At 41.2% G+C, this 288358-nt stretch overlaps 2 protein-coding genes across 2 annotated transcripts; both read left to right on the top strand.

Annotated features, from left to right (window-relative positions):
* The first annotated feature begins 41996 nt into the window (after nt 1-41996).
* On the top strand, nt 41997-188103 carry LYST (lysosomal trafficking regulator). The gene is made up of 51 exons (XM_065894463.1): nt 41997-42189; nt 56382-56472; nt 58405-60484; nt 61920-62937; nt 64698-64859; nt 66349-66505; nt 68619-68845; nt 69346-69412; nt 73206-73315; nt 75439-75871; nt 78924-79068; nt 80073-80246; nt 83807-83967; nt 84818-85008; nt 87486-87731; nt 91239-91412; nt 92694-92843; nt 96429-96566; nt 97368-97566; nt 99770-99901; nt 102352-102979; nt 103706-103883; nt 106090-106259; nt 107525-107755; nt 109405-109571; nt 110676-110828; nt 116514-116705; nt 118411-118586; nt 120318-120524; nt 125657-125833; nt 126397-126473; nt 126609-126797; nt 128650-128795; nt 128886-128982; nt 130142-130203; nt 131657-131712; nt 133746-133898; nt 138368-138612; nt 143341-143407; nt 144784-144940; nt 154646-154786; nt 157526-157743; nt 164655-164885; nt 166928-167117; nt 170251-170387; nt 174194-174292; nt 179837-179976; nt 180254-180351; nt 185658-185814; nt 186220-186291; nt 187229-188103. Exons 1-51 carry the CDS (start codon nt 41998-42000, stop codon nt 187365-187367), a joined length of 11397 nt encoding a protein of 3798 aa, XP_065750535.1. The 5' UTR covers nt 41997; the 3' UTR covers nt 187368-188103.
* A 54345-nt stretch (nt 188104-242448) lies between these two features.
* GNG4 (G protein subunit gamma 4) lies at nt 242449-270713 on the top strand. The gene is made up of 2 exons (XM_065894609.1): nt 242449-242547; nt 270585-270713. Exons 1-2 carry the CDS (start codon nt 242449-242451, stop codon nt 270711-270713), a joined length of 228 nt encoding a protein of 75 aa, XP_065750681.1.
* The last annotated feature ends 17645 nt before the right edge of the window (nt 270714-288358 follow it).

The following is a 288358-nucleotide window of genomic DNA, read 5'->3' on the forward strand; positions in this document are numbered from 1 at the left end:
GTGTCCAGTCACCTGGATAAGTTGCTATTCCTTGAATACAACCTTGTAATTTGCCTTCCAACTTCCCGTAGTTATTCCCTCAGCCTAGAGGAACTTTTCCTTCTCTCCTGCCTACCAACCCTCTTTTCATCTTTCAGGATGAAACCACCTCCTCTGAGAAGCCTTCCGTATATTCCTCCCTCCAGATTAGGGTTAATTGTTCTGTCTCATCTGTGTGTGTGTGTGTGTGTGTGTATTAAACTATGTAAAACAGAACATTTATCATTTTAACCATTTTAAGTGGACAGTTCTGTGGCGTTAAGTACATTCACACCATTGTGCAAACTTCATCACCATCCATCGCCAGAACTTTTTCATCATCCCCAAGTAATACTCTGTCCCCATTAAACACTCACTCCCCATTATTTCCTCCCCCTAGGCCCTGACAACCATCATTCTACTTTCTGTCTCTATGAATTTAATTATTCTAAGTGCCTCATATATGTGGAATCATATATTCTCCTTTATGACTGGCTTGTTTCACTTAGCATAATATCCTCAAGGTTCATCCATGTTGTAGCAAATAACAGAACTTCTTTCCTTTTTAAAGCTGAATTCTATTCCATTGTATGCATAGACCACGTTTTGTTTATCCATTCATCCATGTATGGATACTTGGGTTGCTTCTACCTTTTGATTGTTGTGAATGACGCTGCTATGAACATCAGAGTTACAAGTATCTGTTCAAGTCTCTGCTTTCAGTTCTTTAGGGTATATACCCAGGAGTGGAATTGCTGGATCATATGGTAATTCTAACTCCCCTTCTTTTCCCTCCCTTGAAAGTAATTGTGCCTGGTAAGTGTGCATCTTCAGTATCATAATATAAATACCCTTGAAGTAATGCTTAATAATTAAAGCACAGCAAAGACCCTGGAAAGAATATTTTAACTCTTCCCTGCAGTAAAAGTATGTTTTTCACACAGAGAAGTTAACAACCAGTTGAAACGTGACAATGCTGTTATCACTTGAACTCTAAAATTAGACTTTGGCCAAATGCTTTTAAGAAAATCCTTTCAAGAAATCCAGTTATTAAATTTTGTAGTTATTACTCTGTCATGACCTGCTTAGGAATTTGGAATCAGGAAAGCTGAGTTCCAGCCCCACCCTGCCGGTTACTAACAGTTAAGTTACCTAATTTCTCTAGGCTCTAATTTTACCATCAGTAAAATAACAAATGCCCCTGTACATTCATGAGAGAAGAGCTATCCAAATGAAAGCATTCTGGTAACCTCAAAAAAAAAAGATCATCTGAATTATCACACAGTGACTGGCATCCCGTGCAACACTGGGGCCTATTTAGCCAACCTGAATGAGAGTACATTGAACTCATGTCCTTCCTCAAAGGAAGCTAAATGGAATTCTTTAAAGGATAAAGTGCAGCCATACTTTTTTTTTGAGGTTTGAATAGAACTTTTAATTTTTATTTTATATTGGGGTATAGTTGATTTACAATTTGCATTAATTTCAGGTGTACAGCAAAGTGTTTCAGTTATCCATATCCATATATCCATTATTTTTCAGATTCTTTTTCCATATAGGTTATTACAGAATATTGAGTAAAGTTCCCTGTGCTATACAGTAGGTCCTTGTTGATTATCTATTTTATATATAGTAGTGTATATCTGTTAATCCCAAACTCCCAATTTATCCCTCCCCCCTCCCACATTTCCCCTTCGGTAACTATAAGTTTGTTTTCTAAGTTTGTGAGTCTGTTTCTGTTTTGTGAATAAGTTCATTTGTATCCTTTTTTTAGATTCCACATATAATGATATCATATGATATTTGTCTCTCTCTGTCTGACTTACTTCACTTAGTATGATAATCTCTAGGTCTATCCATGTTGCTGCAAATGGCATTATTTCATTCTTTTTCATGGCTGAGTAATATTCCATTGTATATATGTACCACATCTTCTTTATCCATTCCTCTGTTGATGGACATTTAGGTTGTTTCCATGTCTTGGCTATTGTAAATTGTGCTACAACGAACACTGGGGTGCATTATCTTTTCGAATTATGGTTTTCTCCGGGTATATGCCCAGGAGTGGGATTGAAAGTGCAGCCATACTTCATCATTCCCATTTGGATAAGAAAAATCTTTGAGTAAGAAGTGGAATTCCAGGGACATTTGAAGAGTGATAGGAAAACTGCTGGAGGGATTTTAATACTGGGCAGTTAAGGAGACAGCTTTCCATAAATAAGAAATAGGCACAGAGAAAGAAAGCCCTGAGCCAAGATTACTAAAAAGTACTCTCAGTAAAAATAGATGGTAATAGTCCTATACACTATGCGTGTATTTCATCCAGGCAGTCTTTATGTTTTTATGAAAACTTGTAGATAGAAGAAAAAACTCGAACCTGCTTCACGTGGTTATTTCTGGCCTATAGTACATATTACATGTGGTAAAGACTGCTGAGAGTCACTGTTAAGATGTTGGTGCCAAACCATGAAACTTTTCCTGAGTCATAGATCGGCACAGCTTTCTTACCTTAGAAGAAATGACCAGTGAACTTACTTTTAGATCTTACAGCCTACATTCTTCTCTTCTGTGTTTTCAGAATGTCTGTGTTATTGATTCTTTAGAAGGGAAGGCAGGATAAGGCAAGACTACTGATCTTTTTTTCACACAGACTGGTAAATTACCATTGAATGGGATATATTCTTCCTCTTGCATTTCTCCTTCTTCACTCCCTGAAATTGAAGAAGTAGCCAGTAAATAGAATACAGGTTTGGAACAATTACAGAATTCAAGTGATATAATCAATCACTTGTGTATACAAGACAGAAGGCACAGTGCTATATATGTAACAGCAGTGAAATCAAAGAAAAAATGAGACAGCAGTTATTCCTCTGAAGATTGAGATCCATTTTCAGGGCTATCAGTTGACAGGTGTATATTTCTCTATTTTATGGAGAAGAGAAAGAACCTTAGTATGGAATAAAGATGACATTTCTAATTAGAGGGGAAAAGATGAGTGTAATGCATGGTGATCAAACAAGAGACTATTTGGAGGAAAATCTTTCTCCCTGTTCTCTTTCCCTTTAAATGGTGTCTTTCACACTAATTCTCAGGCATCTGGTTAGGGAACCCAGAAACAGAGGTGGCACTTGGGATGATGGCATTTTCCACCAAATGCTCCTGCTTGTAAACCGGTCTTCCAGTGGCCAAGGATTTATCTTATTTTCAAAGACATCTATTATAGGTCTGAGTTGAATTTATCCTATTTCAGGAAACTCCCACATACCTGCAAGTGCATTCGCCCTGGGGATGAATGTTCTAAAACCAAGTCTCTTTATTAAGAATCAGCCACAGGGTCCAGTGGTCCCTGGTGGTCCAGTGGTTAAGACTCTGTGCTCCCAGTGCAGGGGGCCCGGGTTTGATTCCTGGTCAGGGAACTAGATCCCACATGCGGCAACTAAAAGAGCCCGCACCCTGCAACTAAAGATGCTGGCAACTAAGAAAGATCCCGTGTGCCGCTAAGAAGATCCCGCAGGCAGCAACGAAGAGCCCGCGTGCTGCCAGTGAGATCTGGCACAGGAGAGAGAGAGAGAGAGAGAGAGAGAGAGAGAGATGCCACGGTGGTGGGTAGGATACTTACTTGAGAGCTGCCTTCAACGTGTGAGGAGCTGGCTTCGCTAAATTGCCTGAGTTGGGTGTGGTGGTGGAGAGCGAGCATAGGGTCAAAAGCCAGGTTTCCAACAATCAGCAGAGGCACAGCTGCCAGCAAACACAGTGTTGTCTGCATCCTTTCAGGAAACTCTCGCTCTCTATTAGACCTAATTATCAGTCAGCAGCTGACCTCCAGAAATGGTGCTCTAGGTTGGGCAGGACAAAAGTCAGGAGAGGTTATCCTGAGGGGCGAGTGGTCCTGTGACAGTGCTTTATAGTACATTTCCTGGCCATTTATTCCTTTGATTTGGTGACCTCACATTCTTGGTTGATGCTTTTAAGGTCTGGAGAAGAAACTCGTGCAGTCTGAAATCATTCCTTTTCTTTCAGGTGGCTGGTATCTGATTCTTAGGGATGTTGGGTGGGGGAGGGAGAGTGGGATAGACTAGGGGAGTATACTCCAGAAATCACATCGAATTCAGGAGAATCTGAGTCAAATGGCAACTTGTACCCCGGCCACAAAGACCACCCAGAGAGCCAGAGCCACTTGCTACAAAGCAGCTCTCCCCTTGCCCAGGGAGGCACTGTATTTTGGCAAGACTGTCTTGTGGCCGGGAGTCTTTATGCAGCTCAAGGCTTGAGCTCACTTGCTCCTGAGTGTGACTGCTTGGTGTGACTGCCTTGGGGCTTTGCTGACTAAACTACTCCACCACAGTGACCCATGTGAAATGACATGATCTTTTAAAAAATATGGATGAAAATCCAGAAGACTATGTTATTAAATAGACCCAGATGTTTTTAAATACCTTGCTTATTTAAGGTCCTTTACAGTTCACAAAGGTGCTTAAAAATGTCTTACTTGTATTCCTCAGATTTTTAGAATATTTTTCCCCTGCGCCACGTGGCTTGCAGGATGTTAGTTCCCCAACCAGTGATCAAACCTGGGCCCTCAGCAGTGAAAGTGCCAAGTCCTGACCCCTGGACCGCCAGGGAAGTCCCCACCCTGTCTTCTTCATTTTATATTTCAGTGATTGATTTTCCAACATAACGTCTGCATTTTTCCCAATATTACTGTGTGTTTCAGATTACTTTTTTTTTGTTTTTTTTTGGCACGCGGGCCTCTCACTGTTGTGGCCTCTCCCATTGCGGAGCACAGGCTCTGGACATGCAGGCTCAGCGGCCATGGCTCACGGGCCCAGCCGCTCCGCGGCATGTGGGATCTTCCCAGACCGGGGCACGAACCCATGTCCCCTGCATCGGCAGGCGGACTCCCAACCACTGCGCCACCAGGGAAGCCCTCAGATTACTTCTTACAGGTTGGATATTGTTACACTTCCAAACAGAGTCTATATTTTATTTTCAATAAGATAACATGCCTCGGCTGCATCTCTACTACTAGGAGATACAACTGTCTCAGAACTTGACTCACGGAGTAGCTGCTTGAAAAAGGCAAAAGCTGACCACAAGCCAGCTGTTTACAAAGTGAATTCTGTGTTCCCGTGGAGTCCTTCATTTCCTGCATTGCTCTAATGTCAGCACAAGCTGGGCAGGGAGAAGGGTTTTTGCTTCAAGCCAAGGCTCCGGGCAAACAGCTAAGGAAATGAGTGCCCTCCCTCCGCTGTGGCTGGCGCACTGCAGGCCCCTCCCCATGGCATAGTAGAGCTGTTCTCTTTTCTCTGGTGTGACTGCTTGCTTGCATGGATCTTAAAGGCAGAGCTGCCTGGGACCAGGGATTCTACAGACATTTTAGTGAAAACAGGCCTTTCAGTTTTTCATCTCAGATCCCTTTGAAATATATTTGAAAGCTCAGGACTTAGAAATATCTCAGATGCTGGTGAGGATCAAATTTGGATACCAGACACCATACTGTACATACATTCATCCCTTCCCTTCTGCGGCCCAAGTTTTATTATTAGATGAGCTTGTGTACCAGAGAAACTTAGAACGAGAGCTTCCCCAGAATACTTTTCACTCGCTCACGTAGGCTATTCCTGGACAGCCCCACCGAGACCCCTACGACTCCCACCATATAGCTTAGGCTGAAATATATAGCTTAGGCTGAAGATGGGGTCACACTACATTAATATTCAGTTCTGATTCCAAATATATGACAGGCCTATGCCTCTCAAATTAGTTTACATTGTGAACTGGGGAAAGGATTATGTAATTTTTACAAGTCTGATTTCTCGTTGCATAAAATAGCGCTTTATTTTTTTAATTTATTTTACTGAAGTGTGGGTGATTTACACTGTTAATTTCTGCTGTACAGGAAAATGACTCAGTAATATATATATATATATTCTTTTTCATATTCCTTTCCATTACGGTTTCTTACAGAATATTGAATATAGTTCCCTGGTCTATACAGTAAGACCTATCCATTCTATATATCATAGTTTGCATCTGCTAACCCCAAACTCCCAATCCATCCCTCCCCTCCCCTCCTCCCCCCTTGGCAACCACAAGTCTATTCTCTATGTCTGTGATACTGTTTCTGTTTTATAGATAAGTTCATTTGTGTCATATTTCAGATTCCACATATCATATGGTATTCATCTTTCTCTGCCTGAGTTACTTCACTTAGTATGATCATCTCTAGGTCCATCCATGCTGCAGCAAATGGCATTATTTCATCCTTTTTTATGGCTGAGTAATATTCCATTGTATATATATACCACATCTTCTTTATCCATTCATAAAACAGCACTTTACTATCAGGATGCCACATCAGAATGCACATAGATATGAAATATTCTGATATTCCAGCCACAAAAGTCAGGATTTAAATAAAATCTCCCTAAGTGTAAAAGATATATAACCTCTAACAACTATTGACCATGAGACCACAGGTCATGGAGAATTCTTTCAGCTCCTGTATTCTTCCTCCTCATTTATTAAAAAAAAATATTGAGCAGCTACTGTCTCAGGCACTTGGGAATACAGAATGCTAAAATGCAGTCCTCACAACTTATTGAACTCAAAGTATATTTGAGAAGACAAACAAATTACGAAAATAACGATAGGTACTGGGTGTTAAGGAACATGGGGAAGACTACTGTATTCGATTGTGTTCTGGCTTGTCTGTCACACTCACTTGGGATATTCTTTCCCTATTAGCTGATAAAAGAGATAATGCATACTTTTTTTTTTTTTTGCATTACACGGGCCAATCACTGTTGTGGCCTCTCCCGTTGCGGAGCACAGGCTCCGGACGCGGAGGCTCAGCGGCCATGGCTCACGGGCCCAGCCGCTCCGCGGCATGTGGGATCTTCGCTGACCAGGGCACGAATCTGTGTCCCCTGCATCGGCAGGCGGACTCTCAACCACTGCGCCACCAGGGAAGCCCTCCATTATGGTTTATCTCAGGGTATTGAATATGGTTCCCTGTGCTGTACAGTAGCACCTTGTTGTTTATGCAGTCTATATGTAATAGTTTGCATCTGCTAACCCCAAACTCCCACTCCATTTCCTGTCCCGCGCAGCAGCCACAAGTCTGTTCTCTACATCTGCTCTCTCACCAGTTTTTACACATGCTCTTCCCCCTCCTAAAAGAGTGCTTCTTAAACTTTAATGTGCATAGAACTCACCTAAGTATCTCGTTGAAATGCCAGGTGTGACTCAGTGAGTCTGGGGCTCGGCCTGAGATTCTGCATTTCTCACATGCTGGTGCTGCTGGTCTGAGGAGGAGCATATGGGCTGAGAACTCCCTGCCGGCCCAGCCTGGTTTCTGGACACATGGATTTTATAGACTGCTGCCAAAAAGTAAAAATAAAGAGCAAAACAATAAACTCTTTCAGGGACCAATCAGCTCGCCAACTTTTTATTCCCATGTAATTGGTCAAGAAAGGCCATTAAACATATGCATGGCTCTGCTTGCCATATCATAAAGAAAGGTGATTTAAATTCCCAAAAAGTAGGAAGGGCATAGTTTCAGAATACTAGAGGACAATCTTTTGAATTGAATAAACTCAGCTTTGCGGAAAAACTCACCACATTGATCTCATTTAAAAAATTTTGTCCTAGATTGGGGGCACTAAAAGCAGTTATGAAAAATCGGCCTGCCTGAAGCCTACTGAGGCTTTTAAGTCTGAAGTCTAGAGTCAGCTTTTCCAAGATGTCTTTTCTGATCCCAGAGGTGGGGTTGGACGTCCCTCCACAGTGCCTCAGGGATCCCTGTGCGTGACACTGTCATAACCTTCATCACCATCCACTGTAATTGCTTGTTTACTTTTCTGGAGCTCCCAATAGTCCTAGAATGTCTTTTTTAAAAAATTAAAGTTAATTTACAATATTGTGTTAGTTTCAAGTGTACAGCAAAGTGATTCATATACATATATTTGTCTATTCTTTTTCAGATCCTTTTCCATTATAGGTTATTACAAGATATTGAGTATAGTTCCCCATGCTATACAGTAGGTTCTTGTTGTTTACCTGTTTTATTTACAGTAGTGTGTATCTGTTAATCCCAAACTCCTAATTTATCTCCCCCCTCACCCTCCTGCTACCCCTTTGGTAACCACAAGTTTGTTTTCTATGTCTGTGAGTCCATTTCTGTTTCGTAAGTAAGTATCATTTTTTTAGATTCCACGTATAATTGATATTATATATTTGTCTCTCTCTGATTTACTTCACTGAATATGGTAATCTCTAGGTCCGTCTATGTTGCTGCAGATGGCATTATTTCATTCTTTTTTACGGCTGTTATTCCATTGTATGTATATATACCACATCTTCTTTATCCATTTATCTGTCGATAGACATTTAGGTTGCTTCCATTTCTTGGCTATTGTAAATAGTGCTGCTATGAACATTGGGGTGCATGTATCTTTTCAAATTATAGTTTTCACTGGATATATGTCCAGGAGTGGGATTGCTGGATCATATGGTAACTCTATTTTTAGTTTTTTAAGGAACCTCCATACTGTTCTCCATAATAGAATGTCTTTTATCTACCTCTATATCCCAAAGCCTCAAACATTGCAAGTACACAGAAAAGAGACAGTAATTGAATGAAGGCCTGAAATAAGGCATCAGTGTTACAGTCTCACTAGTGGATTCCGTTTGTGGTGTTAGGTAGAATCAGAGACATTTTCTGAAGTGGTCCAAACTAGTGGCATGTATGAAATTATAGAGAAAATGTACATTAAGAATATTCTTATGTAGCACAGGTTTCTTTGAGTAGGCAGTGACACACACACACACACACACACACACACACACACACACACACACATATATATGTATAAAATCTTTACCTGTTCCTTACTTTGAACCTGACTGACCCTTTCCAACTCTTGCTTTGAACTGGTCAAGTAATATTCTGTTCTGTGAACTTGCTGATACCGTGAACTGTTTCTTTGTTTTTCTGGTCTTCTGAATGAGTTACCATGAGATTTAGAGTGTTCTTATGAATTTTTAATCTGCTCTGATCCCCTGGGCTCTTGGCTTTTAAACAGGAATGGATAGCAAACATGCATTTCTTATGATAACATTTCTTAATTTCCTTCCACTTCTTAGCCTGTCTGTTGTATAGGATAGACTTAGTGTTCTCTTCCAAAATAAACAGCTCACGCAGCTCATAGCTCAAAGTTAATCAGAAACTTGTTTACCACAGGAATATATTGGGAATTAAGACAGACAAATATCAACAATAAAAAGAAGAAATGGCAAGCGAGAATGTAGGACACTAAGACACACTCAGTATGAACTTTCCACAGCAAAGAAGGGAATATCTGGGTTGTTTTAACGCTTTTAGCTGGTTGAAAAGATCTTCCCACAAATTTTTTTTTGCTGTTTACCAGTCTTTTAATGCAATGTCATAAGAGTTTTAAAGTAAAGTATACGTATTTTGGGGGATTTAAAATGTTATCAGTGATTTAGTAGAGAAAAGTACATAAAAGAATCTTATTAAAACCTACTCTCGGGCTTCCCTGGTGGCGCAGTGGTTGAGAGTCCGCCTGCTGATGCAGGGGACAAGGGTTCGTGACCCGGTCCGGGAGGATCCCACATGCCTCGGGGCGGCTGGGCCCGTGAGCCATGGCCTCTGAGCCTGCGCTTCCGGAGCCTGTGCTCCACAATGGGAGAGGCCACAGCAGTGAGAGGCCCGTGTACAGTAAAAACAAAAAACAAAAAACAAACAAACGAAAAAAACCTACTCTGATAAGCTTTGCAAAAAAGAGTGGATGTTACTTGTAACCTAGTGGAGACATTAATTATGAATTGACTTCTTCAATAAAGTTTCAAGGTATCTATTAAAAAGCACGTTTTTTAAAGATCCATATACATCCTAATAAAGTAAAGCACTCCCAAACTAAATTTATACAACTATAATTTTTTTTTTTTTTTTTTTGTGGTACGCGGGCCTCTCACTGTTGTGGCCTCTCCCGTTGCGGAGCACAGGCTCCGGACGTGCAGGCCCAGCGGCCATGGCTCACGGGCCCAGCCGCTCCACGGCATGTGGGATCTTCCCAGACCAGGGCACGAACCCATGTCCCCTGCATCGGCAGGCGGACTCTCAACCAGTGCGCCACCAGGGAAGCCCTACAACTATAATTTTTTAATGTAGCAATTACTTGGTCTGTAGGCAAAGGTGGACCATCTGTATAATTTTGACCATGTTACTGTTCCTGAAATGACAGCCCTGCATCCCCTCTACCACTTCTTTACAAATCCATTTCTATGCCAGTGCAGTGCAGTAGGCATTAGAGTTGTCAAACTTCATCTCAAAGTATGAATAACTTATTCTTTGGATATTTACTTGAATTTGAACAAAATCTTCTTAATTAAACTATTCATTCAAAAAATATTTACTGAGTGCTTACTATGTGTCAGGTACTATTCTGGTACATGGGATACATCATAAACAGAGCAAGTGTTGCTGCCTTCATGGAGCTTATAGTCTAAATGCAGGAGACAATAAAAATAAACATAATAAATGGCTAAAATATGAATGTTTGAAGCTGATAGGTTCAATGAGAAAGACGATGTTTAGGATCACACAGTGTAGACTTCGGCACCAGACCCCAAGCTGACAGAAAACCCGTATGTTCTTTAATAAAATTATTTTGGTGGGTATGCTAGACTGCTAGGGTTGCCGTAACAAAATACTACAGCCTAGGTGGCTTAAACAACAGAAATTTATTTTCTCATTGTTCTTGTGGCTGGGAGTCCCAGATCAAGGTACCAGTGGGGCTGGTTTCTGGTGAGACCTTTCTTCCTGGTTTGCAGACAGCCACAGTCTCACTGTGTCCTCACATGGCCTTTCCTTTGTGCATGTGTGGAAAGCTCTGGTGACTCTTCCCCTTCTCATAAGGACACTAGTCCTATTGGATGAGCCCCCCCCCCCTTATGACCTCTTTTAACCTTAATTAAAAGGCTGATTACCTCCTTTAAGGCTCTGTCTCCAGAGTCATGTATGGGTTAGCGCTTCAACATATGAATGTGGTCAAGGGAGTGGGAATCAACTGCACTCGTAACAGATGGCATTTGTGACATGAGGGAGACTTAAGTATGGGGCCTAGGGCAGAGTCCCATCTTGTTCAGGTTTAAGGGCAGTGTTGAGGTAAACTTCATTGAGAAGATGAACTTTGAGCAAAGACAGGAAGGAGGTAAAGGGGTTCTCTATGTGGCTATCTGGAGAAAACGCATTGCAAGCAAAGGCAACAGCCAGTGCAAAGGCCTTAGGACAGGAATGTATCTGGAATGTTTGGTAAACAGTAAAGACGCCAGTGTGCCTGCCGGATGGCAGAGTAGGAAGAGATGAAGTTGTGAGGAGCTGGACGGTGCAGAGTTCTGCAACCCATTGTAAGGACTTTGGTTTTACCTGAGTGAAAGGGGGAGCCATTGCAGGGTTTTGAGCAGAGGTGTGACATGGTCTGATTTACATATGCATGTAGTCACGAAATAAGTATTTTAACATATTTTGGTGAATTCAGTGTGAAATGATGCACATATACATTAACCGCACCTTTTAAAACCTTGATTTTAGAATCTCCTTTTAGATTCTAATTTTAGAGTCAAATTATCTGGAGAATTGCCCACTTACAAAGTTTTCCAGTATGCAATAAATACATAAGTAGGGCTTCCTTCTAGATCTCTTATGACTTTTCTTTATTCTTTCTTCTATTGCATGCACTTGATTACACATTATATTGTGTGTTCGTTTGAAATATTTTAAACTAAGTTTTATCTAACATGTATACTTAATATCTACATTCTAAGATACTCTTGCACAGAGCCAATACTATGGTAGCTTGGTTAAAATACTTTGTAACTCAGATATGAAGAGAAAAGAATAGTCACAAAAGACATTACTCTGTGCCTTTTACAAAAAAATAGTACTTTGAGGGCCGGTTGTGTACCATTGTCGTATAAAGTTTGTTTCGTTCTCTTTGACTTTAACGAAATCATGACCATCTATTATTTTCCATTCAAGAGAAACAGAAACCGGCTTGTTACTTAACACTTCTATGGCTTTATTTTTTCCATTAAAGAAAAAAAAGAGGTGTTTTTGAGATTAGTGTGTGACAGTTGATGTATAAACAAGAGTAGGTTTGGTTATAGGTAAAACTGTGAAATATGTCAAGTTTGGCTTCCTCTGAGTTCAGGGAAATTCCCCAAAGCATCTTGGGCACTTAGCACACAGTAACCAGCACATAGTAGGTGCCCATTACATATTTGTTAAGTGAATAACATCTCTTTCACTAACTTGCTGGGGACTTCGTGTGTTGCCCATCCCCGGAGTATTCCAGTTTTACAAGATTGCTGTAGGAAGTGTGCGACCTCTGCACAAACGTATGAATTGCTAATAGTTGCACTTCAGATGTCAGTGGGGAGATATTTTAAAGTACAGGATCTTCCCCGAGAGCCCCTTCAAACCACATCACTGGGCACCTATTTACTTGGTTTGTCGTTGGGGCAGATGGAAGTTGCATTTGGTATACAGCCTTAGGATATAATATCCTGAATTATTTCTATTTCTTGATTCCTATGCAAAAATTACTGGAGTTGTTGATTCTAAAGCAGCTGCTGTCAATTAGTAAACCATTGCTTATACAGCTGACCCTTGAACAACAGGTATGAACAGCACGGGTCCACTTACAAACAAAATTTTTTCACTAAATCTGTTTTACAGTACTACACCATCTGAGGTTGGTTGAATCCATTAGGTAGAAGGCAAAGCCATATACAGGATTTTTAACTAGCAGGGGGTCAGTGCCCCTAACAACTTCCCTCTTGTTCAAAGGTCAGCTGTACTTTGTATTAGGTAGGACTTGAAACTCCGACCCTCAGACCTCAAAGCCCAAGCGCTTTCCCAATACCTTTGACATTCCACCGCAAGGCCAGCCTCAGTGACTGGGTGGTGACGAGGGTTGTCCGCTAATATGTCAAACTGCCGGCATCAGAAGTCTGTCAGCCGTGTGCTGGACCTGACAGTCAAAGATGCAGCTAAAACATCCTTATAGGTAACCTAGGGTTCCCGCCCTCTGGAGGCACTGCTGTTATAAGACATACAATGTTGACAGCCCACGCTGCCTACAACTGTGTTTTAAAAGGGCTAAGTTGAAACATACACCTTTGCGCTGAATTAATTCTAGGGTAGCTTCGTAAACCTCTTTCCGGTTTTGTAAGAAGCCTACAGTAACCTTTGTAAACTGTTTTTTTTCCAGCCCCAAAGGAAGGGCACGGTTCCTCGCGGGTAACCCTTTCTCCCTCTCGCGACCCCTTCCCGTATTTCTTCTACCCCCATCCTCCGGAGCCACACAAGGGGAACTGGATGACAGTCGGTGTTGAACAGAGAGAGAGGACGCTGCGCATGTGTTTGGTGCTTTTCAAATTGTGCAGGCTCACCCTAGGGGGCGACGCAGCCGCCTCGCGAGCCCCTTGGAGAGTGAGAACCAGGAGAGCCTCCCCCGCGCGGGGAGGAACCCCGCGGCCCCAGCCCAGTGGCTCGGCCCGCCCTCCTCCCTTCTTCATTGGCTCCCGTGCTCTACGTGTCACGCCTGCGACGCTGGCGCTGCCCTACCGGCGAGGGGCGGGGCTCGGGACGCATCCGGCGGGCAAGTGCGCAGGCGCAGGAGAGCGGGTCTGGGGCCGGACGGGGGGAGGGAGGGGGTGGTGTTCCCGGTTTCCTGGGTTACCTGAGGGGGCGGGGGTGGGGAGTTTGCGGCGGCGTTGGCAGGGACAGCGGCTACGACTCGGGGTTTTCCCGGTGAGGCGGAGCGTGCGGCGGCGACGGAGGCCAGGGAGCAGGTAAAGGCGGCCCCCGGGCCCGGCGATGCCGGCAGAGGGCTAGGGGTTCCGGACCCAATAGGTGGCCTGGACGGAAGGCGGTTGGCGCGGGGGGCGGGTAGCAGTCAGCCCGGGATGGGGGTCGCGGCGGCCGGGCTGAGGGCGAGGGGTACTCGGCCCGACGCGCCGGCCCGGGGTTTCTATCCGGCTCCGGGACGTCTCCCTGCCGTGCCCGGGCCGCCTCTGACAGCAGGTGAGCCGCGGGCAGGAGCACTCCCTGCCGTGCCCGGCCTCTCCGGACCTTTGCGGTGGGCGCGCGCCCACCAGCCACTAACTTTATTTCCTGGCGCTTGGAGGGCGGAGGTTAAGCGGGCTGGCGGCGATTTGCTGCGATCTCGATTGTATTTATTATCCTGTGCCGCGGCACAACCTGCGCCCCGGCCGGGCCCACACTGGCAGGTTGACGGCTGGAGTTGACAGTTTCCGCGCCACCACCCTGCGGGTCGCTCTTTACGATCTTGCCCGGCGGTTGCTCGCCCACCTGTCATCTCCCCCGTGCGCCTTGGTCCGCTGCTTTTCTCCTGCCTGTAACACCCCTTGCCCGGGCGAGAGACTCTCCAGAGGATCCTCTGAGACATCTGCCGTCTGTCCCGGGCATCATTGGAGCCTTGGCTGAGATGCCCGTTGGCCTCTGGTGGGATTAAACTGTACGGGAAATAACCCAGGGAGACCCCGGCACCACAGGGTGGAGGCCAACGGGTTGCTTAGTGGCGGAGTGGGTAAGCTCAGAGGCTTTAAGAAACGCTTCCTAGCTCTGAGTCTTACCAGGTTAAACAAAACAAAACTATTCCCTATATGCTCAGCAGACCATACACACCCAGTGACAGCACTTGGTAGTTGATGAGGTAGCTTCAAGCAGATAGAACATTTTAAGGGAGTTGAATCTCGTGTTGAATACATCGGTGTTGAATTCAGTGTTTCCTCGAATATTGAATTCAGCCTGCACTTTCCTTAGGGTTTGTTGAGCAGACTGATAGGACAAACTGAATTGGGCTTGTCTTCCTGGTGATCCTTGGCTATTCTCCTCTGTTACTTTAAACTTCCATACCCAGGAACCTTATGCTAATAAAGATGTTGACTCTGAGCTTTCATTTTATAAATGTAGTTAATTAATACGGGGGATCTGTTTTAAAGAGCTTTGCAAGTAGCCAGCAACTTTTCTTTTCTGATAGCTCTTTGTTGTCATCCATATTACTGCAAAGATTGGAGAATTTGGAAAAGGGGGGGAGCATAAGGAGATAATGAGTTACTATATTATTTAATTTACATGAAAACAATTTGTAAACTATAAAATTGTATATGAATATAGTAAATATTTTTTGAGCACCTACGGTGTACAAGACAGTTTCCTAAACATAAATATCCCCTCCTACACGGAGCTTACATTAGTGGGGAATCGCAGATGATAAACAAAATATGTGCTATGTCAGATGGTGTTAAGGACTATGGAGAAAAAGCAGGGAAGACGGAGAGACTTGCAGTTTTATTTTATTGAAGTATATTTTGATAGTTGATTTACAATGTTGTATTAATTTCTGCTATACAGCAAAGTGATTCAGTTATTTATATACACATATATATATATACACACACACATTCTTTTTTTTAAATATTCTTTTCCATTGTGGTTTATCATAGGATACTGAATATATTTCTCTGTGCCCTACAGTAGGACCTTGTTGTTTATCCATTCTATATAATAGCTTACATCTGCTAATCCCAAACTCCCACTCCATGCCCTCCGCCTTGGCAACCACAAATCTGTCCTCTGTGAGACTTGCAGTTTTTTTTTTTTTTTTTGCGGTACGCGGGCCTCTCACTGCTGTGGCCTCTCCCGCTGCGGAGCACAGGCTCCGGACGCACAGGCTCAGCGGCCATGGCTCACGGGCCCAGCCGCTCCACGGCATGTGGGATCCTCCCGGACCGGGGCACAAGCGGAAGCCCCCGTGACTTGCAGTTTTAACTAGAGGTAGCCAGGTAAAACTTCCTAGGGAAGATGACATTTGAGCCCAAGATCAAAGGGAAGTGAGAGGGTAATCCATGCACCTCTCTGAGGGAAGAGTGTTCAAGCAGAAAGAAAGGCACTTGCAAAAAGCTTAGAGGCAGGAGTGGACTGGGTACATTTGAGGACAGCAGAGAGGCTGATTTGGCTGTGGTGGAGTGAGCAAAGTAAGAGTCGCAGAAATGAAGGAGAGCGGTAAGTGGGAATGGGGAATCAGATTGTGTAAGGACTTGGGCTTCCACTCTGAGTGAGAAGGGGGCTCACACTTCTGAATAGAGAAGGGATATAATCAGACTTGCCTTTTAAAAGGGTCACTCTGGTGGCTGGATGGAGAATAGATTTTGTCTGGGGTAGGGTGAGGGGTTGGGCAGAAGCAGGGATATCAATTCCAGGATGCTTGCTGCAGTCCAGGCCAGAGAGGATGTACCTGGGACCAGAGAGGAATTGGTGGAGTGGTTGATTTCTAGACAAATTGAGGGTAGGGTCAACAGGAGACTTAAAGGACACCAAAATTTTTGTCCTGAGCAAGTAGAAAGATGGAGTAGACATATACCGAGATGGGGTTTATGAGAGGAGCAGTTTGGTGGGGAGAAGGTTAGGAGTTGGTAAGAAAATAATGAAATTAGACTCCAAGTGGAGATTAGTAGTAGACACTAGTGACTTTGTATTTAAGACACTTTTTATGTTATCCTGACTATAACAGGGGTTTAATATTTTCAACCATGAACTCCCAACTTTTTCTCACGCTCATTTTCTTTTTAGCCATTTGGACCAGCCTAATCATTTTTTTCACCAAATGTAGCTTTGCTTTTATTTGCTTGCACTTAGAGCATCTGTTTGTTAGTTTCATTTGCAGAGAAAGCCATATAATCCAGAATTTCAGAGTGTTGTATCTAACTTGAACACCTTCATCTGATTAATCTTTTTCTCAATTATATTTAGATGCCTGGCTTAAGTTCAAGAACTTTTTTTTAAGCCTCAGAAATCTTGTTATCAAATGTAGCTTCACTTGGCCATTTGCAAAATTATAATGGTAGTGACCTATATTTTTAATAGTTTACTAATAGTCAGTAATATACAGGGATTATCCTAATTCTTCTGTTTCATTAAAGATGGCTTGAAAGAAATGGGCCATCACATGTTAAATGGAGATCTTTTTCATCAAATTATGCAGTATTTGGAGCAATAGAATTTGACCTGTAAAACTTGTATGAAAAATATATCATGCTCTTAGAATTTAAGGCTGCCCCTTACATTTTAAGAAACCAGCTAATATGCTAATATTTTTAAATGGAGTTGTAACCTAAATGTGTCATGAAAGTATATAAAAATCTGTTAGATAAATAGCTATAAACCGATCTTAGAGTTGATAGGGATGCTATATTCTCTTTGATACTACTTTCTTCTGCTATTGCTTCTCAGCAGTGTTTGTCCTGTGCCTCTTAATTCTCCTGACTTTGTTTTACAGTAATTGAGATATTTGGAAATTTTGAATGCTCTCCAAATCTAACTTCTGGGAAGAGGAAAACAAAAACAAAGAAAAATCTTATCCAATAATATGAAAGAGTAATGCTTAAAGTGTAACCATTTTAATTAGCCAAGAAAGGAATCAAACAATTTTCCAAAGGTCTAGTCATTATTCCATTCAAATGCAATTCTTTGAAGTTGAAACTCAAGATAGACCAGGAAATAAGAGAACTTCTAGCCATTTGAGAAGAGTGGAAGAAATAGATGATGAATGATAAGGTGGAGTACTACACGTACTTCTACAGCTACTGCCACTTGTCTTTAAAAAGTAAGGAGAATCGAAGATTTTTGCCAGAAACCTGAAGAATTGCATATTTTAAATTAAAAAATGTGTGGGGAGGTGAAGCCCAGAAGCTATACATTAAACATCTTGACACTGACTGATTCCTAGAAAAATTGTAGACCAGATTGCCAAACAGATGCTTTGTGATTAGAAAAAAAAGAACTGATCACTAAGATGCAGAGTTGGTTTTTAAAGAACACGTCATATTACACTAACCTCATGCTCACTTTGCCAAAGATATAATAATATTAAATAATCTTTGTAAGCACCTCACATCTTACAGAGTGCATTCCCATTTATCATCTCATTTAACCCTCACGTCATCCCCCCCTGTGAAGTACTGTTAGGTGAGGAGAGCCTCAACAGTAAGAGTCCTGGGGAGACACAAAAGGGACAGATATGGGAGATTTTAGAAAGGACTTGCTTAGATATGGGGGAAAGTTGAGGGAGGAATCAAAGTGGGCTTTAAGGATTCTAGATTGTCTGAGGGAATGGTGATGCTGGTAATTGATCTTAATTCTAAAAATACAAATGGGGCTTCCCTGGTGGTGCAGTGGTTAAGAATCTGCCTGCCAATGCAGGGGACTCGGATTTGAGCCCTGGTCCGAGAAGGTCCCACGTGCCATGGAGAAACTAAGCCCGTGCACCACAACTACTGAGCCTGTGTGCCACAACTACTGAAGCCCGCATGCCTAGAGCCCATGCTCCGCAATAAGAGAAGCCACCACAGTGAGAAGCCCGTGCACCACAACGAAGAGTAGCCCCCGCTCGCCGCGACTGGCGAAAGTCCGTGCGCAGCAACAAAGACCCAATGCAGCCAAAAATAAATAAATTCATAAATAAATTCATAAAAATAAATAAAAAAAGAAGTGGAGGAGTAGATGGGGAGACGTGAAATTCATCAGTTCACATCAGTTTGGTGGAAGTAGCTGTTTTCTTTCTTGGAACTGATTCTGGAATGAGTCACATATAATTAAAAATTTTAACATATGTAGGTCTGGAGCTCAGGAGAGAAGTCTGAACCAAATTAAAAAAGTCTTCATTCAGTAAATACATTCTTTCAAATACTTTGGTAAAGAAGGGAGGACAGTGGATAGAAGCTTGAGTGGGGAGGTGTGATCAGGGAAGGTTTGTTTTTCTTTAAAAATGGAAGAGATAAGGATACTTTAGTGGACTGAAGGAAGGGGGCCATTGAAGAGGTGAGAAAATTGAAGTCACAAGAGAAGGAAGGTAATTAGACATAATCTCAGAGGAAGTGGAAGGATCGCAACAGGAGCACAGGTGAAAGGGTTAATATCCCGAAGAAAAGCCGTGACGCATATTCCTTTAAAAAAAGGAAAAGGAAATAGGGAGTAGATACGGATACAGATTTATAGATAAGTATCCAGGATAGCATCAGTTGTCTCTGTGAAGCAAGGTTATCTGCTGAGATTGAGAAGGAAGAGCGTGGATCGGTGTAATTTTGAGGGGAAAAGAAAACTTACCGTTGTGATTGGAAAACGGCCTTGGCCAGGGATCAGTGACCTAATTGCTGATACTGTTTAACACCCCTGCAGTCACAAATGTAGGAAGAAGCTGTGAGTGCTGAAGCAGTTTTCTCCAGCAGCTCCGCATAACACAGCAGAAGGCAAATAGGCTGAACCTGGAAGGGGATTGGAAGGGAAGGTATGATGGAGGACTTGGGCCGGGGTGCTGTGAAGTCAGGGGACTGCGGGTGGTAGTGAGGTGGTCAATTGAAGGGCTGAACCTTAGGTATCCTGCTTGATTAAGGAAGAAAGCGAAGCCAAGACAGGGCTGATGAATGTGGAGAATGAAGAGGATGAAGAATCCCAGTGAGTAAGCTGCAGGATTAATGGAAGTGAAGGAGAACTAGAGACAGAAAAATGTGATGTGAGAGTCCTAAATTTAAGATTCTGGAGTTGGAGCAATTGCAGGTGATGATAAGGGCCAAAGTATGACCGATGGTGGTGAGCAGCTAAGATCAATAGTGCTAATTACAACAATAGTAATATTAATAAAAGCTACTGTTTATTGAGTACTCTATACTAGTCACTGTACTGAATGCTTCCCGTAGGTTATCATACTTACTTTTCACAACCATCCTGTGAGGTACATATTAGGAGCTTCATTTTACAAATGAGGAAACTGGGGCTCAGTGAGGTTAAGTAATTTTCCCCAAGGCACACAGGAAGTACCTGAGTCTTTCTAGCCCCGTAGCCCTTATGCCCAGCTATTGAAACCATGCCGGCCTTCTGCAAAGTAGGGGTCACTGAAGGAAAGGAAGTCAGAATGCTCTAAATCCTAGTGTGTTGACATTAATTTTTCTTATGGATAGTGAAGCCCCCAGAATAACAGATCTTGTGTGCAGAGGAAGATAAGAGTTGTATGACAAAATTCTCAGTAAATGGAAATGCATGACTCAAAGGTCAGTTGTGTTAACTTTAAATATGGTTATAATATAACATTAAAGGTGGATGAAATGGGATAATAATAATGTGCAAACCACCTTGGGAAGCCAGGATAGTATTGACTTGTCCTCTGGCCTGGGATCTGGGTGTGTATAGGGGTTTATTAAGAGGAGGAGATGAAGTGACCTTCCTGTGTGAAGGTAGAGGATATAGGGAGGTTTCATAGCAACAGAACTAGGGATCCTAATGGTAAGGGAGTAAAGAATTCAGGGGTAGGGGGAGGACTCATCTAGCTGTGCATGAAAAATCAGAAAGGATGGTGGCAGGTAGGGTGATTATATAATGTATTGACCAAACAGGTGTTATTTCGAAAATGAAAAGAATGTCATTAATAATTACTCTGGGACAAGAAGCATAAACTAGGACTGTCCTGGGCAAATAGAGATGTTTAATCATATCAGTCACGGGTAACCAGAGGACCTGTCACCCTGGAAAGGGGTTGTGGATGTTGAGAAGGAATGAATTGAGCCTTAAATTTGAGAGATGTGAATGGAGCTTACTAGCCTAAGATTATTCTCTAGCCCCATAATACTGCTCCAAAATGCTCTGGGCATGCCTTGTTCTCTAAGGGTCTGAAGGAAGTTATGAATTCATCTCTAGATGAAAATTTGGAGGCCATTAGTATATAGATGGTACCTGAAACCTTAGAAGTGGATGATATTGTCACAGAACACAAAGGGAAGTGAGGCAGAGGGGAAAATGCAGAGGCTCACCTACATGAAGGAGCTGGCAAAGAAGCATCCAGCCAAGGAGACAGAAGGAGTTGTCGGAGGGGCAGGAGGAAAACTAAAAGAGATTTGGCATCTTCCAAGTCGAGAGAAGAGAGATTTAAGAAGTGAGTGATTGGGACTTCCCTGGTGGTCCAGTGGTTAAGACTTCGTGCTCCCAATGCAGGGGGCCTGGGTTTGATCCCTGGTCAGGGAACTAGATCCTGCACGCATGCCGCAACTAAGAAGACCGCGTGCCACAATTAAGACCCACCACAACCTAGATAAATAAACAAATATTAAAGAAGAAAAGAAGTGAATGATTAATAGTCTCATATGCTTCATGTTCCTCAGAGAGGTCAAATGAGATAAGGACTGGAACATATCTGTTGGGTTGGTCTTGACTTGAGTAGTTCCGGTACAGCAGTGTGGGCAAAAGCCAGACTGCAGTGCACAGAGGGGTGGAGGGGAAGGGAGAAGACTACTTCCAGTGCAGATTACCCTGAGTAATCTTGAAAGAGGAAGGTGTCAACATGATTTTTTTCTTTTTTAAATGTAGGCAGTGAAGAAGCCAAAGGAGATGAGGGGTTAAAAACTGAGAAGGAGATGGAAGTCCAAGCTGTGCCTCCTAATATTGTCTAGTCAGTAATTTTGTAGTAATCAAAAGAGTGAAAGTAAGAGGAAGAAACATTTTAGATCAAGAAAGACAAACTTCATAATGACTATAATCTGTCAGAAACTGGACTGGGTGGGGAGTGTTTATTGAAGGGATCAAAGTCCTAATTTGGGTGAAATATTGGAAAGTGACATCTAGGTTGTGGACTAACTCTAGGATTCTGTTTTTTCCACTACTTTTTTTTTTTAAGACTTTTATTTTTATTTTATATTTATTTATTTGGCTGTGCCGGGTCTTAGTTGTGGCATGAGGGATCTTTAGTTGCAGCACACAGGATCTTTAGTTGTAGCATGCAGGATCTTTAGTTGTGGCATGCAGGATCTTTAGTTGCGGCATGTGGGATCCAGTTCCCTAACCAGGGATCGAACCCGGACCCCCTGCATTGGCAGCATGGAGTCTTGACCACTGGACCACCAGGGAAGTCCCTTTTCCTCTACTTTTAAGCCTGTTTTTTTTGGAATGGTTTAACCATGTTCCACCACCAAGATTGTTGTTGGGCTGGGTTTGCTATTTTCTAGGGATTTGTCCTTATACTCCTTCTTTTTAAAAGTTAACTGTGTCTTTGTACGTTGGAAATATTTTCTGGTTAAATATACTTATGTTTTCTGTTGTGGTAGCATTTGTTTCTTGGCTGAATTCACTGCTCTTGGTAATTTCTGTTTAGCAAAAGTGAATTCCAATCTATATGCTTGTTTTATATTATGAACTTTTAAAGAGCAATAATAGTATATTAATTTTTTCCTTTCTCTTCCCTCTTTAAAATTGCTCTGATCAAAATGTGATTTGCTGCAGTGAAATTCTTATTAAGTTTTGTAGTTCACTTGTCTTGGTTCCTTAGATGGAAGAGTAATAGTCGTAATTGCATAGATATTATTTCAACAGTATAATTATTATACAAAGTTTAGATGAGTATAAAATTAAAACAATGGTGAGAATGATTTCCTCCTTTATTATAACTATGTGCTTTATTCGAAAGGCCAACAAAACATGTTTATCAGTTCATAAAGTGCATTCATTGTTATTGCTTCTGGGTATTCATTCATTGAAGTACAAAATTCAGTGTATCCTCACCAATGGTAAAAGGAGATTTTACTGCTGTGAATTGTAGGACAGCTGTATATTCATCAGCTCACTCTTACACTGCTTTTTGATATTTGCTTATCTGAACCTTTAATGCACTATGATTTTATTTTAGTCTATTAAAGATTAAAATCCTTTGCCATTTTCTGGATTTCCTCTTAATGATGCTTCCAAAGACAGTAATGCTGATAACTGTTCTTGCTTTTCCGTTAGCTTTATTTAAATATTTTGGAGAATATTTCTAAAGTCATACGTTCCACACTACTGAAATATATTTATTTTTTTCTACACCTTATTTTTTTAAAATAAAATCGCAGTGGTTTTGACAAAACCTGATTACGCACAGTTTAAGGAAACATTTAGAATGTGTAATTTTAATCCTAAATTAATCTTGATGTTTACTATTACTGTATGACTATTACTATATTGCTATTTTCTGACTGTTGTACTGTCACAAAAGTCCATAGCCTAAAAAATGTTTAGAGATCATCTACTTTTGTTTTTGTTTAAATATGTATAAGAAGAATGGGGATCAGAAAGGTTAAGCACTTTGCCTGAGATGCTAAAGAGTTTGAGGCAAAACAGAAAACCAAAAGTCTCTTGACTTTTAGTCTAGTATTCTTTCTCCTATACCACCAATTTCTTGAACATTTTAATGCATTTTGAGAAAGTAATCCCATAGCCAAAAGATGCCTTATACAACATGGAAAACAGAAGGGTTTGGTTTCTAGTGTGTAGTTTATTTATAACTTTAACCATTTTCTTTGCACGTGTCTACATATAGATCACAGTGATAGAAACTAGATTGTAATGATACCAATGTGGTCGAAAAAAATATTAAGTGCAGGTTGAATTTGAAATGCATTCACTCAGGAAGTGTTTAGTACATATTCCTGTTTTATTTCTGTTCTCCATCACTCCCAACCCCTGTGCCTTTCTTTCCTGCTGTCTATCTATCTTCATGAGTGGTTAGAGAACAATAGATGAAACAACTGGATCTCAGTTTGGTCTCACTGTTATTTTTCTTGATGTGAAATGTTTTGTAACAGTAAACACATTTGTCTATAATTGCCTCAACTAAATCTTTTTTTTAGAAGGGAAGCGAATTTTCATTGTGTCTGTGAGAATTACAGAGGAATGAGGAAACTAGTACTATGTATGTTTGCAAGGGGTCTTTAAAGCTTGTAAATATCTATGTTCAGTATTTCTAAAACTTATTTTGCAGACTCTTTTACCATATGCAAAGTATATATTAAAAACTGTTGATCATTATGATGTTGCTCTATAAATTATTTTTTATTTTTTCATTTCACATTTAGGATAAGGTTCCAAGATGTTTTTTAGTGTTTCTTTGGGAGGTATGGAAAACCATCATGTCTACTACTGATTTGAAAGAATTTTGAAACTGTAAACTCTGAATTATACTCTTTAACATAGGAAGAATAAACATCCAAGATTTTATTGCTGAAGTTTTTTGTTTTTAATATCAAAAAATTTTGGTCAGGTTTTTAGGTGTTTCTGTAGCACTTTCCTTAATACATCAAATTCTTGCTGTGGAATGGAGAAAGACTTTTGTAAACGTGCCTGTTTATTTCTCCATGCTTTAGCTGTGGGAATATTTCCTAAAGGGATTTGAATAACAAAATGCTTCCTATCAAAGTTAGTATTAAATGAATTTGTTTTTATTTATTGAGCTCTTCCCATTTGTGACAGTGCCAGGCACAAATGATTTTTTTTTTAAACAAATAAGACCTGATTTCCCTTCTTAAGGAAAGTATAATCTAGCTTTGAAAGAAACAATATAATTCTGTAATACAATATGGTGAGTCCTAGGATTAAGGCATGTAGAAAAGTAATTGGGAATTAATGGGAATTTCTGTAGCAGCAGCAACATGATTTAAAAAAAAAACAACAGCAACAACAGTGAAATGGTGTTGAGAAAGTGTGTACCCTTAGGAGGAGTTATGGGGTAGTGCAGTGTGTTTTGGGATGTGTTGAGAGATTAAAAAGGTTAGATGGGGGAGGGAATCCCATAGCATGATGATAAGGAGTCGGGATCTTATTCCCTAGGAATTGGAGTGTCATTTATGATTTTTAAGGAATGTGGCTGACATTTTTAGCAGTTGTAGAATTTGAAGTGAATGGAAAATAGACCAGACAGGGTGACCAAATAAGAGGTTGCTGGTATGGCAAGTGAGAGAGATGAGGACCGGAGAATGCTTAAGCGTAAGTTTAGAGGGGAAGGACCAGACTCAAGATCATGACCATAATAGCTACTAATTATTGATCTTCCGACACTCTGCCGGGCCCAGCGCTGTCTCATTTAGTTTTAATATTCACAACAACTTGAGGTGCCCTTAGGAACTCAGTTTTATAGATAAGAAACTGAGACTTAGAGGAAGTCAAGTACCCAGGGTCATAGAGATAGCAAGTAACAGATGCAGAGGTGAGCCAGCAAGCTGTCAAGAGGAAGAATTGACTAGGCCCCGGATGAAGTGCTATTCTGTTTTTGTTTTGGTTTTTTTCTTTTTTCCGAAGTGACTGGGTAGAGGCCATTAACTGAAATAGGAATGAGGAAGGAAGAGCTGGTTTGATGGAGGGTAGGAGTCACTGTTTTGGAGAATAGACGTTTGTATACAGAGTGCAGAGAGATGGCCTGGGTCTGAATCCTGCCTCTGACACTTGAAGCTCTGTGACCTTGAGCAGTTACCTAACCTCATGTGCTTCAGTTTCCAACACGTGACAAGTAGGGATAGATCAATATTTGTACTTACGAGACTGTTATGAGGATTAAACCAGCCACTCTAGGAGAGTGCTTACAGAAGTGCCTGCTGTGTAGTAGTTAATCTTGGTGGGTGTTAGGTGTATCATCATCATTATCATTCTGTGAAAATCTAGAGATCTATTATGAAGATGGATGAACTATTCAGTATAAAACTTCTAGCACAATTCCTTCCAGTAGGGATGTAAAGCCAGGGGAGATGCTTTACTGGGATGGGCCTTCAGAGTTCCTTTTCGTGCAGCCTTGCTATAACCACAATGTCTGAGAATTTCCATTCTTTTATGGTGCTCAGGATCAAACACAGGTTCATCTGAGTTATCTGGTTGCCCAATTTGTTTGGTTTAGAGAAAATGAACTGCTTGTTGAAGGGCTTACGTTTGATACGTTTCGGTGTGACTTCCTCAGAATTTCTTTTAAAATTCTGCCTTGCTACACTGTGCCTGGGTTTCCTTTATTTCCTGGCCAGTTTTGTCATACAGGGAGCCAGGATGACGTCTCCTCTCTGGGCCAATCACAGGTTTCAAAGCAGCTGTGAAGGAAAGCAAGAACGAAGACTTCACCTGTTTGGGGAAGGGGAGGGAAACAGGCAGTGGTGTTTGTTAGCTTCCTGAAATGTGAAAAAAATAGTATGTACACTTTTCTGGAGCCATTGCTTTCTTAGATTTTGACCCTTCCCCCGCCAGATCATTTTATTGAGTTTTACTTGAACAGCCTACACAATTCTACATAATTTGGAAATATTTCATTCAACACATTTTTGTACCTTGACTTAGCCTAAATGCATAATACAGAATAAAAGTAGGAACAGTATAAACATTTTCTTCCACATTTACTAGTTAAGGATTATCATGGTCCTATATATATATTTTTAAGCTTCTCGAAACATTTTTAAATTTTCTGCTTTTCCCACCAAGACCTAAGTTGGACAAACAGGTGTAAAATTCTGAACCATCAGGGCATGAAGCGTGACCTCATGTGATCCAAGTCCTTTCCGCTCTCCTTTCCACGTGTTTTCAAGTTGTGTCCCAGGCGGTGCATTGCTTTCTTCCATGACATATCAGCCATAGGCAGCAAGAGCGCTTGGAGGTGTAGGGACAGTGGGGAAGGCACGTGTGCCAGGAGCAGCGAGCTCCCACACCAGCCGAGAGCACTTCAGAAACAGCCTCAGCAGGTGGGTGCACAGAGAAGGAAGGTCACGGCTGTTCCAGCTTCTTTGCACTCGGCTGGCAGGCCTGGGCTGCTTTCTAAGGTGAGAAAGACCTAGGGGCTCCCAAGGAAAATGAGCAGTTAAGAATCATTAACAACCAGGCAGTGATTTCAAGTGAGATTAAAAGTTCTCCAATTATCATTTTCTGTTGGAGAATGGAGGAGCAAAATCAAGAAGAGGGTTGAATCACCTTTCATTCTTCCATTTTCGTCATTCATTTGATGGTTCTTGGCTTTGATACAGCAGAAATAAAAACAAAAAGGCTTCAAACCAACCTATCACCTGGGGCCAGGCTACTGCATACAAAACTCTCCCAAGGACTGAGATAAAAGAACTTTGTCCCCCAAGCCCTGAAGAAGTCCTGTTTTGGTTAGGGAAATTTGTTGAAAGCTACAGCCAGCTGAGAAGCCATTGGCAACAGAGACAGAAAGCAGTGCACATGTACTTATTTCATTCAGTTGTAAACTGACAAGGTAAAGAGAATAAAAATCCTGCTGTTTATGTAATAGAACCCTATTAAGTGGTTTTAGGAAGGGACTAGAACTTAGGTAGCAATCTACTTTCCAGAGATTCCTGGGCATTCATCATTCGTGCATTCATTTCTGGCAGAGTCCGGTTGGACACGACCTTTCTCCCCATCCCGCCCTAGACCCTTTGGAATTGACTTGCATCAAACGTTCTGCACTGCGAAGTCCCTTTAGAGTTTATGATGAAAAGCCAAACCTAAAGAGAAAAGAATCCTTACACCTTCTCTCCAAGCATCAGTGTGAAGAAAACTCAGTCAGCTTAGAATATACCAAATAACATACCAAAGAAAGGAGTATGACCCAGCAAACCAAAATGACCAGTCCCCTGCCCCCCTCCCATGGTGCACCCCATCACACTGTAGTTATTTTCTTATCCTCGGTGGCTTGCTTGATGGCCGCCTATAGTCCTATATTTTTAATATGGAACACCTAGGTCAGAGCCAACTTTTACCTCTCTTATGTTGCAATCCTGGTTAGAGCTGAAGGTGTTACTTCTTGTTAAAATGTAAATACTTCTTTCTAGGAGGAGCAGAATTTTCCTTTTTTTCAGGTCACTTCTTGATGTAAATGAGAAATGGGGAAACAAATGGAAAAAGATAACATGAACCTGTGGAAGACTAGGGTGGCAGGATACATTGCCTGGAGGACAGACAGGCAGGCAGGGTTACTGCCTACTTACAGTTGCACTTAGTGCCAGACCTAATCACTGAAATGCTCTGCCAGGTAGCATTCTAAAAGACATAGTTGGGCTGTGAGAAGTCTCTCAAAAATTTCATGCAGTATTAGGAAGAACATTGGACAGGATCTGAAGACCCAGGTGTGAAGCCCTGTGACTTTTGGGAAATCTCTTAACCTCCATCTGCCTTAGGGTTCTTATCTATAAAATTCTGAGGAGGTACTAAGATCATTTAACTCTCTGTGTGTTGATTCTCTAATAGATTTTCATTCTCAAGTAATTCATAAAATGTAAGCTCCATGGCAGTTTTCCTTTACTGGCAGTCAACTTGTTACTTACTTCAGTGTTAGTTGAAAAAACGTTAAGGATGGTAGTTACTTCTTATAAATGGTTGTGTTCCAAAGGTTCATGTCTAAGATAGTTATTCAGACTGTAAATGATTTGCCCTTAGAGACAACGTTGTCTGAGGGATTTATATCCATAAGGCTGTTTAATCTACAATATACCTGGAAGTGGCGTGGTAAGAGAACCCCGGGAAGAAGGTTTGGGGAGGTGCCGCGATTACCTCATCAAGCTTAACTGGCCTACTGTTTGCCTCACATGCTGCTACCCTACTTTCGGAGCCCTTGCCCCAGGCCGTCAGAGAGCCACCTCAGATGGCTTGGCGGTGCAGGAACACCTTCTCCCCTTGCCTGACAGGGTACTGGGCGGCGGTGGGGTGGGGTGGGGGTGCGGCCAGCTGTGTTGCTAGCAGTCCAAATTGGAACTGTCAATTCAGTTCCTCAGGGGGTCTGGGGGAGTTACTCAGACTCTGTAGGGTCTGGCGGAGTTCAAAGCCTTAATCACGTTTTTTTCATGATACCACATTAGTATCTAAGGAGCTGGAGACCACAGTCCAAACTCCATAAGGATGTGTGTGACATCCTGACTTCCAATCAGATATTCTTTAAAGCAGAATTCAGAAAATCAAGTTCAGTGTTTGTCAAGAAGGACCTGAGCTCTAAACAACTGCTATAGTCTAAAACAACTGTTATAATTCCTGTTGAAGTTATTGATTAAATGGAAGTTGAACATCCTCCTCAAGTATGGTGAATTAGCAGTAATTACGGGATTGTGCGAGAAAGATTTACCTTATTGCTAAAGTGGTTTTTAACAGATCTCTGATTCAGCTATTTAATTTAGAGCTTTGTTAAAGTGTCACATCCTTTCCTAACTCTCATTTTATTTTAGTTATTTTTTTGATGTGGACCATTTTGAAAGTCTTTATTGAATTGGTTACAATATTGCTTCTGTTTTATGTTTTGTTTCGTTTTTTTTTGGCCCCGAGGCATGTGGGATCTTAGCTCCCCAACCAGGGATCGAACCCGCACGCCCTGCATTAGAAGGCGAAGTCTTAACCACTGGACCGCCAGGGAAGTCCCCCCAACTCTCATTTTAAATTTCAAGAATTTTATAAAAAATAAGCCCACAAAATAGATTTTAATTTTTCATATTCAATGACTATCAAATTTTACTTCAATTTTCTCAAGACAATATTTATCTACTATAACATAGATTAAGATGCTTATATTAATAAAAATATGCATAATAAAATGGATAAGCAACAAGGATATATTGTACAGCACAGGAAAATATAGCCATTATTTTGTAATAACTTTAGATGGAGAATAATCTATAAAAATATTAAATCACTATGCTATACACCTGAAACTAATATAATGTTGTAAATCAACTATACTTCAATTGAAAAAAAAGAAAACAAGCTACTTGCAAGAAGAAAAAAAATTTTGGTATGTAAATAGTATCCTAATAAACTTTCTGTCTTAAGTCTGTAGTTGGGAATCATTCTGATGGTTATTAGTTAACATACGTAGTATGACCAAAAATTTACAGAGTAAAGCCTAGATTAACAGACATTTGCTTGCTTAAATGTTGTATAATTTAATTCAACCAATATGCCTTAACTAGCTTATTCCTTAAAGAGAATTCTGTTAATCTGAACAAGCTCAGTTCATAGTATCTTCTCCCCTCTCCCACACAAGTTTCCTGTATTTCAAACATACGGCTCTGTGTTGTGGTTACAAAAGTGTGTAGAGAGAGATTTTAAAATCTTGCTTCCTGGTGTACAGATTGCAAACTAGTGGACTTGAGTAAAGGTTCTGGGTAACATTTAGAGATAGCATTTGGTGTTAAGGAAACTTCTTTGCCCACTGTCTAATTTTTAATTGACCTGACAGAAGAAAAAGGCTGTGTCTTCTAAACTTGGGTTATTTTAGTTCTAGTTAATTAGCTCCAAAAATATCGTATAACTCCCAGGACAACTGTCATGGGATCTTGAACCTGTTGGCTTCAGTTTTTGTTTCCTATAGAATGTGGGGTTGGAGAATATGATGTCTAAAGTTTCTGCCATTGTGCAAATGTACGCTTCTAACTTATTCATGTTTATTCCTTTATTCGTGTCATTTATGAAATTGTATAAATAGTGTTATCATTTTTCTCCTCCTAAGTTTTTTTGATTTTTAGTAATGTGTTGCAAAGAATGTGTGAGATCTTTGGGAAAGTCATTAATTAGTCTCTAATCAATGTATATTGAACTGTGGAGAGATGGGATTTAGCATAGCTAAGAGTCCATATGAACCAACCCTTATTTTCATGAAGGCTGCTTCAAATCGTAACAGATTCTGATTCAACAGAATTCATTGAGTACTAATTATTCTGTGCATTATTTTGTTTAAGCCTCACAATAATCCTGTGATCTGTAGTACTCTCCTCTTCGGTACGTAGTACATTTCTGAAAAATATTCTTTCTAATGGTAATTTCTCTAATACTGTTGTAATTAACAGATTTAGGCAAGTACATAGTATTATTTTAAAAGACAATGTACCAGGATTTTTGGCATTTGATGAAAGATTAGGAATTGAGTGCTTCAGGTGGCACTGTTTGATAAGAAAAAAATACGCTTTTTAATCAGGCTATAAGAATAAACTTCATTGTTATAATAATCTTTTTTTCTTTTCTTCCTTTTACTTCTTGTTTTCTGTAGAAGTCACAAGGTAGGGAAAAGATAAAAAAATGCAGGTACCCTCTGCTTTTATTTTCAGTGTTTCCTTGGAAACTACAGCATCATAAAGCAGAACATTAACATTTCCATGCTAACTGGTCTGTGAGGAAAGGTTGTAGTGATCTTTTCTTCCTCCAGATGGCACTCTCTGTTGGAACATGCTCAGCTAGTGCCAAGCATTTAAAATAGAACTACATACAACATATTCCAAGAATGTTTACTGATATCATATAATCTCCGAAGATCCACATAGCAACTGTATGGGATGGACATCTTATGGAAAAGGAAGCCAAACTCCACACACCTCTGTGTGACTGGCTAGTAATTGCTTGATTCCAAATCTGCCGCCTTTGTTTTCACCACTGTCACAGTGTTGACAATCTGACTATTCAGAACAGATTCAGAAACTAAAAAAAATAGAATGAGTAATCAGACTTGTAAATATTTATTGAATAAGTAATAAATATTGGTTGAATCAATGAATGGATGAATTAGTGAAAAAGTGAACTGTAGCACAATGGACTCCACCCTTCTTATCACCATGGCCACTTGTTATTTAACAGTTCTTGAGAAGGAAACTTGGTGACCTTTGGAGTACTTCTTGCCATATTGTTGAGCTTGAGATTTTTTAAAAAATTTATTTATTTACAGCTTTGTTGGGTCTTCGTTGCACGTGGGCTTTTCTCTAGTTGCGGCGAGCGGGGGCTACGCTTCATTGCGGTGCGTGGGCTTCTCATTGCAGTGGCTTCTCTTGTTGTGGAGCACAGGCTCTAGGCGTGCAGGCTTCAGTAGTTGTGGCTCTCAGGCTCAGTAGTTGTGGCTTGCGGCCTCTAGAGCACAGGCTCAGTAGTTGTGGTGCACGGGCTTAGTTGCTCCGCGGCATGTGGGATCTTCCCAGACCAGGGATTGAACCCATGTCCCCTGCACTGGCTGGCGGATTCTTAACCACTGCGCCACCAGGGAAGTCCTGTTGAGCTTGAGATTTTATCTTCAATGGTAAATGTAATATCATTGGTTGCACTGATTAAAACACAGAAGTGACAAGGTCTTTTCAAATGCCGAAAGGTGAAGAATGTATGTAGTAATGGCTTGGTGTAGGGGCAGGTGTAGTCGTTCTATATGTCAAGAAAATAAATGTTTGAAAATCCACAAGACTGAGGGTGAAAGCTTAATTCTGTGATCTTTTGGATAATAGGTTGTAGAAATTAATCACAGAAGCAGATCAGAGCTAAAATATCAAAGTCAGCTATCCAAATGTCTGTGGGAAGTCTCACTCAATAAAGCAAAACTTATGTTGTTGAGTATTTCATTTCCAGAAGGTAAAGGAAATAATTGGTGAGCTGATACTCTGAGCCTAATTTTGACCCACTGTGAGGGCTTAGTTAGACAGTGAACATAATGGGAATCCTGAGAGAAAAGTCATGTCATTCATTCAAATGATTGCCTTCTCTGTGCCACGTACTATTCTAGATGCTGTAGATTTAGCAGTAAATGCAACAGAAAAATTCCCTGTCATCAAGGAGCTTTCAAGAGCTTATAGTGATCTATTGTCCAGAAAACTAGCTTCATGGTTACTTGGCTACAGTAACCTTTCACTTCACCTCAGACACTGACTTGCAGGGTCACACTCTGGATGTTGTCATCATCTGGAACTGCTTGCTTCAAAAATCTGTGAATTCCAGTATCTTCCGTAGCACATTCTCTGTTCTTCTCTCTCATAGGGATTGATTACCTGTATGTCAACATTTGCCTGGTGTCTTTCTCTTCCCTACCCAGCCTGTACACATTTTGACCATATGGATCGTTCTTTCACCTGTACCCCTGATTCCCTTCCACTTAATGCTTCTGCTGCCTCCACCCACCAAAACCCTCATTTCAAGACCAGTGATACAATCTGTATTCTCTCCTGTTAGATCCAAGCAGCTGAATGCTGCTGGAGAATCTCAAATAGCTGAGGAAATTGACACCATCAGAAATTCACGTTTACAAGCGCATCAATAAATCCTTTTATTTATCCTTGGTCACCATTCTCTCCATCCTTGTTTTCCTGCTGCTCATTTTGCTTTTTGATACCAAACTTATTGTAATTCTTCCAAGGACTTGGCTTGAGCCTCTCTTCCTGTCTGTAATGCCTTTCTTCTCTCCTTGTCTCCCTTTACCTGTTCTGCTTTTTCTTGAAGATTATCTCCTTCATGAAGCTTCCCTGACTCCTCAAATTGGGTTCAGTGCACCTTATCAGTATGCAGTACCCTGTGTGTTGGTTTGCCTTTGCCACCATAACGTGATCTTCCTGAGGGGCAGAGACTGGGACTGCTTTCACAGTGTGTATTCTTAATGCCTGGCACAAAGGGAGTGTTTAGTAAATGATAGCTAAATGAATACATAATAAACAGGAAGAAGAATATGAAGCAAAGCTGGAATATAGAGAATTGGAAATGCAGAGTTCCTAAAGTTCAAAGAAAAGATAGGTAAGGTGCCATGGATACTGTTTCTAGAAGGGAAAGTGGTTGTAAGATGACCATAGACTGGTCTTTATGGAACAATTGGAAACAATATGTGAAGAAAGGTAGAGGTAAAGTGGCCAATTGAACTCAGATTTTAAAATAACGTGCAGAAGAAGGATATGAAACAAATAACAAAAACAAAATTATTTATATATAAAAGAGGAACACAACCCTCTGAAAATAATGAGCTGAGGTTTTGAAAAAGGTTAAGGCTGACCTTTTTACATTTTATATATAGAAGATGAAAACAACAGGCAAATAATAGATTCTTCCTTGAAACAAACTGACCCTATAATCAGATACAGAGAGTAAATGAAACTTCTCAACTTCTGTTTTCTTTCTGTCTTCTCTGACACGAAGAACGGTCTACACACAGACTAATAAGTGTAGAAGTAATACGAATAATAGAAAATTTAAGCCCAAGAGTGAGGAGGAGATTGTATCAGAATCTCTGGTTGCTCTAAATGAATTCACATCCCAGGTTCAGGTTCTGAGAAAATTTGTTAATGTCATTGCTGAGTTATTATGGTAAATTTGAAAATTTTCAGAAGACTGTGGAGGAATAAAGTTCCAAAATTATAAAAAAGAGTGTAGATTCCATAGATTTTAGTGAGTTTGAAGTTACCTTCACAAAAGATTCTAGCGATCATTTTAAAAGATTTGCAAACGTTTACAGAAGGACTAGATGGGCAGTAAAGGTTAAGGGGATTCTCTAAAACTAATTCATACAGATCACCCAGTTTCTACTTTTGATGGGGATGTCCAGATACACATCAGGAAAGTGCTGTAGCTGTAACATACGTAGATTTCCACAAGGTGTTTGACATCATCTGTTCTATCATTCTGTTCTTGGGGACACAATGGAGAGTGGGACTATAGTATGGGTACAGTTACTGAACAGCGGAACTTGATCTTAGTTACTAACTGGCAGCCATGTGGGAAATCTTTTAGGGGCTGCAGTTTTGACCCTGTTCCACTCATCAGATTAAAACACCTCCCACTTCTGACTCTCAGCTGGTAAACTTGTGGTTTATTTCACTGAGAAGACAGAAGCCTCCAAATCTTTGTCCTCCCACTGCCAGATACACGAGTCTTCCTGCATCTGTACTCATGAACTCTGTCATGCTTCTTACTCCGTCGGATGAACTGTCACTGTTGCTTCCACTTGCACGTTGGATCCTCTTCATTTTGCCTCCTCATTGGCCCTGGTATTATCTCCTCTCATTCTAGTTTTTCATCTATTTTCCTTTCTCTGTTGGAGAAACATGCTGTACAAACATGCTATGATATCTCAGCTTCCAAACATGCTGTTATATCTTTTTTTCTTAAAAAAAAAAAGAAATAGCCAACAACAACTCCCCTATCTAATGTCCCTTTCAAGCTATCACCAATTTCCTTGCTACCCTTTTGGGCAGAGCTTCTCTAAGGAGTTTTCTAGACCCCTTGCCTCCATTTCTTCACCACTCTTTGCGACTCCACTGAGGCCACTCTTGGACACGGTTGTCTGTAACTTCAGTGTTGCTAAATCCAGCGGCCAGTTCCCAGTTTCCATCTTACTCAGCCTCTCAGCGATATTTGACACAGTTGATCAATCTTTCCTGTTTCAAGTTTTCCTCCCCTGGTTTCTGGGAAGGACCACTCCTGATTTTTTTTTCCCGCCTCACATGTTATTTCTTCCTGGTCTCCTATGCTGGAATCTCCCTGAGTCAGTGGTGTTAACCCCAGGGCTCAGTCCTAGAACCTCTTCTCTGCCCCACTTACACTCATTCTCTGGGTCCCCACTGTTCAATACCATAGCCACTAGGCACAGTCCCCATCATTGCAGGAAGTTCTGCCAGACAGCACTGCTCTGGGTTGTTTCATCCATCTGGTCTCATTAAACTGCATCTATATGCTGATAACTCCCAAGCTGACTCACCAGTCCCATCCTCCCAGTTTGGTATATCCAGCTGCCTGCTTGATATCTTTTACTTGCTTCCTGAGAGACCCATCAAACTTGACATAGCTAAAGGCGAACTTTATTTTCCCTCCCAACTAGTCTTACCTGTCCGTGAACTGCGCTATTCTGTCTCTTTTTTTTGGGGGGGGGGGTGGGCAAGGAAAGGAGGGTGGGCAGGAAGGAGGCTTCCATTCCTCACGAGAGTTCCAGAGGAACACTCCTGTTTCTTCTTTCTACATCTGACTGAGAAGTAGGAGCGAGAGGCTTTTCTCACTTTTGTGGTAATGTTTAACTTCTCTCTTTCTTCTCTTCACTCAGTATCCAGTGCATCAAACATACACTAATCTCAGAGCCCTGGAATACTCTTTCCCCGGATACTCACACGGGCTGTTTTCTTACTTCATTCAGGGTTTTGCTCGGATATCACATCTTCAGGCATTCCTCGCCAGCCCTATCTGAAGTAGCATTCCTGTCGCTCTGTACCCTTATTCTGTTTTACTTTGTTTTCATAGCACTTAGTACTACTACCTGACATTAGAATGGGTTTATTTTTTCTGTCTCTACCCCACTAGAATCCATGACGGTAGGGATTTTATTTTTGCTCTATAGTCAGTGTCAAAAATAGTAGCTGGCGTATAATGAATGCTCAATAAACATTTGTTTAATTAAATGGCATATTGATGAAATTTCTGATGACATAAAACTAGGGGTTATAGCTAATACATTGTCAGGTTTTGTTTTGTTTTGGGCCTTTATATTTTACACTGTACCTGTCACTGAATTAGAGAAAGTGAAACCTGCTATTTTTCTGGGAAGGTCATTTATATGATTAGAGGCATTTTGTTATTATGCTTTTCATTTATGGTAAATTTTAAGAATATAAAAATTCTAGTAATATTGTTGGGAGCAAGTCTTATTATGTCACTATAACAATAGTTGTATTAGAAGGTGAAAATTGTAATGATGATGAATTTAAAATTTGGCATGATAGTTATAAAGTGCAAAAAGTAATAAGACACAGTTCCTGGCCTTAAGGAACTCATGACCTAGGAGGTAAGACAGTCATATAGATAAGTAGCTACAGGGTGTCCATGTAGTTTGGAAACAGGGGCAAAGATATATAATGTCCTAGGCACATCTTCAATTTATTTTTTTAAAAACCCTGTATTTTCAGACTTTATGGACACCCAGCATAATAATATAGGGTGATAAAAGCTAGAATACAGCTGTGAATAAAGAGTGATGGCAGAGTGAAGGAGGGCACAGCTGACTGTGCTGGCGGATAGGATTATGATCTTGGATGGAGTGAGACTCCATGGATATCCAAGCTGGGCTGTGTAAAATATGGAGCTAAAGAAGCCATGTCAGTTTAAGAACATTAGAAAAATCCCTCAGCTTGGCCTAGAAATGTCCCTCGGTAAGAGAGAGAAACAGATGGATCCAGTTGTCTGTCAGCCTTCACTTCTAATGGCCAGGCTGAGTGAGCTGGAATTGTTTTAGGATCGTGAGATAAATCGCTCCACCTTGTAGTAGTCCAAGCTAGAGGGTGCCGGTAGTCAGCTCAATTCGTACAAGACCTCATGCTCATGATTTTTTTTTTTTTTTTTACATCTTTATTGGAGTGTAATTGCTTTACAATGGTGTGTTAGTTTCTGCTCCATGATTTGATTGATAATTTCCCCGCCCAAATTCTAGAGTTAAAACTACAGGGATGATGCAGTAGGAGCAGGTCTGGAAGGTGTTTTGAGACTCCATTCCAGGGCTGTTTCGTTTGGTCGAGCAGTTGATGCACTGGTGCTTGGCCAGTGGAGTGCGCGAGTAGGACTGAAATCTAGCCTGTGCTTTGATAGCTGTGTGCCATGGGCTGCCTCAGCCTAGGAGGAGGTGCTTTTTCCCTAATTCACACAAAGTCCTATGTAGTGTAACAGCAGCTCTGTCCTATTTCCTGCCTACTCTATTGTCAAGGGCCTAGAATAGTGTGGTACGAGAACTGTTTGTCAAGCTGAAAGGAATTCAAGACAGTTCTCTAGATTTGAGCATTTTAAAGCAATTAAAGGTCGTTTTGATTTTATAAACTTGTGGTTCAAAATAAACCTTTATGTTTGCCTTATAACTGTAATAAGGAAGTTTTTTCTCATGCCTCTGCCTGGTAAAAACTGTAGAGAAGGAGAAAACTACAGAGAAGCACCTTCTTGCTACCCCAGAAGTAGGAATTTATCCTTTGGTATTCTAGAAATAGCCTTCATTGTGTTATACACAAAAGATTAATTCATTTTTAAAAATTCAAGAAGGATAGGAAATTTGGTGGTGGTTTATTCATTGTTTGGCTGTAGTATTTTCTGATTTCTCATATATCCTCAACCTAGATTTCATTGTTAAGAGGACTGATGTTGCCTGATTCTCCTTCCTTTGTAGGGATTTACCTGGAGGTTATAAGTTGGGGGTTGGGAGAAGAGCCGTGGGGAGCTACAGTCAGGTTACGTTTTTCAGATCAAATGTGTTCCAAGACTCCATCTCTCAAGACACGATTCTTGAAGCTACAGGCATTTTTTAGTGTGTTCTTGAGATTCAAAAAAATCGTTGTCTGTTTCATACATCAGATATGGAGACGGGCCTCTTGTTTTTATGTCAGAACTTCAGTTGTTAAAAATATTTGTTTTACTATTGCTGTTAATATCTTTCTCCTTTTTTTTTTTTTTTGTAGGTGAAGCTTTGTTCTAAGATTATTTGTTTCGTCTAGTTCATGAACTCAAATCATAAAGACCCTAAATGTTACAGAAGTGTTGAAAGATTGGTAAGTATTTAATGTAACATATATTAGCAGTCAAAATCCTTGGTTCAGTCCAAGACTTTGAAACTATATAGATATGTGACATTAAATTTTTAAACCCCAAAGTGAAAACAGCTAAACTTTCTAGATATGTAAATTGTGGTTTATTCATACCATGGCATATTGCACAGTGGTTTAAAGGAATGAACTTAATGTCGAGGGGGAAAAGCAAAGTTATGAGAGGATGCATATAATGTACTATTTTTTATTAATTTTTGTTGGAGTGTTGTTGCTTCACAATGTTGTGTTAGTTTCTGCTGTACAGCAAAGTGAATCAGTTATACATACACATAGATCCACTCTTTTCGAGATTCCCTTCCTATCTAGTCACCACAGAGCACTGAGTAGACTTCCCTGTGCTTTACAGTAGGTTCTCCTTAGTTATCTATTTTATATATAGTAGAGTATATGTATCAATCTCAATCTCCCAATTCATTCCACCCACCTATAATATACTGTTTATATAAAGTGTTAAAAATAACTAAAACAGTACTGAATATTTTATGGCTATAACATTGTCAAAATTATAAAAATATGTATGGAAATGATAAACAGCAACTAGAGAGGTGGAAGAGGTGTGGGTGGAGTGTGGCTTTCCTGTACTATAAGGTTTGATTTCTTTACACACATACACACACACACAGACACACCCACACATGGGAACAGAACTGAACATAGCATAATGTTAATACTTGCTAGATCTGAGGTCTGAGCATTGGCTATAACCTCACGTTATACGTTCTTTGCACTTTTCTGGGTATTTTAAATATTCCAAAAAAATCTTTAAAAATTACCATGCAATCATCTTTTCAGTTGACATTCAGAACGGCTGAAAGGCAATAGGTAAATTCAGCATTCCTATTAGATGCATAGGAAGAAATAAGTATTTCTTAATGTGCAAAGCAAAAGTGTCCCCATCACCTCTACCAGTGTTGTTCTGCTAGTACTCATGCAATTGAAAGAGTAGAAAGTGTGTGAATATTGGATAGAAAAATTCAGAATTTTTGTTATTTGTAGATGACAGGGTTTTATATCTGGAAATTCTGAGAAAATCAATAAGAGAGTTCAGTGAGAAGTTTGGACATATGAGTAAAGTTTGGATATCTCAAAATAAATCTACTTCCTATAGGCCTCCTATATACCAGTTTTCTATCTGAGTAAGAATGTATCAATATAATGGAAAATAAAATCCCATTCAGAATAATGGCAAAAACCATAAAACACCTTGGAATAAACCTAACAGAAACGTGTGAAGCCTATTATATGAAGTAACAGCAATTTCTACTTCAAGGAAATAATAGGATAAATGCGCAAATATTGTAAGGATGTTTCTTGCAGCTTTGTTTATGATAATAAGAAACTAGAAATAACCTAAATGTCTAACAGTGACAGATTGGCTACATAGTGATAGTACATCTAATAATGAAATATATGAACTGTATGTAATATATACATGCAGTGGAATGTATTAAAAAGAGTAAGCATGCAGCTATTAAACAGAGTAAAAGAGAGCTCATGGGAAAAGATTTCTGAAATATCTAAATGAAACAAGCAGGTAATAGGTCATCTATGTGTAATACCCTCTATATGTAACTGTGTGTATATTTTATACACGTTTTTAAATCAGGAAAAATGTTTCTGCATATATTATAATACTTTTTACTGACATGGCATCTTGTGCTTTTGGGAAGTGGGATTGAAATTATTTCCTCATTAATTGTCTAAAAATTCACATTAATTTTCATTATCTTAATTTCTTGAAGATGGGCCCTAATTATTAGCACAGTTTTTTAGTTTTTCACATTTTTATTGTTCGCAAAGTTGCACTGTGCCTTGCAAATGATGGTGTCTTAGAAACACTGTCAGTGGGCTGCAGTTGTGGAAGAGTTGTTCTTGTGTGCCCATGAGGTGACCTGGGTCATAGCTGTTCACATTGTCAGCGCTTCAGTTGAGTAACATGAATTGTTGTACTATATCTGATGAGTTTTCAATGTTTCCTGGTTATTTTCTGAAATTTTCTACCGACCTCATCTGGTGAGGTTAAGAAAGCCACCAGCATCAAAACTTACAGAATGATGTCAGCCTCTTTGGAAGAAAATCCCCGGAACAGTAGGGTAGCACTCTTAAGAAATGTTGCATGGTGGATGGTCCTGGTGGTCCAGAAGGTGATATTGTATGGAAAATTCTAAGTGATAAGAAAGCATTGTATTATAGTTTAATTGGCAGTGTTTTTTCTTTTGTAGTAGTACACTAAATAATTATATATCTTAAAATCAATGACAGATTAAGTGAAATAAATTAATAAAGTTGGATAAATACAGACTGAATATAAATCAGGTTACTTGATTTATTGAACAATTTTACTTTACAAAAGCTTATAAAGAAGTAATATTATATATAATAGTGGCTATTGCTGCATTTTGGGATAATGAGCGATGTACCTTTTTTTATACTTTTATTTTCCTAATGTTCAATATTTAAAATAATGGTACTTGTTATATTATAGAGGGGATTGTTATTGTAACAATACCTAGAATTCTGATGGGAATCCAGGAATTAAACCATCAGGCTCTTGAATGAATAGGAACCAAAGTAGTATTAGGAATTTCTTCGGTCTCTCCCTTTCATGTTTATCTCTTTCTGCATCCTCTTGGTTAATTTTCACTCAGTTGGCCTCAGCTACCTCATAGTGACCACCACAGGGTCATCTCTCTCTGACTTTCCAGCACAACTATGCCCCTAATTCAAATTCCTATGAGAGAGAAAGAAAACTTGATTGGCCAAGGCCTCTTTACAGGCTGTACCATACGAGTCACATCTTGCAGCCATCGTATTTGTTGGCTGATCCTGAATCAGGTGTGTGTCAGCTGATTTGGGCCCAGAGACTGGCAGTGCCTCTTGGCAGTAGACATAGTCACATGGCCCACTGCCTTCTCAGCAGGGACGATGGAAGGTCTTCCCCCAAAGGGAGAAGGAAGACTGCAATACACATTTCATTTAATTTAAGCTGTCAGGTTACAAGGTTCTCAGGGTAACTGGGTGTCTCAAAATTACTTTTAATCCTAAAATTAAACTATTTTGAAATTCTTTGGGGATTTTGTTCTTCATGCTTTTTCCTCTTCTGAAGATTTATACATGTTTTTCTTTACATTTGTGTTTTGCCTCTCTTTTGTCTGTTTTACTATACTGTTTTCCTTAATCCTGAAATGTCACACTGCCCTTTATTTGATTCAGATGTGTAGCAAGAAATGAAGTGCCATAACTTCAGCTGCTAGAATTCTTGTATTTTTATTCACCTGGTGGTAAATCTTTTCCCCACCCACCCCTCATGTGTTTGAGGATGTGGGTCAGTGATTGTGGCTTCTATCAAGTGAAAAACAGTTTATATTTTTAAAAGATCCATTTATCTTTCAAAACATATGCAGCAAGAATATTTTATAAGTTATGCATTTACTTTTATTCTGCAGTGAGGCATTTAAGAGAGGAAGTCAGCATCTACCTTAACTGCCACCACTCCCTAGTGTCTTCTCTCCCCGCGCTTTCACGTACCCGTGCATGGTTCTACTCAGCCATTTCACGCCCAGGACTAATTTCTGCCATGTAGGAATATTTAAGGAGCCCCTGACTAGGTCGGAATTATGTCTGAAAAGATTATAAGGTTAGATACCAATGCCCAGTAATTTGAAGTTAGTCTTCAGTTAAAAACAAACAGCAACAAAAACACATAGTTTTAAACATAATTTTTAGTTTTTCTAATCTCTTTTCTATTACTTATTTTATAGCTCGGTCATGAGCACTGACAGTAACTCATTGGCACGTGAATTTCTGACCGATGTCAACCGGCTTTGCAATGCGGTGGTCCAGAGAGTGGGGGCCAAGGAGGAAGAAGAGGAGGAGACACACATGGCAACCCTTGGCCAATACCTCGTCCACGGCCGAGGATTTCTGTTACTTACCAAGCTAAATTCTATTATTGATCAGGTAACATTTTCATATCAAATCATTTTCTTCATCACTAAATTTTAGTTAATTATAGATACGTAATTTCTGGGTTACATAATTTCTGAGAGTCTCTTTGAGATAAAGTTCTATCACATCACTCAGACAAGGAAAAGTAGCCGCATTTGTGAACATATTATTTATTTGGATACTTTTCAAAATGCCTAAAATACCTTACAGTTATATATAGCCTTTCTTCTAAAATGGTTTCATATACACTATGCTTTTTATCCTAATTCCAGTGTGAGATAACTATGATTATTAGTAGAGATAAGATCACGATTCAGAAACATCATGCATTTGCACTTTCAGTAAGTATCAGGTATGTTTTTGAAAAGTTTAGTGTAAATGATATCTAGGGAACTTGCTAATTCTGGGGTGAAAAAAGTAGAGAATCCTTTGTGTAAGCTAATAATTACTAAGTCTTTCATCTTGTACACATCTAGTTTTTCATACACTACTGTGTTTGCTTAAACTATGTTAAGACCATATGGTATTTTGCTGTTTCCTTGTTATAGAATTAACAGAATTTTAAAGCTAGTTGGGACTATGGAGATGTTTTCATCTAACCTCCTTTGGTAGGTGAAAGACTGAGATCTGGAAACATTAAGTAGCTCATACAAGGTTAACTTGAAGCCCAGATGTGATTTATATCTACTTCATTTTAGTAGAAAACAAATACTTATTTTATGAAGGAAAAGTCCACCATCTACTAATTAATGCAGTTAGATAATAATATTTCAATTAACTTGAATTTAAAGGATAATAAGGGCTCTGTAGCACCAATATGATGGACAGCTTTAAACACTTTAAATGTTACTGGCTTTAGATGTAAACTTAACCATTGTAAAATAAAATTTCTTTGCCATGAAAGCATTTTGCTAATAAATACATATATTGGGTAAGCATAGATACTAAAATTAAACAGTATCTGTTTTCACTGTAAGCTAAGGAACCTAACAAATATAAGTCAGGACATATTTGTTCACTGTGGTGTCTACCTGTCATGGAATTTTCCAGAATATTTGCAGGTTTATGTATTTTTAAATTTTATTTATTTTTATTGAGATAGCATTGATTTGTAACATTATATAGGTTTATATAATTTTATTCTTTTTTCTGAATGTGGTTTATCAAATGTGACTAAATATAATTTAATTTTTATATATTTGTATGACTCTTTGTGTGTGTGTGTGTGTGTGTGTGTGTGTGTGTGTGTGTGTGTGTGTGTGTGGTATGTGGGCCTCTCACTGTTGTGGCCTCTCCCGTTGCGGAGTACAGGCTCCGGACGCGAAAGCTCAGCAGCCATGGCTCACGGGCCCAGCCGCTCCACGGCATGTGGGATCTTCCCGGACCGGGGCACGAACCTGTGTCCCCTGCATCAGCAGGCGGACTCTCAACCACTGCGCCACCAGGGAAGCCCTGTATGACTTTTCCATAAATTTTAAAATCAGAAAAAATTATTTGTTAGACCACATATAGTGATGTGAAATTCAAAATTTTGATGACTTACTGTGCATATCATGCTCTATTCATCTTCTTACCCCACATTAGGACAATTCAGTGCTTTCTCTCTTTTTTTCTTAACATACTATATAAGTAGCATCAGAAATATCAGTTACCCAGGAATAAATCTGATAAATTATGTACAAATTTCTCTATAAAATTCTATAAAAAATTGTTGAGAGAAACTAAAGAAGACCCAAATAAGGGCAGAACTACATAATTTTCATGTATTGGGAAAAATTAATATTGTAAATATATCTGTTTTCTCCAAATTGATCTATAGATTCCAATGCAGTCCCAATCAGAATCTCAATGGCTTTTTTTAAATGACAGCTTTATTGAGCTATAGTTCACATATCATAGAATTCACCTATTTCATATGCACAATTTGGTGGTTTTTAATGTAGTCACACATATGTGCAACTGTCACCACAGTCAATTTTAGGACATTTTCATCCTCTCAAATAGAAACCGGTGCCTTTTAGCCATCACTCCCCTATCCCTCCCATCCCCCTTGGCCCTAAGCAAACATTAATCTACTTTCTGTCTTTCTCTTTTAAGTTGTGAAATATCTTTTAATGTACTATTAAATGATTGAACGTGTTCAGGTCATAATTGCAACAACACTTTTTCCTACGGTAATATTTTTTAATGCCCTCTTTCCCCCAGTCACTCACTTTTTGGAATATCTGTAGCAATGGTAGTAGGGACAGTAGAAGTAGAAGTAGAGTGAAAATAAATAGCCATTTTAAAAATGAGACTTCTCGGGCTTCCCTGGTGGCGCAGTAGTTGAGAGTCCGCCTGCCGGTGCGGGGGACACGGGTTCCTGCCCCGGTCCGGAAAGATCCCACTTGCTGTGGGGTGGCTGGGCCCGTGAGCCATGGCCGCGGAGCCTGCGTGTCCGGAGCCTATGCTCTGCAACTGGAGAGGCCACAACAGTGAGAGGCCCGCGTACCGCAAAAAAAAAAAAAAAAAAAAAAGAGAGACTTCTCAAGATTTAATTGTTTAAACCAGAAAATGGAGAATGATCTTTTGGCTCTTTAAGGGGAATTTAATTGCATAAGATTTAATCATTTAAAATGGAATCAAAACACTAGATGCTGTACAGGAGGAACTTTAGCTTTTTTTTTTTAAACTGGAGTATAGTTGTTTTACAATGTTGTGTTAGTTTCTGCTGTACAGCAAAGTGAAGTAGAGTTCCCTGTGCTATAGAGCAGGTTCTCGTTAGTTATCTATTTTATACATACTAGTATATATATGTCAGTCCCAATCTCCCAGTTCATCCCACCCCCACTTCCCCCCTTGGTGTCCATACGTTTGTTCTCTTACGTCTGTGTCTCTATTTCTGCCTTGCAAACTGGTTCATCTGTACCATTTTTCTAGATTCCACATGGAACTTTAACTTTTGTATCTGTGCTTCTCATGAGTTGGAACACTTCTTGGATACTCTAGAGAAGAGGCAGTTTAAGCCCTTGTCCTTCTATGCAATACTTTTGCTTCATTAACAGATATTTAATATACAGAATTAAGCAGACTTTTTACTGATATATAATTTACATATAGTAAATGTACAGATGTTAAGTGTATTGTTGGATAAGTTTTGACAAATATATACACTTCTGTAACCACCACCCAGGTCAATGGTTAGAACATTTCCACCACCCTAGAAAGTTTTGTCATACTCCTTTTCAGTCAGCCACTCTCCTTCCCCCACTGCAAGATAACCACTGTTCTGACTTTTAACATCTAAGTGTAGTGTTGCTTGTTCTAGTACTTCACGTAAATGTAATCATGCAGTATGTACTCTTGTATCTCGGAGATTCATCCATGTTGATTGAATCAGTAGTTCACTACTTTTTGTTTCTGGTTAGTATTTTGTTGTATGGATATACCATAATTTCTTTAACTATTCACCTGTTGTTTAACCTTTTGGGTTGTTTACATTTGGCTATTTTGAATAAAACTGCTGTGAATATTCTTATAGATGTCTTTGTGTGAATATATTTTCATGTCTCCTGGGTAAATATCTAGGCATATGATTTCTGGGCAAAGGGTAGGTATTTAACTTTATAAGAAATTGCCAAACTGTTTTTCCAAGTGGTTGTACCACTTTTCATTCTCACCAGCAGTGTATGAGAATTCCAGTTGTTTTACATCCTCTCTAATATTTGACACTGCCAGTCTTTTTAGTATCAGCCATTCTAAGTGAATATGAAGTAGTATCTCACTGCAGTTTTAATTTGCATGTCTCTGACAACTAATGATGCTGAGCATTTTTTATGTGCTTATTGGCCATCTGTATATCTTCTTTTGTGAACGTCTGTTCAAGTTTTGTGCCCATTTTTAAAGTCAGGTTATTCGTTTGTTATCCAGTTGCTGTAATTCTTTAAGTATCCTGGATAAAAATCTCTGTTAAATTGCAAATACTTTCTTTGTGGCTTGCCTTTTCATTTCTTTCTGCATGCAACATCATAGTTCCCTGACTAGGAATGGAACCCACGCTCCCTGCAGTGGAAGCACGGTCTTAACCACTGGAGTGCCAGGGAAGTCCCACCTTTTCATTTCTTAACAATGTCTTTCAAAAAAGCAAAATTTTTTTCCTGTGTGAATAGTGCTTTTTGTATCTTGTCTAAGAAATCTTGGTCTTGCAAGTCCAAAGCTGCAAAGATATTCTCTGATGTTTTTCCCCCCTAGGGGCTTTTTTGTTATTATTTTTACTTTTAGGTCTGTGATCCATTTTGAATTAATATTTGTGTATGGTGTGAGGTAGGAGTTACGGTTCATTTCTGCCCCTTTCTCCTTTATAGTTACCCAGTTGTTCCAGCAACATTTCTTCTCAAAAGTCTGTTCTTTCCCCCACTGAAAAACCTTGCCACCTTGGTTAAAAATCAGTTGACCATATATTTATGGTTTATTTCTAGACTCTCTGTTCTACTCCTTACTTGTCATCTATTCTTTCACTAATACCATACTGTCTTGATTACTATAGCTTTTATAGTAAGTCTAGAAATTACATGGTGTAAGTTCTCCAATTTGTACTTCTTTTTCAAGAATGTTTGAAGAACATTCTAGATCCTTTGTATTTCCATATACATTTTAGAATCAACTTATTATTTCTACAGAGTGCCTGCTATGATTTCACTTGTGATGTTCTTGAATCCAGAAATCAATTAGGAGAGAATTGACATCTTACATCTTAACAATCCTGAGTTTCTTAATCCATGAGAAAAATGGTATGGTATAAATCTCTGTTTGAGTCTTCTCAAATTTCTCTGCAGTATTTTGCAGTTTTAGTGTAGCGGTCTTATATTTTTGGGGGTAAGTTTATTCTAAATAGTTTATTCTTTTTTATGACATTATAAATGGCATTTAAAATTTTTATTTTTCTGTTTATTGCTCATAGAAATACAGTTGATTTTTATACATTGACCTTGTGTCTTATGCTTTTGCTAAATTTATCCATCTTAAAGTTTTTCTGTGGTTTCCTTAGGATTTTCTGTGTAAACAATCATGTCATCTGTAAATAATGATAATTTCACTTCTTTTTTGTAAAGGATAATTTCACATCCTGCCTTGTGTCAACCGTAGGGAAAAAGGTTCAGTATCTCACCATTAAATCTGATGTCAAGTCTAGATTTTTCCTAGATGCCTTTTATGACAATGAGGAAGTTCTCTTTTATTTCCAGCTTGTTGAGAGTTTCTATCCTGAATGGATGTTGGATTTTGTCAAATGCCTTTTCTGTGTCTATTCAGACTATCATATTATCTTCCTATTAATGTAGGTGAATTACATTGATGGTTTCTAAATGTTGAAGCAACTTTGCATTCCTGGGATAAACCCCATTTGGTCATAATTTATTATATACAGACATGTTAATCTACTTATTCTTAGGGAAAAAATGCTCTGCCTAAGTAGCAAAAACGTAACCTTTTTAATGGTTAAAGTTAGAGTGGACCTATACTGAGACCTTTACAAGTTTTTTGAAAACTTGTAAACTTGAAAACTGCCCAGCCTAAAAAATAACAATTATCCTTGATTTTTTTTTAACATCTTTATTGGAGTATAGTTGCTTTACAATGGTGTGTTAGTTTCTGCTTTATAACAAAGTGAATCAGTTATGCATATACATATGTTCCCATATCTCTTCCCTCTTGCGTCTCCCTCCCTCCCACACTCCCTATCCCACCCCTCTAGGTGGTCACAAAGCACCGATCTGATCTCCCTGTGCTATGCGGCTGCTTCCCACTAGCTATCTATTTTACGTTTGGTAGTGTATATATGTCCATGCCACTCTCACTTTGTCCCAGCTTACCCTTCCCCCTCCCCATATCCTCAAGTCCATTCTCTTATGGACTTATCCTTGATTTTTTAATCTTGGTACCAATATCAATTAGATGGGTGGCTTTAGTGACTTAATTGCTCCAAATCTCAGTATCCTCATCAGTAACATAAATACATCTAGTTGGATGACTTAAAAGATCTCTTCCAACGTAAAAATGATTTGTTTCCATGTAATATTAGATAATAATGGTTTCTAATTTTTTCTGTACCCTAATTATGAACATATATATAGCTTAATTCTAATGTAATCGGTAGAAAATTACATGACTTATTACCAATACAATATACCAAAAAAGAGCTAATATACACAACCATGTGTTATAAATATACTTTTAAAATTTCCAGTATGTATAATTTCCATTCCTATTCACATTCTGTGGATGTTCTGTAAAGTTACTTATTTTGCTGAGTAAAGTATGAAGTTTTACTGAAAGAGGCTGTACATTTATGGACAAAATGTTATTTAAAAAATAGCTATTTTATGTGTAAGAGAGTACTTTATTCTTCTTACATTCCTTTAGCATTGTCACTTTAATATATAGCACTACATAAATGGCCTATCATAATAATACATAAAGTAAGTATAATTGGAAAATAATCAGACTTTTAAAACTGTGACTACACAGTTCATTCACTGGTTTATTCAGCAGACCATTATGTACCTGCTATGTGCTAGCATCTCTGCTAGATGCAGAAATACAAGAGCAGAGACTGTCTTTACCGGGAGCTCATAGCTTTTGAAGGGATGGACAGATACATATTTTTTTAACGGTGACAAAACAGTGTGAAAGTATTTGGGGAGTGTAAAGGAGAGAGTCCTCAGGAAATGCTTCTTAGAGAAATTGACATGTTTAAATAGGGATTGGCAGTGTAAAGGGGGAGGAGGCATTAGACCAAGGGAACTGCAAATGCAAACACACTGAGGGTTGGAGAAAGATCAGCTAGTAGGGTTAGAGCAAAGGCTGCATGTCGGGGGTTGGCTAGTCGGGAGACTGGAAGGCATAGACCATGTGATGGCAAGCCTTGTCTACCGTAGTAAGGAGTCTTAATTTTATTCTGAAAATATTGGGGAGGTTTTTAAGTAAGAGAATAGGCAATGAAAAGTATTCTTCAGATTGGACGAGTCAGTCATTGACAATATTATTAGCAAGAATTGCTTCTGTTGGAGAATAATGCAAACATTAAATTTAGTAAAGGTAATAATAAATAAACTTTAACTTACTACATCTAGTTCCACAGATTCTGTTTACACACATGCCAGGATTTATCTATGTGTGGTTGGTCTGGCAGGGGTGAGGGGGAGTGTAGGGGATGCTGGCATTCCTACTTCTTGGAGGAGTGGGAGTATGATTGCAGTGGAAATGTTAGCCACTGGACAGCAGTAGATAATCCACTGCATTATCTCCCTTTGCACCCAGGCTACTAGATAGGAGCAATGAGTACATCAGTTGATTGCTGTGTAACAAACCACATTCCAAAAACTTAGTGGCATAAAACAATGACTTATTTGCTCATGATTCTGGGGCAGTTCAGACAGGCTCAGCTGGGATCACAGGCTCTGCTCCTGTGGTGTCGGCGGGGCTTACATCCGAATGTGCGGTTGGTTGGCAGAAGACTGAGGGCTGTCGGATGGGACCGTTGGCCAGGCCGCCTCGTCAGTTCTCACCCACGCGGCCTCTCGTCTTTCAGGAGGCTAGTCTCAGCTTCTTTCCATAGGTGGAAGCATTCTAAGAGGGTGAGGGGGAAGCTGCAGGAAGTCACATAATCTCACTTCTGCCACATTCCGTTGGTCAAAGCAAGTCACAAGGCCGGTGCAGGTTTAAGAGATGGGAACATAGAGTCCAGCACTTGATGGGAGGAAATGACTTGTGGCCACGTTTTATCTACGTAGTCTCCCCTCTGACCATGATTATTAGCGTCCCTCCCACACCCCCTCCCTACCAGAACTCTCAAAGTAACGCTCCACAGTGGCATAGGCCCGAAGTCCCTGAGCTCACAATGTGCGTCACTCCGGGTGCCCTCGGGGCTTCCAAGTGCAGTACTTTGGTTGCAGCTCTTCTTGATTGAGAGGCTTGTGAATAAAAAGACAAGTAATCTGCCCCCTGCACACCCTGCACACAATGATGAGATAGGAACAAGTTAAACACACTACATACTTGTATTCAACTAGCAGGTGACAGGAGGCACATAGCAGCCATTAATCCACTGAAATGCTGCCAGGCATGCGTTATCACACACCTTGCTCTGGAAGCAGGAAGTATGTTTCTTTTCCTTCGGAGGGGTTCCCTAGTCTCCGGTTCTCCAGGGCTCTTGGCTCCACCCTCTGAGATGTCCTCTCTTTTCCAGAATACATAGCCCATAATTTCAGCTTTCTCATTCTGCCTCCTGCCTGTAAAAAAGTGGGCACCCAGAAGTCTCATCATTTTAATCTGTCTCTGCCCCTTTTAGTCCAAGCTGTTAGTAATTTTTAATAATACAACTTCTTTAAAAATATTGTGAGTTTCTTCTGAACCTTAGTGGAGTTCAGTCCATGCCCCCAAAGCCACGTCTATAATTGTTTTTGATACAGACCTCTCTCTACCTTGGGCATGTAAGGCTTGTGTGGAACAACACACTCAAGATTCTTAGTAGTACTTTTGTCTAGCTAACAGGGTCTACTAGGTACCACCTTAAGTTTTCCTGGAGTCTTAACTAAGAGTATTGCAGCCATTTAATAACCTTTTTTTTTTTTTTTTTTTTTTTTTTTTGCGGTACGTGGGCCTCTCACTGCTGTGGCCTCTCCCATTGCGGAGCACAGGCTCCGGACGCGCAGGCTCAGTGGCCATGGCTCATGGGCCCAGCCACTCCGCGGCATGTGGGATCCTCCCGGACCGGGGCACGAACTCGTGTCCCCTGCATCGGCAGGCGGACTCTCAACCACTGCGCCACCAGGGAAGCCCTAATAACCATTTTTGATGGGAGAGAAGGAGGAGAGGGAACGGAGGCTGGTTGGGCGAACTATGGCCTACAGGCCAAATCCTGCTGTCAGTGATCTGTTTGTGAGCAGCACACAAGCTAAGAAGAGTTTTGGTGTTTTTAAAGAGTTGTTAAAAGAAAAAGAATATGCAACACAGACCATATATGACTCACAAAGCCTAAAATATTTACATTCTGGCCCTTTACAAAGTGAGTTTGCAACTCCTGGTCTAATGCAAGAAAAACTATTAGCATGATGTTTGACATCAGTGGGAGAAACAGTACATACAATTATCCTGAGACATCAGAATAACATTTGACAGAATTCATCTCTTCTTGACAAAAACTCTAAAAATAAATTAATAGAGGGTTTCATATACAAAGAGTAGAAAAACCAAAAAAAATTTATTTTATTGAAGTATAGTTGATTTACAATGTTGTGTTAACTTCTGCTGTACAGCAAAGTGATTCAGTTATACATATATCATTCCTTTTCATATTCTTTTCCATTATGATTTATCATATGATATTGAATATAGTTCCCTGGGCTATACAGTAGGACCTTGTTGTTCATCCATTCTATGTATAATAGTTTGCATCTGCTAACCCCAAACTCCCAGTCTATCCCTTCCCCACCCCCTCTCCCCCTTGGCAACCACAAGTCTGTTCTCTATGTCTGTGACTCTGTTTCTGTTTCATAGATAAGTTCATTTATGTCCTATTTTAGATTCCATATGTAAGTGATATCCTGTGGTATTTGTCTTTCCCTTTCTGACTTACTTTACTTAGTATGATCATCTCTAGGTCCATCCATCTTGCTGCAAATGACATTATTTCATTCTTTTTGGCTGAGTAGTATTCCATTGTATATATATGTACGACATCTTCTTTATCCATTCATCTGTCCATAAGCATTTAGGTTGTTTCCATGTCTTGGATGTTGTGAATAGTGCTGCTATGAACATAGGGGTGCATGTATCTTTTTGAATTATAGTTTTATCTGGATATATGCCCAGGAATAGGATTGCTGGATCATATGGCAAATCTATTTTTAGTTTCTTGACAAGCCTCCATACTGTTTTCCATAGTGGATGCACCAATTTACATTCCCACCAGCAGTGCAAGACGGTTACCTTTTCTCCACACCCTCTCCAGCATTTGTTGTTTGTGGATTTTCTGATGATGGCCATTCTGACTGGTGTGAGGTGATACCTCATTGTAGTTTTGATTTGCATTTCTCTAATGATTAGTGATGTTGAGCATCTTTCATGTGCCTGTGGGACATCTGTATGTCTTCTTTGGAGAAATGTCTGTTTAGGTCTTCTGCCCATTTTTCGATTGGGTTGTTTTTTTGTTGTTGAGTTGTATGAGCTGTTTGTATAGAAAAACCAAAATTATTTTTAATAAGAAGCTTTGTAATAGAACCAATATAAGAATAACTTTATTACTAGTCTGTTTGACATCATGTTTTAAAAACATTCGATAGTAAAGTGGAGTATGAAAGTAATGACAGCTTAATGTGAGAAAGATGGAGAGATAAAAATTGTTTAAATGATGTGTACAGAAAAATCCAAAAGGTCTTCCGAAAACTGTTCAGCAAAGTTATGGAATATAAGTCAAATATATTGTTTCCTTTAACTAAAGCTGTATAGCTAGGAAGTTTTAAAAAGATTCTGTTTACAGTACTATTGAAGAAATGTTCACATATGTGTGTACAGATATACGTATTTTAGAAATAATTATAAAATTCTGATAGAAGAAATAAAGGACTGAAATCAATAGCACTTGGGACTTCCCTCGTGGTCCAGTCTTCCAGAGGAAGACTCCGTGCTTCCTCTGCAGGGGGTGCAGGTTCAGTCCCCGGTTGGGGAACTGAGATCCTGCATGCTGTGCAGTACGGCCAAAATGAATGAATGAATGAATGAATGAATGAATGACACATGTTTCTGCTATGTCTGGAACATTAAGTTTAATTAGCATGCCCAAATTTAAAGTCATACCATTAATACCAATTAAAATAACTTCATTCCATGTTCCTTAGCATGTCATCCTGAGGTCCTTGATCTGGTGCCCACCTGCCTGTGTAGCTTCCTGAACACCTTCCCCCCCAATAAACTTGCCCTTTCTCTCCCATCCTGCCACCACTACTTCTGGATGGTTAGGGTGGGCACTTAATATAAAATCCAGTCAAAACAATAGAATTGTGAAAGGGATGGTGCCTGGCACCTGGTAGGTACTTACAATATGCTTCTTACTACCTGCGTGAGAGTGATTTCACTTTATTATTGGTATGGGGAATTAAAAAATGTATGACACAGTCATTTTCCCTGCACAGGGGGAAACATAAAAGTGTAAGTATTAAATGAGGAGTAGTATGATTTCTGTAGATTGGACAGTCTAGGAATAGCCAAGGAATGGATCTGTTTGTGTCATGTACTGCCTAATTTGGCATATTGAGCCCTGAGCTAAGTGGGAAGGAGCGAGAGAAGTTCCAGGCCGCGTGTTGCAGAGGCCAGGGGCAGGAATGCCAGCTCACACAGCAGTGGTGATTTGCCAGTGTACTGTGGGGAAACAAGGGCTGAATTATAAGGACAGCGTGTCTATAGCACTTCTTCCACACACCCTTGAGGTGTCACCAAGCTCTGTTAGAAAGTTATTAGTTCATCTGCTAAAGATAAAGACTCAGCTTAGGAGGACTCTGCAGGAATGACCTGCCTGAAATTGGTTTACATTTTTTTTTAAAGACTGTGTATCTTTTGCTGGCATCTTAAAAAATGTTGAGATACATACAGAGTACAGGCTACGCGTGTGAATGTTATATAGACATCCTTAGTCTTATTAATTCTGAAGTAAAGCACATAAAAATGGGGGACCTTTGATATAATTTTTACCTCACATCCAGAATTCAAAGTCATTCGTGCAGGTAATGTTTATGGATATCTGACTACGTACAAGGCATCGAGTAGCAGAAAAGGGAGGTGATTGCTAAGGACTAGAGCCTGAGCCCTGCAGTTCATGCTCTGAGAGAGGCCTGGCAAGTATGTTTGGAAAAGTTTCCCTTCATATTTAGAGATAAATCCAAACTCCTTCACATGACCCCCAAGGCCACATTGGATCTGGCACTGTCCACCTCGCTGACTTTCCAGGCTTATCTCCTAGCGCCCTCCCCCATGCTATGCTTCAGCCACACTGGACTGCCTGCTATTCTATGGAAAAGTCAAATCCATTCCCAACCCTTTATATACTTCCTATGAGCCCTTTGCTTCCCTGTCTTTGCATGGATTCTTCCTTCTCATCAGTTAAGTAGCTGCTCAGTTAAGTAGTGGCCCATCCTGACTAGCCAGCTTAAATGTTCCCCTTCCCATCACTCTGTCATCCCTCTCCTGTTTAATTTTCTCCATTGCACAGCATTCTGTCTGGAATTTTCTTATCTGTGCCCATTATTTTCTGTCTCCCTTGCTAGAGTGTCAGCTTTGTAAGGATGTGAGTATCATCTTCCACTACATCCAAAGCGTCTGACACATAGTAGGGGCTCAATAAGTATTTGTTGAATGAATGAAAGAGGAAAACGGGCATTCAGACATTAACCGTTCAGCAAGTTGGTTGCTGTACTAAATTAGAGGCATGTAACCCAACTTGACCTAGCGGGGATTAGAGAAGTCTCCCCATAGAGGAATTAAGACCTGAGGAATGAGCTGGCATTTGGCAGATGGGAGGATGGTGAGAGAATTGCAAGAGCAGTGTATGTGAGGAAGACGTTTGCAAAGACCAGTGGTGTTCAGGAAACCCTTAATAGCTGGACATGTGAGGAAGGGTCAGATGTGGTGATGGGAGCTACAACTGGACAAGTCAGTAGGAATCGTGTCATGAAAGGTCTTCCAAGCCTGAGAAGGAGTTTAAATTTTACTTTTGCAGAATTTTGAGGCTTTTCATAACCAGGACACTAGAAAGTGATAGTCTGAATCTATGTCTCTGCTTTCTCATTCCCTTCGACTCTTCAGCCTATCGTAATATGACCTGCACCCTCATCACTCCATTAAAACTGTGCTTGTTAAGGTCACCAGTGACTCTCTACTTGCTAAATACTTTCCTGCCATCATCTTACACAATTAAAGAACAGCAGCTCTTGACCTGGTTGACCTTTCTTTCCTGAACTGCTCTCTTCCCTTGTTATTTCTTGTTCTGCTTCTCTTTGGGGGAAACTACTTCTCAGTCTCCTTTGCAGGCTGCTCTTCAGGTCCACCATCCACAGTTCTTTCAATGTTGTTCTCCAGAGCTCCATTCTGGGTAGAATTCTCTTGTCCTCCTGATACTCTCCCTAGGAAATCTCACCCATGTCCTCAACCTCTGCCCTGATGACTCCCACAGGTAGTCAACTGCAAGTCATTTCAGTTCTCCCTTACAGTTTCTCAAGTATGTCTCCTCCTTTTCAATTTTACTATCCGAGGGCTTCAGATCATTATTATCTCTCATCTGTACTGTTTCCCTGCCTCTGACACTGATCAATCCCTTCCCCTCCCTGCCAATTCCATCCTCTACATAGTGGCAAATCTGATTGTATCACCCTGAACCCCTCCCCACTGATTGATGTGAGGAATTTAAACTTGTTTTGTCATTAATTCCTTGACCACCCATGTCCCAACGTTTCCAGGTCTAGCACCTCCACACCTCTAACTGATAATGATTGCTCCTTTTTCTTAACTCCTAAACTGAATGCCTGTACCACACCTGGGTATGTACACATACTACATGCCTTCTGTTCTTTAACTGTTTTGCGTATATGTATTCTGTGGACCAAATGAGGGGACCTTCTGCAGGGCTTGGACCATATCCTCCAGAAAGGGTAAGACAGTAAATGCTGTGGACCTAGTGTGCAGTCAATACCTATTTATTGGATGACCGTCACTAATACGTCTTTCTCTCTTTAGATATATTATTTTATTAACAATGTCAGTTTCTCTTTTTAAAATTGTGTTCTCTGAGTTTTAAATTTAACTGCATGAAGACTTTCTTTTCTAGTAACTTATGTTATTGGTTTGCTAATTAATAGGGCTTAACTTTTCATTTGCACCTAGCAAATTTTTTTTTTCATAGGTAAGGCATTCTTACAATGTGCATGGTGGTAATAACAGCTAGTTTTGGAAAAATCGGCAAGAATGTGCTAAATACCGTCAAATACTCTTACATTCTTCTGTCATTGGCAGGGTTTATAAGTTGCAAAGTATTGCAGCTTTAATTGGATTTAAAATAGGTTAACTTGATTCTTCCTTCTCAAGAAAAAGGATTTTTTGGTTCAATTTAAGACAGAATATTAGGAATTAATGTGTTTCATGACCTTAGAACATGAAGGATTCTTTTATTTCTAATACAGGCATTGACATGTAGAGAAGAACTCCTTACCCTTCTTCTGTCACTCCTTCCACTGGTATGGAAGATACCTGTTCACCTAGAAAAGGCAACAGGTATGTTTCTTTTCTTTATCATATCACCTGTGTTATCACAATTCCACTGGGGAAAAAAGTTCCATCGAAAAGTTACTTCTGCTGTAACGGTTGATACGGCTCAAAATCAGAACGGTATATATTAGTATGATACTTAATATGAAAAATTCTTTAGGCAAATAATTTTTATTTCTTCTAATAATACAGAAACCATGGTCCTTCTTAGGGGATTCCTTGAATGTAATGATGATTAGAAAATAGATGAAGAAGGGCTTCCCTGGTGGCGCAGTGGTTGAGAGTCCGCCTGCCGATGCAGGGGACGCGGTTTCGTGCCCCGGTCCGGGAGGGTCCCACATGACGCGGGGTGGCTGGGCCCGTGAGCCATGGCCGCTGAGCCTGTGCGTCCGGAGCCTGTGCTCCGCAACAGGAGAGGCCACAGCAGTGCAAGGCCCCCGTACTGCAAAAAAAAAAAAAAAAAAAGAAAATAGATGAAGAAGCAGAACACTTAGCAAAAGGAGTAAATATGGATATGTAGCCTAACATTTGAGAAATGGAGAGTGAAAAGTTTGAAGAAAGAAATTAAAGATTCTTTGCTTATTTTAAAGGCTGCTTTCCATTACCAGTACTCCGTCAATGACTTTTGCAGTTTAGTTTTTCTAGTGTTGCTTTTAAAGGATAAATTTAAAGTAATATTTTGTTTCAGAACTTGGTAGAATTATTACACTTAAGGTCACTACATACTTTTAATTTCTGATTCAGAAAAAATAAAAATATGTGTATATATATCATATTAAGTATATGAAACTTAGTTTAAATGTTTCAGTGGAGGGATTAACAGTTTTCCCCCTTGACCACTTCTGGAATATGCAAATTGTGAGATGCTTAAGGATATCTCAGGTTGAAAAAAAAAAGAAAAATCTCCTGAATTGTATTTTAATGCCATATATGCACTTTTAATGTATTTCTGATATGGAGCTCTCTTTTAGGGAGTTACCTAAGTTCTTGTAATATTGTTATCCTACATATTTGTTGATTCACTGATTCTGCTCTTGTTTTCTTCTTAATTTATAGAATTCACAAATTGTTAATCACTTAAGAAATCTAATTTGTGTCCTTTTGGGGAAGTTGTCTTCATTGCCTGCATCTTTTGCATACATGGAATTTGTCAGACTTCTTTTACTCTCCCTTAATTAAAGCACAAGTCTTTTATTTACAGATTTTTTTAATTCATTCTGAATTGTAACTGTATCTTTGTATAGATCTTATTACGTGTTATTGCAAAGGGAAAGACCAATTTCATTATCTTTTTAATTAGTATGAAAAATTTATTCATTTCCCTAAGAGATAGGTATTGAGTGGTGACCACACGGCAGCCCTAGGTTCTAGGCACTGAGGATGAAACAGGAATGCCTGTACCTGTGCCTAGTTCAGTGCGTAGCACATGCCGTAGATATTGTGAATGAATAACTCTTTTAACCTCAGTCTTGGAGAACATTTGGTATCTACTGTATGATTTAAAAATAATTTTAGAAAATCTTAAAGTTTCTAAGTTATATCAGGGCTATAAACTAAATACTGTTTTGAGAATATAATACACCCCTGTGTCTTAATTAATGGCATTATCGGAGGAGATTTGTAAAATGGTAGGAATAGTAGCGCTAAATACCGGTACTACTTTCCTAACACTGTTCTCCTTGTTGTTTTCAGAATCAATTTGTATCCTTTGAACCAGTGCCACCTGGTACTTAACATGAGCGGGATAAGGAAGTGAAGTGATAAGGGGAGGAAGGGGAGTAGAGACATAACAAAAGGCTAAAGGAAATCAGCCCCATAATAAAAATATACTGAGGATAAACTCCTAAAGTGAATGATAAGTAAGAGGGTAATCACCTATGCAAACTGAGTTTTAAAACATATTAAGGTATTCTAAATTTTCTTTCTTCATATTGTTAGATTTTAATCTACCATTCTCAGCTGATATAATCCTGACCAAAGAAAAGAACTCAAGTTCTCAAAAATCTACTCAGGAAAAATTATATTTAGAAGGAAGTGCCCCAGCCGGTCAGGTTTCTGCAAAAGTAAATGTTTTTCAACAAAGCAGACGACAGCGTAAAACTACCCATCGCTATTCTGTAAGAGATGCAAGAAAGACACAGCTCTCCACCTCAGATTCAGAAGTCAATTCAGATGACAAAAGTATAGTAATGACTAAGCATAGAAGGTCCCATCTGCTGCAGCATTTTGTAACACAGTCTCCTAAAGAAGACCACCTTACAGCTAAGCTTGACCACTTATCAACCAAAGAACAGACCCCTCCTGATACCATGGCTTTGGAAGATTCCAGAGAGAAGATTCCAAGACAAGAGTCAAACACTGACATTTTAAGTGAGCCAGCGGCCTTGTCTATCATCAGTCACATGAACAATTCTCCATTTGACTTATGTCATGTTCTGTTATCTTTATTAGAGAAAGTTTGTAAGTTTGACATTACCTTGAATCATAATTCCGCTCTAGCTGCCAGTGTAGTGCCCACGCTGACTGAGTTCCTAGCGGGTCTTGGGGACTGCTGTAATCTCAGCGACAATTTGGAGAATCGGATGGTTTCTGCAGGTTGGACTGAAGAACCGGTGGCTTTGATTCAACGGATGCTTTTTCGAACAGTGTTGCATCTTATGTCAGTAGATATTAGTATGGCAGAGATGATGCCAGAAAGTCTTAGAAAAAATTTAACGGAATTGCTTAGAGCAGCTTTAAAAATTAGAACTTGCCTAGAAAAGCAGCCTGACCCTTTTGCACCAAGACAAAAGAAAACACTACAAGAGGTTCAGGAAGATTTTGTGTTTTCCAAGTATCGCCATAGAGCGCTGCTTTTACCTGAGCTCCTAGAGGGAGTTTTACAGATCCTGATCTGTTGTCTTCAAAGTGCAGCTTCAAATCCTTTCTTCTTCAGTCAAGCCATGGATCTGGTTCAAGAATTCATTCAGCATCATGGATTTCATTTACTTGAAACAGCAGTTCTTCAAATGGAGTGGCTGGTTGTAAGAGATGGGGTTCCTCCTGAGGCCTCAGAACATTTGAAAGCCCTCATCAATAGTGTGATGAAAATAATGAGCACTGTCAAAAAAGTGAAATCAGAGCAACTTCATCATTCAATGTGTACAAGAAAAAGGCACAGACGGTGTGAATATTCCCACCTCATGCATCACCACAGAGATCTCTCAGGTCTGCTGGTTTCGGCTTTTAAAAACCAAGTTTCCAAAAACCCGTTTGAAGAGACGGCAGATGGAGACGTGTATTACCCCGAGCGGTGCTGTTGCATTGCAGTGTGTGCTCACCAGTGTTTACGCTTACTGCAGCAGGCTTCCTTGAGCAGCACGTGCGTCCAGATTCTCTCGGGTGTTCAGAACATCGGCATATGCTGTTGCATGGATCCCAAATCTGTGATCATCCCTTTGCTCTATGCTTTTAAATCGCCAGCCCTGAAAAACTGTCGGCAGCATATATTAAATATTCTTAACAAACTTATTTTGGATCAGTTAGGAGGAGCCGAGATACCACAAAAAACTAAGAAAGCAGCTTGCAATATTTGTACCGTTGACTCAGATCAACTAGCCAAATTAGAAGAGACCCTGCAGGGAAACGCATGCGATGCTGAACCTTCCTCAGGTTTATCCAGTCCTTCTTACAGATTTCAAGGGATCCTGCCCAGCAGTGGATCTGAAGACCTCTTGTGGAAATGGGATGCCTTAGAGGCTTATCAGAGTTTTGTTTTTGAAGAAGACAGATTATGTAGTGTGCAGATTGCAAGTCACATTTCCAGTTTAATCCAGAAAGGCAATATAGTTGTTCAGTGGAAATTGTATAACTACATATTTAATCCTGTGCTCCAAAGAGGAGTTGAATTAGCACATCATTGTCAACAGCTCGACATTACTTCAGCTCAGACTCATGTATGTAGCCATCATGACCAGTGTTTGCCCCAGGAAGTGGTTCAGATTTATTTAAAAACTCTGCCTACCCTGCTTAAATCAAGGTTCGTGTATGTGTGTGTGTGTGTGTGTGTGTGTGTGTGTGTGTGTGTGTGTGTGTGTGTGCACGTGTGTGTAGATATTTTTCTCTCATTGTATGCTTTTGAATATCTTTATTATTTATTTTTTCCTAGGATTTAATTTTTAGTTTAACAACTACCAGAAAATTCCCATCCCATGTCAGATTTTTTTTTTTAACATTTATATATTTGTTCATTTGTTTGTTTTTACTGGGGTGGTCATAGAGAAGAGGATAGAGCCATTGATTTTAATTTCTCTGAAAAAGAAAAAGTAAAGTTTTAAATATATTTCTGAGAAAAAAATGGACACAACACAAGTATCCAACAGCAGGGGCAAGGTTAAATTAATTATTTTATATTTTGTTGATGTACTATTATTAGCCATTAAAAAATAATGTTTAAAAGGATCATGTTGGGACATGAAAAAACACTTATAATATTTTATCAATAAAATAAAATAAAAATATCATCTGCTTATTTACAACTAGGTAAAATATGCATATACATAAAATGATAATTATTTATGGAGGTAGTGAAATTAAGGGAATTATTATTTTTTAAATACCATATCTACATTTATTGCCTAAGCAATATATGTGGAAAATACCATTAAGCAAAAAGAAGAAAATTAAAATTATTTAGAATCCCATCAATGAGTTTTGCAGATTTTGTGATTATCAACTCTGATACTTAAAAAATAGTTTTATAAATAAAGCTTGCTTCTGATGGGTAGTTTGGCCTTTCAAATTAATGCATACACCATTTAAAAAACGTAATAAAATACAACCCATCTGTGATCATTCATTATCTTTACAATCATTTTTTTAAAAATTCCTGACATTCTGACATTGTTTAAATAGAACTGACTTTGCTTTGAAAGTTTTTAACTCCTTGGCATATTTGTGGCCAGTGATCCAGATCCGTGAGTCTTACCTGAGACAGAGCTGAAAAACTTCAGATCTGCAGTTTGCTTCTTTCCCTGTGTGACATACAGATTTAAAACAAACAAAAGTCCTGGGTGATCCATCAGGCAGACAAACAGATGGACACACAAATGCCTCCGGGCTTCCGGAGTGTCCATCTCAAATGTGATGGTGGCTGTGGCACTGAGAATCGATAGAGAAATTTGCCATTTGGAGAAAAATATGCTTAGTTTAACTTAACTTGAGATGTATTGCTTCGTTTAACTTGAGATGCGTTGTAATCTGTTCTTTTCAAATGCTGCTGGAGTGTTTGAAGAAGGATGTAAAAGTGACTAGAAAGCCACTTGAGATCCTGGTCATATCTGAGGACTTCAGCCAGATAATTGATGAGTTGAAATAGGTAGTGTTTAGCAATGACATATTTAAATAGTATATGTACCTACTTATAAATGATGTTGCTATATGTAAAAGCTCTTGTATTTTTTTTTCTCTCACAGGGTAATAAGAGATTTGTTTTTAAGTTGTAATGGAGTGAACCAAATAATTGAATTAAATTACTTAGATGGTATTCGAAATCACTCGCTAAAAGCATTTGAAACTCTGATAATCAGCCTAGGGCAACAACAGAAAGATTCTTCAATTCCAGGTATTGATGGGACAGACCTTGAACAGAAGGAGCTGTCATCTTTAAATGTCAGTACTTTGTACAACCAGCAAGCTTATTCAGATTCTCAGAGTCTTAGCAAATTTTATGCCCGCCTCAAAGATGCTTATCCAAAGAAACGGAAGTCTGTCACCCAGGATGTTTATATCAACACGATAAACCTCTTCCTCTGTGTGGCGTTCTTGTGCGTAAGTAAAGAAGCAGAATCTGATAGAGAGTCAGCCAATGATTCAGAAGATACTTCTGGCTATGACAGTACAGCGAGCGAGCCTTTGCAACACATGCTGCCATGTTTCTCTCTCGAGAGCCTCGTCCTGCCCTCTCCCAAACACATGCACCAAGCAGCAGACATTTGGTCAATGTGTCATTGGATCTACATGTTGAGTCCAGTTTTCCAGAAACAGTTTTATAGGCTTGGTGGTTTCCGAGTATGCCATAAATTAATATTTATGATAATACAGGAACTATTCAGAAGTCCTGAGCACGGGAGAAAGGAGGGAGATATAAATGTAGAGGAAAACCAAGATTTACACAGACCTTCTCAATCTGAGGTCACTGTGAAGGAAGATTTATTATCTTTGACTGTGAAAAGTGACCCCACACCTTCAGAACTGGGTAGTCTGAAAAAGAGTGCTGACAGTTCAGGTAAATTGGAGTCACAGCCTATTTCTTCCATGAATGTGGAACATATTCCAGCCGCGGAAGCTGCTCCCGAGGAAGCAAAAGTATTTACGAATCGAGAAAGCGAGACCTCACTTCAGGGCATACGACTTTTGGAAGCCCTTTTGGCTATTTGTCTTCATGGCACCAGAGCTAGTCAGCAGAAGATGGAATTGGAGTTACCTAATCAGGTAGTAACTTGTCCTTCCTCTAGCTATTGTGTTTTACATATACATATATTTGTTTGTTTGTTTGTTTAAAGTTCTAATGTAATACTATTGTCATTTTGTTTTTCCAAAGATTCTAAGTTTTGAGGTGCTCCTGCACGCTTAGAACAGTACCAGGTACTGTGGCGGACACAGAGGAGTACATGAGCCTGTTCTTGCCCTCAAGAAGCTTACGTTTTAGTTTGGAATTCAGAACCCACATGTGACAAATTTACCAACTCTGAAAGGCATTAGTTACTTACTGAATGTCAGATGAGTAATAATGAGTATTGTATTTCAAAGTTCAGACTTTTCAGCCTTGGTGTGATTCTGTTTGGTGCCCTGCCCAGATCCCCTACCACGCTGATCCCCCCGTCCACCGTCTGCTGCAGATGTTGGCCGCTGAGGACTCACACCTGCACGCATCTCCCAAGAAGTGCCCTTGGCCGACCTGGGGAGGGTGCTCAGAGCCGGTGATTGATGGGAGTGGCTCTGGGGGTGTGTGTGTGCCAGTTTCTGTGGTGCGGCTGAGGGTCCAGAGCTTCCCATGGAATTAGGCTGGGGCTACACAGTTATTCTGGAACCGCATCTTTGCCTGGTTTCTTTCCCCAACATATTCTGCCTCCCTCACACCTTTGCAAATTTCTCCTGAGAGCATGTCTCAGAGAAAAAGGAGTCCTCAGTTTCGGGCCTTGCTTCTAAGGACACTTCGAATATGGCAGATCCCTCCTTTCCTTACTAACTCACCCCTAACCGTTCTGTCAGCCAGCAGGCTCTCCTGACTGCAGTCCCAGCCTCTGTAATGCCTCCTGTCTAAAACATCTTGATTCCTCCACGTTGCTCACAATTAAAATAGACACTCCTTAGTATAGCACACAGAGCCCATCACAGTCTTGCTTTCACTTCCTTGTTTAGCCTAATTTCCTGCTGTCCTTCACCATGCTGCAATCAGCCATACTGAGCTGACAGCTTCTGGAGATGGCATTCTTTGTCATCACTTCTGTACTTTTGTACCTGTTCTTCTGTCTGACGTATTCTCTCTCTCTGCTTCTATGCCTGCTGTCTCCAACTTGTTCTTCATTGTTCATCTAATACAGTCCTTCCTCTGGACACTTCGACAGGTCTCTCAGGCACATCCTCTCTTTTCTGTACTCAGAGAACTTTATTTATAGCTCTCGTATGGTCACCATCATATCTTGTCTGTATGTATCTGTGTCTCACATTGGACGGAGATAATTCCTTAGGGAAGAAGTCAGTTTCCTATCCATCCTTATGGCCTCATTCCCTAGTAGAGGAACGTAGGCAAGCAGTGAGAGTTCCCCTCAAGGACAGATGGGAAGGAGTAAAGAAAGGAGGAAGAGAAAAGGATTAGAACATAAGTGCTTCTTAGAGTCTTAAGGAATCTCCAAGAAGGAATTTGTAAAATCTAGAGATGGTTAATCAAACCCCTGAAGTTTTAACTAAACGTTTTTTGCACGATACAATTTATGGTACATTGAAATTCAAAACCAAATAAGATGAGTAAAGCATTTGATAAATTAAAATGTTGTTATTAATTGTAACAGTAGGATGTTTGTATAAGCGCTAGGTATTTATAGTCATTTTAATTTCATATCAACTGCAAATAAATGGACTAGCATTTACTTAAGTAACTATTAATTTATCATTTGTTTTGTCACTGTTTAATTTTTTCTTAAAGCATGTTAATATTCTTAGTCTCTCTCTCTCTTTTTTTTTTACCTTAGAACTTGTCTGTGGAAAATATACTGCTTGAAATGAGGAGCCATCTTTCCAAGTCAAAGGTGATTGAAACAGAATTAGCAAAGCCTTTATTTGATGCCCTGCTTCGAGTTGCACTGGGGAATCATTCAGCAGATTTTGAACACGATGATGCTATGACTGAGAAGGTATGAATAACTGACAGTTGTGTTGTTTGGGTGTGACTGGCAGAGGCAGAAGCGTGTGGGATGGGAGTAAGACACCAACGAATGTGGTTAGGACATATGGGCCAGGATTTGGTCATGTGAGTTCGATGGGCCGTGTCGCCGTCATGTGGGGTGGATTGTATTTAGTCAGTGCCGTATCTCATAAAAAACAGAGCAGTATGACATGCTTTTCTTCATCTAATCTGGAGATTTTCTGAGAATTACTTCTAGTTAGGTGGAAAGGTATTATTTGATAAGTCTTACGTATAAACTGATAGTTTATTAAATAACAATTCAGGGATGGCAGTGACTCAGCTGTCTTATTTGATCCTATATTGGTGCAGCTAATATTTCCAGAACTCTCTTCTCACTTCAATTTTAAATCACTCAGCATTAAAAATGACTAGTACTTGCATAGAAAATAGCAGTCATAGTTTTTTAGTTGTTCTGTTAACATTGTTTTCTAAAAGAACTATTTTAATTTTTTTTCCTGAAACTCGGATACATATTTAGTTAATTTCCCTCTCCTTTTATGTTTCTTTACCTTTAGTTAATTGTCACCTCTCCTTTATCCTTATGTAACTTCTTTTTAAATTCCTTGGTCTGGACATACATTGGCATTTTATAATCTTCTGCCATAATGTTTTATGTTACTGTTTGTCATAAGTTAAAAACTTACTGAAATAACTACTAATGCCTTCATCATATTACTGAATCAGTTGGTTAACTGGAAGATGTGAAAATACCTACCTAAAAGGTCAAAATACCTAGGTGGGTTAAAATACCTACCTACTTATTAAAAAAAAAGTTTACTCTACCTTTTATTACTGTTGCAATGATAAAATACTCTGAGCTTCTTCAAGTATGTTTTCTAAAATGAAGATATTAGTAGCATTTTTATAAGAGAAAGAAAATTTCATGCCACAAGGTATTGCACAGGGAGTTAATGCTGGAACTCTTGATTTCTGAGATGCTTGTATATAGACAACTGCATTCTGAAATCTTAAAATTAATTTCCTTGAAAATTTTTCATCTCTTCTCTGGTTATCTAATTTATGAAACACTTTATTTATAAAAATCCTATGAAAAAATCCTTTCCATGAACAAATATGTAAAAATAATACATATTTATTCACATTAAGTTGTAAGAAGTACAACTTAATTCTACCTCATTGTGGTTTTTAGTCATTTCTTATCATATAACTAGAATGAAATTTCTTAGACTTATTTTTCAGTAAAACTGAAATGACCTATAGCTTAATCTTTTAGGACAGCTATTTTCTGAGGTGTTAATCAAGAAAATTATTCTGTGCGAATTTCATAATGTGTAATGGTTAATATTGATTCCTAAGATTTTTTTTCTTAAAATACCGAAGCTATCCTTAAAATGACTTTTGAGTAGTAAATACCTTATTTATGAAAAATGAACAAACATTACAGCTTTTGCCTTTTAATTACACTGATCTTATAGAGTCATCAGTCTGAAGAAGAATTGTCATCCCAACCTGGTGATTTTTCAGAAGAAGCTGAGGATTCTCAGTGTTGCAGTATTAAACTTTTGGTTGAAGAAGAAGGTTATGAAGCAGATACTGAAAGCAATCCTGAGGATAGTGAAACCTGGGATGATGGTAAAATATCACCGAAGGACTTGTGATTGGATTTGAAGTCAGATTATTAATTAGCAAATGGTTCATAATAGTATCACTTTAGAATTTTGTATTGCCTTACATTTAAAAAGTGCATTGCATCATCATTTCATTTGATCTTGACAACAAATTCTGACATTCTTGTAAGCAGTTTAAAACAATGAAATATATTTTGTTATCACAAACATTGACCGAGTGCCTAAGAATACAGGGTAGAGGAAGTCCCTGCTTTCATATATATTCTAGTGGAAAAGACAAACAATAAGTATCAGAAATAAGCAGTATGAAGAAATAAAACAGGGTGATGTGATAGTGACTGGGGTCGGAGAAGGCCTTTCTGAAGATGTGTTTACGTTGAGGCCTAAATACAAAAGATCTATGCAGCAAACATTGACAGGAAGAGCATTGCAGGCAGTTTGTTATAAAGCTTAAATAATATAAGGAATGCAGACATCTCTTTGTGGCCTCCAGTGGTGATGCAGCATAGATTTCTTCTTAGTTCACCACAGCCCAGCTTGTTTAGGACGGAACGACATTGCATATGGTCCTTTGTTTCCAGGCCTAAAACTTGGGTAGAATGGAAAATATGGAGATTTCTGGGAAGGCTTAGTCTTTTCATCTGCTGATCTTGTGACTCTGCCAGTACTGTTAGTCTTCACTAAGTTTGCAGTGGTTTATCTTCCTCAAAGTCTGTTTTCTTTCCCACTGAGTGAATGGGAATAATCACTGATGTCCTACTGAAAGGGCTTGATGGACCCATAGCACGTATTTTTTGTTTCTTTGTTTTTTTTACCATAAAGAGAGTGAAAAGAACAAAGGAACAGCCACGAATTGAAAGCCACACACATATATATTCATGTAGCTTACTTGATTCATTAAACAAACTACTTTAATATGTTTTTTCCAGTTTTATTGAGAAGTAATTGACACACATCACTGTATAAGTTTAAGGTGGTTGGATTGACGTATACTGTGAAATGATTACCACAATAGGTTCAGTTAGCATTCATCATCTCATATAGATACAATAAAAAGAAAAGAAATAAACATTTCTCCTTGTGATGAGAACTCTTAGAATCTACTCTCTTAACTTTCCTATATATCATACAGCAATGGTGACTATAGTCATCATGTTGTACATTATATCCCTAGTACTTATTTATCTTATAACTGGAAGTTTGTACTTTTTAACCACCTTCTTCCACTTCTCCGTCCCCCCCCCCACCTCCTGAGCAGGTGCTTTTGAAAAAATATTGGTTTAATAGTGTTAGTTTTTTGTTTTGTTTTGTTTGTTTGGCCGCACCGTGTGGCATGCGCGATCTTAGTTCCCTGACCAGGGATCTAACCTGCGCTCCCTGCAATGGAAGCACGACGTCTTAACCGCTGGACTGCCAGGGAAGTCCCAACAGTGTTAGTTTTATCAGAGTACAGACATGATTTTATAATGATAGATTTCCTCCTTTTTGTAAGTTTGCTAAATCTTAATTTAAAGAATTTTGGTCTAGGTAGAAATTTATACATTTCTTACCTATATGAACTCTTTAAAAGAGTACAGCAGTTTCTTTAAAGAGCATAACAGTTAAAATTTCCAAAATGTAATATTTGTTGAAAGTACTTGAAATTGAAATTCATTGAAAGTCTGTCTGTTTCTCACTTATGAAGAAGACACAGTATAAAATTCATCCAACCAATAGCCAGACCTACTGTTTTCACAGAGATATGGGCAAACAAATGAACTACCCTGTGATTTAGGTATTTTGGCATCAGAAAGTTCGGGATAGCATTTTGTTCCAGTTGTGTCAAAGGAGTGTGTTAAACCTGTGTCACAGGTCTGTAAAAATTACAGTTGATAATATTCGTGGTTCTAGTGAAGATCAAAATTACTTTTAAGGCTACTCATTTATCTTCAAAATATCCATATGATTTGATTTTTCAGGATACTTATTGTAATCAAAAGTCAAGCAGTAGGAAAAGGTTTTGTGAGCCTCTTATAAATAGCACTTGTGCCACTAGATCTCCTAAATGATGAACGAGATTTGAAATCTTTTGTCAATGTTTAGGGAATAAAAATAATCTTTTCTTTTCCCCTTTTTAGGGGTAGACTTAAAGCCTGAAGTAGAAAGTTTCAGTGCATCAAGCAGTCCAAATGACTTACTTGAAAACCTCACTCAAGGGGAAATAATTTATCCTGAGATTTGTACGCTGGAATTAAATTTGCTTTCTGCTGGTAAAGCCAAACTTGACGTGCTTTCCCACGTATTTGAGAGTTTTTTGAAAATCATCAGGCAGAAAGAAAAGAATATTTTTCTACTCATGCAACAGGTAAAAGATGTATTTAGTTAAATGTGATCAATACTTACCACACGCATGCCCCAATTACTCATCTCTTTGTTTATATATAACCCAACTTGTCTGGAAATTGAGATGATTACTTACCTTTTATAATACCTTAATGTATGTTTTTAGTACAAGTGATATTCTAAAAATCTTCTATTTCCATAGTTCTCCAAAGTAGCATAAAAATTAATGTTGTCATTGGCTAACTAATAAGAATCCTAGTATGTTTCTGAGAGTGGATAATATTTGAAAAATTGCATTTAATTTTAATATATGGTCATTGTTTTGAAAACTCAGAAAACAAAACAGCATAAAAAACAAAATGAAAATTATGTATAATCCTACACATAGCATTCTCTCCACTTATTTTAAAATACCTAGAAATGTGTATGCAGTAGACTATCAAGTAATTTATTATGATATTACAGTTGCTTCATGCTTTCATGAGGTAAGACATTTAATTTCTTTTGTTTTTTAATCTTCAGGGAACTGTGAAAAATCTTTTAGGAGGGTTCTTGAGTATTTTAACACAGACTGATTCTGATTTTCAAGGTGCGTTGAAACTGTTTTAAACAATAGCTTTGAAATAACTTTGTTGCTATGTGAAATGAAGAGTTGACAGTAATGGCTTCCATTGGCATAGTGCTGGGTGGTTTCAAAAGTAGCTTTATGTGCATCATCTCTTTTGTTTCTCAGAACCATCCAATGCGGTAGACATAGTATAAGTATCTTGAGTTTATAGAGAGGAAAATCTAAATTCCAAGGGACCAAATTAGTTGTTCAGGGTCATATACATAGAAGTGGCATTGCGAGGACTGTAGCCCAGTCTAAACACTGTATTGCTGCTTTTTTTTTTTTTTTTTAAAGAAGATGTTGGGGGTAGACGTTTTTATTAATTTTATTTATTTATTTTTGCTGTATTGGGTCTTCGTTTCTGTGCAAGGGCTTTCTTTAGTTGTGGCAAGCGAGGGCCACTCTTCATCGCGGTGCGTGGGCCTCTCACTATCATGGCCTCTCTTGTTGTGGAGCACAGGCTCCAGACGCGCAGGCTCAGTAGTTGTGGCTCACGGGCCTAGTTGCTCCGCAGCATGTGGGATCTTCCCAGACCAGGGCTCGAACCCGTGTCCCCTGCATTGACAGGCAGATTCTCAACCACTGTGCCACCAGGGAAGCCCTGTATTGCTGCTTTTATCAGGTATTGCTTGAGTGCCCACTCTCTACTCTGTACTTTCACAGACATTTGACAAATTCATAATGAATACGTAATGTGATTATATTATATACACTAGATAGAAACCTAGATTTTAGTTGGAGAAACCTAAATTGTAATTGGAGAATTAAGGCTGACATACACAAAATGTTAATTTGGGTTTGTCGCATATTTTCTCATGATCAAATTCAAGTTATGCATTTTGGGCATGCATATCTCACAAGTGATGCTATGCCTTTTCACAGTGCATCATATCTAGGGGTTCATGATATCTGTATCTTATTACTGGTGATGTTGACTGATCACTTGGTTAAGGTGGTGTTTTGCCAGGTGTTTCCATTGTTAGTATTTTCTCTTATAATTAGTAAGTTTCTTATGGGGAGATAACTTAAGGCTATGTAAATATCCTTTTTTTCATCATACTTTAACCCACTCATTTTAGCATCCATTGATGATTCTTGACTGAAACAGTTAATATCGTGGCTTGCCAAATAGTAATTTTCTGTTTCCATCATTCCATCTTCATTTATTAATTGGGATTACACGGTAAGGAAAAGCCTTCCCTTCTTCCCCATCTACTTAGTGTATGGGTATATTTTTATTTATTGTGTTGGGCACTTAGTGGACTTTTTTGATCTGAAGACTTATTTCCAGCTTAGCTCTGAGAAATTCTATTCCATTATCTTTTCTAACAGCTTTACTGAGATATAACTTGTATACATGAGATATATTTGTGATATAATTGAGATATATTAATATACTATACCATTCACCCATTTGAAGTATACAGTTTAGTGTTTTTTAGTAGGTTCAGAGTTGTCCACGTTAAAACATTTTCATCGCCCCAAGAGAAACCCCCATACCCTGTAGCAGTCATTCCCTCTTTCCCCTTCACCCTCCCCCACGCACGTGCCCCAGCCCCTGGCAGTCACTAATCTATTTCCTGTCTTACAGATTTACCTATTCTAGATATTTCATGTAAATGGAATATGTGTTTTTTTGTGACTGGTTTCTTTCGCTTAGCATAATATTTTCATCCATGTTGTAGCATACATCAGTACTTCAGGTTTTTAAAAATCATTTTTTTATTTTATTTTGATTTAATGTAGATTGCTTTTTAATTTTTTTATTAATAAGCTTTATTTTTTACAACAGCTTTACCTTTACAGAGAGATTGAGCAGATGGTACAGAGAGTACCCAGACTAACCTTAGTATATTTGCTATAATTAATGAACCTATATTGTTATATCATTATTAACTAATGTCCATAGTTTATTCAGATTGCCTTAGTGTGTACCTAATGTTCTTCTGTTTAAAGATCTTAGCCAGGATTCACATTGCATTTAGTTGTCATACCTCCTTAGGTTCCCTCTTGGCTGTGACAATTTCTTAGACTTTCCCTGTTTAATGACCTGGAGAGTTTTGAGGAGGACTGATCATGCTGTAGAATGTCTCCCTGCTGAATTTGTCTGGTGTTTTCCTCACTGTGGTATCTCACTGTGGTTTTGATTTGCATTTCCGTAATTAGTGACGTTGATCATCTTTTCATGTACTTGTTAGCCATCTGTATATCTTCTTTGGAGACATGTCTATTCAAATCCTTCACCCTTTTTCAAAATCAGGGTGTTTCTTTTGTTGTTGTTGAGTATTAGGAGTTCTCTGTGTACTCTGTATACTCTTCAGTTCCTATTTTTCCCCTTGGTTAGGCAACTCGGCCAGTCTACAGACTTTTACAGTTATACCTGGTAGCCCTGATGCTAACATCCCACCATACATCTCAGCTTTTTCTTGGCAGAAGCCATTCAGTTTCTTTTGAGAAGAGTTTACAGGTTTCGGGCATAAAGGTGAAAGGGGACTTATCCGTGCTGTTTACTCGGAATCAAGGAGAGAGGTGGATGTCACAGACAGACCTTTTATTAATCCCTGTGCTTGCAACCCCGTTCTTACTTCCTCCTCAGATTTGGGACAGATCGGCTCTTCATTCCTCTGAGCCCCTTTGTAATTCAAAGAGATTCTGGGCTGCAGCTTTCTCTTTTATCTGTCTCTCCTTCCATCTTCAAGAAATATTTTTAAATCTCTCACTTGACCTGCTCCCAATGCCCACTGCCTCCCCACTTTTTTCCTGTTATGGGTTTCTTCCTTTTTGTTATTCTGAACTTTCAGTTCAGCGACTTTTCGGTGGTAGACAAAGGCATATGTATATGTATGTGTATATCTCTATTCCCCCATTTTGAACTGGAGCCTGTTAGTTTTGAACTGGAAAAAAAAATCTAAGCACATACAGTTTACATCGATCATGTTATTTTCCTACTCTAAAACCTTTAACTGATTGATGTTACTTACAGGATAAAGTCCATGCTATTTTATAGTCTTGTTGCAAGTTTATTTCTAGATATGTCTGCCATTACGCTACTGTATCAGTTCACTGCTTCTACAAAACATGTTGCTGAAACATAACTTCTGTTCTTAGGTTTTATATCAGAATTATTTTGTCATGTCCAAAAGGGAGATAATATTTATTTTGTAGGACTTTTTTTTGGTTAGGATTGGCTGAGATAATGCATGCAAGTATATACTTCAATCGCTGTAATATACGCTACAAATATTTATTTTACTCTAGACAGTTATATGAATTTGTGTATTACCAATTATATTTCATAGTAAACCCCATGATAGAATAAAGTGTTCAAACTAATCATTTGTCATATTTTAGTGTTTTTGTAATTTTTAATACTTCCACTTTTACTTATGTCATCTAATTTTCTATTTAGAAAGTTATAGTCATAAATTAAACATTTTCAACATGAGAAGGTAGCAGACTATTTTATGGTACCTAACAGCTTATTTAAGAAATACTGTATTAATTTATGCTTCTTTAAATAATACCTTTATTTTACTTTGAGCTAACCAATCTTTAAGAAAAGTGGTTTTGTTGTTGCTTGTCAGTTGGTTAGTTGGTTTGCATTTAATTGTATTGTTATTTCTTCAGCAGATTTTTGGATTATTAGAGTATTTATAATCCATTCAAGATGTGACAATAGTGTTTGATCTCTTTCAGTGAAATTGCTTATTCCGTTCTTTTAATTATTGTATATCGGCTTTAATTTTCCCCCTTCTCTCTTTCTTTAATTTAGCATGCCAGAGAGTACTGGTGGATCTTTTGGTGTCTTTGATGAGTTCAAGAACATGTTCGGAAGAGCTAACCCTTCTTTTGAGAATATTTCTGGAGAAATCTCCTTGTACAGTAAATATGCTATAATTTGCCATTTTTTCACTGATAACTAATAGAATTTTTTTTATTATTTAGAAATCACTAAGCTCCCTCTTTTGATGTGGTAATTATTATATAGTCAGCTCCATGTTATTGTGTGTGAACTTCTCGATTATTTTGTTATTTACACAGTTTTAACCATTTTGCTTCAATTTTGGCTAGCTAGACGTATCATTGGGATTGTATTCCCTTTACCCCATTCCACCCCAAGTCTTTGTGCTTAAGAAATGCTAAATAATTTTAATTACTAAAGATAATTATAAGCAATTATAACCATTTTGAGAGTTACCCTTTTCTTTAAGAAAATTGTTGCTCACTCTTCATTTATCTTCTGTCACTTGTCCATTGGTACAGCTTAGTGATTTTTAGACCATTCTTTGCTGAGAAACCCATCTTTATAATGAAACCTGACTAGAAGCATAAGCAAATAAAACAGAAAACTTTGGAGATACTTTCTTTGAAGCAAGGTTGAAGGATGTTCCTGAGCCCTGCCCATTTCACCACCCCACTTGAGCTTTGTAGACCCCGAGGGAGCTCTGTGGAACACAAGGTCAAAAACCACTAGTGTAACGGAGAACAGTATGGAGGTTCCTTAAAAAACTTAAAAATAGAACTACCATACGACCCAGCAATCCCACTGCTGGGCATATACCCTGAGGAAACCATAATTCAAAAAGAGTCATGTACCACAATGTTCATTGCAGCACTATTTACGATAGCCAGGACATGGAAGCAACCTAAGTGTCCATCGATAGGTGAATGGATAAAGAAGATGTGGCACATATATACAATGGAATATTACTCAGCTGTAAAAAGAAATGAAATTGAGTTATTTGTAGTGAGGTGGATGGACCTAGAGTCTGTCATACAGAGTGAAGTAAGTCAGAAAGAGAACAAATACCGTATGCTAACACATACATATGGAATCTAAAAAAAAAAAAAGTTCTGAAGCACCTAGGGGCAGGACAGGAATAAGGACGCAGATGTAGAGAATGGACTTGAGGACATGGGGAGAGGGAAAGGTAAGCTGGGACGAAGTGAGAGAGTGGCACGGACATGTATACACTACCAAATGTAAAACCAATAGCTAGTGGGAAGCAGCCGCATAGCACAGGGAGATCAGCTCGGTGCTTTGTGACCACCTAGAGGGGTGGGTTAGGGAGGGTGGGAGGGAGGGAGACGCAAGAGGGAAGAGATATGGGGACATATGTATATCTGATTCACTTTGTTATACAGCAGCAACTAACACAACAGTGTAAAGCAATTATACTCCAATAAACATGTTAAAAAAAAAACCACTCGTGTAGACAATTGAGAACTGACTGTATATTTATGGAATGTTTCTATTCTATTTTTCTGAGTTCATTTATCATTGTAATAATCAACATTAGATGTTATTTTATGCATGGGTAGGGCATTGTACTGGGTTAATGTTTTCTATTTTTTTACTTGTCTCCTTAGTCGTTGCTTTTCCCTTTAATTAAATACTTGTTTCCTGTCATCTCTTCTGTACATTCTCTGTTTGAGTTTAACCAAAAACTTGTAATTATAAATAAACCTAAAAACCTTATTTTAGTTTACCAAACAGAGATGAAAGAAATTTTATTTGATTAGGGAAAAGACATGTAAAATAAGGTGGAAAGTAACGGAGCACTCAACTTTGTGAAGTCAGTCATGCTGTAAATGCCATTCAGAAATCTGAAGCATTTGTAAGGTCTCTGATTCTACCCCTCATTTAAAAATAATTGATAGAAGCAACTATAGTGTACTTGGAAATAAACGTCTTTCTTTGCTAGAAATGATTCCTGATATAATTATTGTATTTAATTGCTAGTACTTAAAACCAACTGATAACTTTTTAGGTTTTAACCACAAGAGATTATATATTTTAGGACTGAAACCTCTGTTTCATATTTTATCTTAACTACACACAAAAAATGAATATTTTAATGATATAGTAGCTAGGAAGGTATTTAAGTGGGAATGCTGATATGCATATGTATATATTTGTATTTTCATTTATAACCTGACTTTCAAGATTATTATGTACCTTGTAACATGATTGTAAAGTTTTGTGTGGTTTTCTTCTCCTCTAGGAAATTCTTCTTCTGGGTATTCTGAAAATTGTTGAAAGTGACATTACTATGAGTCCTTCACAGTATCTCACCTTCCCTTTGCTGCATACTCCAAATTTAAGCAATGGTGTTTCATCTTTTTCACAAAAGTGTCCCGCGATTCTAAACAGTAAGGCCATGGGGTTATTAAGAAGAGCACGAGTTTCGTGGAGCAAGAAGGAGGGTGACAGTGACAGTTTTCCCCAGCAGCTGCTTTCCTCTTGGCATGTAGCCCCCATCCACTTGCCATTGCTAGGACAAAACTGCTGGCCACACCTGTCGGAAGGTTTCAGCGTTTCACTGTGGTTTAATGTGGAGCGCATTCACGAAGCTGAGAGTACCACAGAAAAAGGAAAGAAGACAAAGAAAAGAAACAAATCGTTAATTTTACTGGATAGTAATTTTGGTGGAACAGGTATGACAACGGCGTTATCGGTTGCACTAAGATTTTTCCAGCGGCGGTTTTATAGTAGTTAAGCACTGAGAATACAGCGCTGCTGTGACTTACTCTCAACATGCTCTTCACATGGAATGCCTCAGCAGGGCAGGCTCTGACTTACCGAAGCCTGAGTTGTCAGATAGCCCTGAAAACTCCATTTTCTTCTGTTCTTTTGCCTAGTGTGTAAGGGGCGGGGGAGGCAGGTGGGCCACATCTGCACCTGCTGCGGGGCTCACCAGCCCCCTTTCTTGCCTCTTTCCTGGTCCCGTCACTGGGTTAGGGTGGCTCCTGGTGTTTGAAAAGGAAAGGATAAAACCCTGTAGCCACTTTTCCATCCGTCTGCTAACGGTTTCCCACCTCCTGTTAGTCCGCCTCCATTTCATCTCCTTTCTCTCTCGTAGTTCAAGCTGTCTTTCTTATGCTGAATCTTACCTCAGTGCCTCTCTCCTCGTTCCCATCACAGAATGTTTAAACGCATCAGCCAACCTCCAGAGTGAGAATAAATTTCATTCCAGTTCTTTCTATAACTGCTCGAATCGCGATTATGCTACTAGGAAACTGCTAGGTAGAAAGAAGCTGTTCGTTAGGAAGCAGTTTATGGTAGTGGTAAGTAAAGCAGGTAGGCTAATTCTTAGGGTCCATGAATGAATAAAATGACTGAATGAGACAGGTTTAGGGGGTTATGATTATAGGGAGGTGCTGGCCTCAATAGCTGCTCATTCCACAAGGTTTACACATGCCAGCAGAGCCTCTGCTTCAGAACACTAGGCCTTCTCCAGTATCTGGTTTCCAGGGAGGTCTTCTACCGCTGACCTGTAGATGGAATGGAAAACCTTAACGACACTGTCGAGATTGAAGGGTGGGAAATGTCACCTGATATCCACAGTTGGAGCTCTGAATCTACTTTTCCACGGACGTTATTTCCAAGTTATTAGCAGAACACACTTAGGTACTTTTATGGGTTAGCCTAGGAAGCTGAACTTTTAAGAAATCTTAGCAGATAATTTAATGTTTTAGGTAGTTATAGTGTTTTCTTTTGTGAATTGAATTTCGCCACCTAAGAATTGATAGCTCTGAACGATATACATGTGATGTTATTGACGATGGTGCTGTCTGATGTACATGGAGAGCTTTCTGGATTGTGTCACTTTGCTCTTGCTCTATACATTTTTAACCTTCACAACATTTCAGTAAGGTGAGTGCCCATACTGTCCATATTTGTAGATGCAGTTAAGCAGCATGACCAGTCTATGTGTGTGGTAAGTGCTGGAAATGGATTTAAACCCACCTGTATTTAATTCCAGAGCTTAAATGTCACACTACACTGTAAACTGCAGATCTCTTTCTTACATATTAAGTGGGAGCAATCACAATGTAAACGGCCTCTTATAAAATGAATAAAGGTACACAATGACCTGAGAAAACTAAGTATTGGGAACATTTTTTAAAATTTCTTATTGTAAAGATGTATTAGAAAACGTGTGTTTTAGAAAGATAATCTTGTATGAACATTTAAAATTAACATTTAAAGATAGTATACCTACAAAAAAATTGAAGGAAGGTGAAGAAAATATTACAGTGATAACACATCCTTTGCCACTAAACCACTGTGTGCCGTTGAGCAAGTTATTTAGCCTCTCAGCACCTCAATTCTGTCACCCTCACAATGGGGATAATAATGTTTACCTCACAAGATTGTCATGAGCACTAAATTAAGAAATATTTATAATATAACTACTCTGAATTCCTGAATACACACTGGTTTCTCTTCTGGTCTCTTAATTGTACAAGTTCAGATTTGATATGGAAACATTTTTCTTGATATCACTTCAGATATGAGTTCTCTATATATCTTATATCTTGGGCAATAGTCCTCAAGATAATCAATGAATTTAACTGTTCTTTTTTAAGACTATTATCATTGCTAGGGGGAGTATTCTTAAAAATTGGTGGTGGTTTGTTGTTGTTGTTTTTTAATAAGATTTTTTTTTTGATATGGACCATTTTTTTTAAAGTCCTTATTGAATTTGTTACAATGTTGCTTCTGCTTTATGTTTTGCTTTTTTGGCTACGAGGTACGTGGGATCTTAGCTCCCCAACCAGGGATCAAACCCGCACCCCCTGCACTGGAAGGCAAAGTCTTAACCACTGGACGGCCAGGGAAGTCCCTGGCGGTGGTTATACCCGTAGAAAATTGACAACCAATATATGTGCAATCTGATAACTGGCAGTGTTTATCTTCTCTAAAAGTCTGAGCCTTTGGGCATGCATTTTATATTTTGGTACATCTTAATGTAGCTTTACATGAAGTCATGAATCATGGTAATAGGTCGCATGGCTGAGGCCTGAGCTCATCATACATACTCAGGCAGTGCTAGGTTTTAAGTGGTGAGAAAGAGAAGTCAGGATCATAACCAGATGGCTCAAAGCCTGTAGCATTTACCTTCGCTCGCTTGCCTTGGAGAGAGATGTTAGAGTTTCAGAATCACTCAGTAATTAGGTTCAGAGATCACGCATCAGGGAGTCTAAACAAGGACTATATTCAAACACCACAATTCTTCTAAAAGGAATTTTAATATAAATTTTTTTTTAAAGAAAGCATGCTATTATTATTATAGAGCTTTTTGGTGGTGCAAGGCATGTGACAATGGTGTGTGCTCCCTGGGCTGGGGCCCCGATGTCACCGTGGTCGAGTCCAGTCGATAAAAGAATCATGGCACAGTGACATCACAGTGATCTCTTGATTCCTGCAATTAGCCCTCGGTTATCATGTATTTTAAAACATTTAACAACTTCTGTTGCGCTCAATTACTGTTTTCACTCTTCATGCTTTATTTTGGAGTTAATATCGAAACTTTGGAAATGTTGTTTGGAAATAAATGTTGTTTATTTACCTGGAATGTTCAGACATTCCAGGTAAATAATTTACTACAAATGAACAACCATGCTTTGTAATCTTTTAGATTCACTTTTCCACTCATTTTTAATCAGTTGCTTAACTGATCATTCTGACATCTTTTTCTCATAGAGCACAACAGACCGGAAGGTGCAGAGTACGTGAGTACTGGTGAAAGGCTCATAGAGGAAGGCTGTATTCATATGATCTCATTGGGATCCAAAGCGCTGATGATCCAAGTGTGGGCTGATCCCCACAGTGGCACTTTTATCTTTCGGTAATGATTATCCTCAACCCATCATGAATAGCTCATGTATTTAAATAATTTATGTAAGAGACATTAATGTGAAATCTGCTAATAAAGATCATTACAGCAAAATAGAAAATTCTTTAAAAAAGGAAGATACATTCTAACAGTTATTAATACAGCCTTTGTAACAATATATTATTATTCTATCTAAAAATCTATAATTAAACTCTGAAGTACATTATGTTAATTCTCAGTTGTATCTTAGACCAAATACTTACTGAAGTCTTATCTATGAAAGTATTCCATCAGATTGCAGTGATCTTACGTTGTTATCAGACAGCAGTTTTTCATGCAGATTATATATTTAAGAACCACTATCTAATAAGCTTAGGTTCTCCTTGCTGTCTTGTCCTTTTTTTCCTACCGCCTTTGTTAACTAGTATAGATACAAGTCTTTTATTTGTATTGAGTGAGTATGACTAGTATGATACTATCTTTATAAAACTTTAAATGAAACATGTTGCTTAGGGATCTATGCTCTGTAAATGTAATAAAGGTTACTTGGTACATTATATAAATTATATCTTAATTCTCTTAGTAATCCTTCGAAGTAGGTTAGACCAACAATACATCCTTGTTTTAGGCATTTAGATATTTATGTATAATACGTATTAATTTTTGTGTGAACCAAATATTACACTGTAATTTCTAAAAAGGCAATGACTGTGTAGATAGTACTAATAAAATTTTTTTTTTGCAAATTGAATTCTGAAGATTATTGCCCAAATTGTTAACCCTAACTAGCAAATGAGCCAAATCTATTTTAGTTCATGAATTGAGGTAATAGTATAATAAAATAACTAAGCAGATTATGGTATAAAACAAGGACCTACTGCCTTTTCAAGTTAGTTTAATAATAGAACTGATTTTTAATTTCACTTAAATATCTAGAATTGTAGTTGATATACATGTTAAAAACTGAGATCAGAAATTTCATGTTTTTAGCCTTTACCTTTTTTCTTTTTGTGCAGTGTGTGCATGGATTCAAATGACGATACGAAAGCTGTTTTACTAGCACAGGTTGAATCACAGGAGAATATTTTCCTTCCAAGCAAATGGCAACATTTAGTACTCACCTACTTGCAGCAGCCCCAAGGGAAAAAGAATATCCACGGGAAGATCTCCATATGGGTCTCTGGACAGAGGTATGAAACATTTTTAGTAAATACATATTAATGTCAGTTACAATTTTAATTATTCTGTTACAGCTTCTGAAACAGATTAGAGAAAACTATAGGTAAAATTTTACTATATATTAACATAAGAGTCTGTCAAGTTAGATATTTTTTCCTATTTATCACTTTCACACAAAATTAATTCCCCTTAGAAATAATTGTTGAAGATTAATATTTGGATTTGGGGAGCATGCAGAAATCTGAACATTTAGGCATTCATGTAGAATGTATATTACATCAAGCAACTGAACCTATAATTTAGTCCATCAAGCCCATATATTATAAAATGAATCCATAAGGAATTATTTAAATGAAGTGGCTAATAAAACTATACCTAAATTAAATCAGAGTTTCAAAAGAAATTAGAATGACTAGAGAAAAATATAAGCCAATGTATCAGGTGATAGATTAAGATAGGGTCCTAGAAATATGCCAGGTGATAGATTTGGTTATAGTACTATATGACTTTTACAAACCAGGAGAATTGTGAGTCAAATTAATAAGAAATGTTTTGTAGAATATCTTAATGTAAAATGTAACACTAAGAGAACTATAAGGTATCTTGGAAATTGTAAGCATTGGGAAGTATTTTATTGAATGAAATAGCATGAAAGGGGGTACAGATTTGGAAACTAGTGTAACATGGGAAAGGACCAAGCTGGCTGGAAGGAACAGTCTAAGTTGAATAATAAGCAAGAAAAGTGAGTGGGCATGGTGATACTATGTGACAGCAGCTTTGGATCCAGGATGAGGAGTCTAGATTTAATTGAATGGTCTAAAATATTGCAAACCTATTATGTCACAGACCTTTTGCTAGGTGCATTATATACATGATCTTCCAATTCTCTCAAATCTAGGAGTCTAGATTTAATTGAATGGTCTAAAATATTGCAAACCTATTATGTCACAGACCTTTTGCTAGGTGCATTATATACATGATCTTCCAATTCTCTCAAAAGTCCCTCAAAGTAGATTAGATCATAGAGATAACATATACCCTTAGCACAAATTAACCTATTTTTTCGTTCATTTGTTCATCCAATAATTACTGAGGAATTATTATGTGCTGAGCACATGCTATATCAGGCTCGGGGGCTTGCTGAACAAGACAGACACGTTCCCTGCCTTTTGGGGCTCGCAGTCCCGTGAGGAAGCAGACCGCAAGCATACACGATTAAATGAGTGTACAAATCATGACAAGTACTGTGGGGATAACAAATGTGTCCTGAGACAGAAAATACCAGGTTTGCTACTTAAGGGAGGTACATCAGGGAAGACCTATCTAGGAACAGTTTATTTAAGCTGAGACCTGAAGGAGATGGAGTTTTCCATGAGCAGGAGGGAGGAAGAGTGAGTGGGCCAGGCAGAGGAAAGGGCCTGTGGGAACTATGGGAAGGCTGTGTACCGGTCAGCGCTGCAGTGGCTGCAGGAGTTGATTGCTTACAGCCGTCCAGCCTCAGGAAGGCAGGGCAAGGGGCTTGTGAACGGCTCTAGGGTAGCCAGTCCGCAGTGTCTGCCACAGGAAACAGTTTATTCATTTTTTAAAAATACATGAAAATATGTCATTGAAGCTCAATTTCCATAGTCCAAATAAAATATTTTCTGAGAAGTTCTGTCTTCGTAACTGCCTAAGCCTGAATGGCAGCGGTTAGCCAATCTCTGTTTGTTTCCAGAGCCTTGAGTTAGATCGGTTGGGATTGGGGATGGGGCTGGGACAGAGTCTCCTGGACTCTCTCCTCCTCCTTTCTTGAGCTCTCAGCACACACCAGGCAGTATAGTAAGCATTTGACATGGATGACCTCAATTAGACCTCCCAACAGCATGATGAAAGAGGTGTATTTTACATGTGAGGCAGCTGAGACCCAGGGTAGGACAAGGTAACTGACCCAAAGCCCTACCAGCAGTGAGGAGGGCGGCTGAAACGCAAACTGGACTCTGAGTCTGGATAGAGCCTGCTTTAAAACCCTGTGCTTTACTAACCTGACAGCGTTTTGGTGAATCAGGCCAGCTGACAGATATAGGAATCGTAAACTAATCATTAGACATGTTCAGAGTGAGAGTCTAGATGTTCTCTGTGGCCAGTTCTGAAGTTATGGGTATAGTCACTTGATTCACATAGCACTAATTTTTACTCACCCACTTATTTCTTCATTACCTTGAGGGAATTTTTTCCCCTTTGGTACAAGTTAATGATTTTATCTATTGATAGAGCAATGAGCAAGTGACCAAGGATGAATCTATTATTCTGTTGATTTAAATTCGGCACTATTTTTATCACTCTCTGAACTAATAGAATAATCTCTACAAATAATATATTTCAGGATGTAATGACACTGAAAAAACCTATTAATATTTTCTATTAATTTTTATTTGATGAACAGCACACAAATATGGTAGGAATATATGGCACATAGTAGATAGTATGAATTATTTTAGTGTTTGTTGAACTCATCTCGCATTGATCTTACAGTAGGTTTTCTTTGCCCATAAAAACTGTATTGTCATAATGCCACTAGGGGGCAGTACTGTTTCAGTCACAGCCATTTAGTTGGTTCAAGAAAGATGCCTGTACAGTAATAGAAGTTATCTCACTATAATGTTATATGTCAATTATACCTCAGTAAAAAAGAGTTAGCTCACATCTTTCCTTTGTTAAAAATACTCCTATTAAAATAGTTCAATTTATATGTTGAGTATGAAGCAGAAAGCCTTAGGGGAAAGTTTTTAAATAAATACATACCAAAATAGAATATCTCATTATTAGCTTATTCTAAGTCCTTTGTCTTATTCACAAACTTTGTCTTTATAAGCTACCTTCATTATCTTAATATGGAGGTTAAAACATTTCTAAAATGGGGGTAGAGCTTGGCACTCTGCCATTTCAACTAGAGGATGAAGTTCTCCCATCATGTGTGTCTCTCTAGGAGAAACCGCTAGTTTACCTCTTCCTACTCTGCCTTTTGTAAGGATTCCTGTAACCTTTATATGAAGGAAAGCAAGAGACTAATCAAAAGCTCGGTGATGATTTAGCACTGAAAAAACAGAAAATGCCAAAAAGCATTGGCGTTTTAGTGCCTTGTCAGAGCAAAACCTGAAGAAGTGATATTCTTTTTCTGATTAGTTTTTGAAGCCCTCATAGAGGACATGAGATTTTTAGGAATTGTTTACTGAGATGGGAGACTTTCTGGTAAAATCAGGGGGGAAGTGGTAGATTTATATCTTAAACCAGGAAGGTGAATATGCAGAAGTCAAGTGGCAAAGAAAGCTTGCAGCAAATGTCTGGTCATGCTTCCCACGGCCTGGTGTAGGACCATCAGCATCTCTGTTCTGCTGCCCTCCTCTGGGGGCTTGTGGACCAGCAGCACCTTGGACCAAGGCACGAGAGAATCAGCCCTCCTCTCTGTCCCATCACCAGCTATCTGATACTGAACCAAGAAACGTGTTCAAGAATTTCCCGTTTTTAAACATTCATACTTTAAAAATCCCTAGTACTCACTGAAGTAATTGATTTAACTTTGTTTTTAACGTAGGAAGCCTGATGTTACTTTGGATTTTATGCTTCCAAGAAAAACAAGTTTGTCATCTGACAGCAATAAAACATTTTGCATGATTGGCCATTGTTTATCATCCCAAGAAGAATTTCTGCAATTGGCTGGCAAATGGGACCTGGGAAATTTACTTCTTTTCAATGGTATATTTTTCCCCTTCAAAGCATTTCCAAATTTTTCTTTCAGTTAACAAATGTTAAACTAAGTTACTTATCCTGGATAAAGTATTAATCCCTGTTCCTTCACTTGTACTTAGTAGGTACTGTATTTCCTAGATTCCAAGATGTACTTTTAAAATATTTTAACATTTTTATAATCTAGGTGCTTCTTATAATTGATACATACATTTAATGTAGAGGTGTACATCCTACCCCCATACCCTCCCCAAAAGAGATGCTTATATTAAATCAACTTTATAATCCTGGAAAATGCACTGTTATGACAGGTACACTTAGACTGGTTGTCTCTTTTATTTATAATTTTAATATATTAAAAAATACCACATTTTAGGGGAAAAAGAAATATGTGATTTAAAAAAATATATCACCAAACCTGGCACGTAATAGCATTCAGACAGTGTTTATTGAATAGATGGATGGATGGATGAAGGAATAAAGATCCACATGTTATTTTTAAAAGGAATTTACTGAGGTATAGTTTCCATTTACAAAAAAGAAAAAAAAAGAGGCGAAACAAAACCAAACCTGCTTTTAGCCTAAAGAGCAACTAGACATTTCATGACTTCATTGTACCAAGAGCTTTCAGTTAACTTTATATATGTATCTATGTTAATTCATCTTACATCCAGCAGATAATCTTGCTGTAAATTATTTGCTCATTACACCAATTTGGAAATTGAGGCTTTATCAATTTTGTAAGATACAGTGAACAACTATAAGAATCTAGCAAAAAAACCCTCTTGGTTTCTTGTATTTTACGAAAAACTTTGGTTGGAGTATTTTAAGTAAATAACTTTATTTTTTTGCTCTTCAGGAGCTAAGATTGGCTCACAAGAGGCATTTTATTTATATGCTTGTGGACCCAATTATACATCCATAATGCCATGTAAATATGGCAAGCCTGTGAATGACTACTCCAAATATATTAATAAAGACATTTTGCAATGTGAACAAATCAGAGAACTTTTTATGACCAACAAAGATGTGGACATTGGTCTTCTAATTGTAAGTTTCCATTTTATAAGTTTTAACTTTATAGTAACTGTTATGTATGTTTATTGAATGTGTCATTAGCTGGGAATTAGATTTTTAGAGTTTTTCTTTTCTGTTTGTCAATATTTTCTTTACTTAGAAATGTTTTTCTTTTTAATTGAAATACTTTGACCACCTCAGAATTCATTTTCATGTTTCAAATTTTCGTCTGCTTTTCCTTGGAACTATATTTCTATACTAAGTATCAGTTTAGTTTAGATTATACCTATTAATCATTTGAGAAAAATGTTTATGATATAATGAAAATATAACACGTGTTAGCCTTAAAAAATTGCTTATTACCTTTCTCTCCCATACTTACAAATAAATACTAACTTTTATTTATATTAATTACACATATTCAGATTTTAGAATATTTCTTTCTTTAATATCAATAACAACTAGGAATTTTGCTTTCAAATGATTGCTCACTCTGCTTATATGAGACTCTTGATTGCATTTTATACATTATTCTAATATTTTGCTATACTAATATATAGATTAGGAGCTTGTGATAGGTATTTTTCATTATAGCAGCTAGGAAACTGACCCTTCATGGTCTTAGAAGATCTACTAAAAGCTGGTAGAGTTTTTTAGCCATGAAACTATGTTCCTCCTTCTCTTGCTTTCTTATGAGAGGTACAATTATAAGTCAGAGATATTTCTTACTTGGAGACTACTACTTTGGGATCTATTTTGTTGTTATTGTTGTTGTTAATGAGGTGTATATTTTACAATCAAAATATATTATATTTTAAAGCTGTAACATTTGACTACAGTGAAGGAGAAGTTCTAGTTCAGATATTTTGTAAAACACATGTAAGTCTTAAGTGGTGTTAAATATATATCTGTGGTAAAATAAATATAGAGTAGATACCTGTGGAATTTAACTGAAGATCTGGTATTAGGCACACAATCTTTTTCTCCCTAAGGAGTATTTTAAAATGGGGGTTGGGGGCATTTTGGCTGTCCGCTATTATTGAGTGGGGGCCAGGGATTTTTAGTATTCTACAGCACATGGGCGGTGTCATACAACTGAGAATTAATCCCACCCCAAATGTGCCACCGTTGACCAAACATGCTTTAGAGAAATGATTCTCCAACCAGAATCACCCAGAGGGCTTGTTAAAACGTAGATTGCTGGGCCAGAGCTTCGGCTTCAGTAGATCTGAAGTGTGGTCCAAGAGTTTGCATTTGTAACAAATTCCCAGGTCATGCTGATGCTCCTGGTTGGGGACCACACATTGAGCATCTCCGCTTTAGGAAGACGAAGGAGCTCATACAACAAATGTCTGTTCAAAACATAATTTTATTTTGTCCGAAAAGAATATAGGTTGTAAGTCATAAAATGCAACAGGAATTATCACAGATAAAAATTATACAGGTTTTATGTGAAAAGTCTTTTTTAGAAAGCAGATTTTTAAAGCCTGACTTCATTATTTTGGGGTTATGAGGTGTGAGTTAGCAGTCAGGCAGAGATGGTGCCCTCCTGGCAAGGCATTGGTGTCAGGTGGGACATGTTTCAGGTAACTGGGCATTTTATCAGGTTTCTAATGAAAACTGTTACAGATATACAATTTTGTTTCACCCAGCATAATCATATACAGTAGACTGTGTAGTCAGTTTAGTTGGTATGCATATATGCTAGGTGATGCCTGATGAAACTATACTTAAATTACCACGAGTTGAAAATGATCGAAGCCCAAGGCCCCACCGCCCGCCCCGGCTTCTGTGAGAAGATCTTGAATCTACCTGATTTCCCTAAGCTTGAGCTCCTGCAGCTGCCTCCACGGAGGGCGCCTCAGAGTATATTTTGCATTTAAAATTTACCATCATTTTAAAAGTAGTTAATAGAATATTTGACAGACAGCCAGAACCTGATCAAAACTACCCTCTGCATGGGAGAAATATTGAAAATTCCATTCAATTTCAGTTAGGTACGCTGATAGTCTGGAATTTTATTCTAGTAGAAAGAATGATCTAGTTTAGAGTCATCTTTAAATGAGTAGGCAGCCCATGAGCAAATTCAAGACCAAGATACATTTGAATACATTGACCCAGAGTCTCCAACTCATAGGGTTGTAAAGATTGGTTAATATTTATAAATGCATAGAACACTGCCTGGCACGCAATGAGTGTGGTATGGGCTTGTTGTTTTCAGTGATAATAGGTATAATTTCATGTTTATTCTCAAAAGATCAAAGCTGGAACTTTTCTCAGCCTTGATGTGGTTTACACATATTGATCTCTGCTAAATGAAACTGATCTTTTCCTTTGTGGGGACCTGTGTTGCTTCTCATGTCCATCTTTGTTTAGTGTAGTGTCTCTCTTTTTTAAAACAAAGAAAAGGATTTCTTGGTTGTCTTTTCACTTTGAAATATTCATTTGCTAGTTAATAACTTACTTTTTAAACTTTGTTTAGTTACTGAAGGAAAATATTTGTGTTTCAGGAAAATCTTTCCGTTGTGTATACCACTTACTGTCCTGCTCAGTACACCATCTATGAGCCAGTTATTAGACTTAAAGGTCAAATGAAAACACAACTCTCTCAAAGACCCTTCAGCTCAAAAGAAGTTCACAGCATCTTATTAGAACCTTATCATCTAAAGAATCTCCGGCCCACTGAATGTAAAACCCTTCAAGGCATTCTGCACGAAATTGGTGGAACTGGTATATTTGTCTTTCTCTTTGCTAGGGTAAGAATCACTGCTTATAATTTTATTTAAGGAGAAACTACCTCTTTATTATTGATACATTTTAGGATTTCTTTTCGAATACAAATAAAGCCATATATCAACTATATTAAACTTTTAAGATTAAAAAAGCACATATTGTTTAGAATGTCATCAAACTTTCTGCCACAGATAATTTTTGATTAAAATTTCTTTTTAATTTATGAAGATTTTAGAAGTTTCCTATTATCCAGAAATGCAATTAGAACAATTAAGTGTTAAATGTACAAGATTTAAAATTGCCAATGAGAAAAAAGAAAAGCATATCATAGTAAAAATATAGAAGAAATGTATTCCTTAAAATAATTTTGTGAAACTTGTTTTTCCCTTGAAGCTTCCAGATGCATGGGGAAAAAAAGGTCAAATAAGTACAAAAATAGTTTGTTCGGGTTTGAAGTTTATTTAAAGCGAAGGAGAAATACAAAAATTTTGACTCATGCCATAGGTACTGTTTTAGAGAAACATGTTTAATTATCTGTTCTATTTAGTCATCTGAGGGCCAGCACCATATCTTTCCTGGTGCAGAGTAGGCAGTCAATAGTGTATGTGACTGTTTCGGGGATTGGTAGAATCCAGATGGGGGTACAAATGGCCTCTCTTCAGTACAAGTCATTTCTACTTCCTTGTGGTGCATATCCTTGTTTAATTAAAGCTGCCCTGATCTTTTTTCATCCTCAAAAATTTCTCCTTAAGTATAACTTCTGCAACATTATACTGTCTCCCTAACCGGCCTTCTTTCTTTTAACCTTTTGATTAATTTTGCAATAAGAGACATATCAGTGTTTGTTGTTATTGTTCTTTTTTTTTTTGCGGTACGCGGGCCTCTCACTGCTGTGGCCTCTCCCGTTGCGGCGGAGCACAGGCTCCGGACGCTCAGGCTCAGCGGCCATGGCTCACAGGCCCAGCCGCTCTGCGTGCATGTGGGATCTTCCCGGACCGGGGCACGAACCCGTGTCCCCTGCATCGGCAGGCAGACTCTCAACCACTGTGCCACCAGGGAAGCCCATTTGTTACTGTTCTTATAAATATTTGATAAGCATTTGATCCACCATACTCTAAGCTGTCTTTCCTCCTTTTGCTTTCTCAAACTTTTTTTTTGCATCTAGTACCTAGTGTTTTAAAATTAAAAGCTTTTCATTTAACTTACCAGCATTTTGTGATCTACTTTTATAGCTTTGTATAATTTCAAAACGGTTTTTCCTCTTTCATCACGTTATTGAATATAATTTTGTTATGTTTACTGTTACACAGTGACTAGATCCTAGAGGAAATGGTTAATTTTTTATCTTGCATACATATAGGATCTTGCCAATAAGACTTTTAAAGTATGTTTTTACACTTAAAACTTAGAAACTTTGTTTAGTATCCGTCCTTTCCTACAAAAATAAAATTCAGTCTCCTTAAAATCCTTACACGTGGGACTTCCCTGGTGACGTAGTGGTTAAGAATCCGCCTGCCAGTGCAGGGGACAGGGGTTCGATCCTTGGTCCGGGAAGATCTCACATGCCGCAGAGCAACTAAGCCCGTGCGCCACAACTACGGAGCCTGCGCTCTAGAGCCCGCGAGCCACAACTACTGAAGCTCAAGTGCCTAGAGCCCGTGCTCCGCAACGAGACAAGCCACCGCAATGGGAAGCCCATGCACCGCAACAAAGAGTAGCCCCTGCTCACTGCAACTAGAGAAAGCCCGTGCACAGCAACGAAGACCCAACACAGCCAAAAATAAATTTTTAAAAAATCCTTACACATATAGCCTGCCTGTTTTTTTTTTTTAACATCTTTATTGGAGTATAATTGCTTTACAGTGGTGTGTTATAGCCTGCCTTTTGAGCCTAATGTCCACCATCCAACCAAATAGGCAATCTGCATTCTCCTAGATGCACCGTGAACTTCCAGTCTTCGTCTCTCTCCTGACTGTGGCCCACCCTGGCCACCCATTTATCCCTGCTTCCCAGGGTTTTGCTCTCTCTCCAGGCCATCTTCTCCATGTAGGCTTCCCTGTGCTGAGCAGAGTGGAGTCAGAAGTAGTTTTTATGCTCTCGTGCATTCACGGTGTCTCACTCTTCTTTGCCTTTTATCATCATAATAAGGTGTGTGTTTCTTCCATATAGTCGTTTCCAGAAAGCACTGGGGGAATCGAAGTGCAAGTCACAATCCGTAGTTTCTATACGTACGTCTTATCATTTGACCCCCATTGGAGGCAGGTAGCACGCCTATTACTTCTTCATCTCCCACAGCACAGAACACAGATCCTGTTTGTTGAGTGACTAATCATCAAAAATTTGAGGCATTTTGCTGACATTTCAGATCACTAATAAAATGCTACTGAATTCTAAGGTTATCAGTGTTATTTTAGTCAATTTATAGAATATTTAAGAGACAAATGAACACGGAATTTATGGGGGTTTTTTTGTACTGTGTATTCATTATTTTTTTTAACATCTTTATTGGAGTATAATTGCTTTACAATGTTGTGTTAGTTTCTGCTTTATAACAAAGAGAATCAGTTATACATATACATATGTTCCCATATCTCTTCCTTCTTGCGTCTGCCTCCCTCCCACCCTCCCTACCCCACCCCTCTAGGTGGTCACAAAGCACCGAGCTCATCTCCCTGTGCTATGCGGCTGCTTCCCACTAGCTATCTACCTTACGTTTGGCAGTGTATATAATGTCCATGCCATTCTCTTACTTCGTCCCAGCTTATCCTTCCCCCTCCTTGTGTCCTTAAGTCCATTCTCTACATCTGTGTCTTTATTCCTGTCCTGCCTCTAGGTTCTTCTGAACCTTTTTTTTTTAGGTTCCATATGTATGTGTTAGCATACGGTATTTGTTTTTCTCTTTCTGACTTACTTCACTCTGTATGACAGACTCTGGGTCCATCCACCTCACTACAAATAACTCAAATTTCGTTTCTTTTTATGGCTGAGTAATATTCCACTGTATATATGTGCCACATCTTCTTTATCCATTCATCTGTTGACGGACACTTAGGTTGCTTCCATGTCCTGGCTATTGTAAATAGAGCTGCAATGAACATGGTGGTACATGACTCTTTTTGAATTATGGTTCTCTCAGGGTATTTGCCCGGTAGTGGGATTGCTGGGTCATATGGTACTTCTATTTTTAGTTTTTTAAGGACCTCCATACTGTTCCCCATGGTGGCTGTATCAGTTTATCAATTTACATTCCCACCAACAGTGCAAGAGCGTTCCCTTTTCTCCACATCCTCTCCAGCATTTATTGTTCGTAGATTTTTTGATGATGGCCAGTCTGACTGGTGTGAGGTGAGAATTTATGGTTTTTAGTTTTGTTTCTTTACAATTCTTAAGTAATTACAAACAGTGTCAGCAATAAAAAAATAAGCTTTCAAATGAAACTAATGGGTTGACGTTACATAATGGAAGATAACCACACATGTTAAATTTTTAATCTCAACAAATTAGAAAAAATATATCTACTTTTTTTTTAGGTTGTGGAACTCAGTATCTGTGAAGAAACTCAAGCATTAGCACTGAGAATTATACTCTCATTAATTAAATACAACCAACAGAGAATGCATGAATTAGAAAATTGTAATGGACTTTCCATGATTCATCAGGTGTTGATCAAACAAAAATGCATTGTGGGCTTTCACATTTTGAAGGTAGGTTCTCATAAAACTTACTCTTTGGGGCTTCCCTGGTGGTGCAGTGGTTGAGAATCTGCCTGCCAATGCAGGGGACACGGGTTCGAGCCCTGGTCTGGGAGGACCCCGCATGCCATGGAGCAACTAGGCCCGTGAGCCACAACTACTGAGCCTGCGCGTCTGGAGCCTGTGCTCTGCAACAAGAGAGGCCGCGATAGTGAGAGGCCCGTGCACCACGATGAAGAGTGGCCCCTGCTTGCCACAACTAGACAAAGCCCTTGCACAGAAACGAAGACCCAACACAGCAAAAATAAATAAATTAATAAACTACTACCCACAACGTCTTCTAAAAAAAAAAAGAAATGAAAGTGGCTCTTGACACTATAAAAAACAACAACAACTTATTCTCAGAGTTTCATATGCAGTGATACCTCTTCATTAAAGTCTTCCAATAATAGAGTTTTGTGTTTCAGTTATTCCTGAAGAAAATGAAGGAAACTCAGTAGTATATGTTTAATCAAAGTAAGGCTCTTCTGGGTTTTTCATCAGTTAAATAATTACATTTTAATTGCCTTTAAAACATTTTAGAAGAGTAAAAGAAAAAAATTAAGATTTTTAGATCTTGATTAGCCAGCGATGTCTCCTTGGCTGGCCCCTCATTCTGTAGACTAGTGAAAGTGAAACCCACAGAGAGACCGCTGTTTGCTTCAGCTCCCACAGTTATGGAAGAGAACCTAGTTCTCCAGACACCTAGTGCTGTGCCGTTCCCGTTAGGCAATGCTGCTATAGAGTTAGCATCTGAAAGCCTTATTAGCTTTTATTGTGATCCAGCTGTCATCATATATTTAAGTACCTTTCTAACTAAAAGCACTTGGTAACATTGTGAAAGTATTTCTCTCTGAGGGTACTAGTACTAAGGCAAAAGACCATGCCTCTTCCCATGCCCCCAAACCCCAACTCTTGAAACTGTCAAGATCCATACATTTGTGGCATGAATGCTTCTTGGAAAAAATTTAAAACCCAACAGATTCATTGAATATAAAAAATAGGATGTGGTTTCTTTTACCCCATATTTGAAACTGAATAGTCATTTATAAATATTTGAAATTTGGGGGTTTTCTCATTACTTGAATTGTTTTACAAAACAATTTAAAGATACTTGGTGAAATGTTGAGTTATTCACTAGTTTTCCTTTGAATTTAATGTTATGACTGCTAAGATTGAAAGCTTAATATTTCTGTTGAATTTTTGGATTAACTGATTGTTGATGCATCTTGTATTAATGTTATTTTTCCATAGACCCTTCTTGAAGGTTGCTGTGGTGAAGATATTATTCATATCAATGAGAATGGAGAATTTAAGTTGGATGCTGAGTCTAACGCTATAATCCAGGATGTTAAACTGCTAGAGGAGCTATTGCTAGACTGGAGGATATGGAATAAAGCAGAGGCATGTACTATTTTTGTGGTAAAAAAACACTTGTGAATTTACCCTCAACAATTTTTACGTGTACAGTACAGTATTAACTGTATACACTTTGTTGTATGGCACTTCTCTAGAACTTTTTCATCTCGTTTGACTGAAACTCTACCCATTGGACAACAACTCCCCATTTCCCCTGCCCCCAGTCCCTGGCAACCACCATCTTACATTCTGTTTCTATGAGTCTGATTACATTAGATACTTAATACAAGTGGAATCATTCAGTGTTTGTCTTTTTGTGATTGGCTTATTTGACTTTGCATTATGTCCTCAAGGTTCATCTGTGTTGTAGCATATGACAAGATTTTTTTCTTTTTTAAGACGGAATAATATCCCATTGTATGTGTATTCCACATTTTCTTTATCTGTTCATCTGTCATGCACACTTAGCTTGCTTCCACATGTTGGCCATTGTGAATTACGTTGCAGTGAACATGGATGTGCAGAGGTCTCTCTGAGATCCTGTTTTCAATTATTTTATATATGTATGCAGAAGTAAGATTGTTGAATCATATGGTAGTTCTATTTTTAGCTTTTTGAGGAACCTCCGTACTATTTTCCGTAAGAGAAGCACCATTTTACAATCCTACCAACAACGTGCAAGTGATCCAAATTTTTTACATTCTCACCAAACAGTTGTTATTTTTTGATAGTGCCTGTTCTATAGGGTATGAAGTAATAGCTTGTTGTGGTTTTGATTGGCATTTATTTTCCTGATGATTAGTGATGATGAGCATCTTTTCATATACTTACTGGCCCTTTGTATATCTTCTTTGAAGAGATGTCCATTCAAGTCCTTTGAGCATTTTTTAACTGGGTTATTTGATTTTTTGTTAATGAGTTATAGGAGTTCTTTATATATTCTGCATATTAATCCTTATCTCGTTTATGGTTTGCAAGTATTTTCTCCCATTCTGTAGGTTGCCTTTTCACTCTGTTGATTGTTTCCTTTGGTGCACAAAAAGGCATTTACTTTTAAATATTCATCCAATCATTCTTTTGGAGAACAGAACAAATTTACCACTTCAACATACTGTTAATTGTAGATGGGAATCTGGAGATTAATTTCTGTGCAAGGTTTTAGACAGCCATGGATAATGCTGATCTGGAGGGTCAGGATCAGAGCTTGCGCTGCTGGTAGTAGCTAGAGCAGTACTTGGCTGGAGAACATTTGAGTCAATTGGAGACTTGCATTTACCATAAACTCTGAAAGGGGTCCTGCTAAGAGTGTGGAGAGTAGAGTCAAGGAGAGGGAAATAGACGCACTTCTGAGTAAGGGAGCCACGTTACCCAGAAGTCATAGAGCTGTATCAGTATACAGGGCAAGTCTATGAAGCCTTGGCTTCATGATAGGCATAAGCTAAGGAACATGCTTTGATCTTAGGTCTAGGCAAAGCATCTCAACAGCTGGATGGATCAGGTAGTCTTCACAAGGACCCAGCCAGGGAATGAATATAGGGCTGTTTCCTTTCTGCCCTAGTTATAAGCATAGTCTTCATGGTATGGCTCATAGAGCCTCCTTAGTTCTAGTGTAGACTGTAGATTGTCCAGAGTTATTTAGCGTGTAACAACAGTATCATCAGACATAATTAGAGACCAGTTCAAAGTGTGTACCTTTAGAATTTTTAAAAATTTGGTTACTTCCAAATTTGGCAACAGCCCCCCCAGATTTACTCACTATCAATAATGAGTTAGGAAGCTGAAGGAAACACTTCTAATCTGTCATTAACAAAAACAAGTTTTGATCAAACGTGCTAGAGGAAAGACAATTATTTTTCTGTTCTTCCTATATAAAATTATATTACAAAATTATTGTTATATGAAGAAGCAATCAAAGAATATACTCCTGCAAAACACAGGGGGAAAGTATTACAGAGCTGCGTCAGGCAGCTAACTATTGCTTTTTCTGGATTTTATGGTGTTGTCAGCTTTTAAAACTTTATATTTTGTTGTGATTTCTCATTCTGAATAAATACTCACTTTCAGAATTTAAAAAATCCATATATATATGTATGTGTATATACACACACACACATATATATGTATAAAAATACACTTAATGTTTCAGGGAGAGAAAGCAAATGAACATAGTGATAGTAAATACAAACAAGTTGGATCAAAGGCAGTATAAATATAAACATGTAATAAAGAAATAGCTCAATTGTAGATTGGAAGATCAGATCTTAACTAAAAATTGGACAGCTATTTTAGTATTTCAAAAGAGGATGCTAATTTGAGCATTAAAACACAGTGTGATTAAAAAACAAAACATTTTCTGTTGAATTCAAAAGCGATATACACAAATACTTCTATGGGTTTGAAATAAGATTTTCTTTCCTAATTATTGTTTTAGCTGAGTTGTTTTGTTTTTGTTGCTGGTTGTCTGTTTGCTTTGGCACTGCTCTATTTTAGTACTATTTTTCAGGCCTGAATCAAGTTTTCATACTTGGCCTGCCTCGTCTTCCAGTTTTCATATGTCTTTTTTCTCTCAGGGCACCTTGGCCCTGTCTTATAAAGAGAGAGGCCTTCGTTAGAATAGTATGATTAAGTCTGTCAATTCCTTGGCCTTTCCGTTATTCATTTCCATCGATAATGGCAGAAAAACAGCAAGACCTGCAACCCAAGGCAGTTAACTTTGCTTTTTGTTAATGACTTTGTTGAAAGGTTATTTGGGCTAATACAATGAAGTGAAGATTATCTTTCAGTAGTAGTTATCTATGTAAGATTCCTTTTCCTCTATTACTGTGGATAATTTAAGATTGGTTCAGTATGGGAGAAGCATTTTAAAGCACCTCAAAAGGATGCTAACTACTGTTTGAAACTGCATACTTAGTAATTGTGCAGATAATTCTATTATTTGGACTTAAAAGTAAATTAATCCAAAATGCAGAATTTCTACATTGTCTAACTTTTTTCACTTTAGTACATCTTGTTCTAAAATTATTTGATTAAATGCTGCACACAGGAATTAGCATTGAAATCTGTACATTTTTAATAATGCTCTTTGAAACTAAATTATTTGTAAATAGTTAATATTGATAATGTGTTTCATGTGTTTCTTTTTCTTTTTATAAATTTATTTATTTTTGGCTGTGTTGGGTCTTCGTTGCTGCGCGCGGGCTTTCTCTAGTTGTGGCGAGCGGGGGCTACTCTTCCTTGCGGTGTGCGTCCTTCTCATTGCGGTGGCTTCTCTTGTTGCGGAGCACGGGCTCTAGGCACGCGGGCCTCAGTAGTTGTGGCACGCAGGCTCAGTAGTTGTGGCTCATGGGCTCTAGAGCACAGGCTCAGTCGTTGTGGCGCACAGGCTTAGTTGCTCCGTGGCATGTGGGATCTTCCCGGACCAGGGATCGAACCAATGTCCCCTCCATTGGCAGGTGAATTCTCAACCACTGTGCCACCAGGGAAGCCCTAAGATTTACTTTTTCAGACAAATTTAATCTTTGACCCTGAATATATACACAGTGTTAAACTGATGTATTGCATGTCTTCTAAAAAGCATGCAGCATGTTTTTCAGTAACTCTGTGCTAATCGGTATGTGTTTCTTTTCTCAGCAAGGTGTTTGGGAAACTCTGCTGGCAGCCCTAGAAGTCCTCCTCAGAGCAGATCACCAGCAGCAGATGTTTAATATTAAGCAGTTACTGAAAGCTCGAGTGGTGCATCACTTTCTACTGACTTGCCAGGTTTTGCAGGTACTTTTCATGTAACTTTACTTCTGGAGATATTTTCTGCGATGATTTCTGTTTAATAACTCAACGCTATGGACTCAGATTTTTGAGGGAATTTCAGTGAGGTTATTTTCTGTCTGCCCTACTCTCCAGGATCCCTTCTTTCAGCTGATAGTATCGGAGTTTTTTAGCCCCAGCCTCTTGTAGCTTGACCTTTCCTAACTCAGTTACAAAAGAGCAACTGCTAAATTCCAGAAATATTTCTTTATGTTGGGGTAAAATAATAATCTTGTAGTCTCTCGGGCATCAACTGTAGTGATATTTTAACTTGTTCCATATTTCTTAAATAACAAGTACCAGTATGTGTTGGATGCACTACTCTGACATGTTTTCTATGTGGTTTAAGTTAGCCACATAACCACTTCGGGCCTCCGTATTCTAGAAATGATGGATAAAACCTCTCAGAGCTGTTGTGAGAAATAACTCTGTAGACTGGAACATAGTGTATTCATGTAATCAGTTTTGTCTATCAAAAAATTTCCCTTCTGAACCCATAGTAGTAGCAGGAGAAGTAGTCGTAGTAGTAGTAGTGATAAGAGTACTAATAGTAGCTAACATTTATATGGGGACATTGGTTTTAATGAATTTTAATAACAGGGTTGCTTGAATTGAGAAATAGCAACTCAATTGTATGGTAAATATGGTCAGTCTGGAGTAGTAAACCAACACAGTTCTATCTTAAACAGAATTATCTTGCTTCAGTGAGAAATGTTAGTTAAGCTGACAGTTCTCTTTAAATCTAAAGAGAGTGTTTCTTTTTTTCAGGAACACAAAGAGGGTCAGCTTACATCCATGCCCCGAGAGGTTTGTCGGTCATTTGTGAAAATCATAGCAGAAGTCCTTGGGTCTCCTCCGGATCTGGAATTATTGGCAGCTGTCTTCAGTTTCCTTTTAGCAGCTCACCCTCCTACCAATACTTACGTTTGCCATAACCCTGCAGGCTTCTACTTTTCTTTGCACATAGGTAGGTATGATCATTTTTGTTAGGTCTTGGCTGTTTCCACTTTTGTTTCTTCCTTCCCGCTTGATTTGTGTTTGTTTGATATATACTGAATGGCCTCTGTGCTGGAAATTAATCACACACTGGGATTGGGACAGGGGCAGAAGGCCATGAAATGAACCAGACATAGTCTCTGCCTTCAGAGGGCTTAAATGCCAAGAGGCAAGGGGAGATATATATGCTGAAATAATTATAATAAGAAACAATATCTGGTAAGTATGTAAGAGATGCAAAAGAAGAACTAATTAGATTTCAGAAGAGTTAGGGTTTCATTGGACAGGTATGGAGAGAGATTTAATAGATTAATATCTGCCATGGGCATTGCAGAATTTAAGTAAAATTTAATGGGTAGACTGGAGAATTAGCATTCCAGGTGAAGAGAATGACTTAAAGGGAGGAAAAATAGAAAGAGAAAATAAAGAATAATGAATTTTACCTAATATAAGGGATTTATAAAGGAGTAGTGAGAAATAGTACCATAAATATAGTTTGGGACCATCATTTATTCCACCCCACCCAAGCTCATATTAAACAAGTCCTTGAATGTAAGATCAGAGAATTTGAACTTGTATTCTAGTTGGGGGTAATTGAAGGATTTTGTTTTGTTGTGTTTGTTTTGAGCCAAGGAATACGATGTAAGTAAATTATTACAGTAAAATTCAGTATAGAGAAACCACCTGCATAGAAGTGAGTTGAAGCTCTGGGAACAGATGAGACCACTGAAGAAAAGTGTGGAGAGAGAGAGAAGGAAAAAGGAAGCTAAGGATGGAACTGTTGGTGATATTACTATTCAGAGGGTAGAACAAGAAAGAGTAATCTCAGCGTAAAAGAAAGATAGAAGAATCAGAGTTTTAAAAGAGCTAGGAAAAGGTGATGTGGTAAGAAAGCAAGCAAGAGTATATCTGTGAGAAAGCTAGATAGTAAATTTAGAGAGGGAAACTGGTTGTCCAACAGCCATTTTAAACAGTATAATAAGTGAATAAAATGATTCCGCCGCAGTAAAAATCCAAGTGAAATTATACAGCATGACTCTGTGTTAGGTTCAGCTAACATTTAGTAAATAAAGCAATGCCAAGATGCTGGTAGCGCTGGGTTGTTGCAACGATGAGTAAAATGTGGTCGCCTCCCTTAAGGAGTTTACAGTCTAGTAGAGGGGAGAGAGACATAAACAGGTAAGTATACCATGTGGAAAGCACAGCGATGTCAGTATTTCATTTTGGGTAGCATAGAGCACGGCGAGGGGATATTTCCCGGAGGTGGTGACGCCTGCTCTGAGTCTTAAAGGCTGAGTAGGAGTTGGAGGGAGAGGAGATTCTTGTAGCGGTAAGGAGGCAGCAGAAAGCCACTGGAAGGTTTTAAGCAGAGATTGGCATTTCATAGAGAGAAGGCTGGTAGCTATGAGGATTTGAGGGTGACCAGAGGTCCGTCACGGATACCATTTAGAAGTCTGAGGTAATAATCCAGGTGAGGGGGATTAGAGCCTGCCTTATAGCGCTTTGCTAGGGATGAGAAGAGTTCCAGAAACAGAAATAAAGTCAGTGGAACCTGGAGAGTGACTTGACATGGGTAAAGGAAAGGTTGTGGTCAAGGGTGGCTCCTGGATCCTGCATGGGAAATAGGTACTTCTACCAAAGGAACCAGAGAACAACACGGGAGGGAATTTAGGGCAGAAGGATGACTCAGATTTAGCTTTGTTGCATTTGTGGTGCATTTAAAAAATCAAGCAGTTGAATTTAGAAGTATGAAGCTCAAAAAGGAAGATTAAACTGGAGGTATCAACTTTGGAGTCATATTGGGGCTGTGTAAAAATAGAGAAGACACAGCCTTTCCCTCAAGGAATGAATTGATGAACAGTCTCCTTGGAGAGGTCATATTAGCGTATAAAAAGTGAACAGTTAGCAGCTAAACTATAGGAATAACTATAAGTACAGTTAGAATTCAAAGAAAATAGAAGTTAATGTGGCTAGTAGTAGTCAACAAAAGAATCTAGAGTAAGAAGTTGTAGAGGGTCCTCACGTATCAAATGCGCATTGTTATAAAGGATGCCGTTTTTTCTTTTTGCCTTGAACATCTTTTTGTAAACATTTGTATTTAACGACTTGCTTTTAAAGTTATATTTTTGTTTTATCCTTCTTTAAAATTGTCTGAAAACTTTTTTTGATCCTAGATGGCAAGATCTTTCAGGAGAAAGTACAGTCAATCATGTACCTGAGGCATTCTAGCAGTGGAGGAAAGTCTGTTACTAGCCCTGGATTTATGGTAATAAGCCCATGTGGTTTTACTGCTTCACCACCTGAAGGTAAACAGACAAACGAAAACAATGCTGAAAGTATAACCCTTCTGTATTTAGTTCTGAATATTAATAGATAAATAAATTGTACATGTTTTAGCAGCATAATACAACCTGATATTCAGGATAAATAAATGGAAGGCTAAACTTAAAAATGATAGAATATGTTTAGGGAATCCATTTCACTACTTTCTGATATCCGTAACTCAAGCTCAGTATAACAGGTGCCTCTCAGGAGAACTTAGGGAGTGGATGAGGCTCATGCCCTCTTGCTCTGGAATTCTCCCTCCCCTTCTGTCATAGTCATTTGTCTTTCATTAAGCTTCTGATTTATTTCCCCATTTTCTTCAAAAGCTGTGTTAGGCTTACTGTCTCCTTTCCACCTGAACTCATTCTAGACAACTTCACTTGCCACGTGAGTGGCCATCCGTACTCCAGCCTTGACCCTGGGGACCGTCCCCTCTACTTTATCTACCAGTCTGCTTGCATCTGTCTTAGACACCATCAAAGAACGCTTCCCACCCATAAACCTCCCGTCTCCCACTCTCTATGACAACTTCCTATCCTTCTGGTTTCTTTATCACCCTCCCAAGTTCCCTCTGCCTGTTTTCCCCTTCCAGCCTAGATCCCATCAGCCAATAATTTTATTTCTTCATTTTCCTTGTCTTGGCCTTTTAGCACGCTTGACCTGAAAAAGTCGAACCTTTCCTCAATCTAACCATCCTCACGCTGCTTAGAATTCCTGCCATTAAAAGGGTCTGTGGCATAGTTGGCCTTTTAATGCTGCCCTATAATTTTTCTGTATATTCAGAATCAGTTGCCTCTTCTGTCTCCATAGCAAGTATATTCAAGTCTTTAAGCTAACAGTACTTTTCTCTCTTCCTAGCTTGTTCTTAACAGAGAACCTCATCTCTATTTTTATAAAGAAAAAATAGGTACATGTCTCCTGGTTGTGAACTGACTGTATGTCTTTTCCTTTCCTGACTGCCATCCTCTCCCAGACTGAGACATTCCTTCTCCCGGACTGTTAGTCCCACCTACTCCTGTCTCCAGCTCCAATACAAATCATTAAATAGGCTGGTAAGATAGAGACATGGATAGATAAGACACAGTATCTGGGTATTAACCTCCAGTTTTCCTTCTCTCCCAAAGTGTTTCAGTTATTCTCTAGCACGTTTTACGGCCTTTTATTATAATATTTTAAGGCTATGTTTTAATTAGTTTTATTTGGAATTTCATAGGAAGTGTCATTTTTTAAATCATTGTGCATCACTCTGACACATTTTCTAGTACAATCATGCCCCCATTTCTTCCAGGTCGTTTGAACAGTCTCTTTTGGCAACCTTATTCCTCTAGCCAAAACCCAGAAATAACTAGGAAAAACTTCTGAGCTATGGAGCTGTTTTATTGCCACAAAGCCTGAGCTCTGAGCAGTTCATTCAGTGCTTCTTTACTTTATATCAGTGCTTCTCAAGTTTTAGCTTGCTGAAAACTCAGCTGGAGAACTGGTGAAAACGTAGATCCCTGGGCCCCTGCCTCACACGTTCTGATTCAGTAGATCTGGGGTGGAGCCTGAGAATGTGCATTTCAGACAGTCACACAGTGGTGCTTGATCCCCATGCTCCTGGCCCACAGACCATACCTTGAGTAGCATCCACTTATATCCCATGCACTAAGGATGAGAGTGATTTTTCTGGTCTCCTCCTACACAGAATATAAGAAGCAGAAAATTCGAGAGCTATGGCAAGAAGTGAAAAAACTGTTTCTTCTCAGTAATAGCAGCAAAAAGGGACTACAGAAAGGGAGGAGTGAGAGAACAGTCTAGGGACATTGAGCCTAGTAATAACAACACCAAGTACAACTATCACTAACATTTATTGAGCACCTATTATATGGCAGGCACTATGCTAGGTGCATCATGGATATGATCTCAATCCTTAAAGCAGCCTTGCAAAGTAGATGTTCTGAACCCTCATTTTACATTTGCAGAAGTGAACACTCATCTCATTAAATGATCTACCTAAGCCACCTAACTAGCTGAACTATCGCTTGAATCCTGTTATATCTCGTTGCAAAGCCCACACTCTTTCCACTGTATCAAAGTGCATCCTAGTGACTGCTAGCCTGAGGTACATTGAGTTTCACTTAATTCACTTAATTTCACTTCAGTAGCACCATTAATCCTAATAACTTTGAATCACTCAGGCAATATTGTATTTTGTTAAGGAGACAGGTAAAGATATGTATTTTGGGAAAATTTTAATAAAAAGTAGTTAAAAGAAAAATAGTTTTAACCTTAAGAATTTTTAAGCATTAGTTACTATGATCGTTAGCCTGTATGGATTCTTCAATATCACTAGATAAATGGGTTATTGCTCTGGTTGGGACCGATAGCGTAGAAAAGAAGTGGGCCCACTCATAAGATTTTTCAGTACTGTTTTTGTGTCTACTCTCACCAGGAGACAATTCCTCCAGTACCGTTCCACAGCAGATGACTGCCAGCATGTTACGTTCTAGAAGCCTACCAGCATTTCCTACTTCTTCACCTCAAATACAACCACGAAAATTGACTGGAAGTTTGGGTTGTAGTATTGACAAGTTACAAAGCGTTGTAGATAATGATGTTGCTTCCCAACCAGAGAAATGGAGCCCTCGGGGGAGTTCTGAGATGCTGAAGAAAGGCAAAGAAGATGCTTTTGTCAGTAGCTGTGAGTCTGCAAAAACGGTTTGTGAAATGGAAGCTGTCCTTTCAGCCCATGCCTCTGTCAGTGGTGTCCCAAAAGGAACATCAGGACTTCCAGTGGTCAAAGTAGATCAGAAGGAGGTGGGAACAGAACCCAGATCAGACGATGACAGTCTTGGGGATGAGTTCTGCCCACGCCGACCTGATTACCTGAAGGGACTGGCCTCGTTCCAGCGAAGCCACAGCACTATTGCAAGCCTTGGGCTAGCTTTTCCCTCACAGAATGGCTCTGCAGCTGTCGGCCGGTGGCCAAGTCTTGTTGACAGGAACACCGAAGACTGGGAAAACTTTGCCTTTTCTCTCCGTTATGAGCCAAACCACAACCGAACTACAAGTGCTCACAGGTACTCACATGTTTTTGTATGCCAAACCCCTCCCCGCTTTTTTTTTTTTTTTTTTTTACTGTTCTTTGAAGAAGTTCTGTACTTGTAGAAATGTCTTTATTATGGCATCTCTTATAACATATATATTAATAACAAATAAAGGTACCTTTCTCCTTATTTTAATACTAGGTGATATTGAATTCCATATTTAACCAAAGGATAAACCATAAATTGTTCCTGAAGAAAAAATTATCTTATGGTTTATTTAATTCCATATGGTTATTAGAGAAAAACTCTTCAGTTTAGGGAAATTATACGATTTATTATCATTCCCCAAAGCATCTCAATTAGCACCATCAGTGGAACTTTCCACAGGATGATGGAAACGTTCACCTGTGCTGTCCACTGCAGGAGACACATAACACACTTGAAATGTGGCCAGTGCGGCTGAGCAACTGGATTTTTAGTTTAATTTCAGATAGTTTAAATAGCACAAATGGCTATTGGAAATCACAGATGTAGAATAGACTAGTGTTTAATAGACGATATACCTAAAGAATACCGGTGATAAAAAGTGATGGCAAATTTGTTAATCACAGTTAAATCAGGAAACATTTTTTAAACCTTATGCACTTTTGTTTCACATGTGAAAATTATTACTACTCATCACAGTTCTTAAGGTAATCATGAGGCACTACTTTCCTCCCTGATCTTGTTTCGGTAAGACTTTCTGGGTCTCTGTTTTAGCGTAACTGAAGACTGTTTGGTACCTGTATGCTGTGGGTTGTATGAACTCTTAAGCGGAGTTCTTCTCATCCTGCCTGATGTTATGCTGGAAGATGTGATGGACAGGCTCATTCAAGCAGATACGCTGTTGGTCCTCGTTAACCACCCATCACCTGCTGTACAACAAGGAGTTATTAAAGTAAGGGCAAATGCTAAATACGTTGTTTTCATTTGGAACGATAGACATATGCATAATTTAAAATTTGAATGTACGTATTCAAATAGACCTGAAGCTTTCTTTTATTCTTAGGCATAATGAGCTGATGTGGTTTGTTACTTCTTACCTCTGTTTTTCTCTGTCTTATCATCCAACTTTAAGCCCTCCTCTATATATTGATTCATATCAGTATGTTTTTTTAAGTCTGCTACTTACAAGGAACACACAGGTCATTGGAAGTCTCTCCTGCAGTGTAGTATCGTTAAATCTTAGACACTTACTTCAGGTTTCAGCTCAGATGTCACCTTCTCAAAGAGGCCTTTCCTGTTCACCTTTCAAACCAGCTTCTGTCTAGCCCTGCTCCTCACTTGTTCTATAATAGCATCCTAGGTGTGTCTTGTAAGTACCTTTTTAATCTGTTTGTGTATTTGGTTTTTTTTAACCTCCCGTACTGAAATATAAGTCCTGTGAGGGTAGGCATCTTGTGTCTAATATATAAAAGGTCCTAAGTACATCGTTGAAAGAATAAATATTTGATATGAATGGTTCCCATTAGGAGACAACCCAATATTGAAATGGTCTTTAAAGATTCTCGTTTTCTTAGTTTGATGTGGGATATTGTTAAATCAGTTGCAACCCACTATTTACTTAGCTTCCATTTCATGTGTAAAACACTGGGCTAGCTGCTATGTGGGATATAAAGGGGAATAAGCCTCTGCATTTAGGAGTTTATAGGCCAGTGGGGAAGAGAGACATATACCCAACTAAGTAAAATGTCAGGACTTGTGTGATGAGTGCTTCAGTGGTAGTATTAATAAAGAAGAATGGGAGCACAGGAAAAGCAAATAATTCTGATGCGGGAACCAGGGAAGGATTCATGCAAAAGGTGTAGTTTGTATTATGCTGTAAACTTAGAAAGCTTTTTAAGTAGGGCGGTAAAGAGGTGTGTGTTTTGGGAAGAATAGTCTATCACCACTGTGAGGGAGTCATCGCAAGGGAGAGAGAGGTGGAAGTGTTGTGTTCGCAGGATATCACAGTGGTCCAGGGGAGAGACGATGAGTCCCTGATCTGGGGAAGTGGAAAGTCAAAGGACAGACAGATTTGAGAGACGTTCACTGGAATGGAGGTGAGAGACCTTCATAATTACATGTGGGAAATCAGGACAAGAAAAGCCAAAAGTGAGATTAGCCTTAAAGTCTCATAGGATGGTGCTACTGTGCTCTAAGGTCAGAACCATGGAAGAAGTGAGTTTGGAAGGAAAAATAATTACTTAGATTGTACACATGTTGCATTTAAGATTCTGGGAAAGGATGGAAGTTTAGGCCTATGCTCAAGGTAAATAGAATGTTAAGAAGTCTAGAAAAATAGACGTCTGGGATAGATAGATATACACATATACATATAGATTATATATATACACATATATATAGATAGATATATACACATATATATAGATATATATATACACATATATAGAGATATATATATACACATATATATAGATATATATATACACATATATATAGATATATATATACACATATATAGATATATATATACACATACATATAGATATATATATACACATACATATAGATATATATATACACATATATATAGATATATATATACACATATATATAGATATATACACATATATATAGATATATACACATATATATAGATATATACACATATATATAGATAGATATATACACATATATATAGATAGATATATATATATAGATAGATATATACACATATATATAGATAGATATATACACATATATATAGATAGATATATACACACATATATTTTTTTTTTCAGAGAAAGCTTCATACAGTGCTGACTCATTTTTCTTTTTTCAGAATTAGAATTAGGCACAAATATTCTCCTTACACTCAGCTAAGGCTGCCAATCTGCTAGGTGTCCATGCTCAGCTAAAAAGCTAGTTTCCCATCGCAAAAGTATTAAGATCTCCAAGACAGGGTCATCATTAGCATTCCGTAATAATCAGAGACCAAGTTCATTTTCGTTTTGCTATGGAGGTGGCATGTTTTTGAGCTTTCTCTGTTCTATACAGATGAAATTAAACAATAACGTACAACTACAAATATAATACACTGTCTGACTTGTATACATTATATAAAATTTTAATATATTGTCTAACTTAATTTTTTTCCTCAGCTATTAGATGCGTATTTTAATAGAGCATCTAAGGAACAAAAGGATAAATTTCTGAAGAATCGTGGCTTTTCCTTGCTAGCCAACCAGTTGTATCTTCATCGGGGAACTCAGGAATTATTAGAATGCTTCATTGAAATGTTCTTTGGCCGACATGCAGGCCTTGATGAAGAGTAAGTGGGTTCTTCCCTCCACCAGAATTGGGGATCTTTTGTCTTAAATGTAAAATTTGTTAAACTGACTCTTAACAAAATCGCTTGGTCACTCTTAGAAAAAATCTGCTAAAAGTCATTTTCCAGGTGAATCAATTTATTATTTTCCATATTATATTCTTTCTAATATAATTTCTCCCTTTGTATTTCATTCATTAGCTAGGAACTAGTAAGAAAGAAAGAAAGAAAGAAAGAAACGCTGCATCAGATGAAAGAAAGTGATAGTTAAGATTTGGTATCCAGTGTTAACCTGAGGTTAACTGAGAAGAAGGTGGCTTCTGTGGTCCCAGCAGCAGATTATAGGAGGGCTCCATAGACGAGCTCCTCACTCCCTCCGAGACCCGGCTTATCTGGGTGAAGAATAAATCCCCCACCTGGAATTCCAGCACACTGATTACTGAGCTTTGTCCCTGGTATAATGCTGAAGGATTAGCAAATAAGTACAAAAATTAAAGAATATTTTTCTCCCAAGTCAAAAGTTTGGCAGAAAAGTTAAGCTGTTATTTCTATGTATGATAAAGTAGAGAGAAATGTGTGTCTTTGTATTATTATTAAGTGTCTCCTACTTATTTGTAAGTAGACCAATTCAGACCTTGAAGGATTTACTTATTAGTTGCAGCAATGACAATAGTACTTTGCATTTGCATACAGCTTTTGGCTCTTTCAAAGCAATTCTGCATCATCTCATTTGATTCTCACAAAGTCTAGAGAAGAAAGTAGAGCAAATATCACCACACATATTTGATAGATAAAGAAAATGAGGTATAAAACATGTAAATAATTTCCCTCCATCCCAGAGACAAAGAGTATTGGAACAAGAACTCGAGATCCATTCCTTTCACTAGACCTCTTTTTACTAGTTCCCTGAAATACTGTGTAAAATAGTAGTCTTTTTTTTTCCTGCACACCTGTTATATAGATCCCTAGAGCAGGGGATCTTTGGACAACTTAGTGGTTCATGGACAAATTAAAGTGAGTCAATTAAAACCATGAAATTGTATAAATGTTTCCCTTGAATATTTGCCTTGGAACAGACTTCTAGCAACACCTTTTATCTTTTTATTGGAGAGATTTATGATCTAAAAACAGTTAAGAATCCTTGCTGCCCTAATTTATGCTTTATAGCTTCAAAATCAAGTCAACAAAATGGCCCATATTGCAATCATTTTTCCTTATTTCATGGTTAATTGCTTCTAATGTGCTCTTAACTGTATTATTTATTATAGATTTGATCTGGAAGATGTGAAAAACATGGGACTTTTTCAGAAGTGGTCTGTCATTCCTATTCTGGGACTAATAGAGACCTCCTTATATGACAACGTGCTCTTGCATAACGCTCTCTTACTTCTTCTCCAAATATTAAATTCTTGTTCTAAGGTAGCAGATATGTTGTTGGATAATGGTCTTCTCTACGTATTATGTAATACAGTAGCAGCTCTGAATGGATTAGAAAAGAAGTAAGTTTTAAATCATTATTTAAAACTACATCTGATAAGAACTTTGGAAAGGGAAAAACTTTACTAGCAGGTTACATTAAAGCATTTGATATTTCATAATACTTGCAAAGAATTTCTTTCCTCCAAAACTGATTAAATTAAGTTAAATTAAATTTGGAGGGCATATTTTCCATCATTTTCAAAAAGTTTGGTTTAAAAACAATAAGCTATTTATATGACGTACTTTTAGGTATTTAGAACCTGAAGACAAGGTGAATAAATTTAACTGTCCTCAAATATATTTACCAAGCTTCCACTATAGTCTTACAGAAATTATTATCCCCATCAGGAATAGGAAATTGAGGATTAGAGAGATGTAGTAACTTGTTGCAGATCACACAGCTAGTAAACAGAGAACTTGAGGCTGAGTCTTCTCACTTCAGAAGCCTGTGCTTTACAGTCACCATGCTCTCCCACTTTTAGCATGCTGTACCGCTGTCTACTACCATAAATGAATTTCTAGTAGCGAAAAGTACATTGGCAAATGGCTGACCACCCAATTGATTAACAGCTTTAAAAAATACGTTAGGCAGTTATATTTTTATTTGGATTTTGTGCCTTCAGTGTCTGCATTTATGATGTACAGTATAACATTTTTATTAGCATAATGTTAAGATACACATCTCTAGAAGCATCATCTTACTGCACGTTAAAACATTAACTATTAACTATATTTTTGCAGAGAAGGCAGAGCATATCCCCGGTGACTCTCTAGGCAGGGAGGCTCCTGGGTGCTAGAGAGGACAACTTGTGGTCAGCTCAGTGCAGGTTTTATTGGGCACCTGTTTTATTGAGGATCTGTGTGCTGGGCATATGAGAAATACAAAGCATTGTATTCCTCAAAACATTTAGTCTTGATTATAATACAGTGCATGAAATTGGTGGAACGTGGGAAGAGTACCAGCAGGCTCCTGCTAAGAGCAGTTTGTTGCTGTTGTTGTTTTAAAGAAACTGTACTTACAGAATGTCCTTATATGCTACTCTATTGATTGCCGCCCCCCCCCCCCCGCTGAATTTACCATTTCTAACTCTTGCTTGATTTTGAAAAAGTAAGTGGAGAGGCTTAATATCACACATTGAGGTAGATTATCAAGGTTAAAAATTGAGGGGCAGAAGATACTAATTCATATTTATTAGGTAGTTGTAAGTGATTAATATATACGTTCAGATTTGTATCTCTTTTAATCCTTAAAATAAACATACATTGTGTAAGTGAGATTCAGAGAGGTCAGTTAATTTATTCAAATTCACCACTTCTGTGAAGGCTTCTCAGAATATCCCTCTTCATACCCATAGAATCTTCACCTTTAGTGTGTTGGGAACCTGCCAGTGCATTCCCACAGTATCTTGTGTTAGTCTCTGTTGTTACATTTACCACCACTTACTGGTTATAGTTATCTGTTCACTTGTCTGGTCCTTTGCAAGCTGAATTTTCACAGGAGTCAAAGCGTGTCTTCTTATTTCTGTTCCTAGCATGTAGTTTATGTAACCTGCAATAGAGTAAGCATGGATAAATATCGAATGAATGCATGAAAGAATGAATGAATACTGGCAGAACAGGAATTCAGACCAGTTCTTTTTGCCTTAAATTATTTGTTCTTTTTCTTTAGCGTTCCTTTGAATGAATACAGATTGCTTGCTTGTGATCTGCAGCAACTTTTCATAGCAGTTACAATTCATGCTTGCAGTTCCTCAGGCTCACAGTATTTTAGAGTTATTGAAGATCTTATTGTACTGCTTGGATATCTTCAAAACAGCAAAAGCAAGAGGACCCAAAGTAAGATCTAATTTTCATGGATTTGTGGGGGGCAGTTGTATAATAGCCAAAAATGTTAGTAGAGCCCAATCTCTTTCTCTGGCTTCTCTAGAGACAGTGGGATAGAGGAGAGAAACTGTTTTACTGAAGGTTCATCCTTAACTTTGTTTACTGGCTTTAAAAAAAAGCCTTTTTAAGTGGCAAAAATTTAAAAGTGATGCCCTGATGTAATTAGTAGCTGCCAACACATCACTAAAAGAAGCTGCTAGGACTTCCCTGGTGGTGCAGTGGTTAAGACTCCACGCTCCCAATGCAGGGGACCTGGGTTCGATCCCTGGTCGGGGAATAGATCCCACATTCATGCCGCAACTAAAAGTTTGCATGCGGCAACTAAGAGTTCACATGCCGCAACTAAGACCTGGTGCAACCAAATAAATAAATAAATATTTTAAAACAAAACAAAAAAACTGCTGATTTTTCTTACCAAGTAGAATGAAAAGTCTTATGCTGAATAGTAACATAAAACATTCGTTTTCTTTAGTGGCAAATATTATAGTGAATAGGAGGCAGAAAAATGTGAGAATTTCTGGTTAAACTTTTGCCTCATATATTAAAAAGGCTGTTCTTTAAAACAATTATATAAAACGAAATAAATTTGTGAGCTAGTATTTTTCTATTGAATTTTTTATAGTAATCATTTGGAAATTTGCTTTAAAATTGCTTTTAAAGATGGTTAAGAAATGTTTACAACCATTGAGAACCCACGTTGATCAAAAATTTTAAATTTATCTCTAATAAAACATTATTGGCAGTTTTGGTTTTTTTTCTTTTGTGGTACGCGGGCCTCTCACTGTTGTGGCCTCTCCCATTGCGGAGCACAGGCTCCGGACGTGCAGGCTCAGCGGCCATGGCTCACGGGCCCAGCCGCTCCGCGGCATGTGGGATCCTCCCGGACCGGGGCACGAACCCGTGTCCCCTGCATCGGCAGGCGGACTGTCAACCGCTGCGCCGCCAGGGAAGCCCTATTGGCGGTTTTGATATTGCATAAATGTAAGAATCAATTCAATTTTTTAAAAAATTAACAACCACATAGCTTGAAAACATTCTAGTATCTTCTGTTTTTAGATATGGCTGTTGCACTACAGTATAGAGTTCTCCAGGCTGCTATGGAATTTATAAGGACCACCGCAAATCATGACTCTGAAAACCTTACAGATTCATCTCAGTCGCCTTCTGCTTCCCATCATGCAATATTTCAAAAGCGAAAGAGCATTGCTGGTGAGTGCTGAAATAATGTTTTAATAATTATAAATGGAAGATAGGTTGACTCTCCTGTATTCTGATGGCACTCACATTTGAAAACGTTTCTTTGTTTCAAAAGCTAAACTATAAAGTTTGAGAAGGTTTTCCTCCCAGAGGAGGAAAACTGCTACTTTCCTACTGCTTTCTTTTCAGTGCTGTTCTCATTCAGTTATCTCTTGAGCACCTGCCTTGTGCCAAGCACCGTGTTAAATGTTGACGATACAGTGTTGAAAAAAAAAAAAAAAGACACAGATTCTTCCCTTCTACCGTAGAGTAGTAGAGAAATGTAGAAGGTAGGAATAGAGACTGTAACAGGGCAGCCTGATTTACATCCAGAGTTAGGGAAGCCTCTGAGGAAGTGGGATTTCAATATAAGGGGTGAGAAAGGAGTTAGCAGGAGCCAGAGGAAGAGTATTACAGGCAGAACAAACAGCTGACGTGCAGGTCCTGGGGCAGGAAAAAGCTAAGGTTGTTCAGAGAACTGAAAGAAAGCCATGTAGCTGAAGTATAGCCCTTGATGAGATAGTGCTGCCAGACGAGGCTATACAGGACGGCATGAACCAGATCACGTGTCATCGTATGGGCCATGTTAAGGAGTTTATTAGATTTTATCCTAATGGGAAGTTGTCAGAGGTTTTTAAGTAGCTGGCATGACATAACCAGCTTTTCATTTTGTAAAGACCATTCTGGTTTCTGTGCAGAGTGGATTAGAGGAAACTGGGAAAGGTAGTGGGAAGTGCAAGGAGGAGGCTATTGCAATAGTCAGGGCAGGAGATGTTGGTGGCTCGGATATGGTTATGTTATGCACGTGCTGTAAATGAGGACATGCCATCAAATTCTTATTTTTAATATTGTTAGACTTATTGTTTCCACAAAATCTGCTCTGACCTATATACACATTAATTCAGAAAGATAGCGTAAACACCCCACACACATACACATTGGCTCTATATATGCACACACACACACACACACACACACACACACACACACACACATATACGTCTGTATATACTGGACATAGGTACATGCGCACATACACACACACACACACACACATTTCTCCAAACAGAGGACTTGGTAAATTGTTTGAAGTTTAATCACCCGTACAGTCTTGAGGGCTTTTAAATCTAAATCTTTCTTCTACCTGAGTTAAACTGCTTCATTGTGGTTGGTGCTATGCCGAAGTTTAAAACCATGTGAAACACTCATCTGTAGAGAAAAGCTATCAAATATACATTGTTTCCCAGGAGTATGTTTACATTATGCTAAATGAAAGTTTATGTAAATAAAACTTGTAAAGCATCCAGTAACTAAACTTATCTCCCTATACATCCTTCTTTAATTTATTTACTATTTTTTTAACATGTTTATTGGAGTATAATTGCTTTACAATGGTGTGTTAGTTTCTGCTTTATAACAAAGTGAATCAGCTATACATATACATATGTCCCCATATCTCTTCCCTCTTGTGTCTCCCTCCGTCCCACCCTCCCTACCCCACCCCTCTAGGTGGTCACAAAGCACCGAGCTGATCTCCCTGTGCTATGCGGCTGCTTCCCACTAGCTATCTATTTTACATTTGGTAGTGTATATATGTCAATGCTACTCACTCACTTCGTCCCAGCTTATCCTTCCCCCTCCCCGTGTCCTCAAGTCCATTCTCTATGTCTGCATCCTTATTCCTGTCCTGCCCCTAGGTTCTTCAGAGCCAGTTTTTTTGTTTTTTTTTTTTAGATTCCATGTATATGTGGTAGCATACTGTATCTGTTTTTCTCTTTCTGACTTACTTCACTCTGTATGACAGACTCTAGGTCTATCCACCTCACTACAAATAACTCAATCTCGTTTCTTTTTATGGCTGAGTAATATTCTCCATTGTAAATATGTGCCACATCTTCTTTATCCTTCCTTGATGTAATATCTGAATATAATCTGTCCTCATGAGCTTCCCTCCCAGTTGTGCCTCTTTTGTCCCAGGTGGAATTCCACCCTTTACCAAATCTGGCAGTAGTGCTCAACTGCCTGCATGCCACAAGGTGACTTTTGGACCATTTTCCCTTTGCAGGATTTCTTAGATAGTCAGAGACTGCTTAGATGGAATTCACCCTCTTTGACAGAGGAAAGTATACCTTTACTACCTGCACAAATGCCTGCTATTTCTTCCTTCTTGACGTTTCTCTGTCTCATATCTGTTTCTTCCCTTTTCTACCTAGTTCCCTGGTTTAGTTTATGATCAGCTTGTGCCTGGACTAACACAGCGGCCCTTTTGCTATTTTCTGTTTGGTCTGTGATTTCTCTAACAGTCTGTCATCTCTCTCTTTTATGTACTAGCGCTTTTATCACCCTAAGCCTAAGAGCCCCGCAGAGCTCCACGTTTGTATTATTTATTTTTTCTTTGTGTGAGTCATTTTAAAGTGGATAATAGACTTTTAGTCCTTTCTCTAAACCATTCTCCTTTTTGTTCCTGACTCCTCTAGCCTCTTCTACTGGGGCTTATATTTTTCATACTATCTAAGTAAATGCAGTTACCGTAAGGCCACATGAGACTTATAGAATCCTAAAAATTTTGAACTTGATAAAAGACCTTGAAAGTCATCCAGTCCAGCTTCCTCATGTTGCAGATCCACCGAGACCTAGACTTAGAGACTGCTGGAGCAAGGCCCCTGCACCCATCTCTTTGTGTCCTACCCAACGCCCACTCCTTCCAGGTCTGTTGTATCTTTAAGTCTCTCAGGTCTCTCCCAAGAATTCTTCCTGTTTTAAATACTACCTTATTTAAATTCTGTCATTGTGAATCCAGTTTATAAAACTCCACTTTATATGTGTTAAACTGTTGCTTTGTATTTCCTTCCATGTTGTTTTACACATGTATTTGGCAAAGCTTGTGTTTTATTTGTTGAGTATTAGTCAAAAATTATTGTCAAAAGTGTGTTGGCCTTGTACACTGTCAGTGCAAAACATACACAGTGCTGAAGCTCCTCTGCTTCTGAGCGGTGTGGTTATTAAAAACCCACCTAAGTCCATTTGTTCATGATACTAAAGTGACTGAGAGGGATTTATATTTCCATCATTTAGATCATCAACTGTTCCTTCAAAGGTTTCATGCAGGCTGTTCTCATTAGTGACAGATGTTTGGAGGGATGTTTTTTTCCTGGATAGACTTGTTCAGCGTTTACTGAAAACTGCTGAGACGGATGGCATCTCCAACCCCACAGCCGCCACCCCCTGCACCTCCCGCAGGCCTTGTAGGGACAGCTCCTCTTGTGGCCACGCATCACAGTTTTTGATGGCAGACAGGTTCACTCAGGCTGTGAATCCCAGGATATCCATGGCCTGGGACCAGCGTTTCTTCAGCAGCACTTTCGCCACATCTAGATTGTGAGTTCTCATACTCTTGGAGGCGTTAGGTAATATTTTATTGCCAGCTTAATCTTCTTACAGCCTGACTCGTGTACCATTCTGCTCAACAACTCCGATGGTTCCCTACCACCCAGTGAACAAAGCGCTGATTCCTTAGTGTCTGTGTCTTTTTTTTTTTTATATACATAGATATGTATAAGAGAGAGAGAGAGAATTCTGCTTGAATAGTATCATCACTATTTAGTATCACTCAACCTTCTGTTTGTAAACTGATTTATATTTCAATATAGTATACTTTTCCATACAATACAAATATTCTTATATTTAATGAATGCCTAATAATCTGTTAGATTTGCCATGATCTTCTTCCCAACCTTCTTCCCTAACCATTATCAATAAACAAAGGTATTTTTTTTACTTGTTTGTTTTTGCTATTATAACAGGATAGCAATGTACATTCTTACATATATATTTTTTCCCTTGTCTGCTTATCAATATAAAAACTTTACACATCACCTTAATACACAAAGGAAGAAGTAAGTGTTAGGGTATTATTTAAAGAGCTACACATACATTTAAACTGTATGTGTGTGTGTGTATATATATATGTATATCGTGTTATTGCTATAATTTACCTACCAATGAATTTCCTTTATATTTCAACCATTAATAACAATACCAACTATTAACTTTTAATTCTTTGTATGAGACAGGCATTGTGTTTCACGTGCATTATTTTATTTAATCCACAGAACAAACCTCTTTATCCATTCATTCAGCCATCAGATATTTATTGAGCATCAGCCATGTATCAGTTATGATTTCATCTGGTCTCATGGAACTTATGTTTTACTGGAGAAAATGGTCAATAAGCCTGTAAACAAATATACTTAGTGTAGTGTCAGATAGTGACAAGTATCTGCCTGTGAGATAGGCTCTATTTTACTTTCTAATCCACATCTTCCATATTAGGAACCTGAGGCTTAGAAAGCAGAGTATGTGAGGCCACACCAGCTCAATGCAGCTTCACAGCCTGACTGCTGGGATACCCTCCCCCTTTTTCAAGTACATAGAACTGAAGAAGACTTAACATGCCCTTATTTGGTGTACTGCTGCATCTCTGAATTGTGATTATCAGCTGCTTATACAGCATGAAAGCTGTCAGAGATGTAGACGTTTGGAAGAATCTGCTTAAGCTAAGGACATCATCTGATAATATTATTCTTGAATATATCCCAGATATGAATTTTTCTTCTTTTTATTTGCTTCATTTTTGTCTCAGAGGTGACTCCACCTACCAAAATGTATTAACTGATAAAAAATACTGATTACCTAAAATACTGGACAATCTAAAATGCTATTAAAATATTTACATATTTTGCAGGACGAGTCATTAAAACCTATTGTAAGTAATGTGTATAGAGGCTATTTGTGGACTTTGATATATATGCTTTCATAATTTAAAAAAAGGTTCAATTCCAACGAAGGATTTCATTATTCCTCACCTACCAAGACGTCATTTTTGTTCCTGTGGTCAACTTCCGATGCCCTTCTCCTTCAGTCCATTAAATCAAGACTCAGTCCCCTCCTTTTCTCCTGGATCCGCTCCCTGTGTGGTGCCTTTCAGAGCAGGTGCAGTAACGATGCAGGAACCCCATTCCTGCCTCTTTAACCTGAGGAAACATTTCTCGGGAAATGCTTTTGAGGATTGAATCCCACGTGATGCATATGTTCCAAATCACTTTAATATCTGGGCTCTTTCTTCGCTTTATTTGGCTGATTTCTACTATGTCACTATATACACTTTTCAAAACTAATTTATAAAATTCAGCAATGTTAATTACCCAGAAATAGTAATGTTCATGCTAAAATGTGATGTGCTTTAAAAATCTGTTGATTATTTTGGAATACAAGGAAGTGAAACAGTATTTGAAAATATTTTGTCAAAGCATTCTGAACTGTATGTGTGTGTGTATATATATATATACACACACACACACCCTTCTAACAGTTCGAGTTTTTCAGAGGACTAAAATTTTGCCAAATGATATCCACCCTACTAAGCTATGTCACAGGCTTCAACATTCTTGTTTAGGAATTTGACATCAGAGGTACTGTTGCACTTCTTCAAAGAGGGAAAACATACGTTCTCTTAATCACTCTCTTTCCTTTGTATAAATTACCTTTGAATTAAATAAGGTTCTTTTCATGGTCTGATAATCAAAAAGTTACAGCAGAAATAGTTTCTTTGGTCCTTGTTAGCTCTGGCATTTGACGTTTTCATTCATATACTTGAAGGTCCTCGAAAATTTCCCCTTGCTCAAACTGACTCTCTTCTGATGAAAATGCGTTCAGTAGCAAGTGATGAACTTCATATGATGATGCAACGGAGAATGAGCCAGGAGAATCCTGTCCAGGCAACCGAAACAGAGCTTGCACAGAGACTGCAGCGGCTCACCATTTTAGCAGTTAACAGGATTATTTATCAAGGTAGGACTAGAGAATAAATATGTTCTTACTCAGATATTGAACTAAAAGGAAAATAATTTAAGAGAGAACTGACTAGGTTTCAAATTTTTTAACAGCATTATACTTTCATTGTTAGCATCCACACTAGTAAAAGAATCTCTCATTTGGAACTAATAGCCTTGAATAAAATTCCACTTTTTAATATGTTAAATGCTGGCCTAGACTGACCATTGAAGTTTAAAATAGTACAGCACCTCCAATATATTTTTTTAAACTTTTCTTTGAGATAATCATAGGTTCACATGCAGTTATTAGGAAATATTACAGAGATCCTGTGTACCCTTTACCCAGTTTCCCCTGATGGATCTTGCAAAACTATAGTCCAGTATCAGTACCAGGATATTGACATCGATACAGTCAAGAAAAAGAACATTTCCATCACCATAAGAATCTATATGTTGCCTTTTAGCACCACACCCATCTTCCTACCACCCCCATCCCTTCCTCAGTCCCTGGCAACTATCAATCTGTTCTCCATTTCTATATTTTCATCATTTCAAGCATGCTAAATAAATGGAATCATACAGTACGCAGCCTTGTGTAGGACTGGCTTTTTTCACTCAGCGTAATTCTCTGTAGAGTCATCCTAGTTGTTGCATGTATCAATAGTTTGTTCCCTTTTTGGTTTTGGTGAGGAGTAGTCCATAGCATAGATGTCACAGTTTAGTCATTTACCTGTAGAAAATTGATCTGGGTGTTTTTCAGTTTGGGGTTATTACAAATAAAGCTAGCTGCTATAAACATTTACGTAAAAGTTTTCATGTGAACGTGGGGCTTTCCTTTTCTGGGATAAAAGTCCAAGAGTGCAGTTTCTAGGCTGTACGGTGGATGTGTGTTTTGTTCTTGTTAAGGAACTGCCAGACTTTTCTGGAGTGGCAGTATAACTTTATATCCCTACCAGCAATGTGTGAGTGGTCCAGTTCTCTTCACGTCTTTACCAGCATCAGGAGTTTCACTGTTTTTAATTTCAGCCATTCTGATAGGTAATATAGGGGGATAGCCTTGTGGTTTTAATGTACGTTTCTACAGGGGCTAAATGATTTATATATTTATGTATAAACGTTAATACCTACGGAAACCACTGAAAAGCTATGCAGAGAAATATACTCAAAAACACTATAGATAAGTCAAAATTCTAAAAAACGTTCAAGTGACACGCGAGGTTTTTTTTTTTTTTTTTTTAACTTTTCTAATTTATGTTTGGGACAACCAGCCTCCAGGGTAAACTGTGAAATTGAACCATTTTTATCACATGCATGGCATTTGATGGGATAGCATGTCCAGTGAAACGGGTCTGCACATCTGTCTAATGTAAATATCACATGGTCTTTATGTTTAATTTGTACAAAAACCTTTATGACTTTTATAATTTTTCAGTTTAATTCATCTTCATTAGTAAAATAAATCTTTAATTTAGAACTGCGTGACTTATGTATGTTTAAATTTCTACATTGTCTTAGGTGAATTCATTTTCTCTAGTATTTTGTATTTTCTACATCTAATGCACCTACTACACATTTATATTGTGACAACAGAATCAGAAATTACATAGAATATTTTTGCCAGCATCATTATCATTTGTTATGGCTAGTGATTTGACTAATTCAAATTTGACTAACTTTTTGACTTGATTTGACTAATTTTTTATTCGTCTTTTAATTCAAAGAGTTTAATCCAGACATTATTGACATTTTGAGTACTCCAGAAAATGCACCTCAAAGCAAGACCTCAGTTTCCCAGACTGAAATTTCTGAAGAAAATATTTATCATGAACAGCCTGCTTTCAATCCATTTCAGAAAGAAATGTTCACATATCTGGTAGAAGGCTTCAAAGTATCTACTGTAAGTAAATTAATTACATGGGAAATGTTCATTCAGTGAAAAGGATCAGGGGTTTTATGCGTCTGTATTATATGTTTTCAAAATCATATTCCTACACTTTCACAGCATTTTCTGAAACTCAGACAACTTGAATGTTAATAACAGAGTAAAATGTATTGCTAATTTACCCTTTCGAAAAGGAGTCACTTCATACAGCATTGTTTTTAAGTCTGTAACCCAACAACCATTTTCTAATGTTGTAATTTTGTAAATAAGATCAGCATCAGAAAAGAGTAGGAATCTGATGATTACTATGAGGTTTAAACTAATAACCTGTTTTTAACGGACTTTATTTATAGCTACCTACTCTAGAATTATTATTATTATGAATAATTATGAAGTGTAGATGTTGCCTTAAGCATATCCAACACCTTCAAAGTGACACAGAGAATACTGACAAGCATCAGGCTCCATTTATCATCAGCTCACTTAGGGTTCTGTGGGCCACTTACAATTGACCATAGGGAACAAATTGGTCAGTACACTCCGTAGATCCCAAAGGCTAATCTAATTCTAGCAGAACTCATAAATCATGATTCTGCCAATCTCTTAAATCTAAACTAGATTTTGTTGTCTGCCGGTTCCACTTAGAACTGAATCATTCACACAGAGCCCTTAGGACTAGGAGTAATTGGAGAGCCATTTCCCAAACTCAGAATAAACTCTAAAATGTACCGATTCCAGTTTGCAGGATGCAGGATGCAGGATATTTGATCAGGATTGGGTTAGCCTTAGTGGGACCACAATCAAAACAACTTATTTGGTTATTTGTTAGGGGATATTGATGGTCAATTTACATGCAGTTCTTAATTTGTGACAATTATACTCAATGTTTTAGTACTAATTCAAGTCTTTATTATGAATCCTTTCTCTTTTATATTGCAAAATCAATGTAGGCTTATCTACCACTATTCTTTGATGGTTCTTTTTTTTTTTCCTTTTAAAATTTCCAAGCCCTAGGTAATTTCTTTAAGCGGCTTAGGACTTTAACTTCTTTGTCTCTCCTTTTTAAAATTGTGGTAAAATATACATAACATAAATTTTGCTATTTAAGTGTACATATCAGTGACCTTAAATCCATTCACGCTGTTGTGCAGCCATTACCACTATCCATCCCCAGAACTTTTTCCATTATCCCAAACTGAAACTCTGTACCCATGAAATAGTAACTCCCCATTAGCCCCTCCCCCAGCCCCGATAAACCACTACTCTGCTTTGTCTCTATGACTTTGACTTTCTAGATACGTTGACTTTGACTTTCTAGATACCTCATATAAGTTATCATACAATATTTAATATAATATTTGTCTTTTTTGTATGTGGCTTATTTCATGATTCATTTTAGTAAAATGTTTTTAAGTTCATTCATACTGAAGCATGTATCAGAACTTCCTTTTTAAGGCTGAACAGTATTCCATTCTGTGTATATACCACATTTTGTTTATCCATTCATCCATCAGTGGGTATTTGGATTGTTTCTACCTTTTGGCTATTTTGAACAATGCTGCTGTAAACACTGGTGTACATCCATCTCTTTTAAACCCCATTTGTATGGATGTATATGTCTTTCTAATTTCAACTGTTTAAAAAATTCTGGAGTAAAACATGTTCTGTGATTTTTAGGACTGTGTTGAGGTTAGGATATTATTGCTTAAGAAGTTTGATCCTAATTCATTTCTGTTTTAATTTAAGAGTTCAAGTAAAGCCAGTGGTTCCAGACAGCAGTGGGCTAAAATCTTATGGTCTTGTAAGGAAACCTTCCGAATGCAGCTTGGGAGACTGCTTGTGCATATTTTGTCACCAGCCCACCCTTCACAAGAGAGAAAGCAAATTTTTGAAATAGTTCGTGAACCAAATCATCAGGAAATACTACGAGACTGTCTTAGCCCATCCCTGCAAGTAAGTACCCCCGTACTTCATAAGTAAAAACTATTGGTCAAATATAAAACACCAAAAATTAGTTTTCTTACCAGATAAATATTTTCTGAGGTCTTTCTTCAGATGCTCTTTACCAGAGTCAATTTGACCTCTCTGTTTATTCCCCATTTCCTTTTCCAGGGTTTAAGAAGTTCTGTATCTGAGTTCTTATAAGACCCTTTGTAGTTTGTTACTAAATCTTGAAATGTTTTCTTTAAGAACTGTTTGGAGACTTTTTTAAGCATTATATTATCCATGAAACATCTATAGTGAATAGCTCGAACAACAGTACATATAACATATTTCAAAAATATTTATAGTAAGTTAAAACAAAATATATTTGTTGATCATCTGGAATGATAAACTCAAAATACTTAAAGAATTTTAAAGTCTATAAATTCTATCACTTAACTACTAATAGATGGAGAATTTAAATGGCACAGCCATTCTAGACAGCTGTTCAGTTTCTTATAAAATTGAGCATACCCTTAACCTGTAACCCTAAAATTCCATTTTCAGGTATTTACCTAAGAGAAATTAAAACATATGTCCATAAAAAGACTAGTAGAAGAATATCCATGGCAGCCTTTTTACTAATAGCCAAAAACGGGAAATAACCCAAGTGTCTGTCAGTGGGAGAATGTGTAACTAAGTTGTGATATATTTATACAATAGACTACTATACAAGCAATAAAAAGGAACAGACTACTGATACACCCACCAGTGTGGTTGAAGCTCAAAATCATTGTGTTGGTGAAAGGGACAGCCAAGCACAAAAGAGTAGACATTCTGTGATTCTATTCATATGAAGCCCAAGAACAGGCAAAATTAAGATATGGTCATAGAATCAAGCAGTAGTTGTCTCTGTAAGGAGAGGGGCAGTGAGAAGGGGAGTTGATTGGAAAGGGGCATAAGGAAACTGCCTGGGATGATAAAAATGTGCTGTATCTTAGTCTGGGTAGTGGTTACATGGGCGTATGCAGTTGTCAGAACTCGTAGAAATGAACATTTAATGTCTATATGCTTTATTGAATGTAAATTATACCCCTATAAATAAAGTATTAGATGATATTTAAGAAAGGACAGGTATCCCTTTTATATCCCTGGGAAACTCAGATTTATCATACTAAGAACCAAAAGGTTAGAGATTTGAAGTGATACTTTTAGGTGCTCTTTCCGGTATTGAGACTCTCTCAGGTGCACTAAGGGCATTGTCTTCCCTTCCCAAGGCAGAAGCGTGCCTAGCCCATAGTTTCCTTCTGTGGAGAATTCAAAGAGATGTTCTTTCATTGTTTTATACTTAGCAAAGCTGCCGTTGCTCTGAATCCAGCCCTGATGTTCCCAGTCCTCTCCTACCAGCCTCCCATCTCTACTGCTCCATTTCTGTTGGTGGTATCCTTACTGCTTTCGGCTGGAAACATTGGAACCACAGTTGACTTTCTTCTCTCTTGAATCCATTTTATTACCAAGGCCAGTTATTTGTCTAGTCCTGCCTTTCTCTATAGTCTGCCCACCCATCCTAGTTTACACTTTCACCCCTTATGCTTGAATCACTAGAATAACCTCCTCTCCACCTCAAGACCAAAGAACTCTATCTGATAGTTTTTTTAAGGTTTATTATGGCAACATGCAAACATACCTAAAAGTTGGGAGAAATCAGAAAAAGAACCCCACATGACATTACGCAGCTTTAATTTTTCTTTGTAGTATTTTGAAACAAATGTCAGATATCAAATCATTTTACCTGTAAATACTTCAGTATGTGTCTCAGATTGTTAGGACTTTGTTTTAACTTATCACTCTCTGTGATTGTAACAATAATTCCTTATCATCATCTAATACCCAGTGTTTAAATTTTCCCAATTTTCTTATATTTTTTTAAATAGTTCTCTTGATTCTGGACCCAAACAAGGCCCTTACACTGCGTTTGTTTGATGTGTGCTACATCTTTTTAATTCTGGCAGTTATCCTTCCCAACCTTTTTTTTTTTTTAATGTCGTGTATTTGTTGGTGACACTGGGTCATTTGTTCTGTAGAATTTCCCACATTCTGGATTTGGCTGATTGCATCCTGTGGCTCTAGATCTAGAGGCTTGACTAGATTCCAGTTCTTGATTTCATATTTGCCTTTGTGCTTGGTTTTTTAAAAGAATACTTCAGGAGTGCTTTGCGTTTTCCATTACATCATGGCAGGAGACAGAGAATGTCTGGTTGCTCTGCTCTTTGAGATGGTAGCAGCCTGATTCATCCGTTGTGAAGTTCAATCTTACTTATTTATTTATTCATTCATTCATTCATTTATTGGCTGTGTTGGGTCTTCGTTTCTGTGCGAGGGCTTTCTCTAGTTGCGGCAAGCGGGGGCTACTCTTCATCGCGGTGCGCGGGCCTCTCACTGTCGCGGCCTCTCTTGTTGCGGGGCACAGGCTCCAGACGCGCAGGCTCAGTAGTTGTGGCTCACGGGCCTAGCTGCTCCGCGGCATGTGGGATCTTCCCAGACCAGGACCCGAACCCGTGTCCTCTGCATTGGCAGGCAGATTCTCAACCACTGCGCCACCGGGAAGCCCCATCCTCAGTCTTTAACCTAATGATTTTAGCAGCCATACAGCTGCCAGGATCCATTTTTTGATTAGGAGCTGCAAAATAGTGATTTCTCTACATTTCTCATTCCACCAGCATCTATTAGCTCTGATTCTTCTATTGGGAAGAATATTCCCTTATCAGCTCTTTGGCTACCCTGAAATATAGTCTGTGTAGGAAAGGCAAGGTAAATGCTTGCTTCTTTCCTCTGTTTGTTTTTAGAATAATAAGTTGGTGCCCTGGCAACCTTTAATTTTTGTATTTGTTTTTATTTTATTTTTGAGGTCTTGTCATGAACTCAGGTACTTTTTAATAAATTTACTAAGTAGTTTCACACCTGTTCAGATTAACACCTCTGTAGATTCAAGTTGTTTTATCCTTTTAACATGGCCTTTTTAATTTTTAACAAGTTAATATGATTAACTTCCTTCCATTCTGGAGCAGAAGAATGTCCCAGGCTCATCTTGTACATTTCCTTCCCTGGGCCTGGAGCCAAACTCTTCCCCCAAGAAGCCCCTATTTCCTTGTAATGAGATAATAGTATTTAGAGACTCTAAAGCTAGGGACTAGGTACGTTTATTTCTATTGGGTTGTCATTTCTTCTCAGCCTTTTTAGTGAACAAAGCTAAGAATTGTGTATTTTTTTAGGAAGAAAAATAAATCATGAATTCATGATTTTCTTGGATTTTATGTTCATATTTCTTTTTATTAATGTTGATAAGCTTAATTCCTGATGACATTACCATAATTACTTATTTGTTTTATCTATCTATAAAACATTTTCAAAATAAGATGACAACATTATCACTTATAACTTATAACTCCGCGTGTGTGTATCTCCAATAACACCTTTTCTAGTCCCAGGAACTGCAGCCAATAAATGATTGATCAGAGGATGTTAAAATGAGATATTAGAAATAACTTCAGTGTCTAGAAAAATCATGTGTTTCTTTGGATATTCAGAATGAATAAAAACATTTCTGCTAGTTTTTCAAGATGATTTTTAAATGTCACTGAATACTAAACTGAAATTTTTTAGAGTTCTATCAAGAACATTGCCTTTCAGACACACATATGAAAGTATTCTAGTCATTTACCATTTCTCTTTATTTGCCAACTCTTCAGGCCTTTTACTTGCAGAGCATCTGTTCATTTTTCTCTTTTGGTCAGGTAGCAGCTGTCTCCTGACTAATTTAAAATGTTGCATTAAAATGAGCTTTGCTATTTTCATCATTGCATATGTTCATCTTATGCTTTTGCGAAATGACATGATGTGATTCAGCGTGTTAATTTAAATATCACCCAAAATGTAATAGTTTCCAAATCCATTTGTTGACTATTCACAGTTTAAAATATCATAAAGCCAAATGCAGTGATATTTGTATCAATGTAAATTTTTTAAAAAGTAAAATTATGCATGTTTCACTTGTTGGCAAAATTAATGTCTAAATATACATAGTGTACACATAACCATCAGGTGTAATATCTGTGGCATGAAAAGGCCACTTAAAAAATCATGAATCAAAGTTTGGTTTAGGTTTACACTTGGAAGGACCATTGTCATTACCTTAAGTAACACTCTAATTTTCTTTTTAGGGTCTGTTCATAGAAGATTGGCCTAAACCAACCCTTCTCTAGACATGCACAGAACTGAGTGATGACGTGTTATTGGTTTAGAGTTTTTCACCTTTTGTTCTCCCTAGGGAATAGTGAATGCTTACAAACAGATCCAAAGATACATTTTTGTTCTGGAATTTTCTCCAATGTTTATTCTCCCAGGCAGAAATTAAAGGAGAAAGAATAATCATGCATAATCCTCTTACCTTAAGGTTTAAAGGAAAGTTTTCCTTCCAGTTCAGTTCTATGAGAAGAACTAAGAATTATCTTTCTTTATCCCAGGCTTATTTTCTGTATTCCTTTAGCAAATCCTCTCCAAAATTCTTTCCCCAAAAGGTTGTGTGCTTGCTTTTTTCCTTCTTTCCTTCTTTTCCTTCCTTCTTTGCTTTCCTTCCTCTTTTCTTCCTCCCTCCCTCCCTCTCCTTCCTTCCTTCCTTCTTTCCTTCTTTTCCTCTCTTTCTCTTTTTCTTTACCTTTTACAATGAAAATTTTCAAACATACTAAGAAAAATGGAGACTAGTGAATACTGTATGCATACCATATGACCATCACATAGATCTAACAATTGTTAATAATTTTTATCATATTAACATCATTTCTTTTTTCTGAAGTATTTTAAAGTAAATTATAGTAATCATGACATTTTTCAAGACATTTTTTATGTAACCGTAACAACATTGTTATACCTAACAAAATTAGCATGTACCGTAATGTCATCGTATACCCAACACATAATCGTTTGACAATTTCTTCAGTTGTTTCCAAAATGTCTTTTTTAGCTGATTTATTTAAACCAGATCCAACCAAATAAATCTAGCAATGTAATTTAATTTACTGTTAAATAATTTAAATGTAAGAAATAAAAATTCTTTATGACTTTAAAAAAATTTTAATTAAAAAAATTGTTACTTTTTTTTAAAGCATGGAGCCAAGTTAGTTTTGTATTTGTCAGAGTTGATACATAATCACGAAGATGAATTGACTGAAGAAGAACTAGACACAGCAGAGCTGCTTATGAATGCTTTAAAGTTATGTGGTCATAAGTGCATCCCCCCCAGTGCATCAACAAAATCAGACCTTATTAAAGTGATTAAAGAGGTGAGTCAGTGAAAGCATAAGAAACAATTTTCTTAGGATATCTGATTGAATATAACTGAAGAATGAAAGGTTTTTTTTTTGTTATAGAGTACTATTGATAATGAATTTGATTCTTTTTACTTTATATTGCTTTTTTACTATGAGAGAACAAATAAGCGTGTTTTAAGGAGCATTTTATTCTCTGTGGTCTTGCTTATCCATTGTCACTAGCTTTCAGGGAAGGAAAGATTTTAATAGTGACAAGCAAGTTGAATCATCAACCTTAAGTTCTGGGTTCTTTAATGAAAAGGCAAAATAAGGAAGCAAGCAACTATGCACACCCATCGGGTTTGGCAACCCTAGTTAACCATTCCACCCTAATTTCTGTGACCCAAATTGTGTGGAAACAAAGGGGAGTTATAGCATTATTTAAGTGGTTAATGTATTTTAATATTTTGGTCTCGTGGGGACAATATTTTTTTCCTTTGTTAACTTTGTTTTAAATTTAGTTTGTTGAGCTCTGTGCCAGTGTTAAATGGTAAATAATAAGTTTTATATAATATATTATTATCCAAATCTTTTAGGAACAAAAGAAATATGAAACTGAAGAACATGTGAATAAAGCCAACTGGCAGAAAACAGTTAATAATAATCAGCAAAGGTAGGATTTTATGTGTTCTAAAAGCTGTGCCTTTTAGGAACCCATTAGATTTCACATATACTTTTAAAGTATCATGTTTTGATATACTTTTAATGTTCCACATATGCTTAACTTATGGGCATCTTGTTTGTTTAGTCTTTTTCAGCGTCTTGATTCAAAATCAAAGGATATATCTAAAATAGCTGCGGATATCACCCAGGCAGTGTCTCTTTCCCAAGGAATTGAGAGAAAAAAGGTGATCCAGCACATCAGAGGAATGTATAAAGTGGATCTGAGTGCCAGCAGACACTGGCAGGAGCTTATTCAACAACTGACGCATGATAGGTAGGCATGAATTTTTATATATTGATGTTATTTTCACTCCAGAGTAAAGATTCGTAACATTATCGCATTAGTTTAAATATTTTTTGTTTACTCATTTGTGATTTATTTCATCTTGAAGAATAATCCTATGAGAATATTTTTTTTTAATTTTTAGGGAGAGAAAAAATAATGAGAGGGAGAGGCATTAGCTCTTCCAGAGAGAAAAATCTATATATTGGCTTTCATTTTAAAATATGATCTTTGCAAAAGAATAGAGAAATCACTGAAACAGGATAGTTGGGAAATAGACCTTTTTCTAGTTAAGATTTTAATAACACAGTTAAAAAGATGCATCACAAATAAGGAAAAGAGGGAAATTAAAGTATTATTCTCTGAATTTGATTAAAGTAACTGATTGGTATCATGACTTTGAGGCACTAAACATTATACACTAATCATTGTGCACTAAAGCAAATTCCAGGTGAACAAATGAACGAAACTCAAAAAGTTTACAAAGTAGAAGAAAATAGGATATTTATCAATGGTGATGGACAGATAACTTTCTTAAGATCAAACACAATTGAAGAAAGTACAAAGAAGAAATTAATGGCTTTGACCTTTCATATTTTCCAGTGTATTTAACAAGCATAGCCACAACAAAACATCAAAGTTTATTTTCAGCAAGTATTTCACAGTTAACACTTTTATGGTTTTAAAAATGCATAAAGATTTGAAAATAAAATATCAAGATCCCAAAAGTTTGAATAAGCAAAAGACATGAATATACTCTTCACATAAGACAAATAGAATTAATAAACAGATGGGAAAATATTGACTATTGCTAGAAGCTGATTTAAAACCTTTAGATACCGTATTTTACCTTTTATGGTACAAAAAAAAATTATTTTTAGGTGCTAATCTCCACAGCAGGAAGAAATGTATCTTAGCCCTTGGTCAGAGGTTTGGTGGCATTGACATGTGTCAGGAACCCTACAAACATTTTATTTCTAGTTCCAGTTACCCTGTTTTAGTGATTCTGTCCTAAGGAAAATATTCAAAATATGGAAAAGCAATAAGCATAAAGGTTTTCATCTCTGCATTATTTATGTTAGTGAATGAATTGGAAACAACTTAAATATATAATAATAGTAATAGAGTTAAATACGTTATTATGCATCCACTCAATATAACGTTAGCCACTTAAAATGGTAATAATAAAGACTATACTGTGTTCAGTGAAAGAAGGTGGGATATAGAACTGTGTATACATAATCATTTTAACTGCAATTTTAAAAACTGAAAGAAAGTAATCACTACCAGTATTTTGGTATGTTTGGGGTAGTGGGATTAAGGGTAATTTTTTTTTCTCTTATCTATTTCTAAAAATGTATTTAATATGGTTCTATTTCCTTTCATTTAAAATATTAATTTACTTTAAAACATGTTAAGAAATGTGATTACTACAAAAGTGAACTCATTTTATTTGTTTCATTAGATAATAGGCAAAATGGGAAATGAAGAAAATTTGGAAAATTGATTTTTTTCTTTAGTTAACCATACTAAGTCTAATATATGGCTAAAGCATACATAGTAGTCATGCTATATCTTTTTAAAAATTTAATAGATACAAGAAATTGGTAGCAGAGCTTGCCTTGAGGCAGGGTCAGTGGGACTCTGGAGCAGAGGATACTTTTTTTTTTAATGTTATTCTTTTGTACAATGTGTATGCATATCCTACTCTAATTATATAACTGGTTGGGATTTTTCAATTGAATAGATACAGTTTGATTTATTTATTCGATTTCTAAAATGATTTTTTTTAAACTACAAATACTTCAGGTTGCCACTTAAAATCTTTTCTTTTCACTTGCAGAGCAGTCTGGTATGACCCCATCTACTATCCAACTTCATGGCAGTTGGATCCAACAGAAGGGCCAAATCGAGAGAGAAGGCGCTTACAGAGATGTTACTTAACTATTCCAAATAAGTATCTCCTTAGGGATAGACAAAAATCAGAAGGTGATAGTGGCTTCTTGACTCAACATGTAAATATAGCAGATTAACTATGGGCATTACACAAAGATAATAATGTCCTTTTTTCCTCAGCAGATGTGGTCAAACCACCACTCTCTTACCTATTTGAAGACAAAACTCATTCTTCTTTCTCTTCTACTGTAAAGGACAAAGCTGCAAGTGAGTCTATAAGGTAAATTTGAATCCATAAGACATTTTCTCTTTTGTTGAAGGTGTTAAAGACTTTAATAGTCTATTGTTGCGCTTATGTAATATTTATTTTAGATAATGCCATGGTTTGGGGAAAGATCCCAAACATGGCTCAAAGAGAAGACAAAGCTGAATGGCCAGAATCCAAAAAGAACAGACATTTTTGTTAGGGAGGATTCATTGGACTTAAGTCATCATGCTCTGGCCCTTGGTTGCATACATATATTTTTGTAGTTGATTTTTCCAGCAACTCTGTGAAATAGATAGCGCTGCTGGTGGCATCTCAAGAGGCAATCTAGTGTGTTGATTAAAGGTTCAAATCCTAGTTCCTCCTCTTACTAGCCATCTGATCTTAGCCTCTCTCTGTCTCAGTTTCCTCATCTGTTACATGAGGAAGATAAGTCATAGCACTATTCAGTGGGTCAGTATGGTAACTATTGATAGTATTATCATTATTGTTGTGGTCGAGGTTGTTATGATGCCCATCGTATAGATAAAAAACTGCGAGACTCAAAAACGATAAGTGACTTGACTAAAGAATAAAGGAGGGCTTCCCTGGTGGTGCAGTGGTTGAGAGTTCGCCTGCCAATGCAGGGGACGCGGGTTCGTGCCCCTGTCTGGGAGGATCCCACATGCCGTGGAGCAGCTGGGCCCGTGAGCCATGGCCGCTGAGCCTGCGCGTCCGGAGCCTGTGCTCCGCAACGGGAGGGGCCACAACAGTGAGAGGCCCGCGTACCGCAAAAAAAAAAAAAAAAAAGAATAGAGGAACTTTTCTGACTCTGAATCCCCCCTTTTTCCTAGAATGCTAAGCTTCTTTTCTGTGTTTGAAGTATCAGAGCCATGAACCAATGTTTGCTTATTTACTGGAAAATATAAAATATTGAAATCTCTTTTAAATAACGGAATCCCTGTATTCTGCATAAGAGTGTTGGGATTATTCACCTTTTCTAAAAGTTTCTGCTATTTTCTCCTCTATTATAACGTCAATAAATAAGATCTTTTCATGTGGATTTTAACAAGATGTTTTATGCTTTTGAAACTCTAGTCTGCGTTGCTGAAATCTTCTATGATAAAATAAAGCTTTTACTCTCTGAAATTGGTCAAAACATTTAATCATAGTAATTTTAAATATGTTTTGACAGAGTGAATCGAAGATGTATCAGCGTCGCACCATCTAGAGAGACAGCTGGTGAATTGTTGTTAGGTAAGTCACATTTTGCAGGTTTTTACACATATTCACCCTGCCTATTTTATTCTTAGATAATTTGAAGCATTGTTTTGACACACTACCATTAAATGAGATGAACTTTCTATAACAAATAAGCTCTTTCTTTAGGTTATTTTGCCTTAACATTGTATATAATGTATATGACTCACGAATGTGAAAAATGACAGTCTTATTCTCTGAAAAGCACATGAACAGCATTTTAATTTTTATAAAATTGATTTTCTTCATGAGTATACATTTTTATATTTAATCATTCCTTTTATTATATATCAATTTTTATTTTTAAAGTAAAGAATTATTGGTATACTTATAAGCCTACTGTTTTAACAGATACCCCTATGCATATGAAATATATCCACCTTGAGATTGTTCATAATTTATATTCTCTATTGTACTTCTGAGAGAAAGGCCAAGACTGTCGATCCATGGATAGTTACATTTGGTGAGAAACTTTGTCCTCAAGACATGAAGGAATAAGGTTTTATCACTCTAGTCTCTATTCCCTTAAAGAACCAATTTGTACGCTGTGGGCCAGTTGTTCTCAAAGCACAGTCCCCGAATCAGGAGCGTCAGCATCACATAGGAACTTCTAAGAAATACGCATTCTCAGGCCCCAGCCCAGACCTGCTGAATCTGAAACTCTGTGGGTGGGGCCCAGCGATCTGCATTTTTATGAACCCTGCAGAGATTCTGATGCACCCTCAAATTTGAGAGTCGCTGCAGTTGGCTAAAGCTATAGCCCCGAAGGCCTGACAGGCAGAGTTTCGAGCTTGCTAGGGCTGAGCGCCATGGTCCCAAGGATGGAGTTGGTGCCTTTCTCTGAGCCAGCCGTGCCGGTGCTCAAGGTGACCAGCACCCACTGCAGAGCCCCAGGGAAGTTTCTACTGTTTGGATACATGACGTAGGGACATGCATTGACAACAGCCTATCAAGCAGGAAAAATTGGGGAAGTATCTTGTAAGGCCTTTTCTGCCCTATTGAGTGTTTAAGTCAGCAAAATAATTAAGCGTTCCTCTTTTGCTAGAAAATTTAGTCGATAACTTGACTTCAGTTAATGTATGACAAAATAAAGCAAAGTAATATGCTAGTAACCTAAGAAGAATACTGGTAATAATTAATAGCCTAAACCTTTTAGCATGAAGTGGCAGACACTGTTAATAAACATTTTACATATATTCTAATTTAATTCCCACAGTAACCCTGTGAAATAGAGTCCTCCCTCTTCTTTTTATAATGAGGCTAAAGTACAAAGAGGTTAAGCAACTTGCCGAAGATCTCATGGATGCTCTTCAAAAATATTTATTGAGTATTAGCTCGTTCTGGGTTCTGGGATTCAAATTCAGTCCAACTGACTCCAGAGGCATGCCTTTAACCATATAAGGTAATAGTGCATATACATTTTTAAACTCATACCGATTATTTTCTGCAGGTAAATGTGGAATGTATTTTGTGGAAGATAACGCTTCTGACACAGTTGAAAGTTCCGTGAGTAGAGGCTTAAGTTTGCATTTGTATGGATCTAGATAAATTCCCAAAATGTATAAATTGAATACAACCAGAGAGCTTGTAGAAAGAACTGTTAGAGTTCATTAATTGTCGTACTCTGTGTAAATTTGTCTGAATTCCAACTTTTTTTTTAAAGATAATTTTAAAAAGAAGACCATGCCATCCCCTCTGGCTCATGGTCTGATTCACAGAGCCCTGAGTATTGAGTCATATTCTAAAGTGCTCCTGTTATTTCTGTGTATGTCCACTCAATTTCTCACTACTGTCCTCAGTAGCAACAAATTCCCTGCCACTCCCAGTTTACTATCATGTACATTTGCCTTCAAAAAGAAAGAAAAATATTGTCTAATTGAATAACTTAAGTAATCCTGATATTCACATAGCTTAGTAGTCATGATTTTTATTCTTCTGGAAATACTGATATCAATCAAAAAATACCAAAACAGACTCAATTCACATTTTTGTACAGAAAAGCATTTTATCCATTTGAATTCATTTACAAGCCATTAAAATATTGTTTTGAGAGCCCTGTAGCAGAAGTAAGGCTCTTTGTTTCAGAACTTCTAAAGCTACAAACTGCTAAGGATGTAAGTAAATAAGATTATGTATGGTTTAATGGTGAATACATATTTGATTCAAAGAAATTAATGAGTGAAAACATAAAATTTGGTTGTAAAGCAAATCATGTTTAAAAATAATTAATTTAATATAGCCCCCGAAAATTGAGTAGGCATTATTTCATCATTCATATAGGAATTACTACAGTATTTATCCCAGCTAGTAAAAATATAGTTATGTTATTTTTCAAGATGTATCTTTTCAGCAACCAAAGAATTTAATAGTTGATACATGAACCAGCTTTTTTTCTGGATCCAAAAGGTTACGTATTCCACCTTTAAAACTCGAAAAAGACCCTTGCTTTTTAATAGATTGAAGGCTTCTTCTTTTCTCTGTCCTTTTGTAGCATTTTTTCTTACTTCCTGTATGACATTTGCTATCTTGCCTTTTAAAAGTGGGTGCAAATATCTCGTCCCCCCTTTTTATCATACATAGATTTATTTTATGCAGAGCACTTAGCAGAGCACCTTGCCTGTAGATGCTTAATTAATGTTTATTAACTTGAATTCATGTTGAATGTCGAAGCTAAACAGGGAGGATTTTGGTTTTAAGAATGAGAATATTACATGTTCATTAAAATATTTTATTTTCTTTGTAATATATTTCCTGTCTCTACTTCTAGAAATGGGTTGGGACCCAGTACAGTAGTAAAGCACACATAGAGCAGGCCAAAGTGTCACTTCCTCCTTACAGCTGTTTTTCAAATTTCTCTTTATTTTTGACTCCTGGAGATTTCATTTCCCTTACTTTCTTGCAAGCTCAACTATACATGTAAAAGAATATTTGCTTAGTAAAAGAAATCGGTCTGAAAAGTCTACATACTGTATGATTCCAACCATATGACATTCTGGAAAAAGGAAAACAGTGGAGACAATAAAAAGATCAGTGGTTGCCAGATGGAACAGAAGGGAATTTTAGAGCAGTGAGACTAGTCTGTATGACACTGTAATGGTGGATACATGTCATTAAACATTTGTCAAAACCCATTGAACTATACAACACCAAGATTAAACCATGGACTTTAGTTAAGAATGACCTATTCAATAGTGGCTCATCAGTTGTAGCACATGCAGCACGTGAGAACAAGGTGTTCACAGTAGGGAAACTGAGTGTGGGGAAGCATGGAACGCCATGCTATCTGCTCAATTCTATAAACCTAAAACTGCTCTAAAAAATACAGCCTACTAAAAAAGTTTAAACGAAGTCTATTTAAATTCTTTTCCTTAGATTTTTTAATCCAGCATTTTGAAGGGTTTAGTAGTGGGAGGATTTTCAGAGAATCTTATCTGCCATTTTGCCACAAAAGGAAGACTTTCTATTGCATTTTTGATAGTTTTTAACAATCTAAAATTATGTAGAGCAAATTACTTTCATGTTATTTCCTTTGTCTTTAGAGCCTTCAGGGAGAATTGGAACCAGCATCATTTTCCTGGACATATGAAGAAATTAAAGAAGTTCACAAGCGTTGGTGGCAATTGAGAGATAATGCAGTAGAAATCTTTTTAACAAATGGCAGAACACTCCTGTTGGCATTTGATAACACCAAGGTAAATTTGCCTTTATTAATACATATACTTTTTCAAAGCGATCATGGATCAGTGTAACTACACTCATACTGATTAAATGAAGTTTTAACTTATTTAAACTTTGTTTCTGAAATCAAATAAAACTTGCCTTATTTCTTAGTACTGATTAAATACTTAGTTATATTAGGATTACTTTTGTCCTCCAAAACTGTATTAAATTCTCATTCCCCAGAGTGACAGTATCTGTAAAAAGCAAATGAACGAATGTATAACCAACCTGAAAGTAGTTTAACCTTGATAGTAGATTCCATTTTTGACAAACCCTTTTTTGACCGCCACATCCTTTCAGCTACTATGTGTCTGCTAGCCTTTATAGAAAACCTCTTGGAAGAAACTGTGAATAATTGCTGCTTCCAGTTCCTCCCCTCCGGTTCTCTTTGGAAACGCTCCAGTCAGATCTTCATCTCACCACTCCTCCTGTAACTTCTCTGGTTAGCATCACCAGTGACCTCCGTGTTGCTAAACCCTATGGTCATATTTCTTAGTCTTCATCTTACTTGACTCCTCAGCAGCCTTTGACACAGCTGATTATTCTCTCTTTCTTTAAAGAAAGGGAAAAAAAAAAAAAAAACCTTCCTCGCTGGGCTTCTGCGTTATCACTTTCTTAGTTCTCCTTTTAGCTCACCAGCCGTTCCTCCTCATTCTTGTTTGCAGATGCTTCCTCTGGGCATCTCGGCGCTCACTCTTCGTTTTATTTTTTATTTTTTAAATTTTTTGGCCGCAGTGCACGGTTCTCAGGATCTTAGTTCCTGGACCAGGGATTGAACATCCAGGAACTGAACCCAAGCCATGGCAGTGAAAGCGCGGAGTCCTACACTGGAACGCTAGGGAATTCCCAGGGCTCACCCTCCAGACCTCTTCTCTTCTCATCCCATCTTGTGACTTTAAATACTATCTGTGTTATAATGACTTACAGATTTATATCACCACCCAAACCTCTTCCCTGGATGCCCACTCAAATATTTAAGTTTCTACTTGGCATCTCCACTTGGAAGTCTAATTGGCATCTCAAATTTTACACGGACAAAACTGAATTTCTAATCTCCCCCGCAAAATCTCTTTGCAGTTTTCCCCATCTCAGTAAATGGTGACTCCAGTGTTTCTGATTGGCCAGGTCAAAAACCTGGGGATTATCCTCGACTCCTCTTATTCTTTCATCTACTACATCTACTCTATCAGTAAGTTCTGTTGGCTCACCCCTCAGAATACATCCAGAATCTGACTGCTTCCACTGCTACCATCCTGGTCCAAGCCACTGTCATCTCTTGCATAAATCATTACCCTAGCCTCCTAACTGGCCTCCCTGCTTCCATACTCCCTCTTCTTTCAGACTGTTCTCAACACAGCAGCTAAAGTGTGTCAGGTCGTGCCATTCCTCTGCTCAAAACCCTCCGACCACTTTCTGTGTCACTCTATTAAAGGCAAAGACCTTACAGTGTTGAATAATCTGGCACTTCCTTATCTCTCTGACCTTATCTTCTTCCATTCTATCCTTCACTGTCTCTAATCCAGCTGTGGAGACCTTGTTTACCTTGACTATAGCAGGCACACTGATGCCTCAGGGACTTGGCACTTACTGCTGCCTAGAATGCTGCCTGGAATGCTTTTCCTCTTAGGACTACATTACTGACTCCCTTACTTTTTTCAGGTTCCCTGGTCAAATGTCTTCTTATCAGAGAGACTTCCCTGATTACTCTAAATAAAACAGCAACACCTGCCTCACTGCTACCCCCAAGCATCCCTTATCTCCTTTGCTTTGCTCTATTTTTTTCACAGCACTTAAAAGCATCCAACAGTCTCTCCCCAGTAGACTGTAAGGACTTTGATTTGTTAAGTGCTTCAGCTTTAGCACCTTAAACATGCTGGTATATAGGTGCTTAATAAATATTTGTTGAATGAATAAATGTTTCCTTTTTCTTGCCAAAGTTAGTATGCAAACTGTCATAAATTCTTTTCCACCAACCTTAGCTTCAGCAGTAGGCAACCTTCAGATTTATTTTTTTTTAATTTTTATTGGAGTATAGTTGCTTTACAATGTTGTGTCAGTTTCTGCTGTACAGCAAAGTGAATCAGCTATATGTATACCTATATCCACTCTTTTTTGGATTTCCTTCCATTTAGGTCACCACAGAGCACTGAGTAGGGTTCCCTGTGCTATACTGTAGGTTCTCATTTGTTATCTTTTTCTTTTGCGGTACGCGGGCCTCTCACTGTTGTGGCCTCTCCTGTCGCGGAGCACAGGCTCTGGACGCACAGGCTCAGCGGCCATGGCTCACGGGCCCAGCCGCTCCACGGCATATGGGATCTTCCCAGACCAGGGCACGAACCTGCGTCCCCTGCATCGGCAGGCAGACTCTCAACCACTGCGCCACCAGGGAAGCCCTAGTTATCTATTTTATACATAGTATCAATTGTGTTTATATGTCAATCCCAATCTCCCAATTCATCCCACCCCGACTCTTCCCCCTTGGTATCCGTACGTTTGTTCTCTACGTCTGTGTCTCTATTTCTGCTTTGCAAATAAGATCTTCTATACCAGTTTTTTCAGATTCCACATATATGCATTAATATATGATATTTGGGGCTTCACTGGTGGCGCGGTGGTTGAGAGTCCGCCTGCCGATGCAGGGGACACGGGTTCGTGCCCTGGTCTGGGAAGATCCCACATGCCGCAGAGCGGCTGGGCCCGTGAGCCATGGCCGCTGAGCCTGCGCGTCCGGAGCCTGTGCTCCACAGCGGGAGAGGCCACAACAGTGAGAGGCCTGTGTACTGCAAAAAAAAAAAAAAAAAAAATATATATATATATATATATATATATATATATATATATATGTATATGATATTTGTTTTTCTCTTTCTGACTTACTTTACTCTGTATGACAATCTCTAGGTCCATCCACGTCTCTACAAATGACCCAATTTTGTTCCTTTTTTATGGCTGAGTAATATTCCATTGTATGTATGTATCACATCTTCTTTACCCATTCTTCTCTTGATGGACATGTAGGTTGCTTTCATGTCCTGGCTATTGTAAATAGTGCTGCAGTGAACATTGGGGTGCATATGTCTTTTTGAATTATGGTTTTCTCTGGGTATATGTCCAGTAGTGGGATTGCTGGGTCACATGGTAGTTCTATTTTTAGTTTTTTAGGGAACCTCCATATTGTAACCTTCAGATTTAGAATATAAGTTTAGTTTTTGTTTTTGCCTTGAACCGATTCTTTTTTTTTTAATTATCATAAAAATACATAACATAAAAGTTGCCCTTAACCATTTTCAAGCATACAGTTCAGTTGTGTTAAGTATATTCACACTGTTGTGAAACAGACCTTCAGGTTTAGGTTCTTAAACACCCTGTAATCTTGCCTATTCCATAACCAAGATCATTCTTCTCATTCACTTTTAGTCTCATCTTTGATTATCCACATCTGTGGCTCACCTTCCTATGCGTAAAGCATATACATATTTAAGAGGGGTAATTCAAATTTGTTTTTAGCAAAGTCCTGGCTCGTCTGTTTTTTTCCATTTATTATCAATTATCATTTAATTGCTTTAGAAGAAATCAGAATACCTTTTTTCTGTGACAGAACTTTTGTGCCTCTCTTAAAAAGGAGTTTATATACTAGTTTTCAATCAGTAGTGAAAATCAAGTATTCTGTTTTACATAGGATAGTTTATTTCATTCTCAGGAAATAAATATTATTACCCTCATATTACAGGTATGATAACTGTAACACAAAGAGTTTAAGCAAGAAAAAAGACCCGTTCTGTCTGTCAGAAAACCATGCTCTTTCTGCTGCATCATGTTGCATTTACTTAGGTGAAGACTCTTCATTTTCCTTTATTGATTTTTTTTCTTAGGGTCTGTATATAAGTGACTTTTCTATACAGACTTCTTAGTTTCTTACTGATTTCTCCAGCTGCAAAACATAGTGGTTAAGAGCCACAAGTGAATGAATATAAAAAAAAAAGAAATAGACTCATAGATATGGAGAACAAACTAGTGGTACCAGTGGGGAGAGAGAAGGAGGAGGGGCAAGATAAGGGGAGAGGATTAAGAGGTACAAACTATTATGTACAAAATAAATAAGTTACAGGGGTATATGGTACAGCACAAGGAATGAAACCAACATTTTATAACAACTTTAAAGGGAGTATAATCTATAAAGACATTGAATCACTATGTTGTACACCTGAAACTAATATAATATTGTTAATCAACTACACTTCAATAAATAAATAAATAGCCCAACCTTTGGAGGAAGACGTGGATTTGAATCTCAGTTCCCCACCAGTCAATGTTATTGAGCAAAAAGTATTTTCTTGGAGGACTTGAGATTAGTAACATGCCTATAATATCATGGATTCTTTGGAGGAAAATGTCAAGCCTAAAAATAAAATCTGGGTTTTTTTCTCTCCTTCCCTTATAGGTTCGTGATGATGTGTACCACAATATACTAACAAATAACCTCCCTAATCTTCTGGAATATGGCAATATCACCGCTCTGACAAATTTATGGTATACTGGACAAATTACTAATTTTGAATATTTGACTCACTTAAACAAACATGCCGGCCGATCCTTTAATGATCTCATGCAGTATCCAGTGTTCCCGTTTATCCTAGCTGACTACATTAGTGAGACCCTTGACCTCAGCGATCCATCAGTGTACAGGTAACTAAAGGCATCATCACCTTTTGGCTTGGTCAATATGATGTATTTATTTTACTGAAGTTCTTATTGTGAGAATTTTCAAACATGCACAAAAATAGAATGAATGTATAATGAGCCCCATATGACCATGACCCCAGCTCAACAATTACCAAGATTTTTGCCAAACTTATGTCTTTTTTTTTCTTCTTAAGATGAGCCACACAAATCTTTTATGTCATTCATATGATCTTTAGTACACATCTCTTAAGAAAAAAGTGGGACATTTTCTTTCATAGCCTCAGTGCTGTTATCATATCTAAGAAAATCAACAGTAATTTCATGGTATCATCTAATATCCAGTCCATTTTCAAATGTCCCCTGAGTATATCAGAGGTGTCTTTCTATAGTTGATTTGTTTGAGTCAGGCCCACTGTCACCTTTGGATGCTTTGTGTCTAAAGACATAACATCTAGAACAGCCCTATTTTTATGTATGTATTTTTCTCTTTCTTTCTTCCTAACATTGACCTGTTTTTAAAACAAAAATAAGTCATTTGGGGCTTCCCTGGTGGCGCAGTGGTTGAGAGTCCACCTGCCGATGCAGGGGACACGGGTTCGTGCCCCGGTACGGGAAGATCCCACGTGCCGCGGAGTGGCTGGGCCCGTGAGCCATGGCCGCTGAGCCTGCGCGTCCGGAGCCTGTGCTCCGCAACGGGCGAAGCCACAGCGGTGAGAGGCCTGTGTACCGCAAAAAAAAAAAAAAAAATAAGTCATTTATCTTGTAGGATGTCCCCCATTCCACATTAGCATTTAGGTTTTTCCTCTAGCCTCTGTACTTCCTAGAGACTGCAAATTACTTCTAAAGGCTTGCTTAGATTCAGATTCAACATTTTTTGGCAAGAATCCTCTAGAGGAGGTGGTGTGGACTTTATATTGCCCCATATCAGGAGGCCTGTGATATCCCAACTCTAAGGATGCTCAGGCTGGTCCGTGGGTTCAGCCTCCCGTTGAACTTGTTTCTTTCATTGATGATTATTGTTCAAGTCTATTATTTCACTAGGGGTTACAGAATGGTGATTTCCTATTCTCTCATTTCTTCTGCATTTATTAGTAGAAAACATACAAGATGAGCCCAGGCTATTTTGTTGTGTCAGAGAGCAAGGAAATTACTATAGGCTTGTCAGAAGGACTCGGGAGCCATATTTGCACACACATGTTCATTGCAGCTTTATTCGCAGTGGCCAGGAGGTGGAGGCAGCCCAGGTGTCTGTCTGTGGATCAATGGATGGGGAAAATGAGGTGCATACATACAGAGGAATATTATTCAACCTTAAGAAGGAGGGAAGTCCTGTCACATGATGAGCCCTGGGGACGTTGTGCTAAATGGAATGAGCCAGCCACAGAAGACAAACAGTGTGATTCCTCTTCATGAGTTGTCTAGGGCAGTCAACTCAGAGAGACAGAGAGTGGAATGATGGGTGTGGGGGACAGGAGAAGAGGGGGGTGGATATAGGGGGTTGTTGCTCAGCAGGTGTAGAGTTTCAGCTTCACAAAATGAAAAAGTTTTAGAGACCTATTGCACAACGGTGTTGATATTGTTAACACCACTGAACTAGGTACTTGAGGATGGTTAGGATGGTAAGTTTTGTGATGTGCGTTTTTTTACCACAGTTACAAAAAAATAAAACACTTAGGAGCCAACTTGAAGTGGCTCTCACTGCCAAAGATAGGACAATCTGGGCATCAGAAACAATAAGGACTACAGTTGCTTGAACGCATTTGAATTTAAAAAATACTTAAGTTAACAATGACACTTTTTAAAGGCCCCCAAAACAAAGCAAAACTAAACTCACTGGTCACTGTTTGGGTAGGGCACCAATTCCTGCTTTTGAAATTTGACAACTAAGGAAAAGAATTAAGCTTTTATCCTGCCTTTCCTTAATGAGTTGCCTTTTAGAGTAACCAAATAGCCCTAGTTGATGAGGGAATATTCTGTTTCTTTAGTTTTAAATAACATTCTCTGGCTAGGATCAAAAAGTCAAGAAATAACAACTGTTGGCAAGGATACAGAGAAAAGAGACCCTGTGCACTGTTGGTGGGAATGTAAATTGGTGCAGCCACTGTGGAGAACAATATGGAGGTTCCTTAAAAAACTAAAAATAGATCTGTCATATGATCCAGCCATTCTACTTCTGGGTATTTATCAAGAGGAAATGAAAGCACTAACTTGAAAAGATATCTGCGCCCCCATGTTCACTGCAGCGTTATTTATAGTAGCCAAGATACGGAAACAACCTAAGTATCCATCTGTGGATGAATGGATAAATAAAATGTCACACACACACAATGGAATACTATTTATCCATAAAAGAGAATGAAATCTTGTGACAGCATGGATGGACCTTGAGGGCACTGTGCTAAGTGAAACAAGTCAGTCAAAGACAAATAGCATACAAATAAGTTTGATCTCACTTGTATGTGGAATCTAAAAATAAAAACAAAACAAAAACAGAACAAACAGAAAACCTCATTGATACAGAGAACAGATTGGTGGCTGCCAGAAGCATTGGGGGGTGGTGGTGGGATTGTGGCAAAATGGGTGAAGGGAGTCAAAAGGTACAGGCTGCCAGTTATGAAATGAGCCCTGGGATGCAACGCACAGCACGATGACCTTAGCTAATAACACTGCATTACATGTTTGAAAGTTGCTGAGAGAGTAAATCTTAAAAGTTAGCACAACAAAAAAAATCCTGTAACTACGTGTGGTGATGGCTGCTACCTAGACTTACTGTGGTGACCATTTTGTAATCTCGAATATACAAATATCAAATCATTATGTTGGACACCTGAAACTAATATAGTGTTATATGTCCATTACACTTCAACTAAAAACTTATCTATGTAGTTTAAAGAAAAATTGACTGCCAATATACTACTTAGTGTATTAGAATATTTTAATTATACCTGCTAAATAGGCCTAGTTCAGACAGCTTTCAAGAAATCAGATTCAATTTAGTTTTTGTCAATTTAAAAAAGAGCAAATGGCACATTATTTATCTTCTAGACATTTTTATACACTGCTAATGTACATTAAAATTTTTACACTACTGAGGACTTCCCTGGTAGTGCAGTGGTTAAGAATCCACCTGCCAATGCAGGGGACATGGGTTCGAGCCCTGGTCCGGGAAGATCCCACATGCTGTGGAGCAGCTAAGCCCGTGCGCCACAACTACTGAGCCTGCTCTCTAGAGCCCGTGAGGCACAACTACTGAAGCCCGCACGCCTAGAGCCCATGCTCCGCAACAAGAGAAGCCACCACAATAAGAAGCCAGCACACCAGAGAAAAGAGTAGCCCCAGCTCAACGCAACTAGATAAAGCCCGTGTGCGCACAGCAACAGACCCAACGCAGCCAAAAATAAATAAATAAATTTATATTTTTAAAAAAAGAATGATATTGTAGAAATGTATATTATGGGGGAGGGGGAGATTTTTATTTAAAAAGTAATTATACATACACAAATAAGGAGAGAGCATCTGGAAAGGTATGTACCCTTCCAGATATATTGTGAATAATAGTATTGTGGTTGATTTTTGGTTTATTCTCTTCACTCATCAGTAACTTCTGATTTTCCAAACACAACAGTATTACCTGTGTTCAAAAAATCTACTTACACTGTTTAGAAAAAAATTGCATGCATGGCAGGATCTTGAACATGATTTCTCCTATATTGAGGTGAATTTGTATCTATGCTATAAAACTGTCTTTACTTTTTAACAAAGTTTTTAGGATTATCAAAGTCTCAAAAATGAAACGAATGTGTTTGCTATCACTAATTTTAATATCCCTAGGAAATAATTTTCCCAAAAAATAGATATATCAACCTCTGGCTAAGCAGACCTGGTTTGACTTAACTGAAACTTGGGCAAATCTTGATGTTGAACTAGTTGTGGTGCCAGATGTTGAAACTCCAGGTGGTCCCATCCCGGTGCCCGACCAGATGGTACCTCAGCCGGAGCAGCCTCTGCCCTTCCTCGTTGCATCTTGTTCTCTTGCTCTTTCATGGGCCTCACACAGATGCTGCTTGACTCTGTAGCTTGTGAAAGTGGAGACTGATCCTAGAGTTCTCTTCTCTCCCTGATACAGTGTGAACACCAGCACAGGCAGGCATACGCGTGCACACGTTTGCTACACTGCACATGGTGTCAGTCACCATCCCCGAATTAGATAACAAAATGTTTATGTCAGTACTCGCACTCCAGATCTCAGGGTGGTCATTTTAAGCATGTGTTGTTGCTTCAGTTTTCACTAACTTAGTAATTACATAACATCTCCTCCTCATCATATCTCCTGTCCAAACTGCCCTTCACTCTTCCTTGCTGAGCTGGGTGTAGAATCTGGAAATGGGGGCAGGAACTTCCAGGGCTTGGTAGGAATCAGCTGCCATGGGTAGCATCAATTATGATTTGGAGGAAGTAGAGGAACCAGAGAAGGGAGGGAGAACAGCAGCTCTTCTTGTGTAGGTTACTCGTTAAGTCAGGAATTCCTAATAATGGTATGCATCTGTTTAGAAAAATTCTATGTTCATAGGTTATGAAGTCATAATTGTGACTTAATTGCAAAGCAACATGTGTAAGCACTAAACCAAGGGCTGAGTATTTTGTTGACCACTTATTTGTAAACATCTAAGGCAGCTTAAACCTGACAGTATCAGCATACTTTGATGTTTTCCATCATCTCTTCCTTTTTAGAAATCTCTCCAAGCCCATAGCCGTGCAGTACAAAGAAAAAGAAGATCGTTACGTGGACACATACAAGGTAGGTTTAGTTTTTCCTCATGTATTTTGATAAGTAAAAACTGGATTTTTGTTTTACAGACTGTTTTACCTAATTTTAAACGTATAGTATTGATTTTTCTGTTTCCCACTTCCTTGTGCTTTGATTGACAGACAACTGGAAATCACTATGTGATTTTAAATATTATTCTCTGTCTTAATTCTCTGAAAACATTTTGCCCAGAAAAAGAAATGCACTTACTGTTACATAAATTGGAAGCTCATAATCCATTATAATGTTCAAATATATAAATAATTATATTCCTTATGAAAATCACAAAGATTTCCAGGGACCTACTATTTGTATCCCCTAGTGTTATATATAATAATATCAATATATTTATAATGTACCATAATCCCTTATTATTCATCTCAGCAAATTGTGCACAGGTTTATTAACAAAAAATACTGGATTGTAAAGTTTAAAAATAGAAATTAATTACCCATTTCTGTGAAATCAATATTAATGGAATCCTGCTGGAGATTTTTAAAAACCCATTAGTCATATGTTACATTCTTCACAACAGTATCAAGATAGGAGCAGCTGAAGCAGTTTTCTCATATTCACCATGTTATCTTATGTCAAAGTTCCAGAAAGGTCCATCCAAGCATCTTACAACTGTCACTGCTTGATTCTTCTGCAGCTAAAAATGCAGCAGTGCTATGGGAATCAAAGAGAAGTGACTCCAGAAAATTCACTGTCACCTGACTTTGTTATTAGAGACAGACAGAAGCTACAGGAGATGAGAATAGTGACAGATATTAAAAATTTGGTTGAGCTTCTTACTTCATGATGGGAAGACAGGAGTAGTTGAAAAGTCACCACCATCTTCGTTATTTCTGTGTAACTCCACTGCAAAACAGCTATAAAATGTTATATTAAAGAATTCCAATAATATGATACAGGTTTTACATTTCTATTGCAGTTCCTCTGATAGAGAAGCATTTCTCTAAAGAATGTAGCATTACAGCTTGAAACCCTCTTAAGACGAAGACATCTCTAGTGAGAGAGGCAGCTCTTATTTATTGAGCCCTTTTTCAGTTGAGATATATTAGATATATATTATCTAAACTGATATTATCAGTTTAGATTTATGTATTTGTTGGGAGCCAGAGGGCTGGGAGGTGGGGTACAGAACAGGTGGGTTCTCTATGAGCAAATGAGAGGGTAAACGTGCACACAGTGTGTGGTCAGGCCTTAGTGGGGCACCAGACCCCCGGACACTCAGGAGGGCTATGGGCAAGCCATGGAGAATGGCATCTAACGGGCAGCAGAGAGGATGGGAAAGAAGACAAGTGAGGTGGCTCCAGCTCTGCCTGGAGCTCACCGTCACGAGTTCTGGTCCCTGTGTCCTTCAGTACCTGGAGGAGGAGTACCGCAAAGGAGCCCGGGAAGACGACCCGATGCCCCCGGTGCAGCCCTACCACTACGGTTCCCACTACTCCAACAGCGGCACCGTGCTCCACTTCCTGGTCAGGATGCCTCCTTTCACAAAGATGTTTTTAGCCTATCAAGGTAAGGGTTGTTTCATAACTACCTCAAAGGTCAGATTGGTCATCGGGTATAAAACACTTGTCTGACGTCCTGAGAACGTACTGAAACTAATCAAACCATAGGAAAAAGAATTCTATATATTCCCGCAACAAAATTCTCTTCAAGAAACCAGCAGTGGTACTAGGAGGATGTGGAATTCGCGTCTTCGCACAACTAGGGCACCTACCAGGCCCCAGTGGGGGACTGCGGACACCTAAGGGGACGGGAGGAACCCCCAGTGACCGGGAAGGACGCGGGGCATGGGGGGAGTGAAGTGGGAGAAGTGGAGGCGGGACGGGACTGGCGCCCCTGAGGGGAAGGGATCCCAGGCCAGAAGGGGGAAATTGGGGAACCATTGGGAGGGCAGAGGATCAAAAGGGAGCGTGGCCAGGTTTCCCCTGCCCACTTGGGCCCCCAGGAACCTGCTGAGATCCCCGGACCTGATCCTCTGCCCACTGAGGCCCCCTCCAGGCGCGCGGGTCCTGAGGGAGTGGGAGGTGGGGAAGGGGGAGCAAAAGTAAAGCCCAGACCTCCAGGACCGGCACCTCTGAAGGGTGGCTGGGGGAGAGGAGGAGTTCCTACACCCAGGAGGACCCACCCACGGTTAGGGGTCCAGTGGCGATGGGGGAGACCCTGGGGGAGATGGTGGGGGAGGGGCACAAAGGAACGAAGGGGAACGGGGCCCAGTGCTTTCCCTGTCCACTTAGGCACCAGGGAACGTGCTGGGCTCCACCGCCTGATCCTCTGCCCTCGGAGCCTCCCTCCTGTCGTGCAGAGCCCAAGCCCCACCCCATCCCCCCACCCGGGGCCCCACCTCTACACGCAGAAACCCCCTCTGAGACCCCCTCCAACGAGCTGGGCCTAAACCCCACCCACACACCCTCAGGCAGGGCCCTGCCTCCAACCTCTGAAACTGTACACTCCAGAGACCCTCCTTTCGAGGTGCTGCCTCTCCCCTTCCATGCAGGTCCTAAGCAAAGGCCCCACCCCACGCTGAAACGTCACCCCCCCACCCGCCTAGGTCCCGGTCCACCCTAAACCCCGCCCCTGCCTAAGTTCCATCCCCCACCTAAACCCCGCCCCTATAGCCAAGGCTTTTTTTTTTTTCTTTTTTCCTCTTTTAGATTGGAGTTCTGTTCTGTTGATTCATTGTTGTTGATTCTTTTGTATTTTTCCTAATAAATCTTTTAGTTTTCTAATTTTATTTTATTCTTTATACTGTTATCATTCTCTTTTTTTAGCTTATTCTCCCCCCCTTTTTTTTCTTTTTTCTGTTGTGTTTTTATTTTGCCTTGTTGCAGTTGTTTCAATTATACTTTTATTTTTCCTAATATATTTTTTTATCTTTCTAATTTTATTTTGTTTTTTATTCTTTGATATTGTACTGCTTCTTTCTTTCTTTCTTTTTTTTTTTTTTACCGTGCCACAAAGCTTGGGGGATCTTGTTTCCCAGGCCAGAGGTCAGGCCCGAGCTCCTGTGGTGGGAGCTCCGAGTCCAAACCGCTGGACTAACAGACCCCAGGAATATTAATCACAGTGAGACCTCCCAGAGATCCTCATCTCATCACCAAGACCCAGCTCTATCCAACGGCCTGCAAACTCCAGTGCCGGACATCTCAGGCCAAACAACCAGTAAGACAGGAATACAGCACCATCCATCAAAAAAAAGAAAAAGAAACAACAAAAAAATATGTTACAAAGGAGCAAGGTAAAAACCTACAAGACCAAATAAATGAAGACAAAATAGGCAACCTACCTGGAAAAGTATTCAGAATAATGATAGTAAAGATGATCCAAAATCTCAGAAACAGAATAGAGAAAATACAAGAAACATTTAACAAGGATCTAGAAGAACTAAAGGGCAAACAAACAGTGATGAACAACACAATTACTAAAATTAAAAATAACTTTACAAGGAATCAATAGCAGAATAACTGAGGCAGAAGAACGGATAAGTGAGCTGGAAGATAAAATGGTGGAAATAACTGCCAGGCAGCAGAATAAAGAAAAAAGAATGAAAAGAACTGAGGACAGTCTCAGAGACCTCTGGGACAACATTCAGCACACCAACATTCGAACTATAGGGGTCCCAGAAGAAGAGAAAAAGAAAGGGCTTGAGAAAATACTTGAAAAGATTATAGTCAAAAACTTCCCTAACAAGGGAAAGGAAATAGTCAAGTCCAGGAAGCACAGAGAGTACCATACAGGATAAACCCAAGGAGAAACACACCAAGACACGTATTAATCAAACTATCAAAAATTAAATACAAAGAAAAAATATTAAAAGGAGCAAGGGAAAAGCAACAAATAACATACAAACAAGGGAATCCCCATAATGTTAACAGCTGATCTTTCAGCAGAAACTGCAAGCCAGAAGGGAGTGGCAGGACATATTTAAAGTGATGAAAGGGAAAACCTACAACCAAGATTACTCTACCCAGCAAGAATCTCATTCAGAGTTAATGGAGAAATTAAAACCTTTACAGACAATAAAAGTTAAGAGAATTCAGCACCACTAAACCAGCTTTACAACAAATGCTAAAGGGACTTATCTAGGCAGGAAACACAAGAGAAGGAAAAGACCTACAAAAACAAACCCAAAACAATTAAGAAAATGGAGCATACATATCAATAACTACCTTAAATGTAAATGGATTAAAGCTCCAACCAAAAGACATAGACTAGCTGAATGGATACAAAAACAACACCTGCATATATGCTGTCTACAAGAGACCCATTTCAGACCTAGGGAGACATACATACTGAAAGTGAGGGGAGGGAAAAAGATATTCCATGCAAATGGAAATCAAAACAAAGCTGGAGTAGCAAGTCTCATATCAGACAAAATAGACTTTAAAATAAAGACTATTACAAGAGACAAAGAAGGACACTACCTAATGAACAAGGGATTAATCCAAGAAGAAGATATAACAATTGTAACTATTTATACACCCAACATAGGAGCACCTCAATACATAAGGCAAATGCTAACAGCCATAAAAGGGGAAATCGACAGTAACACAGTCATAGTAGGGGACTCTAACACCCACTTTCACCAATGGACAGATCATCCAAAATGAAAATAAATGAGGAAACACAAGCTTTAAATGATACATTGAACAAGATGGACTTAATTGACATTTATAGGACATTCCATCCAAAAACAACAGAATACACTTTCTTCTCAAGTGCTCATGGAACATTCTCCAGGATAGACCATATCTTGGGTCACAAATCAAGCCTTGGTAGATTTCAGAAAATTGAAATCATATCAAGTATCTCTTCCTACCACAACGCTATGAGACTAGATATCAATTACAGGAAAAAAACTGTAAAAAATACAAACACATGGAGACTAAGCAATATGCTACTAAATAACCAAGAGATCGCTGAAGAAATCAAAAAATACCTAGAAGCAAATGACAATGAAAACACGATGACCCAAAACCTCTGGGACGCAGTAAAAGCAGTTCTAAGAGGGCAGGTTATAGTAATACAATACTACCTCAAGAAACAAGAAAAATCTCAAATTCACAACCTAACCTTAATCTAAAGCAATTAGAGAAAGAATAACAACAACAACAAAAAACACCCAAAGTTATCAGAAGGAAAGAAATCCAAGATCAGATCAGAAATACATGAAAAAGAACTGAAGGAAACAATAGCAAAGTTCAATAAAAACTAAAAGCTGGTTCTTTGAGAAGATAAACAAAATTGATAACCATTAGCCAGACTCATCAAGAAAAAAAGGGAGAAGACTCAAATAAACCAAATTAGAAATGAAAAAGGAGAAGTAACAACTGACACTGCAGAAGTACAAAGGATCATGAGAGATTACTACAAGCAACTCTATGCCAATAAAATGGACAACCTGGAAGAATTGGACAAATTCTTAGAAAAGAACAACCTTCCGAGACTGAACCAGGAAGAAATAAAATATAAACAGACCAATCACAAGCACTAAAATTGAAACTGTGATTAAAAATCTTCCAACAAACAAAAGCCTAGGACCAGATGACTTCACAGGCGAATTCTATCAAACATTTAGAGAAAAGCTAACACCTATCCTTTTCAAACTCTTCCAAAATATAGCAGAGGGAAGAACACTCCCAAACTCATTCTACAAGGCCACCGTCACCCTGATAACAAAACCAGACAAAGATGTCACAAAGAAAGAAAACTACAGGCCAATATCACTGATGAACATAGATGCAAAAATTCTCAACAGGGCCTCCCTGGTGGCACAGTGGTTGGGAGTCCGCCTGCCGATGCAGGGGACACAGGTTCATGCCCTGGTCTGGGAGGATCCCGCATGCCACGGAGTGGCTGGGCCCGTGAGCCATGGCTGCTGGGCCTGCGTGTCCGGAGCCTGTGCTCCGCTGCAGGAGAGGCCACAGCAGTGAGAGGCCAGCATACTGCAAAAAAAAAAAAAAAATTCTCAACAAAATACTAGCAAACAGAATCCAACAGCGCATTAAAAGGATCATACACCATGATCAAGTGGGGTTTATCCCAGGAATGCAAGGATTCTTCAGTATACACAAATCAATCAATGTGATACACCATATTAACAAACTGAATGATAAAAACCTATCATCAGCTCAATAGATGCAGAAGAAGCTTTTGACAAAATTCAACACCCATTTATGATAAAAACTCTCCAGAAAGTAGGCATAGAGGGAACCTACCTCAACATAATAAAGACCATTTATGACAAACCCACAGCCAACATCATTCTCAATGGTGAAAGACTGAAATCATTTCCTCTAAAATCAGGAACAAGAAAAGGTTGCCCACTCTCACTGCTATTATCCAACATAGTTTTGGAAGTTTTAACCACATCAATCAGAGGAGAAAAAGAAATAAAAGGAATCCAAATCGGAAAAGAAGAGGTAAAACTGTCACTGTTTGCAGATGACATGATACTATACATAGATAATTCTAAAGATGCTACCAGAAAACTAGTAGAGCTAATCAATGAATTTAGTAAAGTAGCAGGATACAAAATTAATGCACAGAAATGTCTTTCATTCCTATACGCTAATGATGAAAAATCTGAAAGAGCAATTAAGGAAACACTCCCATTTACCATTGCAACAAAAAGAATAAAATACCTAGGAAGAAACCTACCTAAGAAGACAATAGACCTGTATGCAGAAAACTGTAAGACACTGATGAAAGAAATTAAAGATGATACAAACAGATGCAGAGAAATTCCATGTTCTTGGATTGGAATAATCAATATTGTGAAAATGACTATACTACCCAAAGTAATCTACAGATTCAGTGCAATCCCTATCAAACTACCAATGGCATTTTTCACAGAACTAGAACAAAAAGATTGCACAATTTGTAAGGAGACACAAAAGACCCTGAATAGCCAAAGCAATCTTGAGAAAGAAAAATGGAGCTGGAGGAATTAGGCTCCCAGACTTCAGACTATACTACAAAGCTACAGTAATCAAGACAGTATGGTACTGGCACAAAAACAGAAATACAGGTGAATGGAACAGGATAGAAAGCCCAGAGATAAACCCACACAGGTATGGTCACCTTATCTTTGATAAAGGAGGCAAGAGTATACAGTGGAGAAAAGACAGCCTCTTCAATAAGTGGTGCTGGGAAAACTGGACAGCTACATGTAAAAGAATGAAATTAGAACACTTCCTAACACCATAAACAAAAATAAACTCAAAATGGATTAAAGACCTAAATGTAAGGCCAGACACTATAAAACTCTTAGAGGAAAACATAGGCAGAACACTCTAGGACATAAATCACAGCAAGATCCTTTTTGACCCACCTCCTAGAGAAATGGGAAAAAAACAAAAATAAACAAATGGGACCTAATGAAAGTTAAAAGCTTTTGCACAGCAAAGAAACCATAAACCAGACGAAAAGACAACACACAGAATGGGAGAAAATATTTTCAAACGAAGCAACTGACAAAGAATTAATCTCCAAAATTTACAAGCAGCTCATGCAGCTCAATATCAAAAAAACAAACAACCCAATCCAAAAATGGGCAGAAGACCTAAATAGACATTTCTCCAAAGAAGATATACAGATTGCCAACAAACACATGAAAGAATGCTCAACATCACTAATCATTGAGAAATGCAGATCAGAACTACAATGAGGTGTCACCTCACACCAGTCAGAATGGCCATCATCAAAAAATCTGCAAACAATAAATTCTGGAGAGGGTGTGGAGAAAAGGGAACCCTCTTGTACTGTTAGTGGGAATGTAAATTGATACAGCCACTATGGGGAACAGTATAGAGGTTCCTTAAAAAACTTACAGTAGAGCTACCATATGACTCAGCAATCCCACTACTGGGCATATACCCTGAAAAAACCATAATTCAGAAAGAGTCATGTACCACCATGTTCATTGCAGCACTGTTTACAATAGCCAGGACATAGAAGCCACCGAAGTGTGCACTGACAGGTGAATGGATAAAGAAGATGTGGCACATGTATACAGTGGAATATTACTCAGTCATAAAGAGAAACGAAATTGAGTTATTTGTAGTGAGGTGGATGGACCTAGAGTCTGTCATACAGATTGAAGGAAGTTCGAAAAAGAAAAACAAATACTGTATGCTAACACATATATATGGAATCTAAAAAAAAAAGGTTCTGAAGCACCTAGGGGTGGAACAGGAGTAAAGACACAGATGTAGAGAATGGACCTGAGGACACGGGGAGGGAGAAGGGTAAGCTGGGATGAAGTGATAGAGTAACATTGACATATATACACTACCAAATGTAAAATAGATAGCTAGTGGGAAGCGGCTGCATCGCACAGGGAGATCAGCTCGGTGCTTTGCAACCACCTAGAGGGATGGGATAGGGAGGGTGGGAGGGAGACACAAGAGGGAGGGGATATGGGGATATATGTATATATATAGCTTCACTTTGTTATGCAGCAGAAACGAACACAACATTGTAAAGCAATTATACTCCAATAAAGTTGTTAAAAAAAAAACAGCAGTAAGCCACATGACCTTGTTAATGTCTTACATTTTAGCTTCAAATTGAACATGTCTAAGTTTATAAAAGTGCAATTCACTGTTTAAAAATTGTCATTCACATAGCATTAAATTTATGCTTTTTACCCTTTTAAAGTGTATGCAATTCACTTTTTTATAATGTTCAACTTAATAATTATTTGAGATCACCTAAGTTATCGTTGGCCCCTAAAGGGGAATATGTTATTGTCAGTTGTTCTGACAACTGAGTGAGTTGTAAGTGGTTATAGGAGAGCCACACTGCCACCTTCACTATAGTAACTGTCTAGTTAATCTTCTACCTCGGCATTTTCAGTGGCAGCCCTCAGGCCTGAAGATGACTTAGGTAGAGATGAAGTTACTGCTTTGCGTGCAAACAGGGACACACTCACCTATCAGTTTCCAGTGAGAACCATGGTACTAGTCCTGTAGTTGTTCCTCCTGGTGCCCAAAATCCTTTATGGAATCATCTGTTCATTTACTCAACCCTTCTTGAACTTCTGTATATATTTATACTCATATGCAACCTCTTGGAGGAATGAAATTTATAGACTGTAGACTACTTGGTCTATAAAAGGGGCTTTCTTATATTTGTCCCTCTGTCTGTACACAAAACAAACATTCTGTATGACAGCTGTTCAAATATTTGAACATTACTGCCCTGTCCCCCTTCTCCTCTCACTCTTGCTTATTCCCAGGCTAATTATCCTTAGTTAATTTGACATCCAGTTGAGAGCTTCCTATATGCAAGGCCTTATCCCAGCTGCTGCAAGGAATACAAAAATAAATAAGACAGTTCTGTACTTAGTAAAGTGTTTAAAAACTCATATTTAAGCTGTGTTTGCTCTGGTTTCCAAACCTGTCACTGCTCTGCTCATCTTTCTGGACATGTTCTGATTTGTGAATGCTCTGATTAAAAAGTGGCAGTCATAATAAAAAAGAATATTTCACATGTGGTTTGGGATGACTGCAGTGTATAACAGAACTGTTACTGCCCTCCGTTTCTTTTCATGTAGCCCAAGGATATAGTAATATAAAACTCCCAATCAACTATTATGCTAGGTTTTCCTCATTGTGTATTTAAGAATGATTAAAAAAAAAAAAAGAAAACAGGGACAACCTAAGTCCCCATTCAGTTTCTTCTGATTAATTTAAAATGATGTGTGATGGCTTTTTAATTTATTTCTAGACTTCTCATTTAGTCCAGGGTTTCTCACCTTGGCACTGTAGTCATTTTGAGCTACATAATTCTTTGTTATGGCGACTGTCCTGTGCATTGTAGGACATTTAGCAGTATCCCTGGCCCCCACCTACTAGATGCTAGTGGCATCCCCTCCCACCCAGCTGTGAGAACCAAAAATGTCTCTAGGCATTGCCAAGTGTCCCCTGGGGGACAAAAGTGCTAGGTTAACAACTACCAGTTGAGTTCATACATCTTCTAAATTATAGGAAATGTAGTATTACTTTTTTTTTAATTAAGAAGCTGCAGAGAATTTAAAAATCCCAACAGAAATCTCAGTGTGCTTCTCCTGTTCCACAGTTCTGTAGTCTCTACTCTAGATACTGTGATTCTATCATAGCCTCACAGAACTGCCTTTAATTTTTCTGGATTCCATTTAGATTAATAACTTTTTCTCCTGAGTGAGTTAGTAAATATTTCTTTAAGTGGCCCTCCCTACTTTCTGAGAAAAAAAGAAATATTTATAAACCTAATTTCTCCCCAGATTTTATTTAGTGCCCAGCCAATGCTGACTCAACAGAATAGATGAGAAAGTAGTAATAGAAAATGTTGCTTGGCAAAGCAGGTCAGGCTTACGGAAGATTTAGCATATTTTTAAAAAATTGTGCCTTGCTTGATGCTGAAATTAGTCTCTAACAGTCTCCAGATAAAAAGATGTGTTCAAATTTCAGCAAGTTGAGAGGAGTTTTGGATGGTACAGCATGGTTCTGAAGAAGCATCCACGCTGCTGCTGTTTTCAAGGGCTAGTCTTTAGATATCATTTCATATTCTAGGATAGAAAGTCTGATAGCTGTTGACAGAAAAGACAGGGTCAAAACTCAGTTCTTGATTATTAATAGTGTTCACCAGAAAAACTTAACAAAGGAGTAAGGTTTCTTAGTTTTATTTTCATTCATAAGAAATTTTACTTAATTTTTTAGGTTAGAGTTAGAACATCTAAAAAGCAGTGCCCCCCCCCCCAAAAAAAATAAAAGAGGGAAGAAAGGAGGTAAAGAAATAATCTTGCTTCTTGATGGGGGAAAAAACTTATTTTACCTATTTGAACTTTAATTTTCCTTCCTTATTCTTTCATTCAGTAAATAAATGATTATCCAGTTCCTAGAATGTGCTCGGTATGGTTGATACCCCAGGTCTCTGCTTTTACAGAACTTTCATTCTACTTGGGCAGACAGTAATCAATTAAACAAATAAGTGATATACATTTATCTAGTTATATGTACGATGAAAGCATAATACCGATTAAAAATAACATAATGCAGTTGCAAATTATGTAGAGAAATATTTATTTTCAAGAACACGAATAATCTCTTTTAAACTATGGACAAAGTGAACATCATTTTAATCTTTTTGAAATAGTAAAAGTGAATTAATTGTAACAAGTTTCAAATGGAATCAAGTCTTTGTGTCTAAAGTGTGTTATTTGTATTTTTTCAGATCAGAGTTTTGACATCCCAGACAGAACTTTTCATTCTACACACACAACCTGGCGTCTCTCCTCTTTTGAGTCCATGACTGATGTGAAAGAACTTATCCCAGAGTTTTTCTACCTTCCAGAATTCTTAGTTAACCGTGAAGGTATAACAGTAAACCGTTTCTAATTTAAATTTCTGAGTGTTTGTACTTACTTTACAATTTTCCAAAAATAAAAATACCTTTTGTAAGTCCTAAAATTTGAGTCCCCAAATGAGAGAAATACCTTTACTTATTAAGTATGTAATGTTATTTCCAAGTGAGCTTGAGGATGTTAAATATTTTATGGGACTAGGTATATCTGGAAAACTGTAACTTTTAACTATTAAAAGTATTTGTAAACATGTATTTTAATTCTGTTACAGAACTTGCTTTATTATTTTCTCTGATTACAAAAGTTATAATATGCTGATTTTAAAAAAAGGTCATGCATTTATAAAGAACAGTGTGAATTAACCAAAATCTCAATGATTTTATGAGGAATGACCAAGTTAGAAATAAAACACTCTAACTAGAGTTATCTAATAATGAAAAGGAATACTAGAAGGTAAAATCTGATTTTCTGTGATGCCAGTGACCGACAATCTTGGTAATCTTACCTGTTCTTTAACGTAAGATCAGTTAATCCTTTACAGGGTATCTTTGGCTTGTTTTCCTACATTACTTACTTTCATATTTTTATGTGACCTTTAGGAAATACATGAAATTGAGAATTATATCTTTAGAGAGGTTAATGTTGGACAAATGACTTCAGAATTTTTTCCTATATTAACTGGCCTCTCTGGAGTTATTTAGAGAATCATTAATAAATCCGTGCTGCTAATTACCTGGAGCAAGCTTCATAGTGTTGCCCAAGTGAGAAATGCCTCAGTGAAATATCAGCACCTGCAGCTGGGGTACCTGCCTGGTGGCTTTCAATCAGGGACTCATTTCTCTGTCCAAAAACCACATTCCTCTGTGGTTTCTTGTATGTATGTTCCTGTTATCTGTGGCTGCATAGTGAATAACCCCAATACTTAGTGACTCAAAACAACATTGAATGTATTATCCATCACAGTTTTTGCAGGTCAGAAATTCAGGAACAGCTCAGCCAAGTGGTTTTTGTGGTTTTGGCTCAGGGTCTCTTGTGCATTCAGATTGCCTGGAGCTGGAACATCCAGGGGAACAGAGCAGCACAGGGCTGGTGGGCATCTCTCTCTTCAGATAGTGTCCATGGTTTTCCATGTGGTTTCTCCACGTGGACTAGTGTGGACTTCCTCACAGTGTGGTGGCCTCGGACACCCTACTTGGCAACTCAGGGTTCCAAAGGCAAGTGTCCCTAGACAGATGAGCAGAAGCTGCATGGCCTTTTCCAGCCTAGCCTTGGAAGTCACACGGTGGCACTTACACTGCATTCTGTTTGTGAGGTAGTCACAAGTGCCCGCCCACATTCAAAAGGAAGGAGCATAGACTTTGCCATTTGATAGGGGAGCAGCAAGATTCTAGAAAAGCATGCACAACAGCAGGTGTTGTTACAGCCATTTTTGGAAGCGATAACTTGCTATAGCATACATCCTGCTATTTCCTATGAGCATTCCTTTAGGCCTCTCATTGTACCTCCAGGCATCTGCTCTGGGTGAACAGTGTCTACCTCTGTGATGTGTCCCCAGAGCACCAAAAATTTGGGAATGATTTGAGTTCACAGAGACCCCCTGTGGCTCAACCCCTCCTAGCTCAGCCCTTAGATGCCTCGTCACCATTGATCAATCAGTAAGTCTCTGCTGCTTCCCCTGAAGCCGCCGCATAGAGTATGGAGGTGCTCAGCCAGTACATCCCAACGCTGTCACCCTGCAGCTGTCTGTTGGATGACTGCTGGGATTTTTGAGGTGACCCTCACCCCCACCCCGTATTAATTTTATATAAGCCCTTAGTTTATATTTTATATCATATCATTTCAGAGCACTTCCAAAATTAGTGAAGATCCTTCCAGTTGTTTTCACAAGATCAAGAAGTAGGCAGACAGCAACTTAATTTTACATGGAGCATAATTAGCTTTTAAGAGGCCTTTTTAAATTTGGATTCTGCTATGGTGTTCGGATTTTCTGTCCATTAAAAAAAAAAGGTTAGCACAAAAAAATTTCTGTTCAAAGGTGACATTTCCTTTAGGACAATTTTTTAAAGAAACACTTCTGAGATTTTTGTTTACACTAGCAGACTAATGAGGCAATTAGATAATACCTTATTTACATCGCGGAAGAACCCTCTTACTCAGTGTGTTAGTATAATTTTGTTGTCCACAGGAATGCTTAGTGGAAATGAAATCAGAACAGACCTATAGATTTACCATAAAATTAATAGACTAAGACAGTTCGTTCTAGGAATGTGTATACTTTGTATTTGTTGAGTTTTTAAACTACAGAATGCTAATACTTACTACATATAAGTAGTCTTGAATTTATTATATGTTAACACCAATCATTCAGAAATGCTTACACAAAAGCCTTCACTTTATTTTAATCAGGTTTACAATTGAGATATTTTCTCACTTGATGCATTTGAAGATTTGATAACTGGAATATTGGAATTAGTGGGCAATGATTTTCTGCTTGTTTTTCAATATGATATAAAGCGGTGGAAGGGTAAAGTTGAAAGATCTCAGATTCAGTTAGGATAGATAGCGTTAATCCATGTAGCTCTGTGAGGGGTAAGTCAGCGGGTGAGCAACCGTGTTACTATCCTCTCGCTGCTCCTTCTCCAGTTTATAGCACACAATAGCTGTTTCTGTGAACTCTTACGATCTGCTCAGTGGGCCAAAGGAAGCATGCTCCGGGGGAGATAAACACTGATATTACTCTTCTCTTTTAGGTTTCGATTTTGGTGTACGCCAGAATGGTGAACGGGTTAATCACGTCAACCTCCCGCCTTGGGCACGTAACGATCCTCGTCTTTTTATCCTCATCCATAGACAGGCTCTAGAATCTGACTACGTGTCCCAGAACATCTGTCAGTGGATCGACTTGGTATTCGGGTATAAGCAGAAAGGGAAGGCCTCTGTCCAAGCCATCAATGTTTTTCATCCTGCTGTAAGTGACTCTTTTAAAACTCTGCATTTATATAAGGTAGAAGGTTAGACTGTTTCTTTACAATACTCAAGTTATCAAAGAGAATTGACAAAGACACTAAACTTGCCCAAGATTTTTCAGGTTTTATATTTCGCCTCTTTAAGAATAACTAAGATACTATCTGTCAGGGGTTCCCCAAGACCATCCCCAGGTTGGATGAGGACTTAACAACTCAGCGTATAGTTGTAATTACAGCTAAGGTTTATTACAGTGAAGGGTACAAAGCAAAATCAGCAAAAGGAAAAGATGCACCAGGCAAAGCTGGAGGAAACCAGGCACAAGCTTCCAAGAGACTTCTCCCAGTGAATCACAAGGAACTCACTCACTTCCTCCAGAAACAAATTGTGACAGCACGTGTGATGTTGTCTACCAGGGAAGCTCATGAGGGATGCAGTGTCAGCGTTTTTATTGAGGACTGGTCATGTAGGCACCCTCCCTCTCACAAGTCCTGAAATTCCAGGCGTCCAGAAGGAGACCAGTATTCAGTATACACCACACTGTTTGTACAGTTTGGGTGCAGTGAGCCACTCTTATCAGGTAGAGAAGGTGGGAACTCTCTTGAAATCCATGTTCCCAGACACCAGCCAAGGACCACATTTGCAGGCATGTCATCCTAAGGAGAGCCCTTCAGGCCTGCCACGTAACTCTTTTCTGCATACTGTCCTGTGTATCAATACATGTTCTATTTTTAAATGGCCTCATTTTTCCTTATTGCACAAGCAATATTTGTGCCTTGTTAGAAAAATGTATAAGATACAGACTGCAAAAGGAAGAAATTTTAAAATCAACTTTGATATCATCATCCAAAAATAAATATCAAACCACCTTCTAGACTTTTATCTATACATATGTATCACTCCATTTATATAATATTAATACTATTTATTCCAAAGTATGGCTATCCAATAATTTATTTAACCAGTCCCCTATTGTGGATATTTAGTTAGTATGCATTTGCTATTAAAATTAATATTCCTCAGATTATTTCTTTACGTACCTCTTCACTTCTTCAAGATAAATTCCTAGAAGCAGAATTGTTACACCTCAACATATGTTTTTTAATGTTGTTAGATAGTCTACCTTTTTTTAAAAAAAATCTATCTATTCAGGAAACATTTATTTTTCTAGGCTCTAGGGATACGAAGGTGAATAAGATTCACATAGGGAGGGAACATATATGAATGGCCAGTAAGCAAATGATAAAGGTGCTGGCATCTTTAGTCATCAGGGAAATGCAAATTAAAGCCACGATGAGTTACCACTTTATATCCTTGAGAATGACTGAAAGTAAAAAGACTAACAATTCCAGATACTGGGTAGGTGGAATACTACCCAACAGTGAAGAGAAATGGATTTCAGATGTCTGTGACAGCATGGATGAATCTCCAAAGCATTTTACACTGAATGAAAGCAGCCTTACATAAGAGTACACTCTGTATGAATCCACTCCGTTTACATGAAATTCAAGAACAAGGAACATTAATCTCTTAGTGGTAGAAATCATGGGGAATTTATCTTAAAGATGGTTCTTTATTTCTTTAAGATAATTTCCAACCTAATTGCCTCTGGGGAGTAGAGTAGTGACTGCCACAGGTGCACCAGGGAACTTTCTGGGGTGATGGAAATGCTCTATACCTTAATTTGCATGATGGTTGCATGGGATGGTACTATAAAAATCTGTATTGTTTTATTGTAAGTAAAATATATCTCTATAAAAATGTATATAAAATTTTTATGAGTTTTAAAGACTGAGGTGTAATTTTTGAACTTTGTTCATATTTGATGCAAAATGTAACTTTAAACGCAATTAAGAATTTGGACATTAACCTCAATATACTCTGTGCCTATAATCCTGGCACAAATTTTCGATTGTTCTCATATAAAATTCACATTAAAAGTATCTGTATGCTGAAATATACCACTTAATTCTCATCTTACTAGATTTTTTTCATTAATTCTTTGAGACTTTACAGCTTTAAAAAGCATAGAGTTTATTCCATTGTTCTAGAAAATTTAAATACAATTTATTTATTTATTTTGCTGTGCCACGCGGCATGTGGGATCTTAGTTCCCTGACCAGGGATCTAACCCGTGTGCCCTGCAGTAGAAGCGTGGAGTCTTAACCACTGGACCACCAGGGAAGTCCTGTTCTAGAAATTTAATAAAACTCAATTCATGGGACAAAACCAAGTGTCACAATTAAGCACACAGTCTCTAAATCCACAATTGAGTTCAGATCCTCACTCTGTGACTCTACCACTTACTGTGTGACCTGCAGTGTGACCTTAACTTCTCTGTACCTTAATGTACAAATTTGTAAAGTGTGAACAATAATACCAGCCTCATAAATAAGAAAATGCATACAGGGTAATGTCTGCCATCCAGTTAAGTCCAAATAAATGTTAACTTTGTAAAAAGGAATGTAAGGGCTTCCCTGGCGGCGCAGTGGTTAAGAATCCGCCTGCCATTGTAGGGGACACGGGTTCGAGCCCTGGTCTGGGAAGATCCCACATGCCATGGAGCAGCTAAGCCCATGTACCACAACTACTGAGCCCGCGAGCCACAACTACTGAGCTCGCGTGGCACAACTGCTGAAGCCCGTGCGTCTAGAGCCCGTGCTCCGCAATAAGAGAAGCCACCGCAATGAGAAAGACGCGCACTGCAACAAAGAGTAGCCCCCGCTCGCCACAACTAGAGAAAGCCCGCGCACAGCAACGAAGACCCAGCGCAGCCAAAAATAAATTAATTCATTCATTAATTTAAAAAAAATAGAAAAAATATTTTAAGAGGAATGTAAAAATGCCTTTTGATCTTAATTCGTCATTCACCAATATATGGGGTTCACTAGAAACTGATACCACAGAATGTAAAGATACTAATTTAAAGTAAATTTTAAGAGTCCTGGATATCGGATTATTCCATTCTTCATTTGAATTTTCGGGTATATTAAATCAAGCAACCATTAGGAATGAGCCTGCTTAGATAAGCGTTTATAACAACAGGTATTTGAGCCCTTGTGGTCGTGCGAGGGTGGTGGCGAGGGGAGTGGATGTTGAAGATTAACTTCTGAAGAATCTTTGAAACTTTTTTTTGGTATTTATAGAGATGTTCTATGCAGATATAAAACTGAAATTTGCTGACTGATTCAATGCTAAAAGCTAACTTACACAAGCGAGATGCACAAGCATTACAGATCTATACCCAGCTACTGACTGCTAGCTTTAAAAATAATAAAGTAAGTACACATCACCCTCCATCTGACTCTAACACTAAGAAGAAAAGTGTAACAACACCCTTCACGTTAAAAAGCTTGCAATTTTCACTGCTGCTCTTTCAGATGCACTTACAGTTTTCATTAGAACCTAAATAATAGTCTCTTAAGCTACCTACTAACATTCTATCGCAATTTCATTTTTATATACCTTTTCCTATGTATCACTTTGGACAAATGACTTTTTCAGTAATTTAGTATTACACATGAAGTCTTTATATATATATATATATATATATATATATGTATGAACACTAGGTGGGAAAGAAAAGGACTGTGACAGATCCTGAATTTTTACTCCTTTTCTAGACTGATTATTGCCCTAACCCCCTTTCTCTCTAGCTTCATGTCCTAAGAAAGGCGACAGCATGGAGGACACCAGTCGCGTGCAACATTAAGTGTGCCAACCTCTCTGCAGTGTTTTGGTTGAAGATGGAATACCCTGACTTTGTTTCTCATCCAGTCTTCTGCCCCTTGCCGGGGAGGTGAAGCTGTCCCGCTTCCTCCGTTGACAGCTTTGCCTGGTTGGCTAAGGGAGGCTGGAAGGATATACATCACATTACAGCCTTCTCACTGCCACGTTCTAGTCAGGTTCAGAAATGTATGTGGAAACCTGCACAGCAAACACAGAGAGAGGGAATCAGAATTCAATTAATCCTCTCCAAGGATAAATAAAGCATGGATGAGTTGCTCTTGAGCTTACAGGATGGAAAGCACAAAGACTTTGCTTAGGTTTCAGTGATGCTGGTGTTTAGAATCCTGATTCTTCAGCCCAGACAGGAGAAGAGATATAGACCTACAAAAATCTAGGTTCCTTACTAATGTCTCTGTTTGTAAGAAAATATATCTCAATAGTTGATATTCTTAGACATCTTCAAGATGGGGTAGCGACACAAAGTCATCCTGTGACACCAGCCGTTGTGTTTTGAGAGGAATCAGACTCTTTCTTTGAGCATATTCCCATCAAAGAACAAAAGGGCATTTGGATATCACGTAATTTCAGGCAGACACAGATGGTTTTGAACTTCTAGTTCTCATTTTTAGGAATTGAGAAATTGAGGTGGGGCAGGTTCCCCTAGTTTTCTTCAGTCTTCGTGTTGCCATATAGCTGCATTCTCTTGTCTCTTTTGATTTTGTTGACCACTTGAAATGATTTTGACCAATTCCCTGACTCTAGTTTTCTGACCAATATCTGACAGGCAGCCACAGAAAAAATAGAGCCACCTACTAACCTGCTTGCAGAAGCTATTTTGGGTGAACTGAATTTTGAAACCTGATTATTTTTCATCAACTCTCACTGAAAGACAAGACCAAAGAAAAATCTCATTTAGTTTTTCTTTTTTTTTTTAATTTGAGGTATAATTGACATACATTATATTAGTTTCCAGTATACAGCATACTGATTTCGATCATTTGCAAAATGATCACCGCAGTAAGTCTAGTTAACATCCACCCCATACATAGTTACAAAAATTTTTTTTCTTGGGATGAAGACTTTTAAGATTTATTTTCTTAGGAACTTTCAGATCTGCAGTACAATGTTATTAACTGCAGTCACCATGCTGTACGTTACATCCCAGGACTTACTTGCTTTATAGCTGGAAGTTTGTACCTTTGGCTCCCTTCACCCGTTTGCCCACACCCCACCTGTGGCAACCACCAATCTTAGGAGCTTGGTCTTTTGTTTGTTTAGATTCCACATATAAATGAGATCATACTTATTTGTATGGTATTTGTCTCTCTGTCTGACTTGTTTCACTTAGCATCATACCTTCAAGGTCCACCCGTGTTGTGACAAGATTTCATTCTTTCTTATGGCTGAGTAATAATTCCATTGCATGTATTTACCACATTGTCTCCATCCATTCCATTGGTGCATGCTTAGGGTGCTTCCATGTCCTGGCTATTATAAATAAGGCTGTAATGAACATAGGGGTGCATGTATCTTTTCAAATTAGTGTTTTCAAAATACCCAGAAGTGGAAATGCTGGATCATATGGTAGCTCTATTTTTAGTTTTCTGAGGTACCTGCATACTGTTCTCCACAGTGGCTGCACCAATTTACATTCCCACCAACAGTGCAGAGGGGCTTCCTTTTCTCTACATCCTTGCCAACGGTCGTTATCTCCTGTCTTTTTGATACTAGCCATTCTTACAGGTGTGAGATGATATTTCATTGTGGTTTTATTTGCATTTTCCTGATGATTAGTGATGCTGAGCATCTTTTCATATACCTGTTGGCCGTCTGTATGTCTTTTTTGGAAGAATGTCTATTCAGGTCCTCTGCCCGCCCCCCGCCATTTTCTTTTTAATTTCTTCCTTTATTTATTTATAATATTCCTTTGCAGAAAAGTTCCATAATTTTTCCCATTTTTTTTAACATCTTTACTGGAGTATAATTGCTTTACACTGTTGTGTTAGTTGCTGCTGTGTAACAAAGTGAATCAGCTATACGTATACATATATCCCCATATCCCCTCCCTCTTGCATCTCCCTCCCACCCTCCCTATCCCACCTCTCTAGGTGGTCACAAAGCAATGAGCTGGTCTCCCTGTGCTATGCAGCCACTTCCCACTAGCTATCTATTTTACATTTGGTAGTGTATATATGTCAGTGCTACTCTCTCACTTCGTCCCAGCTTACCCTTCCCCCTCCCCGTGTCCTCAAGTCCATTCTCTACATCTGCGTCTTTATTCCTGTCCTGCCCCTAGGTGCTTCAGAACCATTTTTTTTTTTTTTAGATTCCATATGTATGTGTTAGCATACAGTATTTGTTCTCTTTCTGACTTACATCACTCTGTATGACAGTCTGTATGTCCATCCACCTCACTACAAATAACTCAATTTTGTTTCTTTTTATGGCTGAGTAATATTCCATTGTATATATGTGCCACATCTTCTTTATCCATTCGTCTGTCGATGGACACTTAGGTGGCTTCTATGTCCTGGCTATTGTAAATAGTGCTGCAATGAACATTGTGGTACATGACTCCTTTTGAATTATTGTTTTCTCAGGGTATATGCCCAGGAGTGGGGTTGCTGGGTCGTATGGTAGCTCTATTTTAGTTTTTAAGGAGACTGCATACTGTTCTCCATAGTGGCTGTTTCAATTTACATTCCCACCAACAGTGCAGCCCCTTTTTAATTAGATGGGTTTGTTTGCTACTGAGTTGTGTAAGTTCTTTATAGATTTTGGATACTAACCCTTTATCAGATATATGATTTGCAAGCAATTTCTCTCATTCAGTAGGTTGTCTTTTCATTTTGTTGATGGATTCCTTTGCTGTGCAGATAAATCAAGTCTCATATGATATTCTCTTAAATTAAAATTAATTTTATAAACATACCTAATTAGCACCAATCAAGGTGCATTATTTTCATTCATCCATTCAGAAGCATTGATCATTCCTATTCTGATCTCAATTCCTATTCTGATTATTAATGATTGTTAACCTGTTCAAAAACATTTCAAAATCCTTTTCATTTGAAACAGAGAAGAGTAAACCATTGCCTAGAGAATAAAACAAGTTGTTGTTTTCCCCTTCAGTGTTATCGCCAAGTCTTGCTTTTTACATACCTCTCGTTTTCTTTTATTCTTCAGACATATTTTGGAATGGATGTCTCTGCAGTTGAAGATCCAGTTCAGAGACGAGCACTGGAAACCATGATAAAAACCTACGGCCAGACCCCTCGTCAGCTGTTCCAGTCGGCCCATGCGAGCAGACCTGGCTCCAAGCTCAACATCGAAGGGGAGCTTCCTGCTGCCGTGGGGTTGTTGGTGCAGTTTGCTTTCCGGGAAACCAGAGAACAGGTCAAGGAAATTCCCTATCCGGTATGTCATTTGGATTTCAATAGAATTCAGCAAAAACTGGCTCAACTCCTGAGCCGTCAGGTCCCCTCCCAGGCTCTAGGGGCAGGGAAGTGAGTAGCACGGTCCCGGCCTGAAGGTGAGTGCCAGCCAGTGAACACAGATGCCTGCACTACGTTCTGTGTGTAGGAAATGCTGCGTTAGTGCTATGAGGAGAGTACTTTGGGAGCTCAGGTCGGATTGTAACCTCCCTGAGGGTCATTACTGGGGAGAGCCTCACCAGGCAGTGACATAACAGGCATTGCAAATGAGAGGAAAGGAACCATCCAGGACTCGGGAAGAGTCTGAGCATGGCTGTGCCAGTGCAGACATGCCTAGCGTGGTCCTTCCTGGTTATTATCTTCCAGCAGAGGTGCTGACCAGAAGTGTAAATGTTTGGGTTTACAATGAAGGGGGAAATCATACATGTTTTTTTGGCCCCTCCAGGTTGTAATGATAAGAAGTATTGCCTCTTAAAATGGGAAGTAGGGGGCTTCCCTGGTGGCGCAGTGGTTGAGAGTCTGCCTGCCGATGCAGGGGACGCGGGTTCGTGCCCCGGTCGGGGAGGATCCCACGTGCCGCGGAGCGGCTGGGCCCGTGAGCCATGGCGGCTGGGCCCGTGAGCCATGGCCGCTGGGCCTGCACGTCCGGAGCCTGTGCTCCGCGACGGGAGAGGCCACAGCGGTGAGAGGCCCGCGTACCGCAAAAAAAAAAAAAAAAAAAAAAAAAAAAGGGAAGTAGGTATAATTTTTACTCTGAAATAGAAAAATAAAGCAAGCAAGCCTTAAGAGTAAAATGGATTCTAATCCTCAACTAAATTCTTCATTATAAAAGCAGCAAAGATGGGAGATTGTGAATTGTGAAGTGTTACAAAGGTTTGCAGAAGGAAATCGCAGAAAATGAAAAGGCAAGGGAAAGAGGTTGTGAAGGTCTTGGAGATAAAGTAAAGCACGGATGTCGAACTGCAGTCATCTGGGAGCCACTTTAAGAGAACATGGTTTTTACAGATCTTGCTTTGATAGTCGTTTCTTATAGTAATGCTTCTTAAATACACTAAAGGTAGAACACAAATAGAATACTAAATGTAAGTTATTTATGCTCAGAGCTCATATATATCAAATTTGCATGTTAAATACAAACAAAACTTATACAACTAGTAAAAATGAAATTTAAATTTTAAAACATCAATATGAGAGACAATGTTGCTTTGCTGAACCCAGGCCACCAGTGTTGTGTTTCATAGTTGAAAGCTGTATTTTTTGTTTTGTGTTTACTTGTCAATGAAACTCATATGCTTTTGAAGCCTTACAAATCATTTTAGTCATTGTCATTACCAGGTTCATTATTTTTAACTAGAATCTATTATTTTAACATGTCAAAATAACAGTACGTCTCTGAAAAGTAATAAACGCCATTTAATTTGCCACTATACTTATTGCTCGTTAACTAGTTGAAGTTGGCAAGTATGAAGGACCTGAGCAGTATGTCTGTTTGCAGTGGGAACGTGTACAGACCTGCCTTCTTCCCACCCCAGGACCTTTGCACTGGCTGTTCCCTCTGCCTGGCATGCCCTGTCCCCAGATAGAACCCCAGTTTGCTCTCTTGTTTCACTCAGGTGTCTGCTCAGACATTATGTCCGCAGACAGTCTTACCCGACCCCCGCGTCTAAACGGGCAGCTCTGTCACTCTTGGTCCTCTTCCCCTTCTTTGACTTTCTTCATAGCACTTGCACCAGCTGACATCTGTGATGTATTTGTTTAGTTGTTGTCTGCCCTGCTTCCCGGCTATCAGACAGCTCCACGGGCGCTGGGACTTCATGTGTCTTGTTCATCACTGTGTCTAGCAACCAAGAACACATATTTCCATATGCTAAGCACGGGGGAAGTAAAAAATTATAAAATAATTCTTGCCCACACAGGGTTTATAATCAGGCTGCTTTCCCTTACTCTGTTTGGAGTTTAAATTAGAAGTGATTCTATATTTACTACCTTTTTTTAAATTGTACTGTTTACTTTCCTCGGTTGTAGAGTCCTTTGTCATGGATAAAAGGCTTGAAGTGGGGGGAGTATGTCGGTTCCCCAAGTGCCCCAGTACCTGTGGTCTGCTTCAGCCAGCCACACGGAGAAAGATTTGGTTCTCTCCAGGCGCTGCCCACTAGAGCAATCTGCGGTTTGTCCCGAAATTTCTGTCTTCTGATGACGTACAGCAAAGAACAAGGTAAAATCAAACATGAAAATTGTCCTAGGCATATCTTTCATGAGATCTGAATGTTTCCCCTCATCTGTGCTGCTATTTTGTTTTATTTCTAAGTTTTCTGAGTCCTTGGCAAAAAACTAAACTCAAATTTGTGTTCATTTAATGCAACGTAGGAATTAAAACATAGTACGTGAAAAAAATGGGAACTAAATGCAATGTCATTTGAAATGAGAGGAGGTGTTGAAGGAGACAAGAATAAATGTCTCACAAGATGAAAACATTAACAGTTTTATATAAATGTACACTTTGAGACTCTTGAATTCCAGAATAGACAGACTTACCTGACCAGCAAATCTAGGATCTCAGAAGAGACAGGCATGAGATTAAAACAAAACAAGAAAGTCATGATAGCCTTGAAAATAGGTTTTAAAAATATGTATGTCTGGAAGGCAATGTTTTTCTCACCTTTCTGTGCACTGACTCACTGAAAGCAACACATGGAAAAGTGCTGTCAGTAGAGGCCCTCTTCATATTTCTAAATGTCACCTACACTGTGGCAAACTAGTGACATTTTCCGCTCAAGTAATCCCTCTGTCCTCCCAAATTAACCGTTTTACTTAATGCGAAAGAACTCTTCCTACGTCCTAGGCATGGGCTTTAAACACTAAAATGAATGACTGAGGGCACCCATCTGTTCGTATCAGGTGTGTGCAGATTTGCCCGGAAGCCCGCGTGTGGACCAGACACGTCTTAGCATTCCGCGCTGTTAGTGTTTAACCTTGCGTTCTGTGCACTGTGCTCCTCGGTCCACATGGCCTCCCACCCGACGGAGCACCACAGTGCAGGGATGCCAGGACCCATGCCAAACATCGGCCACCTAAAGGAATTCAGTGTGCTGGCTGGGCCACAGTTCTTTCAGACTCACTCTTCATTCTGTCATGAAACGAATGATCGATTGCCTTTATAGTTGTCAGTAATAAAAGAGGCTGCGCACCATTTTATCTAAGTTTAGTGAGCTAGGAGGAGAAGGTAAAATCTGTTTGATCATCGCTGGAATATCAGTACTTTATTCTCACTAGTACGTTGCAATTAGCTATGAGGTATGTCACGAGTAATTTACTACTAATAATACTTAAAGTACCAAAATGCGTGAATAATTTATCTTTAAAAAATTAATTAGGGTGGATTGAAGTTTATCTCTTTAGAGCAGAGAGAAAGGGCTGGTATTATCATGCTAATGATGGGACTTAAATATGTCCAGTATAATTGCTAACCTGTCTTATTGGTGCCACTTCAGTCACAAGCCCTTAGTGGCCCTTAATAGCTGTGTTCATTCAGATTACACTTTATTTCCTCATAGAATGTATTTGGGATTTATCAGAATCTAGGTGTGTCCAGGGAAGTGGTATCGTACAAGTTACAGCCATGGCCTCGGGCGGCACGGTACCTGAATTTGCGTTCCAGTTCTGCTGCCTAATACCTGTGTGATCTTGAGGAAATGACTTACACTTTTGGAATCCTGGCTTTTAAGCTATAAAATGGGAGTAATGAAAGGACTTATCTCACAGGGTAATTCACTGTAAGGATTAAATGAAATAATATAAGGAACGACTAACACAGCGCAGGACTCATTCTAAGTGCTTAATAAATAAATGCTCATTGGACAGTTAGCACCCTGGGGCCAGGGGCCGTGTGAGTGTTCACTGCTGTACCCAGCGCGGAACTGTCCACGGGGCCATTTCGGAGAGGCCTGGACTGACTGGGAGTGCACCTGGCAGATGGAAGGCCATGTGTGTTAAGCACTGCTGTGTCAAATAACTGTGTCATTTTGCTTAGTTATATATGCATAATACAATATAGCAACTAAACCGCCATGGTTTTCATGATCTTTAGCCCAGTATAGGCCAATTACTTGAGAACTGACAATGCCTCAAAATTGCCTGAGGTACTTTTTTTCAAAATATATTGATACTTGGTTGGGTCCCATTGAAGACATACCGCTTCAGAATCTCTGGGGCTTGAGTCTAAGCCTGTGCATGCTACAAAAGCCATTTTCTTGCAAACTCCTGTTTAAGATCCACTGTTCAAATAGATAAAGCAGAAGTTTATTTTTCTTTTTTTAAAAAATATGGTGCCTCTTGTGTTGCTGGAATGAGAAACCAGGAACAGTTACTGAGTTCCTACTACATGCCAGTCTTTATGGTAGAATTTGCAAGGTCCCAAGGCTCATGAAGTGTGGTTCCTTTCCATAGCAGCTTATATAGAGAGGAGTTTATATTTAACAAGGATATCCCAATTTCTTTATTGCAAAAGTGATGTCCACATTTGGGATTATACTCAACAAAACAAAAAGAAATCTGTGAATTACATTTTCAGTGTGCTGTTGATTCATTCAACAAATATTTATTTGTTTTATTGCTTTATATGCTGGGTATTATGCTAGGTACTCACATTCTCTCTCCTTAAGGAACTCAAAGCTTCTAAGTTTCCAGGGCAGCACCAGCTACAGCATTTATGCTGCATTTGCCCTAGTCCATGTGCCAACAAGGCGTAGATCATGAGAAACGCTGATGTCAGGAGGTCCAGATCTTTATCCCAAAAGGACATAATACTGTGTACGGGTCCAATGAGAAAAGAAAAGAACCTTGTTAAACGAAGGTCTCCCGTGCAGTCCTTGCAGTTGAAAGGATTAAATTATCCCTTCTCAGGATTGCTTCTGCTCTAGCAATGGTCCCTTTCTGGTATTATTAATAGTTGTCCATATTGATTTTTCAACAGGGTATCTACGTTTCTTAAAACATTTTCTAGTTCATATTTATTGTTAAAAGTAAGGTGTCACAGAACATGAATAGAGGAAGCTTGATTATCACTGTCTTTTATAAAGATTTCTTAACAGAAATTTTAGTACTAAGTCATATAAATCCCAACCAAAACACCACAGGTGAAAAAGAATACAGTTCCACCCTTAGAATCCCATTAACCTTAAAGGAATAAAACTAACACAGTTGGGTCCATCTTACGGATATAAAGATGCTTTTGCACTGGAATGACCGTGTTCTGCTGTGTGAACTTGAACCTTTAACCTGCCATTGTGGCCGGCTGTCCGGTAATAACTGAGCAGTGGCAACTGATGCTTTTATTTCTCCTCCTTGAGGTGTGAGAAGCATGAACAGTACTGACATTCAGTGGTCCGCCATCCTGAGCTGGGGGTATGCTGATAACATTCTAAGGTTGAAGAGTAAACAGAGCGAGCCTCCAATAAACTTTATACAAGGTTCACAGCAGTATCAGGTAAACATTTTCATGAAGTACTTTATAATAATAATTAAATATAATGCTTTAAAAAGGAGTCAGACTGATGGCAGCTAGTCTTTAATATCCTGCAGTCAGTCCAGGAGCTGGTGATGCTGGATGTATGCCTTGTTTACAGTGCTGACAGACTCCCTAACTGCCGCTGTCTATGTCCCCAGAGTTTGTCCTCTACCCAGTCTCTTGTTGAGCCAGCATCAGCTCATGGCTCAGTATTGGAACAAAATCAGCATTGCTTTCTTCTCAGCGTCCACTTACCTTTAGTTACTGTGTCATTTTCTTCCTTCCTTCCTTCCTTCCTCCCTTCCTTCCTTCCTTCCTTCCTCCCATCCTCCCTTCCTTCCTTCCTCCCATCCTCCCTTCCTCCCTTCCTTCCTTTCTCTTTCTTTCTCTCTTTCTCTCTCTCTCTTTCTCTCTCTACAGCTGTGTTGGGTCTTCATTGCTGTGTGCGGGCTTTCTCTAGTTGCGGTGAGCGGGGGCTACTCTTTGTTGTGGTGTGCGGGCTTCTCGTCGCGGAGGCTTCTTGTTGCAGAGCACAGGCTCTAGGCACGCGGGTTTCAGTAGTTGTGGCACAAGGGCTCAATAGTTTGGCTCACAGGCTCTAGAGCACAGCCTCAGTAGTTGTGACGCACGGGCTTAGCTGCTCCGCGGCATGTGGGATCTTCCTGGACCAGGGCTCAAACCTGTGTCCCCTGCGTTGGCAGGCAGATTCTTAATCACAGCGCCACCAGGGAAGTCCCTTTACTATGTCATTTTCAATAACCAGGGTGCCACGTTCTATACTTGGCTTTTTCTAAAGGAACCGGGTATTTAGGCATCACAACATGGTAGAAAGAGCCTTGGAGCTAACTGTAGCTCTGTGATCTGTGTTAGTGTCCAGCTCTGTTATTTACTATGTAGCCTTTGGCAAGGAATTTAACCTTACCCAACTTGAGTTTCTTTCCTCTTCTCTAAAACTGGGCTAGTCATACTCCCACCACTCTCTCATAAAGCTGTTGTAAAAATGTCTCCAATGTTTCTGAAAGTGCTTTGTAAACTATAAAACACCATGTACACACACACACACACACACACACACACACACACACACAGAGTACTGCCATAACTTTTTCCGGTACTAAATTGTATGTTAAACCTTCTTTCTTTGACTGTCTTTCCATAGGAAGTTCTTTTACTGTTTTCTGACTTCGTTACCTGCATAGCACCTGGTGCCTATTTATATAGTCCTGACATTCGTCACCATTCCCTGAGCACTTTAAAGATGGAGTCATCTACTTTGGGGGAATTTTTGGCAGTGAAAGAAAGGAGAGCAATGGCTTGTTTGCTTAACCTTCAATATGCCTGGAAAAAAAGGTCACTGCCTTTTGTCATCTGGCTTACCAGTAAACTAACAAAAGTAAGAATAAAGGACAGTGAAAAACAAGCTTATTATAAATTTTAATAAGAATTTAAGCACTGAAAAATTATTTCTATCATGTAAAGTTGGGCCCAGAAACATCATTAAAGATGAAAAAATACTCTCATTAAGTCCTTTTAGCAAAACAGGATGATCCAGATTTCTAGTAAACACGGTGTGATAAAGTACTTCCGGTCAAGTGCCTAACTAACTAGATAAGAATACCATATTTCATTTTGTTCTTAGAAATATGTTGTTCACTCATTGGTTGTTTAGTGTGAGAAAGTTTGTCCAGGGTATTATCATATGAAGACTCACACTCTGAGATTTCACTTATCTGATCAATTTCATCATCATCATTACAGATTAGAGTCCTGCTGTCTCTTAGCCTTTATCTTCTGATTGATCTCATAATTGTGAAACATGTTCCTGTCAATTTTCTTCTCTTTTCTATTATTGCCGGAAAATGAAAAATTCTCAATTTCCAACTGTGTTCGATGACAGCTGAAAGTAGACTACAGAAATGGTGTCTTTGGTCTTCTTTTATACTTTCTCAAAAGATGACAACATTCTTTTGACAATGCAATAAGAAAACCAAAAGATGACAATTTAGGGACTTCCCTGGTGGGGCAGTGGTTAAGAATCCACCTGCCAATGCAGGGGACATGGGTTCAAGCCCTGGTCCGGGAAGATCCTACATGCTGCGGAGCAACTAAGCCCGTGCGTCACAACTACTGAGCCTGCGCTCTAGAGCCCGCGAGCCACAACTCCTGAGCCTGCGTGCCACAACTACTGAAGCCCATGCGCCTAGAGCCCGTGCTCCTCAATGAGAGAAGCCACCGCAATGAGAAGCCCGCGCACCGTAACGAAGAGTAGCCCCCGCTCGCCACAACTAGAGAAAGCCCGTGTGCAGCAACAAAGACCCAATGCAGCCAAAAATAAATAAATGAATAAATAAATAAATAAATTTATTTTTTTTTTAAGGTGACAATTTATTTCACATTTTACATTATCCTTCCAGGAGATCCATCATTCTTCCATTTTCTTATTTTGTTTGTTCTGTTTTAGCACAGTTGGGAATAATTGAAGAGTAGAGATGAAATAATTCCTAGGATGATGAAATAGCAAAGTGTTTCAAAATAGAGAAAAAAATGAGATTATTGAAATCCTAGAAATGTAACTTAGGTTTATAAAAGAGTTCAGTCGACCCATATGGTAATTGCAAGACAGAATGAGTTTTATTCTTCATATAAGAAATAGGTACATTTTCTTTTTGCTCTTTGGAAGACCTCTAAGAAAGAATAAAAATTATGAAATATCAATCTTTACAAATAGAACTATTCAAGAAAGAAACTCAAAGGATAAAATTAGATCCAATGGACTCTGAAGATATATTGAGAGTTAAGAAGAGTCCGGCTCCAAGCAAGTCATTTTTCAAGGTAGCAGACACTTGAACACGTTTGCAGGGCCAGGGGAAGAAGCCAGCAAATGACAGCTTGAAATTCTGACAGTTGTTTGAGAAACACCAGGGTGGTTTGGGGCTGGCGTTAAAAACAGAGGGGCTTCTCTAAATCAGGAGGCGACGCCGACACATTTTGAGGCCCAAAGGAGGGAAAGGGATGAGGTCTGTGGCTGATGATCGCCGTCTTCTTAGTGAAGTGAAGTGAAGTGTGTGGGTATTGCTGACCAGCCGACCGACTGGGAGAGGTGGGACTGGAGAGGGGGCAGAGCGGCTGGGGACAGCTGCTGGGGGTGTGGTGCTGGGAGTCCACTAGTGCCAGAGGAAGACTGTCAGGCCGAGCAAAGAGGTGAGCCCATCTTGAATAGTGTCGCCATGGTTGGGACTCAAAGGTTTATAATCCCCAAGGAATAATCCCAGATTTTTTTCTCCACGTTTATCTTTCTTTCTTCTCCTATCTAGCAATCTTTAGAACTGTTAGAAGCAATACCTCTATTTATATATATACTCTGTTTCCCTACCAAAGACAGAAAAAGGAAAAAAGAAAGAAATAAAAGTAAAAATCAGGTACATGCATCTCTCTCTCTCTGACACACACACACACACACACACACACTCTCTCTCTCTCTCTCTCTGTCTCTCTCTCTCTCTCTCTCAACTCTGGATCTAGTCAATCCTGGATCATTTTGTTTAAATTTCTGAGGAACAAATGGCCCTGTGTGTATTTGTGTGTGTGTGTGTGTGTGTGTGTGTGTGTGTGTGTACACAGAAAAATGTAAAATCATAGACAATGCATTGTAATATTCTAATCATTTCAAGTAAAATGTTTACCTTAAATTTTGTGATCGTATATTTTTAAAATAATTGTCAGAAAAGTAGAAGCATTTCTTATGCTTTTTAAACATGATAATCTTTGATTTGTCCTTTCTCTAGGTGACTAGTTGTGCTTGGGTACCGGACAGTTGCCAACTGTTTACTGGGAGCAAATGTGGTGTCATCACAGCCTACACAAACAGATTCATGAGCGGCACGGTAGGTCCTGGGCGCGTTTTGTGGGATTTTCATGTCAGTGAGGGGAAGAAACCCTTTATAAAGTATACATTTGGTATAAGATTAAATTTTTGGTACATTAATCTTTTGTACTTTAGTCTCTTCACATAAGCTCTTAAAATATAAAAGGTCACATGTCTAACTCTTTAATTTTAGGTTTATTACGATCACAAAAATTTTGAAAATGACCGTAAAGGTCAGAGACAGACAGTATTTTGAGTTATGACCTGTTTTGAGTTTAGGCTTTTTCATGGCATTTTGATGCTTGCTTGCTTTCATTCTCGGTATCAACCTGAGTGCTTACAAGTACCCCACGATATTCTATAAAAGTTGGAAGTACAGAACTCCTAATGTTCAACATTCCTGTGCCCTCTGTGTGAATTAAATGACAGAAAAATCCAAGTAGCCAGTCTTGATTTCTACCACTTACTGGAAGAAATTTTTTCATTCACTGAATCCTTTGGATTTGAGAGTTAAATTATTAAAACACTCTAGTGAAGAAGACATTATGCAATACTTCTTTTAATCTACTGTCATTCCTTTTTTTTGTTTTTTTGCAGTAACAGTACTTGCTTTTTTAAGAGATTAAACCTACAGTATTTTAGTAGTTAATTAAAGAACCAATTCCCAAGAGGCATTTCCACTGTAGGTCTGTCATTCCTTTCTTGAATCAGCTGTCTGTGGTGCTGTTGAGGATTAGTGGCAAGTTTAGGGTGATAACTCAGTGATTATCATTCTAGTCTAAAATGTGCTCTGTGCTTTATTTTAATTACAATTTTCTGCATTATTTTATAAAACATGTTTTACTGGGTGAAACCTGTATTTCTAGCATAGGGTGATTCTCAGTTCCTTACTTTTCTGTCCAAGTTTATTCCCTTTTAAGCCCTTGTTAAGGTTCTTTGCCACGATCCTTGGGGTATAAATGTGACCATAATATTGTTTCTGTCTCTTAGTCTAAGGAGTCATTAAAATGTTTGAAGCAGGAGTGATATGATCCAGTCAGCATTTTAAGGCCATCACTGTAACGCCTACAAGGAGAATCGCTTAAAAGGGGTGTGGGGCTGGAGGGGAGGGTACCAGTTCAGAGACGCTGTAGTGATACAGGCTGGCCGTGGTGAGGGCTCCGAGTCAGGAGGTTGGCATGTACAGGTTATTGCAGGACAGTGAGGTTGTGCTCTAAGAAAGATTCACACACAGCTTAGAAGAGCCACAAGTGGGACCAACCAGATGTCAGGGAGCCTGAAAAGTTACACATGAGCTAGATCTTAAAGGACCATTTTACTAAGTGGAGAAAAGAGGAAAGAGTATTCTAGCAAAGTAAACCAACACATGGAAACAAAGGCATGGTAGTTTGGGGGATGGCAGATACTTTTATGTGTAGTTTAGAGTAGAACATGCTGGGAGGAGTGCCAAATCCAGGGCAGGAACAGTAGAGTGAGGTGAGGGTCTTATACACAGGCCACAATAAGAAGAATGCTAGAGGGTCTGAGCAGAGAGGCGCCTTCACTTTTGGATTGTCTTCTGTTTTCTCCTTTTTACTCCCCAAGGCCTAAAGCGGATGTTAATTTTATAATGTCTCTAATATTTACCACTGCCATTGCCTTTCACCTTCCGAGCTCACCCTGTTTCCTTTTTTCTACAAATATATTCTAATCTCTGCTGCTAGAGCACGTTGTCTGCTTGTACACTCAGATCATTTGCACCATCATAGACACCTATTTAAAAACTAGCTTGATCTTTTGTTTTTTATTTCCTCTTGCTTTCCCCAACACTATGAACAGCCTTGCTCTTAGTTTTCCTTACTTCCATTCTTCCTATAATTTAAAATTTTAATTGTACGCTAGCACAGTATACAGTATTGGTTAAAAAAAAAAAAGATTAAGCTGTACTCAGTATAGGAGTAATTTTGTACAACATAGCTTTGAAATAGATCAAAGATGTAGCTATTATCATTTGAATACAGCAAGACACATGCTTCTTTTAGTTTGAAGTTATTGTGAAGTCTTAGGTTGCTTACCTTTCCTCAGTTCTGTATTTGCCTGAAAGTGGATTTTTTCAATTTATTTGTAAGGGTTTTCTTTTTCTCCTAAGTATTAATAGTATTAGGTAATCAAGTCATGAGATTAACAGTTACTATTTAAATCATGTCCAAAATTGTATCTTAGCTGTGTGGTTTTATCCTTGTTTGATCTGAGAGAAGGTTACTTGGGTTTTTGTAGATGTTGTTGTTGCTTTTTATTGGGGACCGTCTCATCATTTTGGGGTCCCTGAAGCTGCAGTTGTGACCCTATGCCTGTGAGGTTGGCAGGAAACACCTCATGTTTACTAGCTTCTGTTCTCCCAACCCGCTGAATGCCATGGTTCTAAAAGTACCTATGCTCTCGTTTGTGTTGGCCTTGACACATACGAAAGACCACCTCCCAAGCACCATGTAGGATATGACCAAAATAATTGTTGTCTGAAAATATTTTCAAGGGAATCTTATGAAATACTTTCCTGAGCTAGTGAAGCATATATAACTTTGAGCATTGTGAGTTTCTGTTGACTATCCCAAGATAGTCTGCTAAAATGCATTCTACATGTGTAATGACGAATACGTTGCTTGGTTATAGGGAATGGTTATCTATAAGCCATTTATATACAGTATTAGAGAAGAATGTCTTCTAAAAGTGATAACTGATTTTAAAATAGTTGGTCTTGAGTCATTTTTTCACTAATTAAATAGTGTGGCCACATCATCTTCATATAAGTGAACACCTGTATTTCTATTCTCTAAATTGATGGTGGTAGGAGAATATATATGCAGTGTATCAAGGTAGTATTACACCCTTCAAGAACATTTTATGAAGAAGTAGGCCAACACAAGATTCCTGGTCTACCCATGGAAATTATTTTCTGATCCATCAGGGAATCATCTAGTAACACTAACTCTTGGAATCATTTTAAAGTGAAAAATCTATAAAATTTCAATAACCACTATAGGGTACCTATCTTGTGTTTACCCCATAAATATTATTCATGATCATGAAGTAAAAAAAAAATGCACACACACACACACACATATATATATTTATTTATTATTATTTTTTTTTTAATAAGAAAGGAGGGAGCTTTAGCCTTGAGGGCATTTGTCAATCCTAGAATATTGACACTGTCCTTGGACAGCCTCTTGTGAGAGGAATAGAAAACAACAACAAGGGACAGAGCAAGCTGGGGAGTCCCAAGGAGGCCCTTGTCCAAAAGGCTGGTCCCTAAGAGTAAGGATGAGTCAGATAGGACCAACTCTTGCCTGGAATTACAGCCTGGATTGGAATTCCCTGGGTTGTCCAGGATTCTCAAGACTTGACTTTGGGTAAGGCGTCCCTAGCCTGGCAGGTCATCCAGCAGAAGAAACAAGGAAGGTACTTGCATTCTATTCCACAGATAGAGGAATTCCTACAAATAATCTTCTTAATGTAGTAACAAATACACAAAACCAAGCACACAGATTTACAGATAAGAAAATGAATATGTGAAAAAGTTAAACTTAGTTACAATAAGAGAAATTCAAGTTAAAGCAACCTTGATTGCCATTTAAAACTCGGGAAATTTTCACAGATTTAGAATGGGAATTGAGTCACAAACTGAAGTGCTGCAGAGTTCAAGCACAGAAGGAAGGAGCTCAGGCCTTTGGGGGCAAGGAATTCTTTGGTCCCAGGGACCCTGAAGAATGGTCTGCAAGGGCGCTGGCACACCCCTGTGGCCCTGCGGGGAAGGTCACGGAGGAGAACCAGAAGGGGCCCAGAACCAGGACTCGTGCCCTTGTTCAGAGCCATCTGGTTGCTGTGGTTGTGTGCAGTTGAAGGCCACGTGCCCTAGCTAAACAGAAGCCACTGCCACACAGCTCAAGCCAGTGGTTCCAAGGGGAGCTGTAAGCCTGGTATCGCCGGGTCATTTGAGTCTTTAAGAATAAAATAGGTATTTTTACGTGAAAAATAAAGCACTTAAAATAGATGAGCTGCAGCTAATAACTCAACACATATGTTTCAAAAGCAGTGGTGATCAAAAAGGCAAGATGCAGCAGATACCTAAAGAATAATTAATACCATATATATAAAGTTTAGCAACATGAAAAACAATACAATTGTTATAGTAACATATAGTAGAACATAAATTCTACATACATGGGAAACAAATACAAAATTCAGGATAATAGTAACTTCTGACAAGAGAGAGGAAATAGGATGTAAAACAGTACACAGACTATGTAATGTTTAATGTTTTCTTTATTTAAAAAATAAGCTGATCTTATAAAATATTAGGATTAGTTTAACTGAGTGGTCAGTATACAGCTTTTTATTATACTTTCTTTCTACTTTTCTATATTCTTTGTATTGAAATACTTTATGACAATAAACTGCTACCCTAATGAAAACAAAGGTTAGACCCTGTGTGGACATCTGGCATCTGTGAGCCATGTGGAACTTGGAACATCACTTTTCAATGTTTGATTTAGAAAATCAGTCCACAACTATTGATGAGTAATACATCGCCATTGGTGGCATCATGAATTGGTACAAAGCCTTTGAAAAGTACACTCAAGAACTGTAAAATTATTAATATTCACTGATCCACTAGTAGAATCCTGGAAATTCTAAAGAAATGATTTAGAGGAGGAACAAAACTTATATACATGAAGGATTTAATTATGACATCTATAATTTTGAAAAAATTTGAAACAATTTTAAATGTCTATCATAAAGGATGTTCAAGGGGGCTTCCCTGGTGGTGCAGTAGTTAAGAATCCGCCTGCCAAAGAAGGGGACACGGGTTCGAGCCCTGGCGCGGGAAGATCCCACATGCCACAGAGCAACTAACTCTGTGTGCCACAACTATTGAGCCTGTGCTCTAGAGCCAACGAGCCACAACTGCTGAGCCCGTGTGCCACAACTACTGGAGCCCGCGCACCTTGAGCCCCTGCTCTGCAACAAGAAGCCACTGCGATGAGAAGCCCGCGCACCGCCAGGAAGAGTAGCCCCTGCCCACTGCAACTAGAGAAAGCCTGTGTGAGGGAACAAAGACCCAACACAGCCAAAAATAAATAAATAAATTAATTAATTAATTTTTTAAAAAAGGGATGCTCAAGTAAATTATAGTATACTAACTGTATAGAATATTATAACACTTAATCATTTTGAAGACACTGTCAAAAATGGAAAATGCTTATGGGAGAATGTATAAAATACAAAATAGGGAATTATTTGTATGGCAATAATCACAGCTATAAAATACATATGTAATTGGCTAAAGACTGGAAAAGAATAGACAAAAATGAAAAGCTTATTTGTTGATGAAATTATGGTCAATTTAAAATTTGTTAATGTTTAATTAGTTTTACTCTTTAGAAAAAGTTGAACTAGATTGAAAAATGAGATGTTTGAGAAGAATATTTGAATCACTTGGGTTGTTTTTATTTTTGAGATACGACACTAGGATACCTTTCGTCATGGTTTTTGTCTTATACTTTACTTATTTTTTAAATTTTAGCCTTCAGAGATAGAAATGGAGTCTCAGATGCATCTCTATGGGCACACAGAAGAGATAACCAGCTTATTTGTCTGCAAACCGTACAGTATAATGATAAGTGTGAGCAGAGATGGAACCTGCATCATATGGGATTTAAACAGGTACAGAAATCTCCAACTCTAAAATAGCTATTTTTAATGTTTTAGTTCTTACTGTGAGAAATAGATGCACTAAAATAATATCTTTATATCATAATAGCTTTAAGCATGAAGTATGGACTTTACCTTTGTAATCTTATTGAATTAAAAAATCAGTTAGGAATATAGTCAGGAATGCCTTATAAATAGATACATATACACTGAGGAAAAGAATTATACAAATAAGAGAATATAATTATATGTAATGATCATATGCAATTTCATGTCTTTGGTCTTTCAGGTTGTGCTACGTACAAAGTCTGGCAGGACACAAAAGCCCTGTCACAGCCGTCTCTGCCAGTGAGACTACAGGTGACATTGCCACCGTGTGTGACTCAGGTGAGCTGGCCCCAAACCAAAGCACAGGGTGGTTGCACTCACAGTGCATTCAGCCAGCTGCTTACATCATAGGTTAAACTGGTGCATTACATCTCTCAGGTCCCTGCCAGATCTGTATACTTAGGTGATAGCATGTATGTGTGTTAAGACTCCACACTCACAATGCAGGGGTCATGGGCTTGATCCCTAGTCAGGGAACTAAGATCCGGCATGCCACACAGCGAGGCCAAAAAACAAACCAGTAAGGTTGAAGATTGAGTTCATCAATTTAGGCATCTACTTATGCAAAAGTTAGTATTGTCATAATTTAACTTTTTCTGATATATGTAAGATTGCATTTGAGCACATGTAAGTTAAGCAAATTACTGTTACATAATTATCTGAATTTTCTTTGGTTTTATTTTTCCATTCTTTTTTGCTTCTGCTTTTTTTTTTTTTTTTTGCGGTACGCGGGCCTCTCACTGTTGTGGCCTCCCCCGTTGTGGAGCGCAGGCTCCGGACGCGCAGGCTCAGCGGCCAGGGCTCACGGGCCCAGCTGCTCCACAGCATGTGGGATCTTCCCGGCCCCGGGGCACGAACCCATGTTCCCTGCATCAGCAGGCGGACTCTCAACCACTGCGCCACCAGGGAAGCCCTGCTTCTGCTTTTTAACTACTGACTTTGCTACCTCCCTCCTGACTAAATGAAAAGCATCAGCAGATGATCAACTTCCTACATGTGTCTTGTAGTTCCTGTGAGAGAGTAGTATAAAATAATAATGGAAGTATAATTTGCCCAAAATTTACATGACAAAGATATGCCTCCTAATCAAAGGTCTGGCTTTTAGTTTTTGTTTTTTCATGTATACATATTTAAAAACTTGATGCATCCAGAGGGAAAGAACTGTTGAAAAGCTCATAACTTTTCTGTTTGCATTTCCATTCATTGAAAGGATCCTTTGAAAAACTGTTTCTTTTTGTCCACTCAGTACAGATATCTTCCACACATCTACAGTGGGTGGTCTTTTATCCTTTGCTTGCATTTTTCATATTGTTTGTTTTTTCCTGACACCAACTGTGTGGTCTTTCCAGATACTAAACAATTCTCTAATTCTATGACACCAACTGGGTGTCCAACAGTGCAATTCAATTCTGACACTAACTAGTTGAAGTTAGCAAATTTGGGAGTCCCAGGACCCCCCACCAGGTTTGATAATTCTCTCGAATGACTCACAAAACTCAGTAAAACACTGTACTTACTACTATGGTTCATTACAAAGGATAGAAGTGAACAGCCAGAAGAAAAGCTAGGTAGGGTGAGGTTACAGGGTCTGTCCCTGTGGAGTCAGACTGCACCACCCTCCTGGCATGTCAGTGTGCTCATCAACTTGGAAACTCTCCTCCCCCTGTTGTTTAGGAGTTTTTCTAAGGTTCCATTCTGTAGGCAGTAGATTCTATCATTGGCCATTAGGAACTGAGCTCAACCTCCCGCCCCTCTCCCTTCCCTGGAAGTGGGAGGTGCTGTAAGTTCTAACTCAGGGTTGGCTTTTCGGGTGACCAGTTCCCATCCTGAAGCTGTCTTGGCCTCCCCCCAGGAGTTATCTCATTAGCATAAAAAAGACAGTAAATTAACAAGGATTTAGGAGCTCTATGCCAGGGACCTGGGACAAAGTCCGAATATTTATTTTTGTATTATACCACAGTAAAACTCTTGTTTTTGCAAAACACTCATTCATGCTTGTATTCAAGAAAAGTAACATCTTCAGTCATGCTTCAAGATTTCAGTGTGAAGTATTTGCCAGTCTTCACCCCTAGTCATAAAATAATGTCATGAAAACATTTTTATTTCCTAATCAGCATAACTAAGGGGAAAGATCTTAAACAGTTGACTTTGGTAATATAAGTGTGGGCAGATGATTGATGACTTTGCTAATTGTTCCTCCTTGATTTATACATTAGTGGCTTTTAGTATGTCACATCAAGAGGGAATTTGGGGGAATCATATAATGATTATTTATATAGAGTTCTCTACTTTCTTGTTTTGGCAACATTTGGAAGTTAGGACTGATCCCGAGGGAACCAAATTTTGTAAAGTTAATTACTTTCCTGCTGCCAGTAGTGATTTATTATATCTGTGATATTACATTAGCTAGTCATATGGGAACAAGAAACCAAATTACTTTTGCTTACAATTACCAGCTCACTAGTAGGGTGTTCAGGTGCCCCTAGGTAGTGTGCACAGTATAATAGAGTAATGGCTAGAACGTTCTTTCCACTTTGAACAAAAAGGCCTTCTACACTTGTTTGAGGCCTCTCAGTGCATATAGAAGAGGACTCATAAAGAGCAACTGGTATAGACAGCATAATAAAAATAATGATTTTTTATTATTTATTTATTTATTTTTAAATAATGATTTTTTTTTAAAAGAGAGGACAAATTTATGTTAAGTGATCCAGACTATATTTCATTCTCCTATTCTCATAGTCCAGGAAGGGAAGAAAGTTACCAGATTTAGCCTACGAAAAGTCTTGACACTTTAGTGATAACCATCCAAGTAACTTTTAAATCAAAATTTAAGAGAAATAAATACATATGCATGTGTATGTATATGTATATATAATATATAATGTGTATATGTGAGTATATATACACATATATAATCTCAAATTTTTCTGTATTGGGGCTGAAGATACACTGGCAAACTCATTCCTCCTGATCCTAATTTCCCAGGGCTTATTATGGGATGTGGTTGTTATAGTGATAAGATGTAAAATTTATTAAACTATGTAAATATTATAGTAGATGATTTCTGTATTTTTTTAAATCATTCTGCCACTATATCAAAATATATGCATTTCAACTAGGGCTCATAGCCTTTTCCTGTGTTGCCAGTGGTACTCTGAAGTTAATATAATATTCTAAGATTCAGAGTAGGGGGTAGTTCTCCAATTTCTTTTAATTTTGATGAAGATGTATAGGAAGAATAAAGATTTTTTTCAGGAATACCCAACTTTCTGACTTTTAGTTGATATGTTAAATTATACATGAAAGCAATCCAGTATTGGGTAAGGGCCTCGATTTTTTTTTAATATATATTTATAATCTTAGGCAGATGAGTGGTTACTTGGTTTTGTGGTAGACCAAGTTTCTGGGCAATCTGCTAGGGTAATTCTTTGCCTGTTAAGTTCCATACCATACTTCAGAGTTGAGGACCACATTTAGATTTTTTATTTTGAAGAACTAAGCCATGCAATAGCTGTGTCTTACAATTACCAACCCCTACATCAATATTGTTTATGGATAGGTATCCAATGACTTCAGTAAGCCTTCTGACCATACTAGTACACATCCGGTTACTTTATATATTTTTAAAAATCTTTATTAGGTATTAAATTCAAAAGAAAGAGTGAAATCTCTACTTACGTAAAAGATGTGTTTATCATCTACAATTGTATTTCTTTAGCATATTGAGTCTCCTGTATCTTTTTTTTTTAATTTATTTATTTTTGGCTGCGTTGGATCTTTGTTGCTGCACATGCGCTTTCTCTACTTGCGGCGAGCAGGGGCTACTCTTCATTGCAGCGCGCGGGCTTCTCATTACGGTGGTTTCTCTTGTCGCAGCACATGGGCTCTAGGTGCGCGGACTTCAGTAGTTGTGGCACGCGGGGTCAGTAGTTGTGGCTCGCGGGCTCTAGAGCGCAGGCTCAGTAGTTGTGGTGCACGGGCTTAGCTGCTCGGCAGCATGTGGGATCTTCCCGGACCAGGGATTGAACCCGTGTCCCCTGCATTGGCAGGCGGATTCTTAACCACTGTGCCACCAGGGAAGTCCCAGAGTCTCCTATATCTTGATGCTTTATTTGGATAATCTCTCCTAATCAGTATTCTACAATGGGAAGTAGACCACTGGGCATTTTTTAATCTTTGTGTGTGTATGTGTGTGGTAAAATATATTTAACATAAAAGCTGCCATTTAAACCATTTTAAAGAATACAATTCAGTGGCATTATTACGTTCACAGTGTTGTGCAACCATCACCACTGTCCGCTTCACAAACTTTTTCATCACCCTGAACAGAAACTCTGTAACCATAACTCCCACACTCCTCCCTCCCCAGCAGAGCCTGGTAACCTCTATTCGACTTTCTCCCTCTGTGAATTTGCCTATTCTAGATATTTTATATAAGTGGAATCATACAGTATTTGTCCTTTTGTGTCTGGGTTATTTCACTTAGCGTACCACTTTCAAGGTTTATCCGTGTTGGTGCCTGTATCAGAACTTCATTCCTTTTTGTAGCTAGACAATATTCCATCGTATAGATATACCACATTTTTGTTTATCCATTCATCTCTTGATAAACATTTGGGTTGTTCCCACCTTTTGGCTATTGTGAATGATACTGCAACACACTAGGCCTTTTGGTTGGTGACACACTAGGCCTTTTGGTTGGAAGGTCTTACACATACCTTTAGGTAAAGAAGTATTTCCAATATTTATTTCTTTGCTATAAAATCTTTTCATTTCCTTAATAAAGAGAGAAACACATTGTCTGCTTTTCTGTTAGTTCTAATGGAGAGATAAAATTAAGTGTAGTAACACATTATGTCATCCAAACTTTACTTTATCATACCTCTTAACCTCTGTCTTATCAGTATGAGAATATTTCTCCAAAGAAGGCTGGACACATCACCATGAGGCCCCAAACCACAGCCCGAGTTTATAGAAGATATTAAAGCAATTAGTGCCTCCTCCACCCCCTGGAAAACTACAAAAAGTTTGGTTACTCATGGCCTTTGAAAGGAAAAAAAATTCGTTTAATAAGACATTGATTTGTAAGAGTCAATCTTAGACATTCTGAAGAATTAGCTTTCATTATTTTTAAGAATTAGTTTTTAACTCAGCTTCTACTGTAACTTTTGTTTCTTCAGAAGTCCCAGAAGTCACTTCTTATAGATAGTTTCACAGAATATTTTCTTCTCTTTTTGGAGATTGTTTAGCTTTCTAGGTACTTTCAAATTCAGATTTGGCAGTTTGTATGCTGAAATATCATGACTACAGAAAGATTCATGGTTAATTTACATTGTTGCTCTACCTTGTAGCTTAATTTATTTTCATTTTTTCACTGGTCATCATCTCTAGATAAATATGCCAACTCTGTGTGACTTACAGTGCAGTAGTTCCATTTATACAGACTTCTTTCGTGAGTTGCCTATAAACTTCATCACTAAAACAAACAAGCCAGGCCCTCAGGGATGCCCCTCTGGGGCCCAGTGTAGGGGGCTCTGTGACACCCACAGCCTGGTGACCTGCAGGTGACTGTGGCATTTTAGCTGGCGGGGGCAGTGACCTCAGACTCTGGACAGTGAACGGGGACCTCGTTGGACATGTCCACTGCAGAGAGATCATTTGTTCCGTGGCTTTCTCTAACCAGCCTGAAGGAATATCTATCAACGTGATTGCTGGGGGATTAGAAAATGGAATTGTAAGGTAAGAGGAGTTTTTTCTTTCTTTGTGTACTTTTGTCTATAAGGGCACAGCAGTTTCAAAAATTGGTTTTTACTATCTAAACATAATAATATTTAGAGATTTAAAATCACCTTTGGATATCTGTTCTTCAGTTCTTCGTTTTATTTATAAATAGTAAAGGTAGCTTTAGTACATTTTTGAAATTTTATATTGTTTGTCAACTATGAAAGGGTAACAATATGAAAATACACAGTTAGGTTTCCTTTCTCCCCACCCACCTGGGCAAACTGCCCAGAAGTAACTACCGTTAATCGGTTTATTGTGTTTCCTTCCAGATGACTTTTAACAAGTAAACACATAGGTTCAACTTTTAGGGAAGGAAACTTTAGTTTGCATAATTAGATGATGACTTTTTTCTTCCTCTAGGTTATGGAGTACTTGGGACCTAAAGCCTGTGCGGGAAATTACATTTCCTAAATCAAATAAGCCTATTGTAAGGTAAAACCTCCCTCACCTCTTCTTTCCTCCATAACGTACTCTGTGACTGTTTTGTTGGAGAGGCAGTAAAGCACACAGAGGTAAAGAAGTACGTAATGAAAGTCATTATAAACAGCCGGCCATTTATGGAAGCCCAGGATGCCCGGGGCCCTGTGGCAAGAGGAGGCCAAATGCCTGTCTTCATGGAGCTCAAAATCTGGGTCAGGAGCTCACAGCCCACACAGGCAGGCGTGCTGGGCTCGCGCCAGGGAAGCCTCCTGAACTGCAGAAGTGATGGATTTTTTCCCTTTCCTTATGGAAAATCGCATAATGGTGATTGATGGCTACAGGCGTGTGCTTGACAGGACTGCTAAACAACCAGTTACCCTTTGCTCTGTTAACAAATTTGACTTTAAAAACTCAATTGGAAGGAAGGGATTCAAATTCTACTTTATTAAAATAATTTTTAATCCACTAAATGTAAAGTTTAATGAACCTACATTAATTATATATTAATGTTAACATTTTTTACCCTTTCCCCTTTCAGGGAAATAAAATACCTCCATAAAATAATCACCATTTATTTCTATAGAGAGAAAGTGTAGTACTGCTGTATTTTTCGAAGTTTCCTGTACCCAAGTATTTGTAGTTTAAGTAATCAGGCTAAACAAGAAGGGAAAAGAAAATATGCAAAGAAGGAACAGAAAGTACCGATCCTTTTGGTCCTGGTTTTAGTCTGTATCACTTGGTTAGAAGGAGCTTCACAAACATGCCAGCAGAGCAAGTAAACTACATTAGAATTACAGTCAAAACCAATGAGTTGTAGGCCGTCATTTTGTTTGTCTCTGTGCTCCAGTAAACATATCTTAACCCCCTTACACTGATTTCCATGTGATCACCAATGTGCTGATACACTTTTCAGAGTCACAATATACAAATGGGTTTTTTTTTTTCACAGCCTTACATTTTCCTGCGATGGCCACCATTTGTACACAGCAAACAGTGATGGGACCGTGATCGCCTGGTGCCGGAAGGACCAGCAGCGCCTGAAACAGCCAATGTTCTATTCCTTCCTCAGCAGCTATGCAGCAGGATGAGTGAGAACCTCGCATTCTGCAAGGCACTTTAACTCCAAGCTAGATTTGCCGACTTCGCCAGTTACAGGAGGTCAAACCTGAAGAACTGGATGACCAAACAAACCGTCCAAGTAATGATAAAGTCTATTCATCTGCATAGAATTCTGCAGCCTCACGAGGTCCTGAGAGGAAAGTATTGTTTAGTGATAACCTGGAGGGTGTGTCAGTATGCACTAACCAACAAGGTCTAAGTCTGGTACAGTAAATTAAAATCATATTCTTAAAGGTTTTTTTCCATAGAGGATTCTAAAGAAAAGATGAGCGTCTCTCTATTTCTGTTTTCTATTACTTTCCATTTTCTATTATTCCAAAAAAGCCAGTAGGATTTAAATTGGTCAGCTGTTTGTATAAAATGCTCTAAAGATTATATTTTAAAAGTTTTCTGCCAAGATAACACACCCACCCCACTCCCCCCAAAAAAGGAAAGATAAGGAGAAAGAATTCAGGACTTGATCATTGCTTTCTTTGAGAAGTGTGTAATTCAGTAGGTGCCTCTGCACCAAAGATTTTTGGAATATCTGAGTATTTGAATCTCAGTGTTAGGCAGTTTTTGCCTGTTGCCTTCTTAGCTCAAAGTAGAACCAGAATTTTTTGACAGTCACAAACAACAACACAAGTATCTTTGATTTTCAGACACATTCTGTTTCTTCATAAAAATCCTACTTAAAATCCGTAACACTAGATATGGAATATCCTTAGTTGAGTCACTAAGATTTAAACACAGTGATAATTCTTTTAATATCTGCCATTTACAGAGCATTAAATACTTAACAATTTGCAATAGAAAGCCTCCACTTCAGAAGAAGTTTGCACAGATATTAATAATGCAGTCCAGTTAAGGCATTTAATCTAATATGCAGGAGGAGTTTTCTTCCCCAAAACAGAATTACAAAAGAAAAGGACACAGCTTACTTCGTTTTAAACAGGAGGCAGAATAATTCTTTTAGGAAGCAGTTTCCACTGTTTCTACTAACCTACACCACTTGAGAATTCTAGGAACAATAGAAAAATCTGTGTACTCCACAGCAAACTTACACATGATAAAGGCAGAATTCCTAAAACTCCTGGAATAGTCTATCATGATATTATGGCTCTATTTTTACTGGGGGTGCTGCTTTATTGGCTTTGGAAACACTGTAAAATAAGCTGTCACTATGAGATACAAAGACGTATTCCTGCCTAAGAATTACTTGCGTGTTTGTTATGGAAATTTAATTCATATGGTGTTTACAGAACTACTTTTGTAACTTCCAGACTTTCTAAAACATTCTGCTTAAAAACTGTATAAAATGCAATTGCAAAGTCTCTGCTGTCAAGGTAAATACAAGAGGAAGCAAGTGGCTACGTATGCTCGTAACCTTCAGTTGCATACATAGGTAAGAGCACCTCACTCACGGCTGCGCTGAGATCATGGTTTGCACAGACCACCTATTAATTCTGAGGTCCAAATAGGTGCAGAGATGAGACTATTCCTATTCACGTTGAAGTGATTTGCTTTGTTTAAAAAAAAAAAAAAAAAATCGCAGCTATTGTCTAACTTTCATTTTTCTACTGAGAACTTTACATTAGTCCCTTATTAGAATAAGGTTGCTACTCAGTCTTTTTTTTTTTTTTAAGGCTGAATTTCATCATTTATCTAAAGAGAAAATATGCAAAATGACTGGTCTTGTTAAGAGTGCAATATTATATTTTTATGTAAAAATAAAAATGAAATTGGGGGGATTATTTATTCAGCATGAAACTTAATATGTATATGTTTGAAGCACTTCATAATATGCATGTTGTAGCAAATATTTCTGTAAACTATCACAAGCTGTGTTACCTTTGTACACACTGCCACTTCACAGTGGGGATAAATTTCATAAAAATAGACTTGAGGGCCTATTCTCATTGCAGTTTAAATATTATGACCAGATCTCAAATTGGTGGCTGTTTTTGGTAAGCCATATAGTTTCTCTCTTTAGCTCCCCTGTAAATTTATGTCACTAGAAAAGGATAACTTTCATTTCTTAATTGTGGTCTTTGTGAGAACTTGTATATTTCAATCTTTACTGCCTTTAAATGGAGTTTAGACAGAAGTCCTAAGGTCAAACCACTCTTTTTTTTTTTTTTTTTTTAACTGTACGCGGGCCTCTCACTGCTGCGGCCTCTCCCGTTGCGGAGCACAGGCTCCGGACGCGCAGGCTCAGCGGCCATGGCTCACGGGCCCAGCCGCTCCGCGGCACGTGGGATCTTTCTGGACCGGGGCACGAACCCGTGTCCCCTGCATCGGCAGGCGGACTCTCAACCACTGCGCCACCAGGGAAGCCCAAACCACTCATTTTTAAAAGGAAAAGACTATCTGTCCCTCCCCCCTCCCCAGGCCCAATAGCAGATCTGCACCGCCAGGGCAACGTGCTGTCCGTAACACAGCGTGCGTAGTCACAAAACGTAGTAAGTGCTGTGAAGGAAGAGTGGAGGGTCCTCTGAGAGAACACAACCAAAGAACTCAGTCTAAATCAAGAGGATCCAGCAAAGTCAAATCGTTGCCGCTGTCTAATGGATGAAGAGAAATTTGACAGGTGCAGATGGGAGCAGATGTATTCCAGGCAGTACGCGTGCAGACCTGAGGCAGGAGCGTCAGTGAACAGAGGCTCAGGGAGGGAAACACCTCAGCTCCTCTGGTGGGCCTTGCAAAAGGTGGGTGACTTAAACCACCAGCACTCCAGGAACTCAGAATTACTCTTTTTTTCTGCTTTGCATCTGCGGTGTTTGAGGGATTCTCAAGATGTGGGCACACCCGCTTCTACGTGTCTGTTCCCAGAAGAACTAAGGAGCAGCGTCTATCAGTGTAAGCCTGCCAACCTGAATGTCCCCTTTACCTGCATATCTCAGCTTGACTCTTCCTTTCAGCAACGTTCACTGATTGCCAATTACGTGCAAGCCCAGTACTAGGTGATGGGGGAGGGGAGGGGAGGCGTGGGGAATTCTTTCCAGCCTTTCAGAGCTCATCGCTGGTCATCTGCTTCTCAGTATTTTGGATGACCTGTTAATGTTTTGAATCAAAGACAGAAGAGCTACAAGGGGTTCCGGTTCAAGATGGTGACACAGGAGGACCCTGAGCGCACCCACATCCCGCGGACACCCTGAATCTACAGCTACACACAGAACAATTTCCTCTGAAAGAAATCCAAGAACTAGCAAAGCGATTCTTAGAATCTGGTGAACAAAACCCGCATCAAAAGGGGTAGGAGAGGCCGAGACGCGCTCTCACCTTAAACCCCACTCCTGGCACAGCGACCCACAGTCAGGGGTGGGCTGGGGGGCTGACGGCTCCCAGCTTCTCCCTGAGGAGTAAGGCTTTGACCTCCACATCGGGCACCCCAACTTTTAAGGCCTACCCCCGAGAGATGAACCCCCAAAAACCATCTAGCTTGGAAAGCCAGTGCGGCTCCATCCCCAAGACCCACAAGGCTAGAGCATCTGAGAAGCCGACCTTCAAGGGCTCTCCAGGACTCACCAGACTAACGCCCCAGGGCCCAGCGCCGAGGCCAGGACTGAACTGTGCCCAGTCTTCCTGTGTAAGAGGCCTGTTGCCTGTCTTGAGAGCTTCAGCCTGAGGGGCGGGCATTTAACACATTTCTGGAGGCCACTGAAATACGCCCCAAGGACGGCCAAAGCGGCAGGCACCATCTTTGTGCGCGCCCTCTCCTTTCCTGGGGTTGCGGGGATCTCCCAGAAAGGGGGGTGTGCACGTCTGGGGCTCCGGATTTGGCGCTGCCTGCCGGGGGGTGCCCCCTGACCATCTGGCTCTGGTGGCCAACCAGGCTTACATTCCCGGGTCCCACAGAACTGTAACAAGGGGAAAACAGTTCTTAACCAGCTACCACCCAGGCCAGAGCCCAGAGGCAGCAAACTCCCCTATCTTTCCGTGAAAGAGGCTGTGAGCTTATCTTGATGGCTGCGGTGGGGGGGGGGGTGGGGGGGGGCAGGTGGGGGTGCCGGGGTGCTGCTAATTAAACACACATCCTGAGGCCGATGGCAGCCCTCTCCAGAGATGGGAGCCAGTGGCTGTCACATTCGTGCTCTCCCTCTGCCCCGCCAGGTTTCCAGTGTCTCCGAGAAAGGAGCCTGTGGCATCTCTAGCATTGCTACCCAGAGGCCATATCCCTTGAAAGCCTGGCTCTGGTGGCCAGCAGGGCTTGTGTTCACAGGTTCAATGGGATGGTAGCAAAGAAACAACTAACACCCCAGGGCTCAGTGCAGAGGGAGCAGACAGAAACGCCCATCCTCCGGTCTTCCCCAAAGAGAGGTCTATTTGTGTACTTTAAAAGCTACTGCCTGAGGGTCCAGTTTCCAGTCAGCCTTCAGAAAAAAGCCTTTAGTCTCCTAGGCCTTCGCTGACTTCCAAAGAGCAGACTCAAGCAGTTACTGCTCAGAACGATAGACTCGCGGGAAGCCTAGTTCCTCCTGAAGGGAAATGCACAACAATTTTGATGCAGACCTTTGAGCTGTTCTACAGAAACTACGGCCCCCAACCCGTAGACTCCAGGCTAGTTGGAACCAGAAGGTTGAGATGCTGGAAACATCACCCTATTACTTCACCACCAGTCAGTCCAAAGAAGGTCCACGAGCTGCTCACACACCCTACGACCCTCTCCCCTAACACTGTCTTTAAAAACCCTGGCCTGAAAGCCATCGGGGAGTTTGGGTCTTCTGAGCCCAAGTTCCCCTTCTCTTTGCTTGGCCCTGCAATAAACCTTTCTCTGCTCGAAACTCTGACATTTTGGTTTGGTCTCCCTGTGCACAGGGCACACGACCTTGGGTTCAGCAGCAATTTCTGACAAGCCAGCCAGGAGCCTGTGCCCGTGGCAGGTCGACCCTGACTGGGGCAGCCCCTTCCCTGGGTCCCCAGGAGCTACTGGGGCTCATTCTGCTCCAGGGAACTCTGAGCCAGATGCATTCTGACCTACCATCAGCCTTCTGTTTCATTTGGGGGTAAGTCGCTTGTGCAAGCTGGGAATTACCCTCCTTCATCTAGGCTTATGCCCTTTTGAGAAATGAGCCGATCTGGGCTGTTCTCTTCTGAGAGCGGGGCCAATCTGGTCTTGAGGTCTGCATCTGGGAGGGGGGATGGAATTGTTTAGGCTACAATTCCATAGTCTGATCTTTTTGTCTGTGCGACTGTGTTTGTTGTTTCTATTTCTGTGTATCAGTACTTGCATTTTCAACAAAATGGGAAATACTAACTTCACCCCCGTCTGCCTGAGTCCTGGAGGCTGATCGGGACCCTGGTCACTAAAGGCTTCAGTGAAATAATCTGCGTCCCTCTTCCTGGTTTTGACCCTCGTTAGGGGGTCCTGGCTTTGACAACCCAAAGGGGCCCTGGTTATGACTTTTGTTAGAGGGTCCTGGTAACTTGAATTATTTGTAGAGGGGCGTCAGTTTGGCGTGCCGGAACAACCCGAGTGTGCACTTCTAAATTATCATTTGGAAGAACGAACTTACCAACTCTCTAGAGAAGGAAATTTTCAGTGGGCTGAGAACAGCCGAATCTGTGTCTCCACCAACACTTATTATAGACCTCTTGGTGGGTGAAGGCACATTCTCAACCCAGATCCAAGGGTGTGGGCAACCGGACATCAGTCCCCTCAGACAGCCCATTAGGGTGCATTCGGAGTCATCGGAAACTCTACGGCTCTACTCCAAATGACAAAGATATCCACTTATTTTCTTTTGTAATACTGTCTGGCCGCAATAACAAGTAGGTGACCAGGGAAAATGGCCCGAGAATGGCTCATTAAATCATAGCACCATGCTCCAACTGGACTTACTCTGTGAGAAAAGAGAAATGAGGTAAGACATGTACAGCGCTTTCTGGCCCTTTACCAGAGCAGGGGCTGCAGGAGAAATGCAGACAAGGCTGCTCAGCTGTTTAACTCGGGGGAAGACCTCGCTCCCTGCTCTGAAGGGACCCCCGGAAGACCCCTTAGGTTTGCCTTTGCCCCTAGTGCTCCAGATACTCACTGCAAACTTCAAAAGATTGCCGTAGGGACCTATCACCCCCACCTACCGGCTGGTTTTCAATAACTAAGATGTGGCAGAAGAAGAAAAAGAAGATGAAGAAGCCAGGCGCCTTGCTTGCAGTAGCGCTGCAGACCACCCCAGGTACCCGGGAGGAGAGAATAAGAAGACTCCACAGGTGAGCGCCCCTGCCCCCAACATGGGACTTGGGACACACAGGCCACCAGCAAAGCTGGGACCTAGTCAGTGCACTTACTGCAAGAAAGTGGGGAGGCCCCGACCAACCACAGAGGGGGAAGGCCTGAGCTAAACCCCCTTCCTTTCAGCTCCTGCTAACTGAAGCAGCAGCCTGGGGGCTCCCCAACTGGCCCCTCACAACACCCCCCCAAATCCCCCAAGGAGCCCCAGTTACCCTAGAAGTCAGGGGAGAGCCAGGTGAGTTTTGGGTAGATACCAGAGCTACATTCTCAGTGCGGACAACCTGAAGGGGCTGCCTCTCCAGGACATCAAAGGGGTGTCAGGAAAGGAAGACAAAAGGAAATCTCGCCCTGAAAACTCCCCTGAAGAGCCTCATTTGACAAGATAGAACTGGCTTCGCACACAGGCATGCAAACAACAGGAGCTAGGGCAGGGTTGGACAAGGTTTATCTCCTACACATCTGCTCCTTCAGGACTGGGAGAAGTGGCTGTTTTACCTGATGCACAGAAACCAGCACAGGGAGTCCAGGAAAATGAAGAAACAGGAATACGCTCCAAACAAAAGAACAAGATAAAACCTCAGCAAAATACCTTGATGAAACGGAGGTAAGCGTCTTACCTGAAAATAGTCAGAAAGACACCAAGGGCAGGAGGACAATGCACTGATGAAATAAAAATTCACATTTTAAGGCAAGACAAGAAAAATGTAAACATAAAACGATTTCTCTGCCCGTTTGGGCTTCCTCCCCGCCCCCCACCCCCAGTGTGCATTGTACATCTGCATTATGTGTTACCCAGGCCTCCCCCATGGCCTCCTTCTGGCACCAGCCACGTAACTCCTTAGAAGATAACGTTCGTTTCTCTGTCCCGTAAGCGGTCACAGTGACCCACCACTCACCTTTTACGTGCAGACATCTTTGGTGAACTTTATGTATCATTTATCATCTCCCTTAAAGATAGTGACTGGTGCAGAGCAGACTGGTCAGATGATGTGGAGAGACACTGGGCTGTACCTAACGGAAGTTCTTAGCTTAATTATTTACTTAATAATCTCATTAATTGTCACTAGCTATATTACTTGTATTCTGCCTAGTTTACACGCTTGTTGTTTCTTGCATTACCAAATGTGTGACTGAGCCTCAGATAAAATTAATGATGATTAAGCAACTTGCAACAATTGACCAGATATATAGTTCTATAAGAGCAATGACTCTAACAGTGTCCTCTAGATGTGGGAAGAAGCAACAAGAGGGAATGATTCCCAGGCCCATAACAGGATAGTGAGACAGCTGGTCCAGAGGCTTGTGGCTACTGTTAACAGAGCCTAGTCCAGTAATAGCACAGCAAGTGGCCTATCCACAGAATCCTTGCCTGACCTGGGAGTGAGCATCCCAAGCACCGTGGAACACATTGGTCATGAAATGCCTCCCAAACCTTGGCCACAAGTAAGACCAAAAAGGAAGGGACTGAAAAATAAAGAATATTGCTCACCATCAATGTCTACGAGAATCAAGCCATTAGCCACTACAGTCATGGACCTACAATACACTTTGAAAGGAGTTCAGGGTTAAGATCAGGATGAAGCACTCTGCGCTCTGGGAAAACTGACAGAACTGGCCCTGTGATATTTTCGGGAGAAATTTTGTATGAACCCGGATTCCTGTATCTTTCCATACTTAGAAAAGTACTAAAACCATTAACTAAGATGTCTGTCCCTCATGGCTAGCAGCAAGCTTCTACTGAGGCCTGTGCTTGGTTTCATGCACCCTTCACCAAAATCACATATATACTGAAGCTCCCCGACCCTCCACCGCTCTGGAACAGTTCTCAGAGCTCTCTGAGAGGCTGGCTCCCAGATTACGATCTGCAGTTTGGCTTGTAAAAAATTTTCCGTCTCTTTCTTAGATTGACTATTGATTTTTTGTTGTTGCTGACATTTACAAGAACGATGCACGAACAAAGTGAGAATTTCAGCAAAAACAGAGAAAGAAAATATCAGAAAGTACCAAACAGTAATCACAGAGCTGAAGGATATAACAACTGAACTGAAAACTATAATAAAGGGGTTCAACAACAGACTAGACGGAGTACAAGAAAGGACCAGTGAATCAAAGACAGGAAGGGCAGTGGAACTCATCTAATCAGAGCAGCGAAAAGAAAAAACAGAATGAAAAAGAGTAAGGAGAGCTCAAGGGACTTGTGGGAAAGCATTGAGCAGACCAGTATTTGCATCATAGGGACCCCAGAAGGAGAAGAGAGACACAGGCGGGTAAAAGACTTATTTGGAGAAATAATGGCTGAAAACTTCTGTGACCTGGGGAAGAAAACAGAAGTCCAGATCCAGAAGGCCCAGAGAGTTCCAAATAAAATGAACCCAAAGGAACCCACACCAAGATACATTATAATAACATTGCCAAATGTTAAGGGAGGGTTACAAGGCAATATTTAGAAAAGTGAGTAGGGAGGAAAGAAATTCAATAGCTTAACATTTGGAGGTTGAAACTACTGGAGGTTTTGAATTATCCATGTTACCCTTAACTTTGCTGATTATCCTTCAGCTATTTCCAGTTTGTCCCAAATTGGGGGCAAAATATACCCAGTTATTTCCAACCTGTCCAATCCTTGGACAGCTCTGTTATTTTTCAATATACTCCTCAGGATAACACTCCATATGCTATGAAGCCAAAGCATTTCAAATGTTAACGGGCTTAAAACCGTGCAGGAGCAGTTGGGGTGGGGAGGGAAGATGGGGGATAAAACAAAACAAAGAATTGCCATTTGAAATAACAATTCCAGATTGAGGTCAAAGGGAAACAAAAGAGGTTTTAGGTTCAGCACAAACTGGTATCTTGGAGTATCACACAAAAAGTAGCAACACACACGGTATTTATCAGCTTTTCCCCCCAGGTTATGTCCAATTTTAAAGTCCACAATTTAAAAAGCAGCTACAAAAAAATAAAAATAAAAAGCAGCTACATTTGTTAATACAAAATATACACACTTGACTGTACACTGAGTTGGGAAGGAGGTACCCCTAATTTTATTGTCTTATATAAGCTGAACAGAAAAATACATCCTGCCACTTTGGGGATGCTGGGTTGCAACTCAGCTATTTGAGAGAAACTAAATAATACAATGTGTCCTTTGAGGCCACAGTGACTAGAATATCATCTGAGTCTGGGCTGCAGTATTACTCGAGCGCTGAGCTTGTTTTTTCCCTCATGACCAAAGTTAACGAGAGATGAGTTTAGAAAAGCTGTTTTGTGGCAAAGTTTGGCTGATTTCCAAAGTAAATTAAACTGGTCTTACCAAATTTTCTGAAGCCTGATCACAATAAGTCATTCGTTCATTCTCAGATCTTAATTTTATTAAAAGAGCTTTAAAAATCATTAGAATTCTGTTTCAAGCATTAAGATAAAAGACCATCTTTTCTGAGATTTTAGGAAAAACCTAAACTGTAATTTTCATACTTGTTGATATGACCTAAACACAAATGGTTACTTAGCTACTTTCATTATGTGCTTTCTACAGATAATATTATACAGACAGTTTTATTACAACTAAGTAAAACCAACTTGTGTACTCCTAGTTAGATAAGAATTACACATCTGCTTTGTATTTGATGGTGGTCTGGAGAACACCGTTGTGAGGTCTGATGCCTCTCAGCCTGTAGTTGAGACTGAAAGAACAGGTGTCTTGCACACCTCTCTAGCCTGTGCATCTCTATACACAAGCATCGTTCCTTGGTCCTCAGTACAGGCATCATTTTGCATCATTGCAACTTCGGTTCAGCTGCGTTAGATACATGTGCTTTATACCAGTACTCACTTAGTGAGCCATCCTCTTCCGCACTGCTTTATGTTAGACTGGTGGTCTCTTTCCTACTGTATTTTCCTGAATTTTAAATCTTTCAGTTATTACAATTGATTGTGTTGAACATACTCAGTGTTGAGAAATCTTTCTCCTATGAACATATATGAGTTTTGAAAACATCCAAAAGTCATTCCGAACTGAATCTGGTAAATAAAATATTTGATAACTCTTTTAGTCAAAAACAAAGTACAATTACAAGGTATAAAAAAAAGCGTGTGATTCTGCAGGTAATTCTGAAAGAGGAATTTTTTAATGTTTTGAGCAATTTACAGTATCATGAGAATAGGGTAGATTAGGTATATACTGGGAAAGAAGGATGGATGGAGGGAGGGAGGGATGGAGGGATGGTGTGGTGGGTGAATGCGTAAGTGGATGGCTGGGTGGACATGTCTCATTTGTTTGTTTCTTTGCTTGTTTTTAAGAAAACGTTCTAACTCAAAAGAAACAACTAAGTCCTAGGTTACCTTTCCTTATCTTTGGATAATGTCTTTTTACAGAACCTGAAGCCCCCACTTGGGTTATCTTCACTTACACACTTTCCTAAGTTTCTTCTTTGCTAAGAAACTCCCTACCTTGCAGTGAACTTATTTGACTTCCCCCAAAGAGTCTCTTACCCTCTTTCTTGTCCTCTGTTTCAGTAGATCCATGTTCATCTCAGGATAATTATTACACAAATATAAAAATAGGATAAGAATGACAGAGTCGTGTACACATGTCCATTCAGGGATCACAATAGCTCCTTATAGATCCACCAAAAAAGGCTCATTTAGACCCCTGTTTAAGACCAAAAAATTTGGTTATCACTCAGAGATGAATTGTGCCAGAAGCAATCAGTCTCTTTCAATCTGGTAATCCTTGTGTCTTCTTTGTGCAACAGATCACTCCATATAAGACAATATTTTGCAGTCTTTATTTATCACTATCACTGATCCTTGAAAACTTTTTATCCAGGAAAAATGTTCAAAAGGCAAGGCTTTTTGTAATTTTTCTCCTAAGTGGGGCCAGTCATACACCAAACCGCCTTTGCCAAATCCTCAAAAATATTTAAAATTAAGCAGATTAATAAGCACATGGTTTTTCTTGATGCCCCATTAAACATGGAGTCCCATTTAACATTTCTTAAGCCTCTACAACATACCAGACACAAATATTTATAAGATGGGCTCTTAAAGAACTCATAGTATAGTGGAAAGAGGTATGGTTTGTTTTTTTTTTATTTTGATACGATTTAGTACATTTTATAATAGAGGTTTTATAGATCAGACCGACTAAAATGGAAAGTGGGGAAGCAAACAGGTCAGGTTTCCCAAAGATATTAGTGATTTAGCCGAATCATGAAGAAAACAGAAATTTACTAATTTGGGCCAGGGTAGAAGGAAACCAGTGTTGCCCAGACTCAAAGGCATAAGAAAGCAGGAAGTAGAAGCAGTCCGTGTGTCAGGGACAGAAGGTAAAAGTGAGGGGATGAGGGGAAATGAAACCAAAAAGATGGGCCAAGAACTCCTGCTCCTACCACTCTGGGGAAACTGGGATCAGACTCACCCTTCCATGATAAACAACTGCAAACTGGAGGTACTATGTGAAACAAGGATTTTCAAACAGTGAAAAACACGCAGCACAGGTGTGCGATCCCTGAGAAAAAGGCTGCAGACTAAGTGAACCCTGTCATTGCCTCAGCTTTCTGCCTGGGGGCACTTACCAACCAAGGTGCAAAAGGGGATCCTAAGAAGAATACACAAGAATACATCTTGAGAGGAGGCTCAGAGATGAGAGTTTGGGGAGGCTGAGAAACAGGAATTTGTGGCACGGAGTGCCACCAGAAGGTTGCTGCCCAGACAAAGAGAACTAGGTTCCTGGTTGTGGAGACCCTGGAGGCTCTGGCTGAATGCTGTCATTTGTACAGAAGATAAAATGCCCTAGGTCTGAGCAAAGAATGTCCAAGGAGCTGTAAGCTGAACAATTCCCAGAGCTCCCGGGGGGTTGGGATACATTTGAGTTCCAACCAATCAGAGAGGAAGAGTTCATTGAACATACAGGTACCCAGTTGAGACCTCAGAAGAGTCATACCATAGTAGGAAGGCTAAACTAGTCCTAGAATAAAGGCTAAAGTCCTTTAAAATAAGTATCCAAACTATCAAACCGATCCATAAGGAACTTAACTGCCTGCCAGGACAAAGTCCCTACTCTTTAAGTCAACAAAATCTAGGCATACAGCAACATATATTTACAATGTCTAGCATCTAATTTAAAAATTACTAGATAGGGGCTTCCCTGGTGGCGCAGTGGTTGGGAGTCCGCCTGCCGGTGCAGGGGACGCGGGTTCGTGCCCCGGTCCGGGAGGGTCCCACATGCTGCAGAGTGGCTGGGCCCGTGAGCCATGGCCGCTGAGCCTGCGCGTCCGGAGCCTGTGCTCCGCAACGGGAGAGGCCACAACAGTGAGAGGCCCGTGTACCGCAAAAAAAAAAAAAAAAAAAAAATTACTAGATATAGGAAGAAATAAGAAAATGTGACCCAAAACAGTAGAAAACTTATCTAAAAGAAAGAGACCAAGAAAAGAAAGAATGGAATTCACAGAGAAGCATAATAAAATAGCTATTATAAGTATGCTCAAGGATTTAAAGAAAAACAAATCTAATGAGAAAAAATGGAAGATTAGAAAAACGAAATGCAACTTCTAGAGATAAGCATACAATATCTGAAATTTTAAGAATTTAGATTTTATGTGATTTATCTTTATTTTTTTCCAGTTTTATTGGAATAAAATTGACAACAAACAACCCAGTCAAAAAATGGGCAGAAGAACTAAATAGACATTTCTCTAAAGAAGACATACAGATGGCCAACAAGCACATGAAAAGATGCTCAACATTGCCAATTATTAGAGGAATGAAAATCAAAACCACAATGAGGTATCATCTCACACCAGTCAGAATGGTCATCATCAAAAAGTCTACAAATAACAAATGCTGGAGAGGGTGAAGAGAAAAGGGAACCCTCCTACACCATTGGTGGGAATGTAAATTGGTGCAGCCACTATGGAGAACAGAATGGAGGCTCCTCAAAAAAATAAAAATAGAACTACCATATGATCCAGCAATCCTACTCCTGGGCATATATCTGAAGAAAACAAAACCACCAATTTGAAAAGATACAAGCACCCCAGTGTTCACAGCAGCATTGTTTACAATAGCCAAGATATGGAAGCAACCTAAGTGTCAATCAACAGATAAATGGATAAAGAGGATGAGGTATATATATATATACAATGGAATACTACTCAACCATAAAAAGTATAACATTTTGCCATTTGTAACAACATGTATAGACCTGGAGGGTATTTAGTGAAGTAAATCAGATAGAGAAAAACAAATACTATATGTTAACACTTATATGTGGAATCTAAAAAATAAAACGAATGAATATAACAAAACAAACAGACTCACAGATATAGAGAACAAACTAGTGGTTACCAGTGGGGAGAGAAAATGGGAGAGGGGCAAGATAAGGGTATGGGATTAAGAGATACAAACTACTACTTACAAAATAAATCAACTACAAGGATATATTGTACAGCACAGGGAATATAGCCAATATTTATAATAAATTTAAATGGAGTGTAACCTATAAATTTTTTTTTTTTTTTTTTTTTTGCGGTACGCGGGCCCCTCACTGTTGTGGCCTCTCCCATTGCAAAGCACAGGCTCCAGACGCGCAGGCTCAGCGGCCATGGCTCACGGGCCCAGCCGCTCCGCGGCATGTGGGATCTTCCCGGACCGGGGCACGAACCCGTGTCCCCTGCATCGGCAGGCGGACTCTCAACCACTGCGCCACCAGGGAAGCCCCTATAAAAATTTTGAATCACTATGTTGTACACCTGAAACTAATATAATATTGTAAATTAACTATATCTCAATTAAAAAAAAAGAGAGACAGGATAAAAGGAATGCACAATAATAGGACAAATAAAAGACAAATAGCAAGATTGTAGATTTAAACCCAACCACATGATAATTACATAAGAAGTAAATGACCCAAACACTCCAATTAAAAGGCCCAGTTTGGCAGGCTGAATAAAAAAGCAAGATCCAACTCTATGCTGTCTGCAAGAATAGAGAGTCCCCAGTTTAAGAATAAAGATACAGCTAAGTTAAATGTAAAAGGATGGAAAAAGATACATCATGTAAAGACCAATCTAAGAAATCTGCAGAGGCTATATCGGTATCAGACAAAGGTATCAGAACGGGGGGCAAAGGAAGGAAAATGGATGTCCAGGGTCTGCAGCCGGTGTCAGGTGATTGCAGCTAATGAAATAAAATTTACATTTTAAGGCAGGACAAGAAAATTTAAACACAAAATTGTCTCGTTCTGTCCCTTTATGCCTCCTTCCTCCCTCCCTAATGTGCAGTGTGCATTTTTGTTACACATTAACCAGACCTTCTCAAAGATGAGAGTGCCTGCTGGGCCACAGGTCATTACCCACCCCCCCACCCCACCCCCCCACCCCCTGCTCTTTCTTCTAATTTTATCCATGTAAAAGAATAGCCTTCTTTCCCAACGCTAGGGGGTCATGGTGACTTGCTGCTTTGTATGGGCTTACCTGGACTGTATTATCCTTGGGGAACTTTACGTAAAATATCAATATGCCATTCTGATATACAATCTTTTGTCTCAAAAATGTGTATGACTGTGCCTCTGACTTCTAACAGGTGGAACAGTTCTCAGAGCCTTCTGAGAGTGTGTCTCCTGGGTTATAATCCTCAGTTTGGCTCGAATAAAATTCCCTTTTTTTCTCTTTAGTTTGTTAATTGAATTTTCGTCAACACAGCAGTCTTGGGTGATGGACAGAGATAGAATCAGAATCACCTAGAGGGCTTAAAACACCAATTGCTGGGCCCCAGCCCCAGAGTTTCTGAATCAGTAGGGCTGGGGTGGGTCCTGAGAATGTGCATTTCTAGCAAGTTCCCAGCTGATGCTGCTGGTCTAGGGATTCACTCTGGAGCCACGGGCTCAAAATGACCCTCTTCTTTCTCTTTAAAATGGACATAATTCTACTTTAAGGGGTATTGGAATGAATGAGAAAGATAAAATAAGTGAGTGAGGAATCTGAAAGGGTGGAAACTGATTTCCCTTACAATTGCCTGATTGCGATTGATTGAGATGGGAGTTGGGATAATAAGAACACTGAGGATTCTGCCTCAGCCAACCAACTGGGCAGTGGTGCCTCTGAGTCAGGAAGTACAGGAGAAATAGATTTGGAGGGTGGAAATAATGAGCCCAGTTTTGGATCTGTTGAATTTTAAATGCAGTTCTCATATATCTTTCTCACTTTTTAAAAAACGGTCAGTGTAGTGGGTATTTACTGGCTGAGCCACTTTACCATGGTTTAATTCTGTGTCTTAGATGGGCACTTCTAAGCTGTGACAAAAACCCGTGTGAGATGTTTGCTAGCCCCAGGTGAGGCTTTCTGAACTCCACATTTGCATTCTATCAGACACCTGGAGTCTCGGAATTTGCACATTTGTCTGGGGCAAATGTCAAGGTAACGGGGATCAGAGATCTCAGAAACAAGTGATCCTCGTACCCTTTACGGCAAGGAATGGCTGCTGATGGTAGATGAGGACGGCGAACGCAGGTTTTCGAGAAATATTTCCTAATTGTCAACCACGATTTTCTGCTGTTACTATAAAGGAATTAACATTGGCCTCCTTTTCCTACCAATCTTGCTAACACTGCTGTAAGTGTAACGTAGCTTCCCTATTCCAAATGTTTTGTATTGTTTTACCAGGAGTTGTAACATGGACGGCGCTTAAGCTGTTTTTCCCTAAAGGAAAAGGATTATAATAACGGAGAGGTTTTTAGTATCTCCATCGCAAAACGCTTACAGTTCAGAAGGAATGAGGAGTCGCCAAGGATTTCCCCGTGTAAACAGCTTCTGCTCTCCACGAACACTAGGAATGTGCTCCCGCCTTCCCGGTCGCAGCCCGGGAGGAGAGCTCGCGGCTCACTTCCACTCCCAACGCCTTGGGCTGGTGTGGCCACCCTTACATTTCCCGTTACTTAGCAACGTCCCGATAAATGGAGACAATGGCCTGTGAATCTTTACGGGTATTAAGCATTTCTCCTTTCACTGCCCCCCTTGGGGGTGGGGTGGGGTGCTGTGTATTCTTTGGTGATGGATGGCAACCGGCCGCGCCTAGCCGGGTTGGTCCACGGAGCTAACCCGCTGGCAAGGATGAAGTTGCCAGAGGCCGAGGTCCCCGAACCCCGCGAGGACCACGGCCCCAACACCCCACCGTCCCCCTCATCTCCCCTCCTCCAGCCCCTGGACGATGCGCGTCCCAGGCGGAGAGCTGGGCCGGGCGGGGTCGCGGGGTCGGGGATGGGAGGCTAGGGGCGCTGGGAGTGCGCGGAGCCTGGGTGCGGGAGCCCCGGTGACGCACCAGTGACGTCGACGGCGGCGGGCGGGATTTCCTGGCCCCTCCCGGCCCTTCCCGGGCGCCGGGCGAGACCCTGCTGCCGAGTGGGCGCGACCAGAGTGGACGCCAGAAGGCGGGGTTCGGCGACACGCGCTCTGTACCCGCCGGACCCGGACGCACGCCTGGAGCCCGGCACAGGGGGTGCCGAGCAAACAAAGTACTCGGCAGCTGGGTGACCGCACTCGCTAGCGGGGCACGGGCTCGCCCACCTGCACCCAGCGCTCGGCCTCACGGGGTCTTTCCCTTGCCCGGGCCTGGAGGCACGGGGCGGGGCGGGGCGGGGCGGGGCTGGTGACGCGGCGCGGAGACCCCGGGGGCGGCGCGCTGCGCTAGGCGCGCGTTTCCACCGCCAGCCCGTCGGCGCCCAGGCGCGGGAGCCCGAGCGCCGAGCCGGAGCCCGCCCAGCCTTGCGCCCGGATTGAGGGGCGATGCCGTTCGGTCTGGCCACCCACTGCGAGCACGGCTCCGGAGACAAAGCCAGCGCGTGAGCGGCGCCCTCGGCCCGGGTAAGTGCCGGCCGGGGCGTGTCGGTGGGGAACGAAAGGCACCGTCCTTGCTCCAGCGAGCTCGGGGCGAGCCAGAGACAAAAGGGAAACTCGGGCGGGACGCTCTCTGGAAGTGGAGAGACGGTTCTGGTGCCTGCGTCTTCCTGCAGCTGTCAGCGGAAGCTCACGAAACGAATACCTGTGATCATCTTGGCCGTCCGCGGCGAACCCGGCCTGCGCGGCGCCCGCACAGGTGGGCATCGTCGGCGGCCCGGCGCCGGCGCGTGCGGGGGCTCCTCGAAGCCAGGATCCTCCGCCGAGCCCTTGGGAAACCCGAGCGCAGGTTTGGACAGACAGCTCGGAACGTCTCAAGGGTCTCCTGGGGGTCGGGGTCGCCCCATTTTTCCGGCTCGAGGCGGGGGAGGCTTCTGGGGACCCGTTTTTCGTATGTAGGTCACGGCAGTTCGCTCTTGTCTCGGCAGGGGCGTCCCCCGTTGAGGAGCGCCGTAATGGGAGGGACGGAGTGGCTAGTTGGTCATTTTATTTGGAGAAATGCTTTGGGCCTGAAGAAGCCCTCTTGATTCCGCAGCACCCGGGACAACTACCTCGGGCGGCGACAGTGGACGGAGGGGCGACGGTTTGTCCCCCCCTTATGGCGTCTGTCCCCGAGTCTGGTGCTGAAATGAGCTGCGCTCGCACCCAGCGGCATTCGGGGAGCTTAGGTTTAATTTTTTAAATTACCATAGAAATAAAAACAAGAGGATGGGATGGGGCGGTGGACGGAGGTGTGACTGGAGAAGACTTCTTAATTTAAAAACAAGGAGGACTTATTTCTCTGTATCTTGAGCTAGGGTGTTAGGAAATGCAGAAATGGTAAAGTTTGATCAAGTGATAAAGTGGATCCTGGACACGGGTTCTCCCGCCCTCTTCCCAGCTCCCCACCGGCGCCTGTTTTCTTCTCTCTCTGTTGCCTCCCAGGACTGTAAAAGGCTGGCGCAGGGCCGGCTGGGCTGCGCTGGTGTTTCCCATTAAACCGTGTCAGTCTCATCATCTGCTCATGAGTCCTCACTGTGGTGCTTCCTTCTCATGGTGCGACAGGAAAATTCAGTGGCAAATGCCTCAAAGAGGCAGGGAGGGGACCCGGGCCCTCTGGCTGGCTTCTTGATCCTTTGGGGAAATCCTTTTCCTGGTTTCTGCATGCTGGGGGTGGGGGTGGGGGGAAGGAGGCACCCACCATCAGATCTGGCCCAGTTCCCTGCTGTGGGAACAAACGAGGTGATAAATGGAAAGCCTTTTTCAATCCTGAGAAACAAGACACGGTACACTGTAAACTGAATTATTTTTGAAGTGTGGGGTTGGCAGCATTATCAGTCGTGATGAGACATGGATATAGCTGGGCATAACTAGTAGGCGTTAAGGTAAGGTGTATTGTGATGCTAAGTTAATGAGTAGCCGCACCATGGGGTTATTAGGGCTGAAATGACTATTTAGGACAATGGGCTTCCAGTTTTCTCCTCCGCCCACACGTGGCTCCTATCCTTCAGCCTCCTTAACATAAAATTGTTCAGAGGAAGCCTCTAGAAGATGTTTGGGCAGCTGAGAAAAAAAGCGGTGCAAAAGGGTCATTCCCAGTGGTGCTATGATTGGCCGGGCAATCGCCTTTGCCGTTTCTCATGCAAGTTAATGGTGGAGAAACGAGGAAAAAGCTTTTCTTGTATTCATCTTACAGTTTTTAAAGCCAAAATGACAGTCCCTGAAGCCCTCCAAATCTCAGTACGTTCTTCGAAATGGTGGAACATCAGGTGGGAACTGGACACTGTCCTCTTGTCCCCCTGGTTCCCAGGGAGGCTAGAGCCTGGCAGCTGTCTCAGGAGGATGGGGTTGAGCTTACGAGTGACTGAATAATGTCATCTCTCGCGCACACGCACACACTGACTCACCACGTAACTACTCCTTGCTGAGGAAAGCAGCCAAATGGCTGAGAAAAGACTGAAGTCTACTAGACGAATCCTTCTCATTTATTTATAGCCACATATCACTGTCACATTTTTCTTACCTTGTCTGCTGTTTTGTTCTAGTTGAGGAAGGGAGAATGCCTAATAATGCAATGCACGTTAGTAGATTGACCTTTTTTCTTCATGGAATTTTGAAACAGTGTCTTTAAGATATTACCTGATTTGTTCTCAGAACACCTTTATGAGAATTTACTATCAATATTATCTAATCTTGCAGATTATTCCTGTTCTTTTTTTTTCCACTCTAGACATATTCAGGCTTCCAGAGGACTATTATTCAGGTAGAGAAATTGTTCATCAGTTTTCTTAAGCCAGAAACTGAAATTTAACTTCCTTCATGCACCAAAAATACTACCAAAATATCCTTTCAACAGTAGTCAGCAAAGGAATTTTAACTGAAAATCGGAGAAGCTGAATGAGTGTCAGAAAAGAAAAACAGGGAGATCAATTACACTATAGAAATTAATGTAATACTACTGAAAGGTTTTAAGTAGCTGGTTGAAGCCACATGAAGAATAAACCAAATATCTTTTAAAAAATGATCAGAAGTGAAAACAAGCAAATGAAATTTCCATTTAGGGAAGGAAGTAGAGGCAAGAAGTACTGCTGGAAGAAGAAAAATTACTGCAGAGAAAACAGTGGGTACTTAAAAAGAGCTCCATTCAACAAGCTAGCTGGAGCATTCCAAATCACTTTAATTGTCAAGGAGCTTTTGTGAGGTCAAATGGCAGCTGGTGTGCAATCAGTTTTTCTGGTGGAACTTGGCAAACAAAATGGCAGGTCCTGGGACTTCCCTGGTGACTCAGTGGTTAAGAATATGCCTGCCAATGCAGGGACACAGGTTCGAACCCTGGTCCGGGAAGATCCCACGTGCCGCAGAGCAACTAAGCCTGTGCGCCGCAGCTACTGAGCCTGCGCTCCAGAGCTCGTGTGCCACAACTACTGAAGCCTGCACACGTAGAGCCCGTGCTCCGCAACAAGAGAAGCCACCCAATGAGAAGCCCGCGCACCAGAACGAAGAGTAGCCCCCGCTCTCCGCAACTAAGGAAAGACCGCACGCAGGAACAAAGACCCAACGCAGCCAAAAATAAAATGTAAATTAATTAATTAATTTTTAAGAAAGTCAGGTCCTGTGCAGATTGGGGAGTGCGGAGTGTGTTGAGGATATGGTGCTTCTGGAATGGGCCCTGGGTGTGGAGAAGCTACTCTGTCCCTGAAGCCCTGAGGTTCCCAGGTATCTGCAAGTGAGTCACCAGTGGCTCAGCCTAGGAGGACCAGACAGCAGAGGGAGCAGCGGGCAACGGCGTGGAGGGAGGACCAGGCTTCACCTGGATGCCCCTCGTGGATGAGCTCATTTAATCCTCCCGGCGTACCTGGAAGGTTTCTCTTCAGCAAAACAAAAAAAGACAACGGTGTCCGTAGTGTCCTTTTTATCCAGGGGTATATCTGGCAGGGTACTTGTGGTGGGTGGTGACTTTTTTAACTAACCAAGGAAACGCATATATCAGTGGGAGGCGAGCGATTGAGATGCGTGGAAGAGACCCACCCCCAGGGACTGCATTTGTGCTCCCTTCCCAAAGAAGATTTGTTCCTCTCACTTCTTAGAGTTCTCAAACCATTTCTCCCTGGGCAGCTGGGTTGACTCTCGAGTGGGACATCTGCTGTGAGGCTGAGGAAGTAGATACAGGAGACAGAAGATAGAAGAAATGGTGCTTTGTGACCACCTAGAGGGGTGGGGTAGGGATGGTGGGAGGGAGGAGATATGGGGGTATAAGTATATGTATAGCTGATTCACTTTGTTATAAAGCAGAAACTAACACACCATTGTAAAGCAATTATACTCCAATAAAGATGTTAAGAAAAACAAACACACACACAAAAATAAATAATTTAAAGAAAAATTGAAAAAAATTAAAAAAAACCATCCCTCTGGGGCCCAAGTCACCCCCTCTGCCCCATCAAACTCATGCACGAGCCCTCCCTCCACCCGGTAACTGGCGCGAGCTGCGCTTTCTGCTTTTCTCATTCGTCCCTGTGCTTCCTCCTGGTGCTCCTGTGTAACTTGCAGCTCTGGGGCCTTCTCTGCCACGCCCTCCCCAAGGTCACCACCAAAGGAAGAGGGGCAGGATGATAGCAATAGGAAGAAGGAAAACATTTAAAATTGTTTCCAAAATTCTTATTAGAGCACCTTTGCAACTGCAGCTTAAAAGGGGTTACTGTGAAAAATACATGTGCCCCCATAGCCCCACCAACCGGAATTCAAGTGTAATTACTCCTTCCGGTGTTGTATCACACAAATATGTAAAATTGAGAGATGTTCGCCAAAACAATACACGAGTATAAAGGTCCAAGTAGGAGAAACGGAATTAGAAAACAGGAAGGAAAGAGCAAGGGAATATTGAGAGGGGGTAGAAAGCAGAGCAAGGTGGGGCATTGCTGAGGACAGTCTGTTACAAGTAGGTTATCTTCCATGATGGCCCCTCGGACTCTGTGGCTTAGGTTCCGGACGCTGTTGGAGAGGCAAAGACAGGGATGGTAGACAGTGGGTGGTGTCAGGACCCTCACATCCTGGAGGGGACCCCCTTTTTATCGGTGGGACCCACTATCACAGTGGCCTCCACGTTTCCATCTTTCCTTACCTGGATGAGGGTCCAGGCACATCCAAGAATTGGAATCCTCCTCCGGCATGTTTTTCCAGCCTGATTTGGGCAGGCATCTGTCCTGTTGCTCCGTAGTACCTGCTATGCATACCCTTTATGGAAACTAGGAGAGGAAGAAAATTTCTCCTCTACCTTCTTATATTCTGTGCCTGGGGCCTGGGAAGTAAACTGAGGACAGGCAAGAATAACAAGAGAAAAGAGCCAGATTAACAGGGGAAAAGGTTTATTATGCATGCGCACAGGACCTTCACAGGATAGAAGAGCAAACCCAAAGAACCGGTTAGGCTTGAGAGCGTAGGTACCATTTTAACAAAGGGACGTGAGCTGTGGGAAAGTGACAAGACAAAGATACAGGGCTTTGAGCTTCCAGGGGTGGTAAATTTTGGGAAGGTAAGTAAGTAGCGAAAACTAATGGCAGATAAGGGTTATTTTCTTTGTGTAGGTTTATTTGTGCAGGCCCATCTTGGTGGTGTCTTTCTCCAGTGATACTGGTTGTTTTCCTCCTCCTGGGTGATGGGAGGGGAAAACACCTTCACAAAGGGAGATTTATATCCTGCTTTTAGGTAGAAAGGGGGAGGCCAGAGAATTTCTCCTGTGTCTGCTGTTTTCTAATTGCCTTCAGCTCAATCCTTATGCCAAGGTGGCATATTTTGGGGTGGTCTATTCTGATCCCCTTCAGAATTTCCAGCAAAGTCTAGAGCCCAAAACTGGTGGCCTGCTAAACCAGTGTGAGCTCTTTGCTCTTTGCTTTTAGTCTCTGTTCCTCAATCTTGGGAAAAATCTGTTTTCTCTGTGCCCCGCTTGACTTCACTTACAACCCAGGGTCTCTAACTGGTCTGTAGGTGCTTATTTAGCCCCTGACACCTGTGGGACCACACGGACAAGGGAGGGTCGCATCTTGGTTAAGGAGACAGATTACTTAAGCGTGTAAGTGTATGTTTGATGGTATATATGGGGGAAGCAAATGTTGCAGGGATGTAGAGACACAGTCAGGCTTCTGAAGTTTTAAGGGCTGTGTGGCCAGGAAGGGATGATGGAACTTGAGATTTCCAAAGCGTTGAACCTCAAGGGAAGTAACACAGGGAAGCAGTCACCAAATTCTTTCTGGAGCAAAAAGGTGAGGCGTAGTTACATAAATCGGCCTTCATCGGCATCCCGTATTCTCTTCTTCAGCTGAATTTTAACTAACACGGACAGAGTCACCGGAGTCTTCTGCTGACTTAGACCTTTGGGTACCCGGGTGACCCCACTACCCTGTCCCTGTCTCTGAGTGGCTTTGCCTCATCTCCCTTGCAAGCGGGGTTTGGTGTTTCAGCTCCACTCGGCCGGTCTTGTAGAATCGTGTCTTCTTCTGGCTGTTTCCCACAGACCTTTCTGTGCTCCGTCCGTCTGTCCACCTTGCAGCGAGTGTGACCACTGCCACCACTCTGCCATGTCTCCATGTCCTCAGAACTGCTAAGAGGAGGTTAGAGAAAAGCACAGTGTGTCCTGCATGGGGCAGGGTGGAGGGGGACCAGCCCTGACATCCCCCGCCCGTTACATACTCTAATGGGTCAAAGTCCTCTGAACTGCCCAGTTTCTCTCCAAACCCTCTCCTTGTGCTAGAATCTGTTTTAGTAAATAGCGTCTGAAATAAGCCGATCGTTGGCCTGGACCCAGGTGTGTTTTCTTTGTCATGGGATTTGTCACCACGGACTTCTGCCCATCCTCACCGTGACCAGCCTTCCCAGGGTGGTCAGCCTTTCTCTGCTTCTCCTGTGCGTTAACTGCTGCAAACCACGTTCAGCAAGTTCGGGTCTTCAGCAGGCCCTGGAAAGCCGAGTCCCATTTTTGAATCCAGACAAGCGAGAAAGGGCTCTCTAAGCCAGAGTGACCAGCCTGTGTGAAGGCCCAGAGTTAGGAAAGTGCAGTGAGGAGAGTGGAAAGGGCAGATCGGAGCCCGGTTATGAAGGCGCATGAGTGGCATATGGAAGAGTCTTTTTTTTTTTTTTTTGCGGCACGCGGGCCTCTCACTGTCGTGGCCTCTCCCGTTGCGGACCACAGGCTCCAGAGGCGCAGGCTCAGCGGCCATGGCGCATGGGCCCAGCCGCTCCGCGGCATGTGGGATCTTCCCGGACCGGGGCACGAACCCGCGTCCCCTGCACCAGCAGGCGGACTCTCAACCACTGCGCCACCAGTGAAGCCCTGGAAGAGTCTTTTGTAGGAGGAATGGGGATCCAGGGCAGGGGTTGAGCAGATCCAGGATTTAGCAGGTCCCAGCCTTGGCGCCCTGTGCCTGCTGTGCAGGGTGAGTCAGAGCGGCTAGCAGGAGATGGAGGGCAGGGGGAGCTGGGAGGTGCATCCAGGTGAGCAGAAATCCGGCTGGAGACGGAGCCAGAGCTGCTAGTACCCAGGTGAAGCCAGGGGGTGGGTGACACTGCCCACTTGCGGGGGGTCCGAGGGAAACCAAGTAGGGAGGCTTCAGAGAACAGATATGAAGTGTGGGCCAAACAAAAATGATTCTGTAGAATGTATACTCTTTCTGCTGCAAGTTCTCATGTTTTGAAGTCCCTTAAAAGGGACCCCCCTGCCTAGCAGTCCCTGAGGCTGCTCAGGCCGCCAGTCTCTGCGAAGCAACAGCCAACCGCCACCACCCTGCTTCCCCGGATGACTCATTCTTTCTGCGTTCAAGCCGTTGCAGCGCTGCTTCTTGTTTATGACTCCTTTGTCCCCCTAACGTTACGCACTTGATCCGATGCTCTCACCAGTCGCTGACGTCGGGGGTTACGGTTTCTTAGCCTTCCGTGAGAACGTGTCTCTATCCAAGGGTGAGTCTCTGTTTTATGTTTTTCCCGAACCTCCTGGTCCCCCTCTACCCAGCCCCAAGGTCTGGTGGCCCGAGGCAGGAGCTCTGGGCCCTGGCCCAGCTTCACGGTAACCATGGCAACTCACCTAAACCACCCACAGATTGACCCACGGCCCCAGGCTAGCTCGGGCTCCCTCTAGTTGTTAGGTGTTAGCTGTGAAACAGGCCCCGTGGTGGGGTTTGCTCTCTTTCTTTCTTCCTTTCTTTTTTTTTTTTTTTTTTTTAAACAGTCCTCACTCTATCCTGCTGTTTTTCCTCACTGCACCTTCTACGTGGGAGGGATACAGCAGTGGAAAAGGCAGGCAGTGGACGGGGAAACAAAAAAAATCCCTGCCCTCGTGTATGTTTTAGTAGAGGCATCACACCATAATAATAAGTCAGAAAATCGAAAGTAATTTAAATAAGCAAATAAATGAGCATTTAACAGTATAATCGGTGCTTGGGAGAAAAATAAAACGAAGAAGGGAGATAGGGAATGCTAGGGAAGGGTGTTATGAATTTAAAATGCGCTGCTCTTGGAAGGATTACGATGTTGATCCAAGATGAAGGTCAGGAGGTAAATGAACTTACCTGATCTGTGTGGTGCCGGTGAAAATGGAAGCAGCTGGAAACGTGGTAGACCCACAGGTTATTGATGCTCAGCGGCCTTCCTTGACAGAACAGGGCTTCGTTGCCCTCCTTCCACACTCCCACCGTACAAGGAAGGTGCATTTCCCAAAAGGAGTGTTTGGTAGTGTCGACTGAAAAAAAACGCACCACGTGAGAGTTGAGAATTATGTTTTATTCGATGGATTGACTGAGGACTTAAGCCGAGGACACAGCCTCTCAGATCGCTCTGAGGAACTGCTCTGAAAAGGTCAGGGAGGACCAAGGCTATACAGGAGTTTCTGCAACAAAGACCAGGTAGTCGGAACATCAAAAGCTTACTGAAATTAAAGAAAACCAGATATCTCAGGTTAATGAATTGAGCACTTTTCTTCGTATGGGCAGATGCAAGAGTCTGGGCTCATTGAAATGATTCCTTTGATATGCGCCGTAACTCTCTAGGGTCAGTATCCTGCTTTTCTCCATCCTGAAACCCTTCAGGGTGCACAGCTGGGGGTGACTGCAGTGGCTTCTGGTTTGATGGTCGCAACATCCTTTGTTTACTGATACTGGCAGGTGACATTCTTCATCCCCAGCAGTATAACTCGGGGCAAGAGGCAGAGACTCTCACTCAGCAAAATAACACACAGCACAAAGATGTCTCTCACTCGAGAACAGCCTGTTTTGTGGACACCCCACCCATCCAGGGACCGGACCAATGGGCCAAGCAGCTCCTGATGTACCAGGCTCCAGATAGAGCCTGGTACCGGGGAGTTTGACCCATCCCGGAGCCCTCCAGAGAGTGCCCTGAGAGGCTGGATCAGAGACCTGCACGTCTTGAAGATCTGGGGGCTCGCTAGAGTAGAGAGACCACCCGCAGGTCCACTCTTCTGCGGGCCTGGATGGGTTAGGGGACACAGCTCTGTAAGAAGGGTTTTATATGTTCTGGATGTGATGTGGGGCCTGCCTCGTTCACAGTAAGTTTGCTTAATGATGAGCTGCCCTGGCTGTTCCTTCCATTTTAACACACCTGTTTAGGGAACCATTTATTTGTAGCACAGTCTGTCTGTGAAATTCAGGGTAGATCCATCCGTGGTTTCCAAACCTGGCTGCATGACACAATTGCTTTGGGTAGTTTTCAGAAATACTGCTTTCTTGCCTCACCCCTGGACGTTCTGATTCAGCAGGTCTGGGCTAGAGCCTGGGACTGTGTTTTGAGTTTTACAAGCCACGGAACCAGGTGATTTCTGTGGGTCTTTCTTCCTTGTGTCTGATCGCCCCCAACCTGCCCAAGCGTCGTGGAGCCTGTTTCCCATGCTGGTCCCTCCCGCCCACCTGCAGCCCTGAGACGTGACTCCCAGCAAACGCCACCTGGCTGCCACGCGTGCTGGAGCCCAGGTCTCCCTCCCTTCCAGGATGAACGCATGCATCTGTCGTCCCTGCATTTCATGCGAGAGCCTCCTCGATGGGGAAGCCAGCTACTCTCCCAGAATAACCGCCCCCGTGCAGAGCACAATGACCTTGGGACACAGACATGCCCTCCACAGCTCGCCTCCCGCAGGGAGCAGCACCCCGTGGTCTGGAGCACCCGGCAGGTTGCACCCCTGTTTGCTGTGGAGTCAGGAGGGACCCTTGGTTGTTGATGAGACATGTGAAGGCTGCTGTGTGCCATGTGCTGGGGGTCGGGACGCAGAGATGAGAAGAAGGCATCCCAGCTCTTGAGGAATTTACGATCTAGTGAGACAGGCAGGTGATCATAACACCACAGGGAACTGAGAACAGGTTCCCCCAATCACAAATCTAGCCTAAGTCGTGGAAGGCTTCCAGAAGGGTCTCAGGATTTGGCCAGGTGAAAGGGTTGGGGCAGAGCCAGTGAGTGGTGGAGGCTTTCCAGGCTGAGACTTTCTGCTTGAGCAAATAATAGTAATCATAGTAGCAAACATTTATTGAGTGTTTACTGTTATACGTGGCAGACTCTAAGTGCCTTCTATTATACTACATATTTACTCCTTGATGACTGTTGTGTTAGGAAAAATAATCCCCCCCCAAAGATGGCCACACTCAAATACCTAGAACCTAATGAATCTGTTAGCTTAAGGGTAGAAGAGATTTTGCAGATATGAGTAAGAATCTTGAGGTAGGGGAGTTAGCGTGGATTATTTGGTGGGCCCAATGTAATCACAAGTATCTTTATAAGAGGAGGGTAGGAGTGTCTGAGAGATTGAAGGTGTCATGGTGGCTTTGAAGGTAGAGGAAGGCCACAAGCAGGGAGTGGAGGTGGCCTCTGGAAGCTGGAAAAGGCCAGGAAGTGTTACCAAACTCAGTTCAGCGGTTCACCACTCAAAAACAAATAATCAAGAGGCAAGTGTTGCTGAAAAGGAAAGTTGTTTTTATCAGAAAAGCCAGCGATCTGGGGAGAAGGTGGACTCATGTCCGAGACCAACTCCGAAGATTCTGCTCAGCATGACAATTCTTGGAAAGGGAAAACAATCTCAGTTAATCACTAAGGTAGGAGGTCAGATTCTTCATCGTTTTTTGTTTTTTTTTTGGTTTAATTTTATTTATATTTGGTTGTGTTGGGTCTTCGTTGCTGCGCGCAGGCTTTCTCTAGTTGCGGCGAGCGGGGGCTACTCTTCGTTGTGGTGCACAGGCTTCTCATTGCGGTGGTTTCTCGTTGCGGAGCACCGACTCTAAGCACGCGGGCTTCGGTAGTTGCGGCACGCGGGCTCAGTAGTTATGGCTCACGGGCTCTAGAGCGCAGGCTCGGTAGTTGAGGCGCATGGGCTTAGTTGCTCCGCAGCATGTGGGATCTTCCCGGACCAGGGCTCGAACCCGTGTCCCCTGCATTGGCAGGCGGATTCTTATCCACTGCGCCACCAGGGAAGTTCCCTCGTCATTTTTCCATTGCTAGCAGACTGCTGACTTCTCCTGATCTTCCTTTGGATGCTGTCTTGCCTGCCTGGTTCACTTGCACATTTGCTAAGGTGGAAGCTGGGGGTACAGAGTCAGTCATTCTTTAACTACTTAATTCTTCATTCTCACACCTTTTAATCCAGGAAAGGAATCAACAGGTTAGGTAAGGCGTTGTGTATGTTCAGTAGAGCAGAACTCAGGAGGCAGGTTAAATGTTACCGAGTGATTTCATTTCTGTAAGGTTTGAGGGGAACAGAAATGGGCAAACAGGAAAGGGACAAAAGAGCTGCTTATAGAAACTTTCTCCCCCAGAGCCTCCCCCTCCAGCCCTCCTGATGCTGTGGAGTTCCAAACTCCAGCACTATAAAATCATAAGTTTGTGTTGCTTTAAGCCATGAGTTTGTGGTAATTCATTGCAGCAGCGATAGGAAAGGAATACAGAGAGCCATTACTTTTTCCATCTTGCCACTGAAGAAACCAAGAGGTTAAGTAACCCGCCCAAAATTTCATAGCAAGTAAGAAGTAAATCCGGGATCCAAAATTCATCTGTCTGGCCTCAGATTCTGCGGTTACTTGTCCACTTTCATTTCTCTCCTGCCTGGCAGAGGTTAAAAAGCATCAGGGCCCCTTGGGCTTCCCTGGTGGCGCAGTGGTTGAGAGTCCGCCTGCCGATGCAGGGGACACGAGTTCGTGCCCCGGTCTGGGAGGATCCCACATGCCGCGGAGCGGCTGGGCCCGTGAGCCATGGCCGCTGAGCCTGCGCGTCCGGAGCCTGTGCTCCGCAACGGGAGAGGCCATGGCAGTGAGAGGCCCGCGTACCGCAAAAAAAAAAAAAAAAAAAAAGGCATCATAGCCCCTGGAGGTTGTCAGGAAATAGCTTTTCTCCGCTATCTGATGGTTTTTACTCCTCCTTGGCTGAGTGGTTAAGGACAGACTCGGGTTAAGCACGGCATCCTCATGCATTTAAAATTCTCCTGTCTTCAAACATCTGTTCCTGCCTCATGATTCCTTTGTTCATGCATTCTAACTCATTTTCTCTCTCATAGAAAGCATCCCCTGTCCCTCTGTCTTTGACTGAAATAAGTGGTGAGAGGAATTTGAAGGCAGGGTTATAGGTTTTTGTTTTTTTTAATATTAAGCACAGTAGGCATTACTTGAAGCCACACCTCCAGATACATCTGCTTCACTTGTACTCCAGGTCTTCTACGGGCTGTGCTTAGATTTCCAGAGGAGCAATGGCTCACGTTTCGGAATTTACTAAAAGCATTCATGTCCCCAGTCCACTTGATCGTTTCAGAAATGCTGGGGGGATGTTTATCCCCGTGTTTCAGTGAGGAAACTAAGGCTCAAAGAAGTTCAGTGGGGACTTCCCTGGCAGTCCAGTGGTTAGCACTCCACACTTCCACTGCTGAGGGTGCGGGTTCAATACCTGGTCAGGGAACTAAGATCCCACAAGCTGTGCGGTGCAAACTAAAAAAAAAAAAAAAAAAAGTTCAGTGTGGCCGAGGCACACAGCAGAGCCAGGATGGAAGCTCTGGGCCTCCACGCTTTCTCTATTGTGTTCTTTTGCCTCTTAAAGGAAAAAAAAAAAGTTGACCCAAAACATCCTTACAAGGAAATAGGATGCCAGATTTCAAGTCAGATGTGCCTCTTTGAAGTGTAGAAGTAAGATGCTGGGGTATCCACACCATCCCCTCTCGGTGTTTCTGGGACCCCGCCCTGCTGGAGGGGATGCATCAGATCTCTGGGCCTTTGCCATGAGAGTGTCATGTGGGATAGTTGAGTTGAGACTCACTGGTATCTCAGGGCACAGGCGGGAGTCCTGATAAGGACCCACAGTGACACGCAGGTTGCTGCAGGCCTGGGCTCCCAGTGGGACGAGGACAGAGGCCTCAGGTCTGCTTCTCAGTACTCAGTGCTCTCCTTACACATGGGCCCCCCAGGCCCCTCGGTGGTCCTGTCCTGATCACCGCCCCTCTGCCAACACAGGGGTCCCAGGGACAGGCCAGTCCTGGCCTTTCTCTCTTCTCTTTCTAGGTGCCTTTGGGGGCCTCCCATAGATGAGAGACCCCTTCATACAAATCAAGAGTTTGGCACCCAAAACTTCTTCCTGAGGAGGGCTCTCAGAACTTAACTTTGGAAGTGAAAAGCAGAATACCTGTCTTTCCCTTTCTGCTTTAACAATCCTAGTTCCCCTGGAGGCAACATGGATGCCTCTGGCCGGCTGAGAAGGGCTAGGTACAGGGAAGCGTGGAGAAAAAGCACAGACCAAAGTGGCAGGATATTCTCTCTCTGCACCGAAGTCTGGACTCACCTGTTCAGGGAAAGGAAGGACCCTCAGTGTCCCCCAGATGGAGGTGAAAGAAGAGGTCCCTGGCTTGCTACCTGGGCTGTGTGGTGATGCCAGATGCACACCACTAACTGGCTGGTTAAAGGAAGTTAAGGAGGTTAAGTTACTTGCCTTCTGCCATCCTTCAGCTTTCTCGAGGTGGTACCCAGAATTACTGCAAGAGGTCTCTGAATCCAGGTCTGCACCAGGAACCCTGTGTAGACTTGAATGTAGGGTGCTGTGCTTTTGTATAAAGCTAATTTGCAAGTGTACATAGACGCCTCTGGGATCAGTAAGACAAAAATGAATTTAAGTGTACTGCTGAGTTCTTTAGATCATTTTATATCTTCCGAGTCAATAGATATCAAAAGTCCTGCCATAAGGGAAGCTGCATTTTTATTATTATTATTATTTTAGAAGGGACCTTATGCTTGAAACCATTGGAACCATGGTCTGCGAAATCCCTTCCATTTCTAATACTCTGTGATTCATGAACAATGTCATGTTATGGTAAATTCTCTAAATACACCAGAAATGTAGTTGCTGTCGACTTCTCCCACATTGCTCGCTGGCTCCAGGGCAGGAAGCCTCTGTAAGCGGCCGTACTCCTTCTACAGGGCATTGAGCGGAGACTTTCCAGGGGATGGGTCTTCCCTGTGTAGGTGTAGAGGGCCACTCTGAGACTGGCTGTTGGTCCTTCACCGTCCCTGGTAAAGTGGAGACTAGTTAGTGGCCAGTGAGACTAACTGTGCCATCATAGGACAACTCAGTCCCCGGCCGCCCTCTCAAGTTTGGCGTCTCCTTCCACCCCCAGGTGATCCTCTTCTTGGACCAGAGCTCCATTTTATCTGCTTCTCAGATGTGGATACCGGTCTTTGCATCCTTTTCTGTTTACTTACAGAGACTTCGGGTGTGAGCCAGACCACGTGTACCTTTTTCTTGCTTTTTATAGCCTTTTCTCATTCGACTTTTCCCATCTCAGGTGCCTCTTCACAGTAGCTAGTTGACTGCTGGTTAAAAGGAGAAACAGCCAGAGCCAGCCTCCCTGGCAAGCTGTCTTGCTCAGAGATGGCTCGGAGCTTTCCCAGCGTGGTCCAGCCGTATGGCACAGGAGCTCTTTCTCCACAGGGGTGCTGGCACAGGTCAGATCAGCCCAGCATCTCCTGTGGGCTGTGGCTTCTTTGGCTGCCAGCAAGAGGTGGACTCTATCCCTGCTTTGCTTCCAGCCCCAGCTCCGCCTATCACCACGGCCACCTCTCCTACTTAGGGACAATTCACCGTGAACAACTACTTTCCTGGGATCATCAGTGGGCTGTTGACATGTTAACGAAAATCTGGTGTCAGACGCTGCATCTTTTTTCTTGGAAAATACCCAGATTATTTTTAGGCCCATTTAATGAGTCCTGTTTCTCTGTGTTTGCTTGTTTTTTTCCTCCACTGCTGCTAATGTATGTTCCTCCACGCACAGTTCACGTGAGCCACACAAATCTTTCTGTCTGCAAAGTATGAATAACCACCTTGGAGAAATCCCGTTAATTCGCGTAACAAAGGATCAGCCATGTTAGTGGGTAGCAGCCTTCAACGTCAGTTCTTCCTTCTTCTTTTAAAGACAACTGCCTTTGAGTCATCATTTGGTCTTACGGATTCTTCTCCTCTAGAAGGAAAACTACATTACTGTGTTCTTCTTTCTTTTTTTTTCCAAGATCAAGCCATTAAGTTGTTAACCTAATCTCAAAAAAATCTAACTAGACAAGGTCCAATATTCTACGAATGTGCTGAGTTGTCCTATGGGTTTTGTTCCCACCTGAGGCATTTTACTTGATTCTCATCTTTTGGGGGTAAGAGCATCATCTTACAAAGGGGAAGACAGATGCAGAGAGACAGAAACTTGCTTGAAGTCATACAAGTCACAAATAGCACGATGAGACTAGGATAGGCTACGCTTCCTGTCGGAAAAAACACTCTTTTTCTGATTGTTTAAGCTTCTCCAGAATAAGCATCGGGAGCATTCTAACTACTTCCCTTGAAGGGGGGGTTCTCTAATTTGGTCGTGGCAGCTTGTTCTGCAGCCCAGGTGTTCACACAAAGATGCAATGTGTATGAACTCGGCCCCGCCGCTGCACGAGACGCTCTCCATCAACACAGCCTGCCGACCCTCTTCATGTGGTCTTCTGCGCCCTCTCAGGCTTTATTTTAAATTCTTACATGATGTGTTCACAAGAAGGAAGTTTTCTTGTCAGTAAAGTGCCTTCTTGGGGTTAACTGAGAATTCATCCACACATCACCACTCTTAGAAGAATTAGAAAAAAGTAAATTACGCCGGATGTGTCAACAGTCATAAGTCAGAAGTCGCTTGGGAGCCCAGCAGCGCCTCCTGGGTGCGTGAGCGTCTGTCCCCTCAGGAGTGTTGGTTCCTAGAGGCTTCCAGTGGACAGAGCAGTGGATAAGCGGCTGCCACACTGTTTCAGGATTCCTCTCCCCTAGTGTCCTGGGCCACGCTTCCTAAGTGGTTCTGAGCTACGCCCACACCCCACAGTGTGGCCATCACACAGCCCTTGTCTATGGCACGCAGACCTGCCCTTGAACTGCCGTCCCAGTCTGTGTTGACCCGCAATTTGCAAACCCCTGGCTCTTGCTCTAATTAACAAGGATGAACAAACACCCAGCTTTGGCTGCTCTGCCTTGACGGGGCTGCCGCTGTGTGATTGCACTGCAGGGGTCGCTGCTGGTCTTGACTGACCATAGGCTGCCGTCCTCAACAGCGAAGCTAAGTACTTACGATATTTCGAAGGTGTGTTTCTGACAGCTTGAAGGTGCCGATGATTCGAGGATGTTTCTGAAACAGCGTCACAGGAGAATTCTTAAATGTCTTGAGTAAAGAGTAACAGTCTCTTTCATGAGCTTGTGTTTGGTGTATGTGAAGTTACAACACATGGAGGCTTCCAATATCTTAGTATTTTTGATAGTATATTAGATTGATGATATATTTGATAGTATGTTATTGTCGTCCTATTTAAAATGAAAGGGAAGAGGGAATTCCCTGGCGGTCCAGTGGTTAAGACTCCATGCTTCCACTGCAGGGGGCATGGGTTCAGTCCCTCATCAGGGAACTAAGATCCCATGTGCCGTGCCACGTGGCCAAAAAAAATTATTTTTAATAAAAATAAAAAAATAAAAAGAAAGAGTGAACATGAAGAATGTATATAATCTATACCAAGTTTCTTCCTGGTATGTACCCTAGAGAAAGTCTCTCTCAAGAGATATATTTACGACATTATGGTACAAATATTACAATATTTGTACAGTATGGTACAAAAATAACAAAATATTGTAAATCACCAGCTCTACATCTACAGGAGGAAGGGTAAAGAGAAGGTAAATATATATATATATGTGTATATATATGTATATGTGTGTATATATATATATATATATATGGCAGTAAACTGGATAAATCTCAGAAAAATAGTTCAAGAGGATACATAAATCTTTTTAACTAGGAAAATAATTGTATTGTTTAGAGACACATACATATGTTCTTTTTAAACTATAAAGACATGTGTAGGAATAAAAACCAAGTTCAGAAGAGTGGGCACACAATTAGGGAGAAGTACCCAGGGAATTTCGACCATATGTTTTTGATTTATTTCATAGGCTGGATGGGAAATAGTCCAGGGTGTCCGTTGTATGATTCTCTAAATTGTATTATATGTCTGGAATATCCCATAATAAAAAGCAGGTGGGAAATCTACCCAATGCTTTGCTCAGGAGCATAGGGGAAAAAAATAATGAACAGATTATTAGATCATAGCAGATATTTATGTAAAGCATAGTGCGTATTTAGTTTTTGGCTGTTTCCATGCACAGTGGGCCTTAGCTGCTCAGGGACCGTCTCCTGGTCACACAGCCACGAGGAGAGCAGATCAGAACTATGCCCTGGCAACCTGGGGACAGAACTCAGGAACCAGCGGCCAGACTGATGTCCATACAGATAGGTGGACGAGTGGAGATGAGTCCCTAATACAGCTGTCGAGCACCCAGTCCTAGTTTAAGAAAACTCTGGGTCTTTTCCAGACAACAGAAAGCAGCTCTGGAGTCCTAAGCTAAAGGAAGATTTATTGTAAAGTTATGGGCAAGTTCACAGAATCAACAGGAATGAGCTGGCTCGGAGGCCGGGACTGGGGAACCATTGGCAAGTTCTCCACGACCTGTGAACAAGCCACTGCTGCTGGCGGTCACCACCCCTGTGAAGAGCATCTCAGCATCCTTTTGTCCACAGGCGTTGTTAGGAGCGTGCTGGGGCCAGATGGTCATTTGGCCAAGCTGTTGCAGGGGCACTGAAACCTGCTCCAACACAGAGCTTTGGGATTCGTTCTGTCCTTACGATTCCATGGATTTTTGCAGATGTGGTTGCCACGATCTTAAAGAAGCTAAACAAATATTCCCATTATCTCGTTCCACTCTAGCCTTCTAACAGTCTAAAATTCCTCCACCAAATATTGATTTTTTTTTTTTTTTTTTTGGCTATGCCCTGTGGCTTGTGGGATCTTAGTTCCCTGACCAGGGGTTGAACCCGCACCCTCAGCAGTGGAAGCGCAGAGTCCCAACCGCTGGACCGCCAGGGAATTCCCTAAATATTGTTTTTTAAAGGAGTCATAATACTGGAGCAAATATATACATGTTTTTCATGGAATTAAGTCAAAGAATGTAAATAAAAATCTTAATTATCTTACTGAAATAACTTAATTAACTTACAGGTGATTTTAACTTTATATTTTCCTGTGGAGTTTGGATATTTTTGTAATGAGCACCTAATTAGGAAAAAAAATGGGTTCGTTCCATTTGGAAACGAATCTACCCTTCAAAAGAATTATTGAGACCTGGAACCTTTGCAGCTGATGTTATTTCAACCTAGGCCACCATCATCTCGGCTCCCATGGTATTGACTCAGAAAAGAGCTGACGCTTGGTATTTTAGTTTGATTGGTTTTTGGTTTTGCATTCGATTCAATTAAGTAAATAGCTACTCGGTGGTAATCCCTTTGCTCGGTGTCCTGAGGGTATAAAAATGAATCTAACACACTCCCTGCCCTCAAAAAAGCTGGCAGTCTAGAAAGGAAAAAATTATTTGAATACAAGATTACGCGGACTAATGTGGAAGGCTAGAAGTGTCACAGTAACAGAGGGGAGAGCTTGGCCCCAGGGGCCGAGATGACAAGCCAGCTCAAGGAGCTTTTTTTTGAGAGGGTGCTAGCATCTGAATGGTACCTTAAAGATGGGTAGCAGCACCTTGTAACAGGAGGAGTTGGGACGGTGAATAAATAAAACACCGGAGGCAAAAGCATGACTGGAAAATTTCTAGGCACCTAAGACTAAACTCAGCCAGCCAACTCTGAGGTTGGATTGGAATTATTTAATTTTGAATATTATATGGAGGAAGTTTGGTACCAATTTTTTTGAAGTCTCTTGTATTTGACAGTTCAGAAGACTCAACCCAGCCATGACGTTAAATGTGGTTAAAAAAATAAATGTGGGCTTCCCTGGTGGCGCAGTGGTTGAGAATCTGCCTGCCAGTGCAGGGGACACGGGTTCGATCCCTGGTCAGGGAAGATCCCACAGGCCGCAGAGCAACTAAGCCCGTGCCCCACAACTACTGAGCCTGCGCTCTAGAGCCCGCGAGCCACAACTACTGAGCCCATGCGCCTAGAGCCCGTGCTCCGCAACAAGAGAAGCCACTGCAATGAGAAGCCTGTGCACCACAACGAAGAGTAGCTCCCGCTCACTGCAGCTAGAGAAAGCCCACGTGCAGCAACAAGACCCACTGCAGCCAAAAATAAAAAAATAAGGTTAAAAAGAAATATATATATATAAACGTAATGGCTTTATCTGGGCCTCTGCTTTTTCTTGCCTCACATCAACATCTGCCTCACCTGGTTTCTAATTAACTCCCAGCTTGAAAAACCAAGCAGGTGTTTGACTTCATCACCTCTCCATAAAGCAAGTGCTGGTTGTGTTCAAAAAGGGATTGCACAGCAGCCTCTGGTCCTGCTCGGTTCTGTCGGTTCCATGGAGTCATTACCTCGAGGGACGTCTGGCACAAAGATTCCAAGGAAGTAAGAAGCCTTCAGAGAGGCAGCCTGGTAATAAATGGCTCGTGAGCTACAGAGAGCTGGCTGAAGTGCTGAGGCCAGGTGCCCTTAACCAGCTGGGGCTCGTGCAGAAGCCCCAGAATCAAAGGAGGCTGAGGATACAGAACACAAAAGTGAAGGGAAACAGCGGAAGGGGAGGCTGGGCTTGCAGTGGGGGAGCCATCATTAACCGGGGCCCTGTCTAGTGCCAGGAGTCAGGATGAAGGGGGCTGGGGTGACTCTCAATCCACAAACTCGGCTGTAGGGGGAAAAGGTGGTTCTTCTAATTTTCCTAGAACTCAACTTCCTCTGAAGTGTGTGTCCCATAGCCAGCAGGGAACTTTTGTCCCAGCCTGGACCCTGGGGTTGCCTCAGGGCTCCCCCAGAATTTATGTAGAGCCAGGGTGTTGGGAGAGGTGCCTCTCTGGTCCTCAAGGCATCTGTCCACCGGGTGACCAATGAGACACGGTAGCTGGGATGAGCCCTTGAGACCGGTGGCTTTTGGTGGTCTTGTGTCCCACACTCCTCAGGGCTGCCCATGACCCTCTCTGCCGCAGGGCATCAGGTGGCCGTTCTGTGCTGGGGTCTTACCAACCCTTCATGCTCCCCCTAAGAAGGCTTTACAGCCCCCCTACCACCCAGCAACCCTGGTCCTGGGGGCAATTCCACTCTTCCTCCTGCTCTGGACAAGACATTTTGACCCCTGCGTGCTGAGTTCTTTATTTCCCACCTCCGAGGCGTAGGCTTTTGGAAGCAAAAGCCAGAAGGACTTTCAGCAGTTGTGTCTGCTTTTTTTTTTTTTTTTTTTTTTTTTTGCGGTGCGCGGGCCTCTCACTGCTGTGGCCTCTCCCGTTGCGGAGCAACAGGCTCCAGACGCGCAGGCTCAGCGGCCATGGCTCACGGGCCCAGCCGCTCCGCAGCATGTGGGATCTTCCCGGACCGGGGCTCGAACCCGCGTCCCCTGCATCGGCAGGTGGACTCTCAACCACTGTGCCACCAGGGAAGCCCTGTGTCTGCTTTTTAACCGATCATACCCATCCCTCCGTGAAAGGGCAGGTGTAGATTAATGTCTCAAAATGCCTTCCAGTTACATGTGTTTGAAGGTAAGAGATTTGGGTTTTCTTTCAGACTTCACTCTACTATGGGTGGTCTAGCTTTCCTCCCTAAGGATATTAACACATAGAAGGCTTGCAGTGAAAATTTAAGGAGACCCTGGATCTCAGGGTTGTATAAGTGCAGTGTCACTCTTGCAGGATCCTGAGATGGAGTGCCTCCTTAAATTCTGCACTCTGGGGTGCCTTACTAGTCTCCTGAGAGTCCAGGCCCTGCACACAAGCATTGGAAAGGGTGGGAAGGTCAAAAGAATGAGAAGACAAGCCACAGACTGGGAGAAAACATTTGCAAAATATATCTGATAAAGGACTGGTATCCAAAATACATGAAGAACTTTTAAAACTCAACAATAAGAAAACAAACAACCCTATTAAAAATGGGTAAGAGTTCTGACGAGGCATCTCACCAAAAAAAGATACACAGATGACAGATAAGCAGGTGAGAAGATGCTCCCCAACATATGTCATCAGGGAAATGCAAATTAACACAACGAGATAAGACGCAAGCGATATGGGAACATATGTATATGTATAACTGATTCACTTTGTTATAAAGCAGAAATGAACACACCATTGTAAAGCAATTATACTCCCATAAAGATGTTAAAAAACAAAACAAAACAAAAACGAGATACACACGCCTCTTGGAATGGCCAAAATCCAAAATACTGAAAACACCAAATGCTGGTGAGAATGTGGAACAGCAGGAGCTCTCATCACTGCTGGTGGGAGCGCAAAATGAAGAGACACTTCGGAAGACAGTTCAGCAGTTTCTGACCAAACTAAACTTACTCTTAGTGTACAATCTAGCAACAGTGCTCCTTGGTATTTACCCAAAGAAGTTAAAAACATGTAACCACACAAAAAACCTGCACAGTAATTCTTATAACAGCTTTATTCATAACTCCCAAAACTTGGGAGCAACCAATGTCCTTCAGTAGGTAAATGGATAAACTGGGGTACATCCATACAATGGTATATTATTCAGCACTAAAAAAAAAAAAGAACTATCAAGCCATGAAAAGACATGGAAGAATCTTTTTTTAACTTATTTTATTCAAGTATAGTTGATTTACAATGTTGTGTTAATTTCTGCTCTACAGCAAAGTGATTCCGGTTTTTTATGTAAATATATACACATTCTTTTTCATATTCTTTTCTGTTATGGTTTATCACAGGATACTGAATATAGTTCCCTGTGCTATAGAGGAGGACCTTGTTGTTTAATCCATTCTATAGATCACAGTTTGCATCTGCTAATCGCAAACTCCCAATCCATCCCTTCCCTACCCTCCCCACCCCTTGGCAACAAGTCTGCTCTCTCTGTGGGTCAGACTCTTGTTTTGTAGATAGGTTCATCTGTGTCATATTTTAGATTCCACATATAAGTGATATATGGTATCAATAGTTGTCTTTCTCTCTCTGACTTAACTTCGCTTAGTATGATAATCCCTAGTTGCATCCATGTTGTTGCAAATGGCATTATTTCATTCTTTTTTTGTGGCTGAGTAGTATTCCATTGTATACATGTATCACATCTTCTTTATCCATTCATCTGTCGATGGACACTTAGATTGTTTCCATGTCTTGGCTATTGTAAATAGTGCTGCTATGAACATAGGGATGCATGTATCTTTTCAAATTACAGTTTTGTCTGGGTATATGCCCAGAAGTGGGATTGCAGGATCATATGGCAACTCTATTTTTAGTTTTTTGAGGAAACTCCATACTGTTTTCCACAGTGGCTGCACCAGTTTACATTCCTACCAGCAGTGTAGGAGGGTTCCCTTTTCTCCACACCCTCTCCAGCCTTTGTTATTTGTAGACTTTAATGATGGCCATTTTGACTGACGTGAGGTGGTACTTCATTGTAGTTTTGATTTGCATTTCTCTAATAATTAGCAATCTTGAGCATCTTTTCGTGTGCCTGTTGGCCACCTGTAAGACGTGGAGGAATCTTAAATGCATTTTACTAAATAAAAGAAGCCAATGTGAAAGGTTCATATACTGTAGGATTCCAACTATATGACATTCTGAGAAAGGCAAAGTTATGGAGACAGTAAAAAGGTAAGTGGTTGCCAGGGATTAGGTAGAGCACTGAGGATTTTTTTTAATAGAATTTTTAGAGCAGTTTTAGGTTCACAGCAGAATTGGGCGCAAGGTACAGAATCCCATGTACCCCAACATAACATACAGCCTCCCCACTAATCAGCATCCTCCACAAATGAGGCACAGCTGTTACAAGTGATGCACATACATGGACACATCATCATCACCCAAAGCCCACAGTTGACATTTGGGTTTATTCTTGGTGGTGTACCTTCTATGGGTTTGGACAAATCCTCAGAAGATTTTTAGGTCAGTGAGACTATTCTATATGATACTGTGATGGGGGCTCCATGTCATTATACATTTGTCCAAACCCCTCCCGGGAGCTACTTTCAAGGTCAGTTCTTTCCCAGGTTTAAGAAAGTCAGCAGGGCTTCCCTGGTGGTGCAGTGGTTGAGAGTCCGCCTGCCGATGCAGGGGACACGGGTTCGTGCCCCGGTCCGGGAAGATCCCACATGCCGCGGAGCAGTGAGCCATGGCCGCTGAGCCTGCGCGTCCGGAGCCTGTTGCTCCGCAACGGGAGAGGCCACGACAGTGAGAGACCCGCATACTGCAAAAAAAAAAAAAGAAAGTCAGCAATGTTTTACAGGTTTTTCCCAAGCGCTGCAATTGACTAACAGTCCTTCTCTTTTGGCGTTCAGGAGCCTGTTTGTAAATAGCACCCTTGACCAAGACAAACAACAAGTTGCTAACGGTGAGAGGAAAACTGTGATGGAGCCAAAGACAACAAAGAAATCTTATTTGATCTGTTTTACTCCTAAAATCTCATAGGAAGTAAAAATCTGAGAAATAATTGACACACACACACACACGTGCGTGCATGCCCACACAATGTAAAGTAAAATCCGGATACTTTGTAACAAAATCATCTTATTTTTTTAAAAAAGATGAATTCTCCAGGAATGTGAAAATTAATGGTTTGCCCTAAGAATGCTAATAGAAAATTCGTTCTTGAATAATGCTAGGAGCGGACATATGACAGCAGTTATCCTTTTCTCGATAAGAAATTACATGGAAAACTCAAAAGTATCACCTTTTCTGTCAGTCACTTCCCACTTTGGAAAAGTAGCTTTTCTGTCGAAATAATGTCATGTCAAAATGAGATTCGACGTAGTCTGACGTATACCACGCTCTCTTTCAAAGGACTTGCCTGGGCCCCATGACCCCGCTCTTCTTTCTGATTTCTCCCTTTTAGAGCGGGAATGTCTACCCTATGCCTGTCACTGTGGTATTTTGGAAGCAGATAACTTGTCTGGTTTCACAGGTTCACAGCTGGAGATGAATTTTTGCCTCCAGATGAATCATAAGTCTTACCCATACCTGATGTAGATGATATTTAGATGAGATTTTGGACTTCAAGTTGATGCTGGAATAGATTAAGACTTTTGGCCTGTTGAGATGGGGTGAATTTATCTTTCATGGAAGAAGGACATTAATTTTGGGCGATCCAGGGGGTGGAATGTTATGGGCTGAATTGTGTCTCCCACCAAATTCAGAATGACTTTATTTGGAGATAGACCTTTACAGAGGTAATTACTCGGGTCATGTGGCGTTTTTATAAAAAGAAGAAATTAGGGCACTGTCACGCACAGAGGGAAGACCATTTGAGAACACAGCAAGAAGGCAGCCATCTGCAGGCCAAGGAGAATCTCTTCAGAAGAAACCAGCCCTGCCAGGAGGCTCTAAGCGAAAACCCATTTTCTTGCCTTTTCCAGCCTCTAGAGGCTGCACGCATTCCTTGAGGCATGGCCCCCTCCCATATTCAAAGCCAGCAGTGTAGCATCTTCAGATCTCTGGCTGTGACACCAACTCTTCTGCATCAACTCAGCTTCCTTCAGCATCATGGTCCAGCTTGACTAACGGGAATATGTAACCCAGCAGGCAGAAAAAAGTTGGCTTCATACTCTGTGAGCGCTGATATAAAAGCAGCAGAGCACTATTGGGTGTTTTTTTTTTTTTTGAAGATGCTGGGGGTAGGAGTTTTTATTAATTAATTAATTAATTTTTGCTGTGTTGGGCTTCTGTTTCTGTGCACGGGCTTTCTCTAGTTGTGGCAAACGGGGGCCACTCTTCATCGCGGTGCGCGGGCCTCTCACTATGGCGGCCTCCCTTGTTGCGGAGCCCAGGCTCCAGACGCGCAGGCTCAGTAGTTGTGGCTCACGGGCCTCGTTGCTCCGCGGCATGTGGGATCCTCCCAGACCAGGGCTGGATCCCGTGTCCCCTGCATTAGCAGGCAGATTCTCAACCACTGCGCCACCAGGGAAGCCCCACTATTAGGTTTTTTAATGCTTGTTCCTCTCGATTAAGACTTTGGACTCCATTTGCAATGCCAAAGAAATACTTAGAGAGTGTCTGGAGTGGAGGATCCCAGGGAAGATGGACCTCTTTTTTATTCTGCACCAACTTGTCAAATGCCCTTTAATATCACAGCTGGTCTGCCAACCTTCTCTAATTTTCTTGACCCTAGTAGGGACCAGATAAGGGCAGTGACTGGGTGACTGGCGGCCAGCAGAGGCTCCAGCATTGTTCAGACTCAGCGTGCTCTTCTTAAGGATCCTTTGTCTCTCAAGTCCACTCCAGTACATGCCATGCTGAATGCTTCTTAGCCCCGTACCTGGTTAGCGTCTGTGTGATTAGATGTTATTAGGTCCAGCAGATGCTATCAGGCAATCAAGATGTAAACTGAGTCATTGAGACTCAGATTGTAAAATGCATCAAGCTTGACTGTCACTGTATTTAATCTGCGAAGTGGCTCAAACAGGAGCGGGGATGGCCGTGCCCCTGACCAGGGGACCAAGGGGACCGTGTTCCCACCACAGACACAGAGCCAGGGTGGTCTGTATGGGTGACAGCACGTGATTCTCTGCCACTCCCCTCAGGGGTTGGGACTTTCAGCTCCATCCCAGGATGACTGAGAAAGAGCAGAGTTTGTCAAGTGAGGTTAAGACACCACTTTGTGCTTCCATATGTACATAGAGGAAGTCTGCACCCTTTGCTGCTGCAGAAGTTAGGACTCTTTGGGTGAATTAGTATCTCCCTCCCTTTTAGAGCCTTTGTTTCGAAGTGAGTGTGACCTGCATTACTGGGTGGGGTGGAGGGGGACACTCCAAAATGTGAACTCAGTGTGTGAAATCTTTGTCCTAAAGCTGGGGAGGAGGGACCCTAGATGACCACTCTGAATGCCAGGAGAACCTGTCCCCAGTTTTCCTGCCTGAAGCAGTGTCACTTGTGGGATTTTAGGGTGACAAAGTGGCTTCCTTACGTTCTCCGTGTAGCTCCTTTCACCTATGGGGATTGGACCGGAGAGGAAATCTATGTGAAGACACCATGCGGGACCAGAAATTGTGGCTTCAGCCCAAGGCATGGCTCTTAATTCAGGGTTATTGTTGGGCTCGCTCTCCAATGAGGTGATTTTTTCCTGGGGACACGTGGGGCTCAGCAGGCCCACCCCACCAGTCTGTGCCCAGAAATGTTAAACCCAAACGTGAACACAGCTTCCCAAGGTAGAATCCTTGCTATAATTGATGCAAGGATTGTATTGTATTGGGTTTTCCAAATAGAATTTATGTTAGTACTCTTTAAAAGAAATTTTTATCAAAGTATAGTTGATTTACAAGGTTCTGTTAACTTCCACTGTACAGAAAAGTGACTCAGTTATACAGATATATATTCTTTTTCATATTATTTTCCATTATGGTTTATCACAGGATATTGAATATAATTCCCTGTGCTCTACAGTAGGACCATGTTCTTTATCCATTCTATATATAACAGTTTGCACCTGCTAATCCCACACTCCCAATCCTTCCCTCCCCCTTCCCGCTTGGCAACCACAAGTCTGTTCTCTATGTCTGTGAGTCTATTTCTGTTTTGTAGATAAGTTCATTTGTGTCATATTTTAGATTCCACATATAAGTGATATCATATGGTATTTGTCTTTCTCTTTCTGACTTACTTCGCTTAGTATGATAATCTCTAGGTTCATCCATGTTGTTGCAAATGGTATGTCATTCTTTTTTGTGGCTGAGTAATATTCCATTGTATATATGTACCACATCTTCTTTATCCATTCATCTGTCGATGGACATTTAGGTTGTTTCCCTGTCTTGGCTATTGTGAATAGTGCTGCTATGAACATAGGGGTGCATGTATCTTTTTGAATTGTAGTTTTGTCTGGATATATTCCCAGGAGTGGGATTGCTGGATCATATGGCAACTCTATTTTTAGTTTTTTGAGGAACCTCCATACTGTTTTCCACAGTGGCTGCACCAGTTTACATTCCCACCAACAGTGCAAGAAGGTTCTCTTTTCTCCACACCCTCTCCAACATTTATCATTTGTAGACGTTTTAATGATGGCCATTCTGACTGGTGTGAGGTAGTACCTCATTGTAGTTTTGATTTGCATTTCTCTAATAATTAGTGATGTTGAGCAGCTTTTCATGTGCCTACTGGCCATCTGTATGTCTAGTTTAGAGAAGTGTCTGTTTAGGTCTTCTGCCCATTTTTCGATTAGGTTGTTTGGCTTTTTTGTTACTGAGTTGTATGAGCTGTTTGTGTATTTTGGAAACTAAGCCCTTGTCAGTTGCATCATTTGCAAATATTTTCTCTCATTCCGTAGGTTGTCTTTACATTTTATTTATGGTTTCCTTTGCTATGCAAAAGCTTGTAAGTTTGATTAGGTCCCATTTGTTTATTTTTGCTTTTATTTCTATTGCCTTGGGAGACTGACCTAAGAAACCATTGGTACGATTTATGTCAGAGAATGTTTTGCCTGTGTTCTCTTCTAGGAATTTTATGGTATCATGTCTCATATTTAAGTCTTTGAGCCATTTTGAGTTTATTTCTGTGCATGGTGTGAGGGTGTGTTCTAACTTCATTGATTTACCTGCAGCTGTCCAACTTTTCCAACACCACTTGCTGAAGAGACTGTCTTTTCCCCACTGTACATTCTTGCCTCCTTTGTTAAAGATTAATTGACTGTAGGTGTGTAGGTTCATTTCTGGTCTCTGTATTCTGTTCCGTTGAGCCATATGTCTGTTTTTGTGCCAGTACCATGCTGTTTTGATTACTGTAGCTTTGTAGTATTGTCTGAAGTCTGGGAGGGTTATGCCTCCTGCCCCCTGCATTGGAAGTGCTGAGTCTTAACCACTTAACTGCCAGGGAAGTCCCATCCTGCTTTGTTCTTTTTCCTCAGTATTGCTTTGGCAATTCTGGGTCTTTTATGGTTACATATAAATTTTAGGATTATTTATTTGTTCTAGTTCTGTGAAAAAATGTCATGGGTAATTTAATAGGGATAGCATTAAATCTGTAGATTGCTCTGGGTAGTATGGCCATGTTGGCAACATGAATTCTTCCGATCCAAGAGCATGGGATATCTTTCCGTTTCTTTGAATCATCTTCACTTTCCTTTATTAATGTTTTATAGTTCTCAGCATTAAGTTAGTACTTTTGTCTCAAGACTCAAAAGTATTTTCAAGGCCACAGTGTTTCCCTAGCAGGCTACAGACCTCTGTTGAAACACTGTATTGGTTAGGGAGATGCACAGCTGCTGTGACAGAGAGCCCCAGAAAGACAGTGACATAAAATGCACAGAAATATTTCTCTCCATCACCTCCGAGCCCAGAGGCAAGCAGTGCAGGTGGACAGGGCAGCTCAGCTGTAAGTGCATTTCAGAGATACAGGCTCCTTACACTTTGCTTCTCGGTCCTGCCCTAGGACTGTAGCTCTTAGTCTCTCCTGAGCATCCCAACCCCCTGAAGCGCTGATTAAACCACCTCCCACTCCCAGCGTCTTTACTCAGCAGGTCCAAGTGGGGCTTGAGAATGTGCATTCCCGACAAGCTCCCAGGTGCTGCTGGTCCAGGGACGGCGCTTGGGGAGTCACTGCCCGAGGCCCTGTGCTTGCCTGCCCTGGCTGATCGCAGACATGTCCACGGTCCAGATTATGGGGTGGGGAACGAGTGTGGAGGCATACACACACGGTTTGTTCAGGCCAGGCAGGAAGTGGCACTCTGCATTTCCACTCAGTTTCCACTGGTGAGAAGACTCACAAGGCCCCACCTACCTACAAGGGATGCTGGGGCAAGTCTAGTTCATTGGCCATGTCAATGAAAATAATCAACAATCTATAATAGGAATAGAAAAGAGTGTGATTGGAGCCAAACTGAAGACTGTAGCCCGGAAGACAGCATCTTAGATAATTCTGAGGAGCTGCTCCAGAGAAACACAGTTTTCAGCACAGTTTTATATCTTGTCAGAACAAAGAACATTAAACAAGTCGGGGATACGTTCCTTCAAGCTTTCAGAAAAAAACAGACCAGCACATCACACCAGTGAGTCAGCATGGCCTTGGCACCTGGGAAGGCAGTCTTATCATCGAAGGAGTCCCAGCATTGGTGTCCCAGGAAGGGAGGCGTTTAATCTTTATTTTTAACATGGGCATTCTTTACTTCTGGTCAATGTGCCCTTTTCTTTAAAGCAGATGCGCAGTGTAGGTTTGATAGGTCACAAACAGGCTGTTTCAGTTAATATAAAATTGAAGTGAAGGCATGGGGACTCCTGGTGGAGGACCTGCTGGACCCCCCTTGGCTTCTCCAGTTAGGACCCCAGTGGGCCCCCTCGGTGGGCTAAGACCAACCAGCAGTCAAGATCCTATGCCAGTTGGAAAACCAGATACTTGAAAACAGAGAATGAAGTGGGTTTTGAGAGCATTAATAGGAAAGTGAAAAACAAGGGAATAGGCCAAAAAGGGTTTTCTTTTTTTTTTAATATTTTATTGAATTATAGTTGATTTACAACGTGGTGTTACTTTCTGCTGTACAGCAAAGTGATTTACGTATACATATATATATTCTTTTCCGTTATGGTTTATCACAGAATATTGAACATAGTTCCCTGTGCTATACAGTAGGACCTTGTTGTTTATCCATCCTGTATATAATAGTTTGTATCTGCTAATCCTAACCTCCCAGTCTATCCCTCCCCCAACCCTCCCCCTTGGCAACCACAAGTCTGTTCTGTATGTCTGTGAGTCTGTTTCTGCTTCATAGAAAAGTTCATTTGTGTCATATTTTAAATACCGCATGTAAGTGATCTCATGGGATTTGTCTTTCTCTTTCTATTTCACTTAGTATGGTAATCTCTAGGTCCATTCATGTTGCTGCACGTGGCATTATTTCATTCTTTTTTGTGGCTGAGAAGTATTCCATTGTATATGTGCCACATCTTTTTTGTTTCGTTTTGGTTTTTTTTGGCCACGCTGTGCAGCATGTGGGATCTTAGCTCCCCAACCAGAGATCGAACATGCACCCCCAGCATTGGAAGCTCGGAGTCTTAACCACTGGAAGGCCAGGCAAGTCCTACCAATCTTCTTTATCCATTCATCTGTCGATGGACATTTAGATTGTTTCCATGTCTTGGCTATTGTAAATAGTGCTGCGGTGAACATTGGGGTGCGTGTATCTTCTCAAATTATAGCCCCAAAAGGGTTTTCTAATGGCAGAGGATGAGAAAACAAAACAGGGAAGGAGATGAGAATAAAACTCCGTAAAAGTCTAACAATTTGGGGGGATGGGAAGCACCCAGATGCAACAAATTACTGTGACAGGAAGAAACAATCACTTTGGAAACAGCAGGCATGGGTGTTTGTGAAGCCGTACAACGGGCCCAAACGACCTCAAACCAAAGCGCATTTGGATGCCCCTCTAGCTGGGGGAATAAACAGCGCTGTCAGTCCATTCCTGTCTGGCCTTTGTTTTTGGTCCAAGTTCACTGGGATCCTGGGAGATGGATGCTCTAGGGCAGGAGCCCTGGGGAGGGAGCCCATTGTCCCAGAGTCAGCCTTTCTGGGGGAGGGAGTCGGCGGGGCTAATTGTCTCTCCGTGGAGAGTCCCCTGCTTTAAAGCCATCTAATCAAATCATTTCTTCTAAATGTCCTCTGGTTGGAATCAGGTTATTCCTAGTATGTGTGAGAATAATAAGCATCAACATGTTAACCAAAATTATCTCTGGCAAAATGCATTGTAGGGCTTCCCTGGTGGTGCAGTGGTTAAGAATCCGCCTGCCGATGCAGGGGACACGGGTTCGAGCCCTGGTCCGGGAAGATCCCACACGCCACGGAGCAACTAAGCCCATGCGCCACAACTACTGAGCCTGCCCTCCAGAGCCCGCGAGCCACAACTCCTGAAGCCCGGGCGCCTAGAGCACATGCTCCGCAACAAGAGAAGCCACCGCAATGAGAAGCCCGCGCACCACAATGAAGAGTAGCCTCCGCTCGCCGCAACTAGAGAAAGCCCGTGCGCAGTAGCGAAGACCCAAGCAGCCAAAAATAAATAAAATAAATAAAATTTTAAAAAATGCATTATAATCTGTCTTTATTTTCTTTGCTATAATTTTCTCTATACTCACACTTTTCTACAATGGACATATCTTTTCATAAGAAGAAAGAAAACATCTAAACTGTTCCTGTTTGGCAGAGGTCTGGCTGGAGTGGGGAGGGTGAGTGGGGGTGGGGGAGGGCAGCGTGCAGGTACGGGAGGCCCCAGGTGGCCTGTGGCCCCCAGATGTTCCCCTGTGCTCTTTGTCGGATCGGGGCCTTCTCTTTCTGCCTTTAGCTCACCGTCTCCCCTGGGGTCTGATACCGGAGAGACAGCTGCTGAGCTCGAGGGCGGGGCACGGGGGGAGCTGGGGCTGTCTGGGAGACGCCTGGCTTCTGCACCTGGTGACCCATCTCTGGTTGTGCTTCCAGGTGAGCCTCAAAGCAGGAGCCCTGACTCAGCCTCTCATCTGACGACTGTCAGCTGCCACTGCCGCCAGCCCATCCCCTGCCCAGGCCTGTCGCTGTGCCATCTCTCAGCAGGTGAGGAGGTAATGTACCCTGTCCAAGAGCAGGTTCTCTCTGGAGAGCAGGTGTCTCTGCCAGCAGTGCGTGTGTGGGCCTGGGGTGAGGCTGGGCTGGCAGGCTCCTTGATGGGTGGCCAGGTCCTCACACCATCACTTTCTTCTTCTAACAGTTGTCATCATCCCAGATGTAGGGCCCTCATGAAGCCTGTTTTACCCCCCTCCTCACATTATCCCTCACGCTAGTGGATGTGCCCCCTCCTGGGGGAGCTTCAGGAGGAGAACCAAGCCATGTCCATGGGTTGCTGGCCTGGGCTGGGAATCAAGCTGTGTGCTCTCCCCACTAGGAACAGAGATGTTACTCAGGCAAGCACCCTTGTTCAGCAACTCGCTGTGACAAAGGGGGTGAAGGTCAACCAACACTCTCACCCAGCCCACCTTGCAGTCTAAGCTGCTTGGTCCCTTTAGGCCTAGAGGGCTGTGCTCACTGGCAACAGCTGTTTTTCAGGCATTTCCCAGAGAGACGGACGGCAGCACTCTGCCAGCCGACACATATTAAGGGCTTGTGGAGATAAGTCATGTTAGGGAGGATGGCTGAAAAGGCACGATGACATCCACTCATCCAGAAATTCTACACACTGTATCCCGAGTCAGGTCAGATCGGCAGCACTGGGGATTGAACCACCTTGCACTGCCCTGCCCCTGACTCTGAGTTTACCCAGTTATAGACCACAGGATGCAGCCCGTTAGAACCTCCCTGGGTAAGCTGTCTGTGTGAGTGTATCCCATGTGCCGGAGGAGAAAGATGTCTGACCACCGAGGTGACAGAGCCAGTCTCCTGAGTAGTTGGCTCGTTTTCCCTTCCTTCTGCCTTGTCTTCTGAAAAGCCAAGGGTCAAGTTAGTGGTCCACCGGTGGCCAGTATTCATGTTCAGCTTCATTGCATCTCCATTCTTCCCTACTTCCACGTTTCTTCTTGGGTCAAGGTGGGTGTACATGCACACATACGTATATGGAGAGAGACATCCATCTGTTCACCTAGAGGTATGGTGTCTGGGTAGTCTTGTTACCAAACCAGACTTAGGTGCACCCTCCCTCCCGCGGTAAAGCCAATCTGCTGACACCGGGTGGTGGTGAAGGAAAGTGCAGCGTTTTTTGCAGGGCGTCAACCAAGGAGTCCAGGGCGGCTAGCGCTCAAAACACCCGAACTCCTTGGTAGGTTTCAGGAAAGCATTTTGAAGGCTGAGTGAGAGAGGGGAGTCCCAGGGTCTGTGATCAGCTCGTGCACAATTGTCTGATTGACTGATGGTGAGGTCACAGGACGGTGTCACATGATCAATCCTCAGGCCCCAGTAGGTCTGGGGGCTTCATGCTCGTGGTCGTCAGGTAGTTAATTTCTTCCATTTGGTGGGGGTTTTAGGATGTACAAAACAACTCAGGAAATGTGCATCAGATACTGTTATCTAGGTGCTTCAGAGAGGAGCTAAAGTGGAGGATATGGGGGAGGGGTCTGTCCCGGGAAGGCCCCATAGGGTCCTTCTCAGTTACAGTCTTGAAAGGGCAGAGATGTGGAACCTAAGAGGTGCCTGACCAGGTAGGGGAGGGAGGCCCCTCAGAGACCTTCCCGTGGGGTCCTATCTTTAAAAGGCTCAGTTGCCTTTAGCTCCATTTGACAAAGCCATTTCCTTCTCCAGGGCCAACTATGTCCCTGGGTTATCTTGACACCACAGCAGGTGGGGGAATCCTCCCTGCCATTGCATGCCCAAGTTAGGCTGGTTTAGGCTCACTCGAGGGGTGAGCCTGTCCTGGGAGAGCAGGCTAGCCCAAGTGCATGGGTAACGGCCTCTTAGTGCCCTGAAGGCCCCACCAGGCTGAGGAGGGGCGACCAGACCGGGCAGCATCGGGGAAATGCTTCCTTCCACTTCCATTAAAGATCTCTGCAAAATTAAGTTCTTTAACCTCCTTGAAAATTCGAAAAATAAAGGGGTAGGACCTGGACCTCTGAGGTCCCTTCCAGTATTAACGTTTGGTGATTCAGAGCCTTGCTACTCAGTGTGGTCCCCGGACCACCAGCAGCTGGGGGCTTGTTAGAAATGCAAAATCTTGGACCAAACCCCAACTCATTTAATCAAAACATCTGCATTTTATCCAGATCCCCAGGGATTCATATGCCCATTAAAATTTGTAAAGGACTGATTAAAGAGTCCTGAAGGTACACGAACACCCACCTTCCAAGGTGATCTGATGGACATACAGGAACAAGGGAGTGGAAACGATTTACTGCCAGCCGTGGTTCTCCACCTCTGGGACGTGCCAGAATCACCTTGGGAGGTTGTGAAATACAGGTTCTGGTCTGTGGCGCCACAGTCTGGGTTCTGGGTATGCATGCTTGAGAAACCTTACTGGCCACTTGGAGACAGAACAGAAACGTGCACGTGTGAAATGGTTTATAAGTCACTGACGGCAACAAGAGTGACATCCTATAAATGGGGTCAGCGAGCCCAGGGGCAGCAGAGCAGGGGGGTGAGGTTGGCAGGCTTGTCATCCCTGTACTGGGGACAGGGCTTTGCATCCTTATTTTTAGCATCTCCACGTTTAGTTACTTAGGGGGCCCTTCTATGTGCATCTGTAGTTACCTCTCCACCTCCTTCCTGAGCAACGGTGGAAATGGGGGGAAGGGAGGGTTTTATGTTGTGTTGTTGGTGCTTGTTTTGAGATGATGAAAAAGACATAAACGTATTTTTTTTTTTTTTTTTTTTTTTTTTTTTCTTTTTGCAGTACGTGGGCCTCTCACTGCTGTGGCCTCTCCCGCCGCGGAGCACAGGCTCCGGACGCGCAGGCTCAGCGGCCATGGCTCACAGGCCCAGCCGCTCCGCGGCATGTGGGATCCTCCCGGACCGGGGCACGAACCCGTGTCCCCTGCATCTGCAGGCGGACTCTCAACCACTGCGCCACCAGGGAAGCCCCATAAACGTATTTTTATGTGCTGAGAAAGAAGGCACCCAGAGATACTGACGTTACGGGAGAAAGTGGGGTGAGTGGCAGGGCAGAGCCCCAAGAAGGGGACAGATCCACTACAGGTGAGGTATCAGGCCTGGGTAAGGAGATGCTTTCAGCTGCAAGTGACAGATGACCCAAGAAATATGGCCTAGACTGTGAGGAATATATTCTGTCAGTATCAAGGGTCCGAAGTAGAGTGTCCGGGATCCACGCATCTCAGGGCTCTGGATCTGTTTCTCCATGAGTCTCCTGCCTTTGCCCTGGGTCCATTCCCCAATGTCACTATGGCAACTCTCAGTGAAGCCAGCCAAAGACTGGGGCTTCTCCTGGTGGGCCTTGACTAGGAAGGAAAACCTTTCCTACAAGTCCCCTGCAGATTTCCCCGCATGTCTCCTTGATTAGGACAGGTTCATGCGCTCTGGTCCTCTTGCAAGGGAGGTGGGAAATGGGCGCGTGGCACCATGGGCCCCTGAAGCAGAAGGTGGGCTCTGCTCTCAGGGGCAGCAGGGAAGTGGGCAGCCATGGGGAGGGCCAGCAGCGGGTCCTGATGCAGAGGCACGGATGGAGGGCAGGATGCGTGTGGGCACCAAGCAACCGTAGGAGGTGGAGCTGGAGTCAAGGAGGTTCTGCCCTAATGGCTTTTCCTCTATTCTGTGGAAGCTGAGGTTGCCTTCCAAGGACGAGAGGACAGAGGTGGTGGTGAGGTGATGGAGATTGACATGGTCAGGAGGCCAGAGGGAGGGGTGATGGGAACGGGCTGAGGTCGCCAGGCTGCCTTGAGGACCTGCTCAGGCTGGCCTCTCAAGTCTGTGGGCACCAGTCCCCAGCTTTTGGGGGTGTTTCTCCAGCAGCCCTTCCGAGGGGGCTGGGAGGGGAAGGAGTTAGATTGAAAGTGCTGGGTTTGGGGGACAGAGGGAAGAAGGCAAGTCTTGGGAGAGTGATGACGACGCTGGGCTGTGGTCTGGCAGACACTGTGGAGGCCCCAGGGCTTTGAGGCTGAGGAGGAGGAAGGGGGTGAGGACACCGGGGCCTGGGAGCAGAGCCCTCCTGGCTGGGGGCGGACGCGGTCCGGAGGGGGACCCGGTGGGGAGAGCGGGGAGGCGGAGGGGCCCACGGAGGGGACACAGGAGGGAGAAGACACGCGGCGCCAGGTGCTGGGCCCACCCCACCTGCTTATTTTATCTCTCAGACACGAAACAGAAAAGGCCCTTTGTCCAATATTAAGCATTTGGCCAGACTTCTTGCTCTGTGTTGAGGAGAGGGTTGAAAATGTGCCCTTTCTCTGTGACCAGGGGAAGGATGAGAAAGCAGCAGAGTGGGGTCAGGGCCAGTCCTGGGGCAGCGGGGAAGGAGAGGGCGGTTCCAGGGGGACGGACGGGGATCCGGTTCTGCAGGTAACGATTTCTATACGCTCACACCCACCCTCACTCACACACTCTCACACACACACGCACACACACACACCCTCAAACACACACACCCTCACACCCACACTAACACCCACCCTCTCACACACACACACACCAACCCTCACACACACTCACAAACTAACGCCCACCCTCACACACACACCCTCGCTCACACACACACACAAACACCCACCCTCACTCGCACACACACACACTAACACCCACACACACACTCACACCCAGCCTGACTCACATATACACTCGCACACACCCACATGCAATTCAGATTCCTTTCCCCCGCTCCCTTCCCCCGGATCTTCCTTTCTTCAGTTCTGCTGACCCCAGGCTCAGCTTCCTCTCACGAAGCCCCCCTGGTCCCTGCCACCCCTCCACTTCCTCAACTCCTGAACCCCCCAAGTCAGTGATGAGGGAAGAGAGGGGTGATTTCAGGAACGGGGCTGGACAATGGGAATCTGAGGACAGTCATCTCAGGGCCCTTTTTCACTTGTCGGTCAGGCTGAGGAGGCTTGGGAAGTAGACTGCATCTTCTCCTTCCTTTTGTGTGGACACAGGGACATGTAAACACACACGTGCACAGAGGGGCCGCCCTGCACACACAGGCTCGCAGAGGGCATGCCCTTCAGGCACGTGGGCACACAGGGACACAGCCCTGAACACACATGCAGAATTGCACGCGCATCTCTGTAGAGTGCGGGGGTAGGTGGCTGCTCCCCCGGGTTGCAAAATCCTCAACTACTCATGCTTCTCCTTCCCTTCCTGGGAAATAAAAGTTCCCAACCAAGACAGGAACACACCCCTGTTACACTGTGGTTTTGGTGGCTGCTCTGTCTTAGAAGAAGAAAGTTTTATTTTTCGAACGTTGCCCGTGGACAGATGAAGTTGCCATCTGGCCTCCTCTGGGCCAGAGGGTCAGTGTGAATGAGAAAAGCCAGAGTGTGGCCTGCCCACCACGGGACCGGCCTAGCCTCCTGCCGCCTCACTGTGCACTGTGGAAAACCGTTGGCGCCGGGAGACCCACCTCCAGCTCTCGGGCTAGCCCGAGTAGACCTCCTCTGGGTACTTTCTCGTTAGATGCGGTAACGGTAACCTACGGCATGTGCTTTGCTGTGGAGCAGTTAGCATCACAGGGGTCTTCTGGCAGAATGACATGTTGGGTCAGGAAGAATTTCTTCCCCCTTCTAGAAAAACAAATGTATGCCTGGGATAGGTGTGTATGTGTTTGTATGTGTTCTTGTTTAGAAACGAACTCCCAGCATAAAGTCTGTAAACGTTTTGGAATGACAGCAAATTAAAGCGAATAATAAAACGGGACTTCCCTGGAGGTCCAGTGGTTAAGACTCCCTGCTTCCACTGCAGGGGGTGCGGGTTGGATCCCTGGTCAGGGAACTAAGATCCAACATGCTGCCTGGCGTGGCCAAATAAATAAACTAATTTTAAAAAAAGAATAATGAGGCAGGCTCATTCAGGGGAAACTTGCACTTTGCAGTGTAGCCGGCTAGAGGACACCATGTGAGACAGTGGAAAGAACCCTCAGCTAGGCTTCAACGCTTTGCATTTGCATTCTGGGTCCACAGATTTTGGCTGTGGGACCTTTGACTCTTGGCTTCATTTCTCTGAGTTCTGCACTTTCTTTACTTGTAAAACAAAACTCAGTCTATTTTGCCAACTTTCAGCGCTGTTAGAGGAGTGAGTGAACAAATGTGTATGAAAATGATTTTTTACTAACAAAGCACCGTACAAATGTCAAGGTATTACTTATGGCCATGGGGGTGGTAATGTGACTCTGGGACCATCTGTTATCTTCTGTTTCCTCTCGCTGGGGCTGAGAAGGTCTGGCAAACAGGAGCCTGATGGCTTGCTCCCATCACTCGGATGAAGCACTCCTTCCTCTTATCCCAGGAGGGTCGGCTCCCATGGCTCCCTGGCCCGGAAAGGGAAGCTGCAGTGGGTAGGAGGCGAGAAAGCTGAGGGGGGATCTGCCTTACTTTGGAAAAGCAGCTCTTTCAACCCCTTAACTTTGGTTGTTTCAGGGGCAGCAGAATGAAAGAAGGCATGTCCAATAACAGCACTGCCAGCATCTCCCAAGCCAGGAAGGCTGTGGAGCAGCTGAAGATGGAGGCCTGCATGGACAGGGTGAAGGTAAGCACGCACAAGCCGGCCTGGCCCTCTGACCAACGCTCAGCTCCAAACAGTGCCCCCCCATGCTCAAAGCAGCCTCATGAGAGCAAATGCGTCGCCCCGTAGCGCATCCAGCCAACACTGGCGGCTGTAACATTTACAAACGAGCGTTTGCTGCGGAGTTCAGAGCGTGCCTGAGCATCCAGTGGATGCAGAATACACAGTGTGTGGATTCCGTGAGGAGTCGCCAAAAATAGACCCATGTTCATCTCAGCTCTCTTTAGCTCCGTTGTCATGCCAGTAAGCGAGAGAGAGTTGAACCGTGAGATCCATCATGGTTTTCCTGCCTGATCCAGTGACTCTGAGGTTAAACAACATCACGTATTTTGACAGGGGCGCTGTCGGGAGTGCAGCATCGAACCGTGCACCGCGTTTGTCATACGCTCCTTTGGGGAGGAAAGGGCAGAAAGGTGCCAGCCGCCTCCCATCATGTTCATTTCTCTGAGGAGCGTAGCTGTCTTCACGCTGGGCGAGCTGAAGTGAGATGAAGCCAGCTCTTCTCCAGGTGCCACTTTGAAGCAAGCAGGGGGCCAGGCGGAGCAAGTGGCTCTGAGATGCCGCTTAGTTAGGTTCATGGACTGTAATACACCTGGGAGCCCATCGGGAATCTGACAGCAGGAAACACGAGTCCAGTGTGTCTGTGGCCTTTTGGGACACGACAACAGGACTCTCACCCAGACACTGGGATGCAAATAAGACAGAATCCATGGGGCACTGGGGGACTCCTAAAGCCTTCTGTTGGCAGAGCAAGCAGTCCCTTCCCCAGGCTCCCACCCCCGAGAGCTGTGGCCAGATAACACCAGCTTCTGCTTCCGTCAGGATAGTTATCCCCCTTCCCTGGGGACGTCCAGGTACAAGCTGTCCAAGGAGGCAGTAAGCAAGCACAGTAAGTGACACAGTGTACATACCACGCAAGAAGGGGATGCAGGACGATACACATCGGTCTAAGTGGACCAGCTGTATCTGCACGTACTGATACCGACTACAGATTAGACATCAGTCCTTGATCCCCAGGCTAGAAGAGGAAGCAAGAAGAGAAACAGTTCTTAAAGAGGGGGAGCCCCAGTGGTGTAGAAATGGGTCTAAGGATGAGCACTGCAGACAGTCAGCAGGCTACTGGTTCAAGGATAGAAGAGACCTTGCCGAGAGGACGAGAATGCAGTGAGATTCGCTCTTTGGACAGAGATGCCTGAGCGCATGCTCTGGCCTCAGCGCAGTCCTGGGATATAAACACTAGTGGAATGTTCCGTCATGTTGCTCAGAGAAGACTCCCGGGAGTCTTGAGCTGGGAGTGGGTTGGGAGGTGACCCGGGGGAGAAGGGAAGGCCAGAGTGAGCTGACTGTGGCTCACTGCGAGCACTTGGACTTGACGGAAGAGCTGGTAGTTGTGCTGGGAGGGCAGCTGGGGGATGCTGTGTGCACACGTACAGTTCATGAAAATGACTGGGTGTGCGCCGAGGCTACGTACGGGATGACTAACAACAGTCGATAAAGTCGTCAGAGGCCGAGGGCAGCGGAAGCTGTAGAGGTAGCCGGGAGAGGCCTCGAGGGGAAGAGAGCGGAGGCAGGATGGAGAGGCCAGCACGCAAGAAACTCAGCAGAACTTAGAGGGTAAGTGTGGGAGCCGCCAGGAAGAGAGAAGCTAGACCCCAACCGTCAAGCCCATGGCCTGAGGACTGGAAATACGGTGGGCACTGGTTTTGGCGATAGGACAGTAACCATGCTGGGGAGTTTTACTTTGGCAAGGAGGATACACTCAGTGATAACAGATCCTCACCTGTGACCTTCACCACCCAGGAGTCATGGTGAGGACCACATGTCCCCACGAGGGAGGGCCCTTCAGGAGTCACTAAAGGCACATGCACAGTCTCCAAAAGAGGCGGGGGAGATCATAAGGCAACTCAGAGTCCAGTTTGTTACTCAGGTGGCATCAAGGGATGGGCAGTCCTGTTCTTGCGGTGAGTGGGTTATGGAAATGCGGCTCCTTGATCCTGGGAGAAGCCGCCCGTGGCGTCTGCGGCCTCTGTGGTAACTCCAGGGCCAGTGACAGCCGTGTCAGATTTGGTTCAGAGCTGGCAGAGTCGTCACAGCAGAGATGATCCAGGGCTGCCTGAGGACAGAGGTGGCCCTGAGGAGCCACATGCTGGCTGCAGCTTCACAGTCACGTGTGGATTTTTGGCTTGGGTTTTGCTCACACAACCTTGAACTTTTTCTTTGTTTGTTTTAAGTTGTGGTAAGATACATATAACCTGTAACTTACCAGTTTAGCCATTTTTAAGTGTACCGTTAACTAGCATTGCGTACATCCACGGTATTGTGCAGCCACCCATTTCCAGAGCTCTTCCTTATCCCCCAAAACAGAAACTCCACCCATTAAGCTCCAACTCCCCGTTGCCCCCGCCCCCCTTCCTTAGCCCCAGCAACCTCTCTTCTACTTCCTGTCTCTATGAATTTGACTCTTCAGGGTACCTCATTGATGTACGTGGAATCATGCAATATTTGTCTGAATTTTGTGTATGGCTTATTTCACTTGGCATATGCCTTCAGGGTTTGTCCAGTGTAGCATGTGTCAGGATTTCATTCCTTTGTAAGGCTGAATAATATTTCATTATGTGCATGGACCACGTTTTGTTTACCCATCCATCTGTTGATGGACATTTGGATTGTTTCCACCTTTTGGCTATTGTGAAGAGCGCTGCTGTGAACATGGGTGTGCAAGTGTTTGGGTCCCTGCTTTCAGTTCTTTGGGGTATATGCCCAGAAGTGGCATTGCTGGATCATATGGTAATTCTATGTTTAACTTTTTTGAGGAACCACCATACCGGTTTCCATGGTAGCCATACCTTTTTACATCCTCCCCACCCCCACGTCCTCACCAATACTTGTTATTTTCCTTTTTTTAAAATAATAGCCATCCTCATGGGTGTTATGCTCACACTTTATTTGATATTGTTGTTTTTAAGTTTTTTTTTTTTTTTTGCGGTATGCGGGCCTCTCACTGTTGTGGCCTCTCCCGTTGCGGAGCACAGGCTCCGGACGCACAGGCTCAGCGGCCATGGGTCACGGACCCAGCCGCTCCGCGGCATGTGGGATCTTCCCAGACCGGGGCACGAACCCGTGTCCCCTGCATCGGCAGGCGGACTCTCAACCACTGCGCCACCAGGGAAGCCCGATTTTTTTTTTTTTGATGTGGACCATTTTTAAAGTCTTTATTGAAGTTGTTACAATATGGCTTCTGTTTTTTTGTTATTTTTTTATGGCTTCTGTTTTATGTTTTGGTTTTATGGCCGCAAGGCATGTGGGATCCTATTAGCTCCCCGGCCAGGGATCGAATTCGCACCCCCTGCGTTGGAAGGCAAAGTCGTAACCACTGGGAGTCCCTCCCACTTGATTTGAATCACTAGACAGATGCCCCTTGCTTCAGGGCACAGGATGGCTTTGGGGAAAAATCTACTTGATGCAACTCTTTGGCGGGGGGGGGGGGGGGGGGGGGGGGGGGTATTGATATCAATTAAGCCAGACAATAAAAACAGAATGTGGAAAGAAAGAGACTGCATCAAGGATACTCCAGATTGACCTTGATAAGGACCTTGAGGAGGGTGGAAATAGGAACAGCGTCACCAGGGAGAAGAAGTGGCCTTTCTAGGGTGGCTGAGAGTTTACTGCAGGAGGGGAAGAAGGAAAAAGGGAGCCTGGGGGTAAATGACTGAGGGAAGCTGTGTGGAAGGAGGAGAGGAACAGTACCTAGAATTCACTGACCTCATACAAACAGTGAGGGCAATGCCAGGTCCAGATGAAGGGGGAAGAGGGCAATCTGACTGCATGGTGAGGATGTAGAAAAAGCGAGTGTGCCGTGCCTTCCATGGGGCCTGGAGAGAGGGAAGAACAAGGGGAAACAGCTGGAGGCCCCGTGGAAGAAATAATTGCAGTGACAGGTCCCACAGAGCCAGCTCCCAGGTGGAAGCATGACAGAGGGGGACCCAGAGGACAGCCTGGGCATGAAACCAGAGAGGAGCCCCATGGCTTGTGCGGTGTGTCGCTGACTGCAGAGCCCACCTCGGGGCTTCGTAGTTTGCTCTGCTTGGAAGAGCATCTCATGGGGAAGGAAGGATGGAAATGATGGCGTTTGCAGCTCAGGGGAATAAAGGAGAGGTCTGTTAAGGGGAGAGAAGGGAACAACTACCGCATTAAGCGGTAGTTGTTTGGGTTGCAAATATAAGAAAAAGTATTCATGTGAACCCAGAGAGCTATGGGCAGGTCATGGAGGAAGAATGTAGAAATATCCACTACCTTCCTGTCTGTCCCCCGCAAACATCATCTGCATAAAAGCACTAGTGTCAACATAGACTTTGTTCCAGATTTTGCAGGATGTAGAAGAGAGGCTTCACCATATAGCCCACAGCCATCCCTCAAACCCACACACCACTGCGTTAAGAGACCCTCCCCCCACACACCCTCAGCATCCTTCTTGCCTCTCTTTACTGTTACCAAATCGGGTCCAGCTGCTTGCCGCTCATAAATTAATACTGGAGAGAGAGAGAGAGAGAGACAAACGTTGGTAGAAAGGAAAGTTGCTTTTAATCAGAATGCCGGCAGTCTGGGGACACAGTGGATTCAGTGTCCCCCCAAAACTACCTCCAAAGATTCTGCTCAACCATGAAAGGTTTTAAAGGGAAATAATAATCTCAGTGATCTTTCTTTGGATGCTGTCTTGTTCACACCGTTCGTTGGCGAGATTACTGACGCGGAAGCTAGGGAAGAGATCTGGTCATCTGTTAATTACTTATTCTTCATTTCTACTTCTTTGATCTATGGAAAGAACCAACGGATTAGGCAAGGTATTGTGTGATCAAACGATGTGAAAGGGGTGCTAGGGCCGGAGATGAGTAGAGCATGCGGGGCACCTGGTGTAAGGTTAGTGACAAGACAAAGGGGGCCGCTGTAGAGAGCTCTTTCCTGCCAGAAGCTGCTTATCCCACCTTCATTCCTTTAATGTTTATTGACTGCCTTCCCCAGCTCAGCCCTCTCCCCCAGCATCCATGTGACTCTTCTCCATCCTACCTCAAAGCTCACCGGGGCATTTCCCAACAAAGCTGGGTGTTCCTCTTTGTGAACCTGTATCAGCTGCTTAAAAAAAAAGGTAAATGTGTTCCATGCATCGTAAGCACAGGGAGGATTCAGCGTAGAACCTGTATGGCGTCCCCAAAAGCAGAAGTGCTGCCCTTGGGATGAAAGTAATCTTGTCACCACAAGCTTACAGATGAATGGATAAAGAAGATGCGGTACATATATACAATGGAATATTACTCAGCCATAAAAAAGAATGACATAATGCCATTTGCAGCAACATGGATGGACCTAGAGATGATGATACTAAGTGAAGTAAGTCAGACAAAGGCAAATATCATATGATATCACTTATATGTGGCATCAAAAAAAATGATACAAATGAACAGAAACAGACTCACAGACTTTGAAAACAAACTTATAGTTACCAAAGGGGAAAGTTGCTGGTGGGGGTGGGTGGGTGGCGGGATAAATTAGGAGTTTAGGATTAACATACACACATTATTATATGTAAAATAGATAATCAACAAGGACCTACTGTATAGCACAGGGAACTCAATATTCTGTAATAACCTAAATGGGAAAAGAATCTGAAAAAGAATAGATATATGTATATGTATAACTGAAACACTTTGTGGTGCACCTGAAACTAACACAACATTGTAGATCAACTATACTCCAATATAAAATAAAAATTAAAAAAAAAAACAGCACAAGCGTGATTTGCTGATTGTTGACAGACAGATGGCCCTGTTCTATGTCAGCCTCCCTTCTGTAGACTGCTGAAAAAATGAGGGCAGGAAAAGAAGAATGGCAGATGACAAATATGCATAAAGTCACCCAAAGAGATGGCGGCAGTAGTGAAACTAGTGCTGAAAGAAGGAACTGCCATAAAGGAAGAGAGATTCTATCATGAGAAATAATGACAGTTGTTCACAATCCTTCTCCATAAAAGGTATGACAAATTTGGAGAAAACAGTTTGGAAAAGGGGAATAGCTTTAGAGAAAGGAGTATTCCTACTTACTTTTGGTCTTGCAGATTTTCTCATTTGATGCTTAAAAGAAAAGCGAATATATGATCAAAAAATATTTTAGTTAGGAAATACAAGGACACAAAAACTGAATTTACGAGTGTTCAAGATAGAGGTCACATATGCTCTACTTATTCCATTTAGAACTTTTTTTCAAACCATAAATATGTGAGAGTGAACTACACATATCCCAAAGCGTGTAGCATACTTAAGGCTCTTCAAAGAGAAGGGGAGACCTTAAAGTGAGAATGTGAGAAAGTAGTCATCTTTATCTGGGGGCTTTAAACCTTGTCTTGAAAATAATGCAATTTTTTGCATTATTTTCAACACTCTTTAATAACTTATATGGGAAAAGAATCTAAAAAAGAGTGGATACATGTATATGTATAACCGAATCATTTTGCTGTACACCTGAAACTAACATAACGTTGTAAATCAACTATACTCCAATAAAAGTTTTTTTAAAAAGAAACATATAAAATTTAAAATAAAAAAGTACTCATTTTAGGAAGTTTTGGAAAATATAGAAAAGTATGAAGAAAAAAATTTAAATAATCTATAAACACTACATTTTCATGTTTTTCCATCCAGCTGTTTTATTTTTTTTATAAAATTATGGTTGTAATATACATTTTGTTGATGAAACTTCAATTAAAAACCAAGTTAAGAAGGAAAAAAGGGGAATTTTATTTGAGCCAAACTGAGGGTTGTAACCAAGGAGACAGACTCTCAGAAGCTCTGAGAACTCTTTCACCTGTTAGAAGTTAAAGGCACAGTCATACATTTTCGAGACAAAGTATCATACGTTAAAATGACATACTGATATCTTACGTTAAGTTCACCAAGGAACATAGTCCAGGTAAACAGGTAGAACGGGAGCAGCAAGTCACCATGACCCCCTACAGCCCTGGGAAAGAACTCTCTCCTTTTGAGAAGTTACATTGTGAACGTCAGAAGAAAAGGAAAAAAATTGATCTTTACGATTGAGCAGGCATTCCCAGCTTTGAGGACCTTTGCTTAAACGTGTAATGAATATGCACACTGCACATTAGGGAGGGAGGGAGGAGGCATAAACGGACAGAGAGAGAGGATTTCATGTTTAATTTCTCTTGTCCCGCCTTAAAATAGAAATTTTATTTCATCAGTTTATTACTTTTTGCAATCTGTCTTCTCACTGAACGGTATATTGTGATTATGTATCCAGATCAGTAAATACTCTCCTAAAATGTCATTTTAATATCTTCATCTGATGTGCAGTTATTTAACTGGGCTCCTATCCTTGGGTATTTCCATTCGTTCCAATTTTTTCAGTATAATTTCCCTTTTTTAATTGAAGTATAATTGAGTTATAATATTGTGTTAATTTCAGATGTACAGCAAAGTGATTCAGTTTATCTATATTTAAATATATATAATTATATTTATATATATTTCAGATTATTTTCCATTATAGGTTATTACAAGATATCTAATATAGTTCCCTGTGCTATACAGTAAATCCTTGTTGCTTATCTATTTTATGTACAGTAGTGTGTATTTGTTAATCCCATACTCCTAATTTATCCCTCCCTATCCCTTTACCCTTTGGTAACCATAAGCTTGTTTTCTATGTCTGTGAGTCTGTTTCTGTTTTGCACATAGAGTCATATGTGTTATTTTTTAGATTCCACATATAAGTGATATCATATAATATTTGTCTTTCTCTCTCTGACTTACTAGGTGTGATAATCTCTAAGTGCATCCATGTTGCTGCAAATGACATTATTTCATTCTTTTTAATGGCTGAATAACATTCCATTGTATATATATACCACATCTTCTTAAACCAGTCATCTCTTCACGGGCACTTGGGTTGTTTCCATATCTTGGCTATTGTAAATAGTGCTGCTATGAATATTGGGGTGCATGTATCTTTTCTAATCAGAGTTTTCATCTTTTCTGGATACACGCCTAGGAGTGGGATTGCTAGATCATGTGGTAACTCTATTTTTAGTTTTCTAAGGAACCTCCATACTGTTTTCCATAGTGGCTGCACCAATTTACATTCCCACCAACAGTGTAGGGGGGTTCCCATTTATCCACACTCTCTCTAGCATTTATTGTTTGTAAACTTTTTGATGATGGCCATTCTGACTGGTGTGAGGTGATGCCTTATTGTGGTTTCGATTTGCATTTCTCTAATAATTAGCAATGTTGAGCATCTTTTCATGTGCCTCCTGGCCATCTGTATGTCTTCTTTGAAGAAATATCTATTTAGGTCTTCTGCCCATTTTTTGATTGGGTTGTTCATTTTTTCCATATTGAGTTGTATGAGCTCTTTATATATTTTGGATATTAACCCCTAGTTGGTTGCATTGTTTGCAAATATTTTCTCCCATTCTGTAGGTTGTCTTTTCGTTTTCTTGATGGTTTCCTTTGCTGTGGGAAAGCTTTTAAGTTTTATTAGGTCGCATTTGTTTATTTTTGCTTTTATTTCTTTTGCCTTAGGAGATGTCTAAGAATGTTCTCTTCTAGGAGTTTTATGGTGTCATGTCTTATATTTAGGTCTTTAAACCATTTTGAGTTTATTTTTGTATATGGTGTGAGGGAGTGTTCTAATTTCATTGATTTACACGTAGCTGTCCAGCTTTCCCAACACCACTTGTTGAAGAGACTCTTTTCTCCACTGTATATTCTTACCCCCTTTGTCATACATTAATTGACCATAGGTGTGTGCGCTTATTTCTGAGCTCTCGATTCTCTTCCATTAATCTGTATGTTTTTGCACCAATACCATGCTGTTTTGATTACTGTAGCTTTGTAGTAGTTTCTGAAGTCTAGAATGGTTATGACTCCAGCTTTCTTCTTTTTCCTGAGGATTGCTTTGGCATTTCTAGGTCTTTGGTGGTTGCATATAAATTTTAGAATTATTTGTTCTAGTTCTGTGAAAAATGTCTTGAGTATTTTGATAGGGATTGCATTAAATCTGTAGATTGCTTCAGATAGTATGGCCATTTTAACAATATTAATTCTTCCAATCCATGAGCATGGGGTATCTTTCCATTTCTTTAAATCATCTTCAATTTCCTTTATCAATGTTTTATAGTTTTCAGCATATAGATCTTTCACCTCCTCATTTAAGTTTATTCCTAGGTTTTTTTTAATGTGATTTTAAATGGGACTGTTTTTTACTTTCTCTTTCTAATATTTCATTGTTAGTGTAAAGAAATGCAGCAGATTTCTGAATATTAATCTTGTATCATGCTACCTTGCTGAATTCATTTACTAGTTCTAATCTGTGTGGGACTTTAAGGTTCTCTATATAGAGTATCATGTCATCTGCAAATAGTGGCAGCTTTACTTCTTCCCTTCCAATGTGGATACCTTTAATTTCTTTTTCTTGTCTGATTGCTGTGGCTAGGACTTCCAGTACTATGTTGAATAGAAGTGAGAGTTTAATGGGAAGGCTTTCAGCTTTTTACTATTGAGTATTACATTGGTTGTGGGTTTGTCATAAATGGTTTTTATTATGTCGAGATATGTTCCCTCTGTACCCACTTTGGTGAAAGTTTTTATCATGAATGGATGTTGAATTTCATCAAATGCTTTTTCTGAGTCTGTTGAGATGATCATGTGTTTTTTGTCTTTCCTTTTGTTAATGTGGTATATCACATTGATTGCCTTGTTCCTACCCCTGGCCCAACTTTCTGTTGTACTTATCTTTTTTGTATTGATTAGTAAGAGTTTCTTGCATATTATATATTACAAATAGTTTTCCCAGTTTGTTGTTTGTGTTTTAATTTAGGCTTTGATTATTTTTGATGTACCAGTATTTAAAAATTTTACTATGAAAACTATCAGTATTTCCTGTGGACTCCTTTGCTTTATACATAAGCCTTTCCATGATGAGATTAGATCAACACTCACCTATATTTTTTCTATATCCTTTATTATTTCAGTTTTTACATTTAACTGTCTAATCCATCAAAATCTGTCATTTACTTAAGAATCAATATAAGAATGTTTTCAAAGTTTTTTAAAAAGTTAAACCAGTTCATAATTAACAACCCATAATTCCCCCTCTTGATCTGAAATGTGGTAACTGATTCTGCTCTCCCACTTTTGAGCAGATACTGACTCTTCAGAGTATTTCTGTTCCTACTTCTGGTCACTCATCTCTGTTTCCATTACTGGATCTCTATCTGCCATATTCATGCTAGTGGTCTCTAGTTTTATCCCTATCCTGCTTTGCTTTTAAACCTTCAGGGTCTTCTTGGGTATACTCATCTACTCCTGTGACTTTTTAATGTATGTGTCTCCAGCCCAACCCCCTGAACTTTTGTTCTGTATATCTAGGTGCCTACTGGTCAATCCCCCAAAGCCTTAAAATCAGCACATCCCAAACTGACCTTTTTTTATTTCATCCTGTTCTTTTTGTGTGTTCTCTCCCTCATTTCTTTATACCACCATCTGCCTGGTCTCTCAAACAAGAAACTCTCTTTCATCCCATATAGCTAATATATTTCCATATCCCACCAGTTTAGCTCCCTGAACATTTCTGAGATCTCTCCCCTCACCTCCATCCTCATGGTCACATGTATTGTCTGACCAACTGCAGAAGCTGTAGGTGGTTGATCTGCCTCTAGTCTTGCCCCTTCAGATCTGTCCTTCCCCTTTCTCTAAATTAGTCTAGTATAAAAATCTGACTTTGGATCCCTCTATTTAAAACTGGATAAAATAGGAGCTCCTTAGCATGACCTACGAGACTCTTGATTCAGTCCCCACTCATGGTGTCCGAGGAACTGTTAATACCCCTCCAGGCTCATCCCTTTGTACTCCCTTCCCCATGTCTACACTCACACTTTCTCTGGCAACTTCTTAAATATGCCCTGCTGTAACAACGCTCTTTTGCCTTTTCACGTGATAGTCTCTTCATCTGGAAGATTTCTTTCACCTCTGCCTGGAAAACATCTATTCATTAATCATATGCTAGAGGGGAAAACCAGACACTGGCCTGTGAGCCTTGGCATTCCACCCGCCTGGCTTTTCACAAAGGTGGTCTGCTTGCCCTAAAGTGGGAATTAGCCAAAAACCGAAGATTTCTACCGTGGGGCTGGACAAACTGGGGAAAGTATGAAACATCTTTAGAGGGAAAGCTCTAAAGAATAACTTACCTGAACTAGGACTTTCCACTGCCTCCGGTCTTATCACCCACTCAAAGAACTGAATTAAGATGTTCCAGCCACACTATAAAGAGAATATTCAAATATTGCTTCAGCAAACAATGAAGGGGGTCAAAGGGAACCTCCCCATACTGTTCTTGCACAAATAGCAGACTTGGATTAGAACTGCCCTCTTTCTGAGTATAGAAGAAAAAAAAAAATTGGACCTATGCAAATATTCTGCCAAGGTATCAAGGACCAGACTCTAGCGTATGAAAGGCTAACAGAGCACTCACTTAGGAAGAAGTCTTCTTCCAAAAAACCAAAGAACATTTTAGGTGACTGCTTTATAGTCTCCAAAAAGTGTAAAGCAAACATAGAATCTATGAAACAAGAGCTCAAGGGAGAGAGAAAATAATGAGTTGAAAGGGAGGTAGAAAAGCTAAGGAAAGAATTTGAGAGGGGGTGGGGAACACCATTAGAAGGAGCAAAGAGTCTTTTTTTTTTGTCTGACTCACTTTACTTAGTATGATAATCTCTCTAGGTCCGTCCATCTTGCTGCAAATGGCATTATTTCATTCTTTTTTATGGTTGAGTAGTAGTCCATTGTATATACGTGCCACATCTTTAGCCATTCATCTGTCGATGGACATTTAGGTTGCTTCCATTTCTTGGCTATTGTAAGCAGTGCTGCGATGAACATTGGGGTGCGTGTATCTTTTCAAATTATGATATCGCTTATTTGTGGAATCTTAAAAAAATGATACGGGGCTTCCCTGGTGGCGCAAGTGGTTGAGGGTCCTGCTGATGCAGGGGACACGGGTTCGTGCCCCAGTCCGGGAAGATCCCACATGCCGCGGAGCGGCTGGGCCCGTGAGCCATGGCCACTGAACCTGCGCGTCCGGAGCCTGTGCTCCGCAACGGGAGAGGCCACAACAGTGAGAGGCCTGCGTACCACAAAAAAAAAAAAAAAAAGAAAGAAAGAAAGATCACATCAAGTATACAGGCAGGGGAAGCGATCATTTAGGACAAGTACACCTGACTTAACACGTGTCAGATGCTTGAATCCTCACGCCAGACCTCAGATGTTGGTGCTACTCGTACCCCAGTCCTCAGACAGGAAAACCGAGGCCCACAGTTGTTACGTGATGAACTGAGGATACCAACCCAGATCCTTGATTATCATTACACTACATTGCCACCCCCCCACACACCAAAGGGCGGAAATATCAGTCTGGACAACATTGCACCTCAGTTCAGAAGATGCCAGCCTAAAATTCTGTAAAAATTCTAAAATCCTGCAAAGAATTTGCCACCCAACCAAGTGGTCACATGTGTCCTAGGAGCATAAATATATTCTCAATTAGGCAGAAAGTTAAATATAATGCAAACACATGCTTCTTTTCTTTAGCAAAATTATTTCATTATGTACAGTTGCATTTCACAAAAGGAGATAACAGATGTGCATATTTTGTGATCATTTACATGTGGTGATATTTATTAGGACTGTAAGAAAGTTTCTGGTGAAGTTCCCACTAGATCAGGAATTCCTTCGAGTGGGGGCTGTCCTCTTGTCTTGGGGTCCCACACACTACTTGGGTCATAGCAGGTCACACTGAAGTGTGGACTGGCTTAGAACAGCCCAAATCAATAGCAGAGAATCAGGGTCAGGTGAGGCCATCTGTGTATCATAGGCTTCATTCCTACCAATAAGGGGTAGGAAATCTGCAACTACACTGGCTCAGACATCACAAAGAAACAACACAACACACGCAGGCATACTTTTTGATCAGGGCTATGAAACAAAGGCCCTGCCTTGGGGCGGGTGTCCACTCTTGCCTTGTGAGGTCTCTAACTTTGTGCGGAGCTGCTAGGACCACTTCAGTGTCATCTGCCCTACAGATCTTCTGGACAAGGATCCTTCAACTGAAAGCTCAGCCTCTTAAAGGAACTGGACTTGCAGGGTGAGCCCTCTGAAGAGCCTGTGCCCAGCCCAGTGAAGAGCTCTTCAGGACGTCAAAAGCCCCACGTTCGTTGGTGAGGCAACAGCTAAGGTCCACTCGGCCTCAGTATCCCTTTTGACTGCACTGGTCACTGCTACTGGACGCCCAAATGTCTGGTCATTTGTTTCTTCAAGATACAGAAGCCTTTTTCCACCAAGCTTCAGAGTCTCCTCCATGTAAGCCTTTGGTGGAGTCCTTCCAGCTGTATCTTTGGGCTCCCGCTTGCATTTTATGGGTTCTGACAGTAGCAACAAGCCCTACCACAGGAGAGATGGGACTAACATATCAGCATTTGGTGTTAAAAACCTTTTTCATCACCCCACACCCATCGGGATGGCTACTATCTCCGAAACAGAAAAAAACAAGTGTTGATAAGGATATGGAGAAATTGGAACCCTTTGCCACTGGTGCCAGGAATGTGAATGGTGCAGCCACTGTGAAAAGCAGTATGGCAGTTCCTCAAAAAAAATTTTTTTAAAGAATTACTTACAGGATCTAGCGACTCCACTTCTGCGTATACATCCCAAATAACTGAAATCAGGCTCTTTGAGAGAGATTTGTACACCCAGTTCATAGCAGCATTATTCAGAAACGCTAAAAGGCAGAAGCAACTTAAGTATCCATCAGCAGATTAATGGATAAACAAACTGTATACAGGCGTACCTTGCAGGCACTGCGGGTTTGATTCAGGTCACCGCAAAAAAGCCAATATCACAACAGAGTGAGTCACACACATTTTTTGGTCTCCCAGTGCATATAAAAGCTATGGTTACACTATACTGTAGTCTGTCAAGTGTGCAATAATATCACTATGTCTAAAAAGAAATGTCACATATCTTAATTTAAAAATACTTTATTGCTAAAAATTGCTAACCATCATCTGACAATGCATGGTTGTCATAAATCTTCAATTTAATAAAAAAAATGCAGTATCTATGAAATGCAATAAAGCGAAGCACAATAAACCAGATATGTCTGTATATCCACACAGCAGAATACTATTCAGCTTGAAAAAGGGAGTAATTCTGTCACTGTTTTTGAAGGAAGCAAACTTAAAATTATTGTAAATTTTAATTAGATAAATAAACGTAAGGGTATCCAGGAAGTTTTAAAAAAACAAGTGTAGATATTTAAGGAGGAAGATATGTAGAATATTCCTACCAGGTATTAAAGTTTATTATAAAATCATAGTACTTAAAGATTTATGATACTCCTTTAGGAATAGACAAATCAATGGAAAAGAATAGGAAGCCCCTAAATAGACCCAAGTGTATTGGGAACTTGAAATACAGCCCAGATGGCATCTCAAAGCAGTAGAGAACAGAGTATTAATAAGTGTTGCTGGAAATGGCTAGCACTTTGGAAGACAAAGCCGCATACACCACTGATTGTATCCAGATAAATATCAGACGGGTTGTATTCATCTGCTAGGGCTGCCATAACAGCATACCACAGACTGTGTGGCTTAGACGATAGAAATTTGTGTTCTCACAATTGTGGAGGCTCCAAGTCCAAGGTTAAGGTGCCGGCAGGGTTGTCTGGTGAGGCCTCTCTCCTTCGGTTGCAGACAGCTGCCCTCACACTGTGTCCTCACACGGCCTTTCCTCTGTGCTCATGTCAAGAGAGAGCCTTCTAGATTCTCTTCCTCTTTGTATAAACACACTCAATCCTACTGGATTAGGGTCCCGCCCTTATGACCTCAGCTAGCCTGAATTACAGTCATCCCTTGGTATCCCCAGTAAGGGACTGGTTCCAGGACCCTCCTCAGATACCAAAATTCAAGGATGCTCAAGTCTCTTATATAAAATGGTGTAGTATTTGCATATAACCTACACACCTCCTCCCATATACTTTAAATCATCTCTAGATTACTTTTAATACTTAATGCAATGGAAATGCTATGTAAACAGTTGTAACTACAACATAAATGCTGTGTAAATAGTTGCTGGTGGCAGCAAATTCAAGTTTTGCTTGTTGGAACTTTCTGGATTTTTTTTTTTGTGAACATTTTCCATCCGTGTTTGGTTGAATCCGCTGACACAGAACCCATGAATACATTGGACCGACTGTATCTCTTTGAAGGCCTTCCAAATACAGTTACATCGGGGGTGTTGTCCTTAAAAAGAAGTCAGCTATTTTACCAGCAAAGATGGGTTCATTTGGGAATAGTACTTAATAGACTTGAAATTCAGGACAAGCATGCTACAGCAAAAACTATAGGCAAGTCCAACAAACAAAGGAGAGGAATGTTATTTCATAGAGAAGAAGGAAGACGCTGGGAGGGTTGTTTTGAATGGAAGTCCTTTGGAGAAAAGCGAGAGTTCAGGGTGACAGGTGACAGTAGTTTCTCGTTGGCCGAGTTTGCTGGGGTAGTTGATTTCTTGTAGGAGATGTCCTGTTGGGGCTTGGAATTGAGGAGTCTCTTCCTGTTGCTGGTTCTTCTGTTGGGGTTTGAAATTGACAATGCTTCCAATAATTGACTTGAGTGGTACTTCGTGACTTCATGAGAGCTCCCCCTGCTGGCCTCCTCGCTCCATTTTTTTTTTTTTTTTTGCCTTGCTCCATTTTAATGAGGCTTCCCTTTATTAACTTTTACGGGGGTATGGCTTCAACCTCTGAGTTTGGGGAAACACATTTCAGTTCATAACTTCAATCAGAGATTTAAATATAACAAATAGAACCATAAAAATACTAGGAAAATAGGAACAAGTATTTTTATAATGTGAGTTTGAGAAGGCCAAGCATGTTATAAAATCCACAGTTCATTTGGCTGGAGTTTTAAAAAAATTCTATATGGTAAAAATCTCCCAATTAACAAATCAAGAAAAATATTTGCTACCTGAATAACAAAAGGTTAATTTCTTTAAATTTAATTTCTCTGAAAAATCAATAAGATAAAAAAGAGCCCCCTTTTCTTAAAAAAAATGCACAAACAGCATGAATAGGCAATTTAAAAAGGAGAGATGTAAAGGGTCAAATATATGAAGAGACATTTACCTTCAAAAATAATATAAGAATTGTGCCTCCAAAAAACACTGAGATCCACTTGGAAAAAAAAAAAAACAACAACAACTGAGATCCAGGCTATTGACGTTTTTAATTTTTGCTGAAATCCAATGTCATCCATCAACTGTTAAAGGAAGTGAGCAGTTGTTTTGATAGCTGGAGTGGAAACTGGTACCATCTTCCCAAAGGGTAGTTTGGAACATGTGTCAAAATATTTATAGTTCACACTCTGACCCAGCATTCTCACTTCTAGGAATTTACCCAAAGGAGAATCTCATAAATAATAAAGGACAGTAAGAATTTCATCAGAGCACTGTTATAATGTCAAAAAATTGTATTTTTGTCCATCAATAGGAATTGGTTAAATAGTGTCGATGAAAAATTAATCAGTCGATCTAAGAAAGAAATGGAAATTTTTATTGGAACCAAATTGAGGATTATAACCCGGGAAGAGCATCTCAGAAAGCTCTGAGAACTGTTCCACCCTTTACAAGTCAAAGCAGAGTTATATGTTCTTTGAGACAGAGGGCTGTACATCAAATGATGGATTATTGACAGTTTGCATACTACGGATCTGCAGGTACAAAGTGGTGGGTCATGTGACCCCTTACAAGATCAAGAAGGTACGTAATCTTGTAAGGTGTTGTCTTGTTGATGCTAGGAGAATGTTGCACTTGATGGTTGCGAGGTATTTCTGTGGAAGGGGAGGTTTGCGTGATGCATAAAGCACATACACAGTGCACAGTGTGGGGAGAGAGGCGGCCAAATGGCAGAGAAGATTTTTTATGTCTAAGTTTTTCTTGTCTTGCCATAAAATATGAATTTTATTTCACATAAGTTATATATAGGCCGTGTTACAGCATCATTAAATGATGTACATCTGTGTGTACTGAGTGAAAAGCATATTGCAGAACAGCATGTATGTACAAAGACGGAAAGTAAGATGTCTGCAAAGATGTTCACCAAAATGTTCCCTCCAATGGCAGGGTTTCTGTTGATTTTTATTTCCATCTTTCTACTTTTGGAGTAATTTTACAAACAAATAAGGATTTTTATTGTAATAAAGACAACAAAGTGTCACCACCACCACCACCAGCGCCCCCGAGGACTCAATTATTCCCTCCTCTGAAGGGGGCGGGGGGGGGGTGCCACGTGAGGTGACCACATAGTGCAGGAGACAGAAACAGGGACTCCTGCTCTTTCCACGCAGGATCTCACCACCGCACCATCAGCCTAAGCCACTTGTATTTCAAACCCAGGAGTGGTTTTTTTTTTTTTTTTTTTTTACTACTGTCAGTCAAGTTAAACAGATTCAGTTATCTTCACGTGCATTGTTCATTTCGTGTACAGTCTCTGTCTTCCTCCCTATTCCTTAGGTATTAACAGCCAAATGCAAAATCTGACCATATTTTTAAGTAAACACACGGCACAGAAATCATAAATGATATTCCAAATTTTAGTGTGAGTTCACTTGGGATTGTCTTTGTACTAATGGTTCTCTCCAACAGCCTGGATAACCCAGAGCTGTTCGGTGGAGCCAAACGGTAAGTGTCCGGAAATTTGCCGACACAGCCCTTTCGGCATCAACGTTGTGACTCTTGCTTCACATTTGGTTGTTTATTTTAAAAATAAATTTATTTATTTATTTATTTTTGGCTGCGTTGGGTCTTCATTGCTGCACGCGAGCTTTCTCTAGTTGCGGCAACTACTCTTAGTTGTGGTGTGTGGGCTTCTCATTGCCGTGGCTTCTCTTGTTGCGGAGCACGGGCTCTAGGCACATGGGCTTCAGTAGTTGTGGCACGCAGGCTCAATAGTTGTGGCTCGCGGGCTCTAGAGCGCAGGCTCAGTAGTTGTGGCGCACGGGCTTAGTTGTTCCGCAGCATGTGGGATCTTCCCGGGCCAGGGCTTGAACCCGTGTTCCCTGTGTTGGCAGGTGGGTTCTTAACCACTGCGCCACCAGGGAAGTCCCTCACACTAGTATTTGAGCCAGGGCTCTTTCCTCATAATTTTTCTAACAGCTATGTCTTTAACGCATATTATTCTTATGTTTTTCTAGCACTTCCTAAGAGGTGTGGCCGTGCTGCCAGTTTGTGAATTCTTTGGAAAGAGCAAAATGTGTTTTTTATGGTTTTATTTTTCCAGAAGATAAAACATGCACTATTAAGTTTCTGAAGCCAAAGCACAAAATTCTGAAGCCAAAGCCAGTAGTTGTTCAAGCAAAAGAAGAGTGAGGCTTAAATATTATGGTATTCCCTGTGAACAAGTGAGAAAGAGCAGAATTGGGGAGATCATCATGTTCTGATAGGTCATAGGTGGACGATTGAAAGGCTCTGGCGAGGGCTGCCCTGGTGGCGCAGTGGTTGAGAGTCCGCTCTGCCGATGCAGCGCACGTGGGTTCGTGCCCCGGTCCGGGAAGATCCCACATGCCGCGGAGTGGCTGGGCCCGTGAGCCATGGCCGCTGAGCCTGCGCATCCGGAGCCTGTGCTCCGCAACGGGAGAGGCCACAACAGTGAGAGGCCCGCGTACCAAAAAAAAAAAAAAAAAAAAAAAAAAAGGGTCTGGCGAAATCCAGGAAAGGGATGTAATTAAGATGATAGACGAGGGCTTCCCTGGTGGCACAGTGGTTGAGAGTCCGCCTGCCGATGCAGGGGACACGGGTTCGTGCCCCAGTCCGGGAAGATCCCACATGCCGCGGAGCGGCTGGGCCCGTGAGCCATGGCCGCTGAGCCTGCGCGTCCGGAGCCTGTGCTCCGCAACGGGAGAGGCCACAACAGTGAGAGGCCCGCGTACAGCAAAAAAAAAAAAAAAAAAAAAAAAGATGATAGACGATATTAAGGTGGAAAGAATGGCATTTCTAAAAGAAAATAAATAATGTCACATGACCCACCAAAAGTCTAGAGGCAGTGCTAATAGATTTTTCCTTTTCAATAGGTCTCATCTGAACTCTGTAGCAACCCTTTCTCAATCCAGCTTCTGCTAGTTTAACAATTTAGGTTTAACCCTTTTGTTCATTTTCCCTTCCTCTGCCAGAAGCATTTATAATCCTCACCCAGACCTTTAGAAATTAAATGATTCAGATGATAACTTTCTACAATCAAATTTAGAAATAAAATCCAAAAAGGGGGATACGAATGAGCACTTCTAGAACAGGTATCAGGTAAAAGGAAAGGAATCTTTGAATTAAATCAGAGAGTAGAATGTGAGAGTAGAACAAGGACATGAAGGATTTCCCTGGTGGCGCAGTGGTTAAGAATCCGCCTGCCAATGCAGGGGATACGGGTTCGAGCCCTGGTCCGTGAAGATCCCACATGCCGCGGAGCAGCTAAGCCCGTGTGCCACAACTACTGAGCCCACGTGCCACAGCTACTGAAGCCGGCATGCCTAGAGCCCGTGCTCCGCAACAAGAGAAGCCACTGCAATGAGAAGCCCACGTGTAGCAACAAAGAGTAGCCCCTGCTCGACGCAACTAGAGAAAAGCCTGCGCGCAGCAATGAAGATGCAATGCAGCCAAAAATAAATTTATTTTTTTAAAAAAAAGAACGTGAAGAGTGCCTCCCACTTCAAGAGGACGTTTTGGGTGGAGGCACCACAGGCATCAAATTGCCATGATCATTTCTGAGAAATGACTTCATGTTTATGGCTCAAACACCCTTCCCACCCTACCAGAAAGTAGCCAAGTGAGTAATGAAATAATAACACACTGTATGTATAATAGCATCTGTTATTATATCATTTAGCCACAAACCACCAGGTATTGCTATTCCCGTTTACAGGAGTGGAAACTGAGTGCCCAGATGACACAGCTCAGCAGTGCTGAGTGCAGCTCTGTCAGGGACATTGCTTTTTGACTCACAACCCCATGCTTCCTCTCTAAGAGATGCTGTTGCTTTCTAGAATCCCTAGAGCTAGAACCCGCTTGTTATGTTCATCTTTCACCCCTACGTCAGCCCCAGAAACCTCTTCGGTGACTCACTAGTTTCTGTCACCAAATAAATTACTCTTGGCGAACTTGCAAAATGACTGAATTATGGCTTCCTTTGTGGTAAATTGAGATATATCAAAGCTAAGAGGTGGTCAGAGTCATACAGGACACATAGCAACCTGTTGGAAGTGTTTGGTTAAGTCAAGGTCCAGGGTAAACCTGCGTCAGTCATTCTACACAAGCTGAGAGCTTTGCAGTTCTGGTGGTAAAGACCATGTAATGACAAGCTCTCTTACACTTAGATTAACTTGGAGATACTAAAACTCTCTTTCAAGCATCTTAGAATTACCTCTTAATGTGCAATCAACTTTTGATGTGGAAAAAACCCTTTATGCTGGTGATAGGAAACAGCAGCTAATCCTCTCTATTCTGGACATTTGACTTTAGAATTCAGGGAGGAACTCTCTGTTATATTATTCATTTATTCACACGTATCTCCCAACCCCTCTGGTTTCCTCTGGGAATAACCTTACTCCCAACTAGATGCTATTTGTGGCCCAGCACCCAATGATTGAGAATTATCTGTATTGATCTGGGTCAATACAAAATAGTTGCTGGGAACCACTGGAAGCCAAATGTCTGCTATAACAGAATACCATAGACTAGGTAGCTTAAGTAGCAGAAATTCATTTTGCACAGCTCTGTAGGCAGGGTGTCAGCATGGTCAGGTTCTGGTGAGGGCTCTCTTCCTGACTTACAGATGGCCACCTTCTTGCTATGACCTCACATGGAAGGGAGAGAGAGAGAGAGAGAGAGATTCTCTCTCAGGTCTCTCATAAGGGCACTAATCCTGTTACCGACCAGGGTTCTTGGCCTCCTTAATCAATAGAAATTGATCAGAGGCCAGACAAGAAATTCAGGCAAGGCTTTATTGGGGGCCCTGCTGCAGCTGGGGGGTGGGGGTGAGAGCAAGTAACAGGTTCCCTTGCTTGCTTGCTTGCTTGCTCCCTGAGGCAGGGGGCGAGCTTGTTACTTACATGGGGTGAGGGTAGGGGCAGGTCCAGGGGTCGGGCTGGAGGGGCGGCTTAGGTGGTTTGCCCACCCCTTGGTGGTGCTGTGTGCAGGGGGCATGCGCAGTACCCTGCTTTTGCTCCTGACACCCTTTTTTCTGCTCCCAGCTCTGCAGAAGTGGCAGTTGGGTTTTGGGTCTTTTTGTATCTTTTAGTCCATAATTTTCCCCAACTGCACTTCGTATAGTTATTTTTAGTCCCTTATAGTTTCTCTGTTGCTTGGGGAGACGTTTGTCCAGGTGCAAACATTCAGCAAAGGGTCCCAGGTCCCAGGCCTGTCTCAGTCCCATTCATGAGGGTTCAACCCTCATGACCTAATTACCTACCAAAAGCCCCACCTCCAAATATCATCACATTGGAGACTTAGGCTTCAACGTGTGAATTTGGGGGGTGGTGGGAGGACAGACACATTCAGCCCATAGCGTAATAATTTGGAAGTATCTTGAGAATGCCCTTAAAAACTGGTATGTTGATCTCAAATACTCTCCAGCATTAGAAGAAAGAAAAAATTCACAAGGATTCACCCTGTAGTGTTAGCTCAGGACTTAGAGGTGAGGCATAAACCTGTGATGTCCTCAGGATTCTACTAGGGATAAATGGCGTATGATTTCTTCTGCTGGAGTGTGTACCAAGTTTGACCTTGTGAAAGATACCATTGCACAATGCAGGCTGCAACCTGGCTGTGCTCTTGACTGTAATCCTGCTTTGTTTTCTTGGGGTGGAGGGAGGAACAGGCAGAGCCATCAAGGATGATTGTAATTGATTCCAAGTAGTATTGTTAAATGGAACAGAACTGCTGAGAAATAGGTGTGAGTCGCTCCACTTTAGATGCAAAGGGTAAATGCAGTGGGTGTCACAGCCAGAATAGTAATTATGTCATCTGCCTTGTCCAGGAATGTGATTTAGTAATTGCCACATTTTCTCCCCATCACTGAAGCTTGTAATTATAGTGCAACTAACAGGATTATGTGCTAACTTGGGCTGTTTCAATCACCTCTTTTATTCTGCAATGTAATGGTAAAATTCCACAGTTGTTCCCAGGCTGCTGATTCTTTTCAACATCTGTTATCTTGTAACTTCAGTACTAAGGAGAGGAGGCAAAAATTCTCTGGGCATTTCGTAACAGAGGCCTTTAGGCAGAGCAGACTTCAGGCTTGATGAGAAAGCATAAACAGTAAGGGAGTTTCACATTTCCAACCATAGTAAAATTTTCCCTTTGAAAGTGAATCGTCTGTTTTATGATTCAAAGATGGCAGATGTTTCTGGGATATGGTGAAGTTTGCAAGCCATATTTTATATGCACTGAAGGAAACTTTCAACCATAAAATCAATGTAGGGCTGATTAAGGAAACCCTCTCTTTCAATCTAAGGAGCAGATTTAGGTTAATTAATGCCTGGATACTAAACTCTGTGTTAGGATGTCACCTTTCATGTGGAAGGCTCATTAAGATGTTCATTACGGGACTTCCCTGGTGGGTCAGTGGTTAAGAATCCGCCTGCCAATGCAGGGGACACGGGTTCGAACCCTGGTCCGGGAAGATCCCACATACCGCGGAGCGACTAACCCCATGAGCCACAACTACTGACCCTGTGCTCTAGGGCCCGCGAGCCACAACTACTGAGCCCGCGAGCCACAACTACTGAAGCCCGTGAGCCTAGAGCCCGTGCTGCGCGTCAGGAGAAGCCACTGCAAGGAGAAGCCCGCGCACCGCAATGAAGAGTAGCCCTCGCTCGCCGCAACTAGAGAAAGCCCACGCACAGCAACGAAGACCCAATGCACTCAAAAATAAATAAATAATTTTTAAAAACCTATAAATATAAAAAAAAACTATAAAGGTGTTCATTACATGTGTGTATCTTTTCAGATCCCATTACAACAAACTTCAGGGGTTATCCAAGATATTTTGGCTATACAGGAATAAAGGGACCTTAGACACTGCATGAAATAAAGCTGATAGCGAAGGTGGAAAAAGGTGGAAAACTCCCTTTTGTTGTAAGATGACTTACACGCTCGTATACCATACTGTCCAATGTTCCCAATAATCTGAGTGCATCTAGGAAGCTAAAATTGCGTGGAGCTAACCCAGACCCACACATTTGGTCTTAAACTGGGCGCCAATTACTGGGCGCTAATACTGACTTGATTCCAATTTCATTCCTGTTGTACAGGTGCACGGATAGGACTCTGCAATCCAGAGGCATGCAGTTATAACTAAGCAAACACATCTGTGATCCTAAAATAACAACAACAACAACAAAAGGAGGCAATCTAAGAACAGCTTGTTTTCTTGAAAGAAAAATTGTGGCATCTCAAGTGCAGTGTCACCTTTGGAGGTGACAGAAAAATCCCTAAATTAGACCTGCTTGGAGCTAGCGAGGCCAGACATTAACAACATGGTTTTCAGGGCGTCGTAGACACGGGGCTGGGAGGGGAGCAAATACACACCTGTGAGACCGGAAGGAGGCCCAGCCCCATCTCGCCTCCGCGGGCGTCCCCCCACGCCCCATTTTTTTGAACCCTCTCCTCCCATGTCCTGGCCTGATGGTTGGCGATGCAGCGCCCCCTTGCGGTTGCTCCCGGGAAATTAAACTCGTCAAATCCACCCACGATGGATGGATCTGAACATGTAAACTGATCAAGGGGAAGGAAGCTGTAATGTTGGGATTGGTTGTTAGCAAGCCAGCTTCGGACCAGATAGATCGTGTTGTTAATAGGTAAACTGAGGCGCACTAAAATTTTTGAAGAGTTTATTTAGGCATACGTGGCGTCGAATCCGGCAACGCCAAACCAAAGGTAGTTAGCCGTCCACCGACAGGCATAGGGCAAGGTGTTTATAGAGAAGATGCTGAAGCAAAGCAGCTATTAGGTATAGCTTAAGCGGTTGTCTCAGGTGGGAAGACCTACCTGGCTGTTTGTGATTGGTCTTAAGTTTCACTTTCTCACATTCTAAGGCTTCTTGGTTTTGGTTAGTTTACGAAGGCTACTAAGGAATTAGAGCCAACTCAGTGTAATAGCGTCCTTGTTTAATTCTCTAACAGCGTGTAATGTAGGTCACAGCCTAGAGGAAGGAGTCTCAGGGTGACATTGGCAGCGTCCATCCAGTCACTCCCCAGAGCACCGGGAGAGAAGAAAGCCAGTCCCAGCTGAGGACACTCACCTGTTAGGGTTTCCTTGGCAAGACTGTCCCTGGATTAAACAAATGACCTAAGAAACTTTAGTTGAAAGACTCTTTTCCTACTGGTCACGTGAGTTCCCAGGTAGCTGGTCTACAAGGAGAGTGTGGTGGCCCAGCAGACGAGAACTTTCCAGGCCACCTTACAGTTAAAGTTTTCATAAGCAGTTGACCAGGCAGCTGCTGCAGCATTTAGCTTCTGGGGCCAGACTGCTAGCTTCAAGTTCTGGTCCTCTCTCTTACTAGTTGTATGACCTTGGACAAGTTTCTTAACTTTCCTGCATCAGTTTCCTCGTCTGTAAAGTGGCTTTAAGAATAGTACTTAGGGCTTCCCTGGTGGCGCAGTGGTTGAGAGTCCGCCTGCCGATGCAGGGGACACGGGTTCGTGCCCCGGTCCGGGAAGATCCCACATGCCGCGGAGCAGCTGGGCCCATGAGCCATGGCCGCTGAGCCTGCGTGTCCGGAGCCTGTGCTCCACAACGGGAGAGGCCACAACAGTGAAAGGCCCGCGTACCGCAAAAAAAAAAACAAAAACAAAGAATAGTACTTAGAAGAATTAAATGAGGTCATACATAGGATGGTGCATTTAGCACAGGGCCTGGCACATAATAAGCACTCAGTAAATGTTAGCTATTGTTCTTATTAATGGTTTTATACAGCTGTCTCTTGAACTTGTTTAATATGGATCTGCCACAGGAGATGAGCCATTCTTGGCATGCCAGAAAATCGTGTTTCTGGGTTCATGTGGCTGGGACCAGCCTCTGGATAAAGGAGGCAGGTTGACCAAGGTAACTGCCCCTGTGTGGAAGTGGATGGGGTATTCAGACACCCCTGTCTCCCTGCCCTTGTTCATGGCCCTGCAGTGGTGTGCAGCTATTCTCCTGTGATGTTTTAGCACATACTGATTATTCTAGTGACTTTATAATTTTTTAGCTCTTCTCAGTTAGATCTTTAGAGGACAAAAATCCTGCCTTATTTTTTCCCCTGTGCCCTCTCAGTTAGCTAAAAGATGGACACTCAGTAAATACTTCCCAGATGAGATGATAAAGTTTATAGAGAATTCAGAACAAATGGAAGCATGTCCCAAAAAATGAAATTGATGGGGAAAATGAAAACTGGAGAGGGGATGTTAAGACATTCTTAAATGAACCATCTGGAAGAGCCCACTGAAGTCAGAGCTAAGAGGACAGGTGGCTGTTAGGGGAAGAAAGTCCCAAGACTGCCGCCCTCTTGTGTGTGTGGGCCTGGGCAGCAGTGTAGACCAGTTCGCAGTGGTTGCCAGAGAAGCCACTGGATGACTTCCGTGGTCACCCTAACAAGGTGGCCACGGAGAAGGCCCCATGCCTCTCTGGGCCCTGGGAGAAGCCTGGAATGGAGAGTAGGGGATCGTGACTAAGGCAGTCAAGGGAGAGCACTTGGCTTTGGATCAGAAGGTCGAAGTCAGCGTGCTGTGTGCCGAGCGCCGTCTCTCAGTGCCATGCCCACGCGCTCACTCTGTGATTCTGGTTCTCTTGTGTGTCCATCACAGCTTTGTGGGCTTCGGAGTCAGCTTCCCTGCTCATGTGCTCTAGTCCCTTGTGATGGCTTCACAGGCCCCCTGCAGGCCTATATTTGTGGCCTCACCTGGGAGATTCCTGTATGTGTGTCCTGTAAATCACTGCAAACTTCATTCTCATTCAACCCAACATCCATTTATTTAGGATCTAAAATATTGCCGTGGTGCTATTAGAGCTCAAATTATAGACTGTTTAGAGTAAACAGGATCTTGGAGATTTCTAACTCACCCAGTCTGACAAATGAAGAAACTAAAGCTCAGAGAGTTTGAGTTACTTACCCAAGGTCACACAGGCATCTTGGGGGCAGAGATGAATGGGGAAGCCTGATGCTCCATTCCACACTCCCAACAAATGTAGACTTTGTCAGGATTTAGGTTGACTCATCGGCTCAACTTTTAGTTGTTTCATTCAAAGGAAAAATTCATTACATATCTCTACTGGAATTCTTTGTAGGATTCCAGGCACTGCTAAAATAGGTAGGTCTGGGCTGGAAATCAGAAGAAGAATTTCTGTAAAATTTTGGAAGATGGGCCAGTTTTTAAAACCTGATGGAAGGTGTATGGCTTGTACATACTGGGGCTTTCAAACATTTTTCATTCACTTGTGGAGTGTTTTTTCATTCTGGAGAAGATTTAGACATTGAATGTACAAAAAGGATTAACTTTGCCTGCTATATACTTACCCTGGCCTGTAGCCTCTAATAAGCACAAGCTAATGGGGCAGGATGTTAATTCACAGACCACTCATTTGCCAGACACATGACACAGACCACGGGCAAAATGAGCTTCCTCTTGGCGAATCCTTCTCGGCACCTGGCCTTCTCCCAGCAACTCCTCCCCTGGAACTCCTGGAGTTGAGCTGGGGGATAGTTTGATCCACAGTTGCCAGGTGTCAGGAGGCTTCAGATAAGCCTGGAAGGAAAATGGAAAGGGTGTTCTGGTCAGGAGCAACTGTCACCTCAGGGGAGTGGCCATTCCAAGTTCAACATGTGCTTATATGTGCATTCTATATAATGTGCTTATGATCTGTGTTCTGTCGAGGAGGAATAAGTGGCTGTGTTGGTCACGAGAGTGGATTGCAATAAAACAATGACAATAATAACTACAGTCACACTGGCTTGGCTTGAGCCAGCACTCGGCTTTATCCTGCTAGAAATGGTTTTGCAGAGTAATGGTGGGGCTCCTGGCCTGGAGCTTCCACTTATCCCTCAGTTGAGAGGACGACGAGGCTGTCTGGACCTTTCTGCTGGCCCCTCATTCCTCTCTCGCTATTGATCTACTCTACCACCAGGCGATATCTCTTTGTGTTACCTAGCCTACGCTTGTACTGCTTGATGCACAGCAGGCCAATAGATAGAGAGATGAGGTGTTGGGACATGGAAGGTGACTTTATTCAGAAAGCCAGCAGACCAAGAAGATGGTGGACTACTGTCCCAAAGAACCATCTTCCCTGGAGTGAGAATTCAGGCTTCTTTTATACTAAAGGGGCAGGGGGTGTGGCTGGTTGTTGCAGACTTCTTCATGTAGGAATCTTTTGTTTTTGCACCTGTCCCCATAGGGCAGGTCACGGTGTTCCTTTAAACCTCCAACAAGGCAACTGTTGTCCTCTGTTCTGCAACTTTTTATCTCTATATGAATGGAAAGGTGTTTTACCTTTAAAGGTCAGAGCTTTGAGAATAGGCACTCCTCTGTATTTCAGGCTACAGGCAACATTCTTTACAGAAGGTGCAGAGCCAGCATGACTAAGCACAGGAAACAGAGCACAAGGGTTAGAGCTAAAGGAACAGATCCCATATGGAGTCATGTTTGTTCTTCTCTGTCACATTTCCTTGGAAGCATGTTTCAAAACCTGTCTCCTCTGGGTTTGCACAAGTCCACTCTCCAGACCACGGAATGGCCTTGTCGTTGGTGGTGCACACGACACAGCCTGTCCTTGCGCTTGTCCACTCTCCAGATGGACGCCTCTGCCTCGGACCCACCGTGAACCAGCCTCTAACCCTGCACCTGTGCTGTGTCCCCCTGCCCCCAGGTCTCCCAGGCAGCAGCGGACCTCCTGGCGTACTGTGAAGCTCACGTGCGGGAGGACCCTCTCATCATTCCAGTGCCTGCGTCAGAAAACCCCTTCCGAGAGAAGAAGTTCTTTTGTACCATCCTCTGACTCCGTTTGCTATGAAAACGTCTCCTTTCCGGTCCGTAAAATCCCTTGTAGAGACCACGCATGCTCATAGCTTTAGGGAGCTCTGCCCACCCCCACCCCCGCCCAACCAGGATTGCCCAGGCCTGTCTCCTCTTTTCACTGGTTTTCTTCACTGCATTCTATTTCACTTTTTCTTTTCATTTTCATGTTATTTTCATTATTAGAAAATGAAATAGACATTTTTGTAGCCAAATAACAAATGTGCCAAGTAAAACTAAGTATGGGTTTAAGGGCTTAAATTTTTTTTAACATCAATTCCCAAGTTTACATTGGTCAAGTGTATACATTTCGGTGGATAATTTATTGAGAAGAGAAAACAGTCCCCCATTCGTGATCATTCAGTGTCAAATCAGATCATTTTGACCAACTGAAGTATATGGGTAACGTTTCCATCTCTCTTCCTGGAGAGTGCAGTTCTGCAAGTTCTCTATTTCCTGCTTTTCTATCATCCTATTTAAAGAAGAAATAACCTGCATCATCGGATGGTTTTCTAAACGTGGGTCATCCTGGGGCCTTGTGGCCCAGCCCCTGATGGAGGGTCCAGACCCCTGTTTCCCACTGATTGTCATTGATCCCTTTGGAGGTGGTCCTTCTACAAATGTAGGTGTTGGGTGGATACTGGAGTGAGCTTAACTGTAAATGTCACACCATTACCTCTGTTTATGTGCGCCAGCCAGGCGGGCCAGGGGCACACGTCTTCTCTCCAAATGCCACCTTATCGTGCTCCCTCCTATTCTGCCTCCTGCTCTGCATGGGCTGCATTAATAAGGGCCTGTTCTGGGGACTTCCCTGGCAGTCCAGAGGTTAGGACCCAGTGTTTCCACTGCAGGGGGCCCGGGTTCGATCCCTGGTTGGGGAACTAAGATCCCACAAGTTGTGTGGCATGGCCAAAAAAATATAACAATAAAAATAAGGGCCTTTTCTGGGCACAGCACTGGGTCGTGTGGGGGTTTCACCAGGGTAGCCCCTGCCCCAGAGGAGTGAGTGAGAGGCAGCAGCTCACCACGTAGCATCCACTGGTCAGAGCATTCACACGTATCCACTTATTTAATCCTCCAACAATAAATAAATGCCGTGAGAGTCTGTTCTAAAGAGGGGGAAACTGAGGCACAAAAAGACCATGTAGTTTCCCCGAGGTTGTAGATAGTGAGCCAGAAGACTGGGACCTGAGCCCCTGAGCTCCACTGCCTTCCAGGCCTACCTGTTTGCAGGCAGGTAGGTAGACCTGCAGACAACCCGAGCCACATGCCACCAAGCAGCGTTGCTGGGGTCCCCTCAGCAGCACACGTCTCTTCCCATCTCCGCCAGGAGCAGGTGTGTTGGGCCCGTATCCTGGCAGCTCATGGAAGATGAAACGTGGCTGCTGCCATGGAAGGCTAGGTGGCTCTCGATTTTTCTGAGACAAACTTGCAAGCCCCACCTGAAACAAACTCCTACCACCCTGGATGAAGGAAGGGAATAAACCACAGGGGCAGAGAGCATTCTGTCCAAGTATGTCCTGTTCCGTTTGTTTGGAAACTGTCTCCCTTCCTGGCCCTGGCAGTGGCTTCACTGTAGGGCAAGCCATTGTGTGCCTGGAACCTGCAAACTGGGGATAATGGTAGTTACTCCTCCTGCCTTTCTGTCTAGGACAGAGGGAGGTGCTACATAGATGAAAGCTCTGATTATCATTTAAAACAAATGTGCTAAATGCCAGGCTGTAGTATAGGGAAGAACGCATGACTTCAAAGATCCATGGTTCAGTTGGAGGAATCATGTAAAACCGCCTACAAAGAGGCAAATGTAATTTTCAGATCAGTTAATGACTTGCTACCCTCATAAATGGTTTTAGTATATTTTTATTCTTTGTTTCTTTTGTTGAAACCCATTCTTTGTTTCATGAAAGCTCCCTGGTAATAACACTGTTGTTAGGAAGCTGTGTGCTTAAACTATGGCAGGATTGTATGCTGTCTGTGATAATAGGACTTCCAATCCTCCTTTATTTTGGTTTATGACCAGGACCTGTTTATTCTCTGGTCCACAGTCTTCACCAAACTTTCTCCCCTTTGTTTTCACTTCCAACATCCCTCCGTATTCTGCCTCCACTTTTTCCCTCTTTTTCCTTCTCCTCCTCTCTTCCTTGCATCCCTCCATGAGATGCCTTTTGTCCTTTTACTACACCTTTTCCTTCCAAACCTATGGCATTTTGTGTGGCTTGCCCCTTTTAACGTATCCCTGAACTCATTGCTGCCCTTAAAGGCAAGTTCGTGAACATGCACTGTGAGACACGCAAACATGTGGATGAGCCCCTCCCCCCCAGCAATCGCCGGGAGCTGATGAAGCTGCCTGTAGCGGGCAGTCGTCATATGGTGTTTCTAGCTTGGCTGTCCAGCACCTGACCCCTTTCCTAAAGGGGGAAATCATGAAATCACCCCTATGTATAAATGTAGGGATGCAGTGCCCCCAGCACAGTGGATGCCGAAGTGGGGAGGTCTTCTCTGTCTCTCAGGTGCATCCCCTTTTCCAGCACCAGACCGGCCAGTGACCCAGGGTGAACTCCTTGGACTCCCATGCTTGGGATTGTGAGCTTGGTGCAAGTGACACAGAAATTAAGGGGTGCTGAGATTCGTTTCATGGGAGCTGTGGTGGTCCAGGGGTGGCAGTGGTCCAGCAGGGGAAGTGTCTAGGATTGGCAGGCTGTAGGGGTGGCGTGGTACTAGTGTCCAGGGATGGCAGAGCGCTGAGCAGACCGTTTCTGCTTCATTTCTTGGTCCCCACCCATCTTCCCAGGTCTCCTTTCTAGCTTTCTGTCAATTCTGTGAGCCGCCAAGCTCCGTCCAATAAATTCCTCATTCTTCTGTGAAATAGCTTGGGTTGAATGTACATATCATATGACCTAAAAACTCCACTCCTCTACCCAACAGAAATGTGTACGTATATTCACCAAAAGAAATGTACTAGAATGTTCACAGAAGCACTGTTCATAATAACCCCGAACTGGAAAGTACCCAGATGCCCATGTTGAATGGGTAAATTATGGTATATTTGCACAGTGAAGTCCTACACAGCAAGGAGAAGGGGTGCTCCTGCAGCCACTCGCACGGCACCACGTAAGTCTCATGAGAGGAGCCAAGTTCGTACTGTATGGTTGCATTTATATCAAGTGTCAAAGCCGGCAAAGTTCACTTCTGCTGTTGCAAGTAGGGATATGAGTTACTCTCGGGGGGATGGTAACCAGACGGGCACAAGGGAGATTCTCGGACCTTCTGTTCCTTGATCGGGTTGCTGGTCACCTGGGCGTATCTAGTTTGTGAAAATTCTTCGAGCTGTACACTTGTGGTTTGTGCCCTTTTCTGTATGGATGTTGTACTTCAATAAAAAGTTGGTTTTGTGCCTAGCAATGGAGAATCCTATGGTTATTGTTTTTCCTTTTTTGGGGGGGGCACTTTGCTCAACTTTTTACTCCTGTTTAGGTATAACATCATTAGTGGGGCATTTAAGTGTATTTAACAACATTCTGAAATACAAAATACTTGTAATCCACAGCTCTCTGGACAGAGAATAGCTCTCAGCACAACGCAGACGGTTGCCCATGAATGGGGCATGTGAGTGCCGTGCGTGGGATCTGTATCTTTGGGGAGAACAGTGAGAAATCCTCCTGGGATTTCCCACTAGGCTCAGCCTCTGTCAATGAGGCTGGTGACCTACCCTGAGCCTCTCCTGCCTTCCGACCACTGGAATGAATGGCCAGCCACAAAAACCTATTATCAGACACCACCTCTGGGGGAAGGAGCTGCTACAGGCACCAGCTGGCTTTGTGATGATGCATCTTCTGAATGCAACCCGGTCTCCCAAATACACTGAAGCAAACATGGCTCCCTCAACTCTGCTCCCACCTACGGGGGCACTGGGCCCCCTTCCAAACTTCTGACTGAGTCCGAGGTCCCCCAGGGCTGTCTCCTTGGCTCTCAGCTCCCAGGTGGCCTCAGCATTCTCCTTCTTGCAGTTCTGAAACGTTGAATCCCAGGGTGATCACAGAGTGGCTTCATGCTGGGACTCCTGCTACATGAATCCCCAGCTCTTACCTTTGATTCCGAGCGCCAGGCCCACAGAACTCAACAGTGAGTCTGAATTGTCAGCAGCCTCCCTCCAAGGGAGCCGTGGGAGGGGAGCAAAGCAAAGGTCAGAAGGAATTTTGTTCTGATGACTGTTCCAATTTGACGTGAAACTAATGATAACAACTAGTGTTTGGGGAATTGCCTGGAGGTCCAGTGGTTAGGACTCAGCACTGTCACTGGTGTGGCCCTGCTTCAATCCCTGGTCAGGGAACTAAGATCCCACAAGATGAGCAGCAAGGCCAAAACAACAACAACAAAAACACAAAACAACTAGTGTTTTGACCTGAGAAGAACATGGTTGTCATAGATTAGACAGAACTGACCTACACCTCCATCTCCTTCACCTCTTCAGGGTGGCAAGAAGACACCAGGTTTTACGGAGGACCCAAACGAAGCTCTCCACCCCGCCCCATGCTTCAGCTCCATCTCTCGGGGGCACGCCACTCTGCCCTCCCTGGGATACACAGCCAGAGCAGCAAGGGTGGAGGACAAGCTGGCTGTCTGCCCAGTTTCAGTGTTTCTGGAGGTACGTGTGGATGAGCTGGTGATAACTCCCACTGGTCAACACCTGACAACCCATCCAGTTTCTAATAAAACGCTTACACTTGATTCTGCATTAGCTGTAAATAAGTTACTGACCTGTAAGATGTTCAGGCCCGTGCATGGTAGTTAACCAAATGCTGGAGTTATTGTGACCACTTACCTTTAAAATGGATAAACAACAAGGTCCTACTAGATAGCACAGGGAACTGTACTTCAGTAGCCTATGATAAATGATAATGGAAAAGAATATGAAAAAGAAGGTACATATATGTATAACTGAGTCACTTTGCTGTACAGCAGAAAGTAACACAACATTGCAAATCAAATATACTTCAATAAAATAAATTTAAAGAAAAAAGAGATTTCCCCAGTGACACAGAGTGGCCTCCGAGGCCCTGCCAGCTCTGGCCCTACTTCTCACCAGAGTCACTTTCACACCTCACTCCCCGCAAAACCCTGTGCTCCATCCACACTGGCCGTTATTCAAGCGTACCTCACTAGCCCTGTTCCCTGCTGCCACAGGATCTTTGCATCTGCTGCTTCCTTGGCCTAGCACGTTCCTCATTCCTCTCTTGGCCAGGTCGACTTATTTTTCAGATCTCAACTCCGAAGGTGCAAGCCTTCCCTGAACTCTCTGACCAAGTCAAATCTGTTTATACAGTCCTTCCTGTGCTGTGAAGCCATCTGTCATTGCTGCGGTTTTACACATGTACAAGTGATCGCTCAGTGCCCATCTGCCTCCCTGACTATGCTGTCAACGCCATGAGGGCAGAGGTTTTTATCCCCGGCACCTAACATATCACCTGGCACATGACGGGCACCCGATAAGTATTATCCCAATGAATGAGTGCAAGTCACTACCAGTCCCCTTTGTGACCCTGAGCGCTTCTCCTTAGAGGTTCTCATAAGCTGCAAACCAGTGCAGATGAGCCCTCAGAAAACGCTGAAATAGTAACTAAGGGAAGGAGCGAGGGAAACCGTTATTTGTTGAGTGGTTACACGTGGATCAGTTACTGCAAAGAAAAAAACGTACCCAGCCAAGGAGTTCACGTTCTAACCCTCACGACAGTTGTGTTGTAAGATTAATTATCCTCATTCTGGAGATGTATATTCCTCAAATGTAAATCAGGAAGCTAAGTTCAAATTAAGTAACTCGCCCAAGATCAGACAGGTACTAAGTGACTGGATTTGAATCCCAATCAGTCCTCCTGACTTACCACCGCTACAGCGCCTGTAGTTAAATCAAGGAGTCTAAGAGGCAAAAGGTTTTCATATCCTCCACCCCACATTTTTTTTAAAAAAGCTACTTGGAAGCCAGGGAGAATGCTCTTGAGTTTATAGTATGATTGTGCTCTCTGGCCATTTAAAAACCATAAAGTACCTGCATGCTGTAAACCCACCTCACGCTTTGCAGCTGAACGCTGGTTTAATTGTAGTCATTCAGGCCAGGGGAGGGCAGCTCCTGGGTAAGTGATGAAAGAACAGCTTGAAGAGGAAAGAAACATCGTCCCCGTGAAGCATGAAGGGAACATTAGCTTAGTTCGTGCCTAATGCCCATTGTTTGGAGTTACGGGGTATCGAAGTGTTCCTGTGACAAAAGTGACCTATTGGGCTTCCCTGGTGGCGCAGTGGTTGAGAGTCCGCCTGCCGATGCAGGGGACACAGGTTCGTGCCCCGGTCCGGGAGGATCCCACATGCCGCGGAGCGGCTGGGCCCGTGAGCCATGCCCGCTGGGCTTGTGCGTCCGGAGCCTGTGCTCCACAACGGGAGAGGCCACAACAGTGAGAGGCCCGCGCACAGCAAAAAAAAAAAAAAAAAAAAAGTGACCTATTATTACCATGGCCAGGTGTGTGCGTAAGTACTAGTTCTCTGACTTTTCCTTCCAAAGCATTTGGAAAATTCTTATCATTTACTTGGAGCTTTTACATTTGTTATATTCTCTCTTTTTGTTTTTAAGCTAAATTAAACTTCATTTAACTCAGTTTTACGTAGAAACCAATCCCCAGGCAGAATATAAGAAACCATTGCCCCTGATGAAGTCGGTGCCTTGGAGCTGATGCCACTTGTTTTCTGATCAAATAAGCTATTGTTTCATCTCAGCTCTGCCTGGTCTCTTATACTCAGAAGTACAGATCGGCATCAGCACATCCTGCTGCAGTGAAAATTACATGGGAACAAGAAGATGCAAGAAGAAAGGAGAGGCCCCACTTGGTCAACAAATAATGATTGAGCCAGGAGGTATTTGGAAGACAAACACACACACACACTAAAACAGAGTGCCAAGGAGCCTGGGTCATGGAGTCAGAGGAACTCAGGTTCAAATCCTGGCTCTGCCACTAACTAGCTCTGCCACTGCTCTGAGCTTTCATTTCCTCATCTAGTAAAATGAGCGAGCAACACCTGTTTCAGAGGAATTCAATGGAATAACGTTATACTTAACGTTATTGCCTGGGACATAACACATGCTCGATAAATAGGGACTGACTGTATGTATCTTTTTTTATTGCGGAAACAAAACCGGCTTCAGAACTTAAAATAAGCCCTTTTCATTTATTGTAGAAACAAGACCAGTTTCAGTATTTAAAATAAGACTTTGTCATTTACCAAAAATGCACCAAAGGAGAGAAGGTAAAACTTACCAGCCAGTAGCTGAGCACTTATCATACTCCAGTACCTTGATACATCAAAATTCCAGGCTTATTTATACATAAATACAACGTAGGAGGCTCACATTCCAGGAACAGCCTTGTGGAGAAGGGGCCTCATGGCAGACAGGGAAGGTGGACTTGTGATAATGACCAATGGAGCAGGTGGTCAAGCCTATAGCTGTAAGTTTGCAAACTTCAGAATTGGTATTTAAAAAGGCAATAATAATATTCATCTGAAGGAGGTCAAAATATTTGCTTGGTAAAACATTCAGGGTCTCTGAGGGACCACAGTATTCACCCAAGGAAGTAAACCATTAAGGGTCTCTCTGATGGCCAGAACTTTCTAACTACGACCAGGTAGTGCTGTCTTTGTGTGGTGAGCTGATTTTTCTGTGTTATCTTCTCCTGGTTTTTACCTCTGACAATTTTGAACAAATACACAATGGACCGAGATAGCAGAGGCTGGACTCCTGCTCTGTGATGCCAGGTCACACAGGGCATGGAGGAAGGGCTCTTGTAGGCCAGGCTGGGCTGGTGAGGAAGGTCTCCCTGCTGTCCCGGCCGGATGCTGGAGGAGAGATGGTTGGAGAAAGCAGCCAGGGGTTCTGCCAGGGAGAGTCAGGGGCTTGTCACTGTCCAGGCACAAATCATTTAATTATTGTTACAGACTGAATTGTGTCTCCCTAAAATTCATATGTTGATGTTCTAACCCCCAGTAACTCAGAATGTGACTATATTTGAAGACAGGATCTTTATAGAGGTAAGTCAAATCAAAATGAGGCCTTTAGGGTGGGACCTGATACAATATGAGTGGTGTCCTTATAAGAAGAGATTAGGACACAGACACACACAGAGGGAAGACCGTGTGAGGACACAAGGAGACAGCCACGTGCAAGCCAAGCGGAGACACCTTAGAAGGAACCACTCCTGCCAACACCTTGATCCTGGACTTCTATCCTGCAGAACTGTGAGAAAATAAATGTCTGTTGTTTAAGCCATCCAATCTGTGGATGGATGCACCGGAACTCAAAGTCTTAACCACTGGATTGCCAGGGAAGTCCCATAACTAATACCATTTTCAATTTTTATTTTTCAGCTTACAAAATGTTTTATTTATTTAAAAAAATTTTTCCATTTTCAAATTTTTATATAGAGCTTACCAGGTGCCAATCCACCTTCTAAGCACTTTGCAAGTATCACTTTCTAGCTCCTCTTAACAAGCCTTAGAGTACTATGATTACGCCCATTTTAAAGATGGCAAAATGAGGTACAAAGAAGTGGAGTGACTGTCTTGTCACCTGAGTAGGAACAGGCAAAGCTGGAACCCAGGAAGTGTAGTGCCAGAGTACATGCTTTAACCACTTTGCTATACTGCTCTTTAGAGTAAGTGGGAAATATTGATAGTCGATAACCAAGGGTTCAAATGAAAATAGTGGGCAGCTGAACAGGGGTCACAGGATGCAAGTGATGCTGAAGAATCCCAGCAGGTGGTCAGTCATCATGGGGGACAGGAGACATGGGGGCAGGGGACACATACGCCTTCAGATAGCTGGGAGGAAGCCACAAGGCAGATCACAGGGCCAAGCCCCAGTTGTTATGGGCCTGGTTAGTGTAAGATCTGGATTCATGTAATGTCTGGAGAACTAAAATTTGCCAGAAAAGAATTTGGGGTAGAGACCACAGTAGAAGCCTAGTCCTGCAAACTGGGACACACCAGAGGCAAGAGAACTCAGGCCTGGGGACCCCAGGGCAGAAGCCGCATGAGCAGAAGAGGTGGTGGACATGTTCAGAAGAATGTCACAGATTTCAGCCAGGTGACAGGTACTATTTTCCAAGTCAGCCTCATCAGGACGGAATGGGGATAAAAGTCTACACGTGAGGGCAAGGCTACTTGAGCACAGATTGGAACTGACTGTATGGGACTCAGGAAGCCCAACTCTGGGGACCAGAAAAAGCAGGAGGAGGGAAAAGTAGGAGAAAAACTTTTCCGGGGGCGGCCAACATCCTCTGGGAATGTCCTTTCCTGCCTATGGAGAAGGAGACACCTATTTATATTAATTGTCCTGAAACTTATTGCTGAAGCTGGACTCAACTCCACTAACAGAGAAAGGCTTGGGAAAGGTTTACTGCTGCAAGAAAAAGGATTCCCAGAAGCAAGCAAGGTTGACACCAGAGTATCTTGAAAAGGAAACAGGATTCCATGTCCTCCAAATGCCGTTATCTTTCTCCATGTTGACAGCTGGCATTTTGTAAACATCATACAAGCAGGCTCTATATTTTTTTTCTGAAGAGGGGCACTGTTTGAAGAGATGAACTTCTAAGCATCTTGGTTGAAGACGTTCTCCAATACAAAGTATCCTGGGTGCAGAATCTATAATGATCTTGTGATGATCGACTCTCCATTAATAACACTTTCTTCCTATGATGCAAATGCTGATAAAGTTAAATTAAAATAAACATATTCCACTAATCATGAAAACTAAGAGAAAATAAGTTCCCCCAAATCTACTGAGGATAAATGAAGGACTCATTTAAGAAAACATTGAGCTTAAGCTTTGCTAGTAGAATATTTATATTTAAACACACATATGTGATTAATTCATTAGTGATCAGTCAGATAGTAATAAGATATATTTTTAGCCCTCGGATAACAGCAATACATTACCAAGAGTTTATTTGCTCACCAAAGTCTTGACTAACTTGTATATAATTAACGTGAATTATCAGCAAATGTTTTACTTCAGCACAGCTATTTCCATTTTTTAGAACACATTTGTTTACTGAACTACCAAATGCTGTAATAAACTATCTTTAGAGACTTTGTTTTAATTGGGAGAAGAATAGAAATTCCAAAGAAGAAATTCTTTCTAACAGCTAGCCAAAGGAAATGTATATAACAAAAGTAATCAATGCTAGACTTAGAAGAATTCTAATTTTACAATTTTTTTTTTTTTTGCGGTATGCGGGCCTCTCACTGTTGTGGCCTCTCCCATTGCGGAGCACAGGCTCCGGACGCGCAGGCCCAGCGGCCATGGTTCACGGGCCCAGCCACTCCGTGGCATGCGGGATCCTCCCGGACCGGGGCACGAACCGGTATCCCCTGCATCGGCAGGCGGACTCTCAACCACTGCGCCACCAGGGAAGCCCCGAATTCTAATTTTATAATCATCAGTGTCTGCCTCATAAACATTAGACCACACATTTTCTATCAATTATGAGCTAGTTGTTTTAAGGCACTAATTAAGTGATTTTTTTTTTTTTTTCGGTACGTGGGCCTCTCACTGTTGTGGCCTCTCCCGTTGCGGAGCACAGGCTCCGGACGCGCAGGCTCAGTGGCCATGGCTCACGGGCCCAGCCGCTCGGCGGCATGCGGGATCTTCCCGGACCGGGGCACGAATCTGCGTCCCCTGCGTTGGCAGGCGGACTCCCAACCACTGTGCCACCAGGGAAGCCCTAAGTGATTTTCTTAAAATGTACCAATGTATGTGCTGGATCTGGCCGGTACAGTGTTTGAAGTAATGGCATAAAAGCTCTGGACCATGTAAGATGGGAGAAACACCCAGAGCAGCTCACAATTATTATTTGCCAGCACAAGTAAGCATATTTAACTCCTCTCCCAGAATTCTCCATGATATATTCACTGTTACTACTCCTATTTTATAGATGCAGAAACTGAGCAGGGGTGAGCTGGTAAATGGTGATAAGCAGGTTAGGGAAGGGGGCAGGTACCAATTTGCAGCATTTGCCAATTTCCATGGTGTAAATACTACCCTCGAGGCTGATGTCAAGTTACCAACATGTCATCAACAGGCTTGCAATGTTCCTGAAAATTTCACAATTGGCTGTCATTAGCCAATCAAGTCACTTGCTCGAGTTCACGGGACACAATCAGTAAATGGAAGAACTGTGATTTGAACCCAGCAAGTCTGACTTCAGACAATGTTCTCAACCACTATGTTAGCTTTTTTTAGAAAGAATAACTCACAAGGGTAAAAAGAAGACAGGAAAAGGACCCCACTGTCCCCAGAGCTTCACCTGAGCCACAGGCACAATCAGGAGTAAATAAGTGTCTAACGGCTCTAACTGGAGACTTCAGTAAGGAAAAGACTGTATAATGTAATGAACTCTCAGAGGAAGAAAAATTGGCAAATAGGACAGCCCTTAAGTGTGAAGAGATGCTGTATCTTTTGTTTCTATTTTTTCATAAAAAATGCCCCGTTCCAGAGAGATCCTTAGATGGTGGGGCAGACAATGAAGCTGCCTTTATTTGTGGAGTTGCCACAAATTCCTTTAACCTCTAAGAAATGGTACACAATCAGCAGCGCTCAGCAGACACCTCCCAGGGCAATGTTCTGGAGCTTTCTTCTTGCTAGTCCCCACTTTTCATTCCTGTCAGAGGTTTTATGGAATACCCTGGGAAGCAGAAAAGGCACTGTTTCCCCAAATCAGCTTATGAAGGGCATATACAGGCACACCTCAGGGATATTGTGGGTTGGGTCCCAGACCACTGCAATAAAGCGAGTCACACGATTTTTTTGGTTTCTCAGTACAAATAAAAGTTATGTTTACACTATACTGTAGTCTATTAAGTGTGCAATAGCATTATGTCTAAAAAAGTGTACATACCTTAGTAAAAAAATAATGCTGTTGGAAAAATAGCACGGATAGACTTGCTCGACGCAAGATTGCCCTAAACCTTCAATTTGTAAAAAACAAACAAACAAACAAAAATAAGGCAATATCTGCAAAGCGGAAGAACGCGAAACACAATGACTGAGGTATGCCTATATTCGCCACATTTTTATTTACTATCTACTATGCACTTTGTAGCTTGGCACTCAAACGGCAAAGACAGGTGAGATTCCTTTTCTTTTTTTTTTTTTTTTTTTTTTTTTTGCGGTATGCGGGCCTCTCACTGTTGTGGCCTCTCCCATTGTGGAGCACAGGCTCCAAACACGCAGGCTCAGCGGCCATGGCTCACAGGCCTAGCCGCTCCGCGGCATGTGGGATCTTCCCGGACCAGGGCACGAACCCGTGTCCCCTGCATTGGCAGGCGGACTCTCAACCACTGCACCACCAGGGAAGCCCAAGATTCCTTTTCTTTACGAGTTTCAGGCCAAAATGGTTTGTAGGCCGTCATGGGCAGGGCTGTTGATGGGGGAGGGGAGGGGGAGGGGGAGGGGTGGGGTGGGATCAGTGGACTCATGTAGGAGATCAAGATCAAGATCCCCATTTTAAGGAGTTAGGGAGGTGGGATTGTATACCCTGAGATCCAGAAAGAGACTCGTTTTGTGACGCCTAACTAAGGCTTATACACCTCGGCAGACCCACTTTAAGAAAAGTTATACCAGCTTACAAATTAGGTACAAGGGCTTGGCACAGACCTTGAAGCTTCATGGTCAATGCTCCATTTCTGCTAAGACTTGAAAAATAAGTAGGAATTAGCCAGGTGAAAGAGCTGTAGGAACAGAGAGCTGGCCGAGGACCCTACAAACGCAGAAACAAAAGTCCGCGGTGGGAGGGCGGTCTGGGAGCTCCAGGCAGTTTGGGAGCCCTGGACGAGGAGTTAGAAGTGGCCAACGGGGACATGAGAGAGGCTGGTGATGAGGGGTCAGGTAAACCGAGGCAGGGAGTGTGAACTTTTCGTGGAGAGCAACAGAGAGCCACAGAGAGTTTGGGGAAGGGGTGTGACAAGGTCTGATTTGCATTTTTGTTGTTGTTTTTCAGATTTGCATTTTGGACCCTCACGGCCACCACAGTAAGGGGAGAGGACTGAAAATCATGTGATTATTCCCCCCCTGCCCTGACCTCCATTTTCTCTGTCCTCCTCCTAAGTTGATCTTTGTTAACACAGGAGCTGAGTACTCTCGGAGCCGGGCACATGGACCCATGCTGGACCACGTGACCCTCCAGGTGGCCGTGTGCTCACACGTCCTCAAGGAGCTGAGAATACTCTTACCTGGAGGAAGCAGGTGGATGGAAAGTGGAGAGAGAAAGAAGCAAAGTGCCCAGGACCTTCTCCAGGTGTTTCCCATGTTTGGGGAGGGGTGCGGGAGGAGGGCTGCAGCCTGGATGCTCGGTAGGGGATGCGCACGCGCAGGGTCTCCGTAATGCCATTTCCTATCTGCCTGGCTTGCGACCTTCTTCCGGGCCTCAGAGGCCGAGGTGGTTTCCGGATGGAGCCGAGTTCTTGCAAATCAAAGACAAACCCCGGAGCAAGATGGACAATGAGGGTTGTCTCAAGGGGCTCAGCGGAGATGCCAAAAAAGATCCAAAGGACCTTGAAAGCAGACAAGCGGGAGAAACTGGAAGGTAGGAACTAGTCTTACCCAACATGGGGAACTTTAGAGCCGAGACTCCGTGTGTGTGTGTGTGTGTGTGTGTGTGTGTGTGTGTGTGTTAAAAAACACATAACGTGGGCTTCCCTGGTGGTGCAGTGGTTAAGAATCCGCCTGCCATTGCAGGGGACACGGGTTCAATACCTGGACCGGGAAGATCCCACAAGCCTCGCGGAGCAACTAAGCCCGTGCACCACAGCTACTGAGCCTGTGCTCTAGAGCCCATGCTCCGCAACAAGAGAAGCCACCGCAATAAGAAGCCTGCGCACCGCAACAAAGAAGAGTAGCCCCCGCTCGCCGCAACTAGAGAAAGCCCACGCGCAGCAACAAAGACCCAACGCAGACAAAAATAAATTAACTTAAAAAAATGTAAATTTACCCTCTTCACAGCTTTTAAGTATTCACTGCAGTATGCTATATGCACATTGTTGTACAACAGATATCTAAAACTTTTTCATCTTGCAAGACTAAAATTCTATACTGCCGTTTTTCCCTGGCCCCAGCCCCTGGCAACCACCATTTTGCTTTGTTTCCATGACTTTGATTAGTGTAGATGCATCACAGAATTGGAATCATAGAGTATTGTCCTATTGTGCCTGGATTATTTCACTTAGCATCATGTCCTCGAAGTTCATCCACATTGTAGTATAAGACAGGATTTACTTGTTTTTTAAAATTTATTTTATTTTTGGCTGCGTTGAGTCTTCGTTGCTGCATGCGGACTTTCTCTAGTTGCGCCAGGGGGTCTACTCTTTCGTTGCGGTGCGCGGGCTTCTCATTGCGGTGGCTTCTCTTATTGCGGAGCACGGGCGCTAGGTGCACGGGCTTCAGTAGTTGTGGCTTGCGGGCTCTAGAGCGCAGGCTCAGTAGTTGTGGCGCACGGGCTTAGTTGGTCCGCAGCATGTGGGATCTTCCTGGACCAGGGTTCCAACCTGTGTCCCCTGCGTTGGCAGGCGGATTCTTAACCACTGCGCCACCAGGGAAGCCCTTTACTTCTGTTTTAAGGGTGGATAATATTCCATTATATGGACATATCTCAGTTTGTTTATCCATTCATCCCTCCGTGGACATGAGGTTACTTCTGTCCCCTGGCAATTGTGAATAGTGCTGCAATGACAAGGGTGTCAAGACTCCTCTTATAAAGACTCTAGGCATCTGTCAGTGGAGTGAGCTGTCAAGATTACTATTAGAATCAGAACATTATTCTGTGGGCACCAGTTCACCTACAAGTGCTGGGATCCTCCCTTCAGAAAGGGAATATCCAAGTATCCACCCAATAGGATTGTACCTCTTGCAACCTACTAAGAAATTAAGATTTCCTCTCTAGCATTACATGTACACAAGTACACACATTTATTTCCCTTACTGCGAGCAACTTGAGAATAGGAACTTTGGGAACTCAGTAATTGTTGAATTGATACATGAATTTACTAGTTAGTCAATAAAATGGTGGTATTATCCCCATTTTACAAATTAGGAAATGACAATTTGCAGAGATTAAGGGACTAGGATTGTTACCGACCTGGGTTCTTGGACTTTTTTTTTTTGCGGCACACGGGCCTCTCACAGTTGTGGCCTCTCCCGTTGCGGAGCACAGGCTCCAGACGCGCAGGCTCAGTGGCCATGGCTCATGGGCCGAGCCGCTCCGCGGCATGTGGGATCTTCCCGGACCGGGGCACGAACCCGCATCCCCTGCATCGGCAGGCGGACTCTCAACCACTGCGCCACCAGGGAAGCCCTCTTGGACTGTTTAATCAACAGAAATTGATAAGAGGCCAATCGAGGAATTCAGGCGAGGCCTTATGGGGACTTGCGCTGCAGCACAAGGGAGTGAAAACAAGTAACAGGTGCCTTTGCTTGTGCTCAGAGGGGGGCAGTCTGGTCCCTTATATGGGGTGAGGGTGGGAACGGGTCCAGGGCTCGGGCCGGAGGGGCGGCTTAAGTGTTTTGCCCACTCCCTTGGTGGTGCTGTGTGCAGGGATCACGCCCAGTGCCCTGCTTTTGCTCCCAACTCCTCAGAAGTGGCAGTGGGTTTTTGGTCTTTTTGTATCTTGTTTTTCAAAATTTGCTCCAACTGCGCATGCATGCGGTTATTTTTAGTCCCTTATAGCTTCTCTGTATTTTGTTGCTCAAGGAGACGTTTGTCCAGGTGCAAGCACTGCAGCGAAGGGTCGCAGGTCCCAGGTTTTAGGTCCCAGCCTGTCTCAGGACCACTGTACTGGTGAGCTGAGAGCCAGCCTTCAAACACAAGCCCATGGAGGCAGGATGTACCTGAATCAGACGCACGAATCAGTTCTTTCCCACGTCCCCCCGAAGCGGCCCAGAAATGGACCAAAGAGGGAGAAAGGGCAAGCATGGACCTCACCGTTTCAGAGGTGCATGTTATGGGCTGTGTGTTTGCTATTTCAGACTCAGCCAAAGCAAAAAGCCTTCAGAAAGGGTTAACAGAAAGCTCCCAATTCTATTTCCATTTGATGTCTAAGCTCACTGGCGACATCTCATCTGTAAGACACCTTTATTTGTTGAATTTAATGAGTGCCCTTGGCGACAACGGCAACACGTGTGTCAGTCCTTTTCAAACAAGGGTGCTATAGTTTGTTCCAGGATGAGAAGAAGAAAATGGGAAGATAGTACCTACACAAATATTCTCCAAGATTTACACCAGTTGTACTGGGCATTTATAAAACCAAAAGCTATTCTGTTCTTACGGTAGCAATATTGCAAAAATGTGTTGAACGTTGTTGGTTTAGGCCAATGTATAGAGGGATATATAGAGTAATACAGAATCCCCTAAGTGGTTTAGCAGGCTAATAAGTGAAATTTACCAGCTGAAATTATACAGAGGAAATGTCCAATTCCTGGATAGAGTACGCAGCAACATACAGTTGTGTGACAGTGCATTTGTGAAGAGAAGGAAGGAATTCAGAAGATTTGACGTGGGCCACTGATACGACGTGGGCCAGTCTGTCTTCTCTCAAGGTATTTTCGTAGTCTGTTAACGTCCTCTTGGATGATTACACTGACAGAACAGAGCCTGTAGTTAAGAGCTGGATAAAACATTGAAGAACTATTTAACTGCTCTGAATTCTGTCAAAGCCTCAGAATTGTTCCTCTGATGCTTTATTCCCCAGTCTAGTTAACGCTGTAAAAACTCATCATGAGGAGAGATCTCATCTGGACCCAGCAATCTCAGTTCTAGGAAAGAACCTCCGCTCACATGCATAAGACAGTAGGCGTAACAGTAAGTACAATAAGACTTTAATAGGGAAACACCTTAAAGAGGCAGCACAGCTCAGCCGTTAGGATGAAGACCCTGATGTGACAGATAATCTGGGTTTGAATCCTAGTTCTACCACTTCTCTGCTGTGTGACCTTGAATGGGTTACTTAGCCTCTCTGTGTCTCAGTTTCCTCATCTGTAAAATAAGAATGGTAATAATAGTACCTGCTATGAGGATACATGAACGAGAATTTGTAGAGCCCTTAGAACTGTGCCTAGCAGATTGTAAATATTGTACACATGTCCATCCCATGGGAAAATGCCGAAATAAGCTGTGACATAGTCATCCAATATGCAATCTCATAGTAAACAGCAGCCAAAGTGAACAAATTAGGTCCACACATACCACATAAGACAGGTATTAAAAATAGAACGAGCACGTTATAGAACAATAATTAAAATATGCTGTTTTGGTAAGTTTGAAAAGCAAAACAATATTACATATTTTGATGGACACACACAGAGACATAAAGTGTAAAAACACGAGCCAGAGGCTATCCCCCAAATTCACTGTGTTGGATAACTCTGAGAAGGGAACAAAGCTTCAGCTCTACCTGCGACAAAGTTAGCATCCCCCGGGACAGAGGGTTTCAAACGTGTGCAGGTAGATGGGCTGCTTTGGAGGTGGTCCTGAATCAGAGTGGCTCTGCCTTTATCTGCTGTATGTATTTGCATGCCACCTAAGGTCCCCACCCCCAAGA

This window comes from Phocoena phocoena, chromosome 16, assembly GCF_963924675.1.
Source record: "Phocoena phocoena chromosome 16, mPhoPho1.1, whole genome shotgun sequence".
Taxonomy (NCBI): domain Eukaryota; kingdom Metazoa; phylum Chordata; class Mammalia; order Artiodactyla; family Phocoenidae; genus Phocoena; species Phocoena phocoena.

What these genes read in the sequence shown, in the direction of transcription:
- LYST (XM_065894463.1), top strand. Translation starts at nt 41,998, where the DNA reads ATGAGCACTGACAGTAACTCATTGGCACGTGAATTTCTGACCGATGTC. An exon ending in TTGTCTTTCTCTTTGCTAGG is followed by an intron (nt 87,732 to 91,238) that starts GTAAGAATCACT and finishes CTTTTTTTTTAG; the next exon opens with GTTGTGGAACTCAGTATCTG. An exon ending in TTAGAAAATGGAATTGTAAG is followed by an intron (nt 185,815 to 186,219) that starts GTAAGAGGAGTT and finishes TTCTTCCTCTAG; the next exon opens with GTTATGGAGTACTTGGGACC.
- GNG4 (XM_065894609.1), top strand. Translation starts at nt 242,449, where the DNA reads ATGAAAGAAGGCATGTCCAATAACAGCACTGCCAGCATCTCCCAAGCC. An exon ending in CCTGCATGGACAGGGTGAAG is followed by an intron (nt 242,548 to 270,584) that starts GTAAGCACGCAC and finishes CCCTGCCCCCAG; the next exon opens with GTCTCCCAGGCAGCAGCGGA.